The sequence below is a fragment of the Agelaius tricolor genome, unplaced genomic scaffold (assembly GCF_023055355.1).
Source record: "Agelaius tricolor isolate 1412-34295 unplaced genomic scaffold, bAgeTri1.0.p SCAF_6, whole genome shotgun sequence".
Taxonomy (NCBI): domain Eukaryota; kingdom Metazoa; phylum Chordata; class Aves; order Passeriformes; family Icteridae; genus Agelaius; species Agelaius tricolor.
In genome coordinates this window covers 37,782,991-38,038,300 of record NW_027269266.1, presented here as the reverse complement: position 1 = coordinate 38,038,300, position 255,310 = coordinate 37,782,991, and the positions used below count along the sequence as shown (strand labels likewise).

At 37.4% G+C, this 255,310-nt stretch overlaps 2 protein-coding genes across 9 annotated transcripts; both read left to right on the top strand.

Annotated features, from left to right (window-relative positions):
• Positions 1-45,491: 45,491 nt before the first annotated feature.
• Positions 45,492-139,385, top strand: SLC4A7 (solute carrier family 4 member 7). Of its 8 annotated transcripts, XM_071429403.1 has the most exons (27): positions 72,379-72,468; positions 81,325-81,406; positions 92,554-92,697; positions 94,906-95,041; positions 96,042-96,202; positions 98,393-98,581; positions 101,375-101,737; positions 107,066-107,181; positions 107,945-108,004; positions 108,596-108,753; positions 110,694-110,781; positions 112,335-112,481; positions 113,860-113,963; positions 115,471-115,645; positions 118,058-118,191; positions 118,750-118,995; positions 121,312-121,417; positions 123,268-123,429; positions 124,369-124,482; positions 124,949-125,110; positions 125,354-125,605; positions 127,783-127,851; positions 128,297-128,470; positions 128,829-128,960; positions 129,750-129,841; positions 131,596-131,703; positions 134,905-139,385. In XM_071429403.1, exons 1-27 carry the CDS (start codon positions 72,433-72,435, stop codon positions 134,984-134,986), a joined length of 3,792 nt encoding a protein of 1,263 aa, XP_071285504.1. In that variant the 5' UTR covers positions 72,379-72,432; the 3' UTR covers positions 134,987-139,385. The 8 variants fall into 8 exon arrangements, with proteins under 8 accessions (XP_071285499.1, XP_071285497.1, XP_071285502.1 ...); XM_071429398.1 differs by lacking the exons at positions 72,379-72,468; positions 101,375-101,737 and adding an exon at positions 45,492-45,732 and having other exon boundaries at positions 98,393-98,542; XM_071429396.1 differs by lacking the exons at positions 72,379-72,468; positions 101,375-101,737 and adding an exon at positions 45,492-45,732.
• A 5,250-nt stretch (positions 139,386-144,635) lies between these two features.
• Positions 144,636-226,973, top strand: NEK10 (NIMA related kinase 10). The gene is given in 45 exon segments (XM_071429910.1): positions 144,636-145,147; positions 145,149-145,177; positions 145,496-145,556; positions 146,688-146,818; positions 147,315-147,410; positions 149,711-149,753; positions 149,756-149,800; positions 150,277-150,318; positions 150,880-150,958; positions 151,306-151,373; positions 152,427-152,506; positions 153,492-153,574; positions 154,901-155,123; positions 155,628-155,658; positions 155,660-155,777; positions 156,289-156,350; positions 158,403-158,436; positions 158,439-158,476; positions 160,733-160,861; positions 161,418-161,555; positions 162,155-162,197; positions 162,813-162,934; positions 163,121-163,227; positions 170,159-170,163; positions 173,146-173,201; positions 176,731-176,735; positions 178,873-178,888; positions 180,751-180,810; positions 189,969-189,997; positions 190,285-190,414; positions 190,824-190,894; positions 193,773-193,986; positions 204,189-204,389; positions 204,450-204,534; positions 211,762-211,810; positions 212,595-212,605; positions 212,637-212,640; positions 213,352-213,374; positions 216,296-216,396; positions 219,400-219,512; positions 221,540-221,547; positions 221,760-221,858; positions 223,272-223,326; positions 223,411-223,464; positions 226,850-226,973. Coding segments are annotated over 45 exon segments (3,360 nt in total). The 5' UTR covers positions 144,636-145,102.
• Positions 226,974-255,310: the final 28,337 nt, after the last annotated feature.

Here is a 255,310-nt window from a genome sequence, read left to right as displayed (position 1 = left end):
CAACAAAGAAATATATTAATTCAGACTTTTCTGCATGATATGGCTGGAATGATAGAACTGAAATTACAGAATTCATAATAATATGGCCTGAATTTTGCAGGTGTGGAAGGTGCTAGTTTTGTCTGAAAGATTCCTGTTTTTATGCTAGTGGAATTGGCAGCCTTGAAGCTGATTTTTTTTTTTTTTTTAAGCTAAAGTATGTCAGCCTTGGTCCATCCCTCTGAGATCATGAATTATGACTGAGCTCTTAAAGGAAGTGGTGGACAGTTTGTATGCAGCTGTGGCCCATGTTGGCATTGGCCTTTGTCTAGAAACACACCTTAGCAACCAATAAGATTTATGTGCCTCTGGTAATAAGTCTGAGAAGAACTCCATTCCTCGTGTGTGAAGAAGCCTATCTGACAGAAAAGAACAATTTGAGAGCTCAGTCAGTGGCAAGATCATTTAATTAATTACTTTGGATAACTGGTGCCTGCCTGTAGTCTGGCTCCACCATGGACGAGGTGATAAATGTTTCCTTCCCCAGCCTCAGTATGTGTATCAGAGAAAAACACAACACCAGTTGTTTTCAAGAGCTTGTGGTGACTGAAATTGTCCCTAGCTGCAAGGGAGGGTTCATGTTTACAATCTGGGGGAGCAGGCAGCATTGTATCATCTAGGGTGCCATGTCCTGATTGCCTCTCAGACGTGCTGCAGCCAGGCTTGTGACAGAGGAAGGGTTTTGGTGCAGAGCATGGTGAGAGTGGCAGAGGGGCCCTTGTAGATCAGGTGCATCCTTTCAGTAGGACTTTGTTCAACATGGAAACACAGTAAGGGGGATCTAGTGGCAAAAGAGCTGTCACCTCTTTGTGATCCACTGAGCTCACCTCAGCTGTCCCACCAGCCTGTGGCTCTGCCTTGAGCATGAAGTTTAGCCCTGGCTTCAGACAAAGATGAAGTGAGAACCACTCATGAGCCATGTCTAGCACACGAGACAAAGTCAGTCTACAGGGCTGACATTCAAGGTGTGCTCCACAGAGCTGGGCACACACTGGTGTTTCTCCAAGGCCTTGTCAGTGAACAGCAAAGACTGATCCTGCCCTTGTTTTCCTGCTCCTTTTCCAGGCCAGGAGAACAGACAGATTTGCATAGTCTGTAGGCAGCTGAGTACAGTTTTTCCTGTGGGTGGTAGTGTTTAGAAAGTGTCCCGCCTTGCCATTTTCAGATTGCTATCACCCTCCCCAGATGGGATTAGGAGCCTGGCTTCACAGGCATTGCCTGATCCAGCTGGCTTTCATAGGGATGAGGTGGGCAGTGGTGACAAAACAGGATGGGTGATGACTGTGTAGCTGTGCTGGTAAACTTTCCTTGGGGGAGGAGACTGAGGGGAAGACAGGGGGGCTGAGGAAAAAGTTAGAAATCTCCCATAGAAGGAGCTCCTTTAACATTTGAAGGAAATTATCAGGGAGCAGACGCCAGTCATGCTTTTCTGACTCATTGTCCTGTTTTCAGACAGCGTCCCCCCTCCAGTCTCCTCCTGCCTGTAGCACTGCTGTCCCGATTTATTTCTGTAAAAAGTTATCCCAAGAATTTCCCTCTTCAAAAATATAATTAAAGAATTAATGTTGTAATACATGAAGTTTTGCAATGTGCTGAAATCACTGAGAAAATTAACTTTCCTTTTTAAAAAATAAAAAGCAACAACATTCATGCAGTCTACAACCTGTATGATTCGAGATGCTCTCATGGGTTTTTCACCTCTTTAAGTACAGCCTGTCCTTTGCTCCCAGATGATCCTAACACAGGATGCCTTCAGAGGGACATAAAGTACAGTTTGATCTCATAATGAATGGTTAACTGACTTGCTCTTCTCCCTAGCTTTGGAAGGAGGAAGATCTGCAGAAATTTTTTCAATGTCAGTGGCGTCCACAAAATAAACAGGAAGAGTGGTCTGTGAGGTACAAACCTGTGTGTGTTTTCTTCTAAGCCTGCTTCCCAATTTTGTTACTAATATGTTATTTGGGAGTACTGAGGGACAGGCAACTGCCCCTTTACAAGCCTCTTTTGTACAGTAGAGCCCAGAGGTGAAAGGCTGGTGTAACTTTGCAGTAGCCTCGTGAAAATTGCTGTAAGACTGATTTTGCCACAGGTACTGTAGAAAGCTTGACTTAGCATGTCTTTAGCTTCAGCCACAAACACTTTCACTTCTGGGTCCCGAGTTTCAAGGATCAGCTTAGTCAGCAGTAGAAACTCTGTCATCTCATTTGATACCCTTTAATTAGACATACATGCATATATAAATGCATAGATTATCTAATACATCCTACTGCAAATTTCTCACTGAAATTAATGAGGTTATTCCAAGAGTAAACTGTGAGTAATAATGAATAATATTAGTACTCAGCGTGACTAATAGTGGTAAGAGGGAGAGTCTTAATGACTTAGACAAGGAGGGTCTGCTGGGAGCCAGCACAACGATTTGCACAAACAATTCCTTTTCAGAGTGGTGAAGCTTGGAGCTTACCAGGAGCCAATCATTAAAGTGCAGACCCCATTTTATCACAGGCGTCTTGATTTCTGTCTCTGAGCCTTTCTCGAGGCACAGCTTACATGTGTGGCAGAAAATGAGTCATGCCCAGGCAGTTGGCCTTCTGATCCCTTCTCTGTTTAGTGTAGTCCACATCTTTGCAGCAACTTTTATGGAGAGATCATGTTTCAAAAAGCCTTTGACAAAGCTCCACACAGGGTGTTATTTTTCATTTAACTGGGAGAGAGAGGCAGAGCGTGAGATGAGGAACTGGCTTAAGAGAAAAAGCAGATTGAGATTTTATTTTGTTAAAATTAACAGTTCTTGGTGCAGTGCCTGGGAGTCTATCTGAGGTTAAGCCATATTTTAGCATATTAGTGTTGTCTCTGAAGGATCTGGAAGAGTGGAAAAAAATGATGCAAAATTAACAAAGAAAAGCAACATTAATGAAAGTTTTTAAAAGAATGAAACATGAGGTAGTTTTCTGTGATATTGGGTGCTAGATGGTCAGCTCTGAATAGACGTCAGTGAATATTTGAAGTAATTAAGACAAACTGGTGTGTATATATTACTATAGAGTCATATGCAGTAAAATAAAGTCTGCTCTCGTGCTATTCCTCCTTGCTGTAATTGCAAGTTTTTGGGGAAAGATGTGTGGTGTAAATTAATTTGGGATGGGAAATGAGGAAATTAATATTCCTCCTCAAATACAAAGCAATCAGAACTTCTTCAGAATGAATACTGAAAGGGTGAACCTTTTTTATCAGTGTAAAAACTCCAGTTCCTTTCCAGTTCATATTTCCAGCTCTTGCCACTATTTCCCCATCTGTGATGCCTCTGCTTTTCTCATGATATATTTTTCAGCAGTTTCATGCCACAAAAATCTGCAAAATGTTAACAATTTAGAGATCCTTGGTCAGGCTGGATTTAGGAAAATAAGGTCAAGAGGTTTGGAAAAAAGACAAAGCTGTATAATTCCAGGGTTTGTCCTAATCTATCATTAAGATGCTGCAATGGCACCTAACTTTAACAAGTTCCATGACTAGAATAATAAGTTAAACCAAATAGATGTGTCAGATGATGAGCATTGAAAACCAGGTCATTTCAGGCTGCTTTAATTGAAAATGTTCTCCTGAGGATTTATGATCCAGGTCTGGACCAGAATAATATTTAATAGTTTAATCTATTAGATATCTCCTGTTGGTTGAGGAAAAGTGTGAGTCAAGGTGTGAAAGGATTAGTTCCAACAGAGAATCTCTTTCAGATACTGTTCATGTATGATTAAAGCTCAGGTCAGAATGGTCTCTGTACTAGGGCCACAAAGAATCAGCCTTCTCTCAGCAGTAGTTTTGAATATGATTAAATCACCAAAGGCATATTCAAAATCACCCAATCCATTTTAATTCTTCTTTTATGTCGTACCCAACTGAAATTTTCTGATGCTGTAGGCTAATGAAAAATACAACTTTTGCTGCCTATCCTGAAGGAGAATATTACTATAAATGTTCTTGAAAAGCTGTATCATAAGCAGCATCTAAGGGATGTAATTTTAAAATAATTCTTGCTTGTAGTCCTCTCATTACAACGTTGGCCTTAAGATGATCTGTTTAAATGCAGTTGTCAGCTGCCTGCTTGTCTGATTAGTGCAATATTGCCCCTGTTGTGTACTGGAAGGTAAGAGTTTTAGGTTGATGTGGATCCTGGGGTTCAGTTAGCCACCCCAGCATGCCTTTTCCATGAATTTGACCAAAATGACTATTCCTTTTCTGTTTGATGGATTAGATGAATAGGCTTCTTCTTTACAGAGGACTCAGCAGGTTGCTTGTTGCATGAGGCAATGAAGGTCAGGCAGAGGGGCATTATAAAACTGATGAATGATTCTGATTGATGGAACTTTTATTCCTAGGCATGCAAGAATGGAAATCTCTTTTATAAGAGCTTAGAGAAGGCATGCCAGAATAACAAGAATGTTCTTGTTGATTTATCTGCAGCTGGTATTGGGTCTGCGGTAGTGATTAAATAAATAACAGCAGTTCTATCAAATGTTGCAAAATTGAGCAAAATCAACAGCACATCAAAACTGAGTTCAGGTCTCTGGGATATAAGCTTTACATAGACTGCATTTTCATGTAGCACAGAGATTCACCATGAACACTGATCTCACCATTGCTGTGGCGAATGCAGTGTGCTTGCAAGAGTGCAGCTTACTTGTGGCAAGTTGCAGTTTGCTGTTTCTTCTGGAATCTTCTCTGAGTTTTAAATCAAAGCCTAAAAGTGAGAAAAGCATGTGTGTATGGTTATTATATACCAATTGCTTGTCACTCAACAGCAAACTAAGTTATCTTTTAAAGAGTGTTTAAGCATTTGAATAAATTACAAGGGGAGTTGTTTGGGTTGTATCTTGTTTTGTTTACGTTGTTTTATCTTGATAAACTATTGAAATGGATTCAGAAATCTCCATTGCAAAATAATGTGCAATGAACTTTTATATGTGGCAGCTGTTAATGACATCCTTCCCCCTTGCAAAGGAGATCGCTCTGTGTGGTACAGCATTGTTGATATCTCTTAAGTTAGTTCTTTGTCATATCCTCTAAATAAAGCAGAAGAGAGCAATACTGCAAATGGAAGAAATTCTTGATACCTTTGGAATTACTCATCCACTGTGCTGGAAACTGTGAAGAAATCTTTCTTATTGTGTATCCTTCTTTGTCTGTTATTTTGAAAGAAAAAAGCTGCCACCAGCCAGCCAGAATTACCACTTAGGTCTTCAATAAGCAGCTGCTAGGAGTTTGACTTAGCAATGAGAGAGACAAGAAGCGGAAAAAATCCGCTCCAAGTGGGTGGGAAGGAAAGAGAGCTTTTATGAGGTAGAATTTCTGGACTTCCTTCCTTGCAAGTATATTACTAGAAGTTGCCTTTGTTTTTCAGGGGGGAAATGCTGCTGGTGAAGTAAAGGGTGAACCATTGTGTCAAGGTAGCTTGCTAGGGCCTGGACATGTGTTTCAGATCAGCTCTCATGTTGGTGCTGATTCTTAGGCCAGTGAGGTTTTGCTGTTGACTTAATTGTGAACAGACAATGCTCTGTGTCCTTAATGGCTTAGGAAGCTTTATATGGTAGCTAAGACCTTCCATTTTCTCTCCAAGGAATGTGCTCTTCCTACAAGACTGCCCATCTGATTCTGAGGTGTTCAGCTTCATTTTTTCTCTTTTGTCAATAGAATTAAATGAACATTTTGAAGATGTAGTATTCTGTAATTCCAGTAGTCCACACGAGTATGGACTAAGCCAGCCTAATAACTGGATAAATGCATTTTAGGGAAAAATGACCATGTTTACTGACAACAGTGTTCTCATCATTCTAGTGCTTGCACAATATTAACTATTGTACAGCTTTCTTGCACTGACTGTCATCACATTCTTCAAACTAGAAAGAAAATCAAATCATTGCAAATAGGTTTGAACACTTGGCAGTGAAGAAGCTGGAACATAAAAAAGTAACTCAAGAGAAGACTATTGAAGTGTTTGCTGACTGCCATTTGTTTGCTGACAGATTGGTTCAGGCAAACACATCATCCAGGATTAAAGCTAGACAAGACCTGGAAACCAACCCATTTTAATTTCAGACTCAAACATGTTTATTGTTTGTCCATTTTCTTTTTCCTTTCTGTTCACTTCTTTGCTTGCTGTCCATCTCTCTGTGTGTTTTCATCAGTTTCTGAGTTCTTACTTGAGCCAGACCAAAAGAATCTGGCAAGATCAATTATTTCAAACGTTAATTATTCCCCACAACAACTTAACGCACCTAGCATGGTACTGGGGATGGCTTTGTGTGCTTGAGAGAGAGATGCTGTGAGGGTGGTTACTTAACTGTCACTGTAAGTGAGAGAACAGTTTTCAAAATATGCTTAGTAAGCTTAGACTCATGGATTTCTTGGAAAGAGGGATGGATGAAGGAGGAGTATGGCTCAGAATTCAGCAATTCAGACATGTTAAGTCTTCAAGAATGGGCTTTAAACTAATTACTTACTAAGTAACTAGTAGTAAGTTACTAACTTACAAATTATTTTAGCTATGGGGATGCCATATGTACCTCATGTTTTCAGGCATTTTCCCGTGTTTGTTCTTTTTTTCACCCTCCCCATGTGCCCCTAGAAGTGGTGCTGCTACAGCAGCGTGTGGGATGGATCGTGGGTAGGATCAGAAGAATGATTTGTCTGAAGGACAAGCTGGCAGCAGATGGTTATGGGTAACTTGGGTCAGGCCCCATTTGGTTCCCAGTGTGGTTCCCAGTGCAGCCCTGGTGCAGTTGGCCAGCGCTGCTAAGGGGTGGTGCAGGATCAGCTGGGAGCAGACAGGGGCCACGTGGAAGCAATGCAAATGCTGCTCCCCAACTCCTGTGTTCTAGTGCTCCCAAGGCCATTGTGGGAACCCAGGACATCCCTCTGGCTGTCCAGGATGGCCAAGACCCCTGCCAGGGGACTCAGAAGCCCTGGCACGGAGCCCAAAACACCTGTGGTTTTGATTATGACCCGTGGAGCAAATTACCAGCCTTATGTGAAGATCAGCAACCCACAACAGTTTAAGTAGAATAATAGTGAAGTTATCACAGAGTGGAAAAGTAGATTTGGGGTTTCTAGAATGGGGGTTCAGGAGGCAAGTTGGAGGGATCTGGGTGTGTCCAGCCTTTCTCCTTCTTCTTCTTGGCCTCCATCTTCTGCTGTGATGTTGGCACTTTTGGATTGGTTTAGAGTAGAAGCTCGCTGTCTAACATAGGTGATAGGTATTGGAAAGTAATTGTAAACATTGTGTATGTAGTTTTTAGTATAAAGACATAACACCACCCTGGGGGCAGGCAGTGTGCCTGGAACTCTCCTGCTGGATGGACCTCGGCAGGGCAGGAGAAAATTTTTTATAGATAAGATGCAATAAACAACCTTGAGACTGAGAACTGAAAAGCTCCGACTCATTCTTCAAGCGCTCGGGCTGGGAAAAGAGACTTTTGACATCTCTCGGGGTCACAGTGACGAGAAAAAGATCCTGAGAGGCCATGGCCCCAAGCTAGGAGGTTGGCACAGGGGTGTTGCGGGCGCGCTTTGCAGCCGGTGGGCTGTGTGTGTGCAGTGTCAGGAGATGGGCTCGGACACGATGGGTGTCCTGTCTCCTCAGCTCTGATTTCATCTCACAGCAGGAGGGAGCTCTGGAAGTGCCTCAGACTGCCAGCTGCTCAGCAAGGGCAAAGGTATTACAGGAGAGTTTGCTTTTCTGATGTTCTTACCTTTGACCATTTGGAGCAGGAAAGGCAGTGTTTGCCTTCTGAATTGGCATGCACTGGGGTGAACACATGCAGTCCTGCTGGTAACTGTGCAGGACTGTTGTTCTTCAGATGGTTGCTGCTTTCTTTTCAAGGTAAAATCTTCCTGGATACTGTGACTAGGAGAAATGCAAACAGTCATAACTGGCTTGACAGAAATACCTGTCTGGGCTCCTCAGAATCCCTCCATCCTATATGTTTTAATTATGAGTAGAACTTTAAAGTTCCAGAACAGTTTCTTCACTAAGATTAGTTCTATTTTCCATATTTTGCAGGGTTTTTTTTTTCCCTCCCATCACTTAAAAAAGGAAAACCAATATTTTTTGTTTTAATTTGGTCTTCCCTTCTTCCTCAACTTTACCTCATGCATTTCATGAATGGGGATAGTTTAAATAGGGAATTTTAAGAACATGGATCTATTTTCCATGTTAGGACCCTTCTTTGTCATTTTAGGAAGCTAAGGAGATTGCCTTCAGTAGCACGGAATGGTATTGATAAATCCAGTTGTATATGTATATTAATTACAAACATATAAATCCACATCTCATTTTCTGGAGGTGTCTAGCTATCAATCTAGATATGTTATGCATTAAATATGCATAAGTGTTGAACAGCTGTTTCCATAGTGGTGAACAGCTGACTGAAATTTTACTTTCCAGAGTGAAATATATTTATTTAGTGATCCTTTATCTAATGCTCTTTGCTTACAGCAAAATTGGCAAGATATGAAAAAAAATCCCCAAACCTCTGAAAATACACAACTTTGACCAATAATATGACAAAAGATCAAATATTAAGTGATGCCTGAGACACATACTTTTAATCACATTAGCTTTTAGGCAACAGTGCTGATCTTCTTGGAGGGAGCATTGTTTTAGAAGACTGGCAGTCAGGTGACAGTCATCAGTCTGCTTTCTCCTTTTAGCTTTTGCCTGTGGAAACATGCTATTCAGAATCATTATCTGCATTGCAAATATATTTGTAGTAATTATGCCTCTGCAGGCTAGATGAGCCATTAAGTTTTTATTGTGGCATAAAAATGGTTTTGAAATCGCTGTACTAAAGTAATTAGCAAAAGTGAAGGAGGAGATCACAGGGCTGGAATTTTTTATTTTGCTCAAGTAACATGGATTTGCTATAGCAAGTTGGAGAAGGCTGATGTTTCATTCTGACTTCATCGATACTGTAGGTACAGGAACAGCCATGAATGCTGTGCAACTGACTAATGGATTTACTTTGGTGATTAATGCCTATTATCTACTTTACTTCAGAGTTTGATACTTGCTAAACCGTTTTTAATACCTAGAAATATGCTGAAATCACCTCAATTTCTTGCAAAATTACTTCTTGTGAATAGGGTGCTGCTAAATGCGAGCTAGAACATGCAGTTGGTGATACCATTAGGGACTAGGCCTGCAGAGAAGAAAAAACCAACTTTGAATTGTATTGTATCGTATGCTATTGTATGTTTAAGACACAGCATGAGTTTGGAGCTAACAGCTCCCAGATGTAGTGATGCTCTTTTTTTCCAACACCTAGCATCCTCTGGACAGACACTGTCTCAATTAATCTGTAAATTAATTCAGTGCAGGCTCATGGGGCATGCATGGAGGTAAAATGTTACCAAACCCTAGTCAGATGCATGATTCCTACTAAAGCTGATGGGAATGACATGCCTAAGGTTAGTGTGTGCTCATGGCCTGATGCTACCCTGTGATGCTGTTTGTGATGGTGTAGGGGTCTTGCAATGACAAATACACGTCATGTTAAGTGTTATCGTATACCAATGTTAACAGGTTCGTCTGTTATCATGATCCTTTTGAAATGCTGTACTCCTCCTTTCCTACCTCACCTGCCATGTTTCTCTTTTCAGCCATGACTTGTGTAATTTGCACAACCTCTGTTCTCCAAGGATGCCACAGTCCTCTTTTTATTCACCCTCTCCTTAACTCCACATGGCAATGCTTTTATCTGTCTCTAGAGAAGTCCCAGAACAGAGCTGCTGTGTTTTCTGTGAGAGAAAGGGAGTTATATTTGCAAGAGGGATCATTCACCAAGAGATTTGTGGAGCATCAGCATTGTGCCTTGTCACCCTGTGCCAGGGACATTTGCCAACTTCTTTCTTCTCTCAAGGATCTTGAGATTAGTGGTAGAGAGAAAAAAGGTGGCATCCTATAGGACTGACTCTGCTTTTTGTGGGGGCTAACTCACCAAAGGTACTATTAATGTGACTGTCTTCCACTCTTAAAGTTAATCTCAAGAGCTAGTTCAGATATTTCCAAGTCCTTCTAGATTATACTGTGTATCAGTAACCTCAGGGCCAAGCTCTGCAAACCAGTAAAAGGTGTCTTTGGGAGAAAGGCTGCACTGTTTCCCTGTTATACATTACTTGTTGAGGCACAGGTTGCCTTTCTCTGTCTTGAAATGGAAATTGATTGCTGAGTTGTGAACTGAATTGGAGTCCCAGTCTCTGCAAGAGTATCCTTCCCAATTGTTTGCAGCAGGGCAATTTTCATAGAAGTGGGACTTTGCTGCAGGTGTCTTCTGGCTCTTCTTTCAAGGTTTGGCATAGGTGGCTTAAGCAGATTAATTTATAAGGAAGGTGAGTGTAAGCACTGCTGGGAAGAGCCAAATGTTGCGGGCAGGCTGTCCAGACAGTGCTGTGCAATCCCTTCTTGCCCTTGGGGATACAGACTTGGATTTCACTCTTTTTCCCATGCCTCTTCAGTCCCAGTAGTTTTCCAACATGTGCTTGGTAACCTGGAGAACTACAATGAATGTTTTTCCTCATAGCAGAGAAAGGCAAAACTGCAGACTAGGCTGCTCTGGAGGTTTATAGCAGTGAAATGAATGATCTGAATGTAATGGCTGCTCCTTGTCAGGGAAAGGGGAAGCTCTGTATAGGGAGGAATGCATGTGGCAAAATGCCCTTGATGGCAGGGCCTCAGATGTGCGCAGAATCAATGGTGTGTGCACTCACACGCTTCACAATTCCCTGTATGAACATGGTGACCTTCAGTCTTGTGGTCTTTGCTAGGAGTCTGAAAGCCAAGTAAAGTTCAAGCAACATGAGGAATATGCCTCTGCAAATTCTGGCATGCCTTGGCCTTTTTTCTTGTGCCAAGATGAGCTTCCAATCATCTACGTGATGCTCCCAGCACCCTTTTAACCTCTTAACACACCTTGGATATGTGCGTGCACATCCTCACGCTCTAAGGTGAAAGGGAGCCAGAGATGCCAAGCACTTTTAGGGAGGATAAGAAGGTACAAGTTAGATGGATTTCCAGGGCTGGTAGGTCTACAGTTCATGCAGACAAATCAAGTAATGTGAGAAAGAGGAATACTTTAAGGCTCTATGAGTAAGCTATGTAGGAAACTTTCCACAGCCTGTGAAACAGAAGGTAAAATCAGGTCACAAAACTTGGTCTTTAGCAGGTCTCAAAATATGTCATCAAGTAACTTTTGATATAGTTAAGCATGGTATAGCATAGGCAGTATTCCTGAAAGAGGGGAAATTGGGAGAAAAACCTTGGGATGGCCCACAAAAATCTCAGTTTTTACCCTGATGTTAACCTGTTATTGTCGTCAGCAAGTTTTTTATCTCTTGGTGCTCCCCCCCTCCTCCACCCTTGCATGGATTATGTTTAGAACAACTCAGATTGCCTCGTATAATTTTGATCACGGGTCTCTGTCTGATCCATATGAATGCAGTGATAATGTGAAATCTGCTGCTGGCTGTTCTAGCTTCTGGAATATGATGTTGGGCATGCGAGAGCTCCACACCTTTAACCATTAATTGACTAAGGCATTTCCTCATATGATATAAAACACATTTATTTCTTTATTTGTTACATTTTCACTGCAGTCCTGGGTCAGGCTAAAGCCTAGGATTTCCTGTCCCTCTTTCCACCATCTACCCTGGCACAGAGTTAATGTACTTGCTCTGACTGGTCAGTTGTTCGTAACACAGTCACCTTGAAAGTTTGGTTGGCATAGGCGTGGTGCTTTTTCTCTTTTTACCTGTATTACTCTCCTCACAAAAATACTGCTTCAGGTGCAGTTACACCACAGAACCCCCTGCTCTAGCTCTCATCTTCTGCTCTCCCAGCCATGGTTGTAGTTGCATGTGTTCGTAGCAGCACAGCAAAACAAGACATCATCTGGGTGTGAGTGAGTCTGTGTAGGGAGGGCTGTTGGAGCCAGTCTCTCACTCCAGCAGCAGGTGCCCTTAGTTCAGGTCGTGTCACAGTCTGCAGCCTTCCCTAACACCGAGCGCAGGGCAGTGTTGCACGGATCATCACAGCCTTGTGTTTTTGCGCTGTGTTAGCTCTGTGACTTAGGTGCAGCTTACCGAATCTGGAATTGGCAGAGTGCTGTCCTTTCATGTACTCATGCAGGACCAAAAGCAATGAAGCTCTGTCACAAAAGTCTGGCTGCTGCTCGCTGTGATAATTGCTGCCCCTTGAGTAGCAAAGGAAATGTAACAGGGCTGGGCACAAATGATTTTTAAAAAGCTCACTTAGAATTGGACAATTTCCTTAGAAAACTCTTATCTTTTGGCTTTAGGAGTTCTATAGAATGGTCTATACAATGAAAAGCTTCCTAAAGACTTCCACAAAGGGGGAATTAGCCAAGTGCTATTCATAGAACTCTGTGTCTGTGCTGAAAAGGTAGCAAGCGTCCATTCCGCAGGGCGCTCCCCCACAATAGCCAGGAGTTACTGAGCCTTTCAAAGGCAATAATGCTTTCAGCCTTTGTGTGCCTCCAATCCCACAAACGACCCTATAGTTTACTTGGGTACTTAGTAGAAAGTGTTTCAAATAGCCCATTTTCCTGAGCTGCCAGTGTGCTAACAGTTTCCCTGACAACTTGGCTATAGTAATTTCTCCTGCTTTTTTTCTACGCCGATTTCCCAAGAACTGGTAATTTCAGTTAATTCCCTCTTGGGAATATGGGAGCGAGATATTATGTTTGTTTTCCTGTGATGAATTCTGCATGAATGGTTTTGGCCTGCATGCAGGATGCAGGGAAGGGAAATTTAAAAAAAGCTTATCAAACAAAAGAAGAAGGGAAATAAAAGGGAAGAATTGGTGAATTAAAAAGCCTTTTAAAAGATGGAGAAGAAAGAAAAGAATATAATTCTTCCTTGCTATGAATAACATAATTTTTATTTTATTTACCTTATTTACAATTGTGTGAATTATAATAGAAATAGTTTTTAATTATTTGTTGAACTATACAATCTTGTAGCAGGAAAAATATTAGTGTCTGTAGCCTATATATCAAGAATCTATAGTGTAGGCCACATTTTAGAAGGGTTGGTATTAAGTGAATTCTCCATTTTTAATGGATGGATCATATTTTCGGGTTTTTTTGACTACAGGAGATCTACATGGGCAACTCTGATAGCAATTTAAAAAAAAGAAGGGTAACTTTAGGATGTGTTTATCTCAGCTTCATGCCATTTGGTGTTGGAATATGTGGGAATTAATTGTACCTTACAAATCCTGGCTGTAGACTACTAGTTGTAGCCCAAAGGCTCTGTTAACTATTAGTTCTCCAGAGTGGGAGGAAGCACGTAATGCACTGCTGGAAATGGAATGTGTGTGTAGGTGCTGTGTGGTGAAATTTTCCTCACAGGGAATCCCTGCCATGCCTTTCCATCTGGAGTGTGTTCATGGGTGAGCCTTTCTTGTTCTCAGAATGTATCAGGATAATTTTTCATCAGTTCTGTCAGCTATTGAGCATTTAAAGACAACACAGACACAAAAATTGCTGTTAGTGTGGGGCACACAGTAACACTGAGTTATGGCTTCAGAGGTCATCAAAGAGTGAGGAACTGAGGTTTGGTAAAGCATCCATATTTAATGGGCTCTGGTTTTTACTTAAGAGACTTAAGTTCACCATTAAGATCAGAGTTTTCCAAACGATTTAATAATCAGTATTGCTAAATCAGGCATTGTTCAGAGTCCAAGATGAAAGCTTCTGTAGTTGAAAAGTCCTCTTTAGTCCTGAGCTCCCAAGAAAGGCCCTACTGAACTTGCTTAAGTCTGCTTGTCTTCAGAGCATTTCACTGAGGTCTTTGGCATCTCACTAAGGCATTTAGCATCAAGGATTTAGGGTTTCAGCTGAACTGTGCCCTGTTCATCATCACCTGAACCATCACACAAACCTTGTCTGCTTTAGGGTTACAGAGAGAGTGTTAAAAACTAGAGGATGGGAGGTGACATGATGTGGGGATTCTCATGGCAGATAAAACCCTTCTGCTTGGAGATTGAAGTACTGCTCGGGTTTTAGCCAGCAGAGGGAGATGCTACGTGTGTAAATCACACCCTCTGCATCAGGCAGCCGTGCCCGTTACGGGGGGGCACCAAGCCCAGCCCAGCAATCACAGATAGAGGGGTTCGTACTTCATTGCATGGTGTGATTGGTTTAATATGCTTTTCAAAGCTGCTTTCTTCTAGGAGGAGCTGAAACCAGAAAATTCAGTAAAAATCAAGTTGTTTCTAAGAACACATTGTAAGAAAGCAAGAGTTTATTCATTTATTCAAGCACATAACTGCTCAGGCAAAATAGGTATTAATGCACACCATTTGCAATGGCACACAAATATTTTCAGGTGCTTGTTACATCACTTTGCAGAGCTGTTCTGATAACATTGTAATTAATACTATGAAGTAAGGATGTATAATGGTAGCAGTGAGATACAGGATGTACATAGAAATGTTATATTAATGCTGTATAATAACATCAGAGCTAGATTTGGGACAGTCTGTTTCCCTGCACAGGTGTACCACCTATGTACCTAGAAAAACAAATGCTTTAGTGTAGTTTATTATGGGGGGTTTTTTGGTTTATTTTTTTTTTAATTATTGTTATATGCAATGTAATTGTAGGTCACGAGACATGGGAAGAGGAAAGTGAAAGAAGGAAATCACTGCAGACTCAATAGTTCATGTCTTTATGGTGGGATTGATATGAAGCAACATAGAAGGGAGTTGACATGGATGATAGCTGCTTGCTTCTCAGATGTTTGTGTATATAGAGACACAAAGGTATTTAGCCTAAACTGTTTGTTTAGAAGGAGATGCATCATGACAGTTCTGGGGAAATCTTGTTTTCCTCCATGTGTTGGGCAACAGGATTCAAGGTCACAAGGATGAGCTGGATTTTGGAGCTGATACAGTCACAGCCTACACCTCTCTTCTCTATACTAAACAAGATTTCTTAGGATGTAGGTGGGCAGAGTTGCTTCAGAGCATTATTTGTATTAGTTCACTTGTCACCACAAAATTAATTTAACAGTTTGGAAGGCTGTCAAACTTCTATGAGAATTGCTGTGTTCACTTGAAACATGACTGATGTAATGGCTGATTAATTAAACTCTCTGTGCTTTGTTTATAGCAAGAATAGATTATTTTTATACTGTCAGAGTATGGACTCAAGAATCTTTATGGACTCAAGAATCTTTTGTCTGTTTTACTGATACTCATAGAGTTCCTTTGAGACCATACTTTGAAACAGATAATGCTCAGTTTCAAATGTGTGTTTGAATTTGGTATGCCCTCTAGTTCTGTTCTTGGGCAGCATCTCACAACCATCTTATCCAAAGAAAAAAGAAAATAAAATTGAAAAAGGTCAGATACTGCCTCAGGCTTTACTTTAAAAACACACTCCTGTTGATGTGCCTGAAAAAAGGCTGCACAGTATGACCTTGATATCCTCCACTTTAAATGCCTGTATTGAATATGTGAAGTGATCTTTGTGTATAATTTTTTTCGCTTCTCCCTCTTTTAGAGGCTTTCCTTTTGTTCTTTAGATTACTTTGGATGCTGACTTAGTACTGTAACGTTCTCATGGCAGGAAATGTCTGTATATGGGAATCTTGCAGCTAGACTTCAGTAATTCCCACACAGACTGTCAGTCCTATGCAGTGACTATGTATACTCTGTCCTCATGTTGGCAGGAGAATTCAATTGTGTTCCTACAATGGGATAGGATTTAAAGCTTTTAGTTGCTTTTGTTTCTTGTGGAAACGATGGCTTCTGGCCATTGGAATGGAGAGTGACACGGCCTCTTATACAGGACTTTTACCCATGTTAGGGAACTAATCAGACTTGATTTTAAATAAAAATTTCAACCTGATACAGAAGAGACTTCAGGGACTGAACTTTTTTTCCTCCCTTCACTCTCAGCAGCTCAAATTTTAATGTACCCTTACAGAAATTAAGGACTTGGTGAACACTGAGTGAAATGTCAGCACAGCCAGACAGCTCTAATTGGTTTCTGACTACCTCCCTGGCAGACAGTGACCAAATATCCATGCAAGCCAACCTCTTGATGTCCTGATAACACAGTTCCAATAGGGATTATTGCTTCTAGTATTTATGATAAAATTCCAGGCCAATAAGTAGTGAAGGTACTTGGGACAATTGGAGTTTACACCTTTCTAAGAGGGTAATAGTCAATAGTGTTGCATATCCCCCAAAATGGCTGTGAAATATAAGAGACCCTCTCTGAAATCAGTTCAATTCTTTACTTGTGAAAGTCCAGCCTTATCCTAACTTCATTATAATTCAAGCCCAATCTGCTCTTATCCTTCATATCCTTTATCCACTGCTTACATTTTTCAGGCCTTCTTGCTAACTGCTGTCTTTGGCCATATCCCTGAGGAGTCAATGGAAAGACACTTCTAACACCAGTGAAACTGGACTAGACCCTTTCCATTTTTTAAATCTAAATATTTTTCCTTATATGCCATATTTCTGTGAGGAACACTGATGTCTTTTTATCTGATGGCACTTCTGTCTTTTTATCTGATTTCACTTGGAAAATTATTTTGGAGTTTTAGGTTGTTTATTCTGAAAAGCTATAATTATCTCATGAGCTACAGATGTAAGCAGTGTTTCAAGATTCTTTTTTCTGCTTTGGTTGTTTTTGATGGCTAGGTGTGTTTATTAGATTCTTGGAGCAGTGACAACATCTGTTCTTATGGCCAATGTAAAACCTATGATAGTCTGTAAATAATGTATCTGAAAAAACAACAACTCTGAAATCAGCAGAGCAGAGATTTTCTTGGATTACTGCTTGACTCCTAAGATAACAGCACTTGGTATGTGGAAGGACATAATTGTGCTGAATTGTGGAGTTACCTGATTAAAAACAAACCGAAACAATCTACCCTGTACTTTGAGTACTTTGACCATATTTCCACCTTTGATCTTTCTTTGTTAGGGGTACTGCTTGCACAGATCCAGTTCTAGATAGGCTTGTCATACTGGCCTTAACAATGTCATCTAGATACAGATAAACTGTTCTACATAGTCTTAAAATATTACATTAAATGCATTGAGGAGATAGTTCTCTCTTTCCCAGAATTGTATTGTTTGGAGTCTTGGCAACTAAGAGAGCGTGGGTATGAATTAGCTAGAAAATAACCCCAAGATATAGCATATATTAGCAAACAAAACAAGTATTTCAACCTCAATTCTGAAAGTTTCCAAAATGGCTTGATGCAAAATGATCCCATTTCTTGTGGCCATGTGTAAAGCTTATTGCTTGTTTCATTGTCCCCAATTCTAAAATGGTAAAACTGAGGGCAAGTGACCTCCCCTCTGCAGGTTATTAGCAGGGCCAAGAGTAGAATTTGGGTCTGCTTTTCCCACTCCAGTGCTTCCACCCTTTGAAAGACATAGAGATATTATTCATAAAAGTTGATGAATATTTATTTTTTCAGTGTAACTTGGGAAGCCGCATTTGAGTTGATCATAGAAAAACTATTTAGCAACTGGGAGTAATTAATTTTTTTTTTCATAAGTTGCTATGGCATTGAGAGCACTAATGGCCTAGCCCAGCTTCCCTAAGGGATTTCTCTCACCCTGTCCATGGCTCCCATTTCAGCCCAGCCCTGCCCCAGTGATGCTGCTGCAGAGTTTGTCTCCAGCAGTGGTCAGTATAGGATGCTCTAGGGCAAGGCACAGCATGCTTTTTGTTAGCATGTGTGAGATTCTGGTCCTCAAAGGAGCCTCTTCCTTGTTGCAATGCAATCTCTAAATACTGAGCCTGGGAGCATGTAATTGTTGTAATTAGTGTAATTAATTAACCTTTAAAAAATGGTTACCATAACTCTCTTTTATAAATGTGTAAACCCTGGTAGAGTCTTGCCTAACTTGTAGCTTCAGTGACACTGTCTGACTGTAGGGTTTGGCTGAAATTCTTATATTACATATACATGTATAACAACTTTCTTATCAGCTCTGAATTTATCATCTGGCTGTTTGCTTCAGCATTTTCTTGGCTCTTCTGCGGTGAGGTAACATAAATGTCTACTTTACCTTTTTTTTTTTTAAATCAGCCAACATTTTACCTACTTATATCACCTTGCCCAATTCACCTTTCTTTAAAATCAACTCTAACAAGGGAGCCAAAATGCTGTCTAACTAAAATCTGGGAAACAAGGAAGATGTGGAAGCCTAGATCCTAGCAAGGCTGGTGCTCAGTTCCTCTGTGGCAGTAGAATTACAGTCTGAAGTATCTATATGAAGTCTGAGCAGACTATTAAAGTCTTTAGTCCCTACAGTCAGGCACAATACTCAGTTTTCCTCATCTTGTGCCACAGCTGGAAGCCTGTGGGCCCCATCGGTCTGGATTGCTCTGTCATCTGGGATCTCTTGACACAGAATGGATGCTTTGCTGCATTTAAAGTAATTGCCAGCTGTTTGTTGAGTTGCAATAACTCTGTCATGCATCTGTCCAAATTTCAAAGAAATCATGTTGGCTAAGACAGTGACTAAATAGATCTTAGTTGTCCAGTTCCCAATCCTTGCTTTTTGTAATAAGCATGTAAATACCCTACGGTTGACTTTTCTGGCTTTTGTTTTAGTGCATTTAAAAACAATGAGCTTGACTTTTCTCTCCACACACATTGTGGAGTCATGAATATGCTGTCAGAGGAATGTGAGAGGTGCTAAAATGCCAGTCTACTGAGTGCTAGCAGAGGGAACTCAAGGGGATGGATAAGGACAATTCTTCAGGTAAGAACTGGGCGTAGTACAGTTAAAACTCCTCACTGGTACTTTCAGGTGTGCTGTTCTTACACACAAGAAATAATAATGCCTTCTTATTGAGTTGCTCTGGCTCTCCTCTGTTAATATATACAAAAGTAAACAGTCACATGCTACACCTTTTTATTCTCGTAGCTGGAACTATTCTTCTGATATCTTTGAAGGTAGCTCACTGTTCTGTTCTTTAGATCTTTGTTTTCCAGTTTCCCTTTCCAGTCCTCTCCACTTGTTTTCTCCATTAGCTGCACCTTTTTATTTCTGCTTCTTGGGCCAGGATTCTAAGAGACCAAGATAAACATTTGAGGGGATTTCTATCTGGGCAAGGCAAGACTTCTGTGGCCAGGAAAAACATTTCAGCTGTATGAAACTATTGTGGCTGAAACCATAGAACTAGCAGGTGACATGGCAGTGAACAAAATACAGATATTCTACACAAATATTAAATACCAGGAAATGTAAATGACATCTCTTTATTGTAAGGTTAACTCTGATTCTTGCTTATGTGGCAGCTCTGCTCTGCCCTGAGAGCACAGACTTCTCAACAGCTCCAGATTTGGGACAGCCTTCAGCGGGCATTCTGGGGTTCCTGTATGTTACCCTGAGCTTTCTTGGCCTTGCAGTCCCTGCTATTTTGTACTTGGTGTCCCATTCAGAGTTAGCTCAGGGGTGTTTCACACCTGTCAGAACCCTGGAGCTGTATTCCATGACTTCTGTCTGTCCACTTGTTTAAACGGGCCCATCTGTATCTTTTCTCTGACAAACACCCACCCATGAGACAGAAGTCCAGACTGCTGAAACACATTCTCTGTTCAAAGGAAGCCTGTGATACAAGTGGGACCGTTGTCATATGACAGTATAATCTTATGAAACAGTGCACTGACAGCATATCATAAGGATGTGTACATGTCTGTTCACACAAGGACTTTTTTATAATTTTTTTTTATTATGAAAGGAGAGTGATCAAATTTAAACCCACCTTTTAGTTCAGAATAATCCTGATAAATGAGTATTTACTGATAATCCCTTCTCAAAAATACATTTTCAGACAACTTTGAAAGGAAATACAAACAGTGAGGACTTTCTAACATTTTTATCTGAGTAAAAAAAAAAGAAAATTAAATTTGAAGGCATCAGGAGTTATTATTGACAAAATCACTGGTGAGACTAATTCGCCATGTTTGCTGACTAACACCTCTGATTTTATTCAAGTGGAGAAAGCTGAAGGAAATGATAACCAGATAGCCTGACAACAACCTCAGCACAGAGTTTGTCTCTCTGGAGGAGGTGCTACTCAGTTCTCTGTGCCATTAAAGTTCAGAACCTCAGTTCCCTGTTGTGGCCACAGTTTAGGACAGCAAAGCCGTGTTTCAGCTTGTACAGCTTATTCTAGCCCACCTCAGCAAAACGAGCTCTAGATGCAGCACTGAACTTCTGCCCCTGGAGTCTGAGCAGCATCAGGCTGTGCCAGGAGGGACTCACTGTCACTGCAAGCACAGGGTCTTGGTTCCTCCTCTGCTGCATCACTCCCTTGCAGTCAGTTCTGCATCGGTGCCTTTCACAGGAGGAGCTGGGGCCCTGCTGCCATCATCTCAGCCCTGCTCTTGTGTCCTGCTGCCTTGCAGAGCAGGGTGAACAGTGAACCTCAATAAAAAGCTCTTTGGCTCCTGCTTTGTGCTCTGCTGTGCCCCTGCTTCAGATAGATGAGTTCTGTGAGTGCTGTGCATACCACTTCCTGTTACACCAGGCAGAAGTGTTAGCCTAAAAGGGGTTGTTGGTATTATTTTCCCATGCTGAAGTCAAAGGTAGTCTGCTGTAAAGCACTTTCCTGGTGGGGCTATTTCAGTTCTAATGCTGCCATAACTACAACACCTTCAGGTTGACCTTACAGGGACTGGTATGTGAGTGTGGTTTTTGGAGCAAGCAAACTTGAGAGAGAAAAATGTAAGAAATAACACATTGTGTCCAGAACACTTTCCTGTTCAGATGTTTTCATTAATGAATCAAGCCTTGGGATTTGAAATCCAGCCCCAGTTTACAACTTGAGTGCTCTGATTTCTGAACTAATGTCCCCCACCTCACTCTCACTTCCTTTGAAAACATCAGTTATGGGGTAAGCAGCATATGAGGTATTGAAAAGGAAACCTTCTAGATTTCCAGAATGAAGAGTGTAAGATGTCTAAGTATCCAGCCTGGAGATTCTGGTTGTATATGATGGATCACTGATGGAAACTCATCCAAAGAATTTGGATAATGTGCTTATAATCACAGAGGATATTTCTAACAGTTGATGGTAAAGCCCCTGTCTCTTAAGTGTCATTCCTATGCTTTGACTGTGGCATCATCCCATCTCCATTCCAGTGACTAAATCATAAAGAATTACAGAATAGAGAGCACAGGCCTATTTTAAATCCTCCATAGATAATTTATTTTTGTGTTGTGACTTAAGGACCTTTTAGGATCTAGTGAATTGATTTACTCCCTAAATTAAAAAAAAAAAAAAGGCATTTAAAACTATTAAGCAAGCCAAAGTCAGATCTAAATGATGAGACAGAGATAGTAAAGAGAAGATGCATTGCTGTATGGAGGCTGGCCCTTCAAAGGCTGGGGACACGTGTATTCATTTGGCTGGGAGTTTGGAAAATAGCAGTGTGGCGGGCTGAGGGCAGTGTGTAAAAGCCTGTGTGGTTTTATTCTTGGCTTGTATTTCACTGTGAATGAACGTACAGTATGTGATTTTGTTTCTCTGAGCAGAGTGAAAAGGCCACAGGTGCCCAATTGGAGAGTGCCTTTTATTGCCACCTTAGATCCAGAAGCACCATGGGCACTGTGAAGGTGTTTGGGTAGGTACCACAGTGCCTCTGGTACATGGGAGCTCCACCCCATCTGCTTGCTTGGAAGACTCCACAGTAGGTATTTACAGAAAGTTCCAGCCTTTCTGGATCAGTTTTTGAACAGATCTTCTGGTCTGAAACCTCCTTGCAGCACAGGACTGGTTTCTTCCTTTTGTTTTTCTAATGGCCCGTGCTAAATCCCAAATCTGTGAGTGCTTATGCATGGACTTCACTACTGTAAGTAATTCCATTCAACTCCATAGGGTTATTCATAGTCAAGCTGAGCATGTGTGTTCAATGTTTGCAAGACCAGACACTGCAGAAGCTGGCTGCTGTGGCATTTAGGGCTGGCAATTCCATCCCTTAGGCTTTGGTGTCCTTTTATGGAATGATTTCATTTTATATAGACTTCACTTTGTTTTCTGCGTTGGCCCTCTGCACTATTAGTACATACCAGAGGCAAATACTTCTTCCTTAGATATGGTATGAAAAAAAAGCAAATTAAAAGTGCATGCAAATTTAAATTCACTTCCTGTCCAGTGTGATGTTCTGTGGAAAACATTCAGAATACTTCAATACTGAAACAACAATTATCACTTTTGACAAAGAAGAGGTCTGTCTGGTTTATGTTGGATTTTTTTTCTTTTCTTTCAACTGGTTTGTAATGTGTAAACTGCTAGAAACCATAGCAAAGTTTTGGGATGTGCAAATACAGTGAAAAGCAGCTCTGCTCAACAGGAACTTGCAGTTAAGCATTGAGTTGTGACAGCCTGAGAGGAGACACAAAATTGCCTGGATTTGGCCAAAAAGTATTGAATGAAAGCACAAAATGGGTAAGGGGAAGCCTTAGGACATGTCAAATTAGGGGATTACAGCTTGTGTTTTGCATAAGGTTAGATATGAAGGAAAATACAATCATAGAAAACAGGGCCAGAGACCTAGTTACTCATTGCTGTCCCAATTGCTTTGTCATCTTCCAGAGTGCTCACAGCTCCCTCCCGTTTGAAATTGTTTGCAGGTGTTGTAAGTCTCCACCTGCTTTCAGATCACAGATACATATATTGACTAGCTGAGGCTCAAGAACAGTATTCTGCATAACACAGGTTGATATATTTTCCATTTGGACAATTTCTTGTTGATAACTCATAATTCTGAATATTTTTTCCATATTTTGTACCTGTCTTAAGATGTTGACGTAGCTTGCCTGTGAGACTTTTATGTGATGGAGCATGAAAGCCTTAACAAGGCAACAATCCAACAGTGGCTCATATCTCCACTGAATTTTGGCCTTGCTGTTTGCCTTAAAGAAAATTAACTTGGACTGAAGTGATTTGCTGCTGACAAATCCCTGCTGATGTGTCCTTATCTATGAGGTGCTTACATAGGAGCTGAATGGTTCGTTCTGATGTCTTTCCAAGAACTTAAGTGTTAGGCTAAGTGCTCTGTCATTTCTAGAGTCCTCCTATCTCTCTATTTTTACAGATAAGAACTGTATTCATCCTTTATCAAAAGCCTCATCCTTCTCCCACAAGTTCTCAATGATAATCGCTGATGGTTCTGTAATAGCTTCAGGCAGTTCCTAAAAATATTTTGGGTCAAACTTCTCAAACCAGGCTCAAGTCAAACCCTGAGTCTGTTCTCTTTCCTTCCTTTCTCGAATAATGCCTGCTTTGTTAGTTATATTCTGTCTAATCCCAAATGATTAAAAGTGTCTGCTAAACAGATTAGTGGCCTGTAGTGTCACTGTAAAGGGTTTATGTTGTTGCTGAGTATAGGTAGTAAGTCAACTTAGTGAACTAATAGAGAAGCCAAGACATTTTGGAGATCTTAGAAGCCAGAGCAGAGTGCTGGGTAGAAAAGTGACACTGGAAGAATTCAAAGGTTGGGGATGTTGTGAAGGAAGGGTTTTGCCAAGGTTATTCTGACAGTGGAATTTATCTACAGCCCTGAAGACCACAGAATGGAAGATTACAGAGTCTGTAGTAGTGCATGGTTAAACATCAATGTCTCTGAATGCAGTGGTGTTTTAGAGAGTTCTTTTTTTTTTGGCTCTGGCTATGCTGAAATTCTAATATATTTTTGTTGAAATGTACTGACTCCCACTCAGAGTGGAAATAGAAAGAGACAAACATAAAAGGGAATACTACATGACAGTATATAAAACTATATTTGGAACTGTTTCATCCTCTGTCCTCTGCTTTCTGTGGAGAGAAGCATAAAGATAAGTGCTATATCTCTTCTTATGAATGTTCTTACCTGAGTGGGAATCATTTAGAGACAGAGTTTTGACAGATCAGGTCTCCAACTTGAGACCACTTGCTCTTGAACACTTTAGTTAGTTACGGAAACCACTGAGTTATATGAAGCCTCATTCTTTATTTTTTTCTCTTTGTTAAGATAGTACTTGAGCATGGTTTTCTCTTCCTTTAGCTCTTTGTTTCTGAAGACTTTTAGTTACAGCGTGATAAAATTAACTCACTAAAAAGAATATTTATTCTGTTTTCTGTTCTTGTGAAGAGGGCTTGGAAAGCCAGCAGCCTTCCACAAAAACGTACTCAGACATCACACCCTGGTTTCAGTTAACTTGGATGAATTACACTACTAGCTTTCTAACAGTTAATTACAGTGCTTGATCTTGTTACCAAGGATGATGAAACTGATTCATCTACTAAACAAAGAGTTTTGTGGGTTTTTTTTTTTCCACTTGCTTTGTTCCAGCATTGCTTTATACTGTCAGTGTGTAATTCATCCCAATTTATTTTGTTATTAATTGTCCATGCAGGCTACATTGTAGTGGTGATTTTTAACTATGGACACCTGAAGTATTCCACACTAAACTTTTTACTAAAGGATACCAAAGTCTAAACATTACAGTGGTAAGTACTTTGCAAAACAGATATACCCTCATTTTTCCTATTGAAAAGCCAGAAATTACTTTCTGGCTTGTGGAGACACAGAGATAATGATTGAAGTAATTTTCTTGTCTGTGCACACTTCCTGAACAGATGTGGTTTTCCATTTTGATTGTGGTTGTTTATCAGTTGTTGGTATGGAGAAAATATGTAGGTAAACTATCTAATAAAAAAACTGATAAGCACCAGATACTGGAAAAATTGAATAATGTGTTTGTGAAAAGGGAGGGGAAATAATCTTCTATTTCTTAATTTTGCTGCTAGTCAAATTATCTTGACTATGGCTGTTGTCAGCAGGTGCAAGGGTAGCTGACTAGAGGAATAGCATATTCTTCTCATGTATTATAGAAAGAACTTATGGTACCCAGTGTTTTGCTGTAGTCAGATGAGCTGCAGAATTCAATAAAAGTTCTGTGCACTTACAAATCATTTATTTTCATGGCAGAGCAAAATAATACAATTCAGTGGTAAATGAAATTATTGCATTTACCAGTGAAGAGACAAAATGTCTATTGGTATATGTCATAATGACTTTTGAAATCCTAGATTTTTAAAAGATAAAGATCTTCAGGCATACAAATAAGTTGTCACTATGGCAATCAATGAAATACAGTGCTGTCCTCCTGCTGGTATCTTCAGCTCACACTTAAGATCTACAAGACAAAAAATGTCAGTCCCCAGTCTAGGAAAGAGCATCAGAAGAAAGATAAAAAAGACATCAAATATAGACAAGATAACCGCAAAACTGAAAGGAATGAATGCTGCCTTGTGTTATCTGTGCATGGAACTTGAGTTGCAGCAAGTGATGTTTGGGCCGGATGCAGGCAAGGCCTCATTTAATAGTTGAGGTAATTATCCTTTCTGCAGCCTTTAGGGGGAAAAACTGCACCATCACTGCATGGAGAATCATAGAGATGCTGCTGATTCAGTCTCAGAGCTGGGAGAGAGACTTCTATATGAGGTTTCTTCTGGTTCTGTGATTTCCCTTAAATGGGGCCCAAAGCAGAGCCTCTTCAGGCACTGAAAACAACAAGGGCTTGCTGAAAGGCAGCAGCCTGGTGTGTTTCTGAGCAAAGCCTACATGTCTAGGGAATCTCCTAGTTAGGTGGTTAAGACTTGTCTGGTTGTCTTGAGTCTCAGGAATACACATAGTGAGGCTGGATCATGTACTTGTACATGAGGAAATGGACATCTTACAAGAATCTCCTTGAAACCTGGGGGGAGAACCCCCAAACAGCAACCAGCAAACAAACAAAACATCTGAATTGCTATTTGTCAGATCAGTATATTTTTAGGACTCCTGCTGAAACATGTTGGGGCACTTTGATCCTACTTCAAGGAAGGAGTAAGAGGATGGGCTGGAGTCAGCTAATCTTGTGCATGTGAGTGTTGTGAAAGGTGATGCCCACATTCTTCATCACTAACTGGTTTGAGTCTTCCTCCTCCACTAACAAGTCTCTTTCAGGCAAGAAAATTGCCAGTTGAACTTCATGGTGTCTGAACTTGTTTCCTGAGGCCTGAGCTCACTTGAGTGCTTTTGTTTGTGAAATCTGTTAGATGACATATCTCCTTTTGTTTGGCTTCAGCAGACAAAGGTGTGGAACCTGAAAACAATCACAGAAAAAGAAACATACATGCTAGATCATGGACTGATGCAAAATATTTAACCTATGTATGGTGTGTTTCTTACCTTTTAAAATTTTAGATCCAAATTTATCAAAGAATAGTGACATTTGCACCATAAAACTGTTAAAGACGTTTTCTGGTGGCCAGTGATGGTCTGCCTGATCTAGAGTATTCTCTGAAATCAGCATTCCTGACTTTGTAGAGAAATACTCTCTGTCTTCTCCCTGTGGTAGATCTTGTATGTTAGACTAATCTGTGAAGCTTTCAAATTGATTTTATTTAACCTAGAAGGAATAAAAGATTTAAATTCCATCAATAGTAGCTGATACAGAGTGCTCAGTGTGCAAGATGCTGCCTTGATGAGCAATTGTAAGTCTAATAGTTCTTCTCATCTTTCCTACTTTATAAGTTCTTTAGATGCAGCCATGCATCTAAGAATCAATCTAAGATTCTATCAAACAATCTAAGAGTCATTTAGTTTGGAAAAGACCCTTGTGATCACCAAGTCCAACCAAACAGCTAAGTCCACTGTTACCACCAAATCTAGACATGTTCTCTGTTCCTGCAGGGATGGTGACTCCACCACCACCCTGGGCAGCCTGTGCCAGTGCTTGGTAACACTTGAGAGGGTAAAAAATAGTTATGGGCAAAACATTTCCTCCTCAGAGGAAAGACTTCACACTTAGTGAAGTCACAGACATTTCTCACCAGTTTTCCTCCTGTCCAGTAAGGAGCACTTCGAGTAAGAATTACCACGGGCAGTGAGAAGTGCCAGCTTTTTGGAAGTGTAAGCATTTTAGTTATTTGCTGCAGGGAATTGTGGGATGTGGATTGCAGAGAGCAAAGTGAGTAATCCAAATATGGCATAGGGATTTGGGTAAGGATGGGTTCCCAGCAGGGTAGACTTTTTCAAGTGTGTGTTTAATGATGCAGGTTGAATTACTTGAAGTTTAGATTTGGATTCTCAAAGATACACAACTGCCCAAATTCTTCAGATTAGGAATTATGCACCTGAAAATAGAGAGGGGTAAAATCCTACTGACAAGTAGTGTTAAGTGATTTTCTGGGCTGTTCTGGTGGCTGATAGGGATGCTGGTGAAAGTTCACTGGGAGGCTGGAATAGGAGTGAATGTGTTCTTTGCATGTATTTGAATGAGCTGTTCTTGGCACAGCTCTAAGCAGAGCATGTTTGTACCTGCTCTCATTTCAAAGGTGTAACTGGACTCAGCACTTTTTTTTTCTTTTTCTTTAGTTTTACTTTCCAGTGGGATTATAAATACATGACATGGTGAAAGTATGATAAATCTGCCATGTCTGCTCTGAATGCAGCTGTCTGCAGAGAGATACAGCTTAAGTTAAGCCCATCTGAGGTAGTTCTGTTTATGCCAAAAACTACACTCTGTGCTACAATTTTAATATGGAATTGCATCTTTTTTTCCTTCTCAAAGAAGACACTTTAAGTGGGATGTAACATTGTGACAGTATCTGTGTGTGTGCTGTAGGAAAGAAGGGGTTTTTTTAAGGCTTATCAAATATGTTTAAATGGAAACGCCAAATAATTCTTTCTGCTAGTAGGACTGACTGTGTGAAAACTTTGCTAAGTCTGGTTCCAAGTTCTAATTTTGCTTATTTGTGCTTATTTAAATCTAACATATTTGCTCTGAAGTCATTGAAGCTGCACAGAATTAGGTGATTGCAGAATTTACATCAAATGGTCCCCAGAGCTGTTTGTGCTGCCGTAAGCAGTTACCATTCATAACAGTAAATGAGCTAATATGTGTATGGGAGATTCTTTTTGAATAGTGTGAGATACAGGGACTGTCAATCCAATTCTCATGAATGGAATTTTCTACAGCAACACTGAAAAGAAATCACATTTCCTCTTAGTGAAACTCAGAAAACTTAGAGATACAGGAAATTCACTTGTATATTAAAAAAATAATTTCCTTCATTGGTATCTGGGTGATATTCTGTGATCTTTTTACAGTCCTCAATAGAGGCATAAAGCTGATAATCTTTCAAGTCATTTCTGTCAGACAAAATAGGCCTAATGTTAGGAGTGCCTGTTACTGCAAAACTAGCCTTTTCTGTTTCTGGTCCAAGGAGCAGAAACAATGTTTTATTTGGATTGTCCTATCTCTAGGGAAATAATAACTTGCGCGTACAGCCTTTGAACTAGTTAGGGATTTGATGCATCGTTTTGGTAAACTAACAGTATTCCAAAGAATAGAATTAGATTAACTCTGTCTGACATTAGATGTGATCTGTTCGATCAGAGTTTTCCTTAGGCAACAGCAAAACACAAAGCTAAAGGAAATCAAAGCAAGAATCGAAACATTTTATGGAAAGCCATCAGTCTCTTTTCTGCCTTGCAGCCCCTCCCCCTTTCTCTGTTTAATAGATTTTATTAATTTTTTATTGTGAATCTTTAGTCACCTTCAGATGAAAAGAGCATCACCAAACTGTCAAATACACATTTCTAGGAAAAAAGATATTTCTTACAGTCCAAGTCTGCTCTCCTTCTCCTTCATTACAATAGTGTAATGTGTATCTAATACTGGTTCTTCTAGAGTGTTGAGCTTATAAAGACTGTTGTAGTCACTTGCACTTGAGATCCTAAATATATACCTAGCATATCCAACATGTATAGCACTTAGTGTGTGAAGATGCCACGTAAATCATACATTGCATTAAAAACAATGAAACTGGCATTTAACCATGAGATAGGATGCATATCCATGTGCAAACATATCACTGGCCAAGTTAGAAAATGGTTAAACCTGTCTGACTACATATAGGAAAAGAAATTAAGTATAAGTGCTTTCATGGGCATAGAAACAAACAGAATGAAGTCCACGACCAGTCAGATAATTTTTCCCAAACAATATCCTTTGCAAGAAGAGTGGAAAGATAAAACCCAGCTTGAAGCTTGGATAAGGAGTTATTAAATGACTTCTGTTTCTGCGAAGCTGTTCCAATAAGATAACGTAAGAAGCAAACATTATTGGCACAGTAGTCAATACACAGAAGGTTGGTTTCAAACTAGCAGCAGTGGTTTGTGTGACACAGGCTCAGGCTGCCAGCATGAAGCCATGTCCTTTGGTACAATATAGAACACTGGATGCAGATCAATCTCTGCTAGCAGAAGTAAAGAGAGTGCTTGGGCTAATTCCATATAGATGAACTGGGGCCAACTGTTCCATTTCTTTATGCCTGTCACTAGTCTTGGCCAATGTGACTAAAGCCAAGTCTGACACTAAAAGCTAGAGGGGATAATGGCATTTGGCTGCTTGGCTGTTATTTTTGTGCTCAGGACCTTTGTGATATGCCATCATTATGAGTGGCTAAGGATGATAAATGCACAGACATTGTGAACAGCATCCTATCGGCATCCAAAGTCCTGTTCTCTATGTCCATGGAAAATCTAATCTTCTAATTTGCAAGATGTGTGAATGCCATCCTGTGGGTATCTTGTCAAAATTCCTTGACTGACAAACACATTTGTGTGTGGGCACTTGCAGAGCTGTGTTAGTATGTGCCTGTCAGGTAGGCACACTGCAGGACCTGGCCACACGCATGGCTTCTGCTTGCCACAGCTGTGAGGCAAAGAGTGTCAGTTTAACCTGCTCACTCTAGTGCAGTGGGGATGCACACAGCTGCATTACACTGAGGGCCAGTGGGCTGTCATGTGATACTTTACAGAGTCAGCACCATCAGGACCACTTTCAGTACTCTTCTGGTATGCTCCTCAGTGGAAATTCTCAGTCCTTTCCTTCAGTCTGCTTCTTTAGGACACACCCCTGGAATAAGTCAGTCTTAAAAAGTAAAATTTTTTATTCTCTAACCACCTGCATACATCTCATACATTGCAAGGAAGGGGGAATGTAGATTACAGACTTCCTGAGTGAGAAGAATTTGTGCCAGAGTAATTTGAACTGCCTCCCCTTGCTCTTACTGTGTGTCTTTCAAAGTGTAGGTTTAACCTGACTTAGGACAGAGCTATTCCTGCTGTAAATGAAGTCCACATACTCCTCCTCAGTGTATATCTGCTATCAGGGCTAATACCTCAAATCCATTCTCAGTGGGCACTGGCAGCTGTTCTTCTTCTGGGCCTTAGGAGGTACAAGTGCCAAGTGACAACACGAGTGACAACAGTGGAGTGGCATCATTGCCAGGTTTATCAAGAACCTGCCTATTCTGGAGGAGAGCACCTGGATTGTATGTTTTCTTCACTCCTCAATAAGGCTCTTGCTGTGCCTTTACCTAATATGTTTCTAGCAGAGCCCACTTCTGCTTTCCAGGCTTCAGCAACCATGTAAACGTCTCCTGCTGTGAGATCCAAGAGACACTACAAACCTGCAGGCCTAAGGGATCCAAGAATCCTTTCCCAGGCAGCAGTACAGTTTTGAGATGGAGATTTTGTCTGGCAAGGTGGGCTAGGAAGTGAGCTTTTCAGAAAAGAGTGATAGTGTCTGGGTTCCTGGGTGGAGGAGTGCTGAAAAGCAACTACAATTTATACTACCTGAAGAACAAAGATGCAGTGGAGTAGTTGCTGGAGGATTGCTCTTATCAGGAAAGTAATATAGAATCTGTTCTGGCAATCTACTGGCAAAATATGTCTAAAGAGTACTTAATTTCTGTCATCTTATTTTTAGTAGCACAGTCTGGACTTTGCTGCCAGGAATCACATTTGGCTCTGTTAATAAAGGTACTTTGAGGTGCCCCAGATTTATAGTGTGCAGCTTGCTTGAGGACTGTAGCAAGGATAGAAGGCCTTTAGTTTGTCCCTACCTTCTTGCCTGAAAAAAAATGCTAGTAGTGCTGAGTGACATTTTCATCCCACAGGCTTAGTATTTGTGAGGAATCTCTGCATTCCAAAAAGCATGCAAAGCAGTGAGGGAACCTGTGTCAGCAGTGTGCAGGTGACATTCAGGACTTGTAGGGGGATACAGTATGAAGGTGGCATAGAATGTAATCTTATCCCCCAAAAAGTTGCAGCTGAACCGATTACTAAAAATTAGGAGCTGACCTAATGTTAACAGGCCACACCTGTAGCCAATAAGAGCAGTGGTATAAAAGAGTGGATTGGTGGGATGAGGAGTCAGATGGTTACTGCAAGGACCAGGAAGAGTCAGTGCTTAGAGGAGCTGCCTGTGAGAAACATCAAGGAGGTACGAAGCTCTGAGGATATGAAACCCTTGCACTGTAATGATAATAGAACTCTTGGTATATAAGACAAACAAGGGCTCTTTCACCAAAGCCAAATAACTTTGCTACAGCTGGGCTGAAAACGTGCTCAGGGTTCACACAGGTCTGAGGACAGAGTGGAAGAGCTGCTGTCTGTGTGGTTTAGTCAGTATGATGGGTTAAGCACAATCCTTCCTCTCTTTTATAGTAAAGTCCTGTTGGCTTGGGCTGCTCTGCTGCTCCCAAAAGCAGCTCCAACCGGGGAGGGGCTTTTCACAGAACACTGTTTCTCTCTGCTGAGCCTCACAAGTGCAGCACAGTGAGCATGTATAATGGGTAGCTAATTTAGTAATGTGCAGCCCAAGTGACACAATTACTCCTTACCTCATAACTCTTTTGTAAAAGTCTAATTTAATTTAATTTTTTTTAATGTATCAGTGATAGTAACAGCAATGGCAACAGATACTAGCACTGGAAGTCCTGGTACTGATATACACATTACATATTCCTTGAGCAGCTGCTCTATTTGATCTAGGACATGGAACTTTTATTGCCTTCTGTCTCCAGCTGAAATTTGTGTTCTGTGTTTGAGCAGCATATAGCACAGACATAGCCAGTACTTCAAAGACTGTCACATAAACAAGTCTTGCAAATAGGCACGCTAAGTAAACAAGGGGGATATTTTTGATCTCTGTTTATAACAAGTTGTCACTGCATGGCAGCATTTTCACTGATGTTGAGTGCAGGGGATTGGAAGTGGAAGAATGAGATAGCTGAAGCTCTTCATAAGCATCCCCTGAGCTAACTGAGAATCTGCAAGAGGAAAGCATAGGGCTCCAGTTAGAAAATCTAGTGGAGGAGATAAAGGAGTCAGATGTGATGGGCAAGCTGGAGATGTGAATAAAGGTGCAGTGTTGCAGCAATTGTAGCTGAAGTACTGGGGGCTGCCATGGTCCTCTCTCCTTTGAGGGCTGAGCCAGACAAAAATTCATCCTTTTTTTTTTTTTTAGGATTGGTTTTCAGCTGGCCCACCTCACCAAACAATTGCAGAAGCAGCAGTGCTAGCACAGGAGAGATAAATGCAGCATGCAGAGGAGAGCAAGACTGCAGCAGCCCAGGTGCAGATCAGACCACACAGCTATGGGATCACACACCACCTTCTGACTCTGAGTCAGATATAATAGCTGCAAGGGAAGCAGTCTCACAAGTTAGGAGCTGATTTTTGTTCACTGCCGTGAGCGCTGCAAAGAGCTAATATAGTCTTGCTCTCAGGGACTAGATTTGAGCAGAGGTGGAAATACATAGTGGTATATACTCCCTTGCATGGAACAGTATGCAAAACTCAAAACTTGGTAGTAGCAATAAGCTCTAGCATTGTAACTTGTCTCTGGCCTAGACATCTTGAGAGACCAGAGATATACCTGAGTTACTTGGGGTGTAGCCACTCACAGGGGAAAATCCTTTCCTCTGTAGCCAGAGAGAAAATCAGATATTTTGGTAGCCAAAAATATCTGATTACTGTTGCTTCTGCTCTGAGACATAATGGAATTTGTCATCTCTGTTGCAAAGCTCTCCTATTTTAATGGAACCATTTTTCTCCACTCTGGGTCTTCTCCAAAAAGACTAGTGTCAAAAGGATTTTATATTAACTAAAAACTAAGAAGAAGGAAAGCCAGATATGCTCTTGAAAGCTAATCATTCTGACTGTAGAAGAAAGTGTTTTCTAAATAACATAAGTCCTTGCAGTCTCCTAGTGCCAGAGTTCTTTGGGGAATTATTCTAAACTCTAGTCCTCAGCAAAGTAAGCTTTCCTGCAGCCAAGTATTGGAGTTAAACTCCAAGCTTTATTTTTATCTACAGTATTCTTGGCAAATTGTGAAGCTTATGTTTGGCATTTTATTTCCCTTTACAATCTTCTATCTTTGGCTTGTATTACACTTTGCAGAGCTTAGGGTTTATACAGGGTTCTGGGTGGGTGATATAAATTCTAATAGGCTTTTATATAATGTAATTTAGAAGCTTAAACAAAGAAAGCCATATTCTGTACTGGAAGATTTGTGCAGAGCTTTGCTGAACTTATGTTAATGTTGAATTAACAACTATTTTCAGTAGTGCTTTGTTTTTCTTTCAAATGGAACTGTAATGGAGAAGAAGGTGGAGAACAAATTTCTTACTGAAATGTAATACAACAGTAACGCTTAAATATCTTTGGTGATCTGAGAATAGAGACCAAATTTGTGACCCTCACATTGTCATTATAATGTGCATTTTCTTTGAGAAACAAAACCCTAGGAACTTTATTTTAATAGACAATTTTGTGTGCTAAATTTCTGGGATATATTTCTCTGTAGCTGTCTTAGTAACTTTTTTATTAAATAAAAAAAAAAGTGTGTATAATGATTGCAAGAGTGTGTGTTCTTACTGTACCTTGCAATTAGGGATCAAAAAGCATGTTACAATTATTGGTTGTACTAAGCCAGAACTGAATATGTAAACATGATTTCTGTATCTGCTGGTGTAAATGAATGTTTTACTCACAGCTTAAGCAGGTCTGATTATAAATGACACTGCCAAAATCACTCCAAACCACACCATAGAGCTGAAGATAAGAGTTGTCTCTGCATGTTTTTCCTTGTGACAGAAAAATATAAATAAAAGCTTAAGACAAATGCTGACGGGAAGATAAGGTGAAAAGCCAAACCACAGTGCATGTTACCTCCAAACTTCAGGAGCCTGGTGGTGGCAGCTTTAAACTGGGAAGTCTTGTGGGTTTGTTGAACAGACTTCTAGTACTGGTTTAGATCCAGAAACTGGGAAGGAATAAAACAAGAACCATCTCTTGGCTATAAATGGCAGCTCCAATAAATTCAAAGGAGAGTCATAAAATGTCAGCAACTATCGGGATGGATCTCTATGGACACTTTCTCACCAGAGGGATCAGCCCCAGTGGAGTCCCATGCTAATGTGCCAGCTTGGTTCTCAGTTCAGAATAGTCTCATGCCTGGTCAGCTCCTTTCCTGCCATCTCTCCCTGCACTCTTCTGAGATGATGTACTGCTACTGCTTAGGCTGTGCATGGACTGCTTGACATAGATGCAGTCAAGCCAGGGTAGCCAAGATGAGTTACACAAGCTGCAAATCTTTAGCAAGGAAGAGTCTTGCCCAGAGTATGTCTTTTCAGGAAAGAAAGAAACAACAGAGACTGTATTTGGCTGTTTCTACGCCTTCTACATCCAGGTCAAGATGTGGAAAGTTACTATAGGTTTTTATAATCAATCAGCTTGATCAGTTATAATCAATCAATACAGTTACTACAGGTCTTTATAATCAACTATTTTTGGAGTATTGGAACTACAAATATGGAAGAAAAAAGAATTCCTAAGCTGAAATAAAACAGGCTTCAGGAGAGCTATATGCTGTAAACGGGATCTTAAAAATGGGTATATATTAATATATTATTATATTAATTTTAAGTGCAAACATGCCTTTAGATCACTCACAGGCATCATCAAAGACAGCATCTTAAAAATCAGCTTAGCCTAGGTTGTCTAATGTAATACTGCTGTTGTCCCATGATATTTTGTACTTGTGGCTGCATCCTTCCTTTGCCATAGGAAGTTCCACTGTCCTGGAGATGGTGATAAGATTTGTTTCCAAAAATCCTCTTACATACATTGATAAAATCCTTAAATCAAGATAGTGAGGGTTATGGGTTTTTTTTAAATTTTTTTTTTCTGAAGAAACAAATTTTCAGATTCTATCAAAATTAGTTATGAATAGAAATTCTGTGCAACTCTGTACAAAGCTACAAAGCACTAGTGAATCTGCTAATGTGACTCAGAGCCACTGCTTTCAGTTGATATTCCTGCCATGGAATTAATTCTCATGTCACTTTGAAGAATCACAGAGTCATAGAATTGGACGGGACTCTGAGCTACCCCATGGGCTGATGTTGCTGCCCATTGCAGGGGCATGGAGGAGATGACTTGTAAAGGTTCCATCCAACCCAAACTGTTCTATGATTCTGTGATACCACGCCTGAAGAAGTAACACAGGGATAATTGTTTTGCTTTTACTTTAGACTGAGAATACTTTAGCAGGTCACCAAAGTAAGCAAGAGTTTTGTAACTGGGAGATGACGTGAAATGAGAGTTATGAGTTAGGTTCAAGATTTATGCCTATTTTCTTGGGGTTTTGTTCCAGGTTTGGCTATTTGAAATTTAAATTGCTACGAACACACTAAGTAAGGAACCTAGACTTTCTCAAATTTTGGAGTTTCTGCTGTCACCCATTTGGCACATGGTGGCAATCTAGTCAGTAATAAAGACATCTGGTTACAGATAGAAAACATTTCATATTAAGTAGCCCAGTTTAAAAGATGGAAATAATTGTGTCTGGTAAATTCTTTTTTCCCAAAATTGACTTCCATATATTCTGTTTCCACAAGTTTTCTCTTTCCTTATTTATTTAAAATTAATTTATTTAGATATTGCTTCCTTTTTAATATATTTCATTTATGATGTAATACCTGATTTTTCTGAAGTCCTTTGTATGAATTTCTGAGCAAATACTGTGTATGAAACTTTCTGCTATGCTAGGTGACCTGCATGATCACAAAAAGAAAAGTTTTTCTTATCAAGAAATTGGACTTTTCTATTATCAGATAAGAATTTGAGATTGTCCAACTATGTCGCACCTTTAAAATAGACTATACTAAAGAACTGTCATTGTGAAGAATATAAGGAGCACTTTAGCAGCATGAAGAAAGTAGTGCTTATCCCATCTACTTGTACACCTGTAGAGAAAACCCTTTTTGCAATACGAAATACACAAGACATGAACTCCTAGTACAAAGGAATTTTGAAGGCGCCTGAGTGGAAGCTGAATGTGTCAGTATAGCCAGATGATTTTTGAAGACAGGAAAACAGGATAAAATTTTAATGTTGCAAATTCAAAGGAAGAATATCCAAGAAGCTCTTTTCTGTCTAAATGTTGATATCAACAGACTTTAACTTGCTTTCTTACTCATCATCCAATAATACCAATCAGTTGAAAAAAGCCAATTTTGAGATAAAGTAATTGCATTTTACTAGAATTGGAAATCCGTATGCCCTGGTTGTTGGCAATTTAGACATTTTAGGCACTTTTCTAGACAAGTAAAGGTGGATTAGCAAACTTTTCGTGAACTTCCATGGCTTTTTTTGCCCAGATTGGCCTGCAGCTTCATAGGCAAATTGTTTTGCAATAGCTGTGGAATTAAGGTGAAGTCCATATTTCAGCTCTGAAACTCTTAAGTGCAACTTCTCCATAATTGGAAATTCAGTGACTAGATGTCTGTCATGGCCACAGCTACTTGTATCTTGCCAAAAACAACTTGGTGGTTTGCAATCACAAGGGAAAACTAAGCTTCCCAGCTGGCTGATGGGATGTAATCTGACTCCTACTCAGTTACCAGAGTGCTGCAGAAACATGTGTTCCATTTGTTGACAGAACAATTGTCCTGGGTAACATTTACTTACAATTTGGTACTTTCATAAATATTCTAAGAACTGGTACAGCGCAGAGAGTGCAGGTAGCAGTTTCCATTTGCCCTGTCATGGCCTAGGGCCATCACTTCTAAGCTGACTGCCAGCTCACTCAGCAAATCATCCGGACTGGAGTACAGGCTGTTTAGGAATTGAGACAGGTCATGCTGTACCTTGTTTTCCTTAGCTGGCCATTCTCATTTTTGGTTGTTTTGTTCTTGCTCTAAGCCTCACAGCTTCTCTGCCCAAAATTAGCTAATGGGTGGTATTTGTGCTGTGGCAATTTCCAGACTGGAAGTAGAGTAAGTCATTAGAATTGAAAGCACATGTGTGGAAGAGTCCTGAATGGCAAGAATCAGAGTGCACTTTGATAATGGCTCAGGAAAATTTTCAAGTCTGATCTGTTTTATTTCTAGGCTTTTTTGTGGACATCATACCTCTTAATACAATCTGGTGAAAACCTCTTCCTTAAGAAAAAGATACAAGGATAGATTAGATTACAAGGACCTGGAAAGTATTATTTTGTTTCATGTTATCTGTTGGTGATGAATTGTTTCTGCTAAGAAGAATATTCTGAGGGACAGTAATCTCTGAATTTATGCTGTAATGACTTTTGTGAATAATGCACCTACATTTGCCATTGATAATTCTTTCTTTCAGTTGAAACTCTTTAATGTAATATGTTGTAATGGTAATTGTTCCCTAGAAGTCTCAGATAGGAGATCTGAACTTTCTAGGAGTCACATTTACACAAGGGATTTGGACAACAGTTCCCTCATGGGAGGTTATAATGTTTGTAATTCCTAATCTGATTTGCATTAGGGAATACATACAGCTCATTAGCAGCACTGTCATCTTAATTAGCACATAACTAAATGTGGGACATGCATTTGACTTGTAAATAAATGTTCCATATATCCATGCTCCTCTAAGAGTGCCAGAAAACCAGAGATAGTGAGGATGATGAACTATGCAGTATTTCACTTTAAGTGAGGGGGTAAACCAAGTAGGCCACCACTTCCTCCCCCAAAATATCACAAAGCTGTGCCTAGTGGGACGTGTAACCTCATTTGCATCAGTTGTGTCCTTCATCCACAAACACATTTTTCACTATACTGACCATGCTCTGTTAGGAACAATATTCAAATCTGTTCTCTCCCAGAAGGCCAGGAGTGAAATTACCTTCCTGTTTTACTGGTACCTTCTTGCTTAATTCCCTTTTTAAAGTAAATGTTTCTTGTCTCTTGTGGAGAAAACAGAAATATATAGGGTTACTCTTTAATGTAAGAGAAAAAAGGCAACGTTTAATAAATTTGATAATATTCAGTAAAGCACGTTACAATCTGCAATTAAATATTATTGTATTTTGATTTATTATAACTGATTATTTAAATATTATAAGACTATGACTTTGTTATGCCTCTGTTTTCTGTCTCTAAGTATCTTACTTCTCAAGAGCTGAAACTTCTTAAATATGGAAGAAAAGCATCTGAAGTTAGGCATGCTTTTTGGCTATGTTCTTGGCCAGAAAACAAAGACCACAACAGCAAATTGAAAACTTTTATGTCATAAAGATACTTCATTTGGAAAGACAGCAATTGCAGAAATTTATTGTCTATTTTTGGTTTTGCTTTTTTTTTTAATCCCAAGTGATTATTGAAAAAAAAAGAAAAATCATGTTAATGCAGATGATGTGACAATGGTTTATAAAGGCACAGTCACCAGATCCTGGGTGAAGACCTTGTGGTATGTCATTTTGAAACAGAAATGCCTACTCTAAAGGCATTTTATGTGTAGATAATTAGCCTGTGGTGTATTGGGCATTTTGGAACTGAGTCCAGAGAATGTTCAAACACATTTAGAACTTGGCTTTTCATCACAACAGGTATGAATAAACTCCCTGGTGTGATGGAGGAGAAATTGTGTGGGAAGAATATGATCATTTGGAGAGCCTTATGGGAAAAGAGATTTGATGGCCCATATTGCACAATTTACCTCAGCTACCTGGAACCCTGGATATATGAATATCTTTGGTGTTTATTTACTGTATTCCTTCTGTGCATGTGAAAAAAATTTGCAGAAGTTGACTAATCTTTAATATTCTTCCTTGGCTGAGGAGCAGGTTAAAGGTTAAACTCATGACTTTAGGCTAAGTAGGGCTATAATAAAGGGTGCTGATTGTTTTGGTGATGTGAAGACCTGCTTGGGTGAGGTTAAAACATTACACTGAGAGCCTGTATAGAAAACAAGGAACAAGTGCAGCCGTGAAATGTGTGAGACCACATGATTGGAAAGAACTTCTTGGAATCTTTTCTTGGAAGAGTCTCCTCCTACTGCAGGCATTTACATGCTGAAGTCCTTAATTACTACTTCAAGGTCTATCTTAAACTAAGTAGTTTATAGCTTTCTCAAGGTTGCCCTAAACCTCCTGAAAGGGTTCCCAAGATTTCATTCTTCTGATATCTAAAAACCTTTTTCAACCTAAATTGTGCCAGTGTTGTCTTTTATGTTAAACAACTATTCCTTTCTTTGTCCTGGGGAAAAAGTAAATATCATGGCTACTATAGGGCTAAATCATGTGAGAGTAAAATATCAGGAAGGTGTCTCCTTCTACTAAGCTGGCCATGGTGATGCTAAGTTAGCACTGAAATGCAGTGAGCATTAAACATATAGTCAAGTCTGAGGATGGATTTCACTACTTTTCTACACAAGGGTACATTTTAGACATTACCCACAAGCTGGATGGGTTAAGAAATATAAACTGGTGTTAAAAATCAGCTGCATATAATTGTGACTTGTATGGAAATTTAACTGAAAATTTCTTTGATGTCTGTTACTGCTATTGTTGATGGTTAAAGTTGTTATTTCTGTGAGTGTAGTTGGACAAGGTAGGTATATGTTTGATTAATGGAGGGATAAATAGCAATGGATGAACACACAGTCAAGACACTTGTTAGTGTAGAGTCCTTCCATACTATTTCACCATGCCTTCTAAAATGGCCAAGTTCTATACACTGAAGTTAATAAATATTTTCCTTCTGTCAGAGGTCTGTACCAGATAATTATGAAGCAGCGGATTTTTCTTTTTTTTTTTTAAAGACAAGGTGAGATAAATTTCCCGAGACTAAAACTTCTTTTTTAACTGTGTAACAACTTAAACACACATCTGATTTAAAATGTGTATTCTTTCTCTTTGTGTGGAAGAAAAAAAGAAACAATAGGACAATTGATCTTTTGAAAGGAGAATTGAGGAGAGAAAATGAAGTGGAAGTGATTTTATTCATTAAGTAGCCTGCCTTGACTTGCAATATGCTTTTCAAATCTACTTTACTCATCTGAACCTGTACTTGTTGAAGCTAGTGACTGTAATGATGGTGACATCATCGTTTTGTTTATACTGAAACCTCTTTTGAGCACAATCACAAAAGAGATAGTTTTAGGAGATTGATTACTCCTCAACTTTGGAATTTGGTAATTTTGGTATACCTCAAACATGCTGCACTTGTCCTCAAGTCTGCTTTTCTTAGCTTTAGATTATGAACTCATCAAGCCTTTGATTATTTCTTCATAAGCATTTATAAACCACGTAGTACACTAAATCTCCTGGAAAGAAACATGAATAACTTTGATCCTTGACCATATGAATTTACAATAAATATTTAGTCACAATTTTGCATTTTATATTACACCCACAAACTGTGCAGAGATGAGCACTCAACATTTGTAAATCTTAATTAAGGATCTGCTAGAATGTGCAGGTTGTTCTTAGTTTTGATTTGACCCTGTTGTTCATGTGTCTTATAAGATGGTTTTCATTTACACAATTGCTTCAGGTTTTTTGAGTTTTATTATTTTTTTTACAAGATCACTCATACTGCCTTCATCACAGAAAATATGACAGCATTTAATGAACAGCCTCTAGGTGTTTTATTTTAATTGTGCAGACTTAGGATGTATTTATTTATTATTTACTCCACTGGAGTGATGCTATTGTTTCTCTTTTTTGCTTTTTACTAACATTCAAGTTTATATATCTGTTTCTTTCATAAGCACTGACTTTCATGGTAGCTTTCACAAGCATGGGAAGGGGGATTTATCTTTTTTTGCAGATAGCTATAGCCAAACAATGTCAAGTTTCAACTGATCCTCAGTATTCAATTTTAGATACCTGAACTGGTAATTTTTTTATGTGCTAAGTATTGTATGACATTTGTCCTCAAAATGCAACATCATCTGGCTTTCTTTGCAAATGTCCTTGGTTTTTTCCAGGCTGAACCTGGCAAACAGGTACTCAGAGTATAAAGAATGCACCATTTAGTTAAGCACATAGGAAAAGGTTTAATTTTTAAAATGTGACATAGAAATTACATTGGCAGGGGTCCTGAGACCCTTCAGTTTTCTCCTAGCAGAGAATCTTCCTTCCCTAGTCCTTTTCTTTGAGAGCATTAGGTCAGATCCCCTCTTTCTCCTTTTGCAGCTCTAGTTTGTGTGTTTGTTTCCTCACCCCTTTCTCTCACACCCCATTTAACATCTGAGATCTCTGAGAAATCAGGTTTACTTTCTCCCCAGGTTTACTTTACTCCACTTCTTTGCTTGGAGCCAGTCTTCTCAACCTACCCAGGTGTTTCTCTTCCCTTTCTCCTTCTGTACATGTGATTGTTTGCACTAGTATTTGTGTCTTTTTGCCTGTACTCCTTTTGTTTGACTTTGGTTCCTCCTATTTGAATGTTCTTTGTCCTAGTGTAGCTATAGGAACCGGTTGTTTTCATACTACTTCCCTCTCCCCCTCATGCTGTTTCTTTGATATTGTTTGCTTCTGCCAGCATCAGATGCTCTAATGAGAAAGAGGGGGCAGGTCCCTTATCTTCTTCTCCCCTCACTCCTTCTTTTATTTTTGTATTGATGACTCCTCAGTATGAAACTCTGTCCTTGCCATGGAAATTATGTCTGCTTTGTATTTAAAGAAAAGGTTACAAGGACCATGGAATACTGACTCCTGGCATTTTCCTCCTTCCCCATTCTTAGGGGCGCTACCACTGCTAAAATAACCTCCTGTTGTGATTACCTGTACCGGGTACTCAGCTCCATTAAAGTTGACAATGTTTTTGTTAGTAATATTGTGCCAGCCTGTAAGAACACCCAGTATTAATAGATAAAAGCCTTGAGAAAGAATCTACTTTGGTAGAAGTAATGGCTGTTCCAGTTATCCCATCAAACATCATCTTTCCATCCTGTTTGTGAAGTCTGTGGTAACTTCCCATCAGAGGTCCTACTTGCCAGAGCAGCTGATGACTGGAGTGGATCTGATGCTGGTGTCAGACTGGGTGGAAGGTGCTTTTATCAGCCTCTAAATTCCTTTCTTTGAGTCCTTTGGCAGTTGGCAAGAAATTAAACAGTGGGAGAATAAAATGCAAAGCTGACTCTTATGGCACTGCCCTAAAGAGACAGGCAATTTCCTCATCAGAGGTCTGGCTTACCCAGCAATTTCTGCTGCTTCCATCTATGTCCAAGAATGTGTTTGGGGAGGGGGTGGGGAAGGTAAAGGGAGGAAGAGGAGTGGAGGAAAACCACTATCAGGCCACTCTTAGTGGACCAGGTACAGTATCTTATTAAAGATACTGATGGTCTGCCTCTTCCATGCCACACAAGGACCAATATGTCACCTGGTGTGTCAGGGACAGTTGCACTCATATTCGTATACACAAAGCTGGTCTGCTTCTATTTTGATAATGACTTCTGGGAGGTTTGGTAAGTTTTGAGTGTTTTGAAGGTCTGGTCAATTTGTTGTAAACAGTGGCATCAGTTTCTTTTCACTCAGGCAGCATGGTATGGGGAAACTAGGTTGGCCTTTTCTGCTATAGCTATACATATGGTGACCAGATGGAATGCAATGAACAAACAAGTTTTTCAGCTCAGCAAATGACTGTGTGTTCACCTGGAGATGTTGTTCTCCACAGAGTGCCAAAGGAGATAAGGTGGATGAATGCTGGGCCCTACTGCCCTACTGAACCTTGATTTGTCCATTGGGCATTCTCTGATGGCATTGAAAAAAGTGCTAGAGCATCTTGTCAGAGATCCCTTCTCAGAGATCAAGGGGAAAGGAACATCCTTTTATGCCAAACCTAACTGGCATTCATATCAGTAGGCTCCTTTTTGAAGGACCAAACATTTTTATCACTCTAACCCTTCATCTGCTGTCCCCTGAGAAACCTCACTAAAAACTGTAGTTCACTGCACATTATGGGAAGTCCTGTTTTAGCTATTACTGTTCTCTGGGCTGAATCCCCAGAGAATGGAGAAGTTCAGTGCTTGTGAAGATGGGTTGTGTTCATCCCAATATTAATGGAGGACCACTGCAATCTGCCTGCCAAGACATATTTAGCACCAATTATGTGGGACCTGAAGTTGCAATCCATTCCTTTTTATACCCGTGCTGTTTTGTACAAGACCATTTTCAATGGTTTAACTGGGCTGAAACTCTGCCAGTACTGTTCCTGAAAAAGGAAAGAATAGGTCACAGTTATACTGCAGGTGTATCAAGGCCCTTAATATCAAGGTTATTATTTTTGTGGTGGTTGTGCTCAGTGCTTTATTATCTGTTAAAACTCTGGGTCATAATCTTTGACTGAAGAATGTGTTAAGACTGCTCCCTATTCAATCAGTTCTGCACAGCTTGTCTTACTTCATCTCCTCAGTACAACTAGGCAGGTGTAGTTTACACTAATGATGCATTTCTCAAAGTGCAGGTTTTAGTGACCTGGTGTAGGTGCATGCCAAATCTTTAATTTAAAACCTCCCTCCAGGTTGTATGGGTCAGGAGCTCTGACTAGGATTGCAAGGATTGCATCTGTGCCCAGTGCCATCCAACGGTGTGTGCACCTGCTATTCCCTCCAGGGCATTTGCTTCTGTTCAGAGAAATGGTGAACTAATTTTGTTTGCAGACTGATCTGGCTCTGCCAGCACCTTTCCTGAAAAGCATACAGAGGGTTACTGGTCACCAATCAGCTCTTCCTCCCCAGGCTCAGGCAAACGTCAGAAGCCTTTCCTTCTCCTTCTCAAGCCGTTCTTTGAGGCTGTGCTAAGCCTCCTGCTGGTAGGCAGTGCCAGAGGCCTGCTTTGCCTCCACAGCCAGGTTTATATTTTTGTCCACAGGCTCTGCAGAGCCTCCTTTTATAGTGTTCTTAGTTCAGCACAGTATTTGTTGATGCACGCATTCCTTTCATTTGCTGCTTCCAAAACGGCTGATAAGGCCAGAAGCTCTTCTGTCTCCATTTGAGAGGGTTTGTTTGAGACCCAGTCCAGCTGAGATCCCCTCGCCTTGCTTTGTCTCGACCATGCTGTATCTGCCTCAGCCTGCCTGCCTTCACTTTTACACTGCATCTCCCGTGATCCCTGCCTGATCCTGAAACTTCTGTGCCTCTCATCAAGTAACTCTAGACTTTTTGCTTCTTTCAGAAGTCAAGCTGGGACTGGCCCTGTTGCAGTGGAGACACTGCTGTTTTCTTCCTGACACTTCCCAGCCATTCAGAGTTCCGACACTGTAACAAATGCTAAGCCGAGAGCATCCCAAAAGTGATCCAGGGAACTGGCTGCATTGCACATGATGTGGAGCTTTGTGGCCTCTCTGCCTCCCAGTGTTAATGTTAGAGCTTCAGTGACAGCTCAGCTGTGGGCAAATACAGATTCTGCAGAGTGTCAGGGTGGAAAAAGGAGCCACAGTATGCAATCCCCCTAAAGTGTAGTGGAAGTAGGTGTAAGGAGGAGCCCCAGGGCAACGTGAATATGTAGTAAAGAACAGGAAGCACAAAGGGATGGTTCACCTGCTGTATGTGGATGTTCAGCCCCATCAGCACAAGGTGTTTCACAACTGAATGAGCCCAAGGAGGGTGTAATTTTTACAGAGGCAGACAAGGCAAAGTTATCTTTACTAGACAAGTGTTAACAGCTGTTCCTGAAAACTTTCACTGGAGCAAAGCTTTACAGGGGCAGCCAGAAGTACAACCTTGATACTGCTCCCTCCCAGCCCCCCAGCTTTTTGAATAAAGGATTGTTGGACTATTTATGCAAGGGCAAATAACATTATTTTTGGAAATGACTGAATTATTTTCATTACTTTTTTCCAAAAGAAAAAAAAAAATATCAGCCCGAGGCAGACACCTGGCATGGAAAATTTCGGCTTGCGTGGTAAGAGGCTGGCTGGCAGAAGTTACCGGGAAGTGCGAAGAGTGTCAAGAAAAAAAAAAAGGAAAGAACGGCAAGCATTAAGCAGGCGTAGTCACCGGCAGCGCTGGGAGCGCGCTGCCCTCCCTGGCTCCCGGTCCCGCCGGGATGCGATCCCTTGTGTCCGGCGGCGCTCCCGGCCCGGGCAGCGGCGGCGGCGCGGGAGCCGGGCCCGCCACGCGGCTCCGCGTGGGACCGAGCGCGCCGCCCCCGCGCCCCGCGCTGCTCCAGCCCCGGCGGGGGCGGGGCCGCGGCCGCGCTGCGCTGCTGCCATTGGCCCGGCCGGCGGCGCGGGGCGGGGGCAGCGGGCGCGCCGCCGAGGCGGTCCGGGCTCAGCCCCCGGTGCGGCGGAGCAGTCGCGGCCGCCCCGTCCTGAGGGCACCGGCGCCGCCCGCCTCCGCCAGGCAGCGCAGCCCCCGCGTCCGGTTCCAGTTCGCCGTCTGTCCGCCGCTCCGCGCCCTTCTCTCTCGCTCTGTCTCCCGGGCGATCTCGGCGGGGCCGCGATGGAAGAGGAGCGGGCGGGCGAGCAGATGAGACCGTTGCTCACCACGGTAACGGGGGGTGCGGTGCGGCGGGGGGCGCACAAAGGGGCCGCCGCGGGGCAGCGCTGCCCCGCGTCCCGCCCGGGGGTCGTGCCGCTGCCCTCCCGCCGGGGCACGGGGGACGCGGCGGGGCTGCCCCCTGCCGTGGCTGCCCAGCCCTCAGCGGCGGGACCCTCGCCCGGGGGTCCCGGCGCTCTCGCCCGGTGTCCCCGCGTGCCGGCCGCGTGCGCGCGGCCGTGTCCCCCCCCCCGCCCCTCGCCATCCCCGGGGGGCGGCGGCGGGGCCGGAGCCTTTTGTTCGGCCGCGGGCTCCGGGTGCTCGGCGGCCGCGGCTGCCCCGTCCACCCCCCCGTTCCTTTGTGAGAGCCCCGCAGGGCTTGTGCCGGCGGCGGTGGGCGGCGCGGCCGCCCCTGGCCTCGCCTTTCTCCCTGCCCCGCTGGCTGACGAGTTCCTGGGCGAGGGAGAAGTGCGCACACATGGCAAGCGGCGAGCTTCCCCTTGTCCTCGTGTCGCACGGCGGCGGGGTCGGCTCGGGTGGTGGGCACGCTCCGCCGGCGGGTTTCTGCTCCTGGGGAGTACAAGTGTTGGTGAGGGGGACATGGGTAGAACTACGGAGCTTGGGTTCATTTCCTTCTCGGGCCGGGTGGCTCAGTGAAGCAGGCATGTGTTGCCTTCCTGTGCTGCTGAAAAATACATGTGGTTCCACGCTTGTAATTTCCCCTCCCTTCAGATGACTCAAGGTCTGGATTTTGTTAATGAGCCTCTGAGCTCTTACTCTGATGTTCTCCTTCAGGGCCTTTTCCAAAAAGGTGTCGCGCAGGGATTTGTCTTCAGTGCCTGAAGAGGAGGGATGTGTAGTTTGAAACACAAAGAATGCTGTGATGGACAGAAAAATAACACTGAAAACACATGAGTTTTCATCATCTTTCCGTTACTCTTCAAGGAGAGACTTGAGTCACATTTGATAAAATTGGCAGTCTAATGAAGTGCTGGCTTCCTGTGACATCAGTATGTTCAGTGTGTTTTTCCTTTGTTATAACAGGAGCGTTGATAACTTAGTGGTTCAAAGGGCCATGAATTTTGCAAATGTTACAATCTTTGTATGTTGCCTTTGTATGTTAATGCTTGTGCTCACATTGAAAGGTTTTGCAGATGTGTTCTAGACCATTTCTCTGTCTTGTCACTGCTGCAAAAAAAGGTATATTCCCAATTCATGTTAACTTCTTCACGGTAGATTCTGTGTAAGAGCAGACTGCTTAGTAGGTTTAATTCATGTTAAAACTACCTTGCCCCTCTATGAGGTATCTCTTCTTAGCTGGCAGGAGAATATTCCCTCTGTATAGGAGAATACTTCCTGTATATAACAAAGAGATGCTAAACTGTGTGCAGGGAGTTGGAAAAACTTTGAGGTTCAAGTGTGGGGTTGCAGTGGAAGATGGTAATGGTTACCATCTCAGGTGATACCTCAGGTGAATCCAAATGAAACTAATATTGCGAATGTCATGAAAGTCAGTGTGCCCTGATCACGTTTGTCTGATCTGGCAGCAGTCATTTAGGTTCTGTTGTAACAGAAATTAATTTTTTTGGGATGAATTCCTCCTATATTATTGCATGGTGATTTTTGATGCAGCTGTAATGAACAGAGATACTCAGTGGAGTGGTCCACATTGGTTTCCTTGCAACAGCAATATCTGACCTTGGTGCCAGAGTGTATTAGGGAGGTAATTCCAGCTGAGATGAAACAGTTAGAAAAGTGAGAGGACAGGTTAGAAAAGTGAGAAGGCAGAAGAGTTGGTAGGAACTGGAAAAAAAGAATTTCTGGAGAAAACACATGAATTAAATGGCTTACAGAAAGACAGGACATGCTGATCTTTGGGCAATTGCATAGTATAGTAGTATTGGATTTGTTGTGGGTTTCATATGCAAGAGGTGTAATTTTATATACAAGAGAGCTACTTAATCCAAAAGATGAGTGTTTTTGACAATAGAGTTTGACGTAATTTTTCTAATCCTGTGTTTCTTGACAGTACAGGCTACCTTCCTGCTAGCAAAGCTTGCTGAAACTGCTTACATGTGCAGACCTTTTTGAGAAATAAGCCTCTCAATAAGATGGAAGGACTTAGTAAAAAAGTGTAGATCAAATCTGAGAACTTCATTGCTGTGGCTTAAAAATACAAAAGTTTAATCAAACAGAGGAATTCCTAAAAATTCCTTTTCTTCCTTCCTCCTGTGTTGTTTCTGTGTTCATAGAATATTAGATATGTAATGAGTTAAGATTGGTGTCTCTCTTATGGAGGAGCACTTCTATCGGTCACATGCTGCCCCCTCCCCCTCCCATTTCGTTAATAAAAAATACAAAAAAAATCCTTTAACCTTGCTTGTTTTGTACCTTAGGTCCAGTCTTACAGAAGAGAATGAATAAGTGTTTGGAACTTTGGTGTTTTGAAGAACCTGATTGGTGGCAATACGTACTTGAAAGTTGGAAGGGCGAGGTGAAACAAATGCCTGATAGTTATTGCAACCAGAGAGCAACTGATGAACAGAGCATCTGGGATGACTAGAAAATACAATAGGAAAAAGATACCTGCATAAATCCACAGTTCTTTCATACCTTACATGCTCTTAGATGTTCTGCCTCCCCATCTTAGGAAAGATGCATTATTATTGGAAAATGTTCATGGAATAACAAGAGGATATGAATTTAGTTCAAAGATGATAAAGGATTCAACAGTCTAGGACTTCTCAGCCTAGTAGAGATGATGGAACAGTGATATGGTGAGGCTCTATAAAACTCCTGTGGAGAAAGTAGGTGAGCGTGGAAGAGGAGGTGCACAGTCAAATCAGACTTAGGTGCTCAGTTCCAAACAAACAAAAGAAACTCAGTGTAGGGATTCACAGGTATATTTGCTATACAATGTATACAGTGTGAACTTTGGGGGAGTTTGGACAAACATTGGAAGACAGATACATTGAGGTTAGTAAATGGATGAGCAACAGCCCCAGGAAATCTGATTTGAAAACAGCTGGAGGTTGTGAGTGTAAGGAGGAGTTGTATGCTTGTCTTGTTTTTCCTCTTCCCTCAACAGCTACTTATGGTAATTCTTGTTGGGTTTTTCAAAATAGGGGTGGGACGTGGTAGTTTGTTTTCTATACAGTGGTGAGCTTGACAGTTACAGTTATGGTATTAAAAATACTTGATACTGCATATGAGTGATCTTAGTTCTATCTTCTATCTTTTGTCATTATGGTGTTTGTTACTGTAATGTTTGGTGGGCTTCTTTGCAACAGCTGTAAGTAGCATTTAAAGGAATGTGTAGTGCAGTTCTGTCTCTAGATGTTTTGCAGGTAATATTTTCAAAATACTTTGTTTTCTTAAAGTAGATGGAAACTTTTTCTGTTAGTATTTGATACTACTTCATGTATATGAAAATATTCACAAGATTGTAGACCATGCAGTATAGTTAAGTAATGGGTTTGTTTGTGTCTTCTTTCAATGAAACACATCTGGTTTTATCATTAATTCTACTGTAGATGATGATAGAACTGAAAGTGGCTCTGTTGGAGAAGGGCATGTTTCCAGGGATCTCCTTCTGGCTTTCCTAATCAAACCAGAAAAGTACTGTGGTCTGCCTTATCTCACTGAAGAGGGCATTAGTGTCACAGTGCTTTTTCTGAAGTGGCTGTGTGGTTGGCTACAGCTTTTTAAATTTTTTTTAACAGATGTGCTTGCACGTTATCAGGTGGCTTGCTGAAATAAGCAAGTCACTGTCCTCTGCTGTCATCTTATTCAACATGGGGCTTCTGTGATGTGAAGTCAACAGGTCTCTGCATACAATTTATTTTTCCTACTCACATAGTGAGCTCAGACTGGTGCTTTGCCTTTATGACTGGCAAGGGTAACCGAGGGTATGTTTGTACTGCATAATTGAGGACTGTGCAGGAAACTGTCCTCCCCCACAAGTTTGTGGCATCTGGCTGAACAAATGCTCTGCACAAGTTCAAGCAATACAGTTATAGCTGTGTGGCAGTGCCCTAGCTAAATAGTCCTGATCAGAGAGAATTGTAGTGGCTTGCCAGCCTTGCAGAATTGAAGCCATGACTTTGGAGAGACAAGCTGCTTTTCTCTGGTGTGCTGTTTGGGTATGGTGCATACCTCATACAGCTTGGACTGTGTTGTGGGCCTCTGTAAGCTTTTAAGTGTATGTCTGGCAGGCTTTCTGAGTTCTTGAAAAGTTACCATGGCTGTCAAAAACTGTTATTTGAGAACTTCCATTATGCTTCATTGTAGTAGTTCTATTTTCTGTCCAGAGTAAGTGGGGGGTGTACCAAGTTGAGTAGTTGTTGGTTTATATCCATGTCATTTATCTGCCTCTGCAGGTGACTTTTGACATGTCACAAAATTTGTTGTGGGCCTTTGAATATTGATTCCCATTACACGAGGGTATCTGTTGCACAGGACCTTTCGTGGCCCTGAAGCAGTAGTAATACTTAGTAAAGAGAACTGCTCTATAACTAGTGCTAGATAAAATAATAGAGTATACTTTGAGTATACACAAACAGCTACAGAAGGTCTGTCATGAATGTTTTTGGTATAGCACATCCTGGAATGATAAAGTTTAGGGATACATCAGATTTTTTTTGCTAAAACGAAGATAGATGTCCAGCTAATGTTTTGAAATAGTGCTATGAATAGTGAAATTCAATAAGTAAGGACATAGAGATGAGCACCAACTATTACTTAACTGTGTAGATTAGAAAATGTCTGAATGTAAAATGAGAATTTTGATTATTTTACAGATCATCTTGCAATATTCCTAAATATTTGCATTTCTAAATTTACATTTGCAAAATTATCCGTAGATGAAAGTATTACATTATTTTTAAAAAAGACCAACATGTATTTGAAATGGCTCAGATCTCAAATCTACCTTGCCAGCGTATCTCAACAGTTGTTAGAAGGGATTATCTGTCTAAGAGTCTCGTGTTTGTGTATGGCACCCTCAGAGTTCCTAGTTTCACTGGGAATTACATTCCCTAACTAGAGTGTCATAACTTATAAAATGTACATTTTAACCAGTAGATGGAGCCATTTTAGTTATGTATCAGCCTGTCTATTTACCTAAGTTTGGAAAACTTTGTTTCATAAAGTGCTTTCAGTCATTTTGTTTTTAGAGGATGGCTTACAATTTTTTATTCATTTCTTTACCTGCAGAGAAGACTAAGTGTATTATTCTTCAAGTAACAGTGCCAGGACTGTACAGCAGGAAGGCTATTACATTTTCATAAATGTGGAGAAAAAAGTGAATGCTTGCTCTTTGTGGGAATTACAGTTGTCTCTGTAAATTGTCCAGTGTCACATGAGTAGAGCTTTGTAGCCTTTGTACACCTTGTGTTGCTTTTTGGAGCTGAAGTAGCTTTTTGGAATATTGATCCATAGTGGTGTTAGATATCTGTCAGTCTGGATGCTCTTGTGACTTCTGCCCAGGAAAGGCTGCTAGCTCAAAGTTCTTTTAGCTTTTTGAGCTTTTGTTTTTCCTTCTCCAGTACCTTAAACTAAAATGACTCAAACCCCTGTAATGAAATGTTTGTCCTGTTTGGATATACTGGCGTCAGTTGTCTTGTTTCAGCAATGCTGGAGTGCTTCATAACCTTGAAATACCCCTGGCTTATTAATTCTAGCAAGTCCCATTTTAGCAGAAGCATTCCCAGTGCTGTACTCATTGTATTTTATCTTCCTTCAGAAGATAAAAGATTAGCTTTTCTAAAAGTTTTTTCTGAGTTTGATTCTGCCCCTGCATTACATCCTTAGTAATGTCCCACCTAGACCTTCCCTTTCCCCCTCTATTCTGTCTTCTGCTTTGAAGATGAGTTTAGATTAACACTTTGCCAACTTGGAGAGTAGAACCTTATTCAAGTCTTCATTTGAACTCTCACTATATGATACTTTGTGAAGTATAGGTGAGTCATCTTCTTTCCCAGAATCCTACTGTGAGAGATCTTGAGATTTCTTGTGGCTCAGGGTTTTTGTAGTTGTTGGTTGGTTGGATTTTTTCTTATTCAAACTCATTGGAAGTTTAAATTTTCGACAATTTTTACAGAATGAGTACTGATGTTTTTCATATGCTCTAAGGCATCTAGACTTACATTTTTGGCAGTAGTGCTAAGATAGTATCCTGAAATATCAGAATATTTTTAAACTTGAAAACAGACTTGAAGGTTTTTTTAAACTTAAATAGATGCTTCCAGATTGGGCACCTGTTGTCACACTGTTGCCTCAGTTTAACAGAATGTCTGGAGTCTGCCTCCAGACAAACTGTAGCTTCCTGTGAATGAGGCATGTGGGTGGAAACTGTGGAGAGGAAGTGGGAATTACAGAGAAGCATCCCCTGTGTGTTGGAATTGTGCTGTTTGACCTACTCTGCCCTCTGCTACTGTTGCTTTTACAGTGCAGCTATAGTTCTGAGGATCTGGTAGCTGAGATCTGCTTGCAGGTGGGCTGAACTGAGGACTTGTATGAAAACCTGGATGGTTTTTTTCAGTTACTGTGTTTTTACTATGGGGGCATGTATTTAGAGTGTGTATGTGGAAATGCTGTCTTAAAAAACTGTGCTTCCCTAAAATGTAAAGTGGACATTTCTTTTTTCCCTTACTTATTTTTGCACTAAGCTGATTCCTTTTCATTTTCCATGACTAATGTCTACTAAATATATGCTGGCTGTGTCTTGACTGGGATCTATTTTGGGATGAAGAAAAAGGCAGCTAAGTTATTGTGAATACCTAGGTTATGGCAGGGGTAGTGATGCCAGTAATTCCTTACTAGAAAAAGTTAAGAATTTGCTTCCACAAAAAATGCTGCTGCTGAACATTGTGAACACACTGATTGTTTCACTGGCATATTATAATCAGAAGACTAGAGAATCTCTAATCAGCCTGCTTTGCATGTATGTCTTTGTTACCAAAGAACAGAAAGAGGTTAAAGCAAATCTGTTCACAGAGCTGTTGGAACAGAATCTTGTTTGGTGTCCATTTCTCAACTGTGACTGCTTCTCAGTGCAAAAATTGTGTTGCTATGTCAAGAGATTCAGGCTGCTGTGTCCTGAATCTCAAAAATCATGCTAAGTGAAAGCATGTGTGATTTCTTTCTTTTCTTTTAGACAGGCTTATGAGTAAGCTAATACAGCTTACTGTAAATCACATTTACTGCTAACTGATCAGATTTCCAGTTTGCATTTAGAAGCCCTAATTCTTCAGATTTTCTCTTTTTTAAGTAAAGGGTGGCTAAGCAGATGCTGGTGTGAATAACACCTTGTTGTACAAAGATTTATTTTCTATTTCTGCTGTATAACTTCACTTTTGGATGAAGAAATTAAAAGTGTGTTTTCTCCCTTTCATAGTGCATTTTGTCTCCATTATTATTTTCAACCACTGCAGAGCTCTAGTTTATCTAACTCCACCCCTGCACAATTAGATAATGTCTGTATATTCCTCCCACTCCTGCTTCCGCCTTTCATGTATTCTGTTTTGCATTTGAGCTCAGCCACAGGTTCCCTTTTCTTTCACAGTGGTCCATTGTCAGGCCTGCTTGAACTCCTGCATGTTGTCCTTTGAGGATGTTGTCCTTAATGGTCAGCCAGTACTCACAGGCCTTGCCTTCACCCTCTGTTGTGGTCTCCTGGGAGATTGTGCATGCAGAGCCCTGGACCAGGTGAAAGTGAAGAGCCATGAAGTAACTCTGAACTGCCATGTTGTAACTATGTGCTGGGTTGTGCACTGATGCTGTAGTATTTGTCTTTTCTCCCTCTCTCAGGACTTCAAACTCCATGATTTCATGATTGCTGCAGCCAAGGCTGCTCTTGGCTTTCACATCTCCATCTGCTTCTTCCTTGTTTGGGAGCAACAGGTCCAGCAGAGCATATTCACTAGTTGGGTCATTGGTGACTTGCACCAAGAAGTAATTTTCAACAAATTCAAGAAAATTCCTGCAGTGCTTGTGTTTGCCTATACTCTACCAGCAGATACTAGTTGTTTTAGGCCCTGGAGTGTCTGCAATCATGAAGTTTCCTTAAGCTTTCAAATGAAGGCTTTTGCTACAGCCCCTTCTTAATCAGGAGATCTGTAGCAGGCACCTAATACAAAGTTGCCCATGTTGGACTGTTCTCTGATCCTTACCTATGAGGTCTTCAGTGCCTTGTCACTCATTCCAAGCAAAGCAGGAATCTTTGCATAGATTGAAACCCATGTTCCTTACCTTTCCAGGCTGTTTTTCCTAAAGCATCTTTGACCTTCCGTTGTAGTACCTCAACCATGTGAGCTGTCTCACCATCACTCTCTAATTCCCATGAGGTTATAGCTCTGCAGTGGTGCATGGACGGAATCCTGTTACTTCCCACGATGTGTAGAAGCACTTGAGATGGGCTCACAGACAGGCCACTTCCATGAGAGAAGTGTGTGAGCCTCCAGACTTGTGTTCCCACATCTTCACTTCTCCTCAGAGTGACAGCCTTTCTCCACCATGCCTAGTTTAAAGTTATACTCACAGACTTATTGTGCCTGGTGATAAATACACTCCTGCCATACTTTGTCAGATGGATCCTTTTTCCTGGAAGATGTTTCTGTGGTCATAGCATAAAAACTCTGCTATAGCCATGCACTGACCCTCTGGAAGCATCTAATCTGCTCTGAGCCTTTTGCTTCTCAGTGGAGAGACTGAGAAACACTGCATGGGCTTCCTTGCCCACAGCGCTCAGTAGTCACTCTTGATTTGCTCTGTTGCATTTTGGAGGTGTCACTGGTGTCCATATGGATAAGCAGGAAAGTCCAGTAGTTTGAGGATTGGATGAGCCTGATATATTCATTGTTTGGCAAACAGCAGACCTCCCAGGACCTCCTGCTTATCTTCCCTGTTGTGCCATATGTTGATCTCCTGCAGCTCTTTCACCTGGCCTGCTCAGCAGCTCAAAGGTAGCACAGCTCCCATAGGGTGAGGGAGGCCACTGTGATTCACAGCAGTGAGCCAGGGAGGAGCAGCACAGGCTTCCTGCAGGCCGGCATCTGGATGGTGACATCCTCCCTGTGCAGTTCTTGGAATTGGGATCTCTGATGTACCTGTTCCTTTGGCTGGTGTGAGACTGCTCCTTGTAACATTGCATGAACTTGGAAGGTATTTTGGGCCTTTTGTAACTCAGGCTGTGAGCTGCTGTGCCATCTGTTGCCTGAGCCCTGGTAGATCAATGTGCTGCACCCAGGTTTATATTGTGAAACTATTGCACTACCATGCACTTCTGTTCACAATATAGATTTAAAATACATATGTTCATGTGAATGCTTTGGTCTACCTGCAGCTGGTTTTTGATGGGCATGCCATGTCAATATTACTTTAACAACTTCCGTGCTGTAAACTTATAATGACTGCTATTTCTTCAAGGCAAATATTCAGTAACAGTAATCATTAGAGTTTTTAGCTGGCTGGTGCTGTTGCATTGGCTGATGTTGCATAACTTCTTGGCTTCTCAACTTGGAGGGACCAAACACAACAGATTTTCATATTCATGTTTTTCCAGATCATGTGCCTGTAATAATAGGTATCTCCCTTACCTGGAAATATTTAACAGCATTTAATAAATACCTCATTATGTAGAGCAGAGACAGTTCTACCATACTGGAGATGCTTCAGTTTTTGAAAAACCTAATTTTTTTTTTCCTTTTTGTTTGTGATATCTGTAAACTTAGTTTGTTACAGGTGGAAACACTGTGGCTTCAGTCTATGTTCTAGGAATTTCTTCATCTCTGTCTCTTTTATAGAGGGATTTTAACTAAATAATGCTACTGGTGCTTACAAGGGTGAGTACAAAACTAGAGGATCTTCTTTCCTAGTTGCTCACCAGAATGTTTAGAAGAAGGTATGCTGTGGGTTCTCTGACTATACCGTGAAATCAAAGGACTGATTGCAAACTCTTTAACATTTTAAGCAACAAGGTAGGATTCTTTAGACTACTGCCAGATTTATTGCTTCTTTGTTTCTATTAAAGAAAAAATAGCTATAGGAAAGATTGTATTTAACTTTACTGCTTGTTTTAGGCTACTGATTTTTGGAATTTTTTTCCTTTGGCTTGTGCAGCACTATTGTGAAGTTATACTGTTATGTAGGCACATGCATTTCTTTAACATGTCAAACATATTTCCAAACAGAGATTGTGTACAAAAAAGGAAATGAGAACTTCTTACTGAATAGCCACAGTTGGTGTTCCTGTTAGTGGTAAATTCTTCTATTTTTTTGTCAAATGGCTACACCCTACCAGCCATGAATTTTAAAACTGTTTATATAAAAACAAACAGATAGCATCTGATGATTGTTATGACTCATTTAAGGAAGTGATAAAACCCAAGAGTAGCAGGGATCCTTTCCTTTTTCAGCTTGTTTTTTTTTTATTAACTGTGCTGTGCTTGTGTGCAATTGAGAGATATCAAAAAGGAAATTAATAAAGCAGAAATAAAGCAGATACTTATAATTAATATTTGAATTTGAATTGCAGATACATAATGACTCAGCTTATGAATTAAGTTTACAAAACTAGCTTTAATTTTAGATTGCAATTACAAGCAATTTGATTAAAACTATTGTAACTGTATTGTACAAGCTGTTGTAATTAAAGCTTTTGTGGAAATTCTTGAGTTTTTCAAACAGGTGATATATGTCAGAAAAAAAACAACCTTTTCTTTTGCTTGTTGGCATCAGTGTTGCCATCCATTACCTGCCTTAACTGCTGTTGCCATATGAAATGCTTGCAATTGCTTTACATGTTTTTAGAAACATAACCAGAGGGCTTTTTTCAGCATATTGTGCAGTGTATTTTGCTAGATCAACTTTGACTGCTTTTACTGAAATATGTAAATGTACGTGGTTCTGTGTGTTGTAAGAATAAACATTTTTGGGCCTTGTTTTTATACACAGATGCTTTAGGTAGAGCTTCAGCTGGAGAAGATCAGTTTATTGAGAAGTTGAGAGTATTTTTCCTGAAAGTCAATTGAATGAAGATTCATGTTTAGGCTAAGTAAAATTATAGATTTGAGACTTTAGAGCAGGACACAGAAAAAAAGGTTAAAAAATTTTATCACCAGGATAGAGAAAAAAATAAATAGGGGTAGGATGCTAACTTTTTAAATGAAACAGCTGTCCACCAAATTATTTTGACATGATAGGAAACGTTATTTGTCAAACAATGTTTTGTTTGATGTGATTAAATGTAGTGAAGTTAGTCCACTTATGAACACAAATAAATTCCAATTCTTTATAACTTTTGTGTAGTGCAGGCTTGGTAGGTAGCCTGTTGGCTTATAGTTTAGGGAGAAGATGGCCATATTCTGTTGAGTGAAGCCAAATAATGTTAGTGCAAGGCTTTAATTCTTGAGCATGAGTAAGTTGCCTTTGCTGTAAAGATATAAATGAAGGGCAAAATATAAATAGGGATCTGAAGAAATTTGATCACTCAAGGTCAAAGAATATACCTACTACTTGTATTCTGTGCTTTGCATCGATAGAAGGTTTTGAAAAGCCAGGCAAACAAGAAAGTTCAGTGTGGTTTTCTCATTGGTGATGGAGACAACTTACTGTAAGCCATTTGGTATATGTGATTTTAGCTAGTCCTAACACAGAAATAACTTGAAATACGCTGCTTTGTTAAATAAGATAATGAATTTCTCCCTGTCACATTCAGAGATTTGGTGTATGACTGGGTATTTACTGTATTTGCATTTATGGTAGCCCAGGCTGATGATTATAAACTTCCAGATCCTGGAGGCAATGTAAAGGTGAGCATTTGCATGTGAAAACAGTAATCCTCAAACCAGGTCTACTTCCTAGTCCACATATATCAACTCTATAGCTGGGTTTCTCTGGGGGAGGGTGGAAGAGTAGGTCTCACTTTGAAAACCATGTTGGTGGTTGATGTATTAACTAATAATTACCTTCAGCTTTCTGAAGGAAGGCATATTTTGTCTTTGGCTGTTCTTGGAAGAAATGTGTAATGCTTGATGACCATTGCTTAGGTAATAACTTTTCAAACAGCTAAAGTTGTAGTCTTGTCACCATGAGAGGTTGCTGCAGAATACTCTTGAGTTGAAATTGCCACTGGTGCATGTTCTTAGTAATGTCACAAGTGTCCCCTTCCAGGTGCTGGGGGAAGTTGTAGACAAATGACAAGTTTGGTGGCGCTGAGAGCACCGGGGGCCCAGGAAAATGTGTATCTGTTTTCAGAAATGGCTTCTAGAGAATGGTGGCAGTATTTTCAAACAAAGGTTTAAGTTTGTTTTAGAGGCTGCAGAGGTAGCAAGAGCTGGGGCTAGGCGTGGGCAGTGGCAGTACAGGTGTCAGGTGCTGTGGAAGCTGTTGAGAGCCCAAGGGGGCTGTGGCTGGGGAGCTGAGTACTTCTGGAAGTGACAGAAGGGGAATCTGTATTTGTATGCATGCTTGTTTCTGGAAATAATTAATTTCTAGTGAAGAGTAAAGAAATACATCCCTCCAAGATGGCATGTTCGCTTCTGTCTTGTGGCTTGCATTACTGCTGCAGTCAAGCTCAGAGGATCAATTGCAAGCAAGACTGTAAACAGATTTATGTATTATGGCCACTTTATGATATGAAGAACTTGTTTCCAGCTTCACTTGGGCTATGGTATAAAACAGGCTCTCGGGTGAAGATAAAAAAAAATTTCCTTCCTGTCTTGAGGGTCGCTAAAAAATCCAAGTACCATGAATGTAAACAATATGCTGTACAATTTAATGAAAGCTGAACAATGGCTCTTTGGTGGTGAACAGATTGTATGTGTATATATTTATTTTTAAGGTGTACTAAATTTAAATGGAAGAAGTTATGTATTGTTAGAGAAAAGAATGGACATGACCTTAATTTGGAGAACTTGCCTCCTGTAGAGCTCTACATCAAAATACTTTAGTACAAATCTAGCATATCACTAACAAATCCTTAATGAACATTTTTAAGTCCACTGGTGATCCTGAAGTCAAGTGTTGGATAGAAAAGAGGAAAATAGTCTGGGAAGTGCTTTAAATGTCTTCTTGCTTACATAAGAATCATTAAGATAAGGTAATGATCAAGAAAGTGGCTTATTGTGAGAGGTGAAATGGGGCAAAGCAGAGCTTGGTGGTGTCCTTCTGTAGGTTCTGTGGTCATGGAAATTCTTGAGAGTTCCATTGAAAATTAATGTGTAACAGCAAGCAGGAGAGACACATTTTAGGTGTTTTTGATAAGGCTGTAGTTCTCCCTTTCCCCCTTTATTGTGGTTTATTATTTGGTATCCAGTGCTTTTCATTGTTAGAGTGATGTTTGCCTAGCTTCTATCCTTGACCTCATCTGTTTGTGGTTGGTCAAAGGTTGGTCTCTATCATCTTGGAGGCTTTTTCCAACTTAATTGATTCTGTATTGACAGACAGCCTCAAAGGAACTGGATTGTGACTGAGCCTCTTGTTCTGTGTGAGCAGTGAGTCTGTGATGTTGAAGGATTCCCACAGGATGTTTTCTGTAAAAAAATGGGCTTTGTGGCTGAAAAATTGATGTGCTTACTCCACATACCTTCAGGATTGATAGTGACTTATACTGCAGCATAGAGAGTTTTCTTGGTGGCTGCAGACCAGTGCTTCTCGGTTAAAGTGGGAAGGAGGCATTTGCAGCTCAGCAGCCTTTCTGTTTCATATGCTGTTTCATGTATAACTGGAAACTGACTTCCTTTTAAGTAGTAACATTGCCCTTCCTTGTGTTACTGTGCTACTATCTCTCAACTTTGGCATGAGTTGCTAAGCTCCAAGTGAAGTGGGTTCTAGGCAGAGACTCACAGCAGCTTTCCAGTGTATTAATTCTAGGCAGATAGTAATGTAATAAAAGCTGAAATGTAAATGTGCCCTGTGTGTGACTACATTCTTTTGTTAGTTCTCTCTGCCATGTGCTGTTCATATTATTGAAGAAAGTCTTTCTAAACCCCCTATGCTCTGAGAAGGCAGAAATTGAAGAACCTATAAATATAACCCTTTTTTTCCACAGTGATCATGCTCTGGGACAGGCATGAGCGGTGATCTCCTAATTTTACACCACTGGTGGGGACAAAAAGTTTCAAAACAAGTTACATGTTTTATATTCTATATGACAAAAAGGTCAATAATCCTATATCAATCCAAATAATAGAAAATCCAAACCTGAAAACTGTTAGTTAGAAGTGAAGCAACAAGACTCTAAGTGAGCCCATGTAAAGAAGCAAAGCTCTTGTTGCAGTTGATGAGTGATGAGGAAGCTGATCTTTGTTAAGTGAACTCTACTACTTATGTAAGTTAATGTGTTAAACTTACTTGTGGCAGGTAGTTTGACAGAAGTCTTATTAATGAGAACAGTGATTTATATCAAAGTTGTTCAGAGACTAGATGTAATGAAACAGCTGGAATTACCTGGTTTAAATTAGATAATTGGATGTGATCCTGTTATGGTATTCTGAGACCCTCATGTGAGAGCAATCAAGTCTTCTTTTCATCCTAGAAAGTGCTATAGCATACACCTACAGCACAACAGAGAAGCTGAGGATTGAGCAATTTGTCTTCCTTGGCAGCTAAGTGAGGTTTCTGGTTTTAAATACTTACTGACTTTTTTTTGTGTGCATCTCTGTTCTTGTAATAGAGAATGTCTGTAATTGAAGGCCTGCTCACTTTGCAAAGATGTGGTGCCTGATTGTCAAGACAGTGTAGTGTGGGTGAGTTACATTCATGCCTTCTTAGATCATGTATTAGTAATACCCTTTGTAAGTGGCCCCTTCAGTGGCTTCCTAATTTACAAAAGTTAAAGTTTTCCTTTGCGGTGTCATAAATTTCCTGTAAAAGCAGCTTAAGCAGAGGATTTTTTGTGTTGTGACTTTATTGCTGTTTGTTCATAAAATCTTGGTGAAGAGGTTAGTGTTAGGAAGATTGTGTTTCAGTTGATACTTCAGAATTAATACAAAATATTCAGGATGTTCCACTTCAATAGTGTAAGCACCGATGTCTCTCCTTTGGAATAATAGAAATTGTAGACTCATTTAAGTTGGAAAAGACCTTTAAGGTCTTTGAGTCCAACTGAAAATGTTTGTGCTTTATTAATATGCATTATGTTACCAGTTCTATTGGTAACAGTAGAAAATGTTTGTAAGACCTGTTTGTAACATGAATGGTTAACTGAAAGAATATGGGAGCTTTTGGAAAAGCTTAGTTATGGAATGTAATATTGCTTTAAAGTATCGGAAAGTACATAGAGGTAAAAAAATATTTTAAAAAAAGGGGTAATTTTAGGAAATCCTTAGTGAATGCTCTTCTATCACCCTCTTCCTCCATCCTCCTTATAAAGTGTTAGCCTGTGAATGTGGCTAATGAGATCTCAAAACTTCATGCCTATCTTTGTCTCCTAATGCTTCCAAAAGGACTTGTAGAAACGTGGGGTTATCTTGCATATTCAAATTAACGCCAAGAGCAGAAGTGAAACCTGCTGACACAGTGCTTCCAAAAGTCTGAATTGTGGTGTAGTTCCCTGCTGTGCAATGTGCCCAGGGTGCTTCTGTTTAGGAGAGCAGGCACGTTTGTGAATGTAAGTTGCTAATAACATTTTATCATGTGTTACTGAAAATCCAAAAGTTGCATCCATTATGGAGTGAGTCAAAAGTAGAAACAAGCTTCAAATATGTAGAGCAAAGTTTTCTTCAGGCTGCTTTGTTTCACTTCCTAAACAGTAAGGGTAAAGAAGCATTGCAGCCTTTTCAACTGCTTTTTGTTTAACATAATTTTCTTGAGTATGCAGCTTCAAATTTTCTTCAGTAAAAAAGACTGGAAGAACTGCAAGAATGGAGAGAATGAAGGATGGTCTCTGTACTACTGTACAATAGCTTCCTGTCTGAGGCTGTCAGAATGCCATGTTTTTTTCCCAATGTATGACTACATTTCAAATGTTTAAGCATTATGACCTCAGTTGTCTGCCAAAGCTTCTCTTCCCTTGTATATCTAAATCACTTGTTCATGAATGAAAATTTAGAGTCAATGGCAGGATCAGAGTGTGCAAGAGATTTTTGAAGCGGACTGCTTTCAGGTTCCCCCTAGTGTCCTGGTATGGATGTTGTAATTCTAAAGTGAACTACAGTTCCGTTTTTCTTTAGTGGAAGATCTTCCTCTTGGCACACTTGCTCTGTTCCTGTGAGAAAAGGGCATCTTACGCTTTCTTTGAGTTCCTGTCAATGCACAGGGCCCTCAGACAGCGTAAAAAGCCTTTAATGGGCAGTTGGCCTGGTTATAAGTATGTTAAAATAGCAATTTTTTTGTCTCATTGTGCTTGAATAATTCTGCTTTATATGCTTTAAAAAAACACCAAAACCCCACAAAACAATGCTTCTGCTATAGTGTTGATTTTGATAACCAATGATGAAAGTGTTGTAAATTGAAGAGTCCTTTTGGAAACCTCAGTTTTTAAGTGTGTAAAACGTTGTTTAAATCACATATGAATTCATTACTTCTGTTTAAATAAGTTACATCTCAGACAAAAGCTCTGAAATTGATGTTAAGATAACCAAAAGCTATGGTGTTGTGCTGCCCCAAATATCAAAGTGTATTCAAATGTCAATTAAGAGGTACCATTTTCTGCCAAAATTGGATGTCTTATTGTCATTCAGATACAATCTCATTTGATTAAGGTTAAAGTGCAGTAGAAGCCAGTTTGATTCTCTTTGTTTTCTACAGGGGAAATTTTTTCAACTTGTTGTTGCTGATACTTTTCCAACCTGGTTTAAAGGCAGTTGATTTTCTTCTGTAGAGTCAGTTCTGTGAAAAAATGTGAGAATAAATACAAATGATTTGGTGGATAGGTTGATTTCTTTGTGTGTGCCGAGACTTAAATGAAGTAACTCTGGAAAAAGGAACTTTATAATTAGAAACATGGGCAGTTCCTAGAGGACAAGTATGTTCAAATTTTTCCTATTTAAATATTTCTTTACATATTGCATTTGGGAGTAGGTGAGACAATTCTAAGAAAGCTGCTGTTGTTGTTCCTCTTGTATCTCATATTTATTTTTAAAAAGTCTCTATCAGTTTGAGGTGGAACAGTCCTTTGGAATTATGGAATGATGAAAGCTGTGTTTGGATGAAAGCTGTGTTTGATTGCCAAAAGCCACCACGTAAAGATGTTCTTCCTTCCCAGGAAAAACCCAGCTGAACTTTTAAAGTTGTATAAATGCATATATAATTAAGATACCTGATTGCAGAAATTTATTTGATATCATAACACATCCCCAGGGCTGTTTGCTGTGTTGTTCATATTTTGTATGCTGCAGTAAAAGGAAGTATTGGATTCTGTGTAGGTGGTTTCTCTACAAATTTGATAGTATTGGAAAGAAATACTTGTTTTGGAGGCTTGGTTTCTAAATAATGAGAAACATAATGCAATTTTCTTTACTTTCTCTTTTTTCTCCTTATCATATGTTTAGAAAGTCAATTTGGTTGCCAGATACAATTGCCATTGACTAGAATAACTCTTGCATTCTTTTCAGCATTTAAAAATTCCCTGCTAGCTGTGAAATCCTGAATTAAAAATGTTAAGATAAAGTTCTTGTAGCCACTGGGTGTAGCATATTAGATTCATATTGCTGGAAGGTCTTTTGCTTAGATCTCCAGTCTGGATGATATATTTTATGTATTTGTCTTAATGTTCGGTTCACTGTGCATTTGGCTTGACATTTTATTTTTATCTGTTAATGGTATCAATTATGTTTGTAAGGACATCTTAAAGCTGTTTCAAGTTCAGGCAGAGAGTTCAGGAGGAGACTTTGTGTCTAGGGCAATGACTTTGATTTATTGATGTCAGCTTTGGAGTTCTAGGGCTGGTCAGAACTGCTATGGTTGCATCACAGGAAGTATGGCTGGTGTAGGTTTACTCTGCATGTTCAAATTTGCCTTACAATAAAATCATGGCAGCAGAATTTTTATGGGTAGACTTTATGCAAGGCTAGATAATTGTCTGTTTTCCAGAAGTCAATGTGAAAGCCAAAAGCCTGTCTAAGTTCTTTGTTGTACGTGCTCCAATTTTGCTTAAAATTGTCTCAAATAAATTGTCTTTCCTTGAACATGTATTTGTGCTACTGGATGGTAGTGTACAGATTAAGGTGCATGTAAGTGTGGTCTATAGCTTTATTAGAAAGATGGGTAACTTCCGTTGTTCATTTTAAAATAATGAAAAATGCCTTTTCAGAGAGCACCCTTTTTAATAGTTCTTGGCTGGTTAGACCTCCCATACAAACCATGCTACTGCTCTCTGAAGTAGAGAATTCTAAGTGTTAAGCAAATGAAGAGCATCTGATCTGCCTGCCAGGTGCTGGATGCTGTCAACTTTTCTTACTAAGTAGTCCCTCAAGTCATAAATTTACAATAGGAGTCCGACAGCAGTTTTTTTTTCTCTTTGCAAGAGAATTGAGTGTCTTTCTTAAAAGTACTGTGTTGTCTTTTACATGTTTATTCACAAAACAAAAACAAATAAAATAATAAAACCTGTGTCAGTAGTTGTAGTTCTTGAGACAAAAAATTAAATGGCTACAAAAGAGGTAGGCTTGTTTTTTTGGTTTTTTGGCTAATTTTAGATCTCTAACTCAGTTTCCCTTTGCATTTTGTCAGCTGAACTTTCCTGTAAAATAAGCACCAAGTACAGTGGCATGTATGAGTCAGTTGTGCCAGAATCAACACCTTACTTTTAAACTGACTTCTCACAAAACCTGCTAGTAGGACATAGTGAAAGCATTACCCTTAATATATCAGAAAATCAACTGCTTGCTTTTTTAAAACAGAAAGAGCTTGTTGGTATAGTTTTACAAGATATTAGGCAAGACAAATAAGAAACAGAAGTGGATCTCCTTTTGAATGTCCTGTCAGTGGCCCTTCTGAAGGATCTTGGGCTGACTCCTAGAAATTTCAAGTTCTGAGAGTTTTTATCTCAGGCTTTATTATTTCTTTCTTTCAGGCTTTTCAGACTTTTAAGATTGTTGTGCTTTAGAAATGCAAGAAGAAAATGGAAGAAATTTTGGCAAGAAAGTATGTGTCTTAAAATACAGCTTCATGGTAAGGGTGAGCTGGAACTAACTAGTTCCTGATTTCTGAAAGGGAAAAATGTCATTTCCACTACATCCTTTTTCCTTTCCCATAAGCTGATTCAACTTCTGAAGCCATTGAAAAACCCAAACAAAATCTTAAAAACCAGTCTACAAGCTCAAAAAAAAAGACTTGTCAGTTTTAGTTTCCTGAAGTGTATGTTAAATGAGTTACATGTTCATTCTGTAATCAGAATCATTGAATCAAAAAATGGCCTGGGTTGGAAGGCACAGTCTTCTAGTTCCAGCACCCCTAGTGTGGAAAGAGACACCTTCAACTAGATCATATTCTCAGAGCTCCATCCTACCTGGCCTTAAACACTTTCAGGGGTGGGCAGCCACAGCTTCTCTGGGCAACTTGTTCCAGTGCCTCACCACCTGACAGGAAGAATTTCTCTTCCTGATATCTAATGTGTGTCTATTGTGTTTCCATTTGAAGTGCAAGAGACTTCTGACTTTCTCTCAGCCTTTCCTCCAGGGAAAAGTGCTCCATCCTTCTAATTATCTTGGTAGGTCTCCTCTGGACTCTGTCCAGCAAGTCCATGTCCTTCCTGTGCTGGGAACCAGGTGGGTTCTCAGTGGAGTGGAGTCATGGACTCACCTCCCTAAAAGTACCAACTTGCTTTGGTTGGGAATCGAACCCTGGCCTCCTGCATGGCAGGCAAGAATTCTACCACTGAGCCACCAATGCTGGTGATTATTTTTTTTTCCCTGACTCATTTTACACATTGTCTTTATTTAAAAAAAATTAAATAAAACAAAAACTTCTATTCCACAAACACACAGGCACCACCAACTTCTTTGATTTTTCCCCTCTACGCTTCCTCTGAAAAATTTGCTTTTGCAATTGGGAGCTGCTTGTGCAGCTTCCCCTTGCCCAGCGCTTTGTAGTAGCCTGAGTGCATAATATCAGTGACTGCAGCCAGTCTGGCCTCATTTTTCATGTAATTGAACATTTTCTATTCACTTACAGGTGTCCACAGTTTCCAAGTTGACAGTAGCACAGAAGTTTCTTGTCAAATGACAGTGTGCAATGCCTACTTTTCTGAAGTAACCAGAGTGATGCTTGCCAAAGTTCATCCTGTGATGTTGAATACCACCAGCATTACCATGTCCTCTGGGATGTTTCCTATGTGTGCAGGTGGCTGTGGCTGATGTGCCCTCTCAGCTTCCAGGTGTCCCTTAGTCTGGAAGGCATCCTGTCAGTGTGTGCAAGGGCAAGGAAAGAGCTTGGTGCTTGTGAGAGTGAGGAAGGGCAAAGGGGGCAGAAGTGGGAAAGCATCAGATCCAATGTAAGGCAAAGATGTTGCATTGTCAAAATATTATGAGAAGAGTGGAAGGTGATGTGACTGCTACCTTGCCATTCTCCAAGCTGAGATGTGAAACTATGGCAGTGGAAATGTGTGGCTCCATTACAGTTTGAGTCAGACTCTGCTGGAACATGGTCCTGCTCTACCTCCTCTGGGCTCAGCAGTCTCCCCTGCCTACACCTCACCACTACTGAGTGACATCTGAATTGAAGTGGCAAAATACCATCAGTGCAATTTTACTGCTGGCTCAGTTCCCTGATCTGGTATGTTGCAGGTTCTCATTATGGCCAGCACTAGCACAAAATAGGAATTGCAGCATTCTGGTACTGTCTGCCTTACTAATAAAATATGTGGGGATTGCTAAAACTTGGGGTTTTTTTGGTAGCTGTGAATTTGTTGGGGCAGAGGCTTGGTAGTACACTAGTGGCTGCTTGATATTCAGCATATGTGTAACAGTGGTAGTAATCTGACTGGCATTCATGCTATAAGGATTTCAAATACCATAAAGTTCCTCAGCATAACTTTGGAGATGTGACTTGTGGACTTTTTATTTTGTTGGTTTTTGTTTTATGTTTGGAGTTTTTGGTGGTTTTCATTTGTTTTTTAAAAATTACTTAAAATAATCTGCAGATGACAACACCTGAATCCTGTATGTTACAGCACTTAGCTAAAAATTTATGATGAAATGCTGCTGTAGTTCAGACTGCATGAGCAGACTGTATTTCCATCCTACCTGCCTTCTTATTAAAAAGAAATGTTGTGGGCCAGCTGATTCCTCCTCCTGTATTAGTTACCTATAGATACTGGCAACATTGCATTACCCTCCCACTATAACTTACTGAGTTTTGATTTGTAGGTAGTAATTTTTGTTCACTGTAAGAGTAAACATGTGTTGTTTGTTAGTTATTATACAGACACTTGATTTGAGTGGGATGCAGTTATATAAATAGAGAATTTGAGACACTGGGAAAGCCGAAGAATTAAACCTTGAATTCATGTGAATTGGTGAGATTCAGTCTTTTGCTTTTCTGTGGAATGACTTTATAAGTGAGTAATCATTCAAACATGACATCATCATGGAAAGACATCTTTTATTTATTAGCTGCTGATGGTTGATGGTCTTTTCAAGGAGATATTCTGTTTGGGTGTAGTTTGGTTAGGTTGTATTTGAGCAATTTGTCCTAACTCAGTAATTGGATGGGTTGACTTTTTTTAAATTTATTTTTTGTTTTTTTCTTTTGCTGTTTACCTCCTGAGGATTTACTGTCAGGGAAAGCAGATCTTCTTGTGCAAGCACTTTAAATAATGTCAATAAAAACAAGATAAAATTATCTGTCTCTTATTATGGTGCTTTATATCTGGACTCATCAGCTGTTCACAATGATGCCATCTATTCTAGGGAATTAATCTAAAGGATAAGTGTTTAATATTTGGACATTGACCTGTTGGAGTGAACCCAGAGGAGGGCCACCAAGTTGATCAGAGGGACGGAGCACATGTGTGAGGAAAGGCTGAGAGACTTTGGATTGTTCAGCCTGGAAAAAGGAAGACTTTGGACTGATTTAGCTGTGGCCTTCCAGTACCAGAAAGGAGCCTACAGGAAAGATGGGACAAGGCTGTTTAAGAGAGGATGTAGTGACAGGGCAAGGGGGAACAGGATCAAATGGAAAGAGAGTAGGTTTAAAGTAGATGTGAGGGAGAACTGTTTACTGTGAGAGTGCTGAGGCACTGCAACAGGGTTCCCAGAGAAGTTGTGGATGTCCCATTCCTGGAAGTGTTCACGGCCAGGTTGAAGCTCTGAGCAACTCTGAGGAAGGTGTTCCTGCCCACAGCAGGGAGATTGGAACTTGATAATCTTCAAGGTTCTCTTCCAGCCCAAACCAGTCCATAATTTAGAATATTTGCATAAATGGCTGTAGAACAATTAAACATATGGCATTGCTTAGGCAGCCTTAATAGTGTTGAAACAGCCCTGGTTTATAGTTCTTATGAACTTGCACAACAATCTAAGACTATTTTGGGATAAAGAAAAACTAGAATATCTCTCAAAAATGCTGCCAAAATTCCTGGAGATGAATTTAGCTAAAGGCAGTATGTTACAGTTGTAAAGTAAGCAGCTTTGAATTCCTCTGTGTCTCCCTACCATCCCTTCTTCCCCTCCCCCCAGGAAAAAAAACCAAACAAAACAACTGAAGACCAAAAACATCCCCAAAGTTTAAAAACCCAACCTCCTGAAAACCCCAACAAATCAAATCACCCAACCCTCCCTACCCTAGCTCAGTGGCATTTGCATGCTGACCACATGCTCATGCATGCTGCTGTAAGATCTTGGGGTTCTGGTGGAACATGGTGAATTTCATCCATCTATACTGAGGGACGGTTTTGAGTCCTGGAACATGTCCTGGAAAACTTTACACACATCTTTTGTTTTTCTACATCATCAGTGTATTTAGATCAGAATGTGGTGTGATTAATCAAGTAGGACATAGTACACTAGAGAACATAGTAATCTTGCTGTTAATGAGGGTTCAGGTTATAAATTTCAGTGGGATCTCTAGAGACTAAGTATTCAGCTGTCCAAATGATGTGCAATTGTGTAAGGAGGGCTTAAACTGGTGATCTGCCTCATGTTTGCTCTCAGCATCCTGGTGGCTTCTGACAGCTGACCTGCAATCTGCTGAGATACCCGACTCCACTACTGGGGCAATATACCAGAGAATATCTGTACAGAATACATCTATCTTTTTTCTTCCCTTCTTTTTTGGGAAAAACCCAGTTCCATGTGTACGTGCCGATGGAAGCTGTGCAGGTGTACATCTTGGGAGCTAGGTGTTACATAGAAATTGTATTCTGAAAAATACTTGTAGGCAGTAAGACTTTGGGATTTTATGGCTAGTTTTAACTCATTAAATGATAAGCCACTGCTGGCAAAGGTTTCTGTGTTCCCTGGCTAAGGCAGTAATGTTTCTTTGGAGGAATACCCAATATTTAATTTATTTTTAAAAAGAAATTCCTAGGATTTTTTTTTAATATGACTTAATAGGTTCCCCTTTGATAAGAAGCTGAACAAAACTATCTGTAGAGGTGTTTGACATATGACTGTGTTGTACAACTTGTCCCCTTCATCATCTTAATCCCCTAGCACCTTGCCTCCCGCCTGAATCCCCCCATGGCCTGGGCCACCCTCACCCTCTCCAAATTAAAGCCTCATTTAGAAGTATTTTCATGCTGTCTCATAATTATTTCTTGCCTTTTTTTATTTCCTAAAGACAGATGCTTTGTGCTTGGTAGATGCTGTCCTTTCAGCTGCATGAAAGGTGGCACTGGGTTGATTTTGGGGCTACAATGTTAGAAAAGATAGTCATAGTATCATTAACTGATTTGAGTTGGAAGGGAAACATAGGGATCATCAACTCCAACTCCCTGATTTAATTTCCTCATAAAAGGAAGTGTTGATTTTGGACTGTGGATGCAACTCTTAGCACCCCACCTCCCTACCCCCTCAAACCAGGATTTTAAAGTATCAATAGATACCGAGTTTACAGGGGAGTTTACAGGGCTGCATGTGTGGGTGGGTCAGTTTGCTTGCTCTGCAAGCAAGCAAGCACTCAGTTTTCTTGTGCTCATATCTGACTGTGTCAGATAGCAGCTGGGCTGGAGCTCATGTGGTAAATCCTGCTGAGAGCTCAGTCTTGCTTACTGCAGCTACTTTAAATGTCCTGCCATTTCAGAATGGCAGATTAAGCACAGCTCTGCCTGCTAGACACTCTGCAGACCCTGCAGTAAGGCAGTTCACTGCCACTTTGTAATGGACTAGGATCAGAATTGTGTATCACTTGGGAAAAAATCAAAAGTTTTTCAAAGAAGTAAGAGCTCAAATAATTTTTTTTTCCAGATAAGTAGTACACACTCTTTTGGACCCATCTTTCAGAAATGTGTTTTACAGACTGAGATAAGGTCAAATAAGTGGAATTTGAAGGGGTATAAAAGTGAAAATGAAGAAGGAAAGATTGAAGGAAAAAGTGTATGTTTCATGATAGGTGCTTTTGTTTCTTTTATTAAAATAAATGTCCTCATACACTTCACAGAGATATTTTTGCAGCATCAAACATATGGTTAAAATATTGCTCCAGCACAAATAGTTCTGCTCTGAGTTCTCACAGTGTTGTCACTGAACATGTTCAAGGATGTGATAATTTTGAATATATTTGCCTACAGTTTGTTTTAGAATACGTCTGTAGTTAAACATGTTGAGACAATTGCAGTTTGAAGTTGATCTGCTGTTCTCCATTTGATGGGAAGCTTTTTCCTGGTATTTACTCTAAGGGAAGAGCAGACGTTTATCCACAAAGTGTTTTGGTATGGGGACTTGAAAGACAAAAACTTCCATCTGTTTGGAAAAAAAAAACCTATGCTTCTCTTGCTTCTTAGTGGATTTTTTTGTTTGTTTTGTTCCAAGAACTGAGTGACTGTTAACAAGGAATTGGCTGACTACAGACTATAAAGAAATTTCAATAAGCTGCTTCAGAAAGGTTTTTTTTTCTTTAAGTATTCAAACCAAGCAAGTACTTTTCCCCAAACTTATAAATAATAATAATAAAAAAAAAAGAAATAAAATATGTGATTCCCACCCCTCTCATTCTATCCCTAAGGAATAGACAGCCTCTTTTCCCTTCACACACCCACTCCCAACTTAAACATTTTTTACTTGTAGCAATTGAATTACTTCTAGTATGGATTTATGCTAAGGAACAATTCGTTGAAATATGGGAGAGCCACCAGGACACAGTTTAGCATGGCTGTTTCAGTGTTCATCTGAGCAGCTGAAGAGCTGTGTGAATCTGTGCTCTGCGTTAGGGAAAGAATAGGTGTGATTTAGGATGCCCAGTTTAGAAGAGGTCACTAAGAACTAGGGTATCTGATATTTATGTTTAACTCTGTGCTTCCTCTATGAATCATTTAGTTTATAACGATTTACATATGGCAGCAGAGAGGCCTTCAATAGGCCTGGAAGTTAAAAGATGCATACGTGTGTTAGAATGAACTTCTATTTACAGAGTGGAAACAAACTACTTTTAAACTCTCTTGTCAGCACTGTCTGAGAATACTTTCATTAGCCTATGGTTAGAGAATTTTCTGGACTGAGGCAGCAAGAGGAACTGAATGTGGCCTTCTGATTTCTCCACAGCTAGGTGATAAATACCATCTTCATAGTTGCACAATGTATTGCACCAAGTTCATGGACAGTATGTTACTTGTTCTGTTTTGTCCAAGTTGTTTGTTGGTTGGGGTGGCATCAGTCCAGCTTCATTGCTAGAGTTCTCATCAAACAAGACGTAGGAGTAAAAGAAGAAAAAGGAACAAGCAAGGCAGTGAGGCAGTGGCATGTCTTAAAGGTTAAGTTATAGATAACTCCTTAAAGAGACAGTTTTCCCATGCACTTGATGATGGGACAAGGAGATTAGGGTATGTTAGTGATGAAGAGGGAAAGAGTAAGATGAAGCGCTGAATTTGATCTGCTTGAGCAGAGGTTGTATTTTTCAAAGGCTGACTTTCAGAAGGAAAAAATATAGCTACTCACCTGAATAGTAATACTCACCAGTAATACCTGAAACAGAGACAGCTTATTCTAGGAGGACACATGAGATTAATTGCAGCTAACATCAGTGCTTTTTTACCTTTTCAACAGGAGAGGAAAAAGAATTCTTTTTAGGAAGCCTTGGTTTATTTTACAGAGCAAGAATATATAGCTTATGTTAAAAAAAAAAGCAACAACCAAACACCTGCATTGGAATGAGTATTCGTTGAAAGGTTGAGATTACAGCTATAAACACACTTAGCAGATGTTTGACTTCTGGGTTGTTCTGTTCTGGGACCCGTGGTACAAATGCGTTTTGTAGTGCTAATGAAGTCTTGGATCAGAGCAAAAATATTACCTTGGAGCTGTTCTCAGCAGCTGTTGATGCAGAAAATGTGAAGTGTGGAACTCAGTTTCAGCTCCTTTTTTGGTATTCCCTGGGCTGGAATTGAAGGCATTCCGTCTTGCCCATTCTGCTGCTGTGTGACCCTGCGGTAGCCGTAATCAGTGGCCTGGGAGATGAGCGAGCGGAGCGGGAGCGATTGGCTGGGGAGCAATTTCCCGGAGTACATCTGTGTCAGGCACAGGCAGCTAAAGCAGTCATGTATGCGCAGGCTCTGATCTCTGGGGAGGTTCATTACAGGGTCTCCTACAAGGGCATTCTCTGCTTCTGCACATCAGCATGGAGGAAGCTCGTCAAGGGAAGAAAATGCAACCTGTATGTAAATAGCAGCTGTGTAACATAATAATGGCTTGAATGGGATTTGATGCAAGTGATATTTAGCAGCTGTGGCTCAGAATTGTGTGCTACCTTAGACTCACTAGTTGTGGAAGAAATTTTTGAAAGATCTGGTGATAGAAGTGGTAGTTTGAGTAGAGATTTCTGTATTAGGGAAGATATGTGCTGTGTTGTTAGAATTGCTTAATCATAGTAACCAGCTTAATTCAGAAAGAAAATGTTCTCCTATAGTTGTGCCAGTATACTGTCAGACTTTGAGATTGGTTGAGTGTTTTGGATAGGGTTATTTTTTCTTTTGCACTATTTTGAGTCAGCCTTTCTTAATTTGAAGGTTATCAACTGTGGCTTTGCTTGATTCTGTGCAAGTATAGCCAGGATGTTTCTGGTAGAGAGTCTTAAAATAGCCAGCTAACTGTTCCTTTTTGACAAAAAAAAAAGGCAAGTGAACTTAATGAGCTACTTTATAGTGTAACTGAGGTGAAGTGTTTGCAGAGGTAACGTTTTCTTCAGACCTCAGTGGCACAGATAAAAAACTCCATTTGTGGGGATTTATACAATGAATTCTAATATTAGTGTTATAAGCTATTTCTTAGCCATTGTATGGGTTGTCATTACCACTGCCATGTAACTGCAATGCAGCGTGTAACAGGGATTACTACTTTAAAAGTTTCCTGGAAACTAAAATTTATGGGATGGAATTTTCCTAGGGTGTAAAACTCTAAAGATCCCTGAATTATTTTATGTATGACAGCTAAATTTTCTATTCCATTGTGTGAGCATAAGATTTAGATATATTAGAGTGCATCAGATTGTAGTGGCCTTTGTTTTTCAAGGTCTCTGTAGTGCAGTGCTCGATTTTTTGTTTTCATTGTGGTGCTACTTTCAGCTCTGGGCACAGAACTGTATCAAGCATGCATAGAAGACTAGGCACAGATTTGAGGTAACTAGTTGTAAACATTATAGTACTTCTTTTTTTTACCTGTAATTTCAGGAATTCACTTAATTACGTTTAAGTGAATGGAGACATGTTGGGTTTTTTTGAATGAAATTTAGTACTGTGAGGCAGTGATAAAATGCAACTTCGTGAAATAGCTACTATAATATTAGGTATGCAATTTGATATCTTGTGTTGGATTGCTGACAGTATTTGCTAAGTTTATACATGGTGGTGAATTTTCTGGCTTGCAGAATACTCAGGCTGAATTGAAATAGACTTGTAAATGAAATATTCACCTGCACCTTGCTAGGAATCAAGCCATCTCTTTTTCTTGTGCTTGTTCTAATCCAGTTTTTTTGATGAATTGCTGTGGTGTGCCATGGTTGAAAGCCATTCACAATCGTGACCAGTCTCTTTCTTGTCGGTATTATGTTTCCTTTTCTTTCTGACTTTTTCCTCACAATTTAATTTTCTCTTGTGATTAATGCAAACTCGGTTTATTGTCCAAAGACATGTTTAGTTTTTCTGGGATGGGACATGGCTTCTCTTGCACATTGTGGTGCTCAGTGTGACCCTGGCTGGATTAAGGCCTGCTAGAACTGAGATAAAACTACATATAAACATTAGATTTCAATAGAAGCAAAACATTAGTGTGTTTAGAACGGCTTTTTTCCTGAATGTGCTTGGGTTTTGTGGTGTTTAAGTAGCACACATGCACGTCTTTAGTGCCCTCCACATATAGTTTCAGAAAATTCAAAGTACAGTGAAACTTCTGGGGAGTCCGACTGAAGTCTGTTGATATCTTTTGGACATACTTGTCCAAACAAGGTTTGTAGAGCTGCTGTGTTTATTGTAAGTCTGCTCGAATCAGATTGGTCAGATGTATTTGGTAAGGTAAGCTGAGCAGTTAATTAGAGGATTAGTAGGCTAAAAAAAATGTCTAAGTATCCCTAACCTCTTCCGTGATGGTTATGGTCTTACTGAAATAAATCTAAGTGTCACACCTCCCTGCAAGGCTCTGAGTGTAGCTTTGATGAGGAGGGGCTGTCATTTACATGTGAGGATTGTTGAGTAAAATAGGACTTGTACATGCACAGGTAAAATTCACAGGAAAAGAGGGGATGTGTGGTGACACCAAAGCCATTGAGCTGAATTAGAGTCATTCCTGTAATGCTTGAGCAATATCCTCTGCTAAGATAGTAGGGGAAAAAAATCTCTGGAAAGCAGCTGTTGGAGACCATAGAAATTACAACTAAGGGGGAACCCATCAACAGTATGCTTCCTATTTTAAACCTGGCAAGCGTTCTGTTTGTGAATTATTATTAATTGTGCTCTCATCTGTATATATTTAGAGGGGAAGGCCAGCTAAAAATTGTACGATGACAAAATGAGACAGGGCTCATTTATATGTGATGCATTTTTCCTTGGCTGTTAGGTTGATGTGCTTGATTTAGAACTGGTAGTGTTTCATCACTCTAGCAACTTCTGATGATACAGTATTGCTGTGTAGACATTGTGCCCACAGAACTTATTTCAAATGCATCTCTAGGACCACTTGTGCTGTTCAACTGAATTTGAACAGTTTGATAGACTGCCTAATACCTTCACTTACTGTTATTTAGAAAGAACTTTGATTTTTTTTGTCCTTTAAGGAGGCAGCAACTACAGATGCCGGCCCTCCTGCCTACTGTGGGCTCATCTTACCTCTGGTTTAAAAGCAGAATCAGTCTGAAAGAGAAGTGAAACAATATATTTAGAACTTAGCAAGTGCTGCTGTTAGTCGGTCCTGCAGGTACACCACGTCTACAAGCCCTTCCTATTGACTCACTTTTAACTAAGGCTGCTTGGTGCTGTGTGTGGGTAGCAGTGGGAGGAGACCTATGGGATAGACCTGATGCTTGTCTGAAGTAGAGTGATTGGCATTCAACTCTGCATACAGCATCCAGAGATGACATTGACAAACATACTGTTTTACTGGTTTCTTTTCTTTTCCTTTCCAGAGTTGTGGTTCCTGGTAGACTTCATCTCCTAATTTTGTGGGTCTGCAACACTGGTCTTGTCTGTTTTTTACTCCCTGAAGTATTAGTTCTTATTAACTTGAAGCTGTGGGGGGTTGAATGGATAGAGAGGAGGTTGTACGTGCATTCTGTAAATTGGAGATGTATTTTATTTCCTGACTACATGGAGTATTATGAGTTCCTAGAGCAGAAATGCAGACTTCTGAAACAGACCACTTGGGAAATGTGGCTGTGACAATGAATAATGAATTACCCTGTGGGTTCTAAACTACCCTGAACAATATATTTCAGTACCTATGTAACAAAACAACTGAGTTTATCTATTTTTTATAAAGATCAGTTTTAAAATATTTTATAGGTGTACACACACATTTCTGGATACATTTGCAAAGTGAGGTTGTGTAGTTCCTCTTTGGTTGTCTCTGAGATATATGGTCAAAATGAAGGTTTTAATTCCTTTTCATAGCCAAACCTTAATTTTTGAAGCAGGGCAATATCAACAATCTTATGTTATTTAATTTTTTTATTTATTTTTGTCACTGGAGCTTTTTTTGATGGCTGTCATATCCATCTCCTGAGTGTAGATCCCACAAAGGAGGGCTGATAATAGAACAAGAGTCCTGCTTTGGCTATGCTTCCTAAGGCCAAGCCACTGTTGACTCTGATTCATTTTGCACAGGGCCTCTCCTGTTGTGTCCTCTTGCAGACAGCCCATTGCTGGATGGTTTGGTTCAGCTGAACTGCTCCTGTGTGCTTACTGGTGGTGAAAGGAGGGAGAGCTGAGCGTGACAGGCAAAATGCACTGTGCACAAGTGCTCATATGCTGCTGATCTTGGTAAATCCACAGCAGCCTGCTACAAAGGTTTGCCATTGGGGTCTGTAGGCAGGGTTTGCTCCTGTTTTGAGAGGAGTGATTTGTTGGTGCCACAATTCAGCTTAAGAGGAAAATCCTGTCTGCCAGATCTCTTGTGCTTAGAGAAGTAGAGATGTATCCATGGGTTCTTGTGGGGAGGAGGAGGAAACTGTTTGCTTTATCTTCAAGACAGAGAGATTGGGACACAGTTACAGTCACAAAGCAGTATGTAGGCTCACTGGGACGGTATAGGCAGTATATTAGAATACTATTAAAATAAGAAGTGTTAAACTGTTGGCCAGGGACAGATATATAGAAGAAAAACGTTGATATGAGTACGCTCCTTCCTCCCCATCCTGAGTTGGGGTTAGTTTTTGTTGGTTGCATTTTGTATTGCGGTTTTGGCTTTGTTTTTTCTTTTTTATTTGCATCCACTTCAATAAATGCTGCAGTAAAGCTTCTTTGTAGCATGGAAATTGTAATGTAATTTTTTGGGGGGTGGGAAGGGTAATGGTGTTTGGAGGTTTTTTTTGTTTGTTTATGCCCTCTCTTAAGCCCTACTTACTTACTTCTATGAGCACTAATATAGTCCCTTCTGGTGCTGCAAGTCACTCTCTAACTCTGCTGGGAAAGAACTTTGGTCTGAGGAAATGTAAATGGAGCACATAAACATTGACTTAGCTAAGTAATGGTCTTAAATGTTGATCTCAAATTATTCTTAACATGGTTACTGTATTGCTCATAGATTTTAAAGGTTTACAGTTAGCTGTATCAGCTATTTATGATCACTGTCTATCACCAGAATGATTTGATTAGATTCTATTTCAAGTACCTTAAAAATGTGCTTCTAGCAAGTTGTCTGTCTTGGAAGTGGTTTTTCAGTAATGCACTTTGGCAGCATGCCCATCTGAAATCTGTGTGACTGCACAAGGTTAAGTGAGTTGCATGGTGAGAAGTGCTTGCAGAGATGACAGTGGAAACTTGCCTTTGGATTTAATACTCCCTGCGTCATATTCGTGCTAGTCCTTGAGACTGTGGCTACCACATACTGCTGGAGGTTGTCAGTTCTTCCCAACACAGGACTTTCCATAAAAATTCATGCAATTTAGGATTGACTCTTTTTTCAGTACTAGTTTTAAAAACATGTGGCATTATAGATACCAAAAGTGTACTGTAGTAAATGACAATAAATGTTTGAGAAGGTAAATTAGTAGTGTTAACAATTTCTGGTGCTTGGTTTTCTGCAAGGGGGAATTACTCTTTTCTCACAGACTGAGAGAAGACATTTGAAAAACAGAGGTGGCAAGAGGAATCCTACTGGGAGTCTGCTGGAGCACTGGGTATTTGAAAGTCTTGTCTGATCTATAGCAGTTGAAAAGGGATTTCTTTTTCATGCTGAGGAGCATTAGAAGGCAGAGAAGACACATTCTAATATATGCAGGCACCTCTAGCTGAATATGAAGGTTTTACTGGAGGTTGTTTCTGCAGTATGAGTATCCAGAAATCTGTTAGGAAAAAGTACATTTAGTGTATCATAATACAATGTAGTGTATCTTAATACAATGTGCTAGACTTTTTTTTTTCTTTCTCCTGAAGTACTCAGGATTTGTTCTGTTTTTATAAATTACCTTCTCCTTTAAAAAAAAAAAAAGTGCAAAGCAAAGGTGAAAGTTTAATCTCTCCCTAGGGCACCTTGGTTGCTGCTTATGTTGGTTTTCCCCCCCCTTCTCAATTGTTCTGTCTTTTGACTGAAAATGAAAGTTACATACATTCTAAATTAGTCTTGAATTTTACTTTGGCTTGTCTAGATCAGCTGTATTTGGGCATCTGTGGGATTGTCCTTGTAAAGTTTCACATGCAGTGAATGGTAAACTGCCCAGGAATATTTGCTTTAAGCTCCAAGTCATTCTCTGCCTAAAACAGGGAAGTTGACAAATTTTCCACAATCCCGCTGTTCTTTGTTTATGTAAAAAGTTCAGAAAGTAGACAAGAGAACTGAAACGGCAGCTGTAAAATTTTCCCTCCCTTCAGTGCCTTCAACTGACATGATAGATCATCTAAAATTACTGGAAAGCTATGCCCTACAGACTTTATTTTTAACCAGGAAAAGGTTGTAGTTTGGAATTACTCTATAATGTACTTGAATATTTTTGATTTTTTTACCTGACCTAAGGCAAAAATATCTCATTCTGGGATTTGCTCTTGGCATCACAAAACAGATATCTTAAAATGATGCTTTGAACAAAGGCTGTAAATGATATGCTTCCTTCATGTATGATATTTGTGGTTGTTAATGGTTTATTCTTGGAAGAGTCTTTGCATATGTTGAGTACTTTGAGATAGTGATAGAACGGTTTGCAGGGGCACACATGCCTTCCTGTAATCTAATCTTAAAAGACATGTTACTTTCACGTGATGTGGTTTTTGAAGACTGCTTCTGTATGTATGAGTTTGGCAGAGAATCTTTTACTGAAGGAAAGGGTGATAAAAATTAATAATGTGATACAGGACACACAGCAAATCCACTTTCAAAATGTTATTGGGAGATGAAAATTTCTTCTTATGTGTTTATTTTTCACAGTGTGTATGCAGTTTTCTACTGGTATGCAGTTGTTTGTATCATCTGGAGAAAAACTCTTTCTTCCTTTGTTGCTCAAAAAACTGTGTGTTTGGCAAGATTTCAAGTGTCCTAAAAGGACTGCTGGGGATGGGTGTGTTTATTTAGGTACAGGATTTTTCAGGAGTCTGTGGCTATAACCATGAAGCTAATTGGGGAACAGATTTTGATAGCGGTTTTCCTATTACTAGGGGTTTTTTTTTCTACTCAGATATAAAAAACCACCTGAGGTGGTTCAGAGAATTTGTAATTCTTCCATCTGCTTCCATCTCTACTTGGAGTTTTGTGGTAATGTGCATACTGTGTGTATCTGTTTCTGTGAACAGGAGTGTACTACAGTACTCTGGATTTTGGTGTGTAGGAGACAGGAATATACTATTTCCCCCCATACTCCCCTCCCATCTTATTACCATGACACTTGAAAAATTTCTAACACTTTTTTATTAACAGGTCCTTGGAACATTTTCATGGTCTTTCTCCAACAGACATTGCCTCAATTTTTAAAATTGTAGCTCTGTGGAGTGTACAAGGTTTTTTCTACCCTGTTTCCAAAACTCTACTGTCACTACAATGCAGCAGTAGTGACAAAGTTAGGTTACTGTGTAATGCCTTTCTTGAAAACCCTATTTTCAGGGACACAGCTCAGAATTGACTTATATTTAGTTTTCAGAGGTTTCTTCTGCCATGTGCTACTCTTCCCTCTTATGTTTTTAATTATTTACATAGTGCCAGCTGCTTTTAGTTTTTTGTGGTCTAGCTGTGTCTAACCTTTTTTTGAACCTCATCAGAATTTTTTTCCCAGCATGTGGGGCTTGTCCTCTTCATTTTCTTTAATCTTCTTTCCTCAGCATTTAACTACTTAAATTTGTTTTGTGTATATGCACACAATATATTATAATAAAGATATTTTTTGTTAAGATCAAGGAGTTCTGTGTTCAAAAATTTTTTTTTTGTGTGTGGGAGTTGATACAGTGTTTTTTAGCTTGTACCTGTTACACACAGGTATGTTTTTCATCCTTGCCACTTTTCCCGTGAAGTGACAAACTTGTTCTATGTATAAAGTAATTGCATAATTCTAAGACCAAAGTTTAGTTGAGTGTCAACACTGTTAGGGTTCCCAGTTCCTGTAAGACTCCTGATTTAGGCTTCTGTTTTTCCCTCATGAACCCATTATCACAGATCCTCTGTGGATTGAAATGTAAAGCATCAGATCAATGTAACTGCTGGTAGAAGCAGTGATCAAACAGATAAACTTGTGGTGGATCTGGCTGTCATATGGCCACAAGAGAAGTCACTTTGGTGAGCTGATCTAATGGAAAACGAATCGAGTAGTTATAAAAAAGCTAAAAAACAAACAAACAAACAAACAAAAAAACAACAAAGAAACCACACCATTTCTTAAGCACTTTTAATCTTATTTCATGATGGTTAGGTCTGACTTAAGGAAAAAGTGTGTGCCCAAGGGAGCAGAAAGATCAGGCACACAGTAATCTTTACCAGCTAGCCTTGCCCTTATATTTGGATGTTAAACTGCCCTTAGGCAGTTGTTCTTTTGGAGAACCAGCTCTGTCAGGAGGCTGTAATTTGTGAGCTGTGAAAAGTGGACTTTATTCTAAGGAATGCAAACACATGGAGAAAGGCAACTCTAATGTTGTTTTGATGTCAAGTCTGAGATGGACTTGAGATTTCTACTATTCAGTTACTTTATTTTTGTCAAGACTGAGCAAAAGGCAGTTTTAAGGTGCTTTAGTGATGTGCTAACTGTGATTAGAGGATGTGTTCAGAGATAAGCCTCTATCTATTTCAAATATTTCATGTTATGAGTGTGGTTTCAGTAGTAATGGAACCCCAAGGGTCTGCTGGAAACTGCTGCTTTTTAACTTCGTGGGTAAAAAAATAAAAAGGGAATTAGGTTAACAAGCTGGCTGTTGAAACCTGAATGAAGCAATTATTTTGATATTTCCAGAGCTGTGGGTCTAGGAAATACCTTAGGATTTTTTGCTACCCCTTTGTTCAAAAAAGCTTCTTATTTGTGCTGGAAAATCTCACACAGGAATTGCCCACTAAAGAGAAGAGCTTGAGATCTCTCAGTATTTACTTCTGTATTTTTTTGTAAATTTATCAGTTATTTCATGGAAGTAGATTGATTGCTGTTGAATAAAAAGCTAAAAGAATACTGCACTTTTGAAACAAGTGTCCTGATTGTAATGAAATCCCAGAGCATTGCAGAAGGAAATTTTATGGTATTTAGCCTGTCTGTTGATTTACTGTCTTTTTCTTCAATGCAGGGTAATGTTTTCTTGAAAAATTGGATAGATAGGTTTTCAGTGATGACATGAATATATTTAGGAATTTAGGAAAAAAGTAGTTCTATTTAGTTGTAACTTAAACTTGTGTCTTGTTTCTTCAGGGTCATGATGAAGAAGCTGTTGTGGATATGGGCAAAATCAGCTCTACTATCAATACAAATTTTGAGAAGGAAGAACTAGAGAGTAAGTTTGTGGTGGTTTTGTGTTTGATTAACATGTATTTTTTGCTTAGGGATAAAAGATGAATTTTCCTTGCTAAAAGGAATCAAAATTTTATGGCTATCATGAAATTCTGGGGTAAAACCGGGGAAAGGCAGAGGTGACATGCCCTGTTTTGTCTCTGTGCATGCTGGTAAATATCCACTGTTCTAATCTGTCACCAAAAAAAAACCCCAAAATTATTGAAGCTTTCCAAGGAAAGCTTGCTTCTTAGACTTAGGTTTGAAAAAATAATTCCTGTCGGTAAGTAATTTTCCAGCATGAATGATGTCACGTTCTGCAGAATTAAAAGTCAGGAAACAGGGGTCATGAGGGAGATGTTTGTTTTCTTTTCTGAAAGTTAAGTGTCCTTGTGATTGTGGTCATGCACTTCAAATACTGAGAGTCTGAACAGACATGTAACTGTCCTTCTGGTTCCATAGTAAACTGTATGTTCCACAATCTGCTCTCAATAAAGCATTAGGGTAGTCTTCATTATTTGACTCGGGATCCCTCATTTAGCAATAAAACAGCAATGATTTAGTTTCATGTAGCAGAATGTAAAATTAGGTATTTTGTCTAAGACGTTACTTTTTTTCTTACTTGAAAACAAAGTAGTTTGGGATGAGGATTCATGGATGCTCCTTAATGAACAAGGAGAAAACTAGGGGGGGATCCAGTGTTAAAGTCTTCATTATTTACCTTTCACATAGAATACTCTTCTACATTTGCAGAATGCTAGAAGGCAGTAGATTCACCGAGTTGTACTGACTCTTGCACTGCTTCAGCACACTGGAAAACCATAATGGCAGCCGTTTCTGGCTAAGAAAGGTTGATTTAGGTTGCTGTGACATTTTTCTCACACTGTGGTATAAGAGGAGACAGTTTAAAGTGATGGAAGTTGTTTGCTGCTGCAATCATACTCTTGATCTGTCCCCTTCATTCTGTTACTGTTTTCTGTCTTGTGCTAACACTTCTGTTGGCCTGACCAAACCACAATCCCAGCTAGGTCTGTTAAGCCATTGGAAAATTTACCAGTCTGGCAAAGGAAGATGGTCAAGATCGCAGCTGTTGAGCACAAAATGCCACACTGATGGATGTGTGCCAGAGCTGAGCAGAGGAAGGGAGCATGGATGTGGGGCTGAGAGATGCAGCAGTGGAGGCTGTGACGATGCTGGTTTAGATGGGGTTCTGCTGTAGGGAAACCACTGCCTTGGCTGTTTCTGCAGTTGAATCTTCAGTGGAGATTTAAGGTGTCTCCTCCTTAATTTCTTTATCTTGCATTTCTCAGGAGATGACCCAGAAAAAGTGTGTGTGTATGTTTTGCAGGGAGGCAAGGGTTAAGGGGAAGCAGGCATCCAGCTGGAGTAGTGTTGGAGGCAGGAGCTTTAGCAGCTGTAATACCTCGACCCCAAGGAATGACATGGGAATGTGCAGCCAGATCTCTTCCCCAGTCTCTTTCAGAGCACATTCTTGTAGGAGTGCTTCAGCTTGTACAGCACTGCAGTTAACCAAGATACTGGGTGGGAAGGCAGAGGCTCAGGTTGCCTGAGGCAATTTAAGCACTTGGATGACTGCTATGGAAAATACCCCTGTCTTACCCATAGCCAAAGAGTAAATTAAGGTGAAATGTAGACTGCTGTCCAATGAACAATTGAGTCAACGTAAGTGCTTTTGAAGGGAGGAGTTGAGATCTCACTCTCCTCACTTTGCTCTTATCCATGCACCTCATCTTTTCTTTCACTCCCTCACTCATTTTGGAGTGGCCAGTGTTGGTATCTCAATGCAAGAGGGGGCTGGCTATACAGAGGTTTAACAAATAACTAGTAAGACGCATACTTCTAGTAAGAAGTATGTGACCAAAAAAAAAAAAAAAAAAAGTTTTCCAGTAGTATTATCACATCTGTGAAGCTGTATATAGGTACACATTTTCTCACATAAATAGGCATTATTCTTAGTGTTCACATATATTTTTAGTATCTTGTATGTTTGTAAGAATTAAATTTTTATTGATAGAATGGAACAAGGGAGGGGCACCATATAGTTTGACTTTTATCAAAGTGAAAACTATTCCAAAGTAAGAACAAAATGTTTTTTCTTTCCTTTATGAAAGAGAAAAAGGTATGTAAGTGTGATTGTTCAACTCATATAGTCACCTTCTCAGAGATTCTTCAAACTCAAGGTGTTCTAGAGGATAAAATTATGTGAACTTATAGCTCTGTTTAAGAGTTCATTATTTATAAGCTATTATGATAAAAGTAGGTATGTGGAATGTTTAGGTTTTATTTTTAATTCTGGTATCAAAATCCTACAAAGAGAGAAATGGGATTGTTGGCTGCAAGCAGTAAAACAATTCCAACTAGCCTTATTTTTCATTTTTGACACAAATATTTTCTTGTAAGCTTGGGAAGCCCTCTACTAAAGCATTGGGCATTGGAAGTGTTTTAAGACTTTAACCTATTTCAGTCTAGTCTCTCCATATGTGTTTCTGGTGACTTGAAAAGGAGTAGTAGGAATTTTGAACCTTTACACAAGTATGCATCGATGTATTTTCAAGGAGAGTCAGCAAGCAGTGCATTGAGTTCAGCTCTGGTGTGAAGCACAATACTTTTTAGACCCCATATGGACAGATGATACTTAACCTCCTTTAAGCATGTACAAACTAATGTTGATAGGTTTGATACAGCAGAGGGCATAATTTTGCTCTTAATACTAAATGAAAGGTGTCTTAGTGTTGTCAGTTTCTTGTATGTTCTGGAAATTTTCTGATGAAATGTTAATGGAAAGAGAAACAAATGCTAAAGGAGAAAATAGATCTTGAACTTGGAACTTCTCAAGCCCTGCATTCTATTTATGGTGGCTGGCAGAGTGTGGTACCTGTCTGGAGTGACAATGTTTAGGTTAGAAAGGTTAGGCACAGGCTGCTGGTTTCGTAACACTCTTCCCATAAAAGAGGAATGGTTAGAGATGGTAAACTGCAATTGTGGGCAGACTGTGTGTGTACTAAATAAAGGTACTGCACTTTACTGAAGCTGTAAGGCCTTATTTTGAATTAACAAATGTCAGTTTACAGAAGAGCTAGAAAAGGGAATAACATCTTAAAATAACCTTTTTTAAGAGCACCTAATGTTCTTAACTTGATGCCAGGCTCTTTGAGCTGCAGTGAATGAGAGTAATAACAAAGTCACCCAGGAGCTGGAAGTAAGGCATGAATATTAATGGCAGAGGTGTTTAATGTGGTCTTGTAAGGTGTACTTTCTGTTAAATGATGTTTAAGGAAAACTTTTTTAACTTGGGCTGGCTTGATACTACAAGGATGCATCTTTTAAACTGTGTAGCTACTTTTCAACCTTGATTTGAGGATACATTTACTAGATACAGTGTAAGGGAAGAAGGGATACATTCTGTTACTCTTAGTGGGCATAGCAGAGATAAGCAGTTTACACATTGCAGAGGTTTCATTCCAGAAACAATCTTGAGGTCAGGAATGTGTGTCTGCGTAGACTAGTTTTCTGTGGCATAAATCCAAGCACCAGCTTTCAAGAGTTAAGATGGTTTAATAGCTATCTACTCTCACATTATCCCGTGGCAGGTGTAAGTAATGTTTACATTTAAAGTGACCTTATTATCTCTTATACCTTGATGAGCCTTAATTTTTATTTAAGAAAAGAACCCTGGTTTTCACTTAATCTTAGTTGACAAGGACAAGCAATCAAATAATCCTGTATTTTTTCTCCCCTTAGGTGAATATTGTGTATCTAAGTAGAAGACTTGCTGTACAAGTGTTTCACAATTTGAAGCTTTTTAAAAGTGTTTGACATCAACTGTGTCCTAATGACTTTTTCCCTAACTTCTTTTATTTAAGAGAACAATATGTAATGTTTTTGTTCCGACTGCATTAGAAATTTTATAAAAAGACAGCTAACTGCAAGCTATAATAGTTTTATAATCTGAAACACACATAAAATTATTATTTAAGTAATATGGTCATAAAACTGAAGTTCTACCAAACAGCATGAACCAAAACTTAAAACTTGCTGTAAACTCGATAGTCCCAGATCACTCAAATATAAAATTTTTGAGAGGAGGCAGAAGAGACTGCTTGATTCTACAACCTATTAGTTCTTGATGACTTTTCATAACCTTTACCTTTTTTCAATCCCTTAAAAACCAGTTGTTCCAAAAATTGACTAAACTTGTGCCTTGTTGGATATTAGAACTATTTCTGAATGGATGATTTCTTTATTTGCAGTTCACTGAAACTTAGTGTTTCATAGCACTTTAAGCTTTTAAATTTACCTTTTCTAATTTACAAAATAAATAAAAAAAGGAGAGAGTTTGAGGTTTTCTCAGGAATGAGTAACCCTTCTGTGAAGCAAGATTCCTTCTGTAAATACCAGTAGATGCATTTGGCAAACCAATCCATTTACACGCTTGTAAAAAGAGGGGTGTGATCAAATTTGTTATGACAATGTATTTGTGACCCATTGATGAAGTCAGAAAATTTTCATTTCAGAAATTTCTTATGAAATACTTTACAAGAACAGTGTTAGAATGTGGAAGCCTTATGTCTTTACCAGGGAGATGGGAACTAATGATCTTTAAGATCCATTTCCACCCAAACCATTCTGTGGTTTTATGTTGTGTTCAGTAGACAAAGGGCTAGTCTTGAATGTTAATGGGACTTCCACTTGAATTGCTTATTTCTAGGTTTTCTCTCCTCCAATAGAAACAACCCTTTGAAATTACCTTATATGTGTATCCTTTTTCCTGAGCTCTGCTGCAGAGACAGGCTGCACTGAGGATCCTCAGCTGGGATAAAGCCTGGGGCCCAGCTCTGCTCTGGCTCGGCTGTGCAGAGCAGGGATGGCTTGTCCTCCCTCCCATCAGCACCAAGGGCTGGCTCCTTTCCCTGGCAAGGGACATGGCTGCTGGCAGGGAGCCACAGGTCTGTGCCAGAATCCCTGTGTGGCACTACCACCCAGCACTAAGCTTTTCCTATTACTGTTTCTACCTGCCTATCTAGTATAAACCCTTCCTGAATATTGTTGATTTGTGTTTAATAGAAGTATTCAGTGAATTTTTATCTCTGACTGCCCCTATGAACTTATTTGGCTTTAAGTCAGAAAAAAAATCACTTTTGTGTGTAATGAGAAATCTGACATATACTGGTTTTGTCAGCATAACATGCCAATGTGTGTTATGTAGTGAGAAAACACTCTTCCTCAGTGCTTCACCCTGTGCTAACTGCGGTTTGGGATTGTGCTTCTCAGTTTTATCAGTTCAAATATAAGGAGTGTATTCTCAGAGAGACTGAATTCCTAGGAGCAGCAGGAGATTTCAGAGCCCAGGTACAGCCCAGGTTATGTACTGGATTCTAAAATACGCTGTACTGTGGAGAACCTTTGGGTTCCAGTTATGGCATGCAGTTATCCCGTGAAAGAATTTTCTTTACTTCTTTCTATAGGTTTTGTTAGAAAATTTTATCTCAAATGTTTAATTCTGAGAGCAAGAGATAGCTTTAGTTAAATAGTTCCTTTAACAAGAAGAATCCTTGGTAATTAAAGGACTTCTTAGTAGTCAGTCAATGTGTGGAAGACCAAGATTATGTTAAATTATTTTATATTCAATTTTGATACATTTAATTCTGTAGAAAATAATTTGACTCTTTCTTGGGAATGTGCATGAGAAGTTTATAAAATAAGTGAAAAATGCTGTTTGTTCTGAAATATTTAGTTTCTTTCTTATGACAGGAACTTCACTATCAATACTAATTTCTGCATTTAATTGCATCCTTCAGAAATAGAACATTATTTTTAATTAGAAAATTAGCATAGTGGAAGTATTTTTTGTGTATTAGTGACTTGAGTGATTTTTCATTATAAATAAACAAGGGTGTGTGTGTGTGTGTGTGTGTGCAGGCATTGTTCTTGTTCCTTAAGTTTTACCAGAACCAAGAATATTTGGAGAAGTCCTATGGGCTCTGAAATTTTTAAGGGCAAGAAAAGACACTTTTGTTCTTACTCTTACTTCTTTCATCCCTCTCCTTTCCCCCCATTTTTGTGCTTCTACCTTCAGAGCAGTCTTGTGACAGAAAAGGTCACAGAAGTTGTGCTCATAGATTGCATTGAGCTTATTTTTGTGCATACAAGTACTCTCAGTGATGTAAGGGAAATTAATACCATGGAATGAGATGCTGTGTTCCAGATCTTCCTACTAGGGTAATGCATTTGGAGATGTGATTTAAGACATCAAACAGCTGGATTTCTTCCCTGTTTTATGATCTTAAGGAATGGATTAGGGTCTCTCTTGCAGATACTCCAGTTTTTCCATACTGGAATGCTCCATGCTAGAATGAGATAGATTATGACATTATTTGATTAAAAAAGGCTTCTGTATAAAATAGATTTTCCATCTTCAGATTATTATTTGAAGATTTTCTGTAGATGCAGTAATTCTTGTCACAAAACTCTAGTCTTCAGTTGGGAAGATAGGGTCACAATGGTACGTTGTGAAAGGGTGAGGGGGATCACACATAAGATGCTATATTGGAAGTGATAGTTGGATATTAGGATTTTTTTTTTCAGGTAGTGTGTTGCTGTAGGTTGGTATAGGTTGCCTAGATAGGCTGTAGAACATATATCCTTAAAATTACTAAAAGGATGGCTATCATCCTAAAGAAACTGATCAAAACCATGGCTTCAGCTTTGAAGTTGGCTGTACTTTGAGCAAGGTTGGACCAGGGAGCTCACCTGCAGATGGTCCTTACATCCATCATTAATGTATGATTGCTCTTAGTTCAAATTTCTACATAACAGGGTTTCAGAATCCACATAGATACAAACTTGGTTTCCTTTACTTTTTCTTGTTAGGATGGAGAACAATGTCCTTCTTTCTATGAAGCTTTAAAGGCATCTAGCCAAAGAAAAGAGAAGGTTCTGTGTGAAAAGAGAAGACCTAGTGATATCAGGGCATTTTTGTTGATCTCTCTCAGACTTCAGAAATCTTCTATTATGAAAATCTTCCACTTTCATAGGAGCTCTGGGGAGAAATCAGGAAACGTAGAGCATTTTCTTTTCTGTAAATGTTATAGGACTTCACCCAAAGTGACTTTTGGAGTGAGACCAACCATGTGATTGCAGATCAACCATGTGATGGAGACACGTTTCAAGATCCTAACACTTAAGTTTGTTTCATATTGATGAGGGCCTTAAGTAGTAAATACTCTCAGTGGATTTGAACAGCTAAGCTTGGATAAAGTCATGTTGGATTAAAATGAGCAATCATCTCTTGAGCTTTGTATTACTAAATTTAGTATTGGGCAGTCTACTAATTCTATTGATTATTGGTTTATAGTAATTCTGTAAGAAGCTTTGTTTGAAAGTGGTACTGTGCTACAGACATTTACGTGAATAAAGCTTTGAAGGTCACATGATGTACCTTTTGAACTTCTAAACACAATATTCAAGTAAAGGTTGTGTCCCTTGTGTCCCATAGCACCCCCATGCTAGAAACTTGAATCCCAACCTTTTTAGAGTTAAATTTATTTCCAGTGCTTTCACAGATGATATATTAATTTTATATTAATTGCCTTTCTTGGATGTCTGCTTTTTAATTTTGTTAAGGTTTGGTTTTTTGGCCAAACCAAAATTTTCTGAAAAATATGAAATCTGAAAAATAACTTTAGTCCAATTCACTGGGAATGAAGGAAAAAAAAATGGAAAAATGGCCATGGCTTTGTTTTACTTTGCTTTTCCTTGTAAATTATATTTATAAGTAAATCTCTATCTGTCTATCTGCAAACAATATTACTCCTATCTGAATAATGAAACTTAAGGAAACACAGACCTACTCAGTGCAGCTATCTTATTTTTAGAAGGCTTCTCAATGCTTTGCTTTGTTGAGTTAGAATCAAAGTTAAGTTTGTCCAATTTTTATTATGTAGTTTTGTCCCACTTTGGAGTTGAATATGTCTGTAAGCAGTTTTTGGGTAATCATGACAGTATACTCAACAGCAGTAGTTTCAGATTTTCTAGACAGTAGTTGAAATATCTTTATTTATGACTGTGATATCAGAATGAAGGTCCCTTTTCCTAAGGAACACTCAGGTGCACTCATAAGCTTCTGTTTGCTGTAGGTAAATTTTTCTCGGTTGTCTGTTGTACTGCCACCCTCACTGCTTGCTCCGAAAAATATTTCAGAGGCTTTTTGTCAACATCAGGTATTTTTTAAAGTTACTCTGATGGAATTACATTGCATTGTGATCCATTTTACTTTATAAATGCTGACAATCATTTGCTCATTGGCATTTCATATTAGTCCCAAAATACCATTGCAGATGTCTGAACACTTTGCATATACAGACGTGCTTTGGGGAAGGTAGTCTTGATGTACATTTGCCTGCAAGACCATGTCTACGTGAGGAAATAGTCTCACAGTAGTCACTTCTGGGCAGTGTGGGCTGAAGGGCAGGATCATAACCCATGGCTAGACTGTTCCCTGTCTCTGTGAAACCCTCATTTGTTCAGGTGGCAAGAAGGTGCTTCCTTTAAATCTTTCTTTTTGGAGTGGAACAGCAATATCAAATGTTGTAGGTTGTGGACTGACCATCCAGGTTGCCTGCTTGGTGTGCTTGAGGCAGCTATGAGGCACCTGGACATGATTCTGTGGTTTCTGTGATAGTAAAAGCCATTTGCTGTGGACCCAGGCTGTTTAAAAACACCTTCTGTTTGTTGCTTATTTCAGCTCAGTTTTTCCATAGCTTTTATTTGTGTCTTTGCAGCATATCTGCTCTCCTCCAAACTTTTCTACTCAAAAAAACAAGTTCTGTCTCAGTGCAATTAGGTAAAAGCAATAGACTTATTTCCACCTCTCCTTCATGCAGCAACATGATCTTTGTCTATGGAAATGGTCACACTAATACAAATGCCAGTTTTTGCAATAGCAAGGTATATTGTTTAAGATGGAGATCCTTGGAAAATATGTGAGGGATTTTTGTCTCTTATTTGTGGGAACAGTCAAAGATCAAAATGTGGAAGTCCTTATTTCTCAGGGAGTAAAGTCCTGAACAGTGTCAGACTCCTTCAAGGCTGGTTTTTTTTTTTTTTTGTTTTTTTTTTTCTTTAGTGCCGTGATCAAAACACATGCTTAAAATGTGTTTGTTAATTACATAAAATGCTTGATTACTAGAAGTGTGCTAGAGTTTCTCTTAGGAAGAAACAGTTCCTGCGAAAAAATCCAGCACTTTGGCAACAAATAGAACAGTTGGAGTGTATATATAAACTGTAGTTTGATACCTGCTAATTGAACATATAAAATAAAACAAAACAGAAACCCTAACAGGCACAGTAACAGGACTTGCAGTGAGTGATGGCTCGCTCAGTTGCAGCTTTGAGTGGAATGTGGTGAGTAATGCAGTTATTTTTGAACCTCATACTTTTGCTTTCCCTATGCATAAGGTTATTGTATCATGATGGTGTCAGCAACACAACCATTGTTAATGATGCCCCCGATCATATTACATATATATATATACACACCAAGTGCAGTGATTTATAGGCGTCACTTTGGCATTAATTTCTCTGGGAATTGCATTGTGCATAGCAGTCATGGAGGGCAGGGGTGGGTCTGCCAGGCAGGGGCTGGGTATTGTTGGAAGAAACTCACAAAAAGACAAGTCTCTCTCTATAAATAGGACTGATGAGTGCTTCCAGAAATTAATCTCTTTTCCACTCTTACATGGAAACAAATAGCTTTTAATATGCTTAATTTCAGATTTGGTCATAGTGCCAGTCAGTCAGCTCTAATTAAACTTGTGTTGGAAGTGTGTCAAGAATTGGATCCTGTTATGTGAAAAGGAATCTTTGACCAATTAATTAAATGTTGAACTTACTTGTGTGAATAATGGTTTTTGCTTGTATTTTTAGTCAGCACTGTAAAAATACACAAAACTTCTCTAAAGCAGTATCTTTTTGGCCTTAGAGATTCTTTTTTGGGGAAATAAGCTTGACATCTTACCACTTTTTGTTTCTTTAAAGCTCTATAATCACCAGGAATCTTAAACGTCTTCGTGTGTGCTAGGTACATACATACATATGTGTGTATGTGTAGTCACAATTTCTAGGGCTTGCCTTCATAATGTAAATTTGCTGAATTTGCATCTGTCTAAGAGCTGGAAGACCACTTCCTTTTCCTTTGGTTACTGTCAGTCTTCTGTAATAGCTCTTCAACACCAAGAAGCAGAGTATTTAGTGTTGTAGTTAATTTGTCTCTTCCTGCAATTGTTTGTTTAAATAGCAATGAAAAGCCTATTGTATATGCTATCTTCATTACAAGAGACATGGTAGTAATATGTTCATAACAGTCACTTGATTGATATCTTTTGCTAAGATGTTGATGCTAGTATTGTCTTGATGTCAAAGGTCAAAGGAAAAGCATGTTGAAAGTACATGTCTTAAAGAGCAGTGTTCATTAATTTGAGGATGTGCTCCTAAATTTATTAAAACATTCTAGAATAGGGAAGAAACCCACCCCAACATCTCTGGAAGTTATTTGAAGTGTTGACATACATTTCAGAATAGAAGTTCCTGATACTAAGTTAATGGTGTAATTCAACATCAGTTTCACCTTGAGGTGTTACGCGTTATTTGAGAAAATACTGGCAGCTCTTTCAAGGACAGAAAACTACTTGCAGACTCTGAATGAAGGGGTAATTTCTTGATGAAGTTAATAAGCTGAACCAGGAGATTATTTTGCCATTCTTACAACTGTCCTGATATGAATCCCTGCAAAAAAAGAGGACTAAAATGTAATTTCTCTGCCTTGGCCGCGTGTATATAAAGCAGCTTCTTTCAGTGTTACAGGTCAAGCTTGTACTTCAGTATTATTTGTTTCACCAACCAAATTCTTAAACTGAATAAGAACATGACCTAATTTATTAGAGAAATGAGTCTAGCACTAGTTCCTTGACACCCCGGAAGGACAGAAAGGACACGGTCATGTTAGTTCACTAAAGGTAATTTTTGTCTAGTGCTTTTGGATTGCTATTTCTTAAACCCCTTGTCTTTAGATACTCAATTTGGGTAGTAGGTAATTTTTTGTTTATTTGTGTCCTTTTAAACTTCCTTGAAAAGGCCACAGAGCTGTGTATATCGGAGTTCACGTCCCACTTGGCAAGCCAGGCCGTCGAAGGCATAGGCATCGTGGGCACAGGCACCACAGAAGAAAAAGAGAAAAAGATAATGATAGAGAGGATGGCCGAGAATCTCCATCATATGGTAAGAAGTTTGTTGTGCATGTTCTTCATGTCTCCTGAAGATAAGCTTGTAGTAGCTACTCTGTGCTCAAATGTTTTTTGTTTTGTGCTATTTCTTTTATTCTTGCTGTAATTAATGTCTTTTTGTGTACAATCAAACAAGGATTTTGTGGTTGTGTTTTATCTAAGTCAGAAGCTGTTGGACTTGGTCCAGCTGCCTGCATGAATGTTCAGCAGCCTGCACTGAATAGGTTAGACTAGAGCTTTGTAATGCTCTCCTGTAGCATGAAAATCTGTGTTATTTAAATTAGACACCTTTTTTCAGATTGTGTAGTCGTGTATACTTCTTCCTCTGATTTTTGAAACTAAGCATGTAGCTGTGAAAAGCAGCATTTGCCATGGTAATTTGATCAATGATCTTATTTTATTTAAATATTTACTTCAGCCTTCTTGCTGTCTGTTAGTAAAGGAATTGCACTGCCTGATAAGTTTTTGGTTTGGATCATGAACTGACCTGCCTCCTCCCCCCCAGTGTCCTCAAAAGAGGACAATTTTGTCATATCATTCTCTGAAATGAAAATATTTGGCAGTATGCTTAGCAGTTTTTCTTTGACATTCTAAGTCCACTTTAATTCCTAAAGTGCCATGAACGAGCAGATTATGGTGCAAAAATTTAAGTGTGGACACCATGCTGTTCACTATTACCTTTCAATGACTGGCAGCATGTTCTGCATGGGGCCAGTACCAGAAACAAAAGATTTTTCAAATGGAAAAGCTCTGACAAATCTTTTACCATTCTCCTATGGTTCTTGGTTTCAACCATCTTCAAGGCCTCCCCTCCCAAATACAAATTAATACAATGGACATCATGTTTGTAGAATCTTGCTATACAGGTTTTGAAGAAATAAGTGATATTAAGTTGACAGAAATTCACTTTTTCTGTTCTGGTTGCTTCTGTATGCACAGGGTTTGGCCAGATTCTGGGGTGTGTTGGTTTTGGGATGGAAACAATCTGCTATAGACCTTAACTAATAATGAATGTTGTTTAATTCAAGAACACATTTCAAAATGATGCTACTAGATGGTGGTATATACCAGAATAAAAATGCTAAAGTAAATCTCAGTGTGGAATTAACTTTGTTATTAATTCAGATCTTAACCTTTAAATCTAAAAGGCCATCTTCCTACTACAGTAGAAGCCTACAGTTGTATATTCATGTATAATAGCTGTAAGAGTGATGTTTCAGTGAACAAAGTTAAATTTTTTAAATCTGAGAAAATTAAAAAAAAAAATTAAACTTGAGATTTACCTGGATTTTCTATTTCTGGCCTTCCTTGAGATAACATTGCAATTAGTACATTTTTTGAACCCTTGCAGTATGAAAATTCACTTTAGTTGAAACAAAATCTTTGTATAAATATATGTATAAAAGTATCTCTAGAATCATGTGGTTTAATTAGTGTTTTTTTTAAAGTTTTGTTCATATTAATTGAAATCTAGTACTTATGTGATCAATAAGGATAGTTTAGTTTTCTAGCTAGTTATTGAGCTGTTCCACTAGGCATTATACTATGAGAAGTTAAAATATTTTCTGGACACTTCAGCTGCATAGTTTTCTAGTTTCCTATGCTAATTTATACATACTGCTCCAAACATGCAATGAAAAATTGTATCCTGCATAAATAGCAACAGACCACAGAAAAATCTGCTGCTCTAACAGTCAGTGCCTGGCTACTCACTGATGACCATCTTGAACTATTGCTTGGGCAGCTGATCTGTAAGTAAGGCTGTTTGTTTCCATCAGCCTGTTTTGTTTTAACTTTTTCTTCTTCAGTGTCTTGTGTCATGATGGTATTAATTATTTTGTTCTCAAAATGAAAACATGGTTTCTAGTGTTTTGGTATATTAATTTCTAGGTTTTTTTTCTAGGAACCAAATTTGCTGGTGATGTTACTTTTCATATTGGGAATCTGTAGAAGAGCCAAAACCAATTGATTAATTTTCATAAACATGGATTTCCAGATGTTTTGTTTTCAGAAACAGTGCAAAGTTTTTAGAGAGCCTTCTTTTAAAGACATGCATATGTTTCTTTTGTTCCTCTTCCCTCTTAAAGAGGATGTTGTCCTGCATATTTCTAGCTGATGGCAGGAGATTTTAGTGCTATGTAATGTTTCTGATTTCATAGAAGTATGAATTCTTCTAATTATTTAGTTTCTCCTTTTCTTCAAGACACACCATCCCAACGAGTGCAGTTTATCTTGGGTACTGAAGATGATGATGAACACATTCCTCATGATCTCTTCACTGAAATGGATGAACTTTGCTTCAGGGATGGAGAAGAATATGAATGGAGAGAAACTGCTAGGTATGTTTGGAGTAGATTGTTTCAAGGTATATCTTATAGTAACTTTATTTCAAAGAATTGCAAACCAGATTTGGCTTAGAACCATCGCTATCTGTAGGAGTTGTTTACTCAATTCATGCACAGCAACCCAAAACTTAATTCTTCTTTTCAAACTCTGAAAGAATCAATATTGTTTTCAAGAGACCCTCAGTCTTTCTGGTGCTGTGTTCTCTTCCCTAAAAATGATCATACCAAACATTTTGAAAGGTAGGAGTATGCCAAGTTATAAATATGGGTTTTTGTCCACCTAGTGTGGTATTTGCAATCTCAGAAATCTCTTCAGTATATCATAGCCAATATATTAGTATCATTTTTTTCTCAAACATAAAAAACTGGGTATTATTTTTTTTTTCTTGGGTAGTATTTGATTCGTTTTTGGCAAATTGTATGCCTGAACATTACAGGGATGCTGATTAGTTGCTTCTTTCTACCTATGCATTGTGAGGAATTCTTCTGCATTTAGTACTTCCAGCTACCTTGTTGCATGTTAACTTTTGTAGAAACTCAATTTGCACAATGCCTGTGAGTGGGAATCCAGATCAGTTTATAGTTTCACGTGTTAATATTGCCTGGTTCTTAAATGTCTGACTTAGCAGCCTTAGGAGACTTGTACATGCTGTATGGTATGTTTCAGACAGCTTTCTAATCCCAAAAGACTAATGAAATCAAGATGCAGATCAGGTAATAAGGCAGTCAGCTATATTCTTCACGAGAACATGTGAATAGACAGGTATTGCTCAAGCCCTAAGAAACAGTATGGGTAAAACTGAAACAGTTGAGTGCAGTTATTAAGGCCTGATAAAAACATTAATCAGTTGGGCTGCCTGAGAAAATGAAAGCTGGTAGGATTTCATGGGATTTTCTGTTCTATGTCATGCCTAAGCCACATGGAAGAGTGGGATTGCTTGCCAGATTTCCTTTCCAGGAGAAATATAAATGTGTACCTGTGAATGCATTTCAGGTGGCTGAAGTTCGAAGAGGATGTTGAAGACGGCGGTGATCGATGGAGCAAGCCTTACGTAGCGACTCTGTCTCTGCACAGTCTCTTTGAACTGCGGAGCTGTATTCTTAATGGGACGGTCATGTTGGACATGAGAGCAGACACACTTGATGAGATAGCAGGTTGCAGCAAAAATTTTTAAAAATACTTTATTCCTAAATTTTGATCTATAACTTGAGGTGGTTTTGGTGATGTCTATGTTCTTGAAAATACTGTGTTGAAGAAACAGGTATGTGCATGCTTGCTGCACTTCTCTTGGTCTGGTTGAGAGGAGCTGGTCCTACAAATGTCACTTACAAAAGTGGATGAGTAGAAGCTCCTTAGTTTGTACTTTAGGCTGCGGCCCAGAACTTGCCTTTATGTTCTAATCCCTTAATGTGTTCTCTGTCTTTGTTTCTACAGATGAATTGTAAATATCTGCCAGAACATTTTAGGAGTTATTTGTGCACTTTAGTACCATAATTATTAATCATATTTTGGCTGACGTTAACATGATGCCAGTAGTGCAGTTGGTTGTTGCACATCTGGTAATTTTTTCACCTTTATAAGAGGTGAGCAGAAATAAATGCTGTACATGTTGTTTGACCTACTGTGCTGAGTGTCCTCACTAATCACATGGTCATTTTGGATACAGGCAACTTCGAAGACTTTCATACATATAGATATATATAAATATATAGATACATGCACATATATATACATTATATATGTCTGCTTGCTCCTAAATGAATTTAGAATTAGTTCTACATAATTTTCCTGGTATCTCTTGCTACAGGTACCACACAGTGGAATGCCTTCTCAGGAATCATTAGACTTAGGGTTGACCAACATATGCCTGAAGGACAAGGTGTTTTGGCCTTAAAAACTTTAGCAGCACTTGAAATGTTTTCTTGTTTTGAAATCCTTGAAATTTGCTTAGGAAATTGGTATTCCCTTCCTATTTTTCTGACTTACTGAGCAAGAGCATTCAGTACATCTTTGTAAATGTAATGTTTTAATTTATAATTTCATTTTTGGTAATCAAATTTAGTGATAATCTTAATACATAACCAAAGTAATTGCTTAATTCCATGTAACCAGCACTCTGGGTAGCGGGCACTTGAGTTGCAACTAGGATGCCTTAAGAGATTGTGTGAATTTGTTTCAAGTTAATTTTAGGCACCATTTTGAAGCATGTGGCTTAGCAGTGCTTGGTATACAAGTGTGCTGTCTTGTTTCCAGGAGCCAGCAATACCCAGTAGGTAATACTGTTTGTTACTCATAACAGGAGAGGGAGGGTGGCAGGTTTCCTTCTGAGAACCTGTAACAACACTGGTGTGTTACCAGTGATCTCAGAAAGAAGCTGCACTGTACTGACAGACACTTTACTGCATGTTGTTCTCTTAGTCAGGATGGAGCCCTACCCTGAGCCCTAACATTTTTCATTGTGAGAAGTTCTATGCAATTTCAGTTTAACAATGCAGTTAAGTCTGGATACATTAGTTAAACCTGGGAAAATGTATTTAAAAATTTGTCGCATAGGTTTGTGTTTCTTTGTGCAGGTTCAGGTCTTTTATGAATTTGTTTTATATTTTTTATTATTTAAAAAAAATGGACCTGTAAAGAAACACAGTAGGTATTTTCTCTGATCTGTAGGCTTTCTTTCCTGGTGTGAGCATACTGGTGAGATGCCCTTTTGAAACTTGATATTGTTTGACAGATGAGTAGTTAGTTTTAGATTATATACCTAGACTTTGTTTCATACTTCCTGTTCTAAAGCATATGAATCACATGAAGTTCCATAAAGAGTCTCAGTAGAGCATCTGAAGATGACAGGAGTTGTGTAATTCCTCTCATTCCATAGCAACTTTCACTTTTATGTAGTTGTATATACTTCTGAAAGAAGGGAACACCAGGTTAAGACTCTCATACATCTGTTTTCCATTGTGTTTGTCTTCGTGAACTCACTCCTAGTGTAGGTTTGTTGAATACAATAAATACATTTTTTGAAAGTGAGTTTTCATTGAAATTTGAAGTAAATGTCTCAAATTACAAAGTACTTAGTACCTTACATTTCTTGAAATGATGCTACTAATAAATACCCTCTCTTGGATCTGCATGTTGTGCTTTTCGTATTCTCACATTTTCTTGTTTAGTGACATCTGAAAATTTCCTGTGGATTCTTGAAGATGGTTTTGCTAAAGAGAAGATTTTTCTTTTAAATAGATTTTGACTTTCTTTTATTATTTGATACGACTACAGTGCTTGAGTGAGGCGAAAGAGAGATATGATAGCTACCTATATAATTTTCTTCTTCCGTTATTATTATGTAGATATGGTTTTGGACAACATGATTGCCTCTGGCCAGCTGGATGAATCCATAAGAGAGAAAGTGAGAGAGGCTCTTCTAAAGAGGCACCATCATCAGAACGAGAAGAAATTGAGCAGTCGGATTCCTCTAGTTCGGTCTTTCGCAGATATAGGCAAGAAACATTCTGACCCTCACTTGCTTGAACGAAATGGTGAGATAAGTTGTAGCCTCCAGTTCATACTAACCTGGTAAATGATGCTCTCACTGGGAGATGAAGGAAAGGTCAGCTGGTAATAACAGATAAGTGTTTCCTTCTTGATGAGCAAACAACTAACAATAAGAGTGTGTGAGATGTGTAGCTATGGATGATATTTTTGAATTTACTCAAATATTCTACTCCTGCCTGTATACCATAGCATGCATTATTATTTTGAAACATAGTAGTGCAATACAACATAGTAGTATACATACATTGATCCTAATGTTTTTTTTTGTATATGCTTAAATAAAATGTGCAATGTTTGAGGAATTTCAGCATTGTGGCATAACTTATACATGTGTCAGATGGATCCTACTTGCTTTTATAGTCTTTGCACAAGAGATTTAGTGATTGTGAGTTCAGTGATGCTGACAGTTACTGTGTTTTAACCCACTGTTAAGTTCATTTGACAAGAAGTTTGCTATGTCAATGGTGAGGGTAGTACTGTTAGCTAGAACACTGTTTATTTTTATCTTGTTTTGTAGAGAAGGTTCTAATGGGAACAAAAATCCCAAACCCGAGAAAGGTATTTGCAATGTTCTTAGATACCTTTTTTGAACCAGTTCCTGAAAATTTATTCTAGACATCCAGTCCCAAATTCCAAATAGCAATATGTACTACAGAGCAGCATACTTGTATTCTTGTGTTTTTATGGGACCTCTATTTTCATCTCTGTTCTTTGTTTCCTTTTCTTGTGTTTTTATGGGACCTCTATTTTCATCTCTGTTCTTTTGTTTCCTTTTGCCTTGCATTAAGTAAGACACATGGATTTTTTTAATTCTGAAAAATTGAAATTTTTTACTCTGATGAAAACTGAGTTCTGATTTCATGAATCAATCATTGAAGTGAACTTCCTTTTCTGTATTGAAGGATGCCTCATTGCTTAGAGTATGTTTCACTTAGTTAAGTGCTTGTTAGGGGCTACCTATGCTGGAGTATTCTCCAGTGAATGCCTGAACTTGCTGATAGGTTTTTTTGTTAGCCAGTGCATATATGAGATATGCTTAAATATTTCTCTAATAGTTTCAGATTTATTTTTTCAAAAATGAAAATGCAGCTAACTGACCTAAGAGCATAATGTCTCCTGTAACTCCTGACTTACATGTTTTGTTCAGCAAACATGAAAATTTCACACACACAGACTTGGTTTTGCCCATCCTTGAACACCTGTATCCCCAGGTATAATCTTTCTTGACAGTTATCTTACATGTATCACTTCCATTTTTTAGGGCATTTTATTCTTAATACTCTTTTTACAAGAGTTTATGGGATATATGCTGAAACAAGAAACCAGTATAATATGATGAGCATATACTAATTTACTTTTCTTTTTATTATGCTTTGGTAAACCTCTAATAAGCTGGTAAACCAAACATGCATATTTGCATATTAGTTCTTAGGCTCCTTAGGGGGTTGTGTGTGTTAGGACATGGTTGTGATTTATCAGGTATACTTATGGAATTTAGTTATTACTGTAGTGATTATTATAGGCAACCAAATCTGCTCTATTGGTCCTATTTTCTTTACTGCTCTGCAGTTTTGATATTTTAATAGTTGAGTTTTGAGGCTTTTGTTCTTAAAGGAGGTTTGTATCTGTAGGATCCACTCTTTGATTGTTTGGGGGGAGGAGAATGTATGTGACCTTTACCTAGGCATGCTTTCTGCACCTCCTTCTTGTTAATTTTTCTGGGGTTGTTCAACTTACTGGTCTCTGTAGTGCTTGGTATGAATGTGAAAGTAAATGTGTATAGTTTACTGTTTGTTTGTTTGATGGCATGGTACATGAAACCAGCATGTTTTGGATTTCAGGGATTGTAGGAGAAGTCATCAGTAATGTTTTCAAGGAGACTGGTCATCCCAGGAAAAGTGTTTGTGGCAAATGGGAGAAATGGTATCACCATTGTATAACCTTTTAATGGAAGTACTAATATGTGCATAAACAGTCTCTCTTCCTGCTTAAGGGAGAACTGAAAAATCCATTACAAACTCCAGTCTGAAGGAGCCATCACAAGACTGTGTTCTCTTCATAAGAAATTAGTAGGACATAGAAACTAGAGCAACAAAAGTAACAAGGGATTTTGGAGAAATGTTTGGTTTTAGGAGCTATTGGTGGGGCTATTGGTAAGTCACAGCAAGAGGATATGGAGAAGGGGCTGTATATCTCATTTTTGTGCCCTCTTCAAAAATATGTATTAGACTACAGCTGCCTGGGAAAATTCTCAATAAAACAAGACTCTTATTGGAAGACAGCTGCATTTAACACATTTAGATATGTTTGATCATGATCACTTTTTAAAAATTAAAAATTCTTTGTACATAACAGATAGAGTTAATACAAGTCTTGCAATATTTTGATTTTTTAGTTTATTTTTTGGATGGATTAGCCGCTGCTGTGCAATTAGGAATAAGGAATTATAGAAAAATTGAAGAGTCAGTTTCAAGAGATAATTTTTTTTTGTTAACAAATCCTACTCTGACTTAAGATAATATCTTCTCCCTCAGATCTTTGGCATTCTAATTAGTACTCCTCAGTAATTTCCGACTTTCCTAATGTCTGGTATCAGATCTGCTCTTACCTCTTATCTTACTTGCATGAGTATGACACTTTGGCCCATAAAGCTTGCAATTTACTATGTAAATTGTTAATGCATATTTGTATCTGTGTGGGTTTTGTTTGGTTTGTTTGAATTTAATATAATCTATCCCTTTTGTAAGCCTCATGGTGTTCCATTTGTTTTATCTCAGGGGAAGGCCTTTCAGCCTCCCGGCACTCTTTGCGAACAGGTCTCTCTGCCTCCAATCTTTCCCTGAGAGCAGACAGCCGTTTGTCGGTTCTTCTCAGTTACCTTCTTCCTTCTTCAAGAGCTGGGAGCCCGGCAGCCTCAAGGTGTACAACCCCTGTAACCACCCCTCAAAACACTCCACCCTCCAGCCCTACCTGCAGCCCAAGCACAAGTGCCCAGCCAAGCCCGCTTCAGGGCAAGGAATTGCTGGTGTCATCTGCCAGTGATGATATTCCTTCAGTAGTAATCCACCCACCTGAGGAAGACTTAGAAGTGCAGGAAAGCCAGGAAAAGAAGACAGAGGAAAATAATGGCAAAACACCAGGCAACTATTGAAATTTAAGCTGTCCATGTGTGATGCTCTCTGCATCTGGATCACTTGCACTGTGATGTTTTTGGCACAAAGAAATATGATAACTGTTACCTCTGCCTGCATGTTTATCTATTCTCAGTTGTGACTGTCTTCTTGTTTGGCATTTTTAACTTTTTAGCTTTTAACTAAAGCAAGCAAAAAATTCTTTAATTAACATTCATTTGTGTAATTAAAAAGGAATATGGTTTTAAAATCTAATATATAAGCAAAATGTCAAAAATGGTGGCCTTTTCCTTTCACTCACCTACAGTCCATAGCAGGTTTTGCTTTGGTTTTGTCAGTGGTTGAGGTAATGTCTTAAACCAGTGTTGGATATCCTGAGATAGGTACAGCTGAAACCATGGTAAAGTATTAGAGGTGAATATGAATAGAATTAGGAAGGATACAATTATTAGTGGCATTCATGGTTTAGTTGTATCATGAAGCTTTCAAGCAGTTTTATTTTTGCTTGTGTGCTTTTTAAAACCATGACTGTTAAAACCAGCAGTAGTTAACTGATTAAATGATCAGGTTCAGTTCACCTGCAGCTGTTTCTGGATAGTTCTTCATTAGTTCACTGCTTCAACATCAGACACTCCATTAGCATTTTGCTGTGTTTGATAGGCAGAATTGGAGACAGTAGTTAGGAGCTTGTACTCGTAGGCCAGAGCTCAGCAATTTATTATTTTGTTATCGGCAAAGCCTTTCTTCTTTATATGCAAAAAGGGTATGTAGGTGTATAGATAAGTTGAAAGAAACTGTTAGAACTTTCCATCCTTTCTTGAAATGTTTTTAGTAAAAGTTTCATAACATTTGCATTCTGCATACGTACGGTCATACTAGCTTTACTTTTGCAAAATTACCAGCTACTTAGAAACTTCACAATTCTACCTGGCAGATTGTGTTTTTAAGGGGGAATCATCTTTCTTTTTGGTCATCAGACTCTTCCTCCCCTTCCTAGAAATTTGTCTTGCCAAAATCCTGCTTGTAGGTTTGACTGCTTTAGGCCTGTGTGTGTTGGGAGCAGGGAGACTGATCTCCCTTGGTTTTTCCATCAGTTGAGGCTTTGCTTGTTTTCTTCCTCACTTGTTTAATAAATAAGAGCACACTGTTACATTTAACAGTGGAAATATGCTGACAGAGAAGAAAGAGGCTGTGGTTATCTGCCTTTTCACATTAGCAGCCAAGTCACTGAAAAGGAAAGAAACTATGTCACAGTTTTTTATCTTCAGTTGAAGTATAGAGGCCTCATCATTACTTAAATTCAGAAAAGCAAACACAAATCTCTTTTTCTGACTTCCTTATGGGAAATTAAGAGAATTCACGTGACGATAATTCTGTCACAGGTCATCTTCCAAATGTGCTTTGAAATCAGAAGTAAAATAATAGCTGTAATTGTTTTTCCAGTTCTCATTTCTCTGACAGGAATGACAGCATGCCAGACACAAGATCTTTATAATCCAGGAGAAGGCAAATAAATGAAGCTCAAGTACATGATGCTATTACTATCATCACTAGTAAGGCTTTCTACTAGAATCTCCAAGTCATGTTCAAATCAGTTTTATTCTTCATACAGATGCTTCTCATAAAGAAAAAAGTCTGAAAGGCATGATTTCCCAGTTAATCCATAAGTCTTTCCAGAGAATGATAAACACCAACAATGAAGATATTTTTGTTTTCTGGGGTTTCCCCTGCTTTTTTAGTTCAAGAAATCATCTGACCATAGAAAGATACAGTTTTTCCTTAGATTTGGTTTTGAGGACATTCTCAGACTATGACTTCAGGGCTGCAACTGGACCAATTTCTGTCTTGGGAGGCAAGAGTCAAAGAAAACCCTGACAAGGAAGTCAACTTCCTGGTATTAATTAAGAAAAAAAACCAAATTAATCTTCCTGGTTCATTCCACTATAGGTTATGGTCTGTACCACCTCTCTAGTAATTCAGAATATTGCAGTCTGAATACATTTTACACATCTGTATGATTGAGTTTGGTTTGCCTCCTGTGAGGGTGAGGAGCTGTGTTAATTTTCTAGTAGGTGGTTTTTTTCTGTATACATTCCTCTGTCATTTGCCTTGTGTTATTCAGACTTATTTTTTAGTTTTCATAAATAGCTAGAAGGTTACTGAACTTAATGTGAGTTACTGTAAAAGGAGGGAAAAGAGACACACCTTTGGTCTACCACTTAATTTTAATCAGCCAGTCGTCAGTTCATAGTAAGTCAACTAGACAAAGGCTTCTCTTAATAATGTTTTTTTAATTTTGTCATCAGTTGAAGATCAGTGTTTGTTTTCCCATCTTTGAACTGTTGAATAATGAATTCCATAGGAAGGGCTGGGAAGTGAGCTGTGTCACAGCTAAAAATTAACAGTTAATTCACCAGCATCACTGAGGTTTCATAATGTCTGTGAACAGCAGCAAAGAAGTATGTTTTAAAAGGTCTTTTTGTCCACTGAGAAATGTACTTTGAAACTGAGCAAAATAACATTTACAACGGCTTTCCTCTTACAGTAATTGCTTCCTGAAACTATTGATTCAGAGAAGTTTGCCTATTTGCCCTCTAGTAGTAATTTGAACTAATTTGAACTTTTTTTTTTTTGCATTAGAGCTGCATTGGACTTTAGTTTTAAAAATTTATTTTTATTTCCTCAAGTACAAATATGGTTGACTTCATATTTAGAAGATTTGTATTATATAATTTTTGTTTTTCTAAATACAGTTATTTTGAAATAGTCATGCTTAGATGTTGAACTCATATATTACTCATCTTTTTCATATGAAACAGATGTGAGACAACTGTATGTAATCTTCTTGCTTTCTTTTTTCTGTAGATAATGTTGATTAGATTTTTGTGATCACAGTATTAAGTGTAGTTGGCTAGAAAAAGCACATGATTTTTAGTGATGGTGTAGTTATAAATACCTTAACTTGAATTTGTGAGGTTTTTTTCCAAATTACTCCAGACTCACTTCACTGTAGTCTTTCAGAGGAGGCAAGTGGTGCATCTGCCTAACTAACATCAGGAAGAGCCCTGTGTTTTTAAGGATCCCCTCAGTAGCTTCATAACAATGAATTTCTCTGTCTTACAATCTGAAAAGTACTTCTAGGTAATTGTCCTTGAGTTTGCATCTACTGAACTGGAGAAGAGAGGGAAATAAGTTCTTTTATTGATGTGAGGTTGGAATAGAAGTGTTTCACTCTTAAAGAAGATTAATTCTTCGATTCAGAGTTTCTCTATAAATAGCAGATTGATGGATATGTGTAATGAAGGCAGTCTCATATGGAAATGCTTGCTCAGGTCTGAAAACCTGTCAGCAGTATTGTCTTGTGAGAGCAGCAGTCTGTCCAACTGCAAGGCTGATGGAAAGGAAAACTATTCACACATGGTTTAGGATCAGACAAATATTCCTGTGTCAGTGCCAAAACTTGTGAGCCTTGACTGTGACTGATCGGTGAAATTTTGAAGGCAAACCTTTTAGAAGAATCACTTTAGCACTGAAATAATAAATATTTCTGCTAATATGTGGAATCCTTATTCACTGTCCTTCTCCTTGATTGTCTCTGTTTTTGTTCTAGTCTCTGCTTGCTCTTGCTCACAGTGTTTTTCCAGAAAATGCAAAGCGATGCATTATCACTCATCTTTCATCAGTTAAAAACATTCTAAGTTACCTGTATTGCTACAGAGAAGGGGGAAAATGAAGAAGTTTATATGTCTAAACTTTTGCATTAGGCTGCTCTTCTGCAACAACTGTTTAATATTTCTAGTTCTACAAACGTCAACTCCTAAGCAGTTAAATACTTAAATCAGCTGATTTCATAGGTGGTTGATGGTATGATTCTTGTGAATAACATATAAATCTTGGAGCAGAAGAGTAGAATGTATTTTTTGTTGTTGGGGCTTTTCTTGTTGTTGTGTTGGCTCATTGTGCATGTTAGGATTTATGAAGGAAATGACAGCCTATTAACTTGGATTTGGTTTTTGCTTCAGGACAAAACACCTGCACCACTTACATCCCTTATGAACTGTAAGAATGAAAATTAGTGGTAAAGGCTTGGACCTGCATGTTTTTGTTGATATGATGACTTTTTGATAGAGCTTTTTGAAAACAAAGATGGGGAAGAAGTAAAGTGAATTCGGTCATCATTTGAAATGCTAAAAAAAAATTCAAAATGGAGAAATAATAGACATGGGGGTATGCAAGTAGTTATGTGGCAGTAGTTAAAATAGAGCAGTAGCCTGAAGATAGCCAGAGAGGGTTTCATATATATCTTGGCTGGAGAGATGCTTGACCTAAATACAAACTTTCTCCATGTAATACAATGTTTAGGCTTCAGTCTTTATCTAGATGTGGTTTTGAAGGCATGTGGAAGCATGTTCTGTCACCACAGCTGGAAGGTCTAGTGTAGACAAGCAAGAAGGCCAAATGCATTTCTAGTGCATGTTAAACTGAACAAGCAAAAGCTCTGTAATTCAAAAGGTGGGATTTGGGCTTGGTTATACATGCCTAGACCAGCTTTTAAATGTTAATTGGGTAGAGAGAACCATGATGCAACATGGAATTCAGTGTGTTTGAATGCTTGGGTTACTTGCCTTTTGCACCCTTTACTGAACCTGCAATTCGGTGCTGCTGGCAATGTAGCAGGATTCATAACACAGTTTTGTTTTGGTGCAAGTGTTAGAGGGAAGCTGTATACTGAACTTGAAAAACTTTGTGTGTACTCTTCAGCTCAAGCGTATATTCTACATAGCAACACGTGGTTGGATGAATAGTGGGAGCTTAGGTCTGCTGATTGAAAGCATGGTTTGCAAGCTATCCTTCATGTAGTACACTACTTACTTTTACAGCTTAGTTAACTTAGTTGACTACATTCCCTGTAGTTGTAGCCTGAGGCTTGCTGACACTTTTTACAATTACAGTAACTGCTACACAGCAGACTAGAGGTGTTTGCATTTGGTGTCCAAGGACTTCTTAGTACAGTGAAGATGCTATATCCTAACTACTGAATCAGTTATGATTAAAATGCCAGAAGTTATCTTTTCTGCAATTAAAGTAGCTGATGTTTTCTGGTGACTGTTTTGCAAATGGCCATCATTTGGGGCAATACCTAATTTTTTAAATTATGTCATTTTTTTGACAACACAGTGACTTGTTTAATGTTGCATTTATGATACTAATGTAGGGCACTTACTGAATAACGTGCACTTTTGCGTTAAGCAAGCTGCCACATTGAGTTTTGGTAGTGTTTCACACTCAGTTCATTTCCTGCACCATTTTGAACTTATCTCCTTTGTTTTAATTTAGGGCTGTTGGCATCTCCACAGTCAGCACCTGGAAATTTGGACACTGGGAAAAGTGTAGATGTTAAAGCTACTGGGACAGGAGGAAGCAGAGAAAACAGCACTGTTGATTTTAGTAAGGTAAGTAACATTAAACACCTTAGTGTTTAGCATCAATTAACTATGTAACAAAAACTGTGCTGGTTGTAACTTCCCCCTTAGTTACAACTAAGACATGTGTACCAGTGTACACATGAAATAGGTACTGAGAGATAACTTGTGTCACAATATGATCTAGGCTAAATGTGTCACGTTTTAAAATTCTTCCCAGCGGAATGCTTCTCAGTATTTTGGTAACATAAGAGTGCAGCTGCTGTACTTTCTCATGCAGATGGAGATATTTACACATCTGCTATTAAGGCTCTTCTGAAAGCAGTTTTGTACATTGTGTTGTAACTTATTTTTATAGAACTTTTTGTTGGTTCCTTTTTTTTTTTTGTGAAGAGGGCTTTTAAGTAGAATTTGCTTTATATATATATTGAGTTTCCTCTACAAAAGTTGTTGTACATCTTAGTCATTAGTAACATGTAATACCACTTTCTAAAAGAAACCTTGTAAAAAATCTACTGTAAGTCTCATATATTTCTTTCATAATCTAAATTTGCTGGGCAAGTTCCATTGTGGCTGTTACTATAAAGTTCAGTCAGAAGTGTCATCTATATTGTGAAATATTGTAAGAAAATTGTTTTGCCAAGTTAAATAATTTTGCTTAAGGAAAGCTAACTTACACTGTAGTTCTGATCTGATCATGGCAGGTGCCATATATTCCTGCTCCTCTGTCACAGTTTATATATTTTTGCTTGGCCTGTCCTTGTGTACACCTGCCTTGTCTCCTGTTGGACAGGAGTCAGCCTCCTGGCACTGTAGTTGTGGCACACTTGGTGTGGGACTCAAGAGGCCATCTGTAAGTTCTCTAGCTAGCAGTGTCACTGGTGCTTGTGTGTGTGTGTATGTGAACACAGAGTTCATGTGCTGTACCATTTTCTAATGCACTTCTGTAATTATGTACAGAAATGAAGGTGAAGATTTTCAGCCATCATATTCTTTATGATTTGTATGAACATACAAATTATTTTTCAAAATTCTGACATACTTGAAATACACGGCTGTGAAATAACTTACTGCATTCTAGAAACCATGTGTAATTACATGAACTCTCCTTACTTAATTGTGCATAGATTTTGTTAATTTATGTCCGATCACGGAATGTTTGTCACGATAATATTAGAAAGGTGATTATGCAGTTTGGAGTCTTCTAGAATATACTAGGTGTTAGTAATTCTAACTTATAGAAAATAGTTTATTCTTATTTGGCTGGCTGGCTGACATTTTCTAAATGTGTTTGTCTTTTCTGTATTGTGGGATATTTAATTTGCTTTTTAATTTTTCTTTGTAGCATAAATGTCTTGTAAATTCTGATAAACATAATTATGTTATGGAATTTCTGCTGAGAAATGTGAGGGATTAAACACTTGTTTCGTCTTTGTATGAATAGGTTGATATGAACTTCATGAGGAAAATTCCTTCAGGAGCAGAAGCATCAAATGTGTTAGTGGGAGAAGTAGATTTTTTAGAAAGACCTATTATTGCTTTTGTGAGGCTCTCCCCTGCTGTGCTTCTCTCGGGTCTCACAGAGGTTCCGGTTCCTACACGGTAAATAAATGCCTGGAAATTCTGGCTTTACTTATGCAATAGGATAATAATATTTAAGATCTCAGATAGCTGTAAATTTTTATATACACTGTATTAAGCTCAAAAAATGTAGAGTTTTGTTTAACATTATGTCAGTCATTTGCTGCAAAATTTGAAGGAATGAGATCTGCCACAAAATTCTCTGAATGCATTATATATCTTTATATATATCTCTATATACACACACACATACATAGATACATCTATATACATGTAAAGATGCTGTCTTAAGCAAGTGTAGGATTTGTAACTGAAAGTTGATTTGGAGTAAAAGCAATGAGTCTTCCAAGTTTGTGTTGACATTTTGAAGATGGGCACGAAGATAGTTATAGTTCCCTTCGGTGTGACACAGCTTGTCAGTGGGGAAGAGCACACTGAAGGTCTGAAGGTCTGTCTAATCTGAACATCTGTTCTTTTTATACAAATGCTCTGCATATGAATGACTTAGGTGGTGAAAAAACAATTTTTTATTATATGCCCAATTCTACATGATTGACATTGGAGTAGTCAATCTTCAGCTTTCAGTCTGCAGTATGCTATCCAGCCTGGTGCAGTCACCTGTGCTCCCCCAGTCCCAAGGATCTCACCACTACACTTGTAGGTATGTTTACCACAGATGTTCAAAACTTCAAAATACAGGTCTCATGATGAAGGTAGAAGATAATTTCATCAATCATCATGGATAACAATTCATTTTCTGTGCACATTGATATATTGGACTGTTCCGTGGTGTTTGCCCATACATTTGTATTTATGTTTTTTTGGTGGATTTTTAATGTTTCAAAATGATCAAAGTGTTTGTTTATCTTCATGATTTTCAGCTTATACACTCTATTGAAGGGCAAAAATACATATATGTGAGAATTTTTGGAGAGTAGTTGACAGGAGTACTCAATGTTTTTTGGGAAATTCCAAAATTTCTGCATACTGATTACTGTGGCTGAATCTATTCTGTACTAAGTTTTTCAGAATGGTTTGGACTTGCAGATCGGGAATAGCATACTGGGATTCTTAAGATGCACTCTCGTTTTCAGTTAGGGTAGTAAACTTGCAAAGGAGACAGAAGTGACCTTTTTGTACAATGAGTTGGAAGAAAGTGCTATTTTTTTCAGATGTATTGTGCTTAGGAATGTCATTTTCATGAAATATAGGAAGAGGGTTGTGAAACAAATTACTGAGGTTCACTCTTTGGTTTGTATCCTTTTGAATTTATAAAATGTTACTCCTGTTCAAGGTTTTGGTGAGTTGTATGTTAGGCACTGTTACTGCACAAGGATCTGCTAATATATGCTGTGACTCGACCCCCAGATTGGATCAGCTTCCCAGAATGTCACTTACTTTTATAGGTGTTCCAACACCCAAGTTCCTTTCCTTTCCACTGACACAAGACTAGGATAGACTATATGAGTATGCCCAAGTGTACTGCAGGAAGTACAGTAGGTGCATCCTCTGTGTGCTATGGCCACTCACAGCAGGTGAGGGGGTTGAACTCCCATGAAAAGGTGATCATCAGGGAATGTAGGACAGATCATAGAGCTCCTAGGCTGCCACTTAAGGGGTCTTTGCTACTGGGAATGTCAGAAAGGCTTAGAATCCAGAGGAAATATTCATTGAGCTCTAGTCTGTGGATTTCTACAGTCTTTAAGGCATTACAAGAAGTTTAAAAATTAGGCTTAATTAAGAAGATATCTGAGTAATTTTGGGTCAGGATTTGAGTTCCTTACAGTAATGACTTTAAGCTGAATCTTTTCAGTGTTGCAGCAGTCTTTTAAGATCGTAAGCGGTAAAAATGGGATTTTTACTTCACCACTAAATTTTCTTTTAAATATTAATTTGAAAAAACCCCTTTTGAATATATGCAGATGAGTCAGCCATACTCACCTGTATTACTTTCTCCACAGGTTTTTGTTTTTGTTGTTGGGACCAGTAGGAAAATGTCCACAGTACCATGAAATTGGACGATCAATAGCAACACTTATGACAGATGACGTGAGTGATCTGTTTTAAATGCTTGTAGTTAGAGTCTAGAATGAGGTATTTGCCAACTGATTTCAGTAAATGATTTGGAGTAGTAGGTTAAAGAAAAAACCTCAAACTAGTTAAATGAAGAACTGTAAACTTAATTACTTTTTGTGTTAGTGAAGTCGATAATGGTAAATTAACTTCTCTCCTTGTCTGTCTTGAAATCCTAAATGTATTTCTGAAAAAAAATTTGGCCTTAATGTATACATTTCATTTTTATGTTAAATTCATTATCAGAACTATTAAATAGAACTGCTTTTGGTATGAGCCACTGTATGTCAGAAAGGACATAAGCAGCTGCGCAAGTGCTCAGGAAACAAAGTTTTAAAAATGCGTGCAATTGAGTCATCATCATTTTTTTTTTAATCTAAGCCAGATCAAAGAAATAAAATAAGGATTTTAATAGCCTTTTGAAGTCATGTGCTTAGAGCCCTATTGGTTTTAAAGACCGCAGGAGGGAACCAGGACTTTTAATTTAAGAGTGATGCCATCTTACTGAGCAAAATTAGGATGTTTTAATTTTGACTTCACATTGAGCGCCACCTACTGAATTGCTGATAATTTTTAAGGTTATCTAGCAGAAATGTAAGTACTTTTTACTCTAGAACAATTTGAAGTTTGGTAATGTAAACTAGAAATTTGTCATTTTGCAATTGGTAACAAGTCTGTGAATACAGTTTTTGTTCAATGTGAGAATTGAATTTTAAAAGCTCTAGTTACAGCTTCTGATCTTTTTTAGATAGGCTGATCTGATTTTTAGGAATAGTCTAGATCACTGAAATAGAAAAAAAATCAATTATTTGATGGTCTAAAAAGACCTGAGTAGACTTCAGAGATCTATTTTAAGATTAGAAGATTTAATGATCAGATTTAATGATATTTGGAGAAAACCAGTTCAGGTTTAAAATGTACAGAACAATTTCGAATCATCTTCTACAAGCAGTTTTACAGTAAAATAGCATTTTTTCCCTGTGTGTGTATAAAATATATCTTGGAGTTCATGTTGTAGTAGTCTATAAAATGGTATAGGATTTTTTAGTAGGATTGCTTTCTTGTGCTTTTTAAGCAGTCTTCTAAACTTAATTAAGGTAGATGTATAAAAATGCATTCTTATTCTTAATAAAAGCTTGTGGTTTGGTTTGAAGCTTATTTGAAGTATTTTTTGTCATGATTTAGCACAGCATAGTGGTACAATGGCTGTAAGGCAGAATTAGTCAGACAATAGTACATGAACTTGATGTCCTGAAAATTGAAGGTTAACTTTCATTTAACTTTAGAAATTACCACAATATTAGTTTTGAGTTTGAAGATAAAACTTCCATGTCTTGTGGTCCATAGGAATGTGCATACCAGTAGTTTTTAATTTAAAAGTATGCAAGTAAAGTAAAAGCCAAACTTTTGAGGACCTACAAAATATTTTCCATACCTTTTAATCAAGTTTAATCATTATATAATGCTAATCAGTTCCTCTTTCAGAAAAAATAAAATAAAAATGAGTGTTGAGTACTTTCTTCTTGTAGGTTTTCCATGATGTTGCCTATAAAGCAAAAGACCGAAATGATTTGTTGTCAGGAATTGATGAGTTTTTAGACCAAGTGACAGTCCTGCCTCCGGGAGAGTGGGATCCATCTATACGAATTGAGCCACCAAAAAATGTTCCTTCCCAGGTAAGAGGAAAAAAAAAGGTCCAGTCTGTCTTGGAGTGAGGGGGCCTAAACTGAATATAGGATTTGAGCTGCTGAGTACAGAGGGACAATCACTGCCCTTGTCCTGCTGGCCACACTCTACTTGACACATGCCAAGATCTCGTTAGTCTTTCTGGCCACCTGGCCACACTGCTGGCTCCTATCCAGATGGCTGTAAAGCATCAGGAAAGTCCCCACATCCATTTTGCAAGAAAAAGTTGATTGTTCATTTAAGTTACAAAAAAAAAAAAAAAATTAAGAAGGGGAAAAAGGCCTTAATCAATTTTCTGCTATGCTGTTAATTTTACTTACAATATTTCCTTTTGAAATACTGAAATGAGTTCATGTGGGAACTGGAAGAATTGGTGAGAAATTGTACTTGAGTTCATATTACCAAATTCTGTGAGTAGTCTAGCAGTGGCCAGCAAGAATATTTAAATTATTGTAAGAACTTCTGTTTGCATGCAGCATTCATTACAGTGTTCAATGTGTTTTGTGTAGCATATACTGATAACAGAATGTTTATGAAATAGATACAAATTGATCATACTGCTCAGTTGTGATGATGCAGGCTTACAATGAGAGCTGAGGAAAGTGAGTCCTTGGAGAGATTTTCTTCCTCTCCTCCCTCTTTACAACTTAAAGGAATTTGGGCCTCCAGGATCAAAAGTAGGGGAGAGACCAGAGCTTTTTGTTCAGAAGGTTGACATTGGTGTCGAGTCCTGTGGTGGTTTGGCAGAGTGGGTGGAATAGAATGGGGTAACAGCAGTGCAGTCTATTCATGAGTAGCCTGAGGTTACCATGTAACTTGTTTCCAAAATAAGCTGGGCTCAGGGTTTTTTGGAAGGCAGGCTCAGCTGAAAAATTTATGAGGAGCTGGTAAGCAGCTTGCTCAGCAGGGGAATTACTTCTCATTTATATTTCAACTAAATACTCTGTGTATCATAAAAAGAGGTCAGTTTCTGATACATGTTAAATGTTTCTGCTCTGTAAATGGTTGAAGAAAAATAATATCTAAAGATTCCTGACTCATGGTTGAGCCTCTACTGTGTGTTGAACATCTCGGCTTTGTTTCATTGTGTTTCAGTAATCTATTTCTTATAGGTAGAGGGAAGATGAATACTGTTGTGCAAGGTACTAATAAGGTCTTCTGGGTGGTGTTGTACAGTTCTAGTCATCTGTTCTCAACAAAAGATTGGTTTGGAAAATGGAGGACTGCTGATGAGCTGGGAATATGAAAAGGGGTGTGGAAGGCATAGGATTTGTGCACACTCTCTTTTAATTATACTTTTTAGTGTAAAAGCAGTCTCAAAGTATTTTTTTCCTTTTTCCTTTTTTTCCCCCCACATCTCTTCTGTAGGCGAAAAGGAAGGCACCTAAATTTCCAAATGGATCTACTCCTACAGGAAGGGATCTTAAAGAAGAAGGCCATCATGCCGGACCTGAACTTCAGAGAACTGGAAGGTGTGTTCACTTCCCTAAATGCTAGCTTCCATAAAGAAATAGAAGTGATAAATCTTCATCGTAATGATTGACATTTAAACATTAAAAAATTACGCTACAAGTGTCAGAGCGCATCCTTTGTCCTTTTCAAGTGTTGGATTCTTGCCTGTAAGTGCCAATCTGCTTAAAGTATTTTCAAGCCTCTGGCAATGTTTCTCAACACATTTGCGAAGGATTTCACATAAGATGCTGCCTAATTTAACTAACTGACTTTTAAAAGTTGGGGTTTAAGTTTTAATCTTCAGGGGCTTGCAATTATCATAATTACAGCAGGAATATGCAACTTTCAGTGTTTGGCTAGGTACTAAAAAATCCCATTAATGCAAATCTGTTTTATTAAGCGTGTATGAAATGGAACAATAAGAAATGAAAAGTGGCACAAAGTAGTTTGGTATTGGTTAGCTTTGGGTTTCGGTCAGGTTTCTTATAGAGATAAAATAAAACAGAAGGAGTTTCTTTCAGTTACTGTTGTTTTCTATTAATTCTAAAATATTTGCTAAAGAAGTCTCCAACATTGGAAATACCTGGTTATGATTAAACTTTAATATCTGAAATGAGAGTAGAGATTAAATCAACTGAAAAATTTTGGAGTATATGTACAGTGTTGTTATCCCCAGAATAATAAACTTCTAAATCAAATGCATCTTTTTCATACATTTGCAAGAAAGACTTTACAACATATGTGTTGATTTTTACCATTGTGGCTTTGTTAAAATTACCTTTTACTGTTTTTGTAGACAGTATGTGGAGCTAAAAAGTTCATTTCTGCTCACAAAATTATCTGTAGATAAGACTTTTCTTTTTCTTAGGAGTGTTTGGGGTTTTTTTAATAATTAAAAATAAAATAAATTTTTCTAAATGCAAATTAATGTCTATTATTTTGGAGTCTTTAAGATTTTTTAAAATTGATTTTTAAATTCTTGGTAATAACTTACCCAGCTGAACTAAGTGGAATATCTGTGTTCTCCAGATAGGAACACTGTTAAAAATGATAGACCTAAATTTATTTATTGATGTCATCATATGTATGTAGTGAATTTAAATAAAAAGCTACAACTGTATGTTGGAGTGGTAATATTGAAATGCGATAATGCAGTCATCTTGGTTGAGGTTTAGCATATTTCTCTGTTCCATTGTTTTGAATATCATAAGACAGATTTGACTTTAAGCATCATTTAGGTGAAATTGTTTGCTGAGTTATTTTTTCAGTATCTAGCCCATATATTAAAAAAAAAAACGTAGTCAGCTTTTAAAAATGTGGGAAACCTGCTTGATTATGTTTGGAATACTCCCAAATTGGAGTAGATAAGATTCTCATTGACGTTTTTAATTGTTATGCTTTAATCTGCATTATGAAATAGCTAATTTGTGCCAGCAATAGGCACTGGCAGTCATGTGTAGCCCATAGTTTTAAACTAGCTAGAATCCTTTAGTGTACAGTTTGACGAGTTTCATCTCACCTATTTAGGCTTTTTGGTGGTTTGATACTTGACATCAAAAGGAAAGCACCTTTTTTCTTGAGTGACTTCAAGGATGCATTAAGCCTGCAGTGCCTGGCCTCGATTCTTTTCCTATACTGTGCCTGTATGTCTCCTGTAATCACTTTTGGAGGGCTCCTGGGAGAAGCTACAGAAGGCAGAATAGTGAGTACAAAGAATGGTAGCGGCCAGGCTTTTAGACCTTCAGAGGCAAGTCACTGTGTGCATTTGTCTCATTTATTTATACTTGTATTTGAAGAATTTACCCACAGCACTTGATTAGCCTGCCCCAAAGCAGATCTTCCCCAAAAGGTAATTGCTATGGAAAATGTGGGGAACCTATGTAAACAGGAGAAGATGCACAGGGGAGGTAAAAAATGTTTATCCTGCCTTATTGGATGAATGGCTTCATGAATTGAGAAAAGGCTTGCATTGCCTTCTTTTTGGCTGCTTAAGAGCAATAAATAGCAGTAAAGGTGCACCATCCCACTGGGCCTGCTTTAGGCAAAGTGAGAGGCTCAAGGTGGATAGCCAAGAATATGTACTGGCCTTGAGTAGACCTATGAGGATGATAATGCCTGCAGTGTGTGGCCAGCAGTCCATTTATGAAACTTACAGGATGTGTTTATGCTTGCACTAATACATATGTTGCTCACAATAGAATAAAGTGTTTGAGGTTTATCAGCAGAAAATACTCTTCATTGTAAATTATTCAAATGTAAACCATATGCATACAAAATTTTGGTAGTGTTATGTTGGGCAGTAGACAATACCAGCACCTTTTCACCAGCAGTTTTTAAAGCAGGGAAGAATTACTTAATATCAGCAGTGTTAGTAACTTAGTGTCAATTGGCTTATAAGGAATCTAGTTTGAAGTGTATTTTCTGTTTTTAAATCTATCACAAAAAAACAAGCCTCTGTCCTTTTATGGGAGGGACAGATATATTCAGACATGTCTTTTACAAATGCTAAGATGCTGTTGAAACTTATGTTACAAAATTCTTCTTGATACTTAATGAAAATTTTAAGCTTATTCTGTATTAAAATTTAGTTAACTGTTTTATTTCTTTCAATTATTGCTGTTGACTCAGTTATTTGTTTATTGATGTAGCACTTCAGGCTGATAGAAAATGCAGAAATCAATTATATCTTTTCTGTGTGCTGGTTTTCCCACTGTAAATGTAGGAATGATTACTAAAATGACAGTGTAACTTTTGAATGTACAACATGTATAATAATGAAACTACCCTCCTTTCAAAACTTGATTCTCAAACACCTTCTTTCTTTTAGCTATCTGGAATTGTTTGCGGGTTTGTTCCTGCCTTCAGATACTTGGTGTGCATCATTGAATAAAACATTTAGTTACTGCACACACATGTTCAAGCACAGTAGCTGACATTGTAAGGTACACAGTTTGTCTTTGAAACCTTCCCTCGCATTCTCAGAGGCCATCACCTCCACAGTGCTCCTGTCCCTGCCACCCTGACTGAGAGCCCCAAGGTTAATGCATTGACTAACCAAAAACACTAATTTGAAGGTAATAGAACGAGAGACTGGAATGATATTTTTTTTCTTAATGTTATGAACAAAGGACTCATTTTCATTTTTAATAGCCCAGTTCAGCAAATCATTTTGACCATTTTCGGATGATTTCCTGAATTGGAGCTCAAGTTTGAAGAATTCTGTTTTCTTAGGTTTACCTAATTTCAAAATAGCAAATGCTTTAAAGTTCCACTAGGAACACTGTAATTCCATTACAGGAATCTGTAATCCATGACCTCTCATAGTGGTAGGTGGTGTAATTAACTGTTTTCAAGTAAATTTAATATAATATTAGTATTTAAAATTCTGGCCTCTCTCTTTAGAGGTACATTGTAACTGGGTATTTTTGGCAGAAAATATTACAGGGAAACACTTAATTCAAGAACTGAAGTAGATACCTTAATTCCTTGAAAAGAAATGCATTACCAGGTGGGACATTGGTTTACTGCTCATCTATTTTTGGTGTCATGTATACATAAAGCAATATTCTTCAGTAATTTCCCCCGCACCTTTGCCTGTCAGCTTGTTTTTTGTTTTTTTTTTTTTTTCTTTTGTAATGCTTGGTTGATGCAGGTTTGATTCAGCACACTGTAGATATGGTGCAATACAGATATCTATTTTCTTTACAGAGACCATTAATTCTTTCTGTAGACAACATGTTGAGTAACTATTTTCTTTTTTTGTTTGTTTGGGGTTTTTTTTGTTTTAGGTTAGTTTTTTGGGTTTTGTTTTGTAAATTTGTATAATTGTTGGTATGCTTTTCCTTCAGAGCTGGCAGGACTAGTAACTTGTTCTCATGGTTTTGGATGGCTTTATGTTTCTCAAGGGTGAAGTTTTCAAAATCTTGTCCATGGTATTGTTACTGCAAAACAGTGTTAAGTTTTTCTTGTCTCAAACATGGATATTGATTGCAATGTGTTTGCATCTTGTCTTGTTTCTAAGTTAGTGCATCTTAAAGCTGTATTTACAAAGATATGATGCTAAATGCTAACCTGAAAGATGGCAAAGTTACAGCATTTTTTTTCCCCCAAACAGAGTGCAATAGAGTCTCTCTTTGGAGCCTCATTAACTGGGATTGCCTATTCTCTCTTTGCTGGGCAACCTCTTACTATCTTGGGAAGCACAGGACCAGTTCTAGTATTTGAAAAAATATTATTTAAATTTTGCAGGTAAGTGATGTTTCTATTGACTTGATGCACTTTTTTAACATTCTAGCCTGTTAAAATAGCTGTGATTGAAAGCAGATGTGCAGTAAATGTGTATGTCCATGAAGGTAAGTACAGTAGCAAGAGACTGAGAAATTGATATGATTTGGTAAAGCTGTGAGGCACTGGCAAACCTGAATGAGAAAATCAGTGATAAGAAGTGGCAAGGACTCAAATAAAAGTTACATTCTGACTGTGTGAAGTTGTTGGCTTTGCTTCTGCAGGGGTAAGCAGAGATGGATCTACCCTCTATGAGAAACCATCTGGGTAGCTCTGGAGAGACCCATCCCCATGATGCTTCCCAAGCTAGGTAGTTGCACTGTCAGTCCTAGAAACATCTTGCAGTGTTGCTTTGCTTTGGTGGGAGATGAGACAAAAAAATATCTGCTTCCTTCAGAGCTAATATCAAGCATGAGAAAACTGCTGAAACCTATAAAGCTTGGCCTCATTGTCTTTTCAAGTAGAATATAATAATGGTGGGTTTTGACTCAGTTAATGCTTTTTATTTCTTTCTTCACACAGGGATTATGGTCTTTCCTACCTCTCCCTGCGAGCTAGCATTGGTCTGTGGACTGCATTTCTGTGCATCGTGCTTGTAGCCACAGATGCCAGCAGCCTCGTGTGCTACATCACTCGATTTACTGAGGAAGCTTTTGCAGCACTCATATGTATCATATTTATTTATGAGGCTTTGGAAAAGCTTGTCCATTTGGGAGAAGTGTATCCCTTCAATATGCACAATGATTTGAATAAACTGACTTCATATTCGTAAGTACCAAGTTACTACTATCTGTTAGTGAAATAAATAGGGACATATAGAGAGACATATTGTTTACTAAATAGCAGTGAGTGCCACTTCCAGGAAGGGTAGGAGGAATGCTAGGGGTGGTATGGGCATGAGAAACATCAAAACAATTCTATTCAGGATGCTGTGAAATTGAATTTTCTGTGTTAGCTATGGGTGGTTGGAAGGGATAAGGGGTTGTGACAAAGCCTGCTTTAATACAGCTTTACTAAAGGTCAGAACAGGACTTCTGCTTGCCACTTCTAGGGAGTATAATTTCATGAAATAGGATGAGTTGGGTTACCAGCTCACACCTGCCAGATGAAGATACTGCTTACTGTTGCTCAGAGAAAACTACTCATTTCTCATTTAAACAAAATCATTTAAATGTTGGTGCTCCCCTCCTGGTGGAGATGTGCATCTTCCAACTTCAGTTGTACCTGTGTGGTCACAGTGTGGGTGAGGGACCCCTAACAAAGTCATGTCCATGCACCTGGGGTGAGGGTCCTTGCTTGTTGCACTGGGGCAGTCATTCCCTAGTTGGAGAGCAGAATACTCAGTGTCCTGCTGGGCTGCTGCTCTGCCTTGCCCAGACAGTGATCCCCTTGCACACAGGGTGACTTCTAGCAGTGTCAAAACTGGACTACTGTGTTTCCCCTCCAAGATTTCTGCTCACTTTTGCAATCATTCAGTGCTTCTTCAGGACTTTCTTCTAGGGGGGAAAGGGCAAACACCCTGTCAGGCTGCTTCTTGTGTTCTGTTCACACTTGACATTTACACTCACTTTCCTGTCTTTCCTGCCACTGTTAAGACCAGGCCACATTGCCAGGAGTGGGCTGTGGAAGGACACTCACTCACTTATTTTTCCCTTCCTACTGGCTGCTCATCCTTCTGTTTCAGTGGCTCTAGGTGCTCACTGGACTTCTGTGTGGGTGTGTTCAATCCACTGAGCTGGCAGAAACTGTCCTGTAGGGCTTTGGGTACTTGCCACCTGACTGTGTTTTGCCATAGGCAGGCCATGAGGGTGGAGATGGGAAGGTGGGATTTTAATTTGGTTTAGCTCTGTGGTTTTTGGGACATGCCACAGTGTTCAGCATGGGTTTGCCCTGCATTTTTTCCCTTACAAAGCTGTAGAAGATCCAGCTGTTCACAATTGCTTTCTTCCTCCTTTCCCTTTCCTTTTCTCCCCACTCTGTAACACCCAGTGGGGAAAAGGGTGCAGAAAAAGCATGTTCAGTTAATTGAGCCACAAGACAATCTCAAATACTCTTACATTTTTCTGGGTGTGGGTTTTTTCGTTTCTTTTCCTGCATTTCTACTTATCTACTTGGTGGCATACTTTTATCTTCATTGTCTTTGTTGAGAAATTTGTCAAGTCTTCCTTCAGCGTGGTTTTTTATGTTGCTGCTTTGACCAACAACTAATTATGATTTGTCTCATCATGCTTATTGTTGCAATTCCTTTCTCTATTGATGATTCTGTGTTGGCAACTGCTTTGTAGGAGCTACTGCTTTCCACTCCTTTCCCATTTCCTATTGCTGTTAGTTTAGAATTCAGTTAATAAAAGATAATTTGTTTACTTAGTATTTTCTAAATTCCCCAAACATTGTGCTATGCAAATCTATGTTCTCTTTGCCCATGCACATTTAATGTTTCTTCTTTCTTTACCTTCACACCACGAGGATGCAGATTTTCCCTTACATGGTTCATTGGGGTTTTTTTCAGTGTCTTTAATGAATCTCATAGAAAAAGGAGACTTATTTCTTGCTTACTACCTCTTTATCCTCTTCTACATAAATGTTTATGTGTTAAGCTTACCAGTTGGTGTACTTGAATAGCTTTATTTGAAAACATCCCATTAAATCAATATTCAGTCCATTGTGTTTTGTTTTTTTTTTAATCTGATGTGTACTTCTGTCAACCTGTCTGACAGAAAGGATTCTGCAGTGCAAGTTTGCAAAATGCTGCAATAGGGAGGGGGATTTTTACTTCTACAAAAATATTGCTAAAAATTATGTATACAGTTGCTTTAAAGCTGAGCACTGTAAGCATTTCTATCTTCAGTTAGCTCACTACATACTCAAATATGGTGTCTTTCTTGAGGGTCACCTGATTCTTCATTTCACCCACCCTCTCAATAGTCCTAGATCAGGTAAGGAAAAGCCTTGTACTCTGCTTCTTCCATAGAAGTTTGGGGTAAACTCTGGTTTAAACTCTTCAGGATTTTTGAATTTACTTCAAATTGCTGCATTTTGGCACACACAGCTTAAAAGCATGTAAACTTTTCTTCTTCCCTTCAGATGTGTGTGTTCTGAGCCTGAGAAACCAAGCAATGAAACATTGCGTCTGTGGAGGACTATGAATAAGTCTCGTGAAGATATAGCATGGAATAATCTTACAGTTTCTGTGAGTATCTGGAAGCTATATGTATGTATCTGTCTGTGTATATGTGCATATGAATAAAAAATAAACACCTGCACAGTACCAGTGTTTATTACATTTTTTCATCTGATTTCTTTTTTTAACTGAACCTGGACTGTTTTCCTTAAAACTGTATTTTTCAACTCTCTTAATTTCTTCCATAAGGCTTTGCACAGTTATTGTAGACGACTAGATGAGTGAGTCCAGAGAAGTAAATGCTAATATAAGTCTGCTTGAGGTAGCCACCTTAATGCTTTTAGGCAACACAGTAATCTTCCTGTAGGGGAACATGATGAGGTGAATAAGCAGGAGTTTGCTTTCTTCCAGTTCCTAAAAGAAATATTTTTAATATAATGTGATGATGGAATTGGTATTTGAAGTGTGGCAGTAAACATTTCATTAGTTGGTATTTGAAGTGTGGCAGTAAACATTTCATTAGTTATTAGACATTGGTACAAAATTCCCAACAGAATCTAATGAACTACCTAAATATTGATTGGAAGAAAATAATTATTTGAATTTAAAAACAATTATTTAGAATAGGCTCCAAGGTATTAACTTAAGAATTGGATATTTTATACCAATATCTAATTTTGTGTGTAGGTGAAGAGGAGGTAAGTTATCATGTGCAAATGCTCTGGAAAGCTTTTAGAAAGAAACACTTTTGCTGATAAGTAGTTTGTTGGGCAGTGTGCAGTGGAATAAATGCAGCTGTGTGCAGCCACTTTGCTTACACTGGCATCTGATTCACACCTGCTCTTGAATTTGGATTTGCTGCTGGTTTTGTTATGCTTGTTAGGTTGGCCATATGAGGCTGTCTAGAACAGCAGTGGATATCTGTGTATGGGCTCCCCTTGTGTCTGAGCATAGACATTCACACTAAAGCACCTCTTTTGCACAGCAGAAATAACATGTAAAACCTCAGTGCTTTACTTGACTTGTAGCAGGACTTTTTTCTGTGTGCTACCTATGGCTCCTAGTTTACCATAATCACTTAGGATGACAGTTTCTTTTGGACTTAGTTTTTTTATTTCCTTTATATTTATTACTTATTTTATATGCCTTTTCATCTATATGTCTTTACCTCTAAAGCATCTTTAGTCTTACCCGAGAGACAGAACTGACCCGGGATTTGGTGTTATCTTATAAGCAAGGTAGATTGTGAAAAGGGAGAACTTGTGCCATAAGATAAATTTTCAATGAATTAACTGATAAATTAGGCTAGTGATAGCAGTGCTGCTTCCAGCTACCTGAATTATTGGCTTGTGTTTTCCCTGTATTCCATGTGTCTACTTGAACTTTCTGCTCTGCATTTCTGTCATATATGGATAGCTGTCATCTGACTTTGTTTTCTTTTTTATTTAAATCCATAATTTACGATGCCTTCCTACTTCACTAGAAATGTTTTCTTATGGTTTGGGTAATCTTATTTTATAAGACTGTGTTTTTTCCCTTAGCTGAGCAAAACAAAGTCAAAGAGATAGGAGAAACTGAGGAGATCCTTTTTTATGTTTGTTAGCTTAAAGTTGATGTTGGATATTCTGCTTTTCCTTCATTGAAAAACAGAATAGAAGTAATGTGACTGTAAAGAAATTGTTTCTTCTTGGGCGTCTCCCAGCATTTTGTCATCCTGAAATAATCAGTGGTGGCTACTGTGGCTTTTCTGGAACAGACAGCACATGTCTGGCTTTTTCAGAGTGAGGTAGTCATGAAGGAAAGAACCCCTTGTTGGAATTATGAACTTTCTCAAATGTGATTTATATAGAAAAGTTGGAAGCTTAGTTAAATGTACTGAATTAATAAAACAGACTTACAAAGAGTTTTTCTCTTTGCAGGAATGTTTAGAATATCATGGTGTGTTTCGTGGATCAGCTTGTGGCCATCACGGACCATATATTCCAGATGTTCTTTTCTGGTCTGTCATACTATTTTTTGCAACATTTTTCCTCTCCTCTTTCCTTAAGAAATTCAAGACCAAACGCTATTTCCCAACTAAGGTAATTCTGATTAGAGATTAGACTATTGTTACCTTGTAATATATACACCTTGATATAATTTAATGGAGTTGAATTCTGTCTTGAGAAATTTCTTTTAAGACAGGAAAGGAAATTAAAACCCAAAATTCAGCTAATAATTACAAAGTTTAGGACATTTGAGGAAAGAAATAATCTGCGAAAAATTCGGTGTTTATTCTGTATTTTTGTAGAATTACAACAAGATATTCTAAACTTTGAAAGATCTAAGCAGTCCATCTCCTCACATTAATCAGTATTGCCAGGTTTCATTAGTAGAGAAAATATTGCTGCTCTTTTCCTCACCTAGCCATACAAAACAATTAATTACTTTCTCCAAACTACTGATGTCTATTGGGTTTTGAGTGGTTCCTCGGGGGATTGCTATTTCTAATAGATGTTAATGTGATGATTCTTTTGAGATTGATATATGTAACTTCTGCTAGGCAAAATGAAGTGGTTAGATCTGCTATAAACCTCAGCTCATCCCTGTAATGTCTTCCTAATGTTTAATAAAGTTATCTTTGATAATATGAATGTATTGCAAATTATCCGCCTCCTATTGATTAAAACATGAAAATATGAATATTACTGACCTAAGGTACCAGGAATTACCTGTGATGGCTGAGCCTCCTAATGGGATTGAGGGGAGAAGGAAGATGATGGAGTTGTTTAAAGTAATTTGCCTCTTGCAGTAGACCACTTTTAAATGAGTGAACAGCTGTATGGAATACTTGTCTTCTGCAACTTCATACTGTGCTGGCAGGCAGCTTAAATTTGAAAGTAACAAGAAAAAATAGATAATGTTCAGTGGTAGAATAATATAAATAAACCTTGCTTTTTGTAGGGGAGAAAATCATCTTTCTACACATACAAATTATAATGGTGAAAAAGCAAGACTTAACACAATTCTTTTCTTTATAGGTGCGTTCCACCATCAGTGACTTTGCAGTATTTCTGACCATAGTAATCATGGTTTTGATTGACTATCTTATAGGAGTACCTTCTCCTAAGCTTCATGTTCCAGAGAAGTTTGAAGTAAGAAACAAAACCTTTTGAAAAATATAATTTTTTAAATTATTGAATGAAATGAAAATGATTGAAGTTTTATGAACAGTAGAACAATCAAATCGTATGGAAACAGAAATTTCTCTTTTTTGATTACAATGTGGTTGATCAAGTAGTTTCTCTTTTCTGTTTTGGATGTATGTCTCATCTGACAGAAAAATTTATATTTTATATTATTACTGAAAGAGAAGCATTCCTTTGTGTAAATGTACAAAATGAAGGAATCAAATGGATTTGTTTTAATTTTTCCCATATAAATGCCATGTTCACCTGTAACAACTAAATCAGTCTTTTGGTCAAAGCCATTGGGAAACAACCTAAACATATACTTAAGGGCCTGATCTGTTGTTCATTGAAACTGTTTGTAATGATAAAATCTGCATTCTATTTTAGTAATTTAATTCTCATTGTTGACGGGTTGGTATCCTTTTTTCAGCCCACCCGAAAAGATCGAGGATGGTTCGTAGATCCTCTTGGACGCAATCCTTGGTGGACACTCTTGGTTGCTGCTGTTCCTGCTTTACTCTGTACCATTCTCATTTTCATGGATCAACAAATAACAGCTGTTATTATAAACAGGAAAGAGCATAAACTGAAGGTAAAAGTCCTTTTGATGGAAGTCTAATGTTGTGTAAGTTACTTAAAATCAGATTCATTCTGCAAATTTGTGAAATTACCATCAGCTGCTAAATATAAATTGACTAATCAAGAACAAATATAATTTTGTGGATACTCTCAAAGTATCTGACTTTTGTAGTTGTAGGTTATTCACCTGCTGAGTTAGAAGTATGATCATATAAATAGAAAGTTTTTCAAGTTATTTGTTTGCTTAATTTTACAGAAAGGCTGTGGTTATCATCTTGATCTGCTCATGGTTGGTATTATGTTGGGAATATGTTCTATCATGGGCTTACCGTGGTTTGTTGCTGCAACTGTCCTGTCTATAAGTCATGTTAACAGCCTGAAAGTTGAATCTGAATGCTCAGCACCAGGAGAACAACCAAAGTTTTTGGGAATCCGGGAGCAGCGAGTGACAGGATTGATGATTTTTGTGCTGATGGGGACGTCAGTGTCCATGACTTCTGTGTTAAAGGTAAAAGAGAGTTTTTCCAAAATATTTTCTTTGTGCTATTGATGTTGTGATTTAGCATTTCATAATGTGAGAAAGTTCTTTTATGTTAAGTAAGATATGCTTGGACTCATTCTCAAATTGCTTTTTTAGCAACAGATGTTAGTTGAATAGAAACAATATGGAAGGATGCAAGAAAATGAAATCTGAGAAAGCTAGGAATGTAGTGAGTAGTGAAGAAAGCAACCTTTTCCTGTATTACTTAATTTTTCTTGCCAGCTTTTTTTTAGTTTTTTCAGTTCAGGTTACCTAAAAACTGCAGTTTTTATGTAAGTGCTTAAATGGAGAGAGAAAACGAGTGTGATAAAGAAGTAAAGCTACTTGAGCAGAAGTAATATAGTGTAGCTGAAGGAGTAGAAACATTGCTTTAAAAGGGAAAAATTACATTTTTCACTTCTTGTTCTTCAGCTTACTAAACTTAATTTGATTCTTAGAGTGTCAAGATTATTTTATACATGATCACACTATAAAGGTGATTTTGCAGGTTGTGTTGTAGCATCAGATTACACTTTATCTCCTAATTTATATCCCTAGTGACCTTTCAATGACTCTGTTGGAAGAAAATTAATTCAGTTGGATTTTGCTCAGATTTACTAAAATCTGTTCAACTTCTACTCTGTTGTTTCAAGTCCAGTAGTTAAAAGGATAAATGAAAGAATTATATTTTTTTGTTGTCAGAAATGCAGATAACTGCATAACTGCTGGTATTTCTAAGGAACTTTGTAAAAGTCTGTATAAACAAAAACAGATCTCAAGTAATTTCGTAAGAAATGCAGCTTCTCAAATTTAGATAATGGGAAAGAATAATCCTGTAAACATGCAGCTATAGTTTAATAAGTAGTTATGTATTATAAATTTTAAATAGTTGACCATTTGTATATCTATTAAAGACTGTAAAGGTCTGTAAAGAATAAGACCTTGGAGTTACTAAAAAAAAAATTCAGATTTGACAATCTCTCATTAAAGTTACCAAGAGCTCAGCTGTATAATGTCAGAATCAAAAGCAGAAACACTGAAATAGATTTATTGTTGCTCAAAAGCAATAACTATAAGTGGTGGTTGCTGAAGTAAAGTGTTTTAAATCCCATATTCTAACTTTTTATTCTTAGAAATGAATATTTTTTGGTTTATGGGCCCAGAGTAATAGGAATGGAATTATTACTCTTTGCTTTTAAGAAATGTTTTTCTTTTTCAGTGTGAATGACTGTTATTGTTCGAAAGAAGTAAGGAGAACAAAGCCTTGCATCTGACAGTTGTGCTTTTTTTCCATGTGTGGATTTATACTGATTTATTGCAGTAGAAGACACTATATCAAATTACAGAACTTACGGGAAGACACTAGTCACACACACACATACATCATGAATCCCTAAGGCATAGTTTTATTTCACACTGTTTAAATAAAGGGGTTTGTTCAGTCTTGGTAGCAGCAGTTTTTATTAAGATTTCATGTTGTATCTTGGCTGTCCTTTACTCGGAAGCTTAATGAATTCAGGAGCAAAGAAGGCTTCACTGCAGCGGGTTGATGCAAGTGCCACTGAAATCAGTGGACAACTTTGTTATCTTAGTAAGCTTTAAGTCATATAAAAATAGAAAATCACACTGTATAAAATTATATAAGCTATCTATTATATATTAAAATTTAAATTTTTAGAAATATAATCTTTAATAAGATTAAATTGGTCTTCTTACTGAAGCAAAACTTAGGTCTGAATAATTAGCAGATTTTCATAGCTCAGTAGGTACGGTGAGGTATTTGTATTGTCTGCTCCAGGTGTTCAAAAGTAAAACTTAATGTGGCAATTTAATGAAGTTGTACAGAATACAGTAGTCTTGATACAGTTCCCGTCAAACAGCAGCATAAAGCAGTATATTTAGCATAAATAGAAATTTTTCTTGCAACCTAGAAAATTGAGTGAGTGAGCAGTCAAGGCAGAACCACTTTTTTATCCTGGTGATAACCATGTTAGTTCTAGATTTTTTTTTGCTGCTCAATGTATTCTTTTAAATAAAGGTCCTCAGATTTCACTTAAGTAAATATAAAGTAAAAAATAACTTGGTCTGTGCCTTTCACTCATACAGACTGCTCTCTTATGTCATGTTAATTCCACTTTTAACTGTGGGTGTTTTTTCCCCCCTAGTTTATTCCAATGCCAGTTTTGTATGGTGTCTTTCTTTACATGGGAGTATCTTCATTAAAAGGGATTCAGGTAAAGTCTGATTTTAACAAGCAGTTCACTTTTGTTTAATACTGAATGAAAAGGAAGCTGTAACACTCTGCATTATGTGAGGCACAATAAAGTTGTTCCATATTTTCTAAATAGCATATAGGATAATTTCCTGAGTGTCATATTCAAGTATTTGTTCTTACAATATTTTGTCTTCACTTGTCAGTTCTTTTTTATTTATTCTTTCAATAATGTAACTAAGAAACAAATTTTCTGAAATATTCTGGAATTTTTTATTATTAGTGAGGATGTGGGGGGACAACCCCTGCAAAACAGCCCACAGTTCCACCCCCTTGAACGTTCACCGTCTTTCATTAGTATTTAATTTGGGATTATTTTACCTTTCTGTAGTCTCCTAAAAACATTCATTTTCTTCTGAAGAGGCAAAAAATAATTAACTGAAGAATGCTTTTATTTTTCCATGCAGTTTTTTGACCGTATAAAACTGTTTGGAATGCCTGCCAAACATCAACCTGACCTGATTTATCTACGTTATGTGCCACTCTGGAAGGTCCATATCTTTACAGTTGTTCAACTCACTTGTCTAGTTCTGTTGTGGGTGATCAAAGCCTCTGCAGCTGCTGTTGTTTTCCCTATGATGGTAAGTTTTCTGGTTTGCCAGTTAATAATTTTTGTACAAGACTCCATGTATTATTCAGGGTCTCTTCAGAAGATGTTTGCTGCCTTTAAGAAAGAAGGGAATGGGAAAGAAACAAAAAGCCCCAGTAGTACAAGCTGATCACCTTTGAAACACAAAGACTTCTCATTTCCTGAAAACAAGCAATTCAGTTGTGAATAGCTACTGAAAGTGGAAATGATTTACCTTTGGTGTAAGATGAAATCTAGTACTAGAAAAAAGGGCTTCAGTTACAGATTCTGAGTGTTCTTAAAGTGTGTGTGCATTTTTGTTTATTTGAATAGTTTAATATATAAAGTATTTTTTCTGTGGTTCCCTTTAGGTTCTAGCATTAGTGTTCGTTCGCAAGCTCATGGATTTGTGTTTCACCAAAAAAGAGCTTAGCTGGCTTGATGATCTTATGCCAGAAAGTAAAAAGAAGACAGAAGATGATGAAAAGATAAAAGAGAAAGAAGTAAGTGTGAAAACAAATAAACTGAGCATGTTGTAAATTTCTAGGAAATACTTAATGCAATTTAAAAGAATATTATGTGACCTGAGCATATGACCTCATATACCAGATACATATTTTGAAATTCTTCACTTACTTAAGAAATTAAATTCTTTACTAGAGGAACAGTTGCTGCTGGTTAAGGAATTAAGTCTCTGTTTCAATTATGCTATTATGAACTATGATTTTTATTTGTGATAAAAATTTTCAAGCAAAGTGGAAAGAAGCAGTTGTTAGCACAAAAATGTTGAGTTTTTTGGTCTTTCATCAGATTAGAAGGAAAGAAAATGGAGAGAAGGGAGAGGGAAGTGGTGGAGTAGGATTTCTTTGTTCTGCTTAAATTAGTCAGAAAAGTGTTTGTAATATCAGGGACATTTTGCTCATGTGTGTTTGTGGAGCTGCCATTTAGTGCAACTACTAGTTACCAAAAATACAGTAATATAGCTTCTGGAACTTCTCCATCAAAGTCCTGCCTTTCTGTGCACCACCTAGATGAATTCCTTGCAAAGCTTGTAACACCCTCCTTCCCCAGTCTCCCATGTCCCTTGCCTTAATAAGACACTTCAAAGAGGAAAGGTCATAAGCTCTGTTTCCTGCATTTAACTGTGGTACCTACACAGAAGTGCCTTTTACCCCTATGGAATACCTGTCATATAACTTGAATAAGTTGAGATGATAACTGAATAAATTGAGATACTACTGTGGTTTCTGCTATTTGAGTAAACTTACAAACTTCTTACTTGGAATTTACAGGAAGCAGAGAGAATGTTTTCAGACCATGACAGTGTACACCTTGCATATGGAGAAGCAAATATAGATTTTCCTGTAAAAACTCTGAAATACAGGTATAAAATGTGTCTGTTTAAAAATTCTTTTATCAGAGCCTAAAATTTGCTTTATATTAAGTTGGTTGTGTATGAGTTGAAATAATTTTTTCCCCAAGCTGGTAACTTAGCCATGATTAGGAAATATGAAGCTACATCTCATGGTGCTACATTAGTATTTTTATACTGCATTGTTCTTTAAAACTGCATCTTAATTATAAATTTACATGACCATCTTGAACAGATCAGATGACTCAATTTCGACCAGCTGTACTAAAGGTGAAGAAGCATCCTTGGTCAGTTTTGATGGAATATTTGTGTGCTACTGTGCATGAAATGCTGAGCATTAAGCAACTAATAGCATCAGTTGAGCCATGTGTTTGCCAGCCACTTGGGTTTTTCAGAGGCAATCTAAGTGTGTAATTATTTGGTTTACCTAAGTGAAGGCTAAAGTCATAATTTCTGTGATGCAAAAAACCTGCTTTACAGGCAACTATTTCTACTTCAAAATGTTATTTTCTGAACATAAATGTACAAATAGATTCTCTTCCAGAAAAGGAAGTACTGGAATTTCAGTCATGGAAATTCTTTCAGCTTTGGTGTTAGGCATTTTGTCTCAGTTGGTGTTTCCCTTACTGGGATTGTATTTAGCTGAGTGGTCAGGTGTTCTCAACTGTTCCAACACAAGTTTAAGATGTGAAAGATGAATAGCTTACAGGTTTTCTTTTTGTCTCTAAGGGTTCCTAGGTTAAAAATTTGCCTTCCCATGGATCTAGGGTAGTACAAGGTATGTCCTGATGAGAGTTGGGAACAGACAGAAATTTGGATTAGACAGATATTTCTGCTGAGTGCTGTTGTCTGTTCTGAGAGCAGGCTTAATCAGACTTAAGCAACTCAAATGAAAATGCTAAAGCTTTTCAAAAAAACATTTGAGTTGCTAATTGCTCTCACAGTAGTGCTGTGACTTCATAAACTGTGTACGTGTGTTTTGTATGTATTCTGCTGCCTTATATGTCTTGTGGGATCCCTGAGGAAGAATGGCTTTGAAAGTTTTTTCTGCCATTTGAAAAACTTAGAGATGACCTGGGGTAGATTCTGAAGCTTAAGTGTGGAACAGAACAGAAAGCAGACCTACAGGCAGCACCTGAGTCTGCTTCGCATATAACTGTGGAGGACAAAAGTGGAAATAGCTTTAAAATCTTTACATCTGTGAGGGTAAACTTATCTTCTGCAACACTTGGGAGGGAGTGGTCTGACAAAATAACCTTGCAAAATATCTAATAAGGCTTTTGAGAAAAAAAAGCAAAACTTATCTGTCAAGATAATTGGAATTTCTAGATTTTTTATAGTTTCAAATGTCACTTGAATTTTTGAAATTTCATTAACCTTTGCTCTTTTGCCCTTGATTATTTCCTAAAGCCACTTAAATAACTGATCCATGAAAGCTTTAGCACAACAGTGTGATTCAATTTATTATTTCTGGGCATGTAAAATAATTTTCTGAACTTAGGTATGGGTTACCTGTCAAGTATTCTCAATATCTTACTGGTATCTGTGAAAAACTGTTTTAAGATGCTATGTAGTTATGGTAGTGCTAGTGACTATCAGATGACTATTTTCAGTTTTTTGTTGAAGTATACTTTTAAGAGGTGAACTCAACTTGTGGCTGTGTAAATATTGAAAGAAGGCACAACTGATGTAAATGATGAGTGACAGTAAGTATAATAGTGTTGCAAGGAATTGAATACTAACCTGAAAGTATGTTTGTTCTTTAGCACTGATCCCTCAGTTGTAAACATATCAGACGAAATGGCCAAAACTGCACAGTGGAAGGCTCTTGCCATGAGTACTGAGAATGCCAAAGTAACCAGAGCTAACCTGAGGTAGCTATAATTACTCACACCTTTTCTAACTAATTGTCTTGTGTTTAACAGCCATACTTGTATTTATTGAACTATATCTTAAAAAAACCCCATGGTTTATGAATCTGAGTTACTGACTTCTTACTTTGGAAGAATTTGAATTTGAGCTTAATTTTTCCTCTTTACTCTTAAGTTTATCAGTTTCTATAAGGAATTATTTCATTACTATTTTATTACTGTATTATTTTAAGTAGTAATTTTAAAATTACTATTTATTTACTTAATACAAGTGTTTATTACTCTGATGAGCTTAGGATTTCTAAGTACTAGTATGTACATGAGCATGAGAGTGGTTTGATGCTCAATAATACAAATTCCACTGAGAATACAAGGTAAGTCCAGCACACTTTGATTGTTGCTTTGTACTGCCCTAGGGTCTGTTTTTATGGGGGAGTGTGTTGCTTGGATTGCTTTTCCACAACTCATTTTAAATATCTAAAACTTGAACCTGTCTCAGATGCTATCTTCACTGAAATACACTTCAGTGAAGTGCATGGACAGATCATGAGCCCTCAGTGCTCTGAACTTTCTCTGTAAGCTGACACTTACCTTCTATGCTGGCCAGCCTTTCTTCTCTGTGAACTCCCCATCAAAGAACAAAGTCTGAGTGTGATGTATCATTCTGCTATTTTATCCTAACTTATTTCCTGTCTAGCTGAATCTATCTAGGGAAACAAGCCAAGACATGAGTATCTGTGCAGAATATTCCCAAATTCCTGAAAGGCTTGTGATCTATAGGACTACTCATCATCCATGCACCTATTGCTTAGCACTTTTTATGTAGGAAAGGGGAGAATGGGCATGTTTGCCTCAGAAAACTAAACCTAAGCAGTCCTGTTGTCTATTGTATGCATCTTCTATTGGTTGATCCTTTTCAGCCAATTCTGTCAGAGGAAGACATATTTGAGAGATACAAAATTGTCAGGTTTTGTATAAAATTACATCTCAGTGGAAGTATTCATGGTGAGGAGGGAGTGTTCATGCTCTGTGCAAGGCTGGAGCATTCCTACTCTGTTCATGGCTCTGTCCAAGCCATCTCAGGTCCTGCTGGAAGCACCAGTAGTGACCTAACACTTGTATACCATCTGTCTGTTCACCACACGCACTGCTCCAAATGAGGCATGCAAGTACAGTTTTGGCCAGACAGCAGGTCAGCCAAGGGTAAAGGAGACAGAGAAAGAGCTTTGAGGTGTATTGTAAGAGGAAAAGCTTAAGAGACTCATTAGTGCAGGCACCATTTCCATGAATATCTAGGCTGAATTGCTTAAATATTTTTAAAATGTTAAACACATATTTAAGTAAAATATTTCAAAATCTTGAGTACCACATGAGCAAGACCATCAAGAAGACAAACTGAAGAGATAAGAGGGTATGTGTGTCAGTATACCCTCCTTATTTAATAGGTGTTTTCTTCCTTGCTAAATTCTTAGAAGCAGCCCATTACAGAATTTGTGGATGATTCTAGTGCATTATCTGATAGTCATTGGGCATATAAGGCTTGAAGAGATACAGGCCTGCATTTCTTTTTCCAGAAGAATGAAAATGTTTAGATTGGTTTTCAGGCAGTTCTAATTTAGTACAATTTCATCTCTCACTTTGCTGTTTCCTGAGTAGGTTAAGTTAGTATGGAATTATATGCAATGCTAGCGAATCAGGTTTCTGATCAGTTTGCAGTGTTTTTTGTTGTGCTTTGCCTTTTATTCATTATTCCATCTATTCATTATGTTTTGCTATAAGACACTTCCCTTTGATTCTATAACATACCCTCCTTGAGCTTAGTACAGTAAAAAATCCATCTTGGTAGGGATGGTACAAATGGAAAATAAGAACCACTGGTGCCAGAAACCAGGTTTTTAACAGGCAATCTGATAGTGCATTAATCTTGAAAATGTTGAAAGGAAGACTTCTTGAGCCTTAATTCAATTGGTTGCTGTTTTGAGGTGTTTGCTATACTTTCTTTGCATCCTGTTGAGATTCAGAGATGTCACTACTGGTCATTCAAAAGTAATTTCCAGTAAATTACTGATTTCAGTTCTGCTAAGGTTTTTCTGCTTAACTGTCTTCATCTGGTGGTACAGACAGACATTTAGTGCTGTGGTAAAAATGGTTCTGTAGGCACTGCTATTTTCAGATTTATATTCAAATACTAATGCAGTTCGAAGGAGGCATGTCTTTTATAATTCCAGATGACACGTTGTGTGGCTTGGCATGATTTATTAAAAACCATGTATTTTTATGAAGATCAATTCTATAAAAAAATATAAATTCTATATAAAAAAATATAAATTCTATATAAAAAATTTTTTTTATTTTTTTTCTTTTGTTTTTCTGAATGGATTCAGATTGCTTTTTCTTTTTTCCTCAGCCATCTATTGTAGTTTACAGACTGTGGGGTCCCAGCACAGTTGTATATTCTAAGGAGACCCAGAATTTTTCTCTTTGCATGAATTTCTAATATATTTTTTTCCTTAAAGAGCAACCCTACAGATGTGTCATCTCTTTTGAAATTCATCCTCCCTCTTAGACTGTTCCATTTCATCTTCTACTGACTTCCAACTACCTTGTGACATTCCTTATTGTCCTTCAGTCAGGCACTGTTCAGTGTCTGTGTCCCTAAGAGTGTCAGTTGTTCAGGTGCCACTTGTCTTTTGGGTCTTCTGCTTCACTTGAATGGAAGGTTCAGGTTACACAGGTTTCTTACTGTCCTCTGCTGTTGTTGGAAGTGTGGTTTCCCCTTTTGAACAGACTGAAATGTCCTCTCATTCTTGTGAACAGATGGTTTCCCTGCCCAGGAGTAAAGATGTATTAGTAATACTGCTTGTTATGTATTTTTGACTATTTTTACTTATACAGTTTTGCAGGCTGTGTTGGGGATTTGTTTGTTTGTTTTTAAAGATGCTTTGCACGAACAGTTTCAAATCAATAAAAGCAGTGGAATTGGATATGTATTTATGAAGGAGATATTGGTGCTTTCTGTCTTTTAAGTTTGTACTGTTCCTGTGAATATTATTTTACAATTACTAAAATGTAATAGAAGTGCCTTATCATAAAAGCATCCTTATGTAAATACTTTCATGGTTCATTTTGAAGTACAAAACATTTGAAATTTAACCTTTCCTAAAGTGGGCCAGACTTTACATTTTCTTCTTTGTTTTCAAACAGCCCTGAAAAACCAGAAAGTGTGAAAATAGAAGTGGAAAAGTCACCTGTTGTGAGATACGTGGATGCCGAAACATCTTTGTAGAATGGAACCAATGGGAATTGCTTGTATTTGTGTGTGTATATATATCACTGTAGGATATTTTACCATGGAAGTGTGATTTCCAGTTTAAGGAGCAACACATATTTAATTTTTGCCATTTTTTTGGGCACTGTAGATATGCTTGCATAATGCAAAGATTTTCCCAGCAAATAAGATGAGTGGTAATCACACTTCAGCTATTTATTTTATTGGAAATTTTATTTTCATTTTAAAATAGGAGGACTGTAATGAATGCTTATTGTTTTCCATAATCAACATGTGCATAAAAGTTACATCAGCTTTTGCTGATGATTACTGGTCCACATTGCTTAAAATTTTGCAATACCTCTGTTTATAATGTGCGCCACAGAAGTTTTGTTTTCCATGCAGGCAATTAGTGCTTGTTTTTGCAGGGTATACTTTTTTTGTGGTTTCATAGAACAAATGTTAATGTGCTGTTGACAAGAACTACTGTGTTTTATGTCTCCACTCCATGCTAGTGTTTTCTGGATTCTGTCTCTCCTACTCTACAGGAGTGGCCTAGAGCCCTAAGTCAGGTGGTTAGTTAAGCCTTAAAATGTATCTAAATACCCTGGTGTGCTGCTTTCTTTGGTTTTCTGAATTCTCTTGAGTTTTCCTTATTGTCCAGTAGCAGTATGAGAGCAGTAATGGCAGTTACAGTCCCAAATCAGTATTTGCCATTCTGGACACTCCATGTTTACACAATATAAATTTGATTTACAGGCAGCAATTGGTCTATAGGAAATTATAAGTACTTACCACGTCAGTAGTCTTGAATTCTTTTCTTCCTGTTTTTGCTTACATTTTTTCCCATAGATTTTCAGTGTCTGATTTGCTCAGCTTTAAGATTTTGGAGTATTTCATATCTTCATCAAATATATTTCTTGGTTAATAAATTTTTTAATTTACTGTGTACTTGATTAAATTAGTTGTAGCTCAATTCTGGAATAGTTTTATGATCAGTATTATTTTATGGATTACTAATTGCTTGTGGTATTTGTATGTATAGTTCTGATCCTCTCCATTGTAAAGGGCATATATGGTAGCACACCAACTTATTTTTAAACACATTATTTATTTTAATTAGTATAAATTTCTATCATGTAAGATGAATTGAAAAAATAAATATTCATTTATTAAAGTAAATGGGATTTTTTGGGGACTCCACTGATAAAGATGCAGTCAGTGCATTTATTGTACTTACATTTTCAAGTTCTAGTGTTTAGCATTATAATATTTGAAATAATAATGAGAATTTTATATATAAATGAAAATCTTGATGACTTACCTGTGCAGTTTCCATTCTTAATATTTTTTTTGCCTTATGCCTTAGTTTTTTTGGCTTTAATTTCCAACATTATCTCTTTACATTCTGAATTGCCACTAGCCCTTTCTGGATGCATTACAATGGCTTTAATTAGAATCTGTGCTCATTTAATACTAGAAGATGCTGTTTGCTTAATGCTGCTTTTGGCAGAGTTGGGAGTTTTACCATGGACCAAGTGATAAAATTCTCAACGATTGCAAAAGGAGCTGATTCTGGAGGAGGGCAGACTTTATCTGAAAATACCACTTGAGGTGGAATTTTAGTGCTCTTCAGCCAAGTGTCACCTGTAGAGAAGGTAACTGTATATTACAAAAATAAGGCAATCAGTGGGAATAAATAGAAACATTTAAAAATAGAATTTACATTACATGGACTGTTACTCTTCCCTTTAAATGTAATGCAATTATTTAACATTTTTTTTTCTTTCCTTTTTTCATTTAACTGAATTCTGAGAAGTCAGTTTAAAGAAAGGAAATCGTAGTGTACAGCAATATGAATAATGGTATCCAAACTGTCATAACAGGCTCAGGTCAGTGGCAAAGCAAGAGAGGTCTGCATTACCAGTTTGAGCAATACTGTGTAATGACCTGCATTCTTAGATAGTAGTGTAGCTCGTGCCTTAGTTTGACTTCATGCTCTTTCAGAAAGTAACCCATGGTTTCCCTCCGATCAAACTGAGATAACAATGAAACTACAGCAGATGGTTTCTCAAAACTTTGTACATTACTTTAAAAAAACCCAAACAACACCCATCTGCATGTCAGTAGTTGACAACTAAGTACCTCTTGCCCTGAATCAAGGAGGGAAGAGATATTTTGAGGATTTTATGTAGCATCATCCACAATACAGTACTTCTGTCCTCAGTAGTATTTTTCGTTTCCTGTTCACAGTCCTACAACAGTTTCCAAAGACCCAAAAAATTATTAGAAGCCTCTTGGATTTCTAACTCTTTAATGCTGGAAATCAGGGTTCCATGGTGCTGCATACCTTGTATCTGGCTTCTACTTCAGAAGTTTTGGTCATTATTACAGGAGGTGGATATATTTTGAGTAACGTTGAAAGGAAACAAAACCAAAGCCCCACAAGTCTAATCACAGTATTTATTTAATTGTGTAGATATTTTAATCAGTACCAGAAATACCATGACTTGGCAAGCCAGTTTACAGTGACCTTTAGTTCCAGTGTTCTTGGGCAACTATTGGCAACTCTGCCAATAGTTATACTTGCACTTTCTTCCCATATGAACAGGAGAAGATCTGGTATGAAGTACATAAATCCTTGTTGCTAATGTATGGTTAAGTGATTCAGTGGTCATTTTACACCTTCTCTGCTTTAAAGTCACACATAGTATTAAAATAAGACAGCTAAGGATGTAGTTTATTGTATGTAGATGTATGTTTTGCCTTAAAGGATGCAAAAGAGCAGTGACAATTGCTGTGCACTGATTTTTATTTTTTTTTTCCATAGGGCTTAAGCCCTGTAAAAACGACGCCAATGGATTTCCATTCCAATAGCTAGAGGAAAATAACCAACCCTGCACTTTTTATAGATGCCTTGGTTTCCTGGAATGGAGCTTAGTGCTACTGTGTACCTGGCTGCAGAGCCACCTCAGGAAGTCCCTTTTTTTTTTTTTTTTTTTTTTTTTTCCTTCTTTTTCCTTCTTTCTTTTTTTTTCTAATTTATTTATAAATATTAATGTTTACATGAAATCTAGGTCTTAATTTTGACCACTCCATTTAAATTATAATCTAAAATGTATCATTTAAAATGCAGTTTTGTGTTTAAATTATATTCTAGAAAACTCATTTTCGTATGTATTACAGTGACACGTTTTTCATTCTGTTTACATATGCCCAAGTTAACAACAATTTCCTCCTAGATGAACTTTGCAGCTATAACATAATATTTTATATAATTGTTCCGTGAAATGTTCCAAATTGCCAAGTTTGTCATCATAAAACCTGTCAGGGTAGAACTTGGTGCCCTAATGGCTTTGGGATCTTTTTCAACCAAGCATCTTGGCCATTTTTTCTTCATTTAATGCAAGTTCTCCTGTAAGTTATATTTTGCTTCACCTGCATCTCTGTCTTTATCCGGTCACTTCCTAATTCGTGCCCTTTGCAAAGGCAGGTTCGACAGGCTGTGAAATATTTCTGTACCAAATGGGTGTCACGTGGCAGAGCCTGCGCTGCTCTAAAGGGTTTGTCTTGTACATAGGTTCTGGAAATCAGAAAGTGAATGGTTCAGGACTCTCAGTTCACAAATGAAATCTGTCAGGCAAGCACCACAGCGAGCTTAGTTGTCTTTTTGCTTTCTTATGATTAGTAATGTTTTAATTACTCATCTAGGACAAAATTATCAAGTACAGTAAAACGTGGGAAATACTTTGTTTATACCAACAGTAATTTATTTGATGGCAAATTTCAAGACTATAGATGCACACGGCTTTGAGTCAGCATAAGTGTAGTGCTATAAATAAAGCAAATTGCTCAGTAAGTTTGTCAATTTTATTTTATAATGTTTTTAGTAAAAACTTCTAGGACTTTGTAGTTGGCATTGAACTTTGCCTAAAGACACTTTCATATTGAATTTAGTATCTGTTGACATTTATTTGGAATAATGAATGAGTTTGAAAATCGATACTTTTCTAAATGATTTTATTGGAAAGACACATCACTTCTTGTATTTTCCTTTCTGTTGTTGCTGATGCTCCTGTGCAAAGGTGTCTTCCAGGTTCAGCTTTTGCAGCTGAACTGCTGTTTTGATTTTAATATTCTTTATTTGAAATGTGATTACATACTGTATGGTTCGAATTTTTTATGACTGCTTTTCTAATTACAGTGACGTTTTCTTACTTTATAAACAAATCCAAAGCAAATGAAAACATTATTCCAACTGTAGAATCAATATTCAGTTTATACGGAAAACACAATTCTCAGACTTGTTTTTAATGTGATTCAGCCTTTGTGTTGTTTTAATTACTGCTAGAATAAAATTATCTTTTGTAACGTTTCAGAAAGTTGGTAAAAGCAATAAACAATCTCCTGGACTCCATTGGGGCCGCTTCTGTTTTCATTGCCCAGGGGCGCTGGGGGCGGGCCCGGCCCGGGCTTCCCGTGCCCATGGCAACGGCGCCGGGCCTCGCAGCACGGCGGCTTGCGATTGGCTGGCGGGCCAAGAAGAGGTGAGGCGATTGGCCGAGCCGTTCTGTCCCGGCGGAGCGAGCGTCGTCGTAGCCGTGTGGCGGAGTGGAGGCGGGGCGGGGGGAGCGGCTGAGGGACCGCGGGGAGCGGGACAGGAACACCAGAAAACGCAGCGCTGGGACGGGAGAGTCCAGTCAAGGGCAGGAAAGGCGGTGCAGTGTCCCCATCCTCCTCCCGTTCCGCTAAATGACGTCCTCCACAGCCCTGCTCCTTCACCAGCTCTGGGCTCTCAGTAGGCATTGAACAATCTCGTGGTTCCCAGAGGCTCTGAGGAATGGCGGTACAATTCCCTATAAAGATCTGCTTGGTAGTGAGAACGGAGGGGGTGAACTTCAAAGAGATACGTGTTACTCTCGAGTTGATACTGACCTGAGCTGCTCACTAGACCTCAGAAATCCCCTCTTGTTTTCTTTTTTCTTCCTTCCATATGTGAACTGCTGTTTAAGAAGATGGAATTAGGCAAACTTTCGCTCTGGAAATTAACCAAGAAACTGACATTTGGTGGACCCAGCAATCTGAGAATAGGCCTGGCCATTTATGGAATGAGTGAGGTGGTACAGAGGGAAAACAAAACAGAAAAAAGCAAAAGACAATCCCAAAACAGCAGTAGCTTAAATGTTTTCATTTGTCAGGAAAACAAGAAGGACCCTACTCTTGTTAACCTTTAGAGAATCTCCAAAGAAGTAATTGAAGAAAGATTGAGACATACATATGTGTGTGGAAGTTTTTGTGTGTAAGAAACAGATGGATTTCCATATTGATTCAGTTAATGAAATGAAAGAAATATTCTTCAAACATTGTCTGTGTGGGTTCTTCAATTTCCTAGACATAGGCTATCACTGGTGGGGATCTGTTATGACTGCCATGCTCTTTGAGAACAAGAGGGGAAGCCAGCCAGAAGTCCCTTTTTTCCCCAGCAGACTGGATAAGGAAAAGTACCTTTTGGGAATTTTTCATCACCTTTGATGCTTCCTTTGGATTATTTTGGCCATGTTTGAAATAAATTTCTGTTTCAACAGTAATATATTTCTAATTTCTCTTTTAGGAAGTGAATTTTCACCTGACCTTCATCTGACCCAGATTATGGTATTAGATGAGGTATTAGATACATTCCTATCCAGCAACAGCATCAAAAGTCTTATTAAAGCCACCATATCTACTGCTTCTTTATCCACCCTAAGCCTGTTATCCTGTGTATGATTAGACAGTGGAATTCAGCCACTGCAGCGATTAAGAAAAGTGTTCAAGGGAAAATCTAGAAACTAGTTGGCTTACAAACTATCCATATGTGCTAGTTATTGCTAATAAAGATTATAAGGAATGTGAGACATCTTCTTGTTGAAGAGACCATTACACTGTAGTCAGTGGGGGTAGATTCATCCTCCAACACTTCTTTGTGGTTTTGTTTGGTTTGGGTCTTGTTTTTACCTTCTTAATCTTAGGTGCTTATGTCATCTGGGACAGATACTAGACTGGGCCACAGATCAAGTCTGGGGTAATTCCTTTGTCTCCTGTTTCTCATCATGTGGATTCTTTCATTTCTGACGGGGTTCTTGGAGCATTTCTTGTCCTGTCCTGCATTCCAGTGTTATCAGAATGCATCTCTCTTCCTGTGTAATTGAATCAGCATAACTAATTAAATGTAATTATCCCCAGTTAAAATGAATGCATTACTATTGCTCTAATTCCACTGTCTTAAATGGAATTAAATGAGACTGTGCTGTAAACGCATTTTTCTCTTAATGTGTCTCTCTTCTTCAAAAGAGTTGTCTGATTTCAGTTTTTATTTGGCACAACTAGTGAGTGCTGTTTGGTCTGTTTCTTACACATTCCTCATGGCTGGTGTCATAGCAGGGGAATAGTTATGAGGACAGTGAATAGCCTGGCTCCATGGAATCCATGGAAATTTCTGCTGGCACAAGTAAAGAAGAAACACAGGGTGAGAACTTATTTGGTGACTTCAAGAAAGTCAAATAACTGAGAATAGGTAAGGAAATATTAATGTCTGTTTTCTCTCAGGTTTCTGGCTGATAGAAGGAAAATAGAGTTGTTTCTGTTTGTCTGCCCCTCACTCATGGTGCTAATATACCTACCTGATTTAATGACTGGCTACTGATGGAAGGGGCTTTTTGCTCTTCTCCCTTGATTTACACCTGTGCATTCCTGCCCTGTCAGCAGGGGCACTCATCTGTACCAGTGAGCTAAATTGGTAGGAAAGTAACAATATAAATGGAAGTGTATGTGTTTAGCTCTCTAAACTGGCTCAGGTTTGGGTCAGATCAGCTGAAGAAGTAGAGAAGAATTGCTGGTGGAAGGGAAGGAATGGGGAAAGCCATTTTCACTGGCAGCTGGCTGTTAATTAATTAGTCTAATCTCTGTAGTAAGGTGAAGGGCATAACATTCTAAGCTGCATGGATAAATCCTCCTTTCTGCATGTTGTCCCTGCCCTTGTACAGTAGAAGTGCTTTGGAAACAAGGCAATCAGGGCTAAAGTAGGAGAGATTATTTGTGACCTGAATCAGGTTTCCCAATCCAGTGCATCTGAGATAATGCTGGGCTGACAGACTAAAGAGGTCACTGCAGGGTCAGTTTGTGGCCAGAGCTGGCCTCTTTCCTGAAGGGCTTCCTGACCTGTGCTGACTTGTTGGCCTCTAGGAAACAGAGGGGTAACCTCAGGGTGAGTCCTCAGAGCTGGATGAGTGCTGTATCCTTGAGTGACCAGTGTCCCTTCATTCTTTCACAACAGCAGTGAAGGGAACGTGGCTTGATGTTTATCAGGTTCAATTTTGCACAGGCACTTTTAGATCTGTAATGGCAACAAACCTTTAAAATATTTATCATCTGTTATTCTGTTTCATCTTTACCAAGGTAGCATTAGAATTGGAATGGCAGCCCTAAAGTAAGTTTGGTTGACAGTTGTAAAATGTTCTAAATAATCACTAAGACCTAACTGTTCTGGATTAAATTTTAGCCATAGTGGGAATCCTGCTCTTTGTGGTTTGGAGAGTTAACCCAAGGATTTCACAGGATGCTAAAAATTTTAAGGTTTAACTCTGTTTGCTTATGAACAAGTTATTTGTGTGTGGTTTGGTTGTTCTTTATTTGGTTGAAATCTGTTGTTTGTGCACAGATACTCATGGTCAAGTAGACAATTTGTGAGTTTCACAGTATTTCCCACTGTGCAAATGTGAGGTGCTTATTGCATTGTGTCATGCCTCAGTAATATTCCAAATGGACAGGGTACTGGGGAGATGATATAAGAATGTCACTGAAATAATACATGGAAATTCTTCCTCCTTAGGATTCTTAATGTGCTTAGCAATGTGCATGGCTTCTCTTAACTTTTAATGCTCTTGAAGCAAAGGAAATAAATGCTTTGAGCAAACTGCAAATCAGTTTAGTCTGAACTCAGTAGTTTTTTCTGCTGAATGGTGGAACAAATCCTCTTTATATTCATTCCCTGGTAATAACTGGTGCCACAGAAGTATTCTGGGATGTTTTTTAATAACCTTGAGCAGATACATGGAAGAGAGGAGAGAAGTTTTCTTGTGGATCCAGATCAATGATTCCCTGTAGTAGGATAAAGGCTTGTTTAAAAGACTAGACATGGATGAACTGGGCTTACAGGCCATTTCTGAGAGGGATTTAATACAGTGCATGAGTTCATACTGTCAATAGTTGCATTTTGGGTAGTTCTGTGATGTGAGATTGTATAACTGGAAGAATGACTCTGATGTTCATTGGGAAGGAGCAGCTTCTGGTAGTTTACAATGCTTTTGTTTCATGACCAGTTTTCTTCTTCTTCTTTGCCTTTACGAGGAGGAGAAGTAAAAATCAGTAGCAGAGGAATTCAACACTGCACAGCAAGAAAAGGAGGCCATCAGGTTTGATACAGAAAATCCTCTTAAGGACACACCAAAGGGAACATCCAAAGAGTCCATGTTTAGTGAACAGTAAAATAGGTGGAAAGGATCAGACAGCAGTATTATATCTATGGCTTTTAAATTGAAAGTGCTCTACCATTATGCTACAGCTGTATGTAATTCTCCAGGGTAATTCTACAGCCCCAGCCTGTGCCTGACCATTCTTTTTTTTTTTTCCACTCAGAGAAGGATCTATATCAATATAGTTGCTTTTGTTGCAGCAAGAGATTCCTCTTGAATATCCTCTTTCTACGTCTTTCTGTATTTTTCTAGGGCTTTAGAAGATTTTCAGTGAACAGGTGTTGTGTACTGTGAAAGCGAGTAGGTCAGGGCTTTTATGGGAAGTCAGACCTACAGATTGAATGTTTTTACGCAGGGATTTAATGTGTGCTAATGGCCCTGATGAGGCCATGCCATACAGATCTGCTCATCTGGAAAGAAGCTGTGTGTCCCACTGCAAGGAAAGCAGGTAGGTTTGGTATAAGACATTGAGAAGGCCAAGATTCAAAACTGCTGAAAATTTCTGTTATTCTTTGACAGACTGTGTGGTCATAGATTCACAGAATGGTTGAGGTTGGAAGAGACCTTAAGATCATCGAGTTCCAAGTCTCTGCCATGGCAGAGGTACCTGTCACTATATAGCAGATTGATCACAGCCCCATCCAGCTTGACCTTGGACACTTCCAGGGATGTCCACAGCTTCTCTGGGCAACCTGTTCTGGTACCTCATCACCCTCACAGTAAAGAATTTCCTCCTGATATATAATCTAAACCTGACTTTTTTTGGTATAAAGTCATCATCCCCTTGTCCTAACACCACATACCCATGTAAAAAGTCCCTTTCCAACTCTTTTGTAGGCCCCTTTAGGCAGTGGGCTGCTGCTGGATATCTCCCTTGGAGCCTTCTTTTCTCCAGGCCAAACAACCCCCCCCCCCCCCCCCCCCCCCCTCAGCTTCTCTCAGCACAGGAGAGGTGCTCCAGCCCTCTGATCCTCTTTGTAGCCCTCTGGACTCACTCCAGCAGGTCCCTATTGTGCTGATGGGAGCCCCAGAGCTGCATGCAGTAGTCCAGGTGGGGTCTCAGGAGAGTCAAGGAGAGGGAGAGAATCACATCTCTCAACTCACTGTATGCATCTCATTTTTTTGTCAGATACCTCCTTTTTCTACCCTTCATTTGACTTGTTTATTTGGATAAAATAACTATAAATTCTCTGTTGCCTGGACAACAGCTTGTTGTTGACAACCTTGATGTTAGCCTGTAAGCATTGCTCTAACATAAGCAGCCAATTCACAGAGAGAAATAATGGCAAGAAGATGAAATAAAAGGAAAAGTCATAATGAAAAAATACATGAAAGAGCAAGACAGTATTGTCTATGCATGTGTTGGAAAACCAAGGTTTCTGTATGTTAAGTTAAAAGCTTTCTTATTAATATCTGGAATTTCGAAGGATATCCTGATATAATGTCCAAGGCTTCATGTTGAGAAAATGGCAAAGTTGTTTGTTTTTTTTTTTTCCTAAAACCAGTATTGGTTGATTCTGTAAGTAAACATGTGTTCCTTTTGCTGCAGTGATATAATTCTCTGTATCTACTTTGCTTTTAAGGAAAAGAGTTTTTAACCCCATCATGATAATAATGATACACAATGCCTGATCAGGACAAAAAGTTGAAGAGCACAGAAAAAGCACTAAAAACAAAAGCCTCCTGGGATCTCTATGAGGTGTAGTATCTGATGTTTTACTTTGAACTTCAGTGGGACTCGTGTGGAATTTACACTGGCTGCCAAAGCAGAATGCTTCAATTTGAAGTGCAGTATAAACATGACAACTGTTACTCTGGTCACAAAGTTTATTTACACCTATGTTGACTTAAGGCATTCTGGAGAAGCTGTGAATTCTTCTGTACGCAAAAGTGGACACCAGGCAACGCTAGAAAACTTTATTTTCTGTCAGTAGCATTGTTGCTTGTTGACCTTTTTTACACTTATGGAAATACTTTTATGTAACTATTAACACACACTGTTGTGTTTTTTTCCTAGGGATTATTCTGATCTAAAAAGGCTTCAGTCTCTCTTAAGTGTTCAGTCAAGGAACTAACAGGTATTTTTCAATAACTGTTATTAAATGTGCTTTAGAATTATAATTTATGGTGATTATGGTTTCTGGCATATGCTTAGAACATTAAGTACTATAGTGAATAAAACATGTTAGCAAAGTCTTGAATAGAAGATGTCTTTCATCTTGTCTCTTTTTTCTTGGCAACATTAGACTTTCCATGTGGCACAAATCACATTTAGAATGGGTAAAAGAACGAAACTGATCCATTTCCCATTCTACTATACCATATTTTTTATTTTAACAGGAAAAAATTAAAATTGCTTTATTTTGTATCTTGAGCAGGTTTTATCCAGCTATTGTTGCATATATTAAAGTAGCATAGCAGATTTTTTTTCCTCTGTGCCCTTTCACAATGTCACACGAAGGTAGGCTTAAAGATGTGTGAGTAACAGCATGGGGGAGAGTGGTACAGAATATAAAATAAGATCGGCATTTTAACCTTAAACAATTTGTCTTTGAAGAATAACACCTCAGCTAAAAATATCCAGGGCTTAAATACCAACTTACAGGAGAAAGTCAAATCTCCTTCACCTCAGCTCACTTAGTAAAGCTTGTATTTGCCATTTGAAGCAAAGAAAACCAACACATGATTTTGGGTGTGAGTCTTTGGAATCACAGAACATTTTCTCCCTTTCAATTCTGTAAAAAGATATGACAGAATGACTAAAGGATTCATCCATGTGAGGTAGGAGTTATGCACTTTCTACCTGGTTAGAGGCCTGGAATTGCTTCTGAGCAGAAAGCTGAAACATGTGAGTTGTACAACCTAAAAAGAATGTGAAGGCTGTGCAGTTGTGGAGTTGGGACAGGTAAGAAACACAGATAACGAGCATGTGTTGCAGATTTTGTCAAGCTTTGATATCATAAATTTAAAAAAGATGTCCTTCTTCACCTTTTACTTACCTCTCAGTACTTGTTTTTCAGTCTTGCTTTGCATCCGTTTTCCTCCACGTCAGTGTTGTTTTCCAGAGGAGGTGTGTGTATTCTAGAATGGCAAGTTGTAGGTCCAAAGTTCAAGTCAGAACTTGAGAAAATGTACTTTGGCATGATAATATTCTCAGAAAACTTAAATTGCAGCATTTGCCTCATGACTACTATCCCTTCCCTCTTTAGCTTCCAGCTATGTATATTGAAAGTGGTCAAACCACTGTGACAAGAACTTGGCAAAATGTCAAAGGCGATGAACAGCAGTCCAATGGTCAATGCCAAGAATCAACAGAAGCTGTTGAGCTTGAGAAATTTAGGTAAAAATAATTTAAAGCTGATGATGACACTCTCATATCCCTGAACGAGAGATACCTTTATGTATCTAAGGGTATCACCTTGTTGAGGTATTGAAGGCATTTGTATTTTTACAAATGTACTATTTACTTGTACTTTTCATGTTAATCCAGTATTTGAGATGAGAATTACGTACTTCTAATTTTTAAACCTGTTTATGTTCCTGCTTTTGTAAGTTTCAACCTTTCCCACTCAGCAGAGTATACTAGTGAGAGTTAATAAACTCATTTAAAATGTGATCTTTTCTTTATTTGGAAAAGTTATACCATTCTGATAGTCCCAAATTATGCATGAGACAGACTGTTAATGTCTGGCAATCTGAAATCGTGTTATTCTGTGGTAACTGCTGGTATGACATTTCTTAGTTTTTGTTGCTAATGTTAAGTTGTAGCAGAGCAAAACTGTCTTGTGGCAAGTTAATTTGTAATTCACCATTTTTCTTTTTTTCTTTCTTTTTAGTGTGACCTACAAGAATGAGAGAAATTTTAGCAAGCATCCCAAGCATCAGCTGTTTCAAGATATCTTTACAACTTTAGTTAAGGACAGATTTACCTGCAGATCAGTATATGAAACACATTCATAACCAAGAAGGCAGGCTACTTTCTTGCCTTCCATGAAGAAGCAAGATGCATGGATAATATCCCATATTGCTACAACACACCTTTCTGTGGGAATTACCAGCAGCACTTGTGGTTGTTTTAATTAACCACTTGTGTATTGGCTTTGAGGAGCCATGCCCAGGTTAGTGGGACAGAAGAACACAGGACTGGGTATATGACAAAACTTGGATGACCAAAATTCTAACTGCTATGTTTTCTTGATCATTCATCTGTATATGATGTCTGTAATCTGTGATTTGCTTCTCTAATTTATTGTACTGATTCTGTTTGTATTTTATGGTCTGCTGCCTTTATGGTGAAAGGCCTGTGGTTTCCATAAAATTCAGATGAGTTGATGCCACTTGTTTGTGTTTATTTGTATTTCTGTGTATGACAGGTTTGGAAAGGGTAATACTTTTTCTTATGCTGCTCTCATTTATGTGAGGAATAAGTACAGGACCTTACAAAAATAGAGGGGGCAGAGAAAGATATTTTCAGGGGAAAAAATGTATTTTCCAGGATTTTTTTACTATACTCCTTTGCAGTTTATTGTATTTTCCTTTTTAAAGCCCAAATGCATTTTCTAAAAAACCCTTAAGTGGTACAGAAGTTTAAAGATGGAATGCTAGAGCATTTAAAGGTATTAATATATTACTACTAGAGGAATCTAAAAACACCACATGGTCTCCTTAGAACCTTTATTCACAACCAACTGGGTAACTAGGGGTGTCTTCTTTGATTATCTAAATGACAGTGAGTTTAAAACAGATTATTTAAGTGATTTTTAAATCTGGTACCTCTTTTTCACATGTGAACTCAGTACTCACCAGTGGGAGGTCAGTGGCTTAGCTTCATTTGCCAGAAATCCAAGAACAGCTTACACTGTGATTTCCCAAGTTCTGTTTATACATTGTGACATACTTGGCCTATATTTTGGTTTTCTTTGGTGTTCTTTGTGATAGTGATATGGCAAAATAAGCCTCTTGTATTAAGAATGAAAGCACCCAGGCAAGGTTGGTGAAACCAGCATAAATTAGTAGATATGTAGATAAGCTGGATATACCCTGGTGTGTCTAGTAATGTGTGTTGTAAGTGTAACTGTAGTAGAAGGGGCTCTCAAATATTAATCAGGCTCAGGTAGTGACTATCGACCATGGTAATATCTTCAGGCCACTTTAAAATCTGACCTACAAATTTTGCATGCAGGTATATGGTTGCTGTTTTCTTTCCATGAAAGTTTTGTGCTGTTCTGAAGTAGCCAATTATGGACTCATAATGATAAATGGTATTACTAGGGCAGAATATTGGCATAAAAGGGCTGAGAGTTTGTTAGCATCTATTTGTAAAACATTTATTTTTATGGAATTATTTTTAGCTGTTGGCGTCATTCCCAACTGCAAATGATGAAATGGGAAGAGAACTGCTATGACCCATACACTTTTTCTGTTTCCAAGAAACCTATCCAAACAAATTTTTCCTCTCAGTTAAAACAGCAACAAAAAATGCATGGCAAAGATGTCTAATTTTAGGTTTATTTTAAATAGGGAAATGGGGATATATACTTTCAACAGGCAATGGAAATAGTGATTCCATTACTGGTGTTTTATGCAGGATTACTGCCCCTGGACACTTTCTGCAAATCTGATTTGTATTTTCTGCCATGTCTTATGCTGGTGAATCATGTGGAGAAATATAAAGGAGGAAGTTCTATATCAAAATACAATCCTATTTCAAGAACATTTGAACTAAATAACAATTTATTTCTAGCATAATACAATTTGAGTTTTTAAAAGCCAGGATAGATTATGATAATTCAAAAGAATATTTTAAATATAGCTATTTTTACTTCTGTAGCACCCATATTTTTGCATAAGTGTATTTTGTGCCCTGAAGTTTGCTCTGTAGTTTCTCATTTACTTTGCTCTTTTGGGCCTCAATTCAACAACTAAAAGTTTATATCAAAGCACAGTTAGTTTGTTCTTACAGATGAGCATGTACTTTCCCTCATCCAATGATAATAAAAAGTCCAATGATAATAAGTGATGGCTGGTAATGCTCATATAATGTAATAAATTTATTTATAGCTGCCACTGTGTTTCAGTATAAATGGTATTAAAAGTTCTATGGTATAGTATTTTGAACAATTGTTGTAGCTCACTAATCATCTAGTCAATTGATCCTGAATCAAACTGTTTTATTTAATTATTTAAACACTTTTAAAATTGCATTTGGTTTATGTTTTGAATATTTAATTTACAGGCAATGGGTTATTCAAGCTCCATGAATGCATTTTCTTAGATCTTATTAATCTGCCTGAGATTATTAATAAGAGATCCATGCTACCAGGTCAGTATGTCAAAATGTTTCTTGCTTGGATAAGGGGATGCTTGTAAATGTCACGTGTACAGTTGTGTTGGTGCTTGTGTATAAAAATATTTGTTCTTAGGAATGCACACGTACATGTGTGTATCTATATTTCTGTATGTGAGAATGGGAATTGCAAACAAACTGATTTCAAGGGTGGTTTTAAACCATTACTGTATAACTTGCTCAATTTCTGTTGTTCCTTATGTCGTGTCTGTTGTTGCTGACCCTAACAAGGAAACTGTAAACCTCCGTAACAGATGGCTCGGTCATTGCTCTGAGCCCTAGATTTGGTATTTGACTTTATCATAAAGATATGTAAAATTCCCATTATGTATTTACTAAAGGAAACTGAAAGCTCCAGTTTAAGAACCTTTAACATTCCACCTCTGTGCTTTTATTTATCTACTTATTATAAGTAATTCTGAACTTTTTTTTTTTTTTTAATTTTCCTGTAGAAAATGCTCCACAGCCTGGGCGGAATTGAAAATCTAGGTCAGGTAGAATTCCTCAAAGTACCTTTGTCCATTATGTTGCCTGTCAGTTTATTATGATTAAAATGCTATATACTGTAAAAAGCAGTGTACAGATATTCTTTTTTTATGGAAAGAAGTGAGTCTGTTTCTCTGCTTTCACATGAGAAGTTGGTGTGTGTTTTTTCACTAGTTTTCAAAACAACTGTCCTATAATCTAGGTGCATTCATCTAGAATTTCTAGTTAGGAGACTTAAGAAATGCCTCCTGAAGTGGGAGAAGAATTAGAAAAGTCAACGCAATTGGTTCAGTCAAAAGAAATTGTAGACTTTTGAAGGGAGATGAGCAAAGTCACCCTGCACTGTAGCAAATGACTTTTCAAAGGGAGAAGCATACTGATAATTTCTTTTTAAAATGTTGAAACAGGTTTAAACCTTGTGGCTGCACTACTATTGCATTACAGAATTTTTTTTCATGAAACAGATGCACCACCTACAGGCTCTACCTGTGAAGAGCAGTCTAGGTTTATGAAGTCTGCAAACTTTTTTGCCTTAATGGTATCCTTTATTTTTCCTCCCCTTCTTGTAGTGTATGGAAACAGTAGCAAATGATTATCTTAATTACAGAGAAGAGCAGCACAATGTAGACAAGTTGGTCAACATGACATGTAGGTGCAGTAGCTGATAACAGAAATCATAATGCTACCCACAACTTTTTGTATGAGGCTTAAAATGTTTAAAATACTTCAGGTTGTCATTAAGTAAGACAGTAGTATATTTACTGTAGGCATCATCACATGAGTAAAAGCTAAAATTCCTGTAGAAGGGAGCAGCTTGTTTTTCTACATAAGTAATATTTCTTTAAGAAATTAGTATCTTTTTATGCATTGAAATAAAAGAGTAAATCGTGCTAGTTATGGTTCAAAGAAGTTATACAAAGAAGTTATCTGACTAAAAATAAAAATAAAAATATTAGTGAGAAGAGTCATTTTGTGTGTCTTCCTTTGTTCCATAGATATTTTCCAAAAGCTTGCTGCTGTTAGAAATCAAAGAGAATCAGTTATAACAAGTGGAGCACATAAAGCAAGTGCTTTATAAAATTGTTAATTTTATTTAATTAGCTACTTAATAAAATAGCGCATGCTTTACAGATTTGACCTAGGTGGGAAAAAATTCCTTACCTTGTCAGTCTTGTAAGGTAAGATAATCTCTGTGTTTTACAGATGTATTAATAGTATCATAAAAAGAAGTTCTTCTCTGTAAGTTAATTGGTCTGATGTATGATTATTGGCTGTTTGAGATAAACAGATTGTAAACATTTGGACTAAACATTTGTTCTATAAAAAGTAGTGCTCCTGTATACACTGTCCTGAGCTACACCTTACTGTGATTCAAATAGTTTTATATATTTTTAAAATGTAAATATATTTTAAAATTTTCTTGCACAAATTTCTGCTGTGGTTTTTCACTTGTAAAGTGTTCTGTGTCTAAATATTCTGTGTCAACCCAGACATCCCTTGCTATATATTACCATCAGTCTAAGAATCTGTACTTGACTATTGCTGGTTTGTGGCTAAACTCAGATACAGTTGAGATCAAAATCAGTATAACTAGGGTTTCATGATTCTATCATGCTGCAGAAAAACAAAGGCAATTGTGATCGTATAGTAGCAGACAACCTATTTTTAGAGAATCTAGACAAATACAGAGTTTACTTAGATGTTAATCATGAACAGAAATACAGACAGGGCCTTAAATTACTGTGCTGTTTAAATATAAGCTGAATATTAACTTTTACTTCAGGAGGCCTGAGTTAGTGTTCTGAAGTGTTACACAAAACCAAATTTTTACACTGGTGTAATAGAGACATTTTAGCAGTCAAAGAGATACTAATTGTAGTTTGAGAAGAAACATCCTTGCTTGTCCTACTGGGTGTATTCTAAGATTTTAGGTGTATATTTAATTGTACTTTAAATGTACCTAAGACTTTTAACATATTGTGTAAGGACTTGGTACCTGAATTTTTACTTTTCATTAAATATTTCTATATGTTTCTGAGTTGTAAAATAAAGTAATAGACTTTATATTTACACACAATCACACATTTACTTACCTTTTTTTCATTTTTTTTTCCAGACCTTAGTAAATTTATTATCTGCCAGAGACAGTTATGTGTTTTTTGGTGCCCTCCTTGCTCTGACTAGCTTAGTAGAATGGTAGGTTCAACTTAATGTGCCATAAATAACAAAAGCTTTTTAATGTTTTCTCTTGACAGAATATTAAAACTGCTCTTTATGAGGAAAACTTAAATGTTCTTAATTTTATATTGAAGCAATAGAAACTAAATAGAAACTTTGGTCCTTGCAGCAGACTTCTTGTTCATGTGGGTGGGTCTGCAATACTGGAATCACAGAATCTGTTTTTTCAATCCTCATGCAGGATTCTTGAATTCCTGTTGACTTCCTGCATATAAAAATCTTCTGTCCTCAGCTTAATATAGCAGTGCCTCACAATAATCAGGTAGAATATTGTTCAGTGTAGTAAATAATAAAGTCATACAGTCAAATCCATGTATATGTGCCCTCTTCTCATTAATTAGTGGTAAATAAAGATTAAAAGAGAAAAAAGGAGCAAAAAAGGGGGACAGAGCAACTTTCATCTATAATGGTATTATAGAAGAAAAACTGCTGTTATTGATCTGCTGTCTCCCAGACTTCCCAAAACTCTGATTCAGTTTAATTTGTTTTTACTATCTGTGTTAATTTAAATGATGTTATGCATACATTTTCAACTTCCATTTAACTTTCTTCACTGAATGGAATGTAGGATTTTGTGTTACATTTGGACTGGGCAAGAATGAGTTTGAGCTATATTACAAATCTTCATAGAAATTGTGGTTGTTTTTAAAAATGCACTCCATTTGCTTAATTATCAGTAAGAGACAAAATATAGTTGTCTTTACTTTTATGCATTCACATTTACTTTTTTTTTGTACTGGGAGAACTGGAAAATTGTTGCACTGTTACTATTGATCCAGCATATATTTGTGGCTTTAAGTGCTTGTGTGCACAAGTTGATCTTATTACTTAAGACTTGGGGGAAAAATAATTCATCCAATGCACAAAGAAGGAGTCTAAAGAGCAATATGTGTTTTTCATATAATTTCATCTGATATAAATGTCAGGAATAATCAATTTGTAGTCCAGAATGTAGGGAGGAGATAAGTGTGATTGTTGAGAACTTGCTGGTGATATTACTTGAATATGATTTTCTAACAGGTGAGACTTTTTGTGTGGATTAATTGTGTTAAAATAAATTTTGACTTTTTTATTTAAGGATGCATGTATTTAGAGGAATTAGAAAATGTGGCACTTGAATATACCCAAGGTCAAATTCTGAAACCTGAGTTTTTTCAGTCACATCCTGATATAGCAAAATCTTTTCCAGCAGTTTCATTGTAATCCATCTTCTCTCTCTCCACTGTTGGCCTCCAGTTGCAAATGAGTTACAATGTTATCATAAAGTGATTGCAATCACTTTTCTTGATCCATCTCTTCCTTGCTCCTGGCAGACCTGAGTGGTTAGACGGGAAAGCATGCTGGGCCCTGACAGTTCCTGGGATGCTCAATATGAATGAGTGAAATTGCAGGACCTAGAGCTGCTGTAGTCTATGCCAGAGGCTGAGTCAGATTCCACATCCTCTTCATCAGAAAATCATCAATGTTCCTTCAATTGTTTAATCATCTCAGCTAAGACTGCTAGCAAAGCATTACTGAATTTCAGTGAGAAACAGAAAGACTTTCAAATTTGATAATACATCACTTATCACCTTTAAAATTCTGAAGAGGTTTTTAAAATTTCATGCTTAACTATTTCACACATATAAGTGACCTTATATGTGACTAAGAATAGACAAAATTAATATATGAAAAGGTTTTCTTTAGTTTCTGTGTTCGAAAATTCTGGGTTATATGTAAATCAGAAGTTAGATGTAAAAGTTAGAATTTGAATGTAGACAAGAAGATGATGAAGTTCAATGCCAGTTAAGGATAATTTTAAATTCAGATGTGAATCTAAATTCCCATGTTTCATTAAACACAAATGGAGCTTTTTTGCTTAAAGTGGAAATGGATATCCTTAACCATATTTTCTATGTGAAGTCCACCTTCATTGCATTTAATGAAAGTCTTATATAAACCTTTTAAGTTATATCTCCAATCACTTTCTAAATATAATATTCAAACTATACTAGAGAAGAATGATGCATTTTTGTGTTATCTGTGGAACTAGGCTATTTGAGTTCCACAGATGGACTTTACAAATTCATGCAGTCAGTGCTACTTGTACTACTAATGTCATTAATAAGAAGATGGTAGCACAGATGGCTGCAGCCCACTTGGCCACCTCCCATCCTAGCTGGGGATGCCTGGTTGACTTTAACTGGGTTGCAGTGACTTTGTTTTCTTTAACTGGTTTTTTTTTTTTTTTTTTTAATAGGAAATCTCTGTTCGTTTTTAAACTTCCTGTGCCTTTTCCCCCTTTTCTACCTGACATCACAAAGTAATGATGGAGTTATTGTTGAAATTTCTTACTGATTTGTTTTTTTTGGTTCACAACAGAGTTGCTATGACTCCTTTGTGCAGAGTCATGAGTCAAAGAGTAAATAAAAATGAATGAAGGAGTTCCAGTCTTGCTCAGTTTGCTCCATTCTGATCACATCAGACTTCTATGGAGTATAGTTTGGATTCTGGTACAGGTTTTTGAAAATCCTGAGACTAGTGTGGAAATTTGGATCTGGGGTAGAATCAAGCAGCTCCTTCATATGTTACAGGAGTAGGTTTTCAGTCCTCAGCATTGTGGCAATTGTACAAGACTATTTGTTCTTTTGAGATATATTTGACCAAGCCCTGTTTTATCAAATAGCATCTTTGGCTTGTTCAGCTGTATGTGATGCCAGCAAAATTTAAAAGACTATTTAGAACATAATGAATAAGCAATATTTCTCCAGCCTTTTGTATTTCATTGTTATCCTAAGGTGTTTTTCATATTTTTAATGTATAAACTAAATAATTAATAAGTCATAAATATGGCATTACTGTCTGTTTAGTTTTCCAATTAATCAGACACCTATTTAGTGAGCTAGAATTGTGGATATAATTGATGAACATGGTAAAGGAATTTTCTGTTTAAAGGCTTGTTTGCTTTTTCAAAGTGTATTAGCTAATTTAGTGAAAACATACAAATTTTCAGAACGTTGGGAATGGTTAACAAAGACATATTAAGCCATTTTTAACACTGCAACTTGATTTTTTTTTTTTGTTTTGCTTTTTCTTTCAGGGAAAGAAGTCTTGTATCTGACTCTTGTATCAAGCTCTTCAGTTGGAAGTTTATCTAGTGCAAATGCAGCAGGGAGAATCCAGTATCTTCATTTGTCAGATGGGCTGAGTCCTGATGAGATACAAGAAAATACTTTCTCACTTCAAGCAGGTAGGTTTATAAGGTCTAATACTCTGTTATGTCTTTACATACACTTGTGCAAAAGGATTTAAATACTACAAATTTGTAAATAATTATACCTGCTTTAGGGAGTAGGAGCATCAAATGGATTTGTTTATTTTCAAATGAGTGATACCAGCACTTATTTTCAAAAAGTATACTTTTGTTAGAAGGAAGCAAAGCATAAAGTATTAAGAATCTGGGAATCATATCTATTTCTTCACCTGTAAAAAGAGTGACAAAAAAGTTATTTATTTATTTATTTAGTTAGTTAGTTAGTTAGTTAGTTTTGTGTTTAGCATGAAATTATTTGATCATATTTTTCTTCACTATTTAAATTTTCTATGAAATATCAATATGAATCATATGATTTCAAAGTGGTATTTTAATGACTTGTATTCAGGTGAGGATTCATTTGTAGTTATGGAGAAAATTCCTTTTGGAGGAGATTTCTCAATAAAGTCAAATGGCCCTAAATGTTACTTCTGGATTTTTATTCTAGCTAATTGTGCTGCAATTACTGAACTAGTGGTCAATGAGACTAATGCTTACCAGGTTGTACAGGTAGGAAGATTTTATTCAGTAAAGTAAGGCATTATAGTTTATAATTTCACTTAATTGTTGTTCTTTGTTGTCATAATTTAAGAGATTGGAAATATGCCTCTTTAGTACTTTTGTTTCTTTATCATTTTACACACAGAGACATAGACACAAAGGTTATCAACATTGGTGTCTGGAAGAATAAACAGCTTTATTCAGACAAGGTTCATTTTGGCATCTCTTACCATGCTTTTGTCATATTCAAAATAGGATAGTAAATAAAAGTAATCACAGTATAAACTGGGAAATGCAAATTCTGAATTTATTGATGTTTATTACAAAAAAACTATGCAGCTGAAAATTGACATGTTGCTGTTTCACAAACTTTTTCTCTTTTCGTAAGAGTGTGGTATTTCTGAGAGAACTTCCTGGCATTCTGTCTCCAGGGATAAACCATTCTTAAAATCCCTGGCTGTATTCCAGACCTGGTCAAAGATATAAATATTAAGGGCATTAATATCAGCTAAAAGCTGTAGCCAGCTGTTAAACTATAAATGTTAAATCAAAACCTTCAAGTTAGCTTAAAACCCAACTAGAAGTATTCCTGGAGGAACCAAGAGAACAAGAACCTTAAATATGAACAGGAAAGAAGTGTGTGAATATTTCAAAACCATTGGTTAAGAGAAAATAAAGGAAAGTAAGTCTAGAAAAAAATATTATTTTTCCCCACTAGAATTGACAATAAACTGTACTGATTTAGACAACTTTTATCTAAACAATATAATGATTTATTTTATGCTGAGACTGATTTCAGTAAAATAAAATATCACTTGTTTAAATTAAATGGTTTTAACAGAGAGGTTTTCTGCATTGCCCCAGCAGTGCATGGTGACTGTTGTGTCAGTAAATCACTTTAAAATTCATGGTACAATGTGCAGAGCTGGAAAAGGTGTTTCAAACTTAACTTCTTCTGCTCATTATGTTAAAAGACACAGACCTCTCCATTTGTTTAAATGTCAGCCAACATTTCCCTTTCAAATCAGGACATAGCCTCAAGCATGTTCATTTCAACTGGAGTCCCAGCCTCCAATACCACTAGAGTAATTTTAAATCCTACTTCTTTCTTTTTGCTAATATAACTTTGAGAGTTGCATATTGAGCAAGGTGAAGCAACTCACTTGGGTTAAAAACAGAGGAAAAAGGTGTGCAGCTTTTTCAGTTATGTGCCAAGGAGGTCAATCTGAGTAACCTGTAAAGGTTTATATCATTGCTGTCAAAGGACTCTTGGGAACTTTTGCTTCTGCTGTAGCTGCTCTCTACCTGTCTGTCTGTCCTTGTCACAGCCTTGGCAACAGTCTGCAGTAATTCTGGTAGCAGACAGAATGTGTTTGACTCAATGGCTCTACTGCACAGCCCAAAACCTAAGCTTAACCATGGTCTAAGCTTAATTCTGTCTTCCTGAACAGAAGAAGAAAACGTCAGAAACTGCAGAAGGGCCTCTGCAGAGCTGACACATATTCCCTTCAAGTCTGGTAAAGAGGAGAGTAGCGTCCATCAGGGACCTTGTCAAGTAACTGGGAGCAGTACTCCAACTAAATCTGCCAGTGCCCACCTATCAGACATACCAAGTGGATAGAATAGTGGAGGATACATGGTTGCATGAAAATGGAAGCTGAATTCAGTATGGTTTTCACAAAATTCTGGAGGTGTGGACAGACATCTCAAGCTATTGCTTTTGGCGTTTCTCCAATTTATTTTTATTAAGACTTGAATTTTGTTCCTGACAATTCAAAATATGGTGCCACATGATGACAGGAGATCTATTGCTGCAATTTCCTTCACCTATAGAGATAGAGGCATTTCTTCTTTATCTGTTCACAGGCTCTCTTTGTGGTATCGGTTTAAATGTAACAATGATTTAATTCTTATACACGTTTAAGCTTATATTTTAGGTGTGCAATAGGATGTTGAGAACATGTCCATTGCTATTAGCTTCTGATTTATCTGAACATTGATTTTTATTTGTGGTTTGCATGCAAAGGGGCGTTATTAATGCTGACCTCTTTCTGTTTCCAGGCAAATGCCATATATACAATAGCAAAGCTAATTTTATCAAAGAAAGGAGTGCTGAAAAAGCCAGTTTATTACAGGTAACTCCCTTTATTATCATTGTACAATGAAAGCCCCAAAAGTCCCTGAGAATTTTTTTATGGATTAAATTTTATTTTGAAGTACAGTAGAAAAAAATCATATTTAAAGGGGAACCCTTACACCAAAACAATAGCCCAGGAACTGAAAGTTAAATAGAGACTCAATTTCTGTTCTGATTTACTTTGTTTCTGGCACCTCATATAGTGTAAAGGAAAGTCAATATTTTTCTTGTGATAATCTTTCCTCTACTTTTTCAGGCTGTCTATCATCAGACCTTTATAGAGCTTTGATCTTCATTGAAACTTGCCCTAGACTTGACACTCTACTAATATCTGTTTATTTCTGGAGCATTTTTCTGTGGATGTTAAATAATATACATGAAGGCAGTGTATAAAATAGAGAAAAATTTAAGTGTAGAATAAATATAGGCCAAATAAGCATAGAATGCCTCTTGGTTTTGCATGTCATTATCCCTGTAAATGTACTGGTTGGAGTCAACTTAGGCTAAAGGTCATCAGTAGTAATTAATTAATTACCTGGTAGCTTTTCTCAGGCTCTGTGCGGTGGTGAGTGTCTCTCTAAGATATGGGAATGTAGTGCTCAGGGGTTCAGGGATTGTGGATACTCTGTATTTTCCACCTCTGTCAAGGTCGGGATTGAAGGCACTTGAGACAGTATTTCATGTTCAGACTCAGGTATTTATTGTTTTTATCACTGTAACAGCCTCACAACCATGAGTCCTGCAGCCTTTCATTAGAAGGCACAAAATGGCTAACTATCTCTTGTTGCAATGTCTTTTAAGACTAAACTATCCAATTAAGAAATGACACCTAGATTATTTTCCTTTTCAACCCAATAACTGATCCCTCAAAGCCCGCAATGTGGACTTTTCTGTCCAATTACAAAATACCACCCAAACCCATGAAGAAGAAGGTGAAGAAGAACAACCTGCCTCCACCCTAAAATCTCCATCTTGCTTCATATTTAGTACTATATTCTAAAACCCCAAACTAAATTTTCCACCCTGTGATATTGCACACTTCCAACCAACTATACACCTGTAATCTAGTGCTGTTAATCAAATTTGGAAGTCTTCTCCACAGCCTCACGTCAAATGCAGTGCTCTCTAGCGAGTCTGTGCCGTTAAGCACAGAAAGTTTAAAATTCTCTGCATCCAGGATTCCAACAAGGGATGAGCACAGCTGCTACTGCTCTAGTTGACAAAGTCCTTAGCACAGCTGAATGCATTAATGATCCTGCCTCTCACGTGGTCTTTGTTCTGACAGAGCCCCTAAAATGTGTATATAGCTACTCCACTAGCTAATCAGGTAGGTGTGCTTGGATAGCAAAGAAAGGCGTTTCCACCAAAAAAAAAAAAAAAAAAAAAAAAAAAAAAAAAAAAAAATCATTCCAGTGTTATCTTTCTCAGCACAGTTCTTCTAGATTGAATTGGAGGGCAGATTCAGTACAGTAGGTGCCTTTCTACTGCACGGAGATTTTATAGTGCCCTTCATCTTCAGCATGAGATAAATACAAACCTTCCTGGTGGGTAAGTATATGGAACTAACATGTAGTCTAACAAACTGGAGCATATGCTCAGCATAGTTGCCTCACGCAACTGTAAGGAGCTTAATTTATGCCCATTGAGGTTTTTAGATTCCAGCAGAATGTGTTGGAAATAACTTACAAGAGCTACCAAGCAGCTGTGGTTGGGTTGAACATGAAGCTGTATGAATTAATAATGGACTTAATGATCACATATGAAAACTAAGTCTGTTTTGGACAAGAAGTTTATGAAACCTTGTTCAGCTTCTCATACTGCTACCTGCATTGCCTTTGAAAATGTTACTGGTATGAAATAGAGTTGCAGGTATGGGAATATCCTTTTTGAGTTTCACAGATATTTTTCTTAGAATATTTGCAGTGCTTGTGTCGTTTCTCTACTGCCCCATTGTGTGTGTTTTCAATGATGAAATTTTCATCTTCCTTCTGCCATGCTACCTTAGTGATCTTAATTCATGACTGTCTTTGTTTGCTCAGCTATAAATCTGCTATATCATTGAGTCTTGACAAATAGAGCTAAAGATGAGTTGCATCAAAGCATACATATTAGCCACCTGTCAGTAGCTGTTTTAAAGGTAAGTAAAAACCGTAAACCTTCATAGTTTTAAGAAGTTGTATTCTTGCGTATTCTTAGCACAAGAAAGGCATGAAATATTTTAAATTCATTTATTTGTCATGTAATTTATGACTAGGAGGATGTATTGAAGCAAATTGCTGAAAGTACTGAGAACATGAATCAGAATAAGGCACCCACAAATCATGTAGGCAATGATGCAATTTTAGAGTACCTTGGCAGTGGAGCTTTTGGAAGTGTATATAAGGCCAACCTTTTTTTTGCTATTATTTTACAGACTTGAGGAGAAGCTTCATGGAGAGGGTCTAATACCTGTTCTAGGCACAACTGTCTTTTGAATTTTAGTTGGAAAATGTAGGTGCAAAAAGACCTTTGTGGATCTGAGCTTGTTGTTAGTGTTTGCTGTGATTTTGTTTGTTCTATGTTGTACTTTTACGATTGACCAGAGTATCTCTTAGGTTTCCTACCTTATTTTCTCTTAATTCCTTTCCACTAGCAGCATTTGTCTATTGCAAAGGCTAATCAATCTATGTAAAACCACAAAAATTCAAGCATTTTTCATCTGAAAGGCAACACTGGGCACAGATAATATTGCTTCAAATACTGTGCAAGTTCAGAAGTGTACTGCTAACCTGTACTGTTGTATTGTAGTTCTTCTACTAATCACATCATACACAAAAAAAAGCAATGATTACATATTCTGTGAGAAAATTTTGGACTCTGATAACTAATCTGGTAGCCATAATACCATTCTTCCTGTTCCCATCCTATATTTATTGTGCAAAGCTTTACCTTGGTTATAGGTTAGAAAGCATAACGGACAACATCTCCTGGCAATGAAAGAAGTCAATTTACACAATCCAGCATTTGGAAAGGACAAAAATGACGGAGATAGCAGTGTCAAAAATATTGTCTCTGATTTAACCATCATCAAAGGGCAGGTGTTTCTCATGAACTCTAATTTGATATGCTGGCATTCTTAATTTCTGACTGTGAGTTCTCATGTGGGAAGCTGCCTGGTGGAAAAGGAGACCTGGGGATGCTGGTTGGCAGCTGCCTGAACATGAGCCCGCAGTGTGCCCAAGAAGGCCAAAGACATCCTGGCCTCTATCAGCACAGTGTGGCCAGCAGGACCAGGGCAGCGATTGTCCCCCTGTGCTCGGCACTGCTGAGGCAGCACCTTAAATCTTGTCTTTAGTTCTGAGCCTCTCTCTACAAGAGGGGCATTGAGGTTTTTGAGCTGGTGCAGAGAAGGGGAGTGGGGCTGGTGGAGGGTCTGGAGCACAAGTCCTATGAGCAGTGGTTGAGGGAGCTGGGGGTGTTTAGCCAGGAATAGTACCCTATTTTCCTGCTGATTACTCTAGTAATGTGCAACATTTCTCTGCATTTGGGGTAACAGTGGAGGAAGGTGCACTGGAGTTCCTAGACAAGTTTGTGGAATCTTTGTTATATCCTTCCTTCCTACGTGTAGCTAAATATTTTAAGTACTGTGCCGTCAGTTAATTTATTCTTAGCATCTGCATTTCTTTCCTCATTGTAGCTTTATCATCCAAATGTTGTATGGTATTACAGAACCTTGGAAAGTGAGTATAAATGCACAGAATTATCACATTGTACATAATGAAGAAATAGAAATATATAACAAAACGATTTACAGGTTGGCAGGAGCATGTCAAATTTGAGCAATAATCTTTCTTCCAGAGCTGCTACAAGTTCAAACAGGCCTATATTCCTTTAAAATTGAAAAAAAAAAAAAAAAAAGAAATAGTTTTTGTATTTGTTTATCTATTAGTAAAACTAGATGCAATGTAAACATGTAGCAAGCATCATTATTCTCCTCTAAAGATCCAAAGTGTACAATTGAAATGCTAAATAGGGAGAAAAGCTATGGTGAGTAGTAGAGTGAATGATACAGATTGCCAGCCATATTGTTTTAATTTTCTTTTCGATAAAGAATTACCTACATACACCTGCCTGCTGAGTGATTATCAGGCAGGGGTTTCCTTATAGTTCCTGACATAAACTGAGGAAAAACAAAACCAAAAAAGAGTGGAATGAGATGAAGGTGTATCTATCTGTACAAATACAATTTTTAAAGACTAAAAAATAACAGCTTTTAAAATACATTTTAACCTCAAATACTCTATTTAAAAATTATTTCTTTATAAATACAGTATTCTATTAATTTCTTTTATGAGATGACAGGTTGTATATAGTGATGGATCTCATGGAGGGGGTGCCATTGGGAGACCAGTTTCACTATTTCAAGGAAAAGCAACAACAGTTTACAGAAGACAGAATATGGCATTTATTTATCTGAGTAAGGGCGTCCATTCTTTTTGCCAGGATTTTCCTACCTGTAATTAGTAGCACCATGTTTTTAGGCTAAAAAATGATGAAGTAATGCTTATTACATCAATCACTAATACATAGCTGTGAATTTAATATGTCTTTATTTAGGTTGTAGTTAAGAATCTTTGTGAGGCTCTTTCTGTTTGTTTTTAAGCTTTGTCTAGCTCTTCATTATTTGCATAAAGAGAAAAGGATTGTTCATTGAGATCTCACTGTGAACAATATCATGTTGGAGGATAAAGACAAACCTACAATTATTAAGTAGAACTGCTTTGCTTGGAGACAATTTCTCAAGATGTACCTGAGAAGCATTTCTTTACTGAAACTCTGAGAAGGTTTCAGATTCCTGCGTGTTGGTTATCATTCTTAGAAGCTAGGAAATTATTGCATTATTATACTGTTGTGTGAAATCATTGAATCACAGAATGTACTGGATTGAAAAGGATCTTAAATATAATCTATTTTCAACACCCCCCCCCCCCCCCCCCCCCCCCCCCGCAGGGGGGCCTTTCTCTAGACCAGGTTGCTCACAGTCTCATCCATCTTGACCTTAAACACTCCCAGGGATGAATGACCTGTTCCAGTACCTCACCACCCTCACAGTAAAGATTTTTTTCCTAATATCTTATCTAAACCTACCCTTTTCCACTTTGAAACCATTGCCCCTTTTCCAGTCACTATGTGTTGTTATTAAAAGTCCTTCTCCATCTTTTTCAGGGGCTCCCTTCAGGTACTGGAAAGCCACTATTAGTTCACCCTAGAGCCTTCTCTTCTCCAGGCTGAATAAACCAAATTCTCTCAGGCTCCCCCTAACAGGAGAGGTGCTCCATCCCTCTGATCATCTTGTTGGTAATTCTCTGGACTCACTCCATGAGGTTGATGACCTTCCTGTGCTGGGACCCCAGAGCTGGATGTGGCACTCCAGGTGGAGTCTCACCAGAGGGAAGCAGAGGGGTAGAATCCCCTTCCTCACCCTGCTGCCCATGCTGCTTTGGACACAGCCCAGGAGCCATTTGGCTTTCTGTGCTGTGAGTGCCCATGGCTGGGTCATGTCCTCTCATCCACCAGCACCCCTGAGTCCTTCTCTTCAGGGCTGCTCTCCATCTGTTCATTCCCAGCCTCTGTTGGTACCAGGGGCTGCCCTGACCCAGGTGCAGCACCTTGCTCTTGGTCTTGTTAAACTGAGTGAGATTCCCATGGGCCATTTCTTGAGCTTATCCAGGTCTCTCTGGATGGCATCCCATCCTCCAGGTGTGCCAACTGCACCCCTCAGCTTGGTGTCATCTGCAATTTATTTAGACTGATCCCTCCATTTATGTCATTAATGTATATATTAAATAACACTGGTCCCAGTATGGATCCCTGAGGGACACTATTTGTCACTGGTGTCCATTGGGACTTTGAGCCATTGATCACTACCCTCTGGATGAAAGCATCCAATCAATTTCTTATCCATTTAGCAGTCCACTCATTAATTACTGTTTTGGGAAACCATGCCAAAGGCTTTTCAGAACTCTTGATGAATGACATTTGTTGTCCTTCCATTGTCTACTGATGTAGTCAGTCGCTCATAGAAGGTCACTATGGTCAGGAAGGACTTGTCCTTGTTGAAGCCATGCTGACCATCTCAAATCACCTCCCTCTCCTACATGAGCCTTAGCATAGGTTCTAGGAGGACCTGTTCCATGACCTTTCCAAGCATAGAAGTAAAAGAATTGCTGATGCAAATATTGTGTCATCAGCCATGGCTATATTTTTTGCAGCTATGGATGGTAAATATGATAGAGATGATTTAGCCTTGAAATATTTAAACTATAGTTATGCTTCAAGGCCTGTTTTTATCTAAATTAGCAAGAATATTGAAATAACTAGATTAGAGAACAAGTGCTAATGAACACATAAAGTGTAACAGCTGTCTATTCCATTCCAATTCTGCCATGAAATTGCAGTGAGGTGCTTTTTGTATAAGTCTGTAGTAGTGAATATTCTTGAGTAATGCTTCTGTAATCACCACAGGGTGGAGGAAGGAACCTAGACAGATTCCAAGACAGACTTTGAAACCAATATGTGTGTCAGCAGTACAAAGCATGGCATAGTTTTAGTCTTTGAGCAAATTAACACAACCTGCTACACAGAGCAAGCCTTCCAGGAAATTCAGATCCTGTAGTTTTTAAAGTTCTCAAAGAACTACTGCATTTTTTCTTGCTGCTCATGATACTGAAGAAAACAAACAATTTGAATGCTGCAGAATTGTTGTGAGAAGTCTTTATGCAAAATTCCATCTCTCTTCTTTAAATATAACAGTAAACTGAAGACACACACACACACCCATCCACAAAACACTCAGCTATAAATAGATAGCAACTGTTGTTTCATAGTAAATATTTTTACCTCATGATCTACATATTTAAATTTATTCATTATGAAATTGTATGCGCTAAACCCCCTTGGATTCTTAGTAATGATGCAGTTTTGAAAGAATGTGATTTAATGGTGTAATTGTCCTTGAGTGATGAAAATAAATATTCAAAATATTATTTTAAAGTATCATATAATTGTATTTTATATCAACTACTGCCACTGAGGGGCACTCTTGTCTCAACAACCTTTCCTTATCCTTAGTCCATTCTAAATATGGAGAAGTCTAAATGTACTTTCAAGTATAAACTCAAAATTGCCCTTGAAAAGCATTTATATTTCTGTCAAAGATTTACAGGAGTTCAGGAAAATTGGAAGAACAGAAACTTATTTGGATCATTTCTACAGCAATTAGTTCAAAACTATTTCAGTATTTAAACAAACACTCACTTTATTTAGTCCTACAGCTACTACACGTGTAGTACCTAGTGAATTTTTGGGGAGAGCTGAATAACTTTTATCTATTGTTTCTGAATTTTATTAAGCCTTGCTTTTTTACGACCTTAATGAAATTAAGATGAATTTACTTTCTCTCTGATGATGGTTAATATGTACTATATAGATGCATGCTGTGGTATTGTTGTAACTCAAACAGTCTGTGTATGCCAAAGACTGGAGCATTTGTGATCTTAATGATTATGTCTCACCATAGCTGAGGATAAATGTACTGTCCATTTAGTACATTTCAAGTGCTCTTGGAGAAAGTTTGTCCTGCTTTTGTTTGGGATAGAGTTAATTCTATTTCTTGTAGCTGGTACAGTGCTGTGTTTTGAATTTAGGATGACAGTAATGTTGATAACGCGGAGGTTTTAGTTGTTGCTGAGGACTGTATACTCTAAATCAAGGACTTTTCAGTTTTCCATGCTCTGCCAGCGAGGAGCTGCACAATGAGCTGGGGCCGGGGAGTACATCCAGAATGGCTGCCTGGAACTAGCCCAAGGAATATTCCATACCATTGGGGTAATTTGGCCAGGAGGTGCCAATGGCCACTCGTGGACTGGCTGGGCATCTTTCAGCAGGTGATAAGCAACTGCAGTGACCATCATTTTTTTTTCTTGAGTTTTATTCTGCCCCACATTCTTTTAATTACAATTGCTACTAATAATAGCAATTATATGTATATAATTTTATATTATATAAATTATAATACTATAATACTGAAATATTATAATATTTTATTTTGTTTCAGTCGTCAAACTGTTTTTACATTGACCCATGAGTTTTATTTCCTTTTTTTGTGATTCTCGTTCTCAGTGGGGAAGGTGAGAAATTGAATGTGTGGTACTAGGTTGTTGGCTGGGGCTAAACCATGACAAAGTTACAACAAAATGTCAGATGAATGTGAAGCATATGCTAAAATGCTGAGAAATCTCTGAATTTAATTTTTCCTGTCAGCTTTTTCAAAAGAGAAGGTCTGCTCTAAGGTCTACTGAAAACGTTGCTTCTGTGTTTACAAGCTCCATGCTCATCCAAAATAGAGAGAATTCAATTTTCTTTCAAATCTGAAAACTGACCCAAACTTGCCTTGATCTTACTAGAGTAGTAAACTGCCTGTGAAGCAGTGTTGTGTGACTGTAAGTGGGATATGGCTGAAATTATTTTGCTTTATAAAAGAATCTTATAATACTGCTCTATTTTCTTTTCCTCAATCAGTCCTTCTGGAAATAGTAACTCTTGTTAATCTCTTGCTATAAGAATCTGCAGGCTGACAGTATAATAGAGGCAAATCATTTGTCTGTAACTAATGTTCTTAAAAATATTGTCTTTAGAGATGTGCCTTTGTTTCAGACTCTTATGGTGTATTTTGATTTAAAAAAAACTAGTGAAGTGATCAATATAATGGAGAAAGACCTTTTAGAGATTCAGACTTTAATTCTGCAACAGCCACACCAATGAACTGCTTTAAGAAAATTCTTGGACTCACAGATAGGCATTTTACCTTCTATATGAGAATGTACCTTCTATATGAGAATGGGAACACTCATATTCCAAATCCCTTGAAGATCTCTTACACAGTTTCTTCTTTTATGTTGGTTGAAAAGGATAGGAGTGCATAGAGTGGGAGACACTCCCACCTTGCTGTCAGAGTGGAAAACAATAAACCTGCTAAATAATTATGCTTATTTGTCCTGAATTCATGGAGAAATGTTCTACAGGTGGCACTTGTAGAATAATTCCAGCAGAACTTGGTAGGCAGGGACTTATGGTGAAAGAAAACAAGAATTCATACAAAGAAATCTGCAGCTGGCCTGGCACAATGCAAGATTAAATTTGAGGGACCTATTCTAGGGATGGACTCTGAATATCTTGTGTATAGGTCTTATTGAAAAAGAAACATCTGAGATAATACCTCACTCTCTGATAAGACCTTACCTGAAGTACTGTGTCCAGCTCTTGGGTCCTCAGCACAAGAAGGTCATGGACCTGTTTGAGTTGATCCAGAGGAAGGTTATGAAGAGGATTGTGATGGTTTTGCGTGGGAGATCTGAAACTGACGAACCAAAACCACTGCACTGATTGGAGGAGTGGAGCACCTCCCCTATGAGGAAAGGTTGGAAGCGTTGAGATTGTTCAGCCTGGAGAAAAAAAAGCTCTGGGGAGACCTTAGTGCACCTTTCTGAACATAAAGGGGACTATAAGAGAGCTGGAGAAGGACTTTTTACAAGGGCCTGTAGTTGCAGGACAAGGGAGTATGGCTTCAAACTGAAGAGAGTAGACTTAGATTAAATATGAGGAAGAAATTATTTATGGGGGCAGGGGGGTGGTGGGGCTCTGGAATCAGAGAAGTTCTGGATGCCTTGTCCCTAGAAGTATTCAAGGTCAAGTTAGATGGGTCTCTGAGCAGCCTGGTGTAGTGAAAGATGTCCTAGCCCATGGCAGGGAGCTTGGAACTAGATAATCTTAACACCCCTTCCTACCCAAGCCATTCTACAATAATATTCTGAAGAATTTTTGAATATTTATAGTCACACTGTGTTTTCTTTTTCTTAAGTAATATGTGTGGTTAGATACTTTCTTTATTCAGATCTTTCTTTATTGTTTTGTTTTTGAACTTATGCAAGACAGAAATGAAAGTTCTAAGCCCAGGAGGTGCTTCATTCTAATGTGAAAATGGTATAACTTTTTTGTATTTCCCAGGACATCTTTTACACATGTCAATTAAACTTGAATTATCCTAATCTTTTTCAGGCTCTATAAAGTTGTGTGTTGTTGCAAATGTAAAGAGACATTTACAATCTGATCCCAGCCGGCTGTTTCTGACTGTAGAGAACTTTAAGCATGTTGTTGTTTTGTAGTCTCTAGAAGTGCCCACCTTACTCATTTTCTGTTTTATTTTTGACATAAATTTCATAGGAAGGGGTCCATAACTGCCCTCTCTTATTCTGGTACAGCATTTAATCATAATTGATTGAACTACCAATGCTATGAAAATATAAATATTAAATCATGCCAACCTGCAATTTTGTAAGACATCTCAGTCTAAATTGATAGAAAAGTACAACCAAAACTGTACATCTCTGGTCAGACTGAAAGTCTCATGTATTGTGTCAGACACACACAAAAAAGGTGGAATTTTAGGTGCAGCCTGGTTGAAAGTTGTTTTGTTATAGGGTTTTTGAGATTGATTGAGCCAATATTATCAGTGGCTTTCCTTTTAATCTGCCCAGCCTTTTTATATAAGACATTGAGAAGTTACAGTTCTAAATTGAAAATGTGTATCTGCTTTTATTGCAGCTATATTTTACTGCAGCTGTATTTTGGTTCTAGCACAGTGTATTTCTGTCTATACTCCATAGCTGCATCTGTTTGTAGGACAAAACAGAAGACTCTGTAGATCATCACTTTTCCTCAGTGTCATTTAGCTGCAGAAAGGTTTGCACCTTGATGGTCAGAGGGCTGTGTGGAATCACTTTCAGACACCTTTCAGAGCTGATATCAGGGAAAATTGTGAAGGGTACCCTACTCTGTTTTAGGAAGCATGTTCTGTTTAATGTTTAGTTCACATGATAAAATAGCAGTTGGAAAGATCTGTATGGGTCTGAACCTAGGATTATATAGCAGCAGAATGCTTATTTTGAGACAACTCACCTGTTGGATAAACTTCTAATCATAGCAGGCAGCCATGGAGTGTTAGAATGGTTAAATGAATGTGACTTGGAAAGTTCAAAGAGTTGCTGGGTGCTGGAAGAAAGCTCCCTGTTAGTTGTATAATTCAGAATATTTCCTTGAGTGCCTTGTATAAAACACTTACTGGCTCTGGATTGTGTTCCATGCCCAGAGAAGCAGTGGCCATGAGATAAAGTGGACATAATCAGTGTCTGTTGTATGTTAGTCACTGCTCAGATTCTCTTGAATCAGTCAGTGCTATTTTTTTAGCAGATTACACGGCTCATTTAACTAATATTCATAATCAGGATTGCTACCCTTCACACTGAGGTTCAAGGAAGTCCTTGTAGTACTTTATTTTTAAAGTTATTTTCATAATAGGCTGAGTGGAATCTTCTACTTTTTTATATTCACGTTGAAAATCAAACATTCTGGAAATCATTGGTGGATTAATACCATGATCACATCTCTCCACAAATCTCAGTTCTAGATGTGGATCAGTGCTTAGGTTCCTAGTGCAGGAGTTACAAGCTTCACAAATCTAGCAGTAGATTGTTTACAAAGCATTAATAAAAGCACACAGAAAGAGGAATGATAGAATAGCTAAAAGATTTATTTGGGAATGAGAAGTTAATTCTGTTCACATTCTACTAATGGGTAAAAGTAGAATAAGTATGTTCTGTTGTTGATTAAATTGCAAATTATCTTGATTTTAGCATCTGTTTTTATAGAAAATGAAGTTATAATTTTATACTCCAAATCGCTGTACCTCAGTAAGTTGCTTACAAATCTGCTTGATAAAAATACCAAACTTGCTGAAGAGAAGCAAAGGGTTTTTCTCTCATCCTGAACCCTTCAGGGTAGAAGAAGAAACTGTTCAGTGGTTACACAGTGAAAATCTGATGTGAGCCGGTCTGAAGTCCACAGATGGGGTGGATTTGATGTTCTTTTTTGCTCTGCTTTTGGAAAGCAAAAAAGAACATCAAATCCATTTTGTATTTGATTTTAGGAGAAATTAATGGCATTTTCAAATGGGGTTCAGATATAAATTAAGGCAAGAAACTTGCAGATATTAAATCAGAGTTGTTAAGTTGTATCTGGATAATTTTTGTCTTGATTATATTGCAGAAGATAAATTTAGGTGAGAATTTTGGGAAATAAAACAGCAAATGAAAATCCAGATTCTCTTAATAAAAAGAGTAATAAAAAACACATTGCAGGTATCGAAAATGCTCATTGGAAGAGACTGCTAAGATTTGGAAAGTTTTTGTAATTTGGCCATCATGAAAACTGCAGAGACCATTAAGTAGGAGATTAAGATACTAGCTAAGTAAACCTAGTCCTATTTTCATAGTTCTGTCTTTCCTTCATGCCCTCTTCCACAGATTTTTAATCTTTTTTGAAACCACCTTGCTTCATTATGACTTATTCTGCAACTCTAAACATAGTGTAAACAAGTGAAAAAAGTAAAGAGTGTGATCAGAATCCAAAGAATTATGACTACATCATATTATTTTAACTTTTCTTCCTGTTTGAGGATTGTCTTGTATAGTTGTTTGACTATTTTTAAACAAATTTTTAAAAATTAAAATAAAACTAATTAATAGGGGTCACCTTCCTATTTTGTCATACCTTCATTTAATGATACATGAGACAGGCCTGTCACAGTTCTTAGAAGTTATTTTATTTGTTTGTTAGTCATTGTAGGAACTTTTGGCATCACATACCAAATAATCATGGAATAGTAAAAGTTTTAGACCAATTTATTTATTAAGACAAATGCTTAAATTAAAAGAAGCAATGTCACTAGTTTGATGTAGTTCAACAGTTGGCAGTTCTTTTTCATTTGAATCTCTATTATAGGCTTGAAAAAGCTAAGAAAAAAAAATTTATGCTTAATGTAAAGCAGATTGTCCTGGGCTTTACATTCCTTAGCTCTGGCAGCACCAGTTTTATATAGGAGTTTCTTGCTGGTATCAACAAAGTTTAGCTGATTTTGGAAAAAGTAATTGCCACTGAAAGGGTTTTATCCCACCATTTCTGAGGACTTGAGCTTAAAAGGAAGAGAATATACCTACTCCATCTGGCTGATTTTCCCCTTGCTTTCTTTCTTTTCTCCATAATCACTCATGTTGTATTAAAATAAACTACTTTTTTTTCAGAACTGAGATGTTCAGCTGCCTTCTTTCTTTTACTAAATCTCTCGACGGGATCTGAATTTATTAATTGTTGTAGTGTCTCAATACTCTTCCTTCATCAAATATTATTTGAGGAATTCTGAAGGAAAGAATTTAGAAGTATTAAGCCCAATTAATACAGGGAAGTATCAATACTGCAAAAAACCCTGGTCCTGTGGGGATTGATATTTCTTGTAGTGAGCTGCCTGAGGACTGCCTTAACTCAAGGGAAAAGGGAGGCTTCTTGGTTATCCTGTTAATTTAGCATTCTTTCTACTTACATTTTCCAAGCACTGCAGAGCTAGTCCTTCTTTGGACATTTTGTTCAAAGAAAAATGATCTGTGGCTTGAGCGTCTAGATTTGGCTTTCTTATCAAGGGCCCTTTCTGAATTCAAGAACTGCTCCTTTTCAGACCCTGAAGGCTTGCACTGAGCAAGAACCAAGAGAAACTAATTTTTCTTACCTGTATTTCTTCTCATCTCCAGCTTCTTTTGATGGGTAGTAACATTTTGAAATAAAATTTTTATGAATTGTGTCAGAGTGAAAGCAATTGGAATAGGCATGCTATGGGCTGTGTCCAAGTAGAACAGAAGTTCTTAGAATATTTTAAACATTGTGATTTGTTACTTACAACAAAAATCTTCTTCTGAAGTAGCATTGCAATACAAAAGTTATTAACAGGATTTATGAAGTACAATAATGTTTTCTGCTCTTTGTGCTTGGACTTAATGACGTATGATGTATCTAACTGCATTGTTGTGTGGAGGCAGCAGTAGAATATTGAATTGGAAAAAATAAACTTGAACTGTTTGCATGGAACTTTGATTAAAAATATAATCTCTAAAGAGTGTGTGTGCCATTTTGTCAAAGACTACCTGATAATTACACAAGGCACTTTATTAACATAATTACATGATCATCTAAATCTACAGCTTTTTTCACAAGCTAAGATTCACTATTATTTCTTACCAATTTCATTTTTGAACATGAACTACCAAGCTATTAGACCCCCCCCGCCCCCATGCTCCTTTGAAATTAAATTTCTTGGAAAGTCCACCCTTCCCAATCGTCATAATATCAAGGAAAGAAAACTAATTACCATAGATTTAGATTATTAGAGATTAATATGAGATCACTGCTTATTAGATACATAGCATTGTCATACAGTTTATTGAAATATGTTAATAGAAACCTGAAACTGGTCATATAGTTTACACTGAAACCATCAGAAGTGTGCTTATGGTATTTTTAAAGCAGATAGGCCTAATTCAAGTGTAAATTGCTGATGAATGTGGAGATAAAAAAGATACTATAGTCCAGTTCTGTGAAAAGTAAAAGATAAAAAATCCCAAACCTCCCTTCCACCCTCCCCCAGCTTTTCAGCTGTTGTGACTGAGCACTGATTGTCATCAATCAGTGGAGGTGGTGGCTATTGAGATGTGAATCTTTTTGTTCCTTTTTTTTTTATTATTGTAGCTGACTTTGGTCTTGCAAAGTGAAGGCAAGAAATCTGCAAACTTGCATAAGTAGTGGTATCCTATAATATAGGTAATCCTATAGGTATTTATATACATATATAAAAATAGGTATATCTATCTATCTATCTAGGTGTTTATGTATTACCTATAGGTAATCCTATTATCCTATAATAATAGGTAATCCTATATTTGTGGTAAGTACTCCTGCATGTAACTTTTAGTTCAGTGATTTCCTTCTTCATAGTTACTCTTGGAGCAGTAATCCTATAGGTATTTATAGACATATATATAAATAGGTATATCTATCTATCTAGGTGTTTATATATTACTTATAGGTAATCCTATTATCCTATAATAATAGGTAATCCTATATTTGTGGTAAGTACTCCTGCATGTAACTTTTAGTTCAGTGATTTCCTTCTTCATGGTTACTCTTGGAGCAGACAGGGAAGTTGCAATGGAATTAGGAACAAGGTGCAAGTCACTAGCTACTCTGCAATAGTTGGTTGCCTCCCTATTTTGATGTTGCCTGTTCTTAACACTTGGTGGTTACTGTGGGTTAAGTTGGTGCAAAAATGAACGAGCTGCAGTAATGTAGTAACTTATTCATCTATATATAGAATACCCTTATAGATAAGGAAATGTGTGTTTAAATTATAAAAAGGTGTATGTAAACAGTATCAATTACCACCACCACATGTGAAGGCCTTACACCTGTGAGAATGTTTGGCCTGCAGGCTGTGATAACTGATTAAAAGGTCCAAGCCATGAGGGGAGCTGCTGGTTGTTCCTCTGAATTAAGAGTCAAGAACTCAGGCATTTGGCAGTTGAACATAATTCATTTTGCCATTTTTGAAATTGTTGCTTGTGAATTCCTAGTGCCAGAATGATAATGATTGAAACTTATTCCCTAGAAATCCCTAAATCCTAAAATGGCTTCAAGAGTGAGACCTTGTAATATGTTAAATATTCAAGTCACATACCTTGGAAGACATGCTTATAGATCTTAGTGAGCAAAGGTAAGGGGATTGCAAGGCTGCCTTAATTGCTTATCCAAATATTCCTGAAGCATTGCACAATCTCTGAGTGACATTGGATCTGTGAGTGATAGTTGGGGTATATAAGGTGTAGTAAGAGTTTGGTGTAACTAGTTATGTGCCATCTTTTTTTCAGCTTCTCTGAAATAATTTGTTTTGTTCACTTACAGCTGGGAAGAGAAACTGTTGATGAGAATTTATTCTGCTCTTTTAAACATCAGTTTAAAAATAGAGGTGTCAGAGGTGTCAAAACCATGCTGCCATGGCCCTCAGGCATACTGAATTGTAATTTTTCTTATCCTATCTACATTTATTTCTTCTTTTTCCTCTGTTAGATGCCTAATTTGTTTTCACTGATATCTTTTGGGTTTTTAATATTTTGCAGGAATTTTTTGTTTGAGAGTAGTGTTCTGTATATTTAAATACTTTTTAAAATATAATTTTTGCTTATACTATGTTTATTATTATTCTTATACCCTGTCTTTGTACATGGAAGTTCATATCAGAGCTAGAACTTTGGCAGATCTTTTTCTACCTCTTTGTCCAGTTATTTGGATGCAGGATTGAGGATAAAATGTCCCTTACAGGTTGCAGTCTCTCAAGTGGTCTTTTGGGACATTACTTGTCAGTTCTACTCCACAGGCAAATCATGGAAGCAGTGATCCTTGTCTGTCTGCAGTCAGGAAAGAGAACAAGGATGGAGTACAGATGTCTTTGTATTTAAAATATATGCTTGAGTAATATTTAAAATGACAGGCTAAGATATTAGTCCTTCCAATGTCATAATAATTTAAGAGTGCTAAAGAGGCTTTGCAAACAGCACCATGCACTGGAGGCCACCTTCAAGGTGCTTGGTTAGTTCTGGGTGTGACAGTGGGCTTTTTGAAATGGAAGCCTGTTCACAAGGAATAAGATGAACTGACAGAGTATTTTAGCACAAGTCTTGAAGGAGAAATCAGACCCTATAGATTTAAGCAGTGCTTGGACTAGACTTTTTAATGGTGCTTTTTTGTATGATTTAAGTAGATGTTAAAGGCTATTAAGAAAATAAAAAAGTGCCTACCTATCAATGCACAAAAAAACCTGCCAAACCAAAAAGAGAAAGAGAAATGTGAGGTTGTTTTCATCTTAGAATGGCAGAAATAGCTTTCTTCTGAATTGACAGGTAATAGTTTTGAGTAGTTTGAGATGCAACCCACCCTTCTTTGAGCAGACAATACAGTGCAGAAACAAGACAATAAATATCAAAAGTAGCATTTGATGCTTATTGTTTAAATTTGACTAAGCAATATTATGCAAAATGGTTCAGATAAAAACACATCACTGTATGTACCAAACATGTTTGTATTTGGGCTTGGCTGAATCAATTTGGTAATGCAATTTTTTGAACCTTGTGTCATCATAAAATAACTGCAGACACCGTTTTTTGTTTAGAGAGGGGCTTATATAATTATGCTTTGTAATAATGGTTTTTAATTGTTTGGTTTTTAATTTTACTTCATACTAGGTTGCATTCTGCTATCACACTAATTAAATTCCTTTTAATTGGTTATCTCCCTGAACTAAAAAATCCAGCAATGTGTGTGTTTAGAATACCAAATGTATTAAACGGATGTGTTTACACTTAATACATTAAAAGTTGAGGAAAAGACTGCTTTAGGGAATTGGTAATGAATCCTGAAGTCTTTTCCCAGCTCATAAGTCACTAGAAACAATCTGCTCCAAGTTAGTGGTGACAGTCTTTATTATTGTGCTGTCTTAAAGGCCTTCCCAGAAGAGACACAGCAATTGTCCATGGTTATAGAGAATGATGTTTCCTTTCAATTATACCTTCCATTTCTTTGTTTCAAGAAAAGGATTGTGATTTAGGAAGAGAGGATATATTGCCAGCAGATCAAGAGATGTATATAATTGTATATGTATAGAGACAATTTAGATGAACTCTGGGAAATTAACTTAATTTTGAGATTGGATGGAATCGAGAGTCCCATTATAATTGCTTGAGAACTTGACTGATCTTTAAAAGCTGTTGAGAAACTATGGAGCAGATCCCTTAGGTGTCATTAAGAAGCAGGCAAGAAAGTTCTACCTTAGTTGGTGAGCTAACATGATCTTTCTGAAACAAAATTGTTTTCAAATGTTAGAAAACTGATGCACAGAACAATGTTGTTTATTTAGCTTTTTGTGCCAGTGTTGGGGAGTTTTCTTGCTCTGGTATTTTGAGGAAACTCCCATTTCAGTGGTAATTGGAGATATTATTTTTACTCCCTCATCTTCTCTGCTGTGGAGGAGAAAATATTCCTTGATCTTCATTTATGTTTATGGACTACACACTGGGTCTGTGTACTGTATTATGTTAACCAGATTTCTTTTCTAGTACTGGTCACTGCTTCTCTTTATAACCATATCTTGTGAGAGCATTGCATAAATCAATAGTCTGGTATGATTTCTCATGAAGAGACCTGCAGTAGCTGCATTGCTTATTATGGTGGCATAATATTTTCACTTAAAGCATTTTTGTTTTGGGAAAGGTAATTTAAGATGAGGGAGTGTGTTGTATTTTCAGAAATACTTTATTTTTAGCCTTTATGATGCTATATGGTCAAACTGATTATGAGATTTCCCAGCAGTACTTTATTCCTCCAAAAACAGAATCTGAAACATTTCACTAATTTCAAGCATGTTTGAGTGTTTAGCTTCTTTCAATGTTTGTGAAAATTTGGTGATGGATATCAAGTAGTGAAACAATTCAGTCTTGGTGAGAAAAGTTTTTAAACTCAGCTGAATTTTTCCAAATTTGCAAAATAAACTGCAGTATATGCTGTTGTGTGACAGCAGTTTGGTATGTTTAGACAATCCAGAGAATAGGAAACTGAAGGTACTGTGTAATGGTGAGAGGAAACAGAAAACTAGTGGAAAATTGGTCTTGTGCTAGTTTTACCATTCATGGAACAGATGGCTCCTGGAGGGGATTTGTTGATTTGAATAGAAAGGTAACAAAAGTTAAATAATCCTTTCAGTACATCAATACTGATTTTTTTACCAGAGGATCTTCTGAAAGTTGTTTAATACAAGTGTGCACTCTGAGAATGAAAGATAGCAATGAAATACAATTGTGAAAATTTGGTTGTAGTGTAGACATAAGTTTATAATACTGTGTATCAGCAAAAAGTCCAGCCCAATTAGAGATGGAATCCACAGGGAGAATATAGGTTGGACAGACAGGCAGCGCTGTCCCTGTGTGTAACCCACGGGACAGCTCTGTTTAGAACATTATGTTTCATTGTGAGCACCTGGTGACTAAAAAGACACCTGGATAAACCTCAAGGAAGAACATTATAAGTACTTGACAGAGACTGCCTCACAAAAAGATGTTCAAATGATTTAATTTTATATAGTTTTTATTAAATAAGAAGTTTGTCTAGTTTACTGTCACCTGACATTTGAAATATACTTAATACCATGTTGTGTGTGAGATAGCATTATACTTGGGAGTAAAACTGAAATTATGTGAAACAAAGTAAGAAAGCATGAAGATATCTGTATTTATCTCCAGAAAAATGTTCCAGTGGCAATTATACAATTCTCACCATAAGAGATAACTTAAAACTAGACAGGAGAGTTGGAGGAAAAAAAAAATCTTGGACTAAAAGACAACCAGCCACACTATAAGTAACATGGACTAGTCCATATTATGTATTTTTCCTATCCTGAGTAGAGTTGTACTCACAAGGGCTTCTAAGTAGCTTAAAGTCACAGCACAAGTTGTTTACATGAAAGGGAATGTGAAAACAGTTTTCTGTACTTCTTTTCTATCAAGTGAATGGTGCTGATCCAGCTTCTAAAGAGTTACTTTAATGCTGAGGGGTGGGATGTAGCATCCATAATAAATTATAAATCAACTATGTACTGCTCAGAAATAGTTATTTCTGTAAAACTTATACAAGTTGTACAGCAATTATTTTCATCTATAATAATCATTATATTATTATCTCTTTGGAAGAGATAATAATGATAATGAACGAATACTTTCAATAGAATAAGATTAGTCATTTAATCAGACTAATTTATCATCTTCTAAATGTCTTTTAGGCCAATGTTACTGGCATTTGTTTGCTGAAATTCTTCTTTCATTTTTATTTTAAGTAATGTTAAATGAGCTACATTAAGATAAACTATGTTCTTATGGCATCTGAACTGCAGGACTTAGAATAGTTTTGGTGAGTTTATTTCTAAATAAACTTTTCCATTCTATTCTATATGCAAGTTTTTAGCTGTATTAGTACCTTAGCAAATCCTTACTATTTCTAAATCTTACTATTTCTTGTTCTTCTTTACGTTACTGCTCAGTATATAGTGTGCTGTTTGAATTTCTTGTGCCACTATGTGTCATCTTGCTGTCTTGGATGTTTCCTAAAGAGCCTCTTTGCTATTTTACCATTTCTTTGATGGTCAGTTAAAGCTGTTTGCTCTTTTCATTTGGGTCTTGGGGTTGAGTTTCTTGTGTGGCCTTGGTTCAGTTGCTTGCTTTTTCATAGAAGCCAGATTTCAAAGCTCTATCAAGGATTGTTGAAACTTAGTCTTTCCTTGGTTTGTTCTATGTATTCCAACTGAAAGAGTTTGAATTTAAATACCGCATGGTTTCAGACAGACTCATATGTCTGCATTTGCTATTTATTCTGCTGAAGAAAGCTGTTTTCCTGGGTTACTGCCCAGTATCTCTCTAGGTTCTCCACAATTTAATCTACACAAGCAGGGGTAAATGATTTTATGACTAGAGAGATAGTACAGTGTTACTAACTATGTGATCCCACTTGCAGACAACTAGTCTGTGTATTTTTATGGAGAGCAATGTGCCAAGTTATTAAATTGGGAGAAGAGGATATGTAAATGTAATTTGTGGGTAGGTTTTGTTGATTATTATTTACAAATTAATGTGTATGTTGATTCTCTTTCTACTTCCTATCTCAAGGAGAATTTATAAAAGCTTTAGTTTATCCTGAAAAGGATTTTTAGAGAGAATTTGGAGAAGAAAGCTGTGGAATTAAATGTTTTTCTCATTGGAGGATCATGTGACAGTTCCATTTGGATGTCTTGTCTTATTTTGCTTCTGATCTATTACTCAAGGATGCCCATTGCTGGGGTTTGGTAGTGGGCTGAACAGAATGAGGTGATGTCTCAAATCTCTTCCTTCTCTTTAGTCTTTGCTCAGTTTCCCATGTAACCTTACTTTCCCAGTTGATGTAACCTTACTTTTTCAGTAAGTGAGGTAGGAAGCAATACATTTTAATAAAAAATACAATAAAATATATATAGATTATTGTGTTATAAGCCTCTGTGTTTATTTAATCTATTGACTTTTGTCATGGTTGTTGGGGGCATCTGGATCCACAGATCCAGTTTTTATTTAGATTGGAGAATTTTAAATTCTATGCAAAAGAAAACAATGAAGTCCCCATCTTATTAGGTAAAATTTTCATCTGTCTGCTTTTTTTCCCGGGTTGTTTTTATTTTTCCATTTAAACCATACTGAATGTGATTGCTAGACAGAAGAGTTGTTATTAGTTAATTATATTATGTGTTAGTTTCCAGCAAATCCAAATACTTGCAAAGTCATCTAATTCATACCTTACTGTGAGACACAAGTTACTGTCAGAAACAAGTCTCTATGTGGCTGGGATTCATCTTGCTTATATGCAGCAATTTAAAAGCTGGGCACCTTACTCAAGTCAAGCTAGATTACTGAAAGTAATGGAAAAAAATGGGCATTCTGATAATTTCATCCCATCTACCCTAAACAGTTATGTTTAGTTGATGAGATGAATCAACCAACTGATGTGTGTATCTCTCTTCATTTGCTACAGAGGGATCTTAGTATAAATCTCTTAGAGGAGTTTAAAGTTAGGTGAAATTGATGCCTTCTTTGAAATCAGTTATCAAAGATCTTGGTTTATTTTAGAGTGTTGTAGAATAGGATTTGCTATTGCTTGTGTCGTCTTTTTGCAGATACTTTTCCATGTCTCCCTCAGAAATGTAAATATTCATGCAGTTTCTTGATAAGCTTGGTTATCCAGCTTTTAAGCATGATAAAAGCACTGAATGAAGTTTATTCCAAAAGGCACGTATCTCAAAAAGCAAAATCCTTTACCATTTTTTAACTGTTCAGATTTCTGTTCCATAGATAAAAGGGAAAAAAAAAAATTTCTTGCACTGCTATACAGTTACAAACTTATGGCAATTCCTGAAATATTTTACAGGAAATTGGGATATTAATTCACTAAAAAACATCTCTAGTTGGAAGGAAACTCTTCTTAGAAGAATCTGCAGATGCATGTTAGGAGTACCTTTATAGAATATGAGTGGTTCAGGTTTTTATATGTATGGATAGCATTTGCCACAGCTTACAGTTTGTCTATAGCATTTCTTTTAAAACTGACAGCTTGACAATTTGATAGGTATTTTTGTAAAAAATGGTATAACATCCCATGGGTGGACCATGCAGTGATGCTTAGTTTTGATAATATAAATAACAAATCATATCAAAAGGAAATTTTGGTTTTTTTAAGTTTCAGAATGCAGCTTATAGTTCCTCGTGTTGTTTTATACTTCATCTTGTTCCATGATGTGTCTGAAGGAATAACAGATATAAATTACAACTTTAATGTGTTTTTCTGTTTTAAGCCTCCCAGCAGTTCTGTATGTAATACTGGAACAATAAATTACAAATTAATGGTACTGTGATTTCTTCTTATAACTTAGTCAAAGATGCATATAATACTCTTGAAAATTCAGAAGCAAAAAAATGTTGAAACAGCTGTGCACATTTTAAGTTTAATTAGATAAGTGTATTTTTATCCCAGTGTGAAAGGTGGTACTTTGTGACATTCTTTAGTAACAGTAATACAACTGAAGAAAGAATTGGCTTGATGTAAACATGAACTTTTCAAATAGAGGCTGCAAGGCTTTTAAAATTGTCCTTGACACAATTTTTTTTTTTAAATGAAGGCCTAGAGAGAATAGTATTTTTCCACACTGACTCCCAGCAAGTTTTTTCTCCATATCAACAGATACAGTATATAGAGGAGAAGGCCAAATTCAAACAGAATTGTATCTTTATGGGACATTTTCCCAATATGCCTATGCACCCTATCCTGATGAAGGGTAAAACACATTGCCAATAGATTTGTGTCATGATTTAACCCCTGGCCATCAAGCAAGCCCATGCAGCCACCAGTTGGACTGGGGAGAGAATCAGGAGCGTGAAAGCTGAAAAACTCATGGGTTGAAATAAAGGCAGTTTAATAGGGAAAGCAAAAGCTGTGCATGCAAGCAAAGCGAAGCAAGGATTTCACTGCTTCCCATGGGCAGGCAGGTGTTCAGCCATCCCCAGGAGAGCAGGGCCCCATCACATGTAACAGTTATTTGGGCAGACAACTGTTGTCATTCCAAATGTCCCCCATTCCTCCTCCTGTATATACAAAGAATGATGTCATATAGTCTGGAATATCCCTTTGGTCACTTTGGGTCACCTGTCCCATTCTGTCTCTTTCCAGCCTCCCATGCACTCCCAATTTCCTTTCCAGCATGGCAGTACAAAAAGCAGAAGGGGCCTTGGCTGTGTGTAAGCCCTGCTCAGCAGTAACAAACACATTTCCCTATTTACCGTGACTGTGTTCAGCACAAACCCAAAACACAGCCCCATTCCAGCCACTGTGAAGAAAGTTAAATCTACATCAGCCCAAACCAGCACATTGTGTAACTTTTTAATAAGTGTATAGAAGTGCTTAAGTTGAGGGTAAATGCACATCACAGCCCATGAAACTCTGATATTTGTGATCTACTTGTAATAGATACCTAAATGTTGAGACATGGGCCTTTGGATTATGTTAAGAGTTCTCCCAATTTTTATAGCCAATTTAGCTCAATAGTACTGTACTCTTTAAGTGCTCCCAAGCCTCTTCATTTCTGAAATGAAACATTCTGTCTGGAAAATTATAGAGATCCAAAATACATCTTTGAGCAGTAGTACTGTGTATATATGCATACACACATATGTGCATGTACATATATATGCATATATATACTGAGACACACAAGGACATGCACATACACATATATGTAGAAATCAGTGAGAATGTTCACAGTTGTAGAGACTTTAGTTTACAGAGTGTAAAGCAGATTCTATCATGTTTGGTTTTGTGTTTGGTTTTTTTTTTTTGGGGGGGGGAGGGTTGTGTTTTATTTTCTTTGTTTTGTCTTTGTGGGTTTTTTGTTGAATTTGTTGTTCCACAATGCCAAATTAAACATAGATTGGATTAGCAACACTGTTTCTGGCATAGCCACATATTCAGAAAGTTGCCATATTGATGTCTCTCATGCTTTCAACCTATGACATTTTACATAATGAGAATTCTTTTCTTGTTCTACCTGCTATTGATACTTAAGTCAATGTGTCCTAGCAAGTGGTGTCCTAGCAAGTAAGCAATTGCCATACCTGGGAGTTGTTGGAGGGTGTTGTTTTCTGTGTATTCAGACATGGGAACATTTAGAAATGGATATCCCTTGGAAACATAATCAGGAAATATATGTGAAATATATCCTTTGGTTTTAAAGATAGTTTTAAGAAGACACTTGGGTAATGAGCTGCATTGCTCTATGAAATTCAGAAAGGGCTGATATTTAGCATTTGTTTTCTCTAGCACTAGAAGTTCAGATGTGTAAAAACAGTGAAAGTGTAAAGTTGCCACAAAAAACCAGGTCTGTCTGCCAGAGATGTACACTCTTGCAGAAAAGGTACAGAGTTCAAAGATGGGAGAATGTGTAGTAGTTGAATATAACTTGCTAGTCTTCTGAGTATGAAAACAAGTCCTGACAATAATATTCTTCTGTTCCTTTCACCAGCTTTTTATCTAGGCTTTATGCCCAGAAAGAGGAACTGGTAATAGATATGCTGAAGTTTTTTATCCATTTTCTTGTATGTTTATATTTTGATTGACTTAATTTTTCTTAGTAAAGGTAAAAGAGAGTTTCAGTTCAGCATTATGAGCTAAGGGTAAAACTGAAAGCTGTGTTTCAGTGAAAGCTGATTTTATATTTCTAAAGCTGACTCTTTGGCAGTTCTACTTAGTATCTCTCTTCTGCAGGAAAAAACCTCCCAAACTTCTGCCAGTACCAGTTGTTTCTGAGGCTGTGATATAAACTGTGTCAATGAAATGATTCAAGGCAAAAAAATCCAATTGTGACAACAACCACCCAACCTAAACCAGCCATATTCCAGGGCAAACACAAGCATTTAGGTAAACATATAATGTTCAACTAGATTAGAGAACTGAGCTGGCTTAAAAATATTTTAGGTCTTTGATGTGTAAAGCAGCTGTAGAAGTACTTGTGCTGGCACAGGAGAGCAGACCCTGGTGGAAGAGAGTAACTGGAAACAGCAGAAGCAAAACACCATCTTGGCTTTCAGTATCTTTTGAATATACAGCCTAAACAACTTACCCCACACGAGGCTGTTGTGATCTTCACAGTTTCATATGTGGTCTAAATTTTTGATGGAGGAAAAAAGTAGTTACAAGTGCCTCTTTGCACTTAGGAATTGGGAAGAGGACCTTGTGCTCTGAACATGCTTTTGCCTTGGGTATTTCATGGTTTAGGTATGAAGAAGGTGTTTGTTTGTTTGGTTTTGTTTAACGATGCAATATGATTAAACAACAATAGAATAAACCTTTAAAAATGTCATTTGATTTATATTCATATGTGGCAAGGGTGAATTAGAAGTGAGTTGGTGGCAGTTTTTCATGTATTCTGGAACAATGTCTTATTACAGTGCTAGGGACCATAAGTTATTTTTCAAATTTAGTATGTTTGGCATTGCTAAACAATGTTGTAAAAAGTTGGCATGCACAAAAGCTTGAAGGTTTGTAAATTCAAAGAAATATGAATCTGTTGCTGAATGTTAACTGGATGTCTTTATATCTTTATTTTCAAAAATATAGAATAAGCAACCCAAGAAAGTAAATTGTGAAACTTCTTGATTATTTCAAACAGAGAGGTAGTGAATTGTGTTGAAAGGAAGCAGTAAGTTAGTGAGTTTTCTAAATTGTTGATCGACAGCAGTGTAACTGAAATTTACACTAGTTTATTACTAGGATCTTGTTTTTACATATTTCTCAATGTTCATTAACATTTGAGATTGAGACAGACTACACAAATTTGCAACTATTTGCATTGAAAAGCGTCCTTCCACATCAAACCAGGTGGTTTTTTTGAAGATATTAGTGAAAATAGAAGGCAGGCATTATGCAGTTATTAGTGGCCTGTCACTGACTGTGGATTGCTTTTGCCTCTCTATAGAAGAAATTATATGAATATAGCAGGGTTTTCTGGGCAGAGGCAGGCAATGGTTGGACTAGGAAATGAAACTGTTGAGATTACACTGATGAGAGAGCAATTATACACATGAAAGTGGTCTCTCTTTGCTGACTTCACCCATTTTAAAATTACATTCCCCACCTGGTGGCGCGAGGATTTATCACAATGTATAATTGCCATCTGAAGATAGTAAATTTCTTCCCTACCCCTGTACATTTTAAAACTTGGTGGAACTGATGAATAAGTGATGAATTTTTCTCTAAGTGTCAGTAGAAGTTTAGGATGTCTGCAAAAATGTCTTTTGTGAATAAGAAATTATATGTATATTTTTTTTCCCAAAAAATATTTAACATAATTTGTATGGAGAAAAATGGTAGCAAGTTAGACAACAACATAATAAATTATTATAGACTTCCTTGACCATACTTTTTCCATTTCAAAATAGAAAGCTGTGAAGGTAAAATTTTAACTAGTGATTGAAAATCCTGTTCCTGCTTCATCACTCAAGGGATAGACAGACTATCCCCAAAAGGCTTGTGTTGAATTCTTTATGTGAGTGAGAAATGCAAATAGCTTTCAGCATTATTCACAGGACCTCTTTATTCAAACTGTCAGTTTTGTGGCTCCTGTTTCTTCTTCCATTGGTTTTAGTGGTAATTATGAAGCTATGGTAATGAATGTGTATCTGTAGCTTGCAGCAAACTATCCAGAGAAAAATTGTGATATGCAGCAACTGCTTTTCTATTTTTCATTTTGGGATTGTGCTGGTGGTGTTTCTTTGTTGTTTTTTTTCCTTTTCCTTGCATTATTCCTCTCTCTTTCTGTGACTCAGAGAACTGATTCTAGAGTAAATGTAGGGGTTTTTTTGCAGTGGTCTCTGAATACTCACATATTATCCTGCAGTAGTTTGGTAAAATGGGTTAGTAAAAACCTAGAAATGCTGTCCAAATACAAGCATTTTCTCATTTGTTGCACTGCACAATTCGTGGTCTTGGATCTTTTCTGAGAAAATAGACATAAATTGAAAGAGATTCTAACTTGATATATGCAAATTTTTTTTCTTACTTGTAACAGTCAAATATGGAAATGAGAGGTTGTGTAGTCTTTACCTCTGAAGATTTTCAAGGCACTACTGGATAAATCCCCATTTATCTGGGCCAGGGAGCAGCAGGTTTCATTTTTATAATACTCATTTTAATTGTGGCAGTCATAGGTACAAACTGTGAAAATCCTTTTCTCTGCTTTGCTTTGGTGAGTCCTGCCAGCAAGTAGTAAGGCTATCCATTGCAAGTGAGTATTATTATATTGCTATTTTAACAAGGATATCGACTTACCTGAAGTAAATAGAAGCTGCAGAGACTCTTTTAGCATTGGGACTAAAGGAAACAAAAACCCCCCATTGATCAGTGTATGGCAAGCTTGTCTACTGTCTCTCCTACTGTCCTGTCTCCAACAGTGGGAAAAACCCAATAAAGAAGAATGGGATAAGCATATTGGATTCTTTGCTACTTTCCAGTTATTTTCAGCTTGGATTGTTTCCTGAAATAGTTATGGTTTCTAGGCATGAGTGTTTTTATAGCTAATACCTACTGCTGGAATTCTCCATCAAAGTTTAAGTAATGAATTGGAGTTATGTTAAAGACTAAAGACAATAACTGTCATTGTTAAAATCCTCAGCACTGGCAGATGATTCTTTGTTTTCCTTTCACTATAACCACCACCTTCTCTGTGAGTCAGTCTTGAAGGATCACTGCTGTTTTCATGAATTCCTAACTGTCCAGTTGAAACCAAGTCTCATTTAAAAGTGCCCCTCCTACTGCAGAATGCCACATACCAGTGTGTTCCCACACCTGTTGGAAGCACCAGTGAACACTGCACCAAGATAAGTCATGAGTGGCTCTTTGAAGTTCTGTGCAGCTTGGGAAATCTTCACTGGTAGTGTCCCATGTAAAGTCAGCCTGAAAGTATTGATAATGTTCTTTAGAAGCTTTAGAGGTTCTAGAAAATTAATGCTGTTTTGAAAACATCATTCCCTCATCTCCTCTTTTCCTTCCTCTCCAAATTTAGGACTTCTTTTTTAATTTTGGCACTTCTGTCCACTAATAACTAATGTGGACAGAAGCTAATCTAGTGAGGATAGTAATCTTTCATATAGCTGTGTGGTCATGCAAATGTAGCAGACTGGGATACAGTCTGTTTAAATCTCTGTTAAAAGAGCTCTTAAAGAAAAGCAATGGTAAAATAACATCACTAAGCAAAATTATAAATGAAAGCTTGATGGTAAAACTATCTCCAAGGCCATGTAGATGTTATTTGGTTAAATGTGTTAATGTGTTTGATGTTTTGCAAGTAGCGCTATACTGACAAGATTTGGTTATTATTGTTTCTTTTTTTAAAAAACCTCCTAATTATAAATGTGCTGTAGTATGGGAAACATGTATTTAAAATAGCTGCTTAATTTTGTGAGAAGGAGTTCAGAAGGAAAACCAGCTATTTGGATTAAGCAGTGGCTCATTTTGAGGCCATGGTCACAGATTATTCTATTATTAAGAATAAAAGCAGTGCTAGTATGTTGACCTTTCTAAGAAACAATTATAAAATTTTCTGTTAAAGGATGCTGAGAATTTGGGTGGTTATTCTGTGGATATAATTCTGTCTTTCATTTAAAAGAATTTAGTCTTTTATTTGCTATGGACATTTGTTTAGTGAAGGACTCTCTTATACTTAATGTAATGATGCTGGAGTAAGCTTTTTCAGCTTGAATATGTAAGTTGGAAATCACAGTGATTTGCAAACTTAGATGAAAATTATCTTGAGCTATTAGATGAAAAATATCTTAGAGCTATTATCTTGAATATGTTAGCTGCAAGAATTACATGCTGCCACTTCTAGTAGCTGTGGCTAATAGCATCAGCACTGCTGCTTAGTGGCAGTAAGCTCAGCCCTTGGAGCAATGGAAATTAAAATCTTCATAATCTCTTAGGGGCTCCCCTTTCTGTATTCTGTTTTAAATGCATTTTATGATGTAGACATCTGTTTGCTAAAAATTTAATTAGTACTGCTATCTGGTTTCAGTCAATTGAGTTATCTTCAGCTAAAAGTTAAAGGATGAGTACTGCCTTTACAAATAATAATAAAAAAGTCATACTAATGCTTATATTCTCAGTGTTTGTGAGTAAGACTGGTTCCACATATTCTTTCTGGTCTTGACCAAGCAGAGACAGTTTATAGACATTTGTCATCTGAATTAGGCAAACCAAATGTACTCCCACCACGCTCCTGTTGGTGGGTGGCAGTGTACAGGAACAAGAACTGGGTACTTTCTCTGCTTGGCATCCCTGCCACTGGGGATCCAAAACGTGCAAATTGACTGCAGAACTGTTTTGCTAATCAGCTACTGTACCCCACCCACATTTCTAACTAGCAGATGGTGAGGCAAGCCTGTAGAACATGGTGATGGATTTTACTACGTCCCTTGAAAAGTAAATAAATAACATTTGAAAATCCTAGATAAAAATCTAAATTACAGAACTAATTAGCTACAAAAGCATAGCATCATATAAGTAGGGGATTTATATTTTCTGTAAAAGTTTCATGGACACATTAAATAAACATTGCTTCAGTAATTTAAAGTACTTCTTAAGCAGGAGACAGTATTTTTTAAGGTGTTGGTCATCCTAATGTTCTCAATATCTGAGATTTCTGACTAAGACATTTGTTCTGGAAGAAAAGATCAAACACTATTCTGCTACAAGTCATTTTGATTAAAAAAAAAGAGGGATTAGATAAGCATTTAGAACAAGAAATCTTTCAGCATGAATAAACAGAACAAATGACTTCATTAACTTTCAGCTACTGTGCTTTTGTGTGAAACCATGCTAAAACTATAACCCTGTCAGCACTGTATTCTTTCTATGATTTCCAAATCATAGTATGATTTTTCCATGTCACCAGCTGATGGGCTGCTGTTTGCTCTGGACATCAGGCAAGATTTTTCTCTGGAAAAATCTTCAGGAATCAAGATGCTGTAGGCCAGGACATGGTTGCCTCTGTTTCTCTCTCAATTGTATTCAGCTTATTCTTTCTGTGGCTGCTACACAGCTTTTTCCATAGTTACTTAAATTTGGCTTGAATAATCTCAGTTTGGTATTTTAATTAAATTAATAATGTAAAATAATCATTTTTAAGTTGATCTTTCTGTGGATGAAAATTATCCTTAGAACAAAGACTAAAATTGAATTCAGATTTTTTTTCTGATTAGGAGCATGCTTAGAACTTAACTAAGATAGGGGCTTTGCCTTATTGAGCTCACCATCTCTATGATAAGTCGCAGTATTAATGTTTGCTAGTAGACACTTTTAATACACAAAAAGGAAATTTTCACAAAGACATCTAATGAATTAGTGTCCCAGACAGTGTGATTACAGAAATACTGTTATGTCCTAAAACAACATTCAATACCCACTCTGTAATTATGTAACAGCAGCAGCAAGATTCAAAGAAAATTGCTTATTAGATTTGACCCAAGAATCTGTATCTTGCTTGATAATTTCATCAGGAGAGTGTGACCTGTCAGTCCCTCTCACTTCCTTGCACTGTGACCTCTCTTCTCACTTTCTATGGTAAAGTTCATGTAATTAATCTTATCTTTTGTCTAGGGACATCATCCCATATATTTTCAAAATCTGCATTTTGTATATAACAGCAGGATATCCTCCAGCATCATTAATTGAATTTACACAGTACCTCTGAGCACCAAAATAAGGCATTTTACCAAAGATATCAGTACTATAATTATAAAGAAAAAGTGGCTCCAAATTCTAAGCTGAAGGAAAAAGGTAAACAAGTTGGATTTCAAATTAATTTTACAGATGAAAGAAGTCAAGTATTTTTCTATATCTCTGAATGAAAAAAGAATCAAACACATTCTGTGATATGATCTTTACTTACTGCTAAGACTTGAACTCCAACACAGAACACACCTATTAGTGTAAATTGTTATCATCCAGGTTCATGAAAAGCACTGCACTGAGGAAGTTAAACAAAGGAAATAAATTCTGTTTTGTACTGCATCAAAATAAAATTACTGCCTTCTTCCATTTTCTTTAAAAGTAACTTTACAATGTTTTTTTGTATTATCATTTGGCTGCCTGCTGAGTGTGCATGTTACATCCTCACAAGGAATGCATTACAGTAGTTTTAAGAGGATGAAAATGATACAATGAGTCAAGTTCATTTACTTACATTAATAGCAAAACTATATCAATTATCATTCGAAATAGCGTAGTTGTATTCAATCTTTCTGATATCTGAATTATGAGATGAGATGCCATATTATCTGTTCTCTAGTCTGTTTTATTGAAATGTTATCATTGTAAACTTGTTCTAAATGCTGTAGTTCATGTCCAGTAAGTCCAAAGACAATGTGAGTGGAAAGGAGAAGTGAACAAAATGTAAACCCCTGGTCTTGTGAGAAAAAGTGCAGCAGAAGTTGAAAATCTATTAATTGTACTTCCCCTTAAAGAATTTGGCTGGTGAATGACACATATGCAACATTTTGAATGTAATTGTGTGTGTAATTATGTTGTAGTGAGTAACTAAATATTGGGTGAGTTGGGGGTTTTTGTTTGTTTGTTTGTTTTTTGTTTGGTTGGTTTTTTTTTAAGAAAATAAGCCTACTTCTAGGGGAATTAATAAAACACTTGTGGCTTGCATTGCTTTCTCCCTAGTCCTGAACTTGTAAAGGGTGAGCTGTATGGAGGGAAGGCTGATGTCTGGGCTGCAGGATGCATCCTTGAACAGATGGCCACTCTGAGCCCACCAGTTTACAGCACCAATATGCCCTCCTTGGCAACTGAGGTATCCACATTTTCCAGATCAACCTCCCAGTTATTTCTGCATGTGTTGTCATGATCCAAGAGAATTTATATTTAAGTTTATTGACACATAAACTGCTCTCAGCTCTAATGTGTGTGGCTTGTGAACAAGCACAAGTGTTTATCATTGCATGAATTGCTGTCTTACCATTCTAATTGCAAAAATTGCTTGTAAATGTTCAATATTGTAGCACTTTAACCTACAGTAAGTACACTGATGTGGATACCTGACTGAAAGAGACAGTCTGCATCTAAGTTGTTCTGCAAGTTAGAGCTGGTGATGTAATGCTCATCAGATAGTTTCAAGGGACAACACTTACCATACTGGATGCTGAAATAAATACTGGAGTATTTTTCTTCAACAAACTGTAGATTTTTTTTTTATTTTGCAGATAGTAGGGGCTGTGTATGAACCTGTGCCAGAAGGACTGTACTCTAAAAATGTCTCATTTACCATTAAGAGGTAATTACTCATTTTATTTCAACATCCTGCTCTAAAGATGTTTTTGTTTTGTATGCTTCCAGCAGAGATAATGTGACAGTTTGCAGACTTAAGCAACTGCCAATATTTGTCTCTGAATAGGAAATATCTTTGGATTTAAAGAAAAACAGAGCTATCTCCTTACACCAATAATAACATGTAAAATGTAGCTGCATGCATGCAACTGGAAAACTCATACCAGTATAATCAGGGCATTCATTTAGCCAGTATAGCCTTTATATTCAGTACTGAAATTTACATTTAAAGGTATCAGTGCTGTACTTAATTTCCTGCACATCATTTTTTTCCCAATAAAAATCCATAATTTGAGTAATTTTCAAATGCAGACTGTGGTCAAGGAAATAACCCTATCAGAATATGTTATTTATAGATCACTGTATGATCATGTTCATAGTTTTTTCTGTTTATTTGACTGATAGAAATATATTTTTCATTACCTTAGAATTCTGTTTGCACAGCAGCAGAGGTAACAAAGCAATGGAGGAAAAGATGAGCCTGTACTTGCTACACTCGCTCATCACAAATTTCTTAGCTATGTTTATATCTTCCTGGAGATAATGTAATGTGTAAGGCAAAGTATAGAGTGAATTAGAGATTTAGTTAGCTCCCTTGATTTTTCCATTTTAGAAAAAAACCCAAAACACTTAGTATAAAAATGCTTATACTTTTTCATTCAGATATTAAATTCTGTCTCTAAAAAGCATGTAACAAAAAAGGTTTGTGTAAGGTTATAAACTAAGGTTTTTATAGTATGTTTTAGTGTACAGAAAGGTTTCTGTTACTTAAAGACCTTGTGGATAAAGGACAACAATGGAGAGTACAGAAGCTAATAGAACTAAATTTAAGTTTAAGAGTTTTTGAAATGAATTTTAATGAATTTTAATGAATTAAAATCTTAACATTACACAAGAATTTTTCTACATATTTTACAGGCATAAAGTTTTTCTGTTATTGTTAATTTTTGGGGGGTTATTGTTTTTAATAATATTTTAGATATTTTAATAATATCTCATACTATGGGTTAAATCTTAAATGATTTGTTATGTTTAGGTTTTTGCTTATGCTTTGTGAGCTATTTAGAAAAAATAAAAACATTAAAGAAAAGCAGTAATAATGAGATTTTAGTTATATAGATGAGGAAACATTAACAGATAAGATGTTATTTTCAAATGACTAAAACAGAACACGTTTCAAAGATGAATATTGGAAGTAAAAAAATAATTTCTTGATAATGATTTGAAGAAATATCGAAAGCTTCTTGTTGCAGCTCTAAATTTTCATTTAGTGTTATCATTACTATTCTTTAGTATTGTTATTAAAATAGGCAATTAAAATAGTTTTATTGCTTTAAGCTTCTAAAGAAAGTATGGCTATGGATTCTATTCTGGAATCATAGCCATAAAATTCCTTCAGAGTTGAACATCAACCTACTTGGTGTTTAGTCATAAATAATTTTTAGATGCATGGGAAATGGATATAGGACTTATTAAAAATCTCTTCCAGCTCCCATTGGTCTTGGAACTTTTGCCAGTTTCAGTGAATTAAAATAAAAAATCAAAAGAAAACCCTAAGCCAAAGTATTTTTTAAGGGTGAAAACTTGCACCTCTTTAAAATAAATACAAAATTTAAAGTAAAAAATATTTTTAAAGTTATGAAAATTAGTGAAATTAATCAACACATTTAAGCAAATTTAAACAAAAATATTAAAATCAAGAAGTTCAAGCATTGTAAAGCATTTTCAAAAGTGCTACTATGCGTGTCAGTTGTGTTTTACTTAGAAAGAACTGCTGTACAAATCAAAAGTCATTGTATGACATTTTCTTTGAAGAAGAGTATTGGGTTATATGTTTGTGTTAGCAGGTCAATGGTGCTGTGCAAGTAAATCGTAGTAAATTACAAGATTCATTGGAGTTAACAGATTTAAGACACTTTTTAGTACATGCACGACTGTCCCTAGCAGCTTTCCTGTCCTACGTTGCATACACTGCAGAAAATATTTTGGGGATTTAAAAATAGACCTAATAATACATTATTACCATTACTAAACAGCTACCTAGGGTGCCTTTAACATAGGCCTGTTAAAGTATTTTAGATTGGAAGGGACCCCTGGAAGAGTCCAGTCCATCCTGCTCAATGCAGATACAATTAGATCTGGTTGCTCACTGCTCAGGGTTTTGTCTGTGCCAGTTTTGTATTGAAGGATGGAGATTCCACAACTTCTCTGGGCCCTCTGTAGTGTTTGTCTGCCTTTGTGATTAAAAGTAATAGTAATAATAATAATAAATTTTGCATCTATCCAGACTTCCCTGTGGTTTAACTTATGTCTCTTGGCTCTTGCTCTAACACTGTGCACCCCTGAGAAGGATCTGGCCATGCCTTCCCATTATGCAGGTAGCAATCAGATCTGAGAATAGGTGATCCAGGTCCCTCTGACAACTGCCCTGCCCATGTATCCCTGCAATTAATTCATTGTTCACAAACCTTTGGAAAATGCACTCTCTCCCATGATCTAGGTCATTAATAAAGACATTAAATAGTGCCAACCCAATCCCCCAAGGCTGACTCCATCTCTCCCATCCCAGGAGAAGGCCCCAGAGTGTGTCTGGGAGTGCACAGCCACAGTTCCCAGTAGCAGTTCAGTTTGGGTCAGTGTCAAGGATAATTGTTCCAGCTGATGCTGGAGGCTGAGCTGTGGTGTGGCAGCACCAAAGCTGCCCAGCATCAAACTGTCCCAGGCAGGATGAGGGAGCAGTGCTGGCTGGCATAACTCCATAAATGCCAGGGCAGAAATTCAGTGGTGGAAAAGAAACAAGTAAATAGAGAATGTTTTACCTGTAGCTGCTTGACTCCTGATGGAGAGGCACGTCCAGACATAGTAGAAGTCAGCTCACTTCTGCCTCATGTGATGATGAAATATCTGGAGTTTTTATCCACTTCTCATCTCATGCTGGAGAAGAAACTGGATTGGGAGAGGAGACAAACCCAGTGGTACTTCATGGAGGCTAATTGAAATGCAGTAACTTATCACCATCAACTTCCCATTTTATCACAAGTAAGTACATGTATTAGCTTTACTTTTTGTTATTGTTATTTGCCATATCTGAGAAAATAAGGTGCAACAAAGCAGAAAATGAATCAAAATTAAAAGACACATCCTTCTGTAACATTTTCCATGCAGGCTCTTTAATTTATTTTTAACAAGGTATTCGTTAATTTTTTTTGGACATTCTTATGCAGGAAAAATGACAGTATCTTAAAACCCAATGTCATTCTGTGTTGGAAAATGTCATTGTTATGGAGGTTCTTACCTCCAAGTTTTTGATAATACCTGATAACATTTAATTATTATGTGAGTGGTTTGTGACCAGGAGAATATACACTTGATTAGGGTGGAACAAGTTGATAATCTTGTGTATGATTCATAAACAATGACACCTAGAAAATGGAACCTACAAGAATAAAATTTTTAATTACACATTGCAAAATACAGACCAGTGGTGCTGATAAGGTATTTGTTCATGTTTTCTAACTCTCTGATACAGTTCTGCAGAAATACTTACAGTTCTTCCATTTGCTTCAGGCTGTGTTTTAAGCATCCTTCATGAAAAACATTGGTAGTTTATCTGCCATATATAATCTCAGAGAATTCATTAAAAATACAAGGACAATGCTTTTGTGTAGCAAAATTGCCCTTTGAAAATTGTTATAATAATTCCAGTCTAAAGTTATAATTTACACAGCCACTCTTGTCTGTTCAGATATTGCATCTCTTAGATTCCTTTTGTAGGGCTCAGTAGCTTATACAAAGAACCTCTGTGTAGGAAAATGGTTTTCTAGAACACTTGGTACCAAACATTCTAGTCTTCACCTTCCAAAAATAAGTAACTTGTGTCAATAGTTAATATTTTTTCAGGAGTTTTTTTACCTATCAGTCTAAGATAATTATTTATATTGCACCATTTTTTTCAATAAAAAAGAATGCCAAAACCTGCCGGCAAACTGTAACAAACCACTGCCTTTTAAATGTAAGAAGTATTGGTTTGAAAGAAAGATACAGAGTGGGATTTGTAACTTAAAATACTATAAGCAACTTTTCCCATGTGTTTTTCATTTAAATTTTCTTAACCTACAGATTTGGAAGCTTGTTGTATGCCATTATCTTTTGTATCTTGATATAGTCATTCTCTTGCATAACTGCGATGAAATTTGCAAAAAAATGTGCTATAGATGTAAAGATGCTAGATTTAGGATTTTGATGCAGTTATTGTGTCTTTGAGAAAAGAATGCCCTACCCAGATATTTGTGAGATATGATAGAATGGATAGTTTTACACAGAAGTTAGAATAGTTTTGTTTTGTATCAATACTTGGAAAATACACCTATCTACAAAACTGCCTGTGTATTTTAGGCAATAATGGCTAGTTTTCTCAAGGAGGAAACACTGAAGTTCTAGTTCCAATTGATATTTTTTTATGCATATTAAAAGAACAAGAGATTCTGACAAAGATCCAGAACACTGAAGAAATGGAGGGGAATATGGCTTAGTAATGAGTCCTAATGTTGCAAATTGTTGTAAATAAGAATAAATCAGGCTAGGATCTTTCAAATTTCAGAGGCATGTTACAGGGCTTAGAGACAGAAAGAGCCATGTTGTTTCTTTCTCCCTGGTATTTAGGAAAACTTTATAAAGTTGAAGGGTTTCTAATAAGGAGAATAATTATTCCTGAAAAGTGTGCCTGTTGAAAAAAAAAAGGCAATGTTCTGACTAAAAGCGCTTGGAAGAATTTCAAGCAGCTGCTCCTGAAATAAAAGCTCTGTGAGATGTAGATGGCCTAATTTATCTTAGTCAAGTCCCCAGCAAGTCCACACCCAAGTAATTTGTCATTTTTCCATGGTGCCAGAGAATTTGGTGTTTCTGCCATGTAGTTCAATGTTTTGTTGGAGCCAGCTAGCTTATATGCTTTCTCTACTGAAATGTACTTACGGCCTCCTTTTTCATCCCAGTTGTGTTACATTGTGAATGTTTCTGAAATTAGGACTGTACTCTCTGTCCTTGTATATGGAACTGAAGAACGGAGATATTTTGGAGCCAGAGTGGAATTTGTTTTATAAGTAGTTTAAAACTACAGTTCGGTAGCTGGTAAACAGGCAGTTGAAAGGCAGTCAGTCAGTTAGTTACCTTGTGTGGTAAATATACCATAAAATCCATTCTTGAAAATAATCCCACTAAAAAGAATCGTCATCAGCTCCTCACACAAATTCTTATATTTCCTAGTTTTCCCCAGAAACTATTTATGTTAGAGCAGAAACAGATACAGGAGTGGCAGGTGTTTGATAGAGTTTGTGTGTTCAGTTCTGAAAGGTTAAGGTTGCTGACAACATGTGCTACAGAAGATCCAAACAATTAAGTATAATGGCAATAATTCTTTCTTATTAACATTAATAATTCATGTTGCACCTTTCATTTCAAGGTGATCAATACTATATTTTCATGCTCTGGGTAGGAAGAGGTGGAAAGGAAAAAGGTAGTTTGTATAAGGTCCAAACAGACCAGTAGCAAATTTGAATTTTCTGTGTTCCAAGGCAAGTATAAGTCTCAAAACAGTAGTTGATCTAGCTAATGAATTGTCTTTCTAATATTTTCCTTTGAAGAGATGAATGTATAGCCAAACAATGATTTGATTGCCTTTTGAAGTATATAGGTTTGAAAAATGGATTTTGTCTGTTTAGAAAACAGTGAAAATAAGTCACTTTTATTACTTTGGAAACATGTGTTTCATTACATGGGCATCATCCATTATTGTTTCATTTACTGTATATATCCTAAAAGGTTTTCAACTTTTCTCTCATTGCCACATTTTTTTAATGTAAAATATGTAAAATATACATATACCTAAAACAATATAGAATGATGAATATTCTGTTCAGTCCTGTCTTTTGAATGTGGTAGAGGAAAGTATAAGTTTTATAATTGGAGTCCATCAGCTGGAAATATATGACAAAATATGAGCCATTTGTACCTTCTACTGCTCTGAGAATATATTAAAAATGGGCAGATATGGTAGACATTCCACAACAACTTCCTTTTCTCAGTTTCTGTAGTTCTGATCTATGCATAAAGCACATATATTCTGTCACTTTCTTTCTCCGTGCCTCTCTGTGTTCTTTGGGAGTTTATACTTATTTTCATTTTTGTATCAATGATGTCACTAGAATACACATTTCATTTTAAAATTCACATATGCAAATCTGTGTATTCAGATCGAGTTCCCAATTACTCAGAGTAATGGGGATGATGCTTAGCTAGTGGGAAAAGTAGGTTCAGCATTTTTTTCTGATCTATGGAGTGTCTCCCCATTCCATGTTAGTTGGGGCTAATAGGGAGTCAGAATTCATTAACTGTGCTTGGTTTGAGCAGGTTCATTTAGGTTGCCCTTAGCTGAGTGCTTTGTCCTAGTGTTCAAATGCATGAGAATGCCCATTAGCAAGGCTGCTCTCTGCATTTTCCTGTTTTCACACTTGGACTGGTCTTTGCCTAACCCAGCATTGTGGCATATAGACCACAGTGACGCATCTTCTATCTAGATAGGATTTTTAGCTGCAGGTCAGCACTGGCCCTCCCAGGCTAGGTCTGTAGGTATCGAGGTGCTGTGCTACTGGACTAGGTTGGTGCAGACAGAAAACATACTCTGATTATTCCTCTTGCAGGCAGCTTGGCTACAGCCCATGCTAGGAAGTCTGCCTATCTCTCCTGCAGAGGCTCTTCAACTATTTGTTGGCTGAAAATAGTAAATGAAGCAGTGTAGCTGTTTTCAAACTATATGTAAATGACTAAATTTAAACTAAAGAACCTGACCAAACCTGAAATAGCTGATGCAGTTTCCTGACCTTTATCTCTGACATAAACCTTCATACTCCACATCGAGATGAGTATGAGTTGATTGTATTTTGTATTTTTGAGGATCATAGCTATATGAAGGACCAAGAAACAGAACATAATTTAACTGGTTTTTCACCCAGTCATTTTTCTCCATGTCCAAATTCAGTTCTGCTCTGCTGGCAATTGTTGTGCTAATAATCGTGTCAGTTTCTAAGCATCACCACATGCATTGCAAAGTAGTACTTAATTAGCAATTCGATTTGAATTAATCAAGTTCTTTTGTTAACTCAGAAAAAGACATAAAGATTGGATTAATGTTCATTTTAATTTCCTTTGTGTTTAGAAATAGATTTTGTGCCATTCAGTGCATAAAAGATTTTCTTTCTTAAAACCGTGTCTGTGTGCAGCAGTTGTTTTGGTGTTGGTTAAAGCAATGAGTATGCTTGGGTTTAAAACACTTGGCATGCAACAGGTTATTAATATTTCAGAAATATAGTCAATATAGAACATTAAAATATTTTTGTTAAAATTATCACTAAAACTTGTTAAATTTTTATAAAATAAAAATGTGGATGATCATGACCATGCACTGCTGCATACATATCCTTTGGAAATGAGCGAGGACTCAGGAATGTCATGAAGACTTCTACAAATTGTTTTCTAATTCTTCCACCTTTCACTCCATTGTAACACCATTCTGTTCTGCTAATTAAGTAGCAGGTACTAGAATTTATGCCTAAATTTTAAAAATGTTGGTGTGATTAAAAGAAAGGAACCTGTTAAAATTTATACTATTTAACTTTGGAGAATAAAGTGACAATACAAGAACTGTTTTGAATGTATAATTTTTTAAGAGTTGCTGAATGTTTGTTAGTGCATCAAAGCTTTTTAATAGAATTGCAGAATGTAAGGGAGGAAGAGTTGTCAAAGATTATCTTGTCCACTTCCAAGCCTTAGAAGTCACTCCTGACAGGTCTTTGACCAGTCAGTCTTAAAAATGTCATGTTATAGAAACAGTTTGGAAACAGCAGAGATGCAAATACTGTCTTTACAGTCAACAGTCATATGTCTGATTAAGTATTTTTTTTTCATATGAAGATAACATTTGCATTTAGTCTGATGCTTGCAGAAAATTTTGGTCTTTGCTTGAAAGGGTTTATACTTCATGTATGTCTGGTTTCCAGGAGACATTAGATTGACCTATGCCTGTGCACCTATGGGATGTATATGGCACCTGGAATTTTCAGACCCAATCTGAAGTGTCATACAAGGGCTCTGATAGCACTGAGTGCAGAATATCCCCAAAAGCTGTTTGCTGTGTGCATTCAAACCTGTTACACAGTGAAATATGAACACATATTTCTCTCTACAGGATCCCAGATAGATGCAATAGTTAAACACTTAATTACTGAAAATTTCCTCCCCACAGTGGAAATATGTAAAAGTTATATATGGTTTTTCTTTTATGTTGTATCCCCCAGGTTTTTTTTCTTTTTTTTTTTTTTAATTTTATTTGAGCTGAATAATAAAAAAAGTGGAGACAGAGAAGGAAAGAAATGAGAATAATCAGAATTCTACAGACCATGACTTAAGAAGTAAGATTGACATGATTTTAAGTGTAGTGATCAAAATTGGACCTAATTACTACAACTGAGAATCTTCTTGATACAAAGCAGAAAGAATACAAAATTTTCAGAATCAGTCTCTTTTTATATATCCCAGTATGATGTCTACTTTTCCAGAACAGCGTGGTATTGTAGTATAATCAGTTTCTGATCCAGTGAACTCCCGATGTCTTTTACTGCAGAGCTTCTGTCACCAGTCCTTCTCTAGTCTGTGCAGTTGTATGGTTGTTTCTTCTTGCTCACAGAACTTTGCATTTCCCCTACTTAAACTTCATCAGTTCTTTTAGCTTGTCCAGTTTCTCAAACTTCCTTTGACACCCGCTGTCACTTTGATTGGCGCAGCTCTGTGTATGATGTATGTGCTGCAGTGTGATATACGATGTGAATGGATCACAGTCCGGGCACTGCTAATAGGCACTCTGTCTATCCGTTATGCAGATTGTCACTGTAATTCAGTGACAACATTCAGTGCTTTTGGAACAAGGTCAAAAAGGAGCCTGATAAATTGTGCTCACTACCCATTTTCAGTTTAGCAAACACTCAAAGTAGTTACCAGGTTGAGTACAGTTTTTATGGTCAATTATTCAGCCAACTGGTCATGATTTTGTCTAGCTCACACTTCCTAGCTTTCTTCTAGGACCTTATGAAAAACATTGTCAAAAACCTTGCTAAAACCCACATATGTAACATCTACTTCTTATTCCTAATGCACAGGAGCTGGTACTGTCTTACTGAAAAAGATATATTAGTTTAGCCTGGTTTTTCCCCTGCCAATTTCATGTTATATATTACTTTTTTATTGGTAGTTTGCCAGTGGAAATAGGTTGTAGTTTGTTCTTGGTTTTGTTTTTATTTTTTTTAAATAGAAATTCAATTGACTAGCATAATGCTGTAATTGTAAATGTCTCTAATAAAGAAGATTAATTAAATGTTGTTTGCAAATGCCACTAGAGAGCTCTATATTTCATGAAGACAGAAAAGTTAATTATTCTGGACAGCAGTATAACAAAACAGAGCTAAATAAAAGATCAGTATCTTTATTTTATTTCAACCTACTTTTTTTTCCCCTAATAGCTTTTAGATTCCTGTTGGAAGTCAAAAGCAGCAATTCAGGTTTCACTTTTCCAAAAACAAAGTATATCTCAATTTTAGTGTTGATAGTTACCAATGAAGAGATAGGGCAAGTATACAGGATCTGAATGAATACATAAGTTTTCTTCACAGCTGGGACACAAATTTCCAGAGATGATTTTGCTCAGTAATAATAGTAGATGAATGCTGGAAAAAAATATTAGTTGGTTCATAATTTGAACACTTTTTTTGTGGGAGACTTTCTTCCTAGCTTTCCTTTTCAGCTGTGTTCTTTATACAAGAAGGCAGAATTGGTTTCAACAATAATCTGATGAATGGGGAAACTGAGGCACTAGTTTATAAGGAAAATGTGAAAATACACTGTATCAGCTGATGGAGCCTCCAGAGAGAGTTGTAAAATACTGGACTCTAGAATCAAGTGTAGGTATGAGCACAGTTCAAATGAATAAATATCAACTTAATTCCTTTTTCAATGTTTGGGATATTTTGAATATTCCAGTTTCATAGACAGATAAGCATCTGTCTTTCTCCTTATCTGAAAGAAGCTTCTCTGAGACTTCACGGCATATGAAAATGATTGTTTCAATGTGTTGGCATACACTTTTCTCCATGAACTTACAAAAAAATTGTTATTTATAACCTTATATCCTTATGTAGGTCATTTTGGTCCCTCTGCTATGGTGAGCAAAAGTGACACTGAACTTGCCTTCCATCCTCTTCTAGTCAGGGTACTTTTGTTCTTCTAAATCAGCTAGTGTCTTACTAAAAAGAGAAAAAGCAGTACATAATATCACTTTTAAATTTATTACCAATTTTCTAAGTGGAGCAAAATATATCACAGCAAATTTATTTATTATTCTCAGATTAGTAATGAAATACTATGGTTTTCTATATTCAAGTGCTATGTAAATGGACCAGATTTTTTTTCTAGACAGGTTATAGCTTTACAGTTTGTATAACTGCTTTAACACTGTAGGATATGTTCCACTGATATTTTAAGAGTTTCTGTAGTAGGTTTGTCCATTATTTTCAGGTTGAGGTCTATGGAATTCCGTTCAGACATTTTGAACAGGTTTCCTTTCTTAAGGGACAGTGAGATCTGGCACCAGTTGATATCAGATGTCTTTTCGATCTTTTTCCCCCCCTCAGTTCCGCCTGATTTACAAGTTATTGTTAAGAATTAGTCTTTTGAGTATGAGGTTCAATACTGAAAATGTTGAAAGGAGATTTGAGTTTGAAATGTCCTTGCAGTTTGACCCTTCTCTGTCTTTGCTTTGATTCCTTTGATGTAGAGCAGGTGAACTGTTTCTCTTCAGTAACTATGCACTGACTGTTCAGGGCACAAGAAGTGTGTTCATGTGTGCCAGGACTGGAGTCCTCTCTTAAAGTCAGCTTGAGAGTCATCGTTAGTGGTTTTCATGCCGTGCTACACTGCAGTCACTGCTATTGTGGCATCTTGGACATAACCGCAGCCCAGTACTGAAGTATAAAATGACCTTTTTCCACCTGAATTTAAAGAGAAAACCTTAACAAGCCATCTCTTGGCTTGTTATAGATATGGGACTAGAACAAAGGATGGGAAGGTAGTTGAAGCAGATCATTATGTAGACAGTGGTATGTATAGTGAATGCTCCGAGATACAGTGAAGTTTCTGAGGAGAAAGTTTCTAGTGCATTCACTCTGCTGTGTCCTAATAAAGTCAAAATACTTAATGGGAAAACCTTTGAATGACAGTTGTCTTAGATACAAGACAAATTGCCTTATGCAAAGTCGGTAAGAATATAGGTATTTAGGAATGTATTATCTTCTGAAATGACTTTAATATTAAATAAACTAATTTCTTTAATCTGCTATAAATATATAATTTATCTTCTGTCCACCTTTATCATGCTTTACTTTGACAGGATGGAGTAAAAAGAAATATGAATTTTTTTACACACAAGAGAAATAACAGAAACAATATGCGAAGATTTGGAAAAATAGGAGATCATAAAAAGTCTTCCTTCAAAATATGTTGCATTAAAATAGAAGCAATAGCAGGGACTGGGGATTTCTATTCATTCTGGAAAAGTGATAAACATCGACAGCTGCAGGAGCAGAATTTTATATACATCAAATAACAAACAAGATGCGGCACTTAAATGTTACAAACAAATAATTTGTATTCAGTGTTTTGATTTTTGTAGCTCTGCTTGATAATGCCAGCAGCGTTTGGTCATTTCAGCCTTTGTGTCTCTCTGGCCTCACATCTGTATTGGTTTGGCACAGCCTGGCTTTAGGTAGCAGGGAGTCACAAAGATGGATCCTGTGGGAAGCTGCTGGAAGCTTCCAGCATGTCCAGCAGAGCCAATGGCTGATGGCTGTGAAAATGGACATGATGCTGGCAAAAGCTGAGCCAATGAGAGAGGCTGGTAACTCCTCTGTGATGACATTTTTAAAAAGAAAATCAAAATAAAGTTACAGGTTTTGTTTCTAGTCAGAGAAGAGGAGGAGGTGAGAATACGTGAGGGAAACAACATAGAGACACCAAAGTCAGTGGAGAAGGAGGGGAGGGCAGGAGGTGCTCCAGGTGCCAGAGCTGTGATTCCTCTGCAGGCCCTGGTGATGACCATGGTGAAGCAGCTGTGCCTCTGCAGCCCATGGGGATCCAGAAGGGATGCAGAGATTCACCTGCAGCCCATGGGGGAGTGGGTGGATGCCCGGAGGAGGCTGTGATCTAGTGGAAGACCTGGTGGAGAGGGAGGGCCCTGGCTTCCAGGCTGGAGCAGCCTGTCCTTGGAGAACTGCACCCCATGAAGAGAGACCCACGCTGCAGCAGTTTTGGGAGGACTGTGTGCCCGTGGGAAGGACTCATGTTTGCAGCAGGTGCAGAAGGCTGCTGCTCATGAGAGTGGCCCCACGATGGAGAAGTTCATGGAGAGCTGTCTCCAGTGGGAGGGACCCCATGACCTCACAGGGAAAGGACTCCTCTCACAGAGCAGCAGAAGAAAATCCCAGTGATTAACTGACCAAAACCCCCATGCCCTGTCTCCCTGCACTGTTGGTGGGAAGGAGGGAGGGGCTGGGGGTGGAACAGTGTTTTAAGGGCTTATTTTACCTCTCATTATCCTCCTCTGATCCTGTTAGTAATAAACTTCATTTTGCTACTGAAGTTGGGCCTGATTTGCCCTTGAAATATTTCTCCCGGTCCTTATTTCACTCACAACATAATTTCAAGTTCACTTCGTATTTTACTACTCTCTTGACTGTTATGCAGGTTTTGCATTATCCAGAACTGGACTGCTCTTCATTATCTAAGATGGAAGAGAGCAAATCTCCCAGTGCTTGTCCTTGGGAACCTACTACCTTTGTCCAGTCTGTTCTTTTTCCTTTGGTCAGTATTTGCTTCTGCTCTGGCATTTGTTTCATTTTTCTCACTTTCAGTGGTTGTTGTGAAAAGACTGTCACCAAGAAGAAATAAATTGTTTAGTTTAAGAGTTTGATAGTCTTTCTCTAAATTTAGAATCAGTAACTGAACCAGGTACTGTGCAGTCCTGGACTAACAGCTAAGTCTAGTTCTGTTTGTGCATGTACAAGTGACACTTTAATTTTTGGTTTTTCTAGTAAGTGTTGAAAAAGGACAATATCTAACATTGCCTTTTTCTTCTTTCTTGTCAGAAAAAAGATGAGAAGTTGAGTCTACGTCATAGCAGCAGTGGAGCAGTCAGTTGCAAAAGTGAATTTTCAAAGAATACTGACCTTCCAGTTGACAGTTGTCAGTCTGCACATGGAAAAGATGAGGAAAGAACATATGAAGCAGTCCTGGTAGAGGATGACTGGACTATGGAGAAAGGTAGATGTCAGCAAAAGAAGCATCAGGTGCTATCATGCTGGTCAGAGGTGGGTTAAAAATTTCTTTGTTTTCATTTGTATGTGCAGGTATTTTCTCTGAATGACAATGAAGTAGACATAGTGGACAATTCAAACAGCTCCAGTTCAAGTAATTTGGAAGAGTCTGCTGTTCGTAAGATTCTTCAAGAATGAAATGTACAAAACTTTCTAACAGTGAAGCAGTTGTTTAGTCCAATATATGAGGCTATTTCATGATTTGTCACAAGTTCACAATCTGTTGTTACCTAAGTGAAGAAAATCACTGTGCCTCTGTGACAGCCGTGTCCAGTTTCATACATTTAGTACCACCAGAACTTTGTGTAGCTTGTCCCCATATTTTGCAGTAGCAACTATGAAAACTGGAATATTATTGAGCTTCTTGAGAAGGAAGGTGGTTTTTAATTTAAACATAAGATGACTAATATTGATACGAAACAGATGGAAGAGTGTGAAGAAGAAAGTTGAAAGAGGCAAGCTTTAGCTGTCTGGAAGAATTGACTGAATGGAACTGAAGGAATGTGCAGATTTAATTAGGACAGAATTATGTGGCAAAACACAGCATTAATTCTGCTTATAGTTATTTATGGTAATCAAATTGGAAAACACCAGCTGTGTTGTGTGCAGTAACAGTTTTTTGGGATTATATTTCCAATTTGAAAATTAAAAAAAAAAAATCAACTCGAAATATACTAGCACTAACCACTATGAGTTTACTTGCTAGATTGTGAGCTACCATGACCTACCTATTAAATGCAGTGGGATTCTGATTAGTGAAATGAAAGGGCATTTTATACCAGAGAAAAAAGAGGTGGGTGTTAGAGTTAAGCAAAATTTAAGGTTTCCATTAATAAAATATGGGGATGATTTAGATGTACTTTTAAAAGGTGAAGGGAATGTAGTTGTCTGAAGATTAGAAAATATTATTGCTGCAAATGTCCCAGGCTTCAAAAAACCTAGAATAACATTATTTGCTTGTAATCCTATTTGGTAGCTGGATTTTATTTCGTATTTTGGCCCAGATACTGAAGAGCTCGGATGAGCTCTTTTTACAGAAGCCATTAGTGCAGGGCAAATAATGATGTGGTAATTCTACTTAAAATCCATTAAAATGATTTGCTAATTGTAACTGGATAGCCTGCCGTTCTGAAGGCTGGAGGACCTGTGGCTAGCCAGCCCTGAGATTATTGTCAAAATTTTCTTTAAAAATAATAATTTTAGAGAACGCTTTTTTTGTGGCCCCATTCTTGTGCTAAGGGAGTAACAGGAGAAGGTTGCAGGATAGAGGGAAGCTGTGAATAACTGTGGGAAGGGGCTGCATAAAATGAAGCCCTTGAGAAAAAGCAGCTTCCAGGGACAAAGTTCTGTTCTGTGTTCATACTGAAGAATAACACATTGTGTATCTCACAGGAATGTAATTCTTTGTGGGCTAGTTCAGCACTGTGCACGGAAATTTGAAGCCTTTCTATAGTTTGTAACTCACCACACCCAAAGCATTAGTGGTAATGATTTCCTTGTAATTTTTCTTTGTTAAGATTTTGACTTTAACAAAATACAGCTTTTCCTAATATTTGAATGTTCCATGCCATATTGCCATAGTTTTAATTAAATATTTTAAGTGGAAAGATCCCCACAGTTCTTATCAGTCCCAGTAGCTTTAATCAGTATTTCTAGAAGTCATCCATTTTTCTCCTGGCATAGAGTCTAATTATTATATAGATACTTCAGGATTGCTTTCTCAGGAAAATAACTGCAGTCTTACATTCTTAGATCAGCTGTAGTTTCTACTTCATGTTGAAGTCAGTGGTATAGATCAGTGGTAATTAATGCTGGAAAATGTTTCTACTTTTCAGGGGTAAAAAAAAGGTAACTTAAAAAAATATATAAATTCAGGATAATTGGGTATTGCTTGAGAAATGTTCCATTCATTAATAATAAGTGGGTAACAGAGTTTGAATTATCAGCCATGGTTTTGTCAAGCATGTCAGCATTACAGGGGAAAATGTGGCCAACTTTGATCTAGCTAAATTGGAAATTTCTAAAATGAAGATGAGAGTTTTAATTTCAGGTATATTGATGAGGATCGTGAAAGGATTTGTCTAATTGTGCTGTCATCACATCATTCTCAGAGAAAACGTGATCATTCTAATTTGAAACTAGGGTGGTATTTTGCAAAAAGGTGTGATATGCTGAGCTGTTCAGTAGCACAGACACTGGTATGGATTTGTCAGTAATAGGGGGAAGCTTTTTTTATAGTCCCATATTGTCATAATATTTTTAATGACTTGCATACTCAGTGTTTTTCAATTATGCTTTAAAAAAAGAATTATTCTTCTTAGTACAGAATGTATAGACAATGTATTTCTACAAGACCAGCTCCTTTAACAAGATTGCCAAGTGCAGGGTGTGTAGATTCTGGAATAGTTGCTCCTGGTACTTGAAATGATTAATCCTACAGGAACAAGATTCTGCACATTTCAGAAGCATAGAGGCAGCAGTGACAGATGCATTTTTCTTTTCCTGAAGTAATTATAATTTCAAATTATGAAGATTGACAGAGGATAGGGACATACTGAGTCAAAAAGCTGTGAAGAATGATGGGATGGTAACAGTTTATTAGTTGCACTTTCTTTCTTTCTTGAAAATTACAAGGTTCCCAACTTTACCTTAGCTTAGTCATATTAAACGTTTTTTTTTGCATTTGGTTTACAGTGTAAACATACCTTTGCTTCTGTTGGTAAAACCAAATAGCAGGAAAATATGTGATATGTATTAATGCATAGTAGTCCAGTAGAGCCAGCGTGTCAGTTGGGTGAGAGTTGAAAAATTTACTTTTTGTCTGGGAATGCTCTTTTGGACAATATTTTTTGTTTCTCTTAATTATGTTCATTTTCATCACAACCAGGACAGTGTCCTATATACATTAAACAACAATTCTGCGTAAAACCTGCTATTAGAAAACCCTGGTCTAAGGCTTTATGTACTCCTAACCTTCCTCACAATATAGAGGCAGCATGCAATAGATTCTTTTCAGAATTGCTCAGCCTTTTCAAGAGATTAGGAAGTCTCAAAACACAGTCCTGTTGTACAGCTGTATCTTGTTTAAAAGTTTTTCTCTTACCTCATAATTTCATTTATGCTTCCACTATTTGGAGGAATCCATGCACTTTTATATCTTGTGACCAATAAGCAAAGACACTGATATTCAGGATTCCTTTCCTGTAATAGGATTAAAAGTTACCATGTAATGAAGATATCACAGATCTACCTGAACAATATTCTAGTGATGTAACTCTAAAAGGGTCTCCTATATCCTTCTTTGAGAAATGCAACTGGTTTACACATTGCCAGGACTTGAGTATTGTATCCAGTATCCAGTTGAATAATTGAGGATTTCTAGAACTAGGATACTCTCAAATAGGAACTCTGTGTGTTTTATGTAGCAAGTGATTTGGCTCATCACTTAGGTCATGAGTTTAGGTCATCACTCCAAATTTAACTACTTTTGAGGATAACAACAAACACATTATGAAAGAAATCCCCATTCACTAATATAATTTGTTTTCTGGAGCCTGTGATTTGGGCTACATTGCAGGCAGTTACCTTATATCTTAAAAATTCTGTGCTCACAAAGATGAGCCTTTTTTTTTTTAAATTCAGACCAGTTGTATTTAATGGATTTGGTGACTTGACAAGACATTTCTTCTTTAAATAAGATGACTAGATAGTAAGTTTTGGAATAAGATTGTCTGACATCTGCTATATATGGTTTTCTGGTTTGTGAGGATAAAGTTTAGGGATTTTCTTGAAAATTATTATTGCACCAAGAAATCTATCATTTGAGCAATGGCTGTCTGTGAAGAACTTGGGAGACCTTAGTGTTTTGTAGGCTTGTTTTTCATTATTTGTCTAAGATTTAGATTTCTCTTGAGAACTGAGACTAATGGGATTTTGTTGAAGACATCAGCCAAGACCTGGTTTTCCTATATGATGCTTGAGTTAAGTTTGAAGTATGTTTATGTAACCTTCTGCTGCTGTTCATGGAATCACTGCTAGCAAGAAAAAAACTTAGTTGTTTGCTCTGCAACACAGCTTAATTAACCTGGTTGGGATTGCCCATTCCTGTGTATAGTGATTTGAAGGGCAGTTTACTAAGAGTATTTTGAATAAATAAAGGTAATTTCACCTTACTCCTGAAAAGATCATTGAGCTGCCATTCAAAAACCACTCCCTTTGCTGCCATTTCTTTCAAGGAGATGTACTGAAGTTCTCTGCTAACACAAAATTTTAATCCAATTTTCCTGCCAGTCTGATCAAACTTGGAAAGGTTTTCAGAGGTTTTGTTTTTTAGATACCATTGAAGTGAAAGTTAAAACCAAAGCAAAAGTTACCATCATCTCAGGTTTTTCTGATCTCATATCATGTTACCAGCTCTTCCCTTGCAACTACCTGTTTAGGTGCCTGCAAGAGCAGAACACGAAACTTCATATTAAAATGTATTTGTATGATTTTTACTGATGTTGATACATGTTAAGAAGTTAAAGTCTTAGAAGTTGCTCTAATTACATCAGCTGCTAAAGACCAAAGTAGCAGTCAGAGAAATTATTTATGCCTCATTTAATACCTTTTTTAATGTCCTCAAGGAATCTGCATAGAGCTATTCAGAACAGGGAGGCTGATGGGTATTAAAAGCTTTGGCTTTTGTGTGTCTTTCACATTCTAAGAAGAATGGGGACAAAACAGGAAAGAGATGGAGGGTTTGTATTTCATTTTCCTTGAGATTGTCTTGAATGAAAAATGCCCTCTTGCAAGGTGTTTGAACAGAACATATTGCCTTGCTCTTCCTGTCCATGTCAAAGGAGTAGCCATGGTAAAAGGAAATATGGCCCAGGAAACCCTGAGCTGAACACCAGGGTACACTATGTGCTCCATGACTTACATGAGTCACCTTGCTGCACATCTGTGCTGTTTCTTACTCCCTGACTGGCTTTGTATGATTAGCATAACTCATACACAGAAGACCAGGGATTATGAATAAAGTCATTTGTGTACCTTGAATGTGTGGGTACGCATGTGAGTGTGTTTATTACAATGATTTTTACATGTTTGAGTCTCCTTGTGTTTAGTTATTAAGTAAATTATTTTCCTGTGTTTTCATACTTAGTAACATAATGAGATTCCTCTCTCAGGTCTAGCTGCTCAGTAGGTCTCTAGCACAATAATAAGCAATAAATATAGGCCTGAAGGGTGTTTGCTATTGTTTAGTGATGTTCATCATCATCTTTGGGGTTTTGTTTTTTAGCATTAATAAGTATTTTCCTAACTTTAGCATATGAATCAGAAAATATTGCACCTCTGCTGTGTACAGTCAGTGGTGATACAGACTCTTTGGTGTGAAATATCATGCACTTGTAAATACACTCATATGATGGCAGATTAGCAAGTCAGATGTGGTGAGTCATCAAACTGATCAAACAAATTTGGATATGAACCCTCTACTGATAAGAGACCCATTATTTGAAACAGCCAAAGGGTGAAATATTTCAAACCCAATTTTGTATATGAATACTTGAAAAGGGGGTTGTTTTTTATAAAATTCTAGCAAACATTTGTGTTCACTCTTAGCTTTCAAGCCAAGTGGTTTTAGTTACAGATTTTCTTGCACGTATTCACACAATGTATTATGGTATTTGTTGTGACAGAGAGTCTGAGGTTGCAACTCAAAATCCTTACCCCAAGCAACATGACTCACATTCACTCAGAGTTTCTACTTTTGTATTTGTGTTATTTTGTCTGTGTCCTAAGCAGGTAAAATATCTGTTCCTTGAATAGGCACAATAATATTTTTCATTTCCTTCACTTTCTAGGCTGTGGGCATTCTCTTTTTCTATTTTTCTGTCTCATTAACAAAGTTAATTGAAGAACTTCTGCTTCTATGAGGGCCTAGTTTGTTTGCTCTTATGTAATTTAGCTGCTCTTATCAAATAGTCTTTTGTGCTAACTAACACAGAATTTTGGTGTCTGTTTTGCTAAGCAAAGTATCAGCAAAGATTAAAATGTTGTTTCTTTCTTGTTTCTTTCTCTTTCATTCTCTCTCTGTCTCTGTGTCTCCTTTTTAGGGAGACAGATTTGGCCTAAAGATGTATAATTTCTTTTGGTTTTAAAGTGAATTCAGTTTGACAGATGAAAGCCTCCTTCAGAATTTTTTTAAATTTAGAGGATCTCAGAAAAGTAGGAAAATATTTCAGAGTCCAACACAAAAGTACGTTTGAACATGAAAGGATCTAAGATTCTCAAAAATATGTTTGTTCTACAGTTGCTCAAGAACTAATATAACTGCTATAACAAGACCAACAATGGGAAAACTAGTTTAAGTTTGACATAAAATCTTTTTTTTTTCTTATCTGCTGTTTGAGTGATTAGATGCCTCTGTTCTTGTTTAGAGATAATGTTTTTGATGTTACTAGTGTGGGAAAAAAATCTCATGTAGACAAAGATGCAGGCCTTGTATTAAAATACATTAATTGTATGTGAAAATTGTAAGAATGTCCTAATCTTGCTACTCACACTCTCATTTAGCAGAATTATCTTTTCAGTAAACGTACACTCAATCAAAATGAGATACCAGGGTGGTCTCAAATTACCATCCAAATTACCATCAAAAGAATGGTTTTACAGGAATGATTTAAGATAAATGATTAAGACTAATATTTGCTTTAAGACAATGCTTTCCAAGTGCATGAATAATAGATGTCATCAAACATTAGCTTTCCTTCTACACATTTTTTGGCAGTATGCAATAAATGATTTAAATGTTTACATTCAGTTTCATTGCTGATTAGATGTTGGCCCAATAACTGGTCATGCTGCTGTCTTCAAGCCCTTGACTTCAGTAGGATTATTTTAAAAATAAGGTATTGCATGTGTTATTGCATATAGAAAGCCCCCAAATGGAATGGTGGCAGTAAATATCTGGTGAACCTCTAAGAACATGGGCAAATATTCTATCTCCATATCCAGACTAGAGACTACGTTGTGACTATAGTGGTAGCAGTACCTGTAACAATTTAATGCAAATCCTCATGCATATTCTGTGGACATCTAGTCAGCCTGTGTTGTTACTTTCTGTAACAATTTTCTGACATAATTTATTAAAATACTCTGTCAGGCTGAGATTTTTGTTATGATCCAAGCAAATTTTTGATACATCAAACAGCAACTTAATAGTCAAATGGGGGTTTGGAGTTTGTTTCATGCTGATTTTTAGAAGTTATTTTGACACCATGTCTGGGAATAGAAGATACTAACATGCATGTTGTACATTTCTTTTAAACAGAAAATAATATTTATGTGTTTGTTTCAGGTATAATTAAGCAAAGTTTTAGTGTTTCTGAAAGACAGGCTCAGATAAGGTATGTGCAATTTGTTATTTAAATATAATTGATCATTGTTGCTATCAGTTCCAGATGGTTGTTTCACAGTGGAACAGTTCCTCAAGTTCCTTGTGAAACATGTCCTTGGTTCCTTTACAACTTCATTTTCCCTCAGCCTAGGACACCAATTCTGCTTGAGGATATGTTAGACGGTGTTTGCACACAAAAACTTTTCATAATAGATAGTTTTAACTATGGACCTTGCTATTGAAACTTAAACTGACATCAGATGATTAGCCAAATTCCGGTTTTATATTTTTAAGCAGATGCTTTTCCATAGAAAATGGTGCTTGTGTATTTGATAGTTTAGATTATGTAGTAGAGTTTAGAGATAGTTTAGAGTATGTAGCTGTAGTAGTCTAGAGTAGTATCTTGTCCCTTTGAAATCCTCTGGACTTTCTGTATAAGCATAAACACCCATTTCTTGCATTTTGGAGGCCTCATTTGTTCAAAAAGGAAACAAACAGAAGCAGAATACGTCATGTCATCCCTCTTCTAAAGATCTTCTTTTTCTTCTGTTTCTTCAGTAATACATCAAACACATTCTTGACCATTATTTTTCTGATCACTTTGGCACCACCCTTATTCAGAAATGCTGTCAATTGTTTCTTCATTTCTACTTTTCTTCCATATCTGGAAAAAAATGTCTCAAAATCAGTCCTGCCAGCATCTGTCTCCCAAACATTTTTTCATTTTACCTTTGACTTAGCTAGGTAAGTATTTATAATGATTGCATTGATTCTTTTGCTGTGTTTCTCCACAGACCCTGTTTGAGTCAAGTGCAATATTTTATTTTTGCTTTCAGAATGGTTCTTAGCATAACACCCATCCAGTCTGCTATTTATCCCTTCCTAACCTTACATCTTCTGCAGTCCTGTTACAGCGTCCCCATGCTTGAGCGTTGAAGAAAGCACATTTTCTTTCTCTTTGTAGAAACTCATTACTATACAAATCTCTGCCCCTCACATAATCATCAGCAAAACTATTTCCTTGTCTTGATTTGTAACTACTCCTTGAAACAGTGGTTTTCCCTACTGCCACAAAAATAGATAAAAATTCGGGCTATCGCGGCTGCCATCCATCAGGACGTCATGTTTGTTCTTTCAGTTCCCTGGTGTCTGTGCCCATTTGTTATTGCTTCTCTCAGCTAGTGAGATCTGCAGGCTGGGAAAGTATTTGTCTAGAGTTTAGAGAAGGATCTAGCATTCATACATGTAGACCTGTATTTCTGACTTTGAGATATTGCTTTCCTGGTGATGTAATACCAATTTTTTCCCCATTTTACTAGTACTGACCAAGGCAAGAAATTTTTATTGAGTAGAAGTCATTCTATTTTGGGCATGCAGAGTAAACCAGTTTTTAAAAATGGACAGTTGTAAGCTAGTGAATTTGAACAGATTTCCTTTAGGTGAAACATGAGAAGGAGTCAAGGAATACTGCTGTTTTCTGTACAATCATTGATGCCAAACACAATTAAAACTTTTTTCTTTTTTTAAAAAAATGATAGATTATGTTGACAGTTCTGGATCAAGACTGCAATCAGGTAATCTTGTGCTCACAAAAAATTCAAACTTTAACTTACATTAAACCTAATGATTTTCAAGTTTTTGAACATTATTACATTATTCTCCCATTGCATATAGAATGTTTCCTCTTTTATTTCTTCCTCTTTATTGCCTATTGATTTGCTTTTAAGAGTACCTTCACTCACCCACAGGCCCCACACTAAGAAAGTCAAGTGTTTGTTCATGATGAGATGGCAATTTCATAGTCTACCAGTTGTAGCTCTTTACAATGTGAAACATCATGGTTTTATTTATAATTGTATTTTTAAATGTTAGAAAAAGAGATAATTACATTTTACATACAAATATGTTATCTGAAATATCATTAAGGTACTTCTTAAGAGTATGAATTCCAATAGTGAATCAGTAAGATCTCATATTAATTGTCATTATCTCAGCTAAACTTCTGCAGGATGAAATGGGAAATTCTCCTGTAAAATGAATATTTCATACAGCCCTTGCAAATTATCATGTATTTATGCATCATGATTGATGAAACAAATTTTCCATTTGAAGTACTTTTACTGAGAAACTTCACACCCTGTAAGTGGCTAAGCTGTGATTTCAGAATGCATATTGTCTGAGTTAAATAATTTTTAAAATAAAATTATTTTGATCAGTTAGGATATTGATCTTCACAAAAAAGTGCTTGTTGTCTGTACTAAGTTCTATTTTACAGCTTTTAATGTAAAAACTGTATTAAGAATTTTAATTATGCAGTACAAATCCAAATTTGATGTCAACCTTCTGTAGTTTCAGTGCTGTTTTCTAAAGGGTGCTATGTAATAACAATTCAGTTTAAACATAATGTCTGTGTGCTATAATGACCTACAGAAAAATACTTTAGCCTTTGTTGATATTTTCAGTTCTGTGAGTAAATTGAGTAAATCCGTTATCTTTTGTCAGTGATGTTTTCCTTTTGGATAAAAGTCTTAAAAGCTTTGGTCAAGTCTTCAGCAGCCTATTCACACATGTACCCTCATCTTCCAAATAATGCTTCTTAATTTAAAAAAAAACCAACAAAATCAAACAAACAAGGAACTTGGAGTGGTCTGGTGTGTGGACTTCATGGGAACTCCTAAAGTCTTTGAAGCACACAGATACTACAAATAGACATTAAATCTGGTCCTCATAGACTTTTAAGTCAAATTGTTGCTGTCATCCTAGAAAAGAGAAAGAGCTGAATAACAGAGAAATCCAATATCCATAAGCTGAATAACAGAGAAATCCAAATTATGTCCTTCTTGGCCTTTGCTGTTTGCTGTTATCATTCCAAATATATTTCTATTCAGAAAAAAAAAAAAATTAAGACCTACAAAAGAAAAGTCCCTGATTTATTTACTTTTGGTTTATAATACAAGCCATTGACAGGAAAAGAGGAGACAAATACCACAGAAGAGGGAGCAGTGAAAAAGGGAACATGTCAAAGAGGTAAGGGTTTTGTGAGCGTCCTTAACATAATTGAAGATTTTAAGGCTATAATGGCAAGACCACACTGGATTCTTTTGGGCCTTGATTATAACAGTATTGAAACAGTTGGTAGAGAGGTGAAAATGAAGCAGAAAAACTGAATCAAAATTGTTCTTCACGCGGCATGTATTTTTAGATTATTATAGCATGGCTTCCACTGTCACCTTGATCAGAACCAATGTAAGTAAATTCTTCTTTAAGTGACTCAGAGGAAACGCAAAGCTTCTTTTTGTCTTACTGACTATTAAGAGAAGACCTAGGGAAAATATGTCAAACTGAATTTCACTTGGCTTTCTCAAGACATTTGCCAAGTCAGTGCAACAAAAAAACCCATAGATATCAATGATGTTGTCTTCCTGAGCCTACTAGAAATGTGTATCCCTGTGGTAGAGAAGGATGTTTATCTGTATTGCTTTATTTCTGTGAGAGCATAGTTCAGATCTGGATGGTCTTTAGACACTAATATTTGTGAATATCTTTCTTCTTATTGAAGTAGCCAGCACAGAAATTCTTCAGCAAAAAAGTGGTAGTAGTTCTGTTGTGGACTAGTTAATGTTGGTATTTGGATTTCATCACCCTCTCAGTAGAATTTTTAATCTTGACATAAGATCACATTGGGAAAAAAAAGAAAACTTTCTGTGGTTGTAAATTTATACATCAGACTTGATGATCCTCAGGGTGTTTCTGTGAGAGTAAATGTTAGAATATCTAAATTAGTCTCTGAAGTGTGGTTTAGAGAAAATTGTTTTTAGGAGAGGTCCAGTGCTGCTGGCTCAAGTTCAATACTTTGGCCAAAGCTCTTTGCTTAGCTCCCTGGTCTAATGGTCAACTTGGAAAGATTATTTTGTGAACTAATATTCTTCTGTGATCCACTATGTGTTTTATAGTGGAAGCCTGCTGATAAACTTTTATTGAATGTCTGGGCCTGACAATGTGCATGACTTCAATACACAAGATTAAAAATCCTAAACAATAGATTTACCTCATTGAAATAATCCACGTCAGACATATTATTATAATGCTTAGGGTAGAATGAAAAGAAATTCAATAACCTCAAAATATAGGAAAAAATATATTTTGTTAGTCTATGTAAAAAATCAGTTAAGAAAATTATGCTTGTCATATATTTATCCTTTTGAATAAACGTGACAAAATTTTAACAGTTGTTGAGGTACTTTAATACTGCTTCTGTCATGGAGTAATTTGGTGATTCAGAGAAAGGGATTTTCTTTTGAAACACATTGTCACTTATATTGTCTAAATTTTTAACATTTTAGATTATCCTTTTTTTGTTCCCAGAATTATTGGAAAAACAAGTCAAACATTTCAACTTGGTATTTACAGCTGTGAGTTTTAAACATTGTATGCTATTCATGTGCAAAGGCAACAAAATGAGCTGCCCTCCTGATTTTTCTCTTGCCATCTACAGCATTGGCAGGAATTGATGTATCACAAGGAAAGGTGCATCAGATCAGTGACCCTGTTCAGCAGATTCTTTTTCAGCTGCACAAAATTATCTTCAGCACTAAAGTATGCATTACTGTTGCTTCTGACATTCTGTACTTTTTAGTCATTTGCTGTTGCCAAAATGATGTTACTGCAAAGTGCTGCTAATTTAGTTACTGTTCTTTAAAAACAACAGAACTTGACATTTTTGCAGATGGCAGGATGCTTTAAAAATATATCATTAAAATAAAGACTAACTTTGAATATTAGTATGTGGAGAATGGCAATAATTGAGTCATATAAAAAAAAAGCTGTAGCTCACCTCAGAAAAATGGATTGTACAGTAAAGTATTTTTACAACATTCTGTCATACCAGCAGTATGACTGCTTAAGGTGACAATATCATATACTGACACGGAGAGTTAATAAAATGCTTTCTTCTGTAGTAATAGTTTTGATTATTTTAAGTTGTATTTTAATCATCAGTACATAGTAATGCTCTCTTGGGAGTTTTAGTGCAATAGATTAAATCCTGAACATGTTAACTTTTTGAAATGTCAGATATTTTTCAAATTTAAGACTTATTTTAAAATTAAGTTCAACTGTTTCACAGTGAGAGGGAGTTGAAATTATTTCATTTTGATTCCAAAACCAAAATGTAGCAGAGCTGATACAAAATCTGCCTTGAGTTCTCACATAAAAAATGTGATTGGAACCTCTTTATTCTGCAGAAAGATGGCTACCATGCAGCTATTTGAAACATTTGCTATTATTAGAGAAACAGCTTTTTATTTTCCAAAATGAAGTTTACATTTGGGACGTGGTGTTTATCACCTCAGGGCTTTTGAGATTTATCAGCCAAATTTGTTTGGTTTTGTTTAGAACAGAATAACATAACAGAACTTGAGTGTGCTTTACATGTCTCTCTTCTGTTTTCTTTTTTTTTTCTTTTTATTGTCAAGCTTATCAAGACATGTAATACAAGAATTAAATTATCAGAGACAAAAGAAACAAACATTATTTAAAACAATTAGAAATTATATCTTTCTATCAAGAGAAATGAGGCAGTTCAGTTTTTACATCATATTTTAGGAGCATGTCCAAGGTATTCATTAGTTCTATCCTATCCTTTCTGTAGAAGGAGGTTTTCTCAAGTGGCTTACTACTTAATATGAGTTATTGTAATGTGGATGCTCAAGAACTGAGAACTAACAGCAGCTCAAAAACTGGCTCAGAATTGACCACTGAAGCAGTAGCAACAGCTTTTCTCTGATTTCAGAGATACCAGAAGCCAGACCTGTACTTGTTTACTATGTTCCACTGCCTCCCTTGCACTTGTTTATATTTTTACAAATCTGAGGTCGAGTATTTTTTATAATACACAGCTGTTTTCTCAAACTGTTACATATTCCAGTTGACAGTTCTAAACTGAAGTTTGCAAGGAAGAGTTCTTGCCTGTTAGTTCTTGGCTGCCAGCAGCCTTCCCTGTTTCCATGGGAACAAGAATCAGAGTGATCTCTGGAAAACAATGTAAGAGAAAGCTTTTTAAAAAGCATTATGTAAATCCTTGGCTTTTTTTTTTTTAACTGATCTGACAACTGATTTGATTAAAACAAAAGCTAAAATTGAACACTAGTGCCTGAGGCAACTCCAAGGTTCTCAAGCATTGGACTTGTTCTTTACCATTTCTGCTTTAGAATATCCCAGTATTCCCATGGTACATTAACTACACACTGCAGTGGTATGTAATCCATAGAATAGGTTGTCAGCCTTTCCTAGGGCATCATTTTTTTACTCTCTCATAGGCTAAGGAACATTCAACTTCTGACTTAAAGCATATGTATAAGGCCTTATCTGCATGAGAAAAGAGTAGTGTCTGTCTGTGAGAAAAAAAAAAAAATCTCTGCATGCCAGCAGCTGTCTGGAGAAGTCTTTTGTGCTTAGCATGTGACATTGATCCCTGGTTTGTTAGAGAAAATCAGGACTCCTGTGAGGCCAATAAAACCATTCTGGATTTATAGCTGTCTAAGAGCAGTAATTTGTTCCAGTGGGATAAATGTCTCTATAATGTCTGCTATGGCAGTGTTTGAATGTGAATCATTAGGGGTCAACCCCTCCCTAAGCAGTCAAAAAGCTTCCTCAATTCAGTTGAGTGGTACTTCATGAATTTACATCAATGAAATTATTATAAAGTGTGTATGAAATGGGAGAAAATCATAGTTTTTCAAACAGTGTCTGCAGGTATAAACAACTATGCAGAAGCAACAGAGAAGATTAACTCAAAAGGGTAGTAACAGACCAAAGAATTGTTGTCATACTGGGTTGATGTCATTGCAGTTACCAACAGCTGAAACTGTACATTTGCTGTTGGAACATAAAAATTATTTTAAAGGAAAAAATATTTTAAAGTCTTTATTGAAGACTTTAAGTACATTCTTTGTGGGGGTTTTGTTTGGGTTTTTGTTGTTTTTCTAAATATAGGTGAAAGATATGTTCTTTTTCAACCAAAAGGATACAGGAAGAAAAAGTATATAAAACCAGTTATGCTTTATAAACAAGTGAAAGGTATATTACCCCCCTCAGGAAGCTTAGAGCAAAAGGGGTGCTCTGAATTGTATTAAGACCCTTGAGGACATTAAAATAGGCCATTGAAGTCATTCTATGCACATTCAAGGAAGGTCTAAGCTTCTTCATTAATTTCAGATGGAGAGATTCATTATAGCCAACATGAAATCTAAGGCAATGTTCTATGTGCTTCATCTGTAGAAAAATGTCCCAAATACTGACACTTGTATCAGGGAGGCAAATCTGGTATTACCAGTGTTAGGCTAATAATGATGGTTACCTTCAAGACTATAGGAACTGAGTTATGTGGTAAGCTAAGCCTAACAGAATGGACAAACAAAGGAGCCTTATTATAATATGTCACTAAATCAAGTCTTAGGCTGTTGTTTATCACCATGTCATTAGATATTGATGTTTCCTTTTGCCAGGTAGCTACATTTCTCAGTAATGGCACTTCTGAATGGGTCTTTTTCATGGCAGGTGTAACTGAATGGTGAAAGTGCATTTCTTTGTCTCATGTAGCTTCCTCCAGCTTTGCAGTGCAACTTGGAAAGGAGAGTCGTTGAGAGATTCAAGAAATCCCTCTTCAGTCAGAAGAGCAATCCTTGTAAACTGGAAACAGAAATCAAAAAGGTGTGGTACACCATTTACTACTTGTGGTCAAGTTTGTCTCTCTTTCCATTCAATCATGCTATTGAAATTAGTATCACAAAAATGTAAGTGTAAGAGTCCATTTTCAAAAGGAAATATTTTAAATACTCTCCAGCTATCCTATATTTGGAAAATATGGAGTCTCCTTAAGTAAGAAGTTTTTGCAGGATGGTTTCAGGTTTGTATCTTGTCATTAGAACTCTTTCTGTAAATGGAAAGGACCTGCTAGCTCCTAAGACACAAAACCAGATTTCATCTCATCAGAGCTCCAAAAGGCAAGAGGAAGGGTAACATAACTAGAGATTATATAAGCTCTTAATTTATGCAAGCTCCGCTTGATTTGTTAATAGTTCCCTAATATTTTTCATATTTTGGACTGTATTCCTACTTAAACCATTAATCTTAAGAGAGCAGTTTCCCAGAGTACCTTAAATATAACATACCTTGTCTTGCTGTTGCACAGTGTGTCAGCAGCATTTTAGTGTCATCAGTTTAAAAGTACTGCAGATTTGTAAGAATAGCCTGACTGGAAAAGCATTCTTGCTTTTTTTCCAGTGATATGCTGGATGCTTTCCAACAGAGAAAGATCTAATGACTAATATCAGAATTTCTAAATGTTCCTTCAGAATCTCCTGAGAGGACTGAAATCAGCAAAGGATTTGAACTTTCTTCCTTGGCATCTGTGTACTGTGGGATACTGAAGCTAAGATATTTCATTTATGAATTGATGATAAAGTAGTTATTAGATTCATTATTGTACCTAAAATTTGATTACTAAGGTGACTTATTATCATTCACATAGTTCTCCCTCTGCAACTTAATTTGATTATCACCTACTTCCACTGAATTATGGAATCTTCTGTGTAATTGTTTGCTGTGAAACAGACTGATCCCAAATTCTGGATCCTTCTTTTGTAATAATTAATCTGAGGTGCTAAAACTTCCTGGAGGGTGGCACATTGGTAGTACATTAGATGCTTCTAAGGATGCTTCTAAAGATGCATAAGGATGCTTCTTTCTGAGCTATTAGTTTCATGCTGTCCTGTTAAGTTGGAATTTGTGTTAAACACTCTTGTATTTCAGCCATAACATTAAATCTAAGAAATACCTGCTCATTGTGTATTGAGTTGATGTTTTCAGAAACAAATCCCCAAAAATATGGTAAGAAAAAGGAAGTGTTTATTATAAAATTAACTTAATTTTCAGGTGTTCAGAAAGGAAGGAAATTATTTGTAAATGTAAAATTGTGTTAGCTTCAAAACTATTTGACTTAAACCTGTAGAAAAGGAAATAAATACTTTATTTAAAAAGTAAATGGTAGTAAATTGAAAATGCTTGAAACATTGAATAAAATTCTGGGCATTCTACCTTGAAGGAAATAACATTTGGATATCATTTGGAGGTAATGGGAGGAACCTAAATAGAGAAAAGAATGATGTTGAATTCTTACAGCAAATGTTGTTATGAGGTTTTACAATTTCTGGAAATAAAATTTTAAAATAATGGGGTTTTAATTGCATCACGTTAGAAAACCTAATAAGAATTACAGACAAAAAGATTCCTCCACTAATCAGTGGTGGGGTAAAGGCCTTCCAACAACAGAGATTCTTCTGTTTCTATAACTGTAAAAGTTATCATGCTGCAGAAATGCGTAACTGAGAATTCTCTCCCATACACAAAGGTGGTCCTGTTAGAGTTGTTACCTTGTTACCTGTAGATATTTTCAAAACTAGATGCTTTTAAGTTTAATGTCAGTATCATTGCTCACATAATCAAGTAGCTGAACTGACTTTCAGATTTCAAAAGTGCTGGAATTCCTCTAATGGGAATTAAACCACTTGAATATCAGCTAACAATTTCACTTGAAGCCACAGTTTTAAAAACCAGAGTCATAAGCTGCTTCCCTCATAGGTTCAAGAGAACACACTTTCCTTTTATCTTCACACAAATGTGTAGTTTGTGACATTTTTTCAGATAATCTGAAAAATTCAGTGTTTTATACTAAGTGCAGCTTGCAATGTTCAGTGTTTCTGGAGAGAAAAAGGTAGAATGTTCATAATCACGTTCACCACTTTTCATTAATCTCAAAAGTGCTGAAATTTCTTTTGACTTCTGATTGCACTGGGAAACATAAGTGTAAACTGCCTCCCAGAAGTCTGAAGTTTTGGCAAATGAGAAGGACGTACTTTTCAGGTGTCTTTACTTTTTTGGTCTCTTTTCTTTTTCCCTAGATGCTGCTGAATTGATTGAAACCAATATCTTCACAACAGATTGGCATGGGGTACATCTTTCTTCAGGTGGAAATATGTTGCTTCCAGATGGTAGAAAAGGTAAACAAAGCATCATAATCTTCTGTAGTGGCATGTATTTTTCTAATAAAATGTATGGTATCAAAGCAGAAGGAATTGCTACTCTAAGATCAGTCTTTAAAGACAATAAAGTTATGTTGACCATACTGATTTTCTAGTGGGGGTTGTTTGTTTTTAATTTGGGGTTCTTGGTTGGTTGGGTTTTGTTTTGTTCAATTCCTGGTAAGATATACAGTTCAGCACTGCTGGAACTTTCTAATGATTGAAGAGAGTACACTTTGAAATTATAAAGAAATATCACCGATAAAAATAGGTCATGATTCATCCATGAAAATTAATAGAAACGTTTGTAACTGAAAATGTCATACTAAGGACTTACCTGCCCTTGTGTATGATTTTTAAATCAACTATGTTTAAGCCCTTATGTTGTTCTTTTGTCATGTTTGAAACAGTTGTAATTGGTTGATTTAATTACATAGCTAGATCAAACCATACGAACTTGAGGAGGGAAAAATACACACATACATACATACATATATATACATATACATACTTTAGAAAATATATCTGTATGTGTTTAAATTCTGCTTTGGACTAGTGATTCTCAGCTAGACAAATCATAAACACCATGGAAAATCAAACCTGCCAGCTGTGGTGTCACCCAGGGTGGGGAACTACAATTCCTGGTTCAGAGACGTTTTTCATCATGTGTTTTTTTGTGCAATGGACATAAGGGAAATGTGCTGCCTGTATTTTGGTAATTGTGCCGTTTGCATTCTTCTAACTACAGAAAAAACTGTGTTGCAATCCATGGACTAGAGGATACAGTAACATTAAAATCTGTGGTGCCAGAAGGAAGAGTGAGAAACTCTAGTTTTGATGGTCTTTGTGTTGAAAATAGCCTGTCTGTTCCACAGCTTACTGCGAAAACCAGAATTAATACTAGATGTCAAGGGTGACATTGGAGTAGGAAATGAGTCCCTAACAATCACTTTAAATATGAGCATTATTTTGGTCCTGGAGACAATAATGCAATTTTTTGAGGTGCTCATTATCTGTAATTTTTGAATCTCTTAACCTGCAGACAATACTTTTGTCCTCACAAATTACTGCTGGCTGTGTGCCCTTTCCACCATAAATTTCCACTGTACATGGGAAAAAATAAGAAAATTGCATTTCTGAGTTCTGTTACATTAAGTAAGTCTTTAAATTATTTTTCATTGGTTAGAATATTTCCATAATGTGTGTGCACCAAATGTTCCTATCATGCCATAAAATGACCTCACTTTTTCAGGGGTCATTGTGCTCAGTGGGAGTTACTGATCATGAAGCATCTGGCTTGTCATTGTGTTTGAAGTGGAATTGCTAAGAAACTGATAAGGGAGCACAGATTCCAAATTCAGTAGTATGACATTACTTGCCTTTTACTTGAAGGCATTCTTGGCACTTCTGGCATGGCAGAAGGGATGACATATGAGCAGTTGCAGGTAAGCTGTATATTTACCTATATGTATTCATTTATTACTCTTAATGAACATAATTCACTGAAATTAAGTTCTTTTGTGTTGTACACTCTAATTGAAGAGGTTCTAGAGGAAAGTGGTTATTACAGTTTCCCTTCTTACAGGTCAGTCTAGTCAATTTAAAAAGAAAAGGTTAATTATGAAGTGCTAAACCCAAATGTATCATCTTCGTGTTTATGTGACTGCAATTCACTTTAAACTTGGTGCAGTATGTGGTTTATTATAATACATGGATGCATGGACTGGAAGAAATGTATGTGGGATATATTAGCTAATCTAAGCAGCTTTTTTTGGCCACATCTGTTTTCTTCATTCAGATGAAAGAGTTGTACAAGTCTGGCAGCAATTTCCTCACATTTTTTCCCACATAAACTCACATCTGAACAAAAGGTTAATTACATAGAAGAATATTTTATTTTAACACTCTGCCATTACAGGGTTTAAAGGACAAAGCTGATATCTTTAGTAAAATATTGGAGTACAGCGCAAAAGCCAGTATAAGTGTTTACTAGCACAAAAGTGCAGGGGATAAAAACAAATGTGGTGGTCTTTGAAACTAGGCAAATGCTTTGTCCTCAAGATGGTATATCTTTTCCTGCAGGAAAATTTTGACACAAGAAATAAAATATAGTAACTATATAATTTTTCATGTTTTTCACCTGATATCCTATTATTTATCATCTCAAATATTCTTTAATGCAAAAGAAACATTAACTACTTCAATTAAGTAAGTCTGTTCTTGTCTTTACATTAATCACCATTTTAAAGTCTGGGAGACTGCAGTTAGGTTTTCTAAAATAAACAACTAAACAAACATAAACCCTCCCAGCCCCTTGCCCTCCCTAGTATAAGTATTAAGAGATTTTAAGAATGGTTCCTGGTGCCTCAGCAGTATTTTTCAGTTATTTTTTATTTTTGCAAGGTTTTTGGTATGATTCAAACTCAAAAAAATTTCTGATGGTAGTCTATAGGCTACTCATTAAACTGGTATTTCAGCTGCCAGCTCAAAGTATTGAAAATCATGATTCAACATTCCCAAAATAAAATAACAGTTTAATCTTTAAACCTTCAGGGTGTGCTTGAATTATGTTTACAGATTATTTTTTACCCATGAGGTCTAACAAACTTCTTCACGAATGTTTTCAAGTATTTTAAAATTTTGTCCTCATGAAAATCTCCCAGAATTTGATGCTTAGAAAAAGCATTGCACAACTTATGGAAAAAAAAAGAAAAGGAAAAGACATCAAGGTCTGCCAAGTCCTGTTATAAATATACAAATGTGTTGTAGTTTTATAGGCATTTATCTCACAGAATAGTAAAAAGTGTGTAATTAACTGTAACAAAGGAGGTGAATATGCTGAATATGGACTTCAGTATTTTTTTTACAAGAACTACTAGAGAGATAAGGTATCTATTAAAGGAAATCAGAATGATAGAGTATCTCATTTTGGAAGGACATGTAAGGATTGAGTCCAACTCCCTGCTCCTCACAGGACTTTCTAACACTAAGCCATATGACCAAGAGCTTCATCCAGATACTCCTTGAGCTCGGACTCCTTGAACTCAGACAGGCTTGGTGCTGTGATCACTTGCCTGGAGAGACATTCCAGTGAGGAACCTTTTCCTCATGGCCAGTCTGAACTTCCCTTAGCACAACTTCATTTCATTCCCTTGTGTCCTATTACTGTAAATGTAACTGCTGAAATGTAGAGCATACTTCAAGGTTGCCGGCACAAATGCTGATACTTTCAACATATGAGTGCCACAGAAATGCACATGGGATTAACAGTGGTGAAATAATTAACTGTCCTTTTTTTCTGATTTATTCAGAACTTTTTTTCTGCTCTGCTGGAATTCCTTAGAGAGTAGCTGTTCTGCAGAAAACTAACTTAAGATTCTAAATCTTTAAAAATGTTATTTTAAGGGAGGCATAAAGAGTTGTCCTTCATAGCTACATGGGATGACAGCATAGTATAAGGAATTCTTCTTGATCCTGCAGAAGGAAATGGGTGAAAGAGTAAGCAGTACATTTCAACACATATGTAAGCTCTGGAGAAGGCCAGGGATATTCATCCTTAATCACACTGGTTGATGTGCTATGTCTTTGATTTTCACAGGAGCACAGCAAGATTGGAAAGCACATTTTGTTTTCCCTGAGTCACACAATTTCTTTAGCAGCACTTCGAGTATGTTATCCACAGTCAGTGCTGATCTGTGTTTTCTTTGTGGGATTTATAGCAAAGAAAAAATCGATTTTGGAGTGAATTTGGAGGAATGGAGTGAAATCTCCTCACAGGTGTGACTCTCCTTAGAAGCTAAGATGCATGTTGTCTAGATTTTGTTGGGGTTTTTTAATTGCTTAGATTTGTTAATGGCATGCACAAAACTGCTATTGCAGATTTTGCCTGACTCCATTGCATGTGTGTCACTACAGCATGTCCTGGCTTTAGCTGGCAGGTACAAGACAGGTGTACTGCAACCCTATTGTTGGTCTGTCACCAGCAACTTGTTTGTTCAATATGTTTTTTGTGGTGGATTGACTGTGGCTGAATGCCAGGTACCCACTACAGCTGCTCTGTCACTCCTCTCCACAACTGGGTGGGGGAGAGAAAATATAACAGAAGGTTCATGCATTGAGATAAGGACAGGGAGAGACATCACTCACCAATTCCTGTCACAGGCAGAACAGACTCGACTTGGGGATATTAGCTGAATTTATTACCCATCAGAATCAGAGCAGGATAATGAGAAGCAAAACAAATCTTTAAAATCTCCCCACTCCTCTCTCTCCTTCCTGGCTTTATCTGCTCCCCAAAAGGGTGCAGAGAGACAGGGAATGGGGTCTGTTCATCACAGAATACAGTCTGTTCATCACAGGTTGTTCCTGCCACTGTTCAGGGAGAGGAGTCCTTCCCCTGCTCACTGTGGGGTTGTCCCACGGGAGACAGTTCTCCACAAACTCCTCCAGCCTGAGTGCTTCCCATGGGAGATACAGTTCTTCACAAACTGCTCCAACATGGGTCACTTTTCCAGGGGGCACAGTCCTTCAAGAACAGCCTGCTCCAGTGTGGGTCCCCCACAGCATCACCAGTCCTTCCAGGAAACCTGCTTCAGTGTGGGCTCCTCTCTCCATGGGTCTGCAGATCCCTGCCAGGAGCCTGTTACAGCATAGGCCTCCCATGGGCTCACAGCCTTCTCTCAGGCATCCACCTCTCCAGTCTGGGTCTCCTCCATGGGCTGCAGGGGGATCTCTGCACTCCCATGGACCTCCATGGGCTGCTCCATGGACCTCCCATGGACCTCCACAGCTGTCTCACCATGGTCTGCAGGGGAATCTCAGTCCTGGCATAAAGCAGCTCCTGCCCCTCCTTCTCCGCTGACCTTGTTGTCTGCAGAATTGTTGTTCTCACATTCCTCTCACCCTTCTCTTCTCTGAGCACAACTAAATCTGAACAATAGCTTTTTTTCTATTTGAATCTGTTATCACAGGGGAATTATCACCATTTCTGATTGGCTCAGCCTTGGCCAGCAGCAGTTCTGGGGCCAGCGGGCATTGGCTCTGTCAGACCTGGGGGAAGCTTCTGGCAGCTTCTCACAGAAGCCACTCCTGTAGTTCTCCACTACCAAAACCTGTCCATGCAAACCCAATTTGAATACTATCATTTGCTGTGATGCATAATTATGTTTGGTTCCCCTGTCACTATTATGCTAATTGTTTCCCAGACAAGGTTCTGCTCCCAAATCACTTTTATTCTTTCCTCCAGAAAACTGACAGACCAGGCTTTAGCCTTGGCTGTCAAAAACATGTCTATATTTCCAGAGAACTTGCTATATTTTCTGAAGTGTGTTCTGCTCAGTGCTATTCAGAGCCTTCAGAACTTAAGAACTTAATTTTTATTTTTTGCTGCTCACACTCTGTCCAAAAAGCCAGAGTCCAGTTTTGATAGCTGTCCAGTATTAAATGATTCATTTGGTTAGCAGACAGAATCATTAGGTTTCACCTCAAACTCTCCAAATAACATGAGCAAGCTAGAAGAACAAATCAGTTTCCTGAGCTGCACTGCAAGTCACTTATCAGTGTCCACCATTACCTGGTTTTATTCCATCACACAGTAATTGGTTTGCAGCCCTCACAGCAACATCCTGTCAGCTGTTCTTGCCTAAAGCTGATTTGAGCCTGGCTCTACTTCCTCTCTTATACATACACTGAGACATTTCAGAAGCAACTGCAAATTTTCCAGCAGAACCTCAAGCCATCTTGTAGCTTTCCTGCCATCCCCTTCTTAGAAAAATGTTCACAGAGGAGCTTTAGAAAAAAGTACTTACAGTAATGAATATCTGTATGTTACTTGCTTTAGCAACATATAGGGCAATGCTATTTTTAAATCTACTTATGTTACATTAAAAGCTTTTAGTTTAGATTGGGTTTTAAATTTTCTAAGTTGTAATGATGCAGCATGTGCGGGTCTTTCCCAGTGGAAACAGAATGACAGTGCTTCTAGCAGGAAACAAATTGCCTTCCCTTCAGCTCATAATATGGTTCTAGCTTGTCTGGTAGACATGAGAAAGGAAAAGAATTTCAAGGGCTCAAAAGTCCTTAGAAGGCACATCATAATACCACAAACTTGATTTGAGAAATTGCAAATGTTTAAAAATGTTTTTCGTTTTAGGGCCAAATTTCCTCACGTTTTCTGACCAAGTTGACATTGACATTATCCATTACGTATATTGTAAGGCTACAAGGTGAATCTTGATTTAGAACAAAGAACTGGGATATGTGCTATGGCTAAAAGCGTGGTTAAATGCAGAATAATTAGCTAGATGACATAATAATTTAATCTTCTACCTCCACGTGTGTGGAACACGCTTTATAGAGAAAATTCTGAAAATATGTTGTATTTATTTTCTGGTTTAGGGAGAATTTATATGCATTGTCTTTCTCTCCCATCACTGTTGCCCCTTGCTGTGGCCTTCTAAAATTCCAAGATGATAAAATGGGAAACCAAACCTTAAGTGAGGTGATGACATGAAAATTGTAGTAGGACAAATGAACTGTATAAAGAGTTAAAAATAATTCAAGCAACTTGATTGGGTGACAAGAAACATGAATTCTTTAGAAACTGACAGCTTCATAAGAATAATGTCATGCTGCTTTTTTTACCCTATTTTCATTATAGTAGTAATTACTATCTCAATACCAGTCATTTCATGGGGATTAATGACCAGCTGAGGATAATGACCCTCAGCTTTATGTTGAATAATCAACTTGTGCCCATTTATCACTAATCTCCTGAAATTACTCAGCACTCCAATTGTATTACTTATTTGTAAAGAAATTTGGTAAACATGCATAAAAAGACCCTGTAATGTTTCCAAATTATTCTGCTCACATCCATTGTGCCACTCTCTCTTTTCCACCTTCTGATTTAAAATTATTCTGCACAAGAGGCAAGCTCCTTGTTTGTGAGGCTATTTATGAATAAGGTAGTGAATACCAGTTTCAAAATTTCATGCTGCTTTTTTATATTAAAGTACACATGTAATACCCAAATTCATGCAGAAATCTATTTTTTAATAAATTGCTTGAAGAGACCTAATCCAAGCAGGAACTCAGTTATAAGAAAAAATGCAGTGGTCAGAGACAGGAGATGTGTTCAGCTGAGTGTTGTAGCTCTGTTGTGGTTTCACTCCCATGGGCAGCCTCAGCACCACACAACCACTCGTGCACTCCCCTGCAGTAGGACAGGTGAGAGAATTGTAAGAATAAAAGTGAAAAAGCTCTTGCCTTGAGATAAAGATAGTTTACTAGGTAAAGCAGAATCTGCACCTGCAAGCAATACAAAAGACAGAATTCATTCTCTGCTTCCCAACAGCAGGCAGGTTTAGCCATTTCCAGGAAAGCAAGACTCCATCACGTCTCACAATTACTTGGGAAGACAAGTGCCATAAATCCAAATATACCACCCTGTCCTTCCTTCCTCTTTCCTCCAGCTTTTAGTGCAGAACATGATGCCACATGATGTGGGGAACATCCCTTTGGTCAGTTAGGGTTAAAGGGAACATCCCTTTGGTCACTTAGGGTCAGCTGTCCTGGCTGTGTCCCTTCCCAGCTTCTTGTGCACTCCCAGCCTAAGCAGGTGGGGTGGTGAGAGATGCAAAAGTGGCCCTGGTGCTGTGTAAGTGTTGTTCAGCAATAACTAACACACTGGTATGTTGTCAAGGCCGTTTTCAGCACAAATCCGAAACATAGCAGCATGCAAATTACTGTGAAGAAATTTAACTCTAACCCAGCCAAAAGCATTCAAGCTCAAATGACCATGTCTGTTTGTGAGGAATGCTTCAACATTTGTTTTGCAGGAAGAAAAATGGTTGCAGTGCAAGTAAGACTAGAAGGAAACAGGCTTGTCACAAAATTTCTTAATTTTTTTCAGTGAAATTTATTCCATTGTTATTAAAATTTTAGAAATAGAGAAGCGACTAATTTTGTCGTTAGAAAGAGCTATTTCATGAAGAGCATGTCAAGTCTGGCTCTAATGATAGCTATACATTTTTAACTACTCAAAGAATATCTCAAGGTATTATCCCCAGAAGGATTATATAGCTCAGGAATGACAGCAAATTTCAAACTGTGCCTGTTTGAGGCAGCTCTCATTTGTATTTGGTTTCTGGTCCATAATTTGAAAATAGAAATGCATTAGTGGAGCTTTTGCTGCCTGCAAATTTTTACTGTGTTAATTAATTAAGTATTCTTCAACATAACGTACCACTTTAATTCTGTTAGATGGCTAACGGATTCCATTTGTACTTCGTTTAGTTAATGTTTTGTTAATGTTCTAGAACATACCGAGCTAGGGAATAGATGACAGTACACAGCTCCAACACTCCTGGAATCTAAAGCAGATTTTTGACTTGCTGATACCTAGGTGATTTAAGACATTCTGCTCCTTTTTATTCTCGCCTGGAACCATTTTCACTAATGCTGCCAGGTATCTGTTAATTGTTTTCTTCTTCCAAATGGTTCTGCGTGTAAGTTCCTAGCTCTCACACATACAAGAGATTGTTTTGGCCAGCAAGTCATACCAGCATTCTGCTGAAATTGTCCTTCTCTCCAAGGAGGTAAAAAAGTTTGCCAAAGCACAGAAGTACTTTATTATTATTATTATTATTATTATTATTATTATTATTATTACTAATACTACTACTATCATCATCATCACTAAGCATTCATGGCTGCAAGAGTTTCATTTAGCCCCCTGCAGTTCTGATGGCTGCCAGCTGAGGGTCTGTGTGGCGCTGGAAGTTTCCAGTCCCATTTCCACAGACCAGCATTCACTTCACCTTTTGAGTCAGCTGTCCTTCCACTAAGAGGCAGTATTGGCCTATCTTTCCTAAGTCACGCATCCTACAGAAATTAAAAGCAACATGAAAACCAGGTGTAGCAATTGATCCTAGCTTTAATTTCATCCATCTCCTGGGGTTAGACAGCAACTAATATCTGTCACACTGATGAATACAGAGAGTTCCAATGGCAAAAATTTGGCCATGAGATGGATTAAAAGACACTTGCTGGACAGGGTTCACTGCTGCACATGGTGATTGTCACAGTATGCCTTTTCACACTTGCTGGAGAGATAATTTTAACCAAATTGTTCCAGCTGCACAGATATAGGCTGCATTCAGAAGATATATGTCCAGGCTTCATAGTAATGGTAGAAATTTACAGAAATGATGACTTATAAACTAGGAAAAATGTATGCTTTGGATTCTAGGGTATTACAGCTCTTCATGTCAAAATCAAATGATCAGGTGTGAAAAATGTATTGCTAACTCTATTTTTAGAGAATTGCAGAAATGTTCTGGTTATTTCATGGGTAACCAGTAAGCTAATAACAAAGAGTATTTGAATTTTTTTTTCCTGGTATTACAGTGCCGTAACAAGACATTTTTCTCACATTGGTTAGTAAGTCAGTCTTTTAATTTTTTTTAAAATTTATTTGAGGCTTGTTTTTCCTGTGAGTCAGAATGATAAGGATTGTGGAAGAAACTGTTTATTGCTTTTTAGCAACTAGTCAGCATCAAGACTGCTAGACTTGGCTCATATTCACAGTGCTAGGTATAAAAGATGGATAACCTGGCTGTTATTCATGACATTGTGTGGTGTAGAACAGAGAAGTGATCCATCTGGTGCAAGTACCAGAATAATCTGATCACGTGGTAGGACTGTCATTGATGCAAAACCTCTTCCCTCTCTCAAGCTGAGGATTATCTTTAGCAATAAGGTCTGTGGAAAGGTGCATTTCACCTCTTGTTGGAAAAAATGAAAGAGCATCTGGCTTGAATTTAGGCTGACTGGGAGGTACCAAGTCATTGATACTGTTAGTGATGGATAGACAAAATTAAGTGGTCTCCTGGCACTAGGAATGCCTGAAGTCCACAGTGCCTGTAGAAAAAGTGCATGCTTATGAAGCTGTCTGTCAGCATTTGGACTGTGGGAATGACTGTTTTCAACAGCAGGCAGATGGCTCTGGTCCCTTGAAGAGATCACATGCCCTGAGTGCTCAGACATTCTTCTATGAGCTCTCCACCTTTGAGTGGAAGCATCTGTCATCACAGACTCGTTTGGCCGAGATAAAATGGGCTTGCTCTTGCAGTTCTGAAGCAGGTCTTTCTGCCAGTTTGATGAAAAGATTTAAGAACAACTACTGTACATCAGAGATGTCTGCATGGTGGAAATTGTGCATAGAGCACAGATAAACTCTGTCAAAGAATATCAAATAAGAAGGCACCTTCCTATTTAAGCTGGTTCAGAAAGCTCAGTATAGTCTAAAATCATTCTTGTGCAAGTATTCAGTTCACAGCTACTGTGAACTGAACACTTTCAGTTGAAGTAAAGAGGAAGGTTTTTGGGTTTGCTCTTTTTTTGGTTGCTTTGTGTTTTTTGGCGGGGGGGGTGTGTAGGGGTTTCTTTTGTTGTTGGTTTGGTTTGGTTGGTTTTATAGGCTTTAATGGTTTGGTCCAGCTGGTCAGTTTACCTGCTAAGAATGTAATATCCTTCATGTCATAGCAAGATGATGTTTAAAGGCATTTTGGGAACTCTTAGACTAAATAAAATACAATCTGAAAGTTTGGGAAGAAATGGAAGATGAAATTGACCTCAGTGTTCAGAAATCAGGGCCATACAAAGATAAATTATTTTTTACCTGTTTCAAGATCTCCTTAATAACTATGGCTAGAGGAGGAATTGCAGAGTTACATAGGTGGGTGTTTTGATATAAGGGTGCAAGACAGAACAAAAGCTATTCCAGGATGTCAGCATAGCACTAACAGACACAATGTTCCTCCAAGTACTGTAGTTGTGTCTTTTGTTTTTGGATACTCCCTTTTTACTAGCAGAACATCCATTTACTGGTAAGGGAAAGTCAAATATTCATGTTTCTGACATGGTATTCCATAAACATAATTTTTAGGTCTCATCATAGTATCAACTCCAGTTTTGAAAGTTAATTTGACAGCTTTTACTAAGACAAATAATGGGAAAATGATATAAAAAGAAGGAATAACTGTTTTTCTTACTGTGACATTGTATCTGTAAACCCTCTCAATCTTCTGAGCTTTCCATGTTTTTGTGGAGTCTTACAGTTCTAGAAATCTGTTCTGTGGAAGGATCTAAAAAATTTTAGCCTTTACAGCACTAAATGAAGGCATTTGGCCTACCTTGCTTGCCCATGTTAAAAACATTCTAGTGTTGTTTTCTTGATTAACTTGTGTGCTACAGCAAGGATTAGCCAGAAAAGTACTTTTTTGTTTGGTTTTGTTTTTGTTTTTGCTCACAGGTATGAATTTCGTTCTTCACTTAACAAATCTGTCCCAGTGTCATAATTTCAAAAAAACCCACAGTAGTAGGTGTATGCTTAACAGTAGGCTTTGTAGAGTACTGAAATATCTGAAATAGTGTCAGGTCAAGTCTAGACATCAGAACAGAAAGTGAGGCTGTCTCATCATCTTAAGGTAATGCCTGGGCAAAGAACTGATAAGGAAAAACTGATGAGATAGAAGGTAGGAAATGAGAATACATCTAGTGCAGAGCCAAGAACAACAGGAGATGGAATGCAGGAATTTTGAGAAGGAGATTGGTATGGGCAGAAGGAAGAACTGCCTATAGCTGGGACTGACCAAGGGAAGAGAGAAGGGTTTGCAGCTGGGGCAGATGGTAGACACATAGAACAGCAGTCAGGCTCAAAAGCTCAAACAAAAGGGAATCCAGGGAGAAAGTATTACAGCCTTTAAATAATTAAAAGGGCCTTAGAAGAGATTTTTTTTTTACCAGGGCTTGTAGCAATCAAAAAGGGGCAACAGTTAAAAACTTAAAGCAGTAGATTTAGATTGGACATAAGGAAGAAGTTATCTGTGGTGACAATGGTGAGACACTGGAACAGGTTGCCCAGAGAAGTTGTGAATGCCCTATCCCTGGAAGTGTTCAAGTTCAGGTTGGATGGAGTTTTGAGAATCTAATGATAGTCTTTCCTGCCCATGGCAAGAGCATTGGCCTACATGAACTTTAAAGGCCTTTTTGAGTCACAACTATTCTGTGACTCTAATTTTTGCACAGATATGGTGCCCCATAAAGGATTATGTTATCCACATAGTAGGCTAAGTGGAAGTTTGCTGTCAGCCTTTACTCCACGTGTTTTGTTTTTCCTTAAGTGCACTTGACTTTACAACTTTAATAACAATCTTTCAGCTTAGGGATTTCTATCTACCTTTGTTGAAGTGTGCAAGCAAAGCTATAAACTATTTTTCATATTTTTCCTTTCCTCATTCCTGCAATACTTTGATATCCTTCAGTACTTCAGTAATCAAAATAACACTGCTTCCCGAGGGACCACATGAGCAGAGGAATGTTTGCACTTTATGTATCTGAGTTATATAAATTGTAAACAAGTAGTCTGGGAAAATTTCAGAAGAGGTCTTACACTTGTGTTGGAGACTGATAGAGTTTTGAGACAAAACCAAAACAACCAGTTTTACTTTTTCACAGCATTGATTATGAGAAATCTTTACATCATATTTTCATAGAATAATTGTAACAATATAATGCCTCTTGATTATGAGACAAGTTTCACCAATATAAAGCTGACAGATGCAGCTCCATCATTTTCTGTGCTAATTTTCCATGTAGCAAGCTAAAGTGAAATTAGAAAAGGAGAAATAAGTGATGTTATAGACTTGCTTTCAACTAGTTCTCCATAGTGCTGAAGTTTCTGGATATGTTACATCAGCAACATAAGTTAAAACTGTCCCACAAATACATTATGTTGCATTCAGGCTTCATTGATTATCTGTGGGAGACCTTTGCACCATGCTGTTCTAATTCTATTTGTGTGCTGTGGAGACTAGTCCATAAATTTTGAGTCAGAGGATCATTAGACAAAGTAATTCCCTGTGTGTAGCCTAAATGATAGAGTTTTATCCAGAGATTTCTGCATCAAACTGTTGTAAACTATGAACTAAAACCATTTCATTTGATAGACTTTTGAGGTTCCTTGGCTTCTACATCATGCTCATACATCAGCTTTCTGCTGGTAGCACAAAGATTGATCTCATGCCTGGTGAGTGTGAATAGTGGGAAATTCTTACTTCCAACTACCTATCAATTTTTTTCCCCCCAGGTATCTCTACTATCCTGAAGGGAACAAAGAACTATTCAGCAAAAGAAGAGAATGTGTGGTTCTAAACAGAGGGTTTGGAATTGTTCCTAATGAAATCAACCTGCTTGTACTTCAGCAGAGGCTGATTACCAAAGGGTCAAGCTTTGCTCATTGAATTGCATACCAATGTGGAACAGCTTCAAGTATCATTTCCAGATGATACTCTTTAGCTCTGTTTACAGCATAAGCACTTTACAAGAAGCATTGTGAAAAATGCTTCTAGGTTTATACATTAGGAAAAACGCACAATTCTCAATAGTACATATTTTCTATTTTTAGAAATTTTTTTTTGAAGCTGTTGCATAGTCAGGTTTTCTGGAATGATGGTTTGGTAGCCTTATTTATATTCATGTATGCCTTCTGTGTAAAGAAGAAAAGCTTTGTAATATGACCAGACAGAAAATACATGTAGATTCACTGTGTCAGAATTAGAAACAGATTAAATAGCATCACTATGATTTTAATATTTAGAAGGAGCTTCACTTCTTGCATTTGGATAGTAGCAAATTCTAATGCTGATGTGACGTGTTAATAGTCACTATTTGCAACTGACACAGCTTCTGAAATCATTGTTACTTTAAAACCAGCTGGTTTTATTGCTATTTCTGTCTTCATATTATATGTCTGTAGCCACACATTATATAGATCTATGTACATAAAATGCATCATGTATATCTCTATACATTTTATATACACAGTCATTTTACTCTGTAACAGGCTTAAGTAAATTAAATACATTTTTTGCTGCTAATGAAAAGTACTTAAGGACACTTCCAGAATTTCAATTTTTATTCACTGTGTTGAATGTAGATTAAAATGTCTCACTCCAGTAGCAGAGAAGCTATGGTTTTGTCCACAGTTTAGTAAGGAATTCTTACTAAGTGCAAAGGCTTTTCCCTGCAGTTGCTACTGTGGTAACCATAACTGTTTCAAATAACCAGGATGCAGCACTTGGTGATTATTGTTGTTGAAAATTGTTAGCTTTATAGCAATCACACGATTACTCGTAAGTAATTTGATACAGATGTATGTTGTGTACATTTTTCTTTATTTTTCCCCCAGTGGTTCATTTGTAACTTTAAATAGCTAATTGGCATTCATTTTGTAACAATTTAAATGTATAATTTTATCTTTGTAACTTCAATGCCCTGAATTTTGAAGCAGTGAAAAGGGGCCCAGTAGATAATGTAAAAAACCCCAGAACAATAGTAATTAAACTGATCCTTTTTTCACGTACATATTATGTTGAAAATCAGCAGGCATTGCCTTTGCATCTATACAGTGGTGCAATATTGATGGTAAAGGTCTGCTAAGGGTCAAGGCATATCATTGCTAAGGTGTCACCAGCAGGTAGCTGTGGATTCCACAGGTAGCTACGGTTTGCACCATGAATCACCAGAGATGATGCATTTCCTGCAATGGTGCCACTCAAAATCAATTTCTAGTCTAGTTCAGAGTGTTAGTTTTGCTTTGCTAGAATGAAGAAAGGGAATGCAGTATGGTTAAATCTGATGGATTATAAAGCAAATCCACATTGTGTATGACTGCCAGTGGAATGGATTGCATGGTTATTTTATCCAAAATTCTTCATTTAAAATCAACCTTGGTATGTTCTACTCAAATTGTGTATGAATTCTAATAATAATTTTCCACTGAAATAGCGTATAACACTCTACACTTAAAGTAACCTATTCTAAGATAATTTTTTCAGAAATTTTTATAATTCTAAACTGCCAATGTGCACTGAATACCCTAGAAATATTTTGACTTTATTTCAAGTGTGTTTTGAAGTATCATTGTTTATATTTTGTCTTGATTTGTATGATGTTAATTTAGAATTTATAGTGTTGTTTTTATTGAGAAATAGTATAGAATTAATTAGTGTTACTGCTTTTTTTGTTAAAATGTATTTTTAGTGCTTTTAACTTTGAAGCAAATTTTGTGCCTGTTTTTGTGGCAGTGAGAAGTGGAATACTAGGTTGTGGCCAGCAGAAGGTCAGACTTCTCTCCAGTAACTCCAAGAAAACTCCAAGTGGATTGGTGGCATGTGCAACCACCAAGGCTTTGATATAAAGCAGGAAATCAGTGATCTTTTCTGTTTCTTTCCCAGTTTTCCATGGGATTATTTTTCCCTCCCTGGTTGCAACAGAACAGACATACTGACTGTGATGGGAAAGAGCTGATTGATGCATTTTGCATGTAGGGCAGCCAGTGGCTACAGAAGATCCATTATCTAAGCTGTTAAATGGTTTATGGCATGAGTACATAGATGGCCTCCACTGATACCAGCTTCCACTGTGTTTCCCACTGTATGAAAGGTAACAAGAGCCATTTCTGACATGAATGATTTCTGTATGGCTAAATTCTGTGTAGATAACATGGGTAAAGCATATTTAGGGAAACACAGAAACCAAAACTATGTTGCTCAATATCATTCAGCAAATCATCAGCAAGGTTGAGAATGGAACTGATATCTCCTGGGTTCCAGTCCAGTTCATAACTGTATCCTTCATGGTGCAGAGCTCTTTTTTTTCTCATGTTTGCCATCTTTAATGTAACCTGTGCAAAAATCTGCGAAACAGTCATAGCTGTACTTACTATTTAGCTAATTGAGAAAGATTCTGCAAAGTGTGGTACTAACCATGTTGAAAAACTGTACTGAACTACAGGTAACTTTAGGTAATTTGTGAGTTAATCATAACTCTGACTTATGCAAGCTTTTCTTTAAGTTTGCTTGGCTGCAGTGGAGTACCTGAGATTATGTAGTGTTCTGTTTTCTATTATTCATGCACTCACTTTCTACAGTCATCTGGTTACAAATACTTTCTCAGGAGAATGTACTGTGTCTGTATTCTGTAGCCTGATTTACATATGTTGTGCTCTGTCTGAATCATTTCCCAGTCTCCTTTCATATCCATCTGAATAATCAGATGTTGACATTGGACCAAAACATGAGTTATATTCCTATTTACAGGCACAAAATAATGTGTTTAAAGACTCTTTCTTACTGTCATTGTAACTTTGTGGGATTAGTGCCTGGTTATTGGTATTTCACATCAAGAAATTTGACTAGTTAAGGAATTTTTTGATTTATATTCATTAAAGAAGAAAGGCCAACAAATTTCCATGCTGTAAACAGGAAAGCTTCTAACAGTGACTTCTCCAAACTGAATAATAGACACAATTTTAGCATGTATGAATTCTGCCCTACTTTTGGGAAGAACCAAGCAATTCTGAATGACTGCATTTCAGGAGATGTGAAAAGAGGAAGCCACTTGAGAATATTTGGGTTTGACTGTATGAATTCACCATGCACTTGAATTAAAAAACTTCTCAGCTGAAGGTTCCATCATTCAATTTGTCTAGACAGATAACAGCAATTGGAAACAAAGGTCTTCTAATTAATTTTGTTTCGTGACTTGAAGGAAGCTAAATTGTATGAATACTCTGTATTCAACTGTTCTCAACAGGAGACAGTGAGAACCGTGATGAGAAAACTAGTAATTTAAAAATATTTAACATATGAGTCCTCAAATTTCCTACCAAACTAAAACTTATTTCTATGAAAGCTTTATGTCCATAATTGAACCCATTGTCTACTGCTGTATTTTGACCTATGTTTCTAATTTCCATCAGTCAGGACATGTTCCCTTAAACTGTAATTGGATTAACTCAGTTATACTGACTTAAACTGTAATTGGATTTACTCAGTTTTGCTCCAAATTTAGGCTTGGTGTAGCTTCATTACTGTCTTTTGTCTGCCTCCATCTCCATTGGTGCAATGTAAGCAAATACAGATTATTTTTAGTGGAGAGTTTGCTTAGCAATAGAATCTGTAGTCAGTTACAGTCCAAATCTTTATAGACAATGAAGACACACATCTCTTTATATACATATGTGTATATATAAATTATAGAAATATAGATGTAATTTTTTAAAGTTAATGTAGTTGAAGTCTTAGCAATCTAATTAAAGAATCCTTATTAGTCTAGATCTCCTGCAGAAGAAAGAAAGAATTATAATGCAGTTGAATTGCTTTACAAACACTTTTTAGCTTCTCCCCATTTGGGGCAGTTATGCTCACCCTTACAGTGCTCCTTAGTGTCCCAGGGTCAGTGGTTTGGTTCTGGTGGGGTTGTCAGCAATTGTAGTCCTGTCCTAGGAAGAACAGGATGTTCATATTGATGGCTCCATCTTCCTCACCCTTGGATCCACCCTTCAGGATCATTTTTCTACATTTGCTAACACACTTTTACTCCTTTGCCTTTTCTTTGTTGGTTTGCAGCTCCATGAGATGTCTGGATTTATAATGTGTGGTGCATTTTACATGTACTGGATACTGTTTCTCTGTTCTCTTAGATACCTCTAACCCCAGTTTTGTCCAGGCCTGCATTTTGTTGCTGATCATGGCTGATTTATAGTTACCAGTGCCAAGTCTGTGCCTCATCCTTACCATCCCATAGCTGAATTCCTCTACACCACATCCTGTGTTTTAAGGCACAGCCCCCTTAAGGACTCTGCTGTCTGACCTGGCCCGTGTCTCTTCATGCTACATCCTTATGTTAGTCTTGTAAGTATCTCAGTATACATTGAGTAACCACTTTTTACAGCTCTCTGCATAAAACTATCCTTGTTCAAAGAGAAATCAAAGTAAAACAATTAGAGGTATTGAACTGGTCAGTTGAAGGAATCACGAACACAGCTGTTCCAATTGAAACAAAGATATATTCAGACAAAGCACAGCTGACAAGCCTCAGGACTTGTGAAGCCTTGCAAATTAAGTGTTTATGGCCTGTTGGTGGTAGTGGTACTGCTGTATTACAGACCTCTAAGATTGCAGCTTCCAAAGCTTTTAAAAATGCACTGACTCTTGTTCCTGTACCCCGTGTACTGCTCTTAATGCCTTCAAAAGGTACAAGTCATTAACACCATGGCAATATTCCCATGTGTCAGAAAAGAAGGAAGATCTTGTTGCTGAAGTCTGCTGTCTGTGATCTGTCTGTTGTGTGATCAGCAATACTCATTTAAAGAGGACTAATGTTTCCACGCTTGCCAAAATGGCGAATTGCAGTTGCCAAGCGTGTGACCGTGTGGCTAAGAGTGGCCAAACAGCCACCCTTTGGAGCAGCAAGCAGTGCTGCTGCAGGGTAAAAAGGAATGGATGAAAACAGGAGGTGCACCTCACCAGACAGAAAATGAGTCTCTTTGCCAAAGACATGGTTTGAATACAGAGGACTCACTGCCTGTGCATCTGGTGCAGCCTATGCTGCGGTGCTGGTGGATGGAATAGACCACTGACTTTGTGAACTGAGCAGAACATGCTCTGTGGTGTTCCAGCAGTCTGTGGGGATCTGGGATCCTTGATGGCAGGGCTCCATGAGGAATAGTTTGATTATTACTGATTGTAGCCACTGGAAAGATTATGACTATGAGGGTATGCTATTGGAGGGTGGCGTGTCAGACAATTTGCTCTTTGAGCTTGCTTATAACTTTCTTATTTCTGCTACCTGGTCCTCAGACAGCATAGGGATGGAGTTGTTCCACAAAATACTTTCTTGAGTTTCTGCCACAGTGTAATACGTATAAATTCTACAAATACATGCATAAAAGAATTGAAACAGTAGCCATTGAAACAATGTTTATTGACATTATTTAGAAAGATTTTAAAAAAATTGTTTTAATTAGCAGTATTTGGAATCAAAGTTTTGCCTTTCATGATCATGAGCATGATCATGGTGATTAATTCTTTACCTTTTCTTAGGTAGGTCATGATACAGTGGAATTATACAAGATGATTTATGTTAGCAGAACATGTCAGTTTGATGTAGTGGGTCTGACACTCTGGCCCACAGCTGATGACACAGCATACACCTGAAGGGATGTGGATCTACTGTCAATTGCAATCCTTTGTAATCCAGTTGGAGCCAAGGAAAATAGACTGTGAAAATAGACACAGACCAATGTTTCACCTGTTGGCAGTGTTGGTAGGAATGATCCTCTCCTGGAGACCTGTAGGAACCAGTGGGAGCACAGTAAACCCCAGAGACTTCTGTCAACCTCTACAATGCAATCGGTTAGTCCTAAATTATGTTGTGCTGTATAGATCATTTCTGCAATTAGTTTTATATTGCAGAGAGTAGGCATTATTAAATGAATGAGTGAGGTGTAGCACTCTGTAACTACAGACAGCTATTTTTAAAGATGTCTTCAATGGAGCCTAAATTAAAGTTGACCTATTTGTCATCTTCACTTCTTTGAGACAGACATTTACCATGCTCCTTTGCATACAGTTTGAATACCCTCTCTGAATAAGAAAGCCTGGCAGTCAATTAGAGCTTTGCCTTGAGTGACCTGCCCACTGACTTTCAGAAAGATTAAATGATGATGCAATACAGTGATATTTTATTGAAAAATAATTATAGAATGGATGGAAATAGATGTTCCTGACATGAAGGAGTAATGGACAAGGAAAAATATCGTGTTCCAGTTAATCAACAGTGAACTAACTTCTCCTACTCCTGTTCTCAGTAAGAAGTCACTGCTGTGAGACATTCTGGTGAAAATCAGCGGTAAATCCATTTTTTTACCAATAGGAAACTCACTTTGTGTTCAGATTTTACTAGGTGAAACTGAGTGTACTTGATAGAGCAAAAATTTGGAACAACTGTTTAAAAGGTTGAGTAAATTCAAAAAAAGGTATTAATTGAGCACTATTCTGCTGAAATCACTATACATTGTGGAGTATTTGAACATCTGATCAGGCTACTTCTCTGCAATTTCCTTTATTGAGACATGAGATTTTCCATACTGACAAAATAAGTATTATAAGTATTCCTAAGAATGAGTCTCCTCCTTCATACATTCTCTGAACCATGTGACCTTTGCATTGGTGCACCTAGCACTGAGGTCACACAGAGAATCAGGATATATTGCTATAGAACCTGGGGATCAGCTAATCCCCAGGAGGTATTATGAAGGAGATATTCTTGCAGATTTTTCTTACCAATGTAACATAGAAAAACAGGTAATATTGCTGAAATATAGAGCTATAACAGCAGACAAACACCCACCACACTGATACTATCCTAATGAGTGCTCAGGGAAGACTGTAGAGGCTTTTGGGAAGCTGACTGTGCCCTAATTGCAGGAAGCCTGAAAAGTATGTATAGCATCTAATCAAATTGAATTTTCTTAGAATGAGTAGCAGGAAAAAGATAATCCCCACATAATCAAAGCTATGCTCATATTTTTAACCTAACTTTTTATCACCTTCTGTTTCAATTGCTTCATGCATTCCTGCTTGTTTTTGTGAGCCTGTGAAGAGAAGATAGGATACTTATATGTGGGAGAGAGATTAATTTCCTCAAGCTATTTTTCAAGATTTGTTATTTGATTTTGTGTATTCCTCTGTAGCTGCACTGTTCTTTTGTATACCTCAGAAAGATCTAGAAGATATTCTTAGTTCTTCAGCCAAGCATTTTTGGCAACAAGCTTCATCTTTTTGTTTAAAAATGAAGAGGGTTACCCATCTTTTTTGAAGTGTGATTGTTACCCCTCTCTTGTCTCATTTCTATTTTTCAAGACTGCACATTGCAAATGTTCACTGTTTACTGTTTCAAAGAGACAAGCTGAACGCACTGCATTCAAATAAACTTAAAAATAAAATATTGAAGGGTATCCTAAAACATGTTCCAACATAATCTGTAAAAGAAAGCCCAGTGAAATTTTCTACTGTAATTCTGTAATCATCACTGCAGCACATACTGCTGGTTTTTTCCTAAAGCAAATTATATCCATCCTCTTCACTAAAATGTGTTAAGTGCTTGACAGTAATTATTCTACATGTTTGCTTCATTAGCAAGTAAAATATTAAGTCTTAAATACCCTTAATGGTAGGGATTGACGTCCTGTAGCTTTGACTCATTTGTATATTTTTAAAAAGCCTTCAGATTTCTTGGTGTTTCAGTATTAGTCTTTCATATCTGAGAAGGTTTTTATCCATTTTTTTCCCATTCAGTTTTAGAGGAAGGTGAAAAGTTATTACTGTGTGTCACTGGGGCAAAGTAGATGGAGGAGGAGGAAAGAATTGTGGGAAATATTTTGAAATTTCATTATTACAGTGGAGAGCTTTGTTTAGATGAGAAAAGGCTGCTGTATTTTTTGTGATGTATCAGAGGATATAGTGATAATTTGCATTCCTGTACAGCTTTCCATTTAAGGCTCTGAAGTGCTTTACAGACATCAATTAACTAAATCTTTTAGCACCCACACTAGGTAAAGATTAAGATCCTCATCTTACAGATGCAAAAGTTATGCAGGGACCGATGAGCTAGCAATAGCTTTATTCTTTTACCCATAAATCAGCTCTAGTGGAAGGTTTTGTTGAGTGAAATAACACGTCACAATTGAGAACAGCAAGTTCTTGAGAATTGTTGAAGACCTATTTCACTTCAGGATGTAAGATCAAAGTTTCCTGAAATTTTGACTTGTAATTTAGCAATTACATCCTCTTTGTTTTCTTAAAAAGAAGATCTTAATCTTCTTATTATGTTATATCTAAGAATATTGTTATTATTATTGTTCAGAAAAATAAGCTTTTCTATGTGCTCCTGGAGAGATCAAACCCAATTTCTGTGAGCTTGGCTCACTGTCTGGTCCTGCTACTTAGACCACAGTTAATAATTTATTTAAAAAATAAAATCTGGAAGCAGAAATGTAGTGATATAAAGATGCCTTTTCACCTCATTCCTAGTTGCTGTTGATGCAACTGATTGCATGGATGTCCTAGTACTGCCACTAGCAAACTGGGAAAAAGCCAAACACCAAAGGGCAGAAACTAGAGTGGTGGAGGAGGATGTGCAGATTCATTTTTGCAAAGGACTCAAGTTGAACATGAGCCAGCAATGTGCCTTGTGGCACAGAAGGTGAATGGGATACTGAGCTGCATTCTGGGCAGTTTTGACAGCAGGTCAAGGAAGGTGATCCTTCCCCTCTGCTCAGCACTATGGAGGCCATACCTGGAGTGCTGTGTCTAGTGCAGACACTGTGCTTGAGAGACATGGACACTCTGGAGAGAGCCCAGCAAAGAGAGGCAGACAAAGATGATGAAAGGACAGGAGCATCTCACATAGGACAAAAGGCCGAGGGAGCTCTACACATGTAGAAGAGGAGGCTGAGGAGGGTCTTATCAAAGTGCATAAACATCTGAAGGGAAGGTGCCAAGAGGACAGAGCCAGGCTCTTTTCAGTGGTGCCCAGTGTCAGGACCAACGGCAGTGGGCACAGAGATGAAAACCAGGAGTCTCTGCCTGACCACATTTTCACTGTGAGGGTGACCGAACACTGACACAGATTTTCCAAGTTGTGGATTCTCCATTCTTGGAGCTATTCAGAAAGCTTCTGGACATGGTCTTGGGTACTGAGCTCTCTAGGTGGCCCTTCCTGAGCAAAGTGTTGGGCCACATGACCTGCAGACATCCCATTCACCCTCAACCATTCTGTATTTCTGCAAATATCCATTGTTTTATCGGTTTCTCTGTATCCTTGGGATCTGCAGAACCCAGAAGTTTAGAACTGGTCTGCAAAAGTCAGTTTTTAATCACTGCTGTGGATGTCAGAATTTCTAGTTCTAATCACAGATTGTTCTATACACAATAGTCATGAAAGATTAAGAGAAAACTGCAGGCTGGCATTGGGATAGTTTTTTTGAATGTGGAAATTCTAAGTGCTCCTATGTGATAGTCTTACTTGATGGTACTGAACACACATGGAATTCCTTTTTGAGTTTTTCAGTGGTAAAAGGAAAATGGTACAGTACACTATTGAATAAAATAGATAAAAGATATATAAATGATGAAATGTGCTATTTAAGAGGATTGTCTAACAACAGTCATTAAATCAGTCTTTTTTTCCTTAGCTTGTTATAGTCTAAAAAATGACCTGTAAAGGATATTAGGAATGTTGAAAAAAACCTAAAAAATGTAAAATCAAGAATTATGGCATAATTTGGTTTTATTTTGCTCATAATATATTGCATGAAACTGAAAATAAACTGACAAATAAAGGAGCATGGAATTGATAACATATCAGGGGACTGAGAAAAATTGCTCACAACCTTCTAAAGCAATGACCCCAAAACGAACATTTTCTCATAATTAATTTTATTTATTACATAAGAGAATTTATTTATTAGATCGGGGGAAAATAGTAAAGCAAGGTGTATCTCTGTATCAAGGATTTTCAATGTATTAGTAACATATTTTTTATTAATACCGCTTCCTTTTGTATTGCTTTCATGACTTGTTTTTCTTTTTTTTTGTGTGTGTGTGTGTGTATTTCTCAGAATCTCAGAGATGGCATTAGGGCCACTTGGAAACGTTCAGCTTTAGTGATCCTGTAGAAATGTGCTCTCTGCAGGGAGTGTGGGATTGCCACACAAGTATGTAGACTTCCTGTCTTCCAGCTGAGCTTCTTGGAAAATGACACCCATTGCTACACAGCACTGCCTAGCTTTTTTCAACAGATGAATTTTATGTTATTTGATCAGTTTCTCTGTATCCTTGGGATTAGTAAACTCATGTGAGGATTGTTTTTTTCTTATTATGCAGTAAAACCATATATTTTGCATGATGCCTGGAACAGGCTAGTAAAATTTGATCTTTGTGTAGCTTCAATCTCTTACCTTGGAAATTCCCAACTACTAGAGTATAGTGCCCTCCCTCACAGACACACATCTCCTTCCTTATTTAGGTGCACTCTGTTTACTCAAACTTTTTATACCATCATTAATTTCAGAGCTGTGTAGTCAAAACCTTTCTGTGTAATTCTTCTTTCTAAATATTTGGGATGCTTATTTGTTCACTTCTTTCTTATAGAAAATATGTTGCTGTTTCAAAAAATGCTTATTTTGTTCTCTGTTACTTGGAAAGTTGTAGATGCTCCAAGGTGCCATCAGATGTTCTCCAAAAGCTACTGACAATCATACTTACTAAAATAACAAAATTCTTATTCACAAAACTTAAGGGTATAACTAAGTTTTTTTTTAGAACACAATGAGGCATGAAATGTTATTTATGCCTTCTAAAAAAGTATATTAGGTATACAAATGCTAACTCTCCAGTTGCTTTGTATATAATTTTGCTTGCTAATACTGACAGAAATGTCTTGGCTTTCTATAAGTTTCCATTTGCTTGTTAGCGTGCTCCTCAGGTCCAAATGTAATAATTTCTTATAAACATATTTAGACTTCTGTTTTTCCTTTTTGATTATAGACAGTGTCATTTGCTTCCTGACTGTTTTTTATTTAATATGCATTAGCTTGAAACATTCCATGAAAAATGTGTTGAATGTGAATTTTAATATATTTCAGTGGCTTAATAGATATTAATAGAGCAATAATACAGTTGCAGACACAGACCAGATTACAGCTTGTAAATTACAGCCAGTGTACTGAGGGCAAACACTATTAGGAAAACATAATTTGAACATTAAAGAGATTGTGTTTGTAATCCGGACATCTGCCAAAACCATACCCAAAATGTAGAGGTCCTCTAGCACACTTCTTTTGTGGCTTGCATCTGTACAACCTGATGTCTTCATCTGCCCAATTGAATTAAGTATTCTAAAGTACAGCCAGAAGGATAATTGCTACAGGAATACCAGATACAGATACAGCAACTTAAGTGGTGGTAATGTTTGCAAAATGTGGTCTGCGGACAGGCTTGGATGTGGAACTCTTTATCCACATTAGCTGATGGAGTGATTCCTGTCCCATGTGGGGCCTCTTGATTTTCTAATCAAGAGAACTGGGTCGTTGCTTTGCTATTTTCAGTCTCTTCCTGAAACTACATTGGTGTGTATCAATCACCTGGATAAGAACAGATTTGAGCTTAGTGTTGCTTGAAGAGGAAAGTGATCTTCCTAGCTGGAGACTGACTGTGGCTGAAAATCAGAAGGAGAATCATTTGCATTTTATATTTTTCCAAGGTTTCTGACAGTTTGCCTGCTTTGAGATTTCTGTTAAGCAAAGCAATCAGATCTTCCCAGGTGTTTCACTGGTCCCTGTATGAAAAGTTGTCATTTTCCCAACCCTGTCAACATCTCCAAACACTTAAGAAAAACCCCAGACCTGGTACCTAATTCCATGTTGCTGAAGAATTTTGAAAAATTATTCTGGAAAGAAGGGGTGAAACTTGAAATGCAAGATTATTTTGCATTGGACAAAGTGCCTGAAAAGTGATGAAAAACAAGGTATTTTGCATCTGTTCCACCCTTGGTTTGTGTAATGCAACAGATTGGCATCAGTTCTGTTGGTAGATTTTGACATGATATCTATCAGTGGGGAACAATTTCTTTGAACTCCAAAGAAATTGCTTCATAGGAGCTGGAATTTCAGATTATTAACAGGTCATAGACGGTAAATGACAAGCACCACTTTTATAAAGATCCATTTTCAAAGAAGTGACTGAGAACAGAAAGGCTAATTAGAAAGCTATGGATCAGTCATCTAGCTAGAACATCATCACAAGCTCAACAGCTGTTTCATGTCTAGCTCTGCAAGTCATCAGGGACTTAGCCACTGATTTTCTTGGCAAACTGCTGAAATTCTTGAGTTTGCTCTCTACGTGAGTCAAACTCTAATAATGTATTGGTTTATTTGTGTGAATCTTGCCTCTGTCCATGTAACATCTTTCTACAGTGGCTCTTAGGCACCTCCTGCTGTGTTTCCCCCATCTATTTTATATTTTGTTGCTGTTGCTCTCTAACACTGGCTGTTGTAGCAAGCTTGCAATCATTTTCACCAGAAGTGGACTGGCTGCTCAGCTCTCTTACAAGGGCCCCACAGGCTTACCACAAACCAGGTCTTCCCCACCTTGAGGAGTAAAGGGCAAGACCATTTTCAAGTTGTGTGATACTGATGGACTTCAGCATTTCCAAAGAACTTTCTCCTTTTTTGGCAATGACCCTTTTAAAACTAGTTTTACAAATTTATGTTGTGCCAAAGAGCTGTCCAGGACCTTTCGGCCCAAAGTATTTGTAACTCCACATTTTACTTAAATGACAACATGAAGGCATTTAAATAACCAGTTGCCAAATATTCTTGCCTGAGAGTAGTCTTGATCACAGGTAGAAGGGGACAGGAGAGGAAGTGCCACAGTGTTATTTCAGTGTCAGGGTGTTTTCTGTAGATGTTCTGCTGTATTTTACCTTTGGGCTTTGTTTCAGGCTCCCACCCTAGTTTCATGCTATTCAACCTATTCATGAACCCAGTTTTTAAAGCTTATCTAGAGATCATGGCAGCTTACCAGAGTGTGAAGCTGTCACTCCATCCATGCTCTGGCTCTGTTATAGAGACAGCTCTTCATTGTGCTGTACACACACCGTGACCAGAGCAGAAATGCTAGTGATGCATTGAAGCTGAATGTTTGATTTGGAAGTGACAAAAGAAGGGTTCTCTGTTGTTCAGGCACTGCAAAAAAGGGGAAGATTTTGTATCCTCTGGGGTGCTGGACAAAGAGCATCATATTTGCTTTTACCCTACCTCACCAGGTGCTACCCAGGAGACTCAGAGGCCAGAACAGCAGACCTGAACAAGATCTTCTTCTGATGCCTGGAGCCTCCAGGTTGTCAGGCTCCATTCCCAGGCCTTAGTTACCATGCATTAGTTATCACCCATACACTTTCCTATATGCTGGAAGGACCAGTATCCCTACAGAAAATAATATGCCTTGAATCACTTTAAGGCTTTGCAGCCCTTTCAGGCTCCCCTACATTATTATTTGTGTGTGAAGCTAACTCATGCAGTAAATTAGGCAACTGTTGATTAAATTAGAGTGACCTAAAGGAAAAAAAAAAAAAAAAGAAGCTAAGGAAACATTCTTAAAGGAAGTGTTTTTAATGGCTCAAAATCTTCAAACTGCTGCAGAGCATAGCTGGAAAATCAATTTGGAGTTTCATTTGTTTCTGTTCTCAGAAATTACACAGATTTGGCAGTTGTGCTCCAACATTAATGATTTAAGGGACTTAACCTTGCTTTATGAATAGAATTCAATCCAGCCTTAAGGCAATTACTGCAATAGGCATCTGCATGACATGCCTTAAAACTCTATATACATTGCAAAAATGTGGTGAGGGGTGGGGTTTGTAGGGGTACAACAAAGTCAGACGGAATTCCTAATGGCACAACTGCATGCTAATCTTTATCTAAACATAAAGATCATATAGTGCAGGACAAGATGTTGGTAATATTTGTCTCACACTAAGAAGGCACCATGTCAGGTAATGCAGGAGAAATAAGTATTCTTGAAGTAATCAGACTGAGAGTGTTGGTGCCCCATAAAGTGCTACCTAAAAGTAAGTGAATTTTCTGTAAACAGTGATGGAAATTGACGACTGCTATTATTCAGGTAAGTTTTTGATGTAGTAAGAATAAACAAACTCTGGAAGACCTGGACCAAAATCAAGGAGTTTAAACATAAAATACTGACAGATCTATTCCTCATCTTAGCAGCTATTGTTCTCCCAAAATTTTAGAAAAGTGATGTTCTTGATTAATATAAAATGATAAAATGGTACAAAACTACCCCTGATTTGGTAATCTTGTTTGTATGGGTAAAGAACAGAAGAAATATGCCAACTTTTTGTTCTCGCTGCCATCTAACAGATTCTGCAGGAACTTTTCCTGTCTGTTCGTGCAAATCTGCTCTGGATCCTTCTCATTTCCTTCCCATTTATTCTTATAGGAAGTGTTAGATATTGTCTTTGTAACAGAAGTGTTGGACTGAGATGGTGCTATCTTTCCAACATTCCCCTGAAATATTTATCTGTTGGCTGTCTGAATTGTAGCTTGTCTTCACATTTGATTAGTGAATGCTTGTCACTTAAAAAGGCAGAGTAAGATGGAAAGAAGCGAAAAGTTTCAACAGGAATGGTAAAATAGAAGCATCTGTAGACTGTTTTCTGATCTTGAACTCATGGGACCATTTCTCAAACCTTTTCACAAATTTTTTAATCAGTGTTTCACATATTCATACTGCTCATTTTTAAGAAGGCCTTCTATCTGCATATAGTTACATTGGAAGAAAACTCTGGATTACTTGCATGTGCTGACTCTCATTAATGCAGAATAGGAGTCCCTGATCTCTTGTAGATCAAAGTATCTGGAAAATAATAGCTTTAAGAATATCCATTTTCATAAAAGCAATGAAATATATAATTATATCCTGCAGCTCATTTACTACTGCAATTGGTGCAAGACATATTTTCCTCTCTTTCTTTCTCTTAGCTAATAGGATCATTAGAATAACTGAAAATAAGGCAGGAAAGGATTTTGGGATTGGTTCTTTTGCCCCAGGGTAGGATCAGTTAGACTTGTTAAACTTCTCACAGATGATTGTGTGTAACTAATTATTACTTTTTTTTTGCAAGTTTCAAAGGTCGTTTCAGCCATTTACCAGTCTCTAAATGAGCAAAACCTCAGTAGTTCTGAGACAGAGAAAGAACCAATAGACCTGCTACCTTTATAATTTGTATTTGCTGTCTAGCCTGAGTTGAACTGGTGTTGGTAATTAATGGACTAATGGTTTTGGTAATTCACTTGACAGCCAGCAGTTTTGCTCTATGCTTAGGTAGACTCAGGCTGCTGTGTTGGGGGGTTACTGAATTGCTGCTGACTGTTGCTACTTAATATTTGCAATTACACTGGATTTTGACAAAATATGTGAGGTGACATATGACCAAGAAAGACACATTGAAAAAAAATCTCACAAAATTTAAAATCTGTCCAGGTGCCCCAGGCCACTCTTTCACAATTGTTAACATTAAGAATTTTTTTTGTGGTCTAAGTTCAGCTTTTTCATTTTAAAGTCCAGTTTCGATTCCTTATTTGTTATCCTTTTCTTTTTAATGAATACTGTTTTCTCTTTGAAAAACCTTTTATACTCTCTTTCTGTGTTCTTCTGGGTCATCTTTGGGCTGAAAAGTTTGATTTAATTTTTTCTTAGAACCCACTGTCTGAGAATAAGAATATATTTAAAGTCTTCCTTTCCTTATGAGTTTTGCCATTGGTTTCTCTGGAAAAAAGAAGTACAGAATACTACCAAACTATTATATTTTGGTTATTAATTAGCCCTTGAAATTTATTTTTAACATTAAATAGTTTTTTAAAAAAAACCCTCCTTACACATCCTTGTAGAAATTGTCATATAAGAGGTAGAGACATAAGTTTCTGATATGTAATTAAAAAAAGGAGAAAGTTAGTGGTCATAATCTTTAGTTTCTGAAGTAATCTTAGCCTGTCTGTTTCACTTTGCTCTCAGGCTAGATCCTGCTTTCAGAGTTGTGATCTGCTGTAATGACATGATGCCTCAGCTGTACACACTCTGTTGTACCTGGTTGGTGCACTTGTCTCTTTTCATTAGCAGATTGTTTCTAGATAGTCTGACACAGAGTTATTGTTTAGTTTCACAAGCATCATTTCAACACGGGTGCAGGTAATTATGGCTTCATGACTTTAGATAGTGCTGCTAATGTCCTCTAATTATAGTAGCTACAGCAATATGTTAGTTGGCCTTGCACATTGTGTTCTGGTATGGTTGGATTGCTCACAAACTGTAAGGGTGATTCTAAAAACTTTTAAACAAGGTTAACAATCTTTTTAAGGTTTAAAAATGTAAAACTGTTTTGTATGTGAATTCTAACACAGGGTGATGTTTAACACCAAAATATGTGCTCACTGCTTCTGTTCTGTAGTAAACTGGTACACAGTTCAGAGGCAGCTTATGCAGCTGCAGAACCTGTTTAACTGATGGACTGTTGGGTACAAATCATCTTTAAATTGATTAGGCCATGGTCATTACAGTGAAAAAGAGCATTACCATATGATCAGTGCTTTCCACAACCCAGCAATCTAAATGAAGATCAAAGCTCAGGAAACTAAAAGCCTATGAAAAGCGAGATGAAATGCAATGTGCCATGTAAAATATTTGAAAACTCTTTTGTCAAATGATTATTGATGAAATAATAACATCAGAGCCGGAATTCATCACACAAAATCAGTTTTAAGTAGTCATGGGAAAGTATCTTACTGTCACAAGGTGAAACTAGAACTATGGTTGATATGGGGAGTGGGCTACAGATTTAAACACCAATAAAATGAGGATGATCAATGGTATACAAAAACTTAATAAATATGGGAAAACATATTGCAAACCAGCTAAGCATCAAGAATGGGAAAATAATTAGATATTACAGGGAATGGCATAGGCCAGCACTAGCACAGGAGCTTGAGATAAAGGGTAAGTGAGAAATGGAAAAATAAATCAGAGGAGTAAGAACAAGGTAAGGCAGAGTAAATGGGAATGTTGCAAAAAGCAATGGTATGAAACTTGGCATAGAATTGTGAACTGTGGAAGTTCACAATTATATTGTATATAATCAATGTACATTCCTTGGCATCACATAATCAATTAAAGTACACAGATTATCAGTTGCTTTTACTATTTACTCTCATTTATCAATCAAGTCTAAGATTGGTTTTCAGTAGTTTCATGGGTTTTTTCATTTGTTTTGGTGATCTAGATCACACCAGCTAAGCAATTAAGCTTTTAAGTTTTAACTGTGAATCAGAAAATTGTTCACTTATGAAAATGCTATATATACTCCAAAATATGAAGTAGTGTGAGTCCTGTCCCTGTAGGTCCTCAGAGGTGTCAGAACCCAAACCAAAAAAGGACTGGATTTCATCTGGTTTGAAGGTACTTCTGTTTCTATTATTTTTTTTTAATATTTTTTTTCTGATTTCCTGGAAAGAACTTAGATTTATTGGTCTTACCCATGGGAATGTTTCAATGAATTGTCATCAGATTTCCTTTCCTCCTGATAATATGTCTGATTTCAGTGAGGGTTTGCATCTCTCAGTTAATAGTTCACTTCCTTCAGGACTCTTCAGAGTAACCTGAGTTTGGTGCATTTTTTTATGCTGCTTCTACTGATTTGTTCTAAGACATTTCTACTGTTTCTTCAGTTTGACCCAGCTCTCCTAACTGCCCCTGCAAAGCACTGTGTGGTTAAAGATATCTAAACAAGCTCACCAGTGCAAAGCATTCATTCATCTGTACCCCTCCAAGTGTGCTTTGCTGCACCCCTATGACCCCAAATTCTCCTGTTTCTCATGCTCTTGAGTTCTAGCCAGTAGCAGGTTGCAGCTGTTCTATCATGTTCTATACTTCTAATGTGCCAGTACTAAATGCTGTGTTTTGGCATGGATGTGATTTGCTCTCTTGGAGATTTTTTAAAATAATCACAATAATTTAATAATCAAGACTCTCTTGGAGTCTTTTTTTAATAATTGTGATCCCTACATCAGTATCATTTTGATCCAATAGTGTACTCAGGAAACAGTCAAGCATTGCTTCTCCTTTTCTGGGTGTTAGCTGTTCCAAGAAAATATAGTTTAAGTGGTGTAAAATTGTTTCTTATGTGCTGTTCTGACATTTACTCCATATGTAGAAAGGTAAAACTCCTCTACACTCACACCCTTTTCCCAGCAGCTCCTCTGGATAGTTAGGAAAGTAATAATAAAAATAACAATAGCAACAAAAATAGTAATCTTTTTCAATTTGGACATTCAAAATTCAGCCTTCAATGTTTCTTATTGACACTATTAATTTTTGTGTCCTATTTGACTATTGGCTTTCTCTAATATGTAAATACTCCTTCATGCATATCCCTACTACTATATCAGTCCTATATAATTAGTTCTCCTTCAGTATTATCATGCATCACATATTGGACTTTTCACCAACTTTTTGAGCTATGTTATTATCACATAGAGCTAAGCATTTAAGACCACCACCTTAGTTTTAGGCTCTTGAAAAGTATTTGAAAGGATGATCTTGAACTGATAATTTCTTTTTACAGACCTGCTTAATAAGTTTTACTTTTTTTATTTTAGCACTGTAATTCACTGTTTTCTGTTAGATGTTTATCAACTTTTATGCTAAACTTTATTTGAAAGTGTTTTCTTTAGTTTAATGACTTAATCCCTTAAATATCTTTTAACATATTATGTTGTTCTCCTTCACATCTGTTGGCTTTTTTTAGTCTTAAAAAGCTGTTCTGTGTTGATTTTAATTTCAGTTGTGAACAAATTCTTTTTGTTGTGCAGCGAGACATTTCTTTCTTTGTAGGCTCATCTACCCCAAGCTTTCCCAAGTCATAATAAATTAAACCCACTCTGTCTATTATTGTTTTCTGTATTATGCCTTGAATAACTCCATGGGACCTGCCTTCCTTATCTTGTCCTAGTCAAGACACAAGAAGCACCTCAGAAAATTGCTCTCAGAGAGGTCAAAGGCTTGAACTGCCTTGTAGTAGTTTTGCTTTTTGCCTTGAGCAACTCTTGCATCTGCTTCCTTCTCATTGCACTGTAATCCCTTCCCACAGTCCAAAAGCTTATAATTTTATTGTTCTCTACCCTGATTGTAGTTCCTGTTGCATCTGAGTTTGCCACATTTGTTTACTTATTTTTAGCTTGTTCCAGCATACCCTTAGCATAATATGCATGGGCACAAAAGCTTATGGTAGGGTGTTTTCCACCTGTGATTTTTATGTAAAAATGATACTTTGCTGTCTGTCCAACTTTGGGATATGAGCCAACAACGGAGATACCATCCATTGACTTAGTTGTGTTTATTGCTCCCATAATAATTCATTGATTACATGTTTTTTTTTCCTTCCAGGTCAGTTGCCAACCAAATGAATTTAGTTCACCAGGAAGATGGTAACATATAGAAAGTGGATAAATAGAAAGATCAAGAAAATCTTTGGGGGAGTGTGAGAAAGCTTTAGAAGATTGTGACAACTGAGGTCTGAGACCCAGGAGTCAGCTGGCAATACCGAGAGTCAAGCTAGGCAGACAAGCTCAGGTTCAGGGGTCATCTTAGCACAAATGAAATGATTTCTTATGGCTGCTTAAGTGAAGCTTCTGTTAAAGCCTTGGCAACTGCCCAAAGTAAGTCTGTGTTGAAGAGATTTAACTGCAGTTGGAACAAATAAACCTTATGCAACAACTGAGTCAGTGCTGAGGAAGGTGTGTGTTTTTCACTTGTGTATACAAGAAAGAAGGGAAAAATCTCTCATCTTTTGCACATCCAGGAAAAGCATTCAGGATGTAAATACCCTGTTGTTTGTCTTGAATTTCACTTGCAGTGCTGCATCACAGGGCTTCTGTATGGTAAAAGCAT

What these genes read in the sequence shown, in the direction of transcription:
- SLC4A7 (XM_071429403.1), top strand. Translation starts at nt 72,433, where the DNA reads ATGGAGGAAGCTCGTCAAGGGAAGAAAATGCAACCT. An exon ending in TCACTTGCTTGAACGAAATG is followed by an intron (nt 98,582 to 101,374) that starts GTGAGATAAGTT and finishes GTTTTATCTCAG; the next exon opens with GGGAAGGCCTTTCAGCCTCC. An exon ending in GCACTGTTGATTTTAGTAAG is followed by an intron (nt 107,182 to 107,944) that starts GTAAGTAACATT and finishes CCTGTTGGACAG; the next exon opens with GAGTCAGCCTCCTGGCACTG.